This window comes from Caretta caretta, chromosome 10 (genome assembly GCF_965140235.1).
Source record: "Caretta caretta isolate rCarCar2 chromosome 10, rCarCar1.hap1, whole genome shotgun sequence".
Classification (NCBI taxonomy): domain Eukaryota; kingdom Metazoa; phylum Chordata; order Testudines; family Cheloniidae; genus Caretta; species Caretta caretta.
The window spans coordinates 76,660,000-76,879,729 of NC_134215.1; the positions used below are offsets into that span (position 1 = coordinate 76,660,000).

At 40.9% G+C, this 219,730-nt stretch overlaps 1 protein-coding gene and 1 long non-coding RNA gene across 9 annotated transcripts; one reads left to right on the forward strand and one right to left on the reverse strand.

Annotated features, from left to right (window-relative positions):
- Positions 1–36,865: 36,865 nt before the first annotated feature.
- On the reverse strand, positions 36,866–46,888 carry LOC142073421 (uncharacterized). Its single transcript, XR_012670305.1, has 3 exons — positions 46,376–46,888; positions 37,506–37,612; positions 36,866–37,010 (listed from the first exon to the last, which is right to left on the reverse strand). It is a non-coding gene; the product is annotated as an uncharacterized LOC142073421 (long non-coding RNA).
- MEF2A (myocyte enhancer factor 2A) lies at positions 46,880–207,983 on the forward strand. Of its 8 annotated transcripts, XM_048866040.2 has the most exons (12): positions 46,880–47,084; positions 83,513–83,742; positions 104,827–105,034; positions 120,107–120,310; positions 160,968–161,105; positions 164,556–164,775; positions 175,301–175,360; positions 186,560–186,750; positions 188,468–188,491; positions 194,483–194,609; positions 202,906–203,032; positions 203,818–207,983. In XM_048866040.2, the coding sequence occupies exons 3-12, from the start codon at positions 104,981–104,983 to the stop codon at positions 204,149–204,151; spliced, it is 1,479 nt and encodes a 492-aa protein (XP_048721997.2). In that variant the 5' UTR covers positions 46,880–47,084; positions 83,513–83,742; positions 104,827–104,980; the 3' UTR covers positions 204,152–207,983. The 8 variants fall into 8 exon arrangements, with proteins under 8 accessions (XP_048721997.2, XP_048722007.2, XP_048722000.2 ...); XM_048866050.2 differs by lacking the exons at positions 83,513–83,742; positions 188,468–188,491 and adding an exon at positions 160,771–160,902; XM_048866043.2 differs by lacking the exons at positions 83,513–83,742; positions 160,968–161,105 and adding an exon at positions 160,771–160,902.
- The last annotated feature ends 11,747 nt before the right edge of the window (positions 207,984–219,730 follow it).

The window sequence follows — 219,730 nt, forward strand, 5'->3', positions numbered from 1 at the left end:
ATCCTATCTGGATGTATGTTTGTATGTTCAAAGGGAGCTTCAGGGAGAGCTGTTTCAACATTTTGACTTTCCTTCCCCGCACCCCTCAAAGTTAATAAGGTGACAGACATCCTGCCATTCAGCAATGAGTTCTATACAGTGAGAGGGGACGACTGCCAGTGGTTAGAGCACACGCCAGACGTTGGAGTCAGGACTCCGGGGTTCTGTTTCCGTCTCTGTCACCGTGGGCACGTCAGAACTCCTCCAGACCTCAGCTTAGTCCTCTAAAAATGGGCATGACAATTCCCCCCCTCGCCCCCGGGAAGTTGTAAGATTTAATGAATGTGCTTTGCTAAGAGAACTTTTCAAACTCTCTCTGAATGAAAACTGCTGTTCCGAAGTGTTGGTATAAACCTCTGAATATTTGTGTGAGTTTGCTTTCAGTCGGGAATCAAAATAGCCTTACAAAGTCTGATTAACAGCAAGATGAGTGAGCTCAGTATCGTCATATTTTTATGCCCTGTTCCAAACTAACTCCAGTGCTGCTGATTATGTCCCTGGCGTGCTGTCACATCTGTTCTGCAGCTTCTCTCAAAGCTCAGACCAAGAATCTGTGACACATACACTAATGCCATGCCGCAGCACCAGCTCGGAGAGCCAGTCCAGGAATAGCTTCTCCAGGATGCAGCCAGCAAACCTAGTCATGCAAGAGAGACACTGCCCAGCCTCAGAGGGAGAAAACGAGCTACTCTGCTTTATAGGAAGGCAGTGGGAATATCTATTCTTGACTTTAGTTTGAGACAAGGGAGAAAGCAGGCTCACTGCTGCTGGGCAGGGGCCTTGGCCCTACTAGCCGCTGGTTTCCAGGAGCGGCTCCAAGAGTCGAAGGGCTGGATTTAGCCTGACTTACTTTTTTCTGACTCACCAGTTCGCGGGTGTAAAGTGAGATCAGAATCAGCAATCTGGGAGTTGTGCTTTGGCAGCCAGTGTGAAAGGAGAGACTCCAATAGGTTGCACAGCAACAAGCTAGCTCTGTTCTCTTGCGTAGATGGCTTTCTGGAGACATGTTGGGCAGATGGAAAACTTAATGAAATTCACAGAACCTCCTAGTGCAGTACTAACATGTCCTTGCCAGCTTTCCAGCCCAAGGTTGTGGTGCAGCAGTGGGGACAGTCTACACAGACAGAGCTGATGGCAGATTAACTTCTTAGGGGCTTGTGAAAGGGATCATTTCTTTAGCAGGCAGACAGTCTTCTTCCTCAAGTCACTGCTGCCCTTTGGGGTGGAGTTACTCACTGTAAAGGCCATGCACAAGCATGGGTGCTGCTGCTTGAAGTAGTAATAACCCAAAAACATGGTTTCTGCCTTCCACGCCCCCACTCTAAAAATTGTTCCAGCCCCACTGTGCACAAGATCACGCTCCCCACGGCCCATTGCTATTGTAAAGCTCGTTCAGCTGTTACACATCACAAGCTGCACAACATAAATAATAGCTAGCCGGGACTCAGTGATACATCCACCACCTTAGCTAGAAGAACGGCAGTTACGATCATTTTTATTTCTGCAGGGCCTTTTATCCCACAGCACAAATAAACCAGGGGGCTCAAAGGATTACTGCTCATTATTTATATTGCTTGGAATACACAGGGACTCACTGTGTGAAGTGCAGTACAAACCCAGATGAACAGGTGCCTCCTTGCCCCAAACCATGTACAGACCTGGGGGGAATCCTGTTTTATTCCTCCTCTGAGTATGTTAATCATCTTCTAGTGGCACTTAGTGCTGCAGAAGAGGAAGGAGGAAACAAATGCTTTATATAGTAACTATGCTGTATCTTTCCTTCTCTCTTACTCTCTGTTAATACAAACAAGCCTTTTCTGTGCTTTTAATTTTCTCTTTACTTCAACCTGATGGCAGCAATTTTTTTCCCTACACCTGCCCCCAAAACCTGGAGTTTGGATAACTTTGGTTTGTTGAATAGTTTTGAACAGTGCTGGAGGATTATTTCATCGAGCAAGTTATGTGGGATTTTTTTTTTTAAACCTGAGTTCCATTAGAAAAGCTGCCTTTTTTGAGAGCGAGGAAAGGGACTTTCGAAAAGCAGTTTTTGAAAACTGTTCTTGACTTTGTTTAGCGTACAAGTAACTCAAAGCTGACTCAATGTAAGAATCTTGGCTTGGCTTCATGTGTGAATTTCCATGTGGAGAGGCACACGAGCTGTTGTAGGCAAGCTGAAGGGCAGGACCTGTTAGAGATGATCTCCAGATATGGTGAAACTTCCACAGAAGGGACTGGTGAATAATCCAGGCTCAGTGTCCCTCCTCCCCTTCACAAGTAAACTTTCTAGCCCTTTTCTGTTGCAAAGGTCATTTTCCAAGCCTGACATGATCACTGGTCATTTTTCTAAAATAGTCTTCATGTGTCCTTCCACCACAATCATAGGTTTTTCCAGTGTTAGACATGTGCTATGTCTGTAGTCTTGGCAAGGTCTTTCATGGTGCATGGTTCCCCCTGGAGCCAGCAGACTAGGAGATGTTGCATGGTTTGTGTTTCACCACAGTCGCATGTCTCTGGGTAGCTGGAATATCCCCACGTCCACACATTGACTTTTGACCAGCAACTCTAGTTTGGAGGCGATATTAAACATCTCCAGGTCGACCAAACCTTCTCTGCACCTTCAGCAAAGCGTGCAACAATGTCAATGTTCTGATGGAGTGTTTGGAGCCACCCGTGCCACATTTGCAGGTGTGCAGTAGTCTCATTTAAAAAAAAGCCAAAAAAAAAAGCAGTTTTGTTGTGGCTTGGAAGCTTTCCCATGATTTCAAGTGGCAAACTGCTGCAGTGTGGCCACGTAGCCGGTGTCCGGTATCTTCAAGCTGTCATCATCATTCCATTTTGCTGGTGACTGCTCTCCTAACATTGAGTGGAGCACATAAAGGCTGTTCACATTTGTTGGTTTGAGACATCTTGTGATGCAGCAGCAACTATCCTTCAGTGCAGGGGCCGGCTACTTTGCATGGACCAATCTTCCCCACGCCGGACATGTGTATTTGGCCATCAAAGTGCAAGTGCGGTGGCTCTCGGTGCTGCTGGGTTCGTTCCCCGTTTTGAATTTGCCAGCTTCCTGAGTATGTTGTTCTGGGCACTAACTTTGCCTTTCATTTTCTCCACATGTACCTTGAAGGAGAGAGTGCGGTCTAGCATCACTCCAAGATAGGTGTCCTGAAGTGAGCAAGTGATACCCTATTCCAGACCATGTTAAGTTGTCTATTGGCCTTGCAATGGCAAAGATGGAAGAGACTCACTTGCGTTTTGGATGGGTTGGTGCACCGTTGTTTTATTGTAATAGACGGAGAGCCCAGCCAGTGCCGATTTTAATGTAGCTTCAGTCTCAGTGAATCCTTGACTTGGGCAGAGACGTGTAGGTCGTTGGCATAGATAATACTTCTTGTGTCAAGATGGAGCCATTGATCATCCTTGTAGATGTTGAATACTGATGAGAGTATGCTGCCTTGTGACAGGACATTTCTGTTGCCGCCATCGGCTCTGCTTCCCACATAGTTCGACATAAAAACGTTGGTTCTCAAGTAGACGTATCAGCTTTTATGAAGTGGTGATCTTCCATCATGCTGTGTATTTTAGTGAAGAGCTTTCAGTGATTTACTGGGTTGCATGTTGCTGATAGGTTGACAAACGCAGCGCTTGTTACTATCCCCTTTTCAAAGCTATCTTCGATGTACTGAGTGATGTTCAGCACTTGACGGGGGCACGACTTGCCTGGGCAGAATCCAGCTTGCTCTGGGATTAGATGCTTTTCAACCCGTCGTGGTAGGTGATTTAGGATGAGACACTCGTACTGTGTGGAGCGGGTGACACAGGCCTGAAGTTCTTTGGCTCCGTTGCATCCTTCTCTGGCTTCAGGAGTGCCACAACACATGCTCATTGCCAGATCTTGGGCACTATGTATGTGGCTGAGCAGGTGTTAAAAAAACTTGGGTAGCAGGTTCTTTATTTCTGGCCCGAAGTGATTTGTTCAGTACACGGGTTGTCTAGACTGGCTTTGCAATTCTTGAGGGCATTGAATTAACCTCCGGAATTAGTCGTTGTATACTGTGTCTCAAAATTATAAATCTCCTGGTCTTGCCATTTCAGCCCTATCTTGGGTTGTCTTGTTCATTGCCTTGCCGTGGCCTAGTAGCTGGGATGCAACCTGGTCTGCAGTAAATTGTATATTGTAGTGGTATTGATTTACCACTACAATAGAACCAAAAATCATTGGTTCACTGCAATTCTTCTAAGCAGTCGTGGTCCACGTCCACTTCACTCTTACCAAGGCCCATTATTATTTGTATTGCAGTTGTGTGTAGAGGCCTGAGATGAGATTAGGGCCACATGGTGCTAGATACTGTATATGCACATTACACATAGTCAGAAACAGACCCTGTTCCAAAGAACCAAGGTAGACCAAGGAAGTATTATCCCTATTTTACATATGAGAGGACTGAGACACAGAGAGATGTAAATGATTTCCCCAAAGTGACACAGGAAATCTGTGTCAGAGCCTTGAACTCAACCCATGCCTCCTGAGTCCCAGCCCAGTGCTTTCACAACAGGACCATTTCTTCATTTGAACTTCTACTTTCAGGTGTCTTCCTCGCCTGCCTGACTTCTTGCTCCTGGCATCTGGCCCATTCCTCTCTGTGTGTGTGCGCACACGCGTGTATCCGTCCGTCCGTCCCCATGTATCTGGTGCTTTAGCCTGGCAAATGCTAATATATTTACCTGTTGAGATTTACCCCATAGTAGAGACCTGTAGCTAGCTAAGCACTATAGGATACAAGCTCCTGGCCCCCCCTTCTGGAACAATGGTCCCAGATTGCTGATGCAGTTTGAAGTGCTCACCAGTCAAATATTTGATTTAAACCTGGTTACACTGTAAAACAACAAATCTTTGAAACGTACTGCCAAGCCAGGAGCAACATGAGAGCTGGAGCTGCAGTTCACACCAGCCTTTGCTTCTCATCTGTTTTCCGTGGTTCCCAGAACTGCTGTCCCAAGAACACCCCCCGCCCCCCATTGCTGACATCCATCCCATACATCTCCTGAGCAAGGGCTGACGGTTTTGGCTGTCACACAACGCGCTCAGTCCGCTGCGGCTTCTCCTGTTGTTGTGGCTACGTCTGAAGTGAGGCCTCTGTGACACCAGTAGAGTTGGCAAGTCATCAGCCCATCTATCGGTGCTGGCGTAATGCCAGTAATCCACGCGGGGATGAGGTAATGCATTTGTATTTTAATTCCATGGCTGTAGGTTTATCAGTTCGATTTATATGACTACGATGGATGTTATCCACCGTTACATTAGCTAGGACAAAAATCGAGCAGGGCACTGGCCGTTAACTGCTTAGGGTTAGGAAGAAACTTCTCTCAAGGCTGTCCTTTGTACAGCTGCCCATTAGAAGGGGCTTAAACCTTCCTCTGAAGCATCTGATACAACTCCTCATCAGAGATGGGATACTGGTCAAGACAGACCTTTGGTCTGATCCAGTCTGTCAGTTCTAGCTGTCTAATCAACACTAGATATATACACTGCCTGCCACCATTGGATCTAAATAGAGTTTTTGTATCCTGTTAGGCTATTTGTTTTATTTGAATGGATACAGCAGTCGCCAGAGCTGGCCTCAGATTTCCCAGGGCTCAATCAAGAGGAGTCAGAGAGACTTCTGGCTGCTTCAAATGCAGGCAGTTTAAAGGTTCTCCTGTCCTAATCAATGTGTGGTATTAGAAGTAAAACCAAGCGTCCTCTCTCAATTGAACCAGAGAGGGGCCACAAAGTCTCCTTTCTCAGTGCCAGGTTTTATTGGGATTGACATGCACTCTGCAGCCGGGAACATAACGTGTTTGTTTCAGTTCACAAATTAAAAATAAAGCCATGTTTGTTTGCATCGGCTGAGGGGTCCTTTTCTCACAGCTGCTTGAAAAGCCAGCTCTGCCAGCCAAGCAAAACAAGGTTTAATATTACAACATGCACCGTGAAGGGCAAAACTGGTAATTAGCTTGCAAGAAGTAAAGACACCAGTACAATAGAAACCCAGTTAAAGGGTAGGAACCTAACTGCAGGCTGTGTCAGGTACAGGACTAAGTGCAAGGGGGTGTTAGCTGCCCTTTTAAAGCGTATCTGTAACGAATAATTCATGTGAATGTGGGGAGAAGTAAAGGGGCTGCCTTTGAGGAAGATCTAGCAAAGAACCATCACGGACACACTAGCTAAATATCACGACCCACTTCCAGCCTTCCCTCTGAGAAAGCTGGTTGAGAAGATAGCACCAGAGCTGCCTTGCTGCAATCTGGAGTCCTCAGTTTCCCTTCACTCCTGTCAATCAAGTTCCAGGCATTGGTGGGGGACAGACACGGCACTGGTGGCATTGGTCAATGAACTTCTAGCAATGAACAAGGGGAAAGGATCCAGCCGATCCTTCTGCAGCTATCATCCCTTTGGGATTGCTGACCTTGCGGGCATTGCAGACACAGCTGTGGTTTCTAGCAGGGTTGGATGGGCATCGCTATTGAGTGGCTCTGCTTTTTTTGAGTGAGATCCAGAGGTCACAGTAGTTTGGGGCAATTGCTGAGGAGGGTTTTATTTTGTTACACTGTTCAATGTCTGAGGTGAAGGTTTGTAAGGCATCAGTGGGTGTTGTGTTCTCAGTATGCTGGTGACATTCAGCTCTGTGTTTTTCTCTGTCTAATACAGTGAAGATGACGCAGTGTCTAAATGCTGGTATTTGTACTATGGTAGCATAGACATTGATCTGGGCCCCAATGTGCTAGGCATTGCCTGTACACATTGTAACCAACAGTCCTTGCCATGAAGAGTTTACATTCTAAATAGACAAGCTGAGAGCGGGAGACAGAAAATGTTGTTCTCATTTTTAAAGATGGGGAACTGAGGCACAGAGAGACTAAGTGACTTGACCAAGGTCTCACAGGGAATCTGTGGTGGCGTCTGGCACTGAATCCAGATCTTCTGACTCCCAGTCCAGTGTCTTACCTGCAAGGCCATCCTCTCTTAGATGAAAATGAGACTTGGATGAGACTGGCTGAAGTTTAGCTCAGCCAAGACAGAGACAACGTTGGTGGTATGAAGAAGCAGCTAGAAGAACTAGTGAGAATTATACGAGCATGCCTGATTGGGAAAGTGCATCTGCCTTAAGAACCTTGTAAAATCTTTGGATGCTCAGTTACCACCGTGACCAAGAATGCTTTAAGGAACTCTTCATGGGGCCTATGGAGCTAGTGCGGAATGGAGCTCGCTAAGTGGTGCCTCAGGCATGGAATGCATGAATCTGCATTGACTACGTGTATCTTCCCAGGTGGAATGTTAGGGTGTAGGTTTTAACCTATCAAACCCTAAATAGGTTTGTGAGCTGACAACCTCAGAGTCTGTCTCTCATCCCCTGTAATCTTACCACGCTGGTGATCTGCAGAGGTGCTCAAACTGGAAAGAATTGTTATCAGTGTCATTTTCTGTGAAGGCTCCTCAACTCCCTTTGCCTTGGTCTAGGAAGCCTCAGACTCGTTCACCTACTGAACATGTTGCGAAGCTCTTCCCTTCTCCTTGGGCAGTGGAGGTGGAGATGATCGGAGAGAAGTGAGGGGGTTAGATGCGGGGCCATTGATGGAGGAGTGTTATTTCAATACTGTGTGTGTGTGCAGTTCATCGCATGTGTTGTTATATTGCGCCTTTTAAAAATATTATTTATTTGTATTACCGTAGCACCTGGGAACCCCAGTTCTGGACCAGAACCCCACTGTGCTAGGTGCTGTATAAACCCAGAAGAGAAAAATAGTCCCTGCCTCAGAATTCAAGTGCCTCAAGCCAGGAATAGGCACTTAATGGAAAATGAAATATAGTGAGGATGTATTTCTATTGCTGGACAAATCTCAAGAGGTTCTATGTCTGGGTTCATTTAAGCATCCAACAGTTCAGATGCTGATCTAACCTATATCAACTATCTTGAGTCAGTCAGGTAGAAGTATATTAGTAACTTTAGCAGGGCTGGGAATATTGCAAGATCACTTTTTTCTGTGACAGCTTTGTTTCAAAAGTTCTGATCCAAGGCCATTTAGAGATGGGCCAGACTTGAAATTTGGATTCAGATCCAATTTTTTGCAAATGTTGAGGTGGTTCAGATTGAGAATTTTGATGCAGGGCAGTTTCTTGGCAAAGTATTTTTGTTTTAAATAAAAAATATGTAATCAGCTGTGAAACTGTAATGTATTGGAAAGGATAGGAAAGGTTGATATTGTGAGCTTGCTACCTTCGATGTAGGGTGTCAAATGACAATTACTTTCCCAGACTTTGCTAATGCAGATTTTATGTATATATATGAGTGAAGGATTGATGGCTTGTCCATAATATTGCTACAGTAGGCAAAGAAATGGCCTAAACATGGAAAAGTTAAAAAGGTTTAAAAAAAAAAACAACTTTAGCCTTCTCCAAGAATGTCTGAAATAATGAAAAGAACTGAAGTGAAAAGCGATTATTAAGAGATCTTTGAGGATCAAAGCCTTGTTTCAGTTTTTCCAATGGGGAAAAAAAAACTTTTTATCTGTTCATATGTGTAGCTTAAAGTAGGGCAGAATATTGTAGTTTTTAAATGATTTCATTTTACAATTTACTTTGCACAGGAGGAAGGGGTTCTTTCTGTTTGTTCTTTCTCTTGTTATTCTGTGTCCTGAACACAAAAGGCCAGGCTGGCTCTGAAATGAAGAACAGGGTCATTCTATGAACTGACGGTTCATTAGTGTCCTTTTGATACACCAGAACAGTAAGAGACTTCTATTTTCCCCCCACTATCTAATGAGGTCTATGCTCTTAAATCAAGACATCTTCCCTCATAATGTTGCTGTGACTGAGTCATTCTCTGGCTTTGTCTTGAACAATTGCACCAATAACAATCATCCTGGTTGTCTGGAATAGATAGTTCAAAGTCCAAACTGAACTAAGCATCTAATTTTCATGATTTCCACACAGTACATCCTATAACCCAACTGCGTGCTTATCCTTGGTGGCTTTTCACTGAAATGACCACAGTGTGTGTGTCCTGGAGCATCTGGGATGTGATTCCAGTGAACGTGATGTGGTATTGCTGACCCCCAGCATACAAAATTCACAGCTTGGGACCCCAAAATCATGATATTGACTTGAAAATTAAGACAGTTGGGATTTTTAATAAATAAGAAATGCACTTGGCGCTGATGAGTTGTAGCAGGTCTCTGGCGGTGCTGGCAGAGTACGGGGACTAGGAGAAGAGTGCAACTAACTTTTCTTTGCTTAAACCAGAACAGCCCCCTCCCCTCTCCCTGCCTTGGTGCTGTGAGCATAGGGCGAGCTCCCCTTCCTATTTCAATCTACTGGGGGTTGGTGTGGACAGAGTCTTCCTCCAAGGCTGTGGAGTGGCTCTCTGGCCCCTGTTGCAGCATCAGAGAGGTGCTAGGTTTTACACCAAGATCCTGGTGGATCTATGTGTATGAGGATCCACAGACCCTCTCCCTCCTCCCCTCAAAGCAGCTCTCTGCACTGAGAGTCCCTGTTGACCTGCCCTCTGCAGCATACAGCTGGCATGGAGCCACGAAGCGGGCTTCCCAAAACCTGCCCCACCAAACAGAGCATGCTGGTGCTGTTTATGGCTGCACGCCTCCCTAGCATGGCGATAAGTAGCGGGGTAGATGGTGAGGTGATGCTTAGGTGAGTACAGCTATGCCTGAAATCTACATGGCTCTCTCCATGCCCAAGCAATGCCTCCCCCATCCACACTGCTGCTGTTAGCAATGCAGTGCCCGTTGCTGAAGCCTTTCTTCACCACAGGGAAAGACTCTGCCAGTCGGGAAAGACTCTGGCAGGGGAGAGGCAGTGTGGGGAAAGGGTCCTGGGGTGAAGAAGAGCCCTGGCTGGGGGAGGCAGCAGAGAGAGGCTCTGGCAGCTCCTCAGTGCTGGAGCCTTTCACTGCCACATGTAGCTTCACACTGCGGTGTGGACAACAGCCTGCTTTGCACTGTGGTGTGTAGCTACACATACCCGATAGGCCGCTGCCAGCGGTGTGCAGTGTAGACATACCCACCGCCACCCAACTTTTTTCAGATGTTCTCGTGCACCTCTGCGTTCCTTGCATGCAATGCTACTGCACCAGCGTAGCTGCCTTCAGGGCACTGTTACCTGGGCTGCAGGATTTGTCCCTAGTGCACAAAAGAAAACCCCTCTGATGTATGTTATGTACTGATTCTTCTTCATCACAAAAAACACTGTTTGCATCAGAGAGAAATAATGCTTCCCTTACTCTCAGGTCATTCTATAAATTGTATCCAATGGGCACTTTGTGCCATGAAGCATCAGCTGTTTGCTGTGACCTGGTGCTTTCTGATTGGCTTAAGCAAACATATGTTTTCTAGTCTTTCCCGGTCTTTTGTTCTTGGTCCTACTTTCGATCAAATGATTGTTAGGGACTCCTGGGTGTAAGGGTGTATAAGCTACATCATACAAATGTAAGTGTCCTGGGGCAAACAGATATTTTATCCTCGTTCTTTGTTTCTTCTAGATTAGCTCTGCCTCCCTGCAGCTAGTATATTAATGATCATACAAATGGCAGAGTCAGATTGTCCTTTCTCTGCTTTGCTGGTGTGAACCTGGAGTAAATCTGTTGATTCTAATGGAGCTAGGACTAATGTAACTGAGAACTGAATTTCGTCCCACACGTCTGTCTTGAGAGGTGGGGATATGGATGGTATGCTGGAGGGCACACATCCTACATTCTGATGGTAGCTTCACCCGTGGTAATCACTTAAATTAAAAAAAAGTTATTTTTAGAAAGATCATACACTCCCTGTAATTGTTTTAAATGCATCAAAGTGCCTGCTGCTCTAAATCCTGTGATTTATGGGTTTGCTTTATTTTTTTATAGCCAAATTTAAATCCTGGATTCATTGAAACCTTTTGGAAAATTGGGATTATTCCAAAGTGGAGAAAAGGGAGGGAGTGCTGGTGCTTTGCCAAGATCAGCAGTGATTCATTCCCACGTTTTATGCTCTGCTCCCAGTGAAGGGCAGAGACGGGGAACTTTGTAAGGAGATCTACTGAGAGATTATCTTGTTCTAGGGTAATCTAACCTGCCTGAGTCTTATTGGAAAATGAGCCCTGCACAATCCCTACATTGCTAGATAAAGTGCTTTTATTTAGGAAGTTACTGAGCCAAACTCTGCCCACTAGCTTCCCTCCCATCTTCTCTTCCAACTACTGAGTATTGAAGGGAACCCAAAAATAGTCTGTTTCATCTAATCTCTCTAAGGTACCACTGAGCTATGTAGGTGCTGTCTGTCATGATAGAGGTGCTAATAGTGATAGGGGAAATGTTGAAAGCTTCACTTTAAGCATCCAAATGTTAGCATCCCTTACAAAGAGATTCTGCAGTAATTGTCCAAAACGCAGTAGCTGGCACTACTATATAACGGTAGATTTACTTATGGTGTCCCCGTCCACAACGGGCTCCCAGACACCACCACAGAAGAAGTAATAAATAATAATTAACATGGCATGTGTTACGTTTTTACGACAGTCTCTTTGTGCTACTACTTAATAACAGGTCACTCAGGAATTGACACTCTTGTGAGATTTCCATCATTTTCAGTTCCAGTACCTGCCAGAAATAGCACAAGAATAGACTTTCTCAGGGTATTTCAGCCCCTCTTATCCAATCAGGTACCCAGAAATGTAAAGGCATGGGAAAACAAATGGAGCCAAACATTCCAGCACCTTAAAGTTTGCTCGTGATCCAATTCCAGAAATAGGAAGAGAGAATTTTGTGGGGGCCAGGGGAAGCTTATGGTTCTCTTCTGAACTAACTTTTCCCTCACTCTTACTTAGAATTCGGAGAGATTCTGATGGCACCTCTTGCAGTAGTGGAAATGAAAACAAGCAAATCTTAGGAAATTATTTCTATCAATGGCAGTGCTGTTGAGTTGGCTATGTACAATGAGAATTGACTTTTAAACACAAGAAATAAATTCTTGCTTTGGTATTTCACATGGCATTTGGAGAGGCCCTGGATTTTGACATGATCATGATGTTTGTGGCATTTCCTCGCCTTAATATAGGGAAAGAAACAAAGTGTGATAAATACTGGCTGCTTTTTGGTGGCAACCACTGTAACTTGCATAAAGCAAGAGGCAGATATCCCCCTTAAATAGAGTGGAGATACCTGGAATGGAAAATGTAAGCAGGACTGAATAAGGATTTTTGCATTATTGGCCCATAATCAATTGTGCAGGAAGACCAAAACTCTAGGTCTTAAAAGTTGAACAGTTTCAAAAGCTGTAGCTGAAAATATTGAATGATCGTTTTATCAACTTCCACTCAAATATATATTTGGGAATAAAGGTTTAAAGTACAAGTGTTTGGTCATGATCCAATAACCCAATTTTCAGAAATCATTCTGTATTGTAGATTAAAATATGGATCGGATTGTTTTGATTGGTAATGGGAAAATATTAGCCAGAATATTTTTTTCTTCCCTGTTCAAGGCACATATTAAATTGTAAGTTTCTGGCAAGGCGCACCAAATGTTATTTGAGATGAGAGAGGAATGTAAACTATGTCAGAAGAAAACAACTGACTAGCAGTTTAAAACGCTTGAGCCCGAACTCACTCCAGGAATGAAAAGAAATACAAGAAATGGGCTTTCTTTATTTGAGACCAAATACAAGTGGAGCCTAGGAACTAGCAAGTGGTGGTCAGGTCTTCCTGTGGCCATGCCTTCTACAGCAGCTGGAGTGCTTGGAGACTGCTAGACAAACAAGTCTTGAAAGTGGCAGGACTCATGGGGCTTTGCAGCAGAGGGGAGGACTGATACTGAAATCCCACATGTGCGTACAGTTCTCCAGTGGGCCACAGAGCTGTGCTGTATGGGGGCTGCTTCTTCCACCTTGCTGTGAATGTCAGTTGAGGGCTAGCATGTGGATCTGTGACTATGCAGAACTATTGGCTATTACTCCTCTCCTGGGCAGGTGAAGCGCATCGAGTTGCCAAAGCAGGGAAGGGAGAGGTGGAGTGAATTTGAACTTCTTTGTTAAGCCTTGTGGATTTTTTAGCCAAGTTGCAGCCTGCGGGCTTTTACGCTTAATTCTAACGGGTCGCTTTTTCTCTGGGCTTTTTGTGTGTGTGCTTTGACCATTCCCCATCCTCATCCAGCGTTACTGATGAACACTACCCCCTCCCCCACTGGTCTCTTACCCCGCCCTCGCTTTTTCCTAAAAAGAACATGGATTTCACCGATGGGTTCAGCAGGGCTGTTTAAAGAACCAACTTTTACTTTCTCTTTTGGACTTGGATTTCAGGTGGTTTGGGACTCAGTGATGTTGCTACCTTGAGCAAACCACATGCCCGCCCGCCCCGGGAATGTTAGCTTGAGGAGGGTATATGGGGGGTTGGGGGAGCTAAAATGTGTCCTCAGTGCGTACGGTTGGTTGGTTAGTGTGGCAGGTCGGGTGTACTGGTTTTCAGAGTGTGGAGCTGCTTTGGAGACCCATTTCAGCTTGTGGTTTTTGAAAACTCTGGCAACCCTCTGAGCTCCTCCCACAGCTCCCCTGGGTTGTCCCACTTCACATGCTTTTTTTTTCTGTGTGTGGGGATGAGGATTCGCACCATGGAGAAGATGAAATAGCAACAGTGCTCGGCTTGTTGGCCTAGGCCATCTCCTTCTGCACCGAACGGGAAAATGCAGATAAAAATATCCAGTGTTTCAAACCTGCAGCCATCCTTGAGTGAAGGAGCAGGATCCTGGCTCTGCTAGAGCTTAGCTTTCCTGGCTCCCAGTTAGATGGATTTTTGTTTTGTGTTTTCCATGTCTTTTTGTATGGTAGGATTCTTCCTTCTCCTCCCACTCTCACCAGGCCTCAACCCCCTTTTCCCTCAAGACCCTGTCCTGGATTTATATTCACTTTCCTTGCTGCCCAACCTGGCTTACTTCACTTCCCCCCTGCTGTGTGCTTATCATCTCCTGGGATAGTTTGCCGCCTTCTCAGGGTAAAAGCCTACGCAATTGGAAGAACATGAGGCCATTTCTTGTTAAGCTGTTTGTTACAAGGAGATTTTCAATAGCAGCTAAAGAGAACAGTAGGCCTTTCCAAAGTCCCGACCCAAACCTCCTTACCTTGAAAACTCTGGAGCCGTTTGTAACTGGAATCTACATCCAAATTTTGCAAATGACCCTTGGCCAAATTCACAATGTTTGTGCCTAGCAAACATAAGGCCTTTATATCCATCTATAGGCACCCAAATAAGTGCCTGACTTCCAGACATGCTGAGCACCTGCCACTTCTGTGCCTGCCCATGGAGTTGCAGGTTCGTAGCACCTGTGAAAATAAAGTTGTTTGTTTAGGCATCCACATCTGGATTTCAGTGCCTAGCTTTAGGATTCCAAATTTGGAAATGTTGGTCTCTAACTAAACAGCAGTCCAGTCTCTAATGCAGTGTGTTCAGATCCAAATTCTGGGTGGCAGGGTAGAACGAAGGGTCTATTTTGCATATGGATCGGAATCTGAATATGCACTTAGCTTTTTTTTAAATAGAGCATTTAGTTAAGTTTTCAAAGTAGAGAAACTTAATAAAATATAAATTATTGTCTTTGGCATAGAACTGTCAGGACTTCAACCCTTTAAGTTTGTCTTTAAAACAAAACAAAACTTTGCAATGCACGTTACTTACACCCAAGCATGATATTAGTGTCATCAGCAGCATGCTTGCACGTACATGGAGAGGCTAATGTAGGTGTGTTTTGCTATTGACTACGATGGAAGCAAGAATACTCCCATGGAGGAAGACCTGGTCCCTGTGCACTCAATCCAACCCCCTCTGCAGGCAAGGGAAAGATTCCCATTGATTTCAATGGGAATATGAGTGAGCTTTTAAGCCCCACTCTTGCAAGGAACTGAGTGTCTCCTGGCATGTGCTGAACACCCTGAACAGCTGGATAGTCTGGTCCTGCCTTAGACAACACAGTTCAGACACACATTAAACCAGACGTTTGGGAGACCGTAGAATCTTCAAGCAGTGCAGCTGTTGGTCTTGTGGTACTGTTTTACACTTGCTCCTACAGTGGATTACCAATAAGATGGGGCAAAGATGCTTGACACAAGCAGAGTGAATGCTAATAAAACCTCATCTGAAAAATCAGAGCACTTGGCCATATCAATATTTTCTTTTCGTGCAAGTGGAAAAATTTAATAAAATCAAGAGGAAAATGCTCCCTGCCCTCCCCCCCCCCCCATCGTTCCACTATCACAATAACTGACCAACATCTGGGTTTTTTAAAAAAAAAAATGGATCACTCTAAAGACAAAATCAGTTAATTAAAATTATTTTTATTCAGTAACCCGTGGTCCCATAATTGTTGAATCTGATGGATGGATGAATATACGACTTCCTAAAGTTTTTTTTAGCTAAACCCTACTTCGGTATTAACCCTTTGTTCCTCAAACATATTTCTTCTCCTCTCCAACCCCACGTTTTTGACATTCTATTTCACACGCCTGTCTTTTGACAGATACATTTTTACTTGCATGCAAATTTAGAGGGGCAAGCTTCCCTGTCAATACCATGCTAAATTATTACAATTTATTCCAAGGCTTATCAGAATTCTCAGTTCTAATTGGTTATCAGATTGCCCGTAACTCACAGTAACCTGATTTAGAGCCATCGAAATTGTTGAATCTACATAATAAAGTGAACGTGATGAAAAGCAAATGTACACCTAGTTTATATGTGCATTATCATTGTCATCAAGGTCAAAGAATCTTTTTCCTGCCAGATCTACATATTCATAAAGCCTTTTGCACGATTAATGAGACGGAAGATTAAATGGTTGTGGATTAAGAACAAACCCTACTGTTCTCCTAATTAGACTGAAAGTTACTTTACTTCATCTGATTAGAATTCCAAATTCAAACTAGCTAACACAAGCATAACACTCCCTTGCCTTCCCCTCTGCTCCCCTCCCCTGCATCTCTGGACCAATGTCTTTGAGAAACATGAACATAAGGATTGCCAATGATCCATTTCCTTATTCCCTGCCTCTGACAGTGGCCAATATATACTTCAAGGGAAGGTCGAAATCTCCCATAATACTCATAGGGTGAAATTCACTTGCAGCCGAGGGCCTGTGCTAAAGGGTGACGTTAGCATGCAGGGCATTTGTTCAAAGCCCTTAGGCCAGGATGAATGTCTTCCCTAATTTTGCAAGGCCATTGTGAGGAGGCTTATTCTGATGTCACCTAGCAATAGTCCTATTACCTGAGGTGTGAAGACTGAAGAAAGCTCTTGCAATTTTATCCTTGCTGCTGCAGCTGGCATTCATATAAACCTCTATTCCTTTTTAAAACTAACACACCCATGTAATTAGCGGAGATAGGCTCAAACGAAGCCTCCAGGTCTGAGGGATCCACATCCACACTTTGCCACTGGTCCTGTAACATGGGCCAGAACAAAACCCTGGCTCCAAATGCCCACAGACTTTAAGGACTAGACCTCAGTTCAGATGGCCCTCTCTGTTAACAGTCTGTTTCTGAGCATGCTGCTTGGTGGGCTGCTTGTTTGGGAGGAGTAAGTCTTCACCAACATCCATCCCCACCTCCACCAAAATGCCCCCCATATGTGTTATGTTCTGCAGCTGTGCTGGGCCTCCCTTCTGACCATTCCTGAGGCTGCACAGCTGTTAGTGTTCCAGCTGTCACTGGGGGGAGGGTCTGTGATGTCTGGCAGACCTGTCAGAAGTCCCTCATGAAGGTCTTCCAAGCCGAGCATTATGGAGTGAATGATGCCCTTCAACTTTCTATGTATGTTTGTCCTTTTTACTTTGATCTTCAGAATTGTAGGATTGTTGACTAGTTGGCTTCTGTTTCTTCCCCTTTCCCTTTTTTGTTTTGTTAGGGTAGAGGAAAGGCAGCAAGAGGAATGTGACAGGGGATTGGTTTAAATACAAAAGGAGTAGATTTTGGGTGCATTTCCTACTTCCTCCCTCTCCCCCCCACCTTTTACCATTTTTGGGGGGAGGCTGGCCTGCGTACCTTAACTAAAATAAAGGTCAGTTAAAGTGATAAAGTTAAAGAAATTTTTGCTGCTGTGTTGATGTTAAAATAGCAGTAGATTCTATGCTTCCATTTTCTATAAGGAGCAGCTTGTATCTTTCAACAGTGGACATGAAACAAAATTTGCTGAGAAATATCTAAAACTCAAAGGAACGAGACGGGAACATGGCACCCGTCACTGTTAAAAGGTTAAAATCCTGCCTGCCATCCTTTAAACCATTTCAATTACCCTATAGAAATTCCATTTACTGAATGATCTTTTGGATTTATAGCTGAATTATTCACCCCGGTTGAGGACCATGTGTCCCCACTGTCCTGCTTGAAAATGTACCTTAATGAGGGGAGATTACAAAAATGCATTTGAAAATGATTCAGCTAAGAAGGTGTAAAGTCCCTGCTTCAGCCAGCCCGTGCTTGACATCGCTGCTGAGAACCTAACAACTGTGCTGCTGTGATCAGATGTGACCTAGATTTTAGTTCTCTGTAGCCCCTGCTCTTGCTTAGGTCTAAATGAATTGAAGATGATCATTCCTGGATTCTTTCAGCGAAGAGTGCCACACTTCTCCACGCCCCTTTTCCTTCCTTCACCCCATCAAACCACTCCACCTTTTCCCCTAGTCTGTTTCCCCTTCACTGCTGTACAGCTGCCAGGGAAGAGGACAGAGCTTAGGGCAGCTTTATGATTGTTAATGACAGGTGGGAAAATCCGATGATAAGCTCTTCATCCAGATGTGTCAATGTGTTACATGATGAAACGCTACAGCTAAAATACATGTGGAGGAAGGATCACAGGCTGTCAAGAGGCAAAATAGATGGTCTGGAGGTCTGAGGGCAAGGTTGGGTGTTGAGAGATCCTGAGTTCTCATCATCCCAGCTCTGAAGTTGCCTCTTTCTGTGCTTATGCAAGTCACTTAATTCAGAGACTTTTGGTTTAAGGCAGTTGACTGGGCTCAGTCGATGTGGGTTGAATTTCTAGCTCTGCCCCAGACATCCTGGACAAGTCACTAAAACTGTGTGCCTCAGTTTCTCTATCTGTAACATGGGGATAAGATTTCCTTTCCCTCCCCTATGGCTGTTTTGTGTATTATAGATTATAAACTCCAGGGTAGAAGCTAAGTCTCTTTCTAAGGGTAAGTACAGTGTCTAGCACAGCATGGCCCTGATCTTGGTTGGGACATCTAGGTGTTACTGTAATGCAAATAATACTAAATAGTAAGTAATTAGCTCCCCAACCTGAAGCAAATACTCACCAGCAACCACACACCACACAACAGAACCACTAACCCAGGAACCTATCCTTGCAACAAAGCCCGTTGCCAACTGTGTCCACATATCTATTCAGGGGACACCATCGTAGGGCCTAATCACATCAGCCACACTATCAGAGGCTTGTTCACCTGCACATCTACCAATGTGATATATGCCATCATGTGCCAGCAATGCCCCTCTGCCATGTACATTGGTCAAACTGGACAGTCTCTACGTAAAAGAATAAATGGACACAAATCAGACATCAAGAATTATAACATTCAAAAACCAGTCGGAGAACACTTCAATCTCTCTGGCCACTCAATTACAGACCTAAAAGTGGCAATTCTTCAACAAAAAAACTTCAAAAACAGACTCCAACGAGAGACTGCTGAATTGGAATTAATTTGCAAACTGGATACAATTAACTTAGGCTTGAATAGAGACTGGGAGTGGATGGGTCATTACACAAAGTAAAACTATTTCCCCATGTTTATTCCCCCCCGCCCCATGCCCCACTGTTCCTCAGACGTTCTTGTCAACTGCTGGAAATGCCCCACCTTGATTATCACTACAAAAGGCTCCTCCTTCCCCGCTCTCCTGCTGGTAATAGCTCATCTTAAGTGATCACTCTCTTACAGTGTGTATGGTAACACCCATTGTTTCATGTTCTCTATATAAATCTCCCCACTGTATTTTCCACTGAATGCATCCGATGAAGTGAGCTGTAGCTCACAAAAGCTCATGCTCAAATAAATTTGTTAGTCTCTAAGGTGCTACAAGTCCTCCTTTTCTTTTTGCGAATACAGACTAACACGGCTGCTACTCTGAAACATAACAATCTTATTACCCGCTCTGCAGCGATGCTGTGAGGATAAATTCTCTGTAGTGCACCATGAAGTTCTGGGGTTGTTCTGTCAATGTAGAGTTAAATGTTACAGCGTGGGCGGAGTGAGGGTTTCTGCCAAGATTTTACTTAACTCCAATATTGCCCGTCAATGTGATTGACTTGACACCTACATTCAAAACAATTTGAGCTTTTCTCCCACTGTGTGGTAGCAACTTGGATGTGAAAATGACACATGCCACTGTTAGTTGATAGTTCACTGTTTGATGCTGGGGGTTTCAGTTACTCTGTTTATTCAGTTTGGCACTTGGCAAGCATCCTTTGCCACTTTACGGCTGTCAGTTCTGCCTGCTGAGGAATAAGAGAAACCTTCCCATAACTATCCACTCAAAGCAAACCTTTGCTATAACTGACCCATTCGATGGCATAGGAGCCAGGAGCCTAAATATGTTTTTTCATGGTCTGCTCCCTTCCCCTGTCATGCTTTTATTTTAAAGTGGTATTTCCTACACTGCTGTAAACATGAAGGTGGCTTCTGTCTTGTGATTCAGCAACACTTTGCCATGACATTCCTCTCATAGCACATCGATGATAGGGCTGGATGCACTGTGAGCAGCCTTCAAGGCTTATCAGAGACTTTATACCAAGAGTGTTTAGATAATGCGGTGATGGGTGCTTGAGAAATAGGAAATCGGCCTGGAGCCCTGTTGTTTAACTCACTATCTGTTGGATTTGTGATATGAGTGATGCATGTGTAGTAAAATGATATATATTGGAACAACTTTATGGCCACTTGGGAATTCATGATTCTTACTTTGCTGTACTCTGCAGCCACTGACAACAGGCAACAACTTGGATATTATTATAATTTGTGTTATCATAGCGCCCGGAAGCCCCAATCATGGACCAGGACCCCATTCTGCTAGGAGCTGTGAAGACACAGACCTTGCCCCAAAGAGCTTACAAGGAATCCTCCAGCTCCATAAACATGGACCTTATTGCCTGAGCTACAGGAGAATTAGAGAGACAAGGTGGGTGGGATAATATCCTGAACAAACTTCTGTTGGTGAGAGAGACAAGCAGAAGAAGAGCTCAGTGTGGCTCGAAAGCTCGTGTCTCTCGTCAACAGAAACTGGTCCAATACAAGATATTGACTCAGCTATATGGTCTAATGTTCTGGGACTGGCCTGGCTGCAATAACACTGCGTTCTATAGGAGAATCTCAGTTAGCTATTTGTAGAATAGTGCCTATGAGGCATGGCAGGGCAGTTGTGATCCGTCCAGCACAGGGCAGTGTGCGAAATATACATTAGCTAAATTATTACAATCAGTATTGGTAACAGAAGTGTGAGAAATAGTCATAACAGACCTGAAACTCGCCTGGCTTCCTGTTGTGTTACTTACACAAAACAGACCAGATCTGTCAGAAACCTCACTGAGGCGCATGCATCTTTGGAGAGATCCGGGACTCGGCCTTGAGCAAACATGGCCCCACCCATGTTAGCTGTGTGAAATGTGTAGCTTTGCATGTTCTCCATGTGAACCCTCCTCTGTTTTCAGGGAGCGTTTGTTGCGTCTTTTGCTACACCAGTAACCATATAAAGAAACCAAAGGGGGCACAGCCAGGCCCCGAATGACAGTTTGTACGAAATATACACAAACACTCCAGGCTAAGCTGCACACATTCTGCTTCTCTGACTGGTTTCTGGTGGCTTCTAAAACACAGACCACAGAGAGCGCTACTGAGAGGACTCGTGAACTACTTAAAGGAATATTACCTTATTCCTATACACCAGAGTTTTGTTTGTGATTTGGCAGCTGTTTGAATGTGAAACTCTAAGTAAACACAGGTCCAAAGGGAGGAGAGTCAATTCCATGTGGCTAATGCCAAAGGAAATATTTATATGGCGTGAACCTGCCACATTTGTTCTCCCAGCGCAGTGGTATAAAGGTGGAGGTGATGAAAAAGCAATAATTGGACAGGTATCCATGAAATCAGAACTAATGCCTGCAGTCCAAATCCCAGCCCCAGTGGAATCAAAGGGGGCTCTCTCAGTTGCTTCAAAGAGACCAGTACCAGATTAAGTACTAAAATTAAGTGGGATGAAGAGCGGCATTTCACCCCTAGTTACACTCACTCCTTGCTGGAAGCCGCCAGCAGCTGCAATTAGCAATTGTCATTGTTTGGTGTTGCATGGGGAGCTGCAGGTGATGGAAAATTAAATTGGTCCCTGTGGGCAACGTGATTTGACTATTATCAAGGAGTCTGGTGTACTTTGAACTGTAGGGTGGGTGGCAATAATGATACATGGAAAACTGGTACATCACAACTGATGGAAATCTGGTTGTGGAATGGGTAGGTCGGACTGCTAGATAGGCAGGTAACAGATGGGGAGAGACAGAGACTCTGAGTCTCAAGTCTATGCCTTGTAATGGTTTGTTTCAGGATGCCAACTGCATACCCAAGAAGAAAAGAAATCAGTTGATAATGTTCTTTCTCTCTAAAGTACATAGCCCTGCATTACCATGGTATCTGAGCCCCTCCCAGTCTTCAATATGTTCACACAGGAAGTCTGATACAGGGCAGGGAATTGAACCTGGGTCTCCTTAGGCGTATGCTAACACCTTAACCACTGGATCATCCTTCCTGTCTGTGTAGTATCAACCATACTGTTAGCACGTGGGTCTGAAAACTTTGTGCAGCTTTTATAACCTATGGCATAGCTGTGGTTTGTCTAAAGCTTTGGGTTGCACTGTCATGTGGGCAGGGGTCACATGTTGTCCGAAAGAATCGATGGTAGGCCCGGTGTACAGCCTATAACTGCGGTGCTTCAAGAATAACAAACGAAGAACCCTCCTTTCTCTTCAATGACAGGCGGAAGGCGAAGGAACCGGCTGTTCTGCAAAGTGCACGTCTCCCTCAGCTACAAGCCAGTTACCTAGCCAGGAAGCTGGACTGCCGCCTTTGGAGGCTGAAGCACTGCCAGTCCGATTACGGCTGGTCAGATGTGCTACATGGTGATCATTAGCCCAGCCTCATGTATCCTTGCTTTAAGAGTGGAAGGGTAACCAGTCTGCCAGGCAGTTTATTGGGTAGCTTTTCTCGGAGCACTGAACTGGAAGAGGCTTTTAATGTATTTAGATTTGGGCAAAGGCTTCCAGCCTCATACGCTCATCCATTGCTCCCCCTTTGACTCGTCTTGTCTAGAGTACTAAAGCCATGGCTTGGCTGAAGTGCAATTTTGGGGGGAGAGGTGTGGTTGGTTTAACAGTTCTCAGCCTTGGCATGAAGGGAAGGAGTCTTTTGCTGCCTTACAAGGGATGGAGCTCCAAGCAAGAACTGGGTGAAAGGACAAATCTGAAAATGCATACACTGGGTTCTCCTCTGCCAGAGGTTGGTTGAGTTTGGCCACATCTTTGTCTGGGAGGCAGAATAGGCTCTCCTGGAGAGGGGGAGGTGCAAGAAAGCTTTTTTCACGACTGTTGCTACCTTGAGCACCCCAGCAGAACCCTGAAGCTTTGTTCTACATTGAAACAATGGAGGGCAGTCTTCTTGGATGGAAGGAGAGATCTGCGTTCTGGCATTTCTCCTTCCCATCAGCATCTCTTTGATTTTCCGCAATACTCCTGGGGCAATTCTGCACAATGCAGAATTTTGCAGAAATTAACGTGCGTGCTGAATTTCCTTCCCCCCACAGAAATGGGCTGCAGTGCTACTAGCCACAACTCGGGGCTGCTGGACCCGGCAGAGCCCAGCTTGCACATAGAAGATGCTATGGGGGCGTGGAGGGGGGGCCAGAGGGTTTCTGGCAGCTGCAGTTCCTAGCATGGCCTGAGGGAAGGAGAGGGTGGTGCACAGGAAAGTCTGTGCAAGCCTGGGACCAAACATCAGGTTGTTTCTCCCTGGGCTCTGCAGGGGACAGGAGGGTGATTATGTCTGGGCCGGGGGGCCCAATGGCTGGGCTCTGGGAGGGTGGGGTTGTGGATGTCTGGCCCCCCAGCTGGGCTCTGGGGAGGGAAAGGGGAAGAGAAATAGGAGCTGGGTTGTCAAAAGGGTTTCTTTTAACTCTCTAATCCTGGGGGAATTTTTGTGTGTGTCTGTATTGTTACAGATATACTTGCTGACAGGTATTTTGAAATTACCAAAATAATTGAAACTGGCGTGATTATGTAGTATTACTTTGACAAATAAGACCTGCAGAATTTTTAATTTTTTGGTGCAGAATGCCCCCAGGAGTAGCACAGGCTCAGTTTGAGCCAGCTTCTCTTGACTCAGGAGTTGTTCTCTTGCAGGCATTCGGACAGGTGTGTGAAGGCCCTGGTCACCTCTGTCAGCAATGTGTTTGGCTTTCAAAATTCCCACACCCAGTTAATGAATAAACAGCAGAGAGGAAGCAACCTTCAACGGTTAATCTTGTTCTTTCTGCTGAACTACAGCACATGATGCTCTCCCTTTACTAATGGGACCTCAACTACACCTTGATGCATAATAAGAACATTAAGTTAGTTTATGTTGTGTTGTTGTCTGTTCTTCCCTTGATGCGAGTTTGCAGCTCTGTTAAGCAGTACGTATGCATCCGAAGAGAGCCCTGTAGCTGTGAAAGGCTGGAAGTCTGCTGATTGCTAATGCTGCACTTCATATGAAACTGGAAAATGGAAAATCACTTACCAGAATAATCTTAGACCCCTATCAATACTGAACAGGCCTCTCTCAGACTATGATAAATGGTCCTGTCTGTGGTAGCCTTGATGACTCAGACAATAGTTGGTGATACAGTCCGTCTATGGAGTCTTGTTGTTGGCGGTTTGTTGTATTAACCTTCTAATGTAGCCCTCGCAAGTCCCACAGCTTGACCTTGAATTAAGTGCAAGACAGATCCGTTCCCACAATGAAACCCCTGGAGCTTGCCCCAATTGTGTTTCACCTTGGCTATCGCAGCCTCTTCCTCCCCAGCCTCTGACTCTCACCTGGCTTTCCTCCAGCCAGTCCAAAATGGTGCTGCAAAAATCATCTACCTGGCTGGCCACGTCCAAGCATTTGTCCTCAGATCCCTTCAGTGGCTTCCCCTCACCCTCACGTTCAGAGCCTAGCATGGCCTGGCTCCCCTCTCTGTGCTCCCCTCCTCCTCAGCCCCTTTGCTCTGCACAAGCCACGCCCCTTATTATTAGTCTTTATTGTTTGTATTCCAGTAGCACCTATTGGTGCCAACCAAAATCTGGGCTCGTTGTGCTGTACAAACACAGAACAAGTGCATTTGCACATTGTCTCTCCAGCGCATAAGCTCCTTAGGGCAGGGATGTTTCCTTTGTGCGTGTCTGTAAAGTACCTCACATGCTGCTCGCACACCACAAATAATAATGTAACAGTAATAAAGCTTGGCAAAGTACAACAGGTAACTGGTGGTGAGCAGGCAATTTTGTCTCTATACCTCCCCCCCCCCGACCCCCGCACTCTATCTCTTGCATGTCAGGTGTTAAGATGTGCATGCCCCTCATCTGTGGTCTATTCATTTGGTATGAGCATTGATTTTATTGTACAGTTGCAAGCCCTAGAATATTACTTAGATCTCTAGTTCTGAGCTTGGCACAAATAATGTGGTACCAGCATTTGCAATACCATGCTCATTATAAAGAGAGAACTTTTGCCTGGAAGTCTACAACACCTCTTAGAAATGAATTGTGAGCAATAAGGATGAGTGACAGCTTTTCCCCCGGACCTCTCTTTATTAAGTGACATAAAAGGACTGCCATTTGCTTCCTTTGCAAATAAAACGTGGATTAAAATAGCATTAATAAGACCTAAAATATCATATTAGGGACACTTAAAAAATGAGACCCAGTCATTTGTTGCAGAATAGACATTATTCTTGTCCAGTAGCAGCAATGTATGAGAAGGTACCTTATGAATTTAAGGAAAAGATGGGCTATTCTGAAGAAATACGGGATCCTTTATGCTTCTTAGCGATATGAAAATATTAACAGGAAAAGAATATTAAAATGAGTGGATGAGTTACATTGGAAAGGACAGCATGTGTAACTTAAAGTCATCTAGATCTTTGAATATCTTTCCCAATAGCTCCCTTCCAAGTAATTCAAATTTGTGCCTATTTTTAGCATAACTTGTTTTTATCACCTGATAATTGACAGCATTTGATAAGATTTATTGTTACCGCTATGAGAAAATCCTGCCTTGAGAATGGCTGAGATGGAGCATGTGTGCAAGTCATCAGTTTTGGGGGTTCTTTCCTTTTGCTGATCCCTGAAGGGGTAAATGGCACCAAAGTCAAGAACTACGTTAACCCATCTGGTAATATTGAATAATAATAAAGATAATGATTACTTGGATTTATATAAAGCACCTATCATTAGCGGATGTAGAACACTTTGTGACAGGGAAACGGGCACAGAGCGGAGCAGTGACTTGCTCAAAATTACCACTGAGCCTGTGGCAGACCCACTTAACTCCCGGTAACGTGCTCTCATTTGGGACAGAGCCTGAGTCTTCCCGTGTACTTGTATAGAGCACCCCTTGCATAATGTGATCCCTTCCAGAAAGCTTCATTAGTAGTAGCAGCAATTCCTCTTTGCTAATGAGGGCAACCAGAGAGACTTCAGGTGAGTCCAGACAAAAAGATCTTTTACCTCAGATGGACAATGTACACAACTCTGCTTCCTTACTGGATTGTAAGAAGTAAATTCTAAGCTTTGGAATTCATCTCCTTTAGTTTCAAAGGAGAAACTCTTTCATGTATGGCTCTGGTGGAGAGATTTTCAGAAATGTCTAACAACATTTGGAATATAGGCAGGTATTGACTTCTGGGCTCAAAACAGTGGTTGTGACTTTGCCATGATTACTGTTTACCTCACAGATTAATAAACTTGCTAGAAGTCAGTGTGGTGCTTATTATTTAACCCAGATGTTGTACAAGAATTTTCACTGCTGTCACTTTGTTTCCAATGTATTACTTTATATAAAGTAATAATTATAGCTAATTTTATTTCATTTCTTCATATATTTCTCTGTTGTAAAATATTTACATTTAATAAAAGAAAACATTCTGAATCATGGAATGAAAAGCATGATTTTTAAAGCAATAAAACTATAAAGGGCTTTTTAAAAAGCTACTTTGTCCAGGGAAATGTACATGTATTTTTGTCTTAAAGGGAATTTGTCCTATGTGGTGGGATAATAAATAATGTAGCAGCCCAGAATGCACCTTTTTCCCCCCAGGGCTGAAAGAACTCAGTTCTCAGAAAGTTCTGGGTTGTATTCTAAATCTAGCACCCAGGGTTCTCTACTGGTGAATCATGGGAGATGTAATCCAGCCAGGGAGTCTGGCGCATAGAGGAGAATGGGGGCATGTGGCACCCAAATTACAACTCCCATAGGGCATCATGGCAGCTAAAACAAACACAGGTTAATGTTGAACTGCCCCCAAAACTAAAGGTTTCAATTTGGTTCTACAAACCAAAAATATTTTGGTTTGGGTTGACCCAACCTGAAACAAAATATTTCATTTCAATTTTTGTGATGAAAAATGTAGAGATGTGGGGAAAATTAAAATTTTTCTGAGGAAATTTTTGATATTCTTGCAGAAACTGCATTTTCCCTTTGAAAAAACATTTGGATAGAATTAGAGCTGTTTGGGATTTTTCTTTCTTTTCCTCCCTCCCTTTCTTCCTCCCTCTTACCTCTCGCACTTCTACCTTGAGGATGGCCCTGGGAGGGTGGCAGTGGGTTGCTGAGTCACGGCTTTAGCAATAATGTGGCTTTAAGCGCCTCAGTCTGAATAGGTTCAAGCTCGGGTCAATTGGAGGTGTTCCAAAGCTGGGGATCTGCTATTGCGAATGTTCTGTCCCCTGCTCCCTAAAGCCTGATTCTGGTCTTCTCTAGTTGCATCTTTCCTGTAGAGAAAAGCTGTCCTGGTGGCTGGTGAGGCAGTCTCTGAATTAACCAGGTCCTAACCTCCGCAGGCCCTTGTCAAATGAGACTCCGCTTTGAATTTGGTTTGGAAATTAATACAAAGCCAGTGGAGTGCCCAGAACACTAATGCAATATGTTCACATCAGCCTCTGCTGAGTTAGAGGGGGCTGCCATGTGCTGGACAAGCTGTAGCGTCTCTATGTGGTACTCACATTCATTCCCAGGTGGCTGGAGTTGCGGATCAACAGTGCATCGTGCAAGTATTTGGATGGCTCCTTCTGACACAGAACGAAAGCGATAACAATGATCACAAGTGCAAGAGCAAAGAAAACAATATAGGACACAATAGAGACCCAGAAAATGAACTCCAGAGGATGGGGCAAGGAGAGAGGTTCAGAGCAGCCAGCACAGTGCTCCAAACTGAACTGCAACTTTGAAAATGTGATTCAAATATGCAGCTCTGGGAAACCAAGGAATCTCTGCTCGGTATTAGGGGACTTGTTTAAAGCTTGAACGAGGGTTCAGTGGCCCTAGCTGCCATGCAAGGGGTGAACTCTCCCCATGCCCTACATGGGTACAGGATTGAGCCGAGCCTGGTTTGGAGTCCACAGGCTGATCAGATTCCCCAGAAGGAAATTAGGAGTAGATCCTTAAGGAGGCAGCCTTAGAGTAAGAAGTCTCCCCCACACTCAGTGCTACAGGGCTGAGAAACCAGGCTGGGCTGTTTCTTCCAAAGGCTAAAAGCTTTCAGTGCGGGGGCAGGCCTGGAAAGGTTTCCTGTTGCTGCCCATTCACCTGCTTATTTGGTTACCCAGCACTGAAGCATTTTCTTAAATCGCATCCAGTAGTGGAGCCATCTCAAAGGATTGCCCTGTGTACCCACACCACGTGGGCAGACACCCCGATAGTAACTGGTGCTCTTATCTAAGGGGTGCCAAAGGGATTTGCACCACTTACAGCCACTGCTGCCTTGCCTGGCTTCCTCCTTCTCTGGGCAAAGTGGGGGCTCCCCAGGGCAGGTGGGGCATGCCACAAAATCTGTCCCCTCTTCTGTGTTCACCACCCTCCCTCATCCCCCTCCAGCTCCCCTTCATGTGGGTATGTGGCGAAAAGTGTCAGACCTGTGGGGTATATTCTGAGCCAGACCACTTATTTCACTGATCCAGGCAAGTAAGAAAAATGAGCAGCATCTGCTTCTCTCATTGGTGGGAGGATTTGAATGATGTAATCACGGAACAAAAGCTATTTCCTGTGGCCTCAGCTAAGAAAAACGGGACCAATCTTCCATACATCACTTGGAAAGAGAAGCTCTTCCTGCAGCATGTTGTGCTAGGGATCCACTGGGCTGTGGCTCTGAGAGCGTGAGGGGCTCCTGGAGCTCACGGGAACTTTGACTGTCTTGTCACCACCAGTGTCTTGGCAGGGAACTTGCTGCACTGGGCATAATGGCTCATTGTTCCTGTGGCAGGAAAAAAGAGGCAGGATGGGGAGGAGATGAAGTAAAACCAAAGGAGAGAAATTGGGCCTCAAACCCTGTAAAGCTGGCCATTACTGCAGTAAAAGTAATGCCTTGCTTTTCTGTGGCACCGTTCAAGTGAGGCTCTCAAAGCACCTTAGGAACACTAATAAATTTCAGCCTCGCAAGAGCCATGCGACACTGGTAAGTATTATAGATGAGGAAATGCAAAGAGAGATTTTAAGCGACTTGCTCAAGGCTGCACAGTGGGTCAGTTGCAGGGGGGAAGGGGGTGAGAATAGAACCCAGGTGTCCTGACTTTTAAGTCTCTGCACCAAATAGAGGATTGCTAGGGGAAACTTTGTGAAATATGCAGTTTCTTTGAGGACTGGAAACAAGATTAGCTTTATACTTCAGGCTAAATAGGACATGCATATACTATTAAAATAATGCAGAATCAGCTGGCATGGTGACTTGGAAGCAGCAGTAATTAATCTGTGAAATTCCTAGAGGAGGGAAGCCTCACAAAGGCCCCGAAGCAGCAGATTTCAGTGCAGAACGTATCATAATCTAGTGAGCAAATAATAATGCAAACCACAAATATTTACAGAAGTGGAGCTGGGAAGTGTTGGCTGGGAGGCTGTTGAATGTTGAGAGCCAAGGAACAGAGTGTTTAAAGGTCTCAGAGTTTTTTTCCAATGGACAGCGCTATGGGAGGAACCTTGATTTCGGTATAGCCCCTGCACTTTTGGAGACCACATACTTTGGGCCTACTTCTCCTTTCAATTTACGTGATTGTAAACTGGGAATAACTCAACTGAAGTTAACAGAATTACACAAGCGTGAGAGGAGAATCTAAATGCTTGATGTCCTCTGGGGATAAAATATACCTGTCCAGGGATTAACAGAGGGCTATTGTGACATGAACATTAAGAATAAGGTTCTCTTTCTTGCTTGTATCAGTTGTAAGTGTCGATCTCCACCCAAAGAGGGGTTTACATGGGCAATGTGAGTTACCTTGGAAGCAGTGCAGAGCCTGCTTACATGCTGTTACACAGTGCAATGGTTGGCACACTCCCTTGGCTACCGGAGTCACTGCACTGCTGCCCCCAGTGGCCACAGTCAGGCTTCGTCTCACCACAAAGGGGCTGGGCGGGGGCAGCTAGCGATGTCCAGCTACGTCCTCTCCTTTTGGTTCTGTGGCTCAGTTTGTTCTCCACTGTCATTGTCATTCATGGAACTGTCTTTACCCAGACACTATGGATCTTGTGCTCTTGTCAGACCCTGCCTTTGTGATGCGCTTTCTGACATCTCCAAAGTGTCTGTTTCCAAAGTCACTATGGCAATACAACCTGGTGAGTATTAACCATGGTAAGTACTATTAGGAGCTTATTCCTTCGCCCACTTACTTCCCTGATCCTTCTCGCATGAACAGAGAGCAACAATACCCGAAGTCCAAAGGTGCAAACAATTCGATGTCTATTGGGGTGAACTTCCAGCAAGCATGATTCCAGTTTCCTTCCTTAGTGTCCCCCTTCCCAGCTCTGACACCACAGAGCCTTACCTGTGTCCCTGTTCCCATTCCCCTCCCCTTAGCAAAACACGATTCCAATTTCCCCACCCCCATTCCCTGTTCCCATTTCCCCACTTACTTCCTGATTGACTGCAGACTACACAGTAAAACTTGAGTTCTGCTTAACCAATCATTTTCCTGAAATTTAACTAACCAATCCTAACATCTTGTCACATGATTATTTAACCAATTATATCCCACCACCTTAATTAGTTTATACCCAGCAAAATTAATTATACAGCAGACAGAAACAATCACAGAACCAGACAGAAATTATACAGACAAATAATGGGGAAATGGGGACTACAGTGATAGAACAACAAAGAAATGAGGCTTTCACATCCCAGCTATTGAAAAGTGAGTTCTTGCCAGACAGGATGCTATCAAACTAAGTTTCCTTTTACATCTTCTAGGCCCTTCCCTTTCTCTGGAGGCGATAGGCATTATCAGGACAGGATTGTATTTCTTACAGCTCAATAGCACCTTATTTCAATGTGACTAGTTTGGAATGTGAGGATGTGACCATTCGCTTCCCAGCTTATGGCTGCCTCTGCTGCTTAGCCAAGGGCCTGAGCCTAAGCACAGGGCCTCAGACTCTCGCAGTAAGAGAAGGCCCTTACACCGGCAGACAGTGATTTTGATTCTTTCTTTTATACCTCTAGAACTAGCAAAGTGATAAGAATACCCCTAAATTCTTAGAGTATAGGCCTTTACAGACAGGCCTGAATATCTATAGCCTAACAAGTACCCAGGAGGAACTCATTTTTGTCTGCTTCCCTGATGTCTATGTACTCTTCTATAGCAGATTATTGTCAGCAGTATATGGGGAGAAGTCATGCAGTCCTAAAGCTTTAGAGCTAGCACAAAAGAAGCACTTCTGGAAGAGGAGTTGGCCTTGGTATATGCCCCAGGGCAACAGTTGGAGCAGCTTGTGAGCAGGCAACTTGCCTACTAGATGGGCAAAGCTGTAGACTGCTAATAGACCGTGTGTGTGTGTGTGTGTGTGTATATATATGCAGAGAAGGCAAGATGCACAGATGGCAAATATGAAACCTATTTCTGTAAACTCCTGCTCTTATGGGTAACAGTACATAGAATCATAGGACTGAAAGGGACTTCGAGAAGTCATCTAGTCCAGTCCCTTGAACTCATGGCAAGACTAAGTATTATCTAGCCCATCCCTGACAGGTGTTTGTCTCACCTGCTCTTTAAAAATTTCCAGTGACTGAGATTCTACAACCGCCCTAGGCAGTTTATTCCAGTGCTTAACTATCCTGATAGCTAGGCAGCTTTTTCTAATGTCCAACCTAAACTTCCCTTGCTGCAAGTTAAGCCCATTGCTTCTTATCCTGTCCTCAGAGTTTACAAGAACAATTTTTCTCCCTCCTCCTTGTAACAACCTTTCCATGTCCCACCTCAGTCTTCTCTTCTCCAGACTAAATAAACCCATTTTTTTCAGTCTTCCTTCATAGGTCATGTTTTCTAGACCTTTAATCATTTTTGTTGCTCTTCTGTGAACTTTCTCCAATTTGTCCACATCATTACTGAAATGTGGCCCCCAGAACTGGACACAATACTCCAGCTGAGGCCTAATCAGTGCGGAGTAGAACAGAAAAATTACTTATTGTGGTTTGCTTACAATACTCCTGCTAATACATCCCGGAATGATGTTTGCTTTTTTTGCAATAGTAGTTACAGTGTTAACTCATATTTCACTTGTGATCCACTCTGACCCCCAGATCCCTTTCCGCAGTACTCCTCCTTGGCAGTCATTTCTGATTTTGTATGTGTGCACAAAAGATTGTTCCTTCCTAAGTGAAGTACTTTGCATTTGTCCTTATTGAATTTCATCCTATTTACTTCAGACCATTTCTCCAGTTTGTCCAGATCATTTTGAATTTTAATCCTATCCTCCAAAGCTCTTGCAACCCCTCCCAGTTTGGTATCATATGCAAATTTTAGAAGTGTACTCTCTATGCCATTATCTAAATCATTTATGAAGATATTGACCAGAACTGGACCCAGAACTGATACCTGCAGGACCCCTCTTCATATGCCGTTCCAACTTGACTGTGAACCACTGATGATTACTCTCTGGGATTGGTTTTCCAACCAGTTATGCACCCACCTTATAGTAGCTCCATGTAGGTTGTATTTCCCTCGTTTGTTTATGAGAAGTATCAAAAGCCTTACTAAAGTCAAGATATACCACGTCTACCGCTTCCTCCCTATCCAGAAGCCTTGACTATCCTGTCAAAGAAAGCTATTAGGTTGGTTTGACATGATTTGTTCTTGACAAATCCATGCTGACTGTTGTTAATCACCTTATTATCTTCTAGGTGTTTGCAAATCGATTGCTTAATTATTTGCTCCATTATCTTCTGGGTACTGAAGTTAAGCTGACTAGTCTGTAATTCTCTGGGTTGTCCTTAGTGCCAATCTATAAAAGGGGGAATATGTTTGCGCTTTTCCATACAACCAATGCCCATCCAAACAGGGCTAAAGGAATAACTCTGGCACCTCAGACAGGTTCTTGGTCCTGTTGAATAAGACAGAATGCTGTGTGGGAGAAATGGAGAGAGTCATGGTAATGAGTATGGCAATTGTATTAGTATTTTGGCCATCTATGTTGAAACTTTGTTAATCTATAAAATACGATCGTTTATAGTTTAACAATTCCTAGCCTTCTAGTTTGGGGCATAAAAAGCCCTCCGTTTTTCTGTAGTCAGTTGCCATGTGTAGAGAGCAGGTGGTTAAGAGCAAAGCAGCAGTCTTGTTTTCACCTCTCAACATGTTAAGTTTAATTTAAAATAATCAAAGATGACTTTTTTTTTTCACCTCTTGGTTTTTACTGACAAACTGAATTCCTTACAGTGTCCTTGTTGGCTTTGTAGGGAGCTAGAGCATTGCTCTTAATCACGTGCCCTTTATATATAGTTGCTTTGTATGCACATTAACTCATGATCTACTCAGCCCTAGATTTGTCTAATTCGTGCATCTATTTAGAAATCTGGAGTGGAAATGACAAGCTAAAGCAAACCAGACTTACTGTTACTGCATGTCGCAGTAATTTATGTGTATTGAGCTATTACTATCAAAACTCTGGGGGGAAAACGTCAGGAGTCTGACCCCTTTAAATAATGTACAATAAACAGCCATCCCTGTTGAACCTAATGAGAATAGTGGCTATTGCAAGCATCCATGCTGGCCTTGCTCTCTCTGGGAGGGCAAGAAAGTCAGCCTTGTGGAGGCAGCACGTGGAATCTGACACTACCGTGGAATCGAGAGAAAAGAGGCCAAATGCATTATGTATGAGCAGAAGGCTTGGCTTGATGTTAACAAGAGAGAAGTTATTTCAAAGGGAAAGTGGCTTCCAAACATTGGCTTTGCGCTTTTCCCCTGTAAAGGAGCCTGTGTTTTAAATTGCATTACTCATTTTATTACTGCACTCTTATTGTTCCTTTGTCTTATTTCGGTGTGCCTGGTGCTGTACAATTTAAGACAGTGGGAGAAGCAGCCACTACTGCAAGGACTGACCATTCAAGCTTCTGCAGGGACAGGTAGCATACATTGCTATGTCGCAGCTAATCCCACGCTGCCCAAGGGAGGAGCATTTCACTGAGGTAGCAGACAGCAGAGTTGCAGCTCCTTGCCCTCACACTAGGGTTTCCACTGGTTGGGAACAGCTTTCACTTCTGATTGCAGTGCAGAGGAGACCAGCTAGCAGAAGGTGATCCTCTGAGTCAATGTATCCACCAGCTGCTGTGGCCAGCCCCCTCTCTGTCCACTTCTGAGCCCCTTATGGCTTTGGGTCAGTGGGCTTTCTGTCATCAGGGCCCTGACCATAGTCTTTGCTAGCAGATGTTGGCCGACAACCTGGGCTGGGTCTGGCATTGATGATACAGTTCACACCCATGATGAGGGCCCCATCGCAAAGCAGCACAGACTACGTTCTGTTTTGTCTTAGTAGCTGTTTTTTGTTGATTAGCTTTGAAGGTGCAGAACCGTCTGCGATAGTAGCTGATGCCTGACTGACTCTGCTTTTTGTTTTTAATGATGGCCTCACAAATCTAGTGCTCGGGAAATGTGCCACGTTTCTGAGTGCAATGGCAACTGAGCTTCTCTGTCCACTCTCCAAAGAGACACGTGGCTGAATGGGCGGGATGATGAGTATTTGTACCATGGAAGCACCTAGATGCTCCAGTCAGAGTTCAGGGCCCCATTGTGCTAGGTGCTGGACACACACGTATATTAAAGACCCCGACTCAAAGAGGTAAGTCATGATTCATGCCCCCCACACCCAAGCCTGGGCCGCTTAGCTGAACCTACCCCTGGTCCTCTCATGCAGATCAACCGACAGATGTCAGATGGCCACTGCCTTTGGTCATTACTAACTGCAACCTGGCTTGGGTTTGAACCTGAGAGCTATAACACAGGTTTCTGTGGTGTGAGCACTAACACACACAGTCATATTTTTTTAAAAAATCCCATCCAAATGCTGCTTCAAGGTCCCAGTGGTAAATAAAATCAAGGTCCCCTCCTCCCCGCCACTGTAACACTATATTCTCCTGTCACCACTTCTGCATCATGGCTACTTCAGCTTTTTGGGACATAAAATCCAGGCTTTCCTTGCCTCAACTGTGGCTGCCTCCTGGTGCCATCCATACCAGTCAGCACTTCATTTCTGGGAAGAAAAAATAGGGCAATGGAGTGGCGTAAGAATAACTGAGCCTCTGTAAAAATCAGGGAGCAGAGCAAACGCTATTCCACCAGAACTGACTGGAAAACAAATTCTGTTCCCTGGTTTCTGACACTGGCTCATTTATTCTTCTTGGGGCTTAATTAGCAGTTACTACTTTTTCTTAATTCACCTCTAAAACTATTTAGTGAAGCTGGCTCCTGAACAGATAGACCCCAGGAGAAATTTCAGAAGCAGAAAAATCTGAAGAACATTGGGATCTAATTTGTGGCCCAGAACAAATGTATTACAGCAGGAAGTTGCTGATAAGCCTTCCCTTACTGTTTTTGGTAATAGCCCCAACTGTGTCAAAGACGCTTTACAGACTGATGTGAGGTCAAAGTCCTCACCTTGAAGAATGTGCAATCTAGCGACACAGCTAGCAAGCACAGTCATTGGGGATGGGAAGATGTGTTCCTGAGCAGTGAAATTTAGACTTAGTAGTTTTGTAATTTTTCTTGTTTGTGGCATGGGGAGAAGGGTTAAGAAAAGTGTATCTGTCCTCTAGTTTGTGTTTGGATTCTTGTGGGCTGAAACAGTTGTGATCAGCTAAACTTAAGGAGCCCTAATGAGCATTGTGATGAGTTCTAACCATTCTTAAAAGCAGTCCTGAGTATAGTCTGTAGGTGAACCTTGGTAGCACACACTAACTACAGAGTACCGCTGCTCCTGACTGTATGATCAGAAAGTGGGAGTTCAGTGACTGACACTTTGTACTGCAAGTTATTGCTGCCATGTTTCTTTCTCTTTACAACTTTATAAGGGGATAGAGTTGAAAGAGGACTGAGAGTCTGAGGGATTTGGGAAATAATAACAGAAGATTGTCGTCTGCAAAGGGTGCAAAATGATGATCTTCCTGTAGAGAAGTCTAAGGTGTTTACATGTGTATGCCGTATTGGCTTATGGAGCATCCAGAGACACAAATAGCTGACTTTTAGGGCTAACTTGCCATACTTTGCAACACTGAACAGAATGAAAGGTCCATAGACATTAGAAAAGACATTGAGAGATTGCAATGAGCTAGCTAACGTGTGTGTGCACTACTTTAGGCTTCTATGGATGGATTCACAACTGCTCAACTCTGGGTGACATGGCCTATGACACCAGGAGCTAAAGGAGATTCTCATTTATTTTGGGTGGCAGAGACCTGTGGCTCAGAGCAGAAGAAATTGAGTTCCAACTTGGTTGTCACTATGAAGTTCTGTGGAAGTGGGAGATGACTCTGCATTGCTACCATTGAACTCTGAGGTCAGAAGATATAGGTATGTGAGAAAAATATTTGACAGTCCCACTGCTAACTCAAAAGAGAAGTCAGTCCATTCTTGCTCCTAACATTTCTGATGCTCTTAATTTTCCAGATTGCTTCACCTGAGAAGCTTCTCTTGTGTACTATTCTTTAATGTTAAATCTTTCCAAAATGAAGCAGGAGCTTTATATTTATGTGCCTGAGACATGCTGTGCATGGAATGCAAGGTCTCATATCCAGATCCCTGGTTTTTAAACATTCTAGCTCACTGTGAGAGTGCCTGAGAATGCGACTCACGTATGGAGGACACAACTGCAGTCTGAACAGGAGTGAGTTTTGGTTAAACAGAGCTTGAATACCTGGGGTGAAATCCTGGCCCCTCTGAAGTGAATGGCGAGACTCCCATACACCTCAACGAAGACAGGATTTCACCCACAACTTGTAGCTTACACCACTGTTGACTTTTCGCTGATAGAAATAATGAATCACTTTCTAAAGGAAATGTTTGATTAATTAAACTAGTGATCAGAAAACATGTTGATTTAAAAACAAAAAAAGCTAAAATCCACATGCTGTTGCTTACGGTGTGATATCTATAAATGGTATGATCTTAAATTGACAAAAGCTGTGCTATTAATTGACCTACCTCAAATTACTGAAAAGGATTTAGATTGTGTGAATAATTCAGTACGAGACACTACAAACATCAACTCAAAAGCGGCAATATTATACAATAAAACTTCATTTGCAAGCTGTCGGAACCACGTGTGCTGTTCTCTGGTACTTGTGTTTACTTCTGAGTGGCCTGCGCAGAATATTCACACACACTTCACATGAACAATTCTCTTCTTTACTTTTTTTTTCTTTTGCTGAAAACAAAACAGCCACATCGAGTCAGATTGTCATTAGCTTTTCAGAGAGATTTCGTTTGCACTTAGCACACAGTTGGGGCCAAAGTGAAAGCTGGATAAGTGCCTGAACTATTCAGCTGGAAATTACATCTTGCACAGGAACCTTTAAATGTCAAATTCCACAATCCCCCTTACAGCCAGAACTGTTTCAACTCCCTTTTCCCCCATGACTTTTCTTCATTTTACTACAGATGTAACTGTACTATCCTTCAGATATGATAAATCATATTTGGGAACGCCACTCTCTAGGGCACAGTAAGCTACCACCCAGCATTTCAAATGACACTAAACTACAATAACAAGTAAACAGAGCCCAGGAGAGAAATGCATTTTGAAATGTGCTGTTTGTGTTAGTAATGCAAAGCAATTAATGAACCAAGAGAGTGAGGAATGAAGGGAATCCCTTTTAGTTCTGATAAAGACACTAGAAATCAATGGGCCGTATATTCAGACCTGCTGAAAATGGCAGCAGCTCCTGTGGAAATCTTGGGGACAGACTCAGCCATGCCATTGCTTATGTTTTCCATGCACAAAGGGCAGCGTGTACTCTCAGCCTCAAGCTAAAAGGAAAACAACAGAAGAAAGAACAAAATCTACAGGAGAGAGCACAGTGTGTGTCTCATTTTGGAACTGCCTCATAACACACCAGAGAAACAGACTTTCCTCCATACATTTAAAGCTGCAGTACGCAGAAACGGAGTACGAACAGTTACTTCGCTTCATGCACCACAACTGAATGATATGAATTACAGGTCTGGCATACCTTGATGATAAATAGGTGGGTGTTAAAACAATATAACTTGTATCCACTTGGCAATCAGGGGCAACCAGATTCTACTCTGTTTCACCAGTCAGTGGAGTCACTCCAAATTTACACCAGGGTAAAAGATCAGGATCTGGCCCTAGATGGGTAGCTCTAGTATATCATAGACACCTAAGGGAGAAGAAAAGTGGTGTAGCACAGAAGGCAACTTATGGTAGAATATAAGGAAAAGTAGGTGTGGAATCTGTTTTGTTGTACGTACTATTGCTAGGTGCTTTTCCTGATACTGTCCTCTCTCTGACCCTTCTGACATGCACATTACGCCTACTCCTACCTTATCTGTAACTTACACTAGTATTGAGTTTGGTCCTTTACTTCTTTAAATGATAACCCTTTCAGGGAATCACTTGGTTCATTCAACTGGTGACTTGAAAAACCTGATTTTAAAATGTTTTCTGAAATCCACATGCTCTTGCTGACTGCACGATATGTGTAAAGCATATGCTGTTTGATCTTGAATTAACAAAAGATGTGGTTTAGATCATCTTACCTCAAAAATTCCTGCAAAGAATTTGGCTCATATGAGTAGTTCAGTACCAGAGGCTGTACAAACATTGACTGTAATAGCAGAGTGTTAAGGTTAACAGTAAGGCTAAATGCATAACATTTATTTTGCTTTAAAGGGTGCAAATATATACTAGTTAAGGGGTAGTTGAAAAACATGTTTCCAAGAACAGTGGTTTACAGTTTAGTTCTGTATGATAAAAATAAATAAGTTCAAGCTCCAATACTTCAGATATTTGTTGTCACAGAAAAGGAGCCGTGATGACTGGCGGCGCTAGTTTAGTCTCATGTATTTGCAGAAATCACTCGATTCAGATGGAGCACCTCACAATTAGCTGTTTTCAAGGTTTCTCTCTCTTTGGGCTGGTCTACACTAATGCTATAAGTCGACCTAAGTTACGCTACTTTGGTTTTGGTTATGTAAATTATGTAACTGAATTTAGGTTGATTTACAGCAAAGTCTGCACTAGGCTATTTTGATGGGAGACGCTCTCCAGCTGATTTACCTTCTGCCTCTTGAGGAGGTGGCGTACAGACATCAACGGGAGAGTCCTCTGCCATTGACTTAGCTTGTCTTCACCAGATCCCCTAAATCGACACCACTACCTCGATTGCAGCAGTGCCTATTTAGCAGTAAGCCCTCAGATACTAACGTTTCCGTTTTGGCATAGACGGAGGGCTTGCAAGGGTCGTTAAAGAAATCACTAATACTTCTGCAAATGCAATGGGCCAGATTCCACTCTGAGATGCACAAACACATCACTGCAAATATTTTCCAGATTATGACACTGATGAAATTGTAATCTGAAGTTAGCACTGCAAGCAGCTTTCCCTCCTACACTCAACTCTCCTAATAACACACTTCTAGTATTCCAAGTGTGTGACTTCTTGTGGATCATGAATTATACCATATTGCATAGAATCCTGTTCAGATACAGAAAGTCAGAGTGGGTAAAATTCATCCCTTGGCAGAGGGTACTTAAAAAGCCCTCCATGCTACAGAATATTTGTTGTACCCTTCAGCCCTGATGATGGACAGAAGGAGAGCATAGGGAGGCAGCTGTATCTCCTCCATGCTGCCAAGGTGAGCTCCTTGTGTGTTCAGAACTGGTTGGTACAGCAGGGCATTTTGGGAGTGTGCTGGGAGAGGGACCACGAGATTATTCTTCCCAACAGATTTTGAACTGTAAGCTGTTTGGGGCAGGAACAGTCTTTTTGTTCTGTGTTTGTACAGCCCCTATAACAATGGGGTCCTGCTCCATGACTAGGGTCTTAAGTGCTACCAAAATATTAAATAATAACTTTCCATGACCATTCTGAACAGACAACTTCTTAAAGCATTATCCTCATCTATGCAGCGAGTAAAAACCAGGGGTCAAATTCCATAGGCTTTATTTGAGCAAATCTCCCATTACCTTCAAAGACAGTTTTGCTCTGTTAAGCACGTCAGAGCTTGTCTACACTTCCACTGCTGCAGCGGCACTGCTGTAGTGCTTAGTGAAGACGCTACATACTCCAACAGCAGAGCTTCTTCCATTGGCGTAGGTACTCCACCTCCCTGAGAGACGGTCGCTATGTCAATGGGAGAAGCCTGCCCATTGACATAACGCTGTCTGCACCAGGGTGGGGAGGGGGGGGGGCAAGGTTGGTATAACCAAGTCGCTCAGGGGTGTGGCCCCTTGTGACTAACCACTACTAAGCAACACACCCCAAATTTCAAATAGAGGTAGACAAAATCCTTAAACTGTCACTGAACAATTGTGAGTGATTAATCTGTTCAAGAAAATCATGATCTATTTGCTGATGTTCTCCGTTAGGGATTATTCTCTCAGATCAAGTTACTGATGATTCTTTGGATTATTAAAACAGTTTTAAAACCCCAATTTACTCTTTCAATAGCTGTGTTTTTATTTACATACTACTTCTCCCTCAGTTAGAGGAATGCACATAGACTAGTCTGTTTCATGTTTGCTCACAGTCGGTGTTCTAACCCAGGGCCACGTTAGCATTATTATATATTTAGTAATTATATGTTCAGTGCTACCCAGCGTGCTCAGCGCTGTACAAAATACAGGAGAATACACAGTTTGTTGCCTGAGGAGCTTAATGTGATTGATTGACACAAATTCTACTGGAAGAACCCATGAGGTTCTGTTAGAAACTCTGATGAGTTTGCAGGGGCATCGTTGAGAATTTGGCCCATTGTCCTTGCCCATTTCTCAAATTGTGTTTGTTGTTTGAAATGAGTGCACGTGCCCTAGGCAGTGTACAGCAGTTGGGCAACTGATTTTCATTTCTTGCTGCTAATTTAAAGTGGTTTTATTTGTTAGACTAAGCCTATGTCTATGTCTACGCACACTAAGACTACACAGACAGACTAAGCCTATGTCTACACATGCACTTGCACCAGTTTAGTTTAGCCAGTGCAAACTCCTGTGTTGCACTCTCGTTCTGGACTGAGTGGTATATTTCAGTTTTATTTAAATCTGCTCCTAAGTGATTTAAGAGAAACCAAAATAGGACCCTGGTATATGCACACAGTTATACTGGTTTAATTAAAGATGGGATTTCAAACTGATTTAATTAAACAAGTGTAATGGGGTGTGTGGACATTCCTATGCTAGTTTAAATCTGGTTTAAAACAGCTGAGCCTTTTGCATCAATTAAACTAAATTAGTTTAAAAATCACACTTTAAAATAAACTGGTGCAACTCTGGGTGAAATCTTGGCTCCACTGAGATTAATGAGAGTTTTTGCATTGTCTTCAATGAGGCCAGGATTTCATCGTGCAGATAAACCATGAAGTCCAACATTCTGGGACCTAAGGTTGAACTGAGATTGTGTCTTTCTTTAAAATAAGATAAAAAAAAAACCCCAACAAACACCTCAGATTTTCCGCTGGATAACTCCAGCCCAGCTTTATTACTCTACCCTATGGGAGATTTTAAGCAGGAGTTTGCTCCTGCCTGGCTGGAATGGAAAAGAGAGTTAAACTGGGACTGTCATGAGGCTAAATGAAAACCAAGTATCCAAAAACATTTGAACTCTGGAGAATTTGGATTCTGATCCACACTGCCTGGCTTGGGACTATATAAAAATATGTCAAGGATATACAGGACTAACCAGCAAAACTGCTGAGGATGCTGTGCACCTTGCAGGATCCAAGTCATCTCATTTTCAAGGGTGCCGTGAGTGATTTGTCGCTTAAAGGAACACCATCAACTTGACGTTTCAGGTACAGCGCATCCTTCCGTGTGTTTTTGTGACTTTGAAACCACATTTTCCTATTGTTTCCAAACAGGGAAAACAGCCTCTATACACGGAACCAGCGAAACTGACTTTATACAGACAGTGCTGTCAAATATAGAAGTTAAACAACTGGCAAAAAGGATATTCTTTCTCTAACCTCTCAAATTTAGTAATTTTATAACCTAGACAGAAGCACAATTCTTAAACTGACAGTGTCCCTTTAAGAGTTTGTTTCAGATTAAGTGACTCAGAGTTCAGTTTTAGCATAGAGAACCCTTACTTATCTTATTTAAAATTCAAATTAGAAGTAACTGCAAAATGCATTTATATAGGTTTCTAAATGGTAAATTGTATCGAAGCATCTTAAAAATTCAAATGAAATTTCTACCAGTTCGGAGGAAGGACAAGCTGCTGATGCTGGTACTGCTTAAAAAAAATAATTAATTTAAAAAACAGAGAGTTTACTGTTGCATTTATTTTTTCAGCAGTACACATATTTTAACCAGTATATAATATTAGATGAAAGGCTGCAGTGTCTGAATGATGCAGTAAATATGAATTTTTGAAAAATGTAGAAATGATCCAATATTATGGAAAGAAAAAAGTAGTTTAGTGGATAAAATATTAAACTGTAATAACCATTTTTCTTTGGATCTGCTTAGCCTACCAAGTGTTCTGTGTAAGATGTAAAGTTATAATATGCATACGTACGCATCTGTCTCTATAAATATACATGTGCATCCCACATTTCTAAAAACAGGACATGTGTGCTGGGAAAATATAGGAACAATGAACTTCCTTAAGAGAGGCTTATTTTTTCAAGTTATTAAAAGAAGGTGGCAAGCATTCATGAGGATATGAAAATTTAAAGCCATCTGAAGGAAACTCTTGAAAACCTCTGGTTAAAGTTGTTGCCAAGGAATCTCAGCTATGTTATGTCAGAATGTTTAATTGCAAGCTGAAGTTTAATGAATGGAAAGATATTGCAAAAGCAGGAAGTTTCTGAAACTACATAGAACAACCATGAAAATAAAATTCCAAAGGTTGTAGATCTGAAATCCTGTTGGAAGCTGAAATTTCCATCTACATTATGACTCCTTTTCCTACTGTGTACAGTTTGCCAGCTGTGTGGCTAAAGGGAGGTATACTGCTCTGGATATCATCTTCTCTTAGGCTCAGGCACCATTTGTTATGTCAATATGAAGAAGTCAACTTCTTTGCATTTGTTGTGAGGGTGTGTACAGAAATACAGCTTAGCAATAAGGGGAGGAAAAGCAAATGTCAGGATGCATTAAATAATGTATTTTTTTCTTTACTTTCCAAGAAGCTCGCTTGCAGCATGATGCTGCTATTTATATCATCACGCTTAAACCCAGCTGTTGATTCATGTTAACATGCAAAATGGTGCAGAAGACCCGGCAGAAGTGTGTGAATCCCAGAGAAACCTATATTCTGTCATTTTGAGAACATATTAAATATCACAAGCTTTGCTGGGATGTAGGTCAGTCATGCAGTGCGTGATGTAGACAATACAAATATTTCCGACATTTAATACCTGATGAAAGGAGGCCAAACAGCAGCTGACTCAAAACAACACATCTGTGATTCCATGTTTGAAAGAGAACTTTTTCCTGTAACTCCAACCTGACAAATGTACCATACACCCACATTACAGCATTCTTATAGAAGCAATCTTATGTACTTGAGTGGGATAATGTGGTCTTCCTTTTGTGAATATCTTCATCAACTTTGTTGAAGTTACACTAGAATAAATTTGGCCTGTGGATTTTAGAACATATGTTTTTAGCCTCTTCTAGGACATCCTACATTGCTTTTTTATTGTTTGACAAATACCCATAAAGCGACACACCTTCTAATTTATTTGTGACTTTACAATTCCTGTTTTTTTATTTTTTAAGAAATAAAACAAATGCCATTAGGTATATTAATTAAGAGCCAGAGACTGAGAGTTTTTGTGTGAAACACACTGTGAAAAAGCCGCTGTTTAAAACACCACATATGCTCTAGAGGTGACATAAGGTGTTGGAAAGGTAATTCCCAGCCTAGAATGTTTACTTTTGGGTTCATGGATCTACAATGTGAGATAAGAATCTGTTGGCAATTAAATCAGGGAGGATGACTTAGACAGACCCTGAAGTCCTGAAGAGTTCTGATTGAGTGGAAATGCTTAGGAGTAGAGAGTGGTGGAAAAGCTCTATTGCCATTATAACTGCTGAAAAACCATGTTAACTGACAGGTTTCAGAGTAACAGCCGTGTTAGTCTGTATTCGCAAAAAGAAAAGGAGTACTTGTAGCACCTTAGAGACTAACCAATTTATTTGAGCATGAGCTTTTGTGAGCTACAGCTCACTTCATCAGATGTATACCGTGGAAACTGCAGCAGACTTTATATACACACAGAGATCATGAACTGATCATGAACAGAGATCATTAACTGAGATCCACAACCAATAATCTCTGAGGTTATCTATTTACAATTAGGATAAGTTCCCAGCAAATACAGATCTCTTTTCATGGTTTTCTTGCATAGTTTCCATTCCTTTGATCATATTTGTATACATGGCACAGAAATTGCACTAGTTATCTTGGTCAAAAAAGGGAGGATTTTTGTTTCACTGGTGGTTCTTGATCTAGCAGTAGTCTTTGATCCACTGGCCATGATTTTTCTGTCTTGCCTGTAAATCCTATGTTGGATAGATGGAATTGCATCTTGATGATTCTCTCCTTACCTCTCAAGAGTGACCCCAGAAGGAGTACTGTTGGATAATTACTCACGTGCCCTATGAGCACTCTCATGTGATGTTCTGTGGGGTTTTGTTCCATTACTCCTCCTAGGAAGATAGTGAAAGAATCGGGGCTGCCCTATTTGGTGAAATTTCTCCTATTTTCCTGACTGGTACTGGGACATAGATTAAACAGGAGCTGGTTCAGACTCAGTGCAGAATAGATGAGGAGGCACTGGTGGTAGGATGAAGTATTTTCAGGTGTGTGTGGGGGAGGTGCTGGCTGATTTGTTTTGTGGTTGGTTTACCTACCCTTTATCAAACAATGTAAACTTCAGATCCTAGAGTCCTTATCTACTCTTGGATTCTCAAGTGAAAGCAGTGGCCAGAAGTTCCTTTTTACCATTTGCATTTGGCTTACAAGGTAGCAATCTTTTTACTCTGTGATGTGGATTTCATCTTTGTCATCCACAGCTTTATGCCTTTCGGACTGGATTATCCCAATATATTTGTCTTCTTGGGACAACCATGGAAGTCCTCTTGGAAATTTATAGTTAGTACAGAATGATGCTGCCTTTCATGACCCAGCACAGGGAAAGAGGAGGTTAAACAATATTTAGATAAGTTAGTTGTATTCAAGTCAGCAGGCCTTGACAAAATTCATCCTAAGTATGGATAGGAGTGTGCAGGGGTCAGTGTGATTTGGACAGGAGCTGTGTGAGGGTGAGGACTGTGATTGGATAAGGGGTGGGGTGACCATATTTCTGAAAGGGTAAACTGGAGGGACAGCATGTGGGGCTGGCCCGAGCCCCCTCTCCCCGCACGGGGGGCTGGCCTGAGCCCCTCATACCCCCACACGGGGCTGGCCTGAGCCTCTAGCCCGACTCCTGCCTGCCTCTTGCGTGAGGCTGACACTGGCATCACTGCTCCCTTGAGCTCTGCCTCCTATGCAGGGCAGGTCTTGCATTGACGCGTACCCCCCTTATGTTCCTTTGTGCACTACTTTTTTGACAAAAGTGGCCATTTGTCCTGTTTGCTCTTGCCAACTTGATCAGTTGGAAAGAGCAAACAGGACAAATGCCCACTTCTGTGAAAAAAGCCAGGACAGCTGGGATAGGGTTTAAAAATGGGACTGTCGCGGCTGTAACAGGACCTCGGGTTACCCTAATAAGGGGGCGCACAGGAGCCAGTGTCACTGGACAGAACTGGGCCCAGGGTGTGATCAGACGTGGGCCATGTTCCTCCTACGCACAGGGGCAGCCAGGGGGCTCCACACGCTGCCCCCGCCCCAAGCACCGCCCCTGCAGCTCCCCTTGGCCGGGAGCCCTGGCCAAGGGGAGTTGCGGGGGCTGGGGCCGGGGCAGTGCCCAGAGCTGCTGCATGTAGGAGTTGGAGGGGGGACGTACTGCGGCTGGGAGCTGCTTGAGGTAAGTGCTGGCTGGAGCCCCAACGCCCTGGCCCAGCCCTGATTCCCCTCCCACCCTCCGAACCCCTCAATCCCACCCTCGCGCACCCTCCTGCACCCCCAACCCCTCATCTGCACCCCCAGCTGGAGCCCTCCCCCTCCCGTGCCCCAGCCCCCGAGGGAGTGAGGGTGGGTGGGGCGAGCGAGCGACAGAGGGAGGGGGATGGAGTGAGCAGGGGTTGGGCCTCGAAGAAGGGGCGGGGCCTGGGCAGGGCCTCGGAGGAGGGGCGGGGCAAGGGTGTTGGGTTTTGTGCCCGTAGAAAGTTGGCAGTCGCGGTGGGGGTGTGGTCAGATGAGGGAGTGCCCAGGGGGCGGTGATTGGACAGAGCTGGGTGAGGGGTGTGACCGAGGGGAACCCGAGGGGCTGTAGGGGTGCTCTGAGGAGGGGAAGGAGGCGTGGCCGGGGGGCTGCATCAGAGAGCTGGCTCCCCCCCCACCCCTCGCGCCTAAGGGGCCAAGCAGAGCAGGGAACAGGCCTACCCCTGAGGGGGCTGCTTGCGCATGCGCTTCTTGTTCCATGGGAGACGGACCCACGTACCTGCGTCACTTGCTTTAAAGTAAGAGCGACAGAGAAGACGAAGGGTCCTTTGTGCGCATGCGCGTCCCTATCAGCGCTCCAGCCACCGCCAAGGTCTCCTTCCAAGCCGACAGTGCTCAGTTTTGATTGGTTGGTGCGTTCCGTTCTCTCTGTCTTTGATTGGGTGTTTAGTCCTGTCATTCAAGAGCTCCGCGTTCCAGCCCACCAGCTGCTGTCCGGATGAGTGGCACTTTACTCTTCCCGACCCCCTTCCTCTCTCTGATTGGACTGTTGTTTCAGTCACTCTGTCCCGCTGCCTATCAGCTTCCGGTTCTGTTCGGATTGGGTCGGGTGTAAAGATCTTACACGCCGCCGCTCCCTATGCCCAAACAAAATAATCCTGCGGTGCTAGGCGTGTCGATAGGGCGCAGTCGGTCCCCTCTGCCTGGGACAGATTATAGGCCTTCCCCCATACCCTATCTCCCTGCCTGCTGAGGGGCCGGCTGCATCCCAGCGGGAGCCGTCAGGAGAGCGGCGCGGAAGGACACCACAGAGCGTTGTGGGAGTTCTGAGACGAGAGTGACAGAAGAAGTAGTTCCGGCTCCGCCTTGTGCCTCCTTTCCCAAAAATAGCGCCCAGCGGGTATCCGTGAGCCGGTGTCAGTGTCTCCCGAGGAGCCTGAGCGGGGAGGAGGCAGCGGCAGTAGCGGGGTGCAGTGGGCGGTGGACGGGTGAGTGAGCGAGCGGGGGGCCGAGCTGGCGGCCAGGGGCGGTTGGCGGGCACGAGGGAGTACGCGGGAGAGGCTGAGGGCAGAGGCGCGGGGTTACGCGGGTTGCCCCGCGGCCGCGGGGGAGGAAGGGACCCCGCGCTGACAGCCCGCCCCGCGGCGGGGGGAGGGGGCGCTGTCATGGGCTCAGTGTGTGGGGGGAGACATCCTGGGGAGGGGAGAGGCGAGAGGAGGGAGGGTGCTCCGGGGCGGGGGGCGATTTGGGGCGGGAGCCCTGGGGGTGGCTGGCGAGCGAGGAGCGGGAATCCAAAGTGTGTGTGTGAGAGAGAGAGAGAGAGCGCGAGTGGGGGGGGGGGGGTCCGCACGGGTGGGCGAGTTGTTCTCACTGAGGGGCCTCTCGGGAACTTCCTGTCCCTCCTGCCCTGCGGAGAAGATGGAGCAGGCCAGTGCAGCCTGCTCGGGGGCTGGGTGTCAGAGAGGGGAGGAGGGGCGTGGGTGCGGGTACATGATGGCAGTCAGGGAGCTCTGCCGTCGAATTGTATTTATCTAGTGGCGAGCTTCCCCTTGTGGGATATAGGAAGGCGAGGCGGGGGGGGGGGGCACCTTTTGACCTACTCGTTTGTTACCTGGAAGGGTAGAAGCCCCACTGGGTAAAAAGCACCGCATAAAGGTGGGAGATGGTTTTTGTCCAGAAGAAGAGTGTATCAGATGCTGTCAGAGAAGTGAGGATTTTTTGGAAGCGGGGGTGGGGTGGGGTTGAAAGAGGAGTTGTTCAGACAGTTCGACAGTGAAAGAAGGAAAATGTTTTGATGATTTTTGGGGGGGGGGCAGATCTCATTTTTGTTCATGTGTGTGATAGTTCAGAGAAAGAAGTGGTGTGAGTACAGTTGTCTCTGTGCAAACAGCGTTGTATTAATCAGTTTTGTCCAGAAGTGAAGAAAAAAGGTAGGAAGGAGACCATACTCTTTCTGAATGAATAATAGCAAGTCCCCTGAGATTTTTCTGAGGTTAGCTTATGAAACTAAACTTTCCAATACATTTTATCTGCTCTTGAGATGTGCCTGCTGGTGAGGAAGGTGGTGAAGGAAAGGGAGCTGTTCAGAACATGTAGCAGTGAAGGTGTTTGGCAAGTGGTTCACTTCAGTTTTGCAAGTGTGCAAATGGTGTAAATTGAAATTGCCTTCAGAAAGGGAGAAATTAGAAGGGAGGCTGCTTTTGCAGCTAATGGCAAAGCCAGTGAATCCCACAATCCTTGGGGATCTTTCTCACCAAAATAAGTGGTCATATCTTCCCACCGTTTAAGTAAGATGTGAGATAGAAAGTAAAGGGTGTCCGGAAGTAGATAGTGGTAGCAGAGGAGTAATTCTGAGACCATGAGAGAGAGATAGTATCAGAAACAAAAATCTGTTTTGGCATGAAGACAGGTTAATTAGGTAGCATAACACTTATATTTTATTTTAGTATTCTTTTGTAACAGAACAAGTGACCTGTAAGCTTTCTAAACCTTTCAGAAGTGTATTATTATACATGAGCACTTCTAGTATCTCGGTATGGTGTTTTGTCATCTAAGTGTGCGTATTTTTTCATTGATGAAATTTTGGCAGATGCTTAACTTTTACAGAAGGTGGCAGAGCAATGATCTTGGAAGCAGTCTGTGATTTTTTTTTAATGAGTCTGATTTTAAATAGGATATGCAAGATTGGAAAACTTAATGGCTAGCAACTCTTCCAAAAAACAAAGATCAAACAAACAAACCCCCAAACCCAACAACAAAATCCTATTTCTTCTCTGTCTGGGAGAGCAATGTGGATATTTTATAAAAGAGCCAAATATGCACTTTGTTAAATAGAGACTAAGGCGGGGTGAAAAGGCATAAGTCTATCAATATTTGCAGGGTGTTATCACCAACAATGGAGAAGAATAGTTTAGTATGAGGATGGGATGGAATTGGACATAACAAGGCAAAAATAGAGGGAAAACTTAATATAGAGAACACTCCTGCACTGGCAGGGAGATAAAGTAGATTATTCAGGTCATTTCTGACTTCTGTTATTCCATTTCTGACAAGAGTATTCATTAACTATATAATTACGATAGAAGCATAGAAGTCTTTAATATAATCATGCTTTTGCTTTATTTCTTTGGATGCTTAAAATGTGTATTTAAACCTTCATGAATATTTACCCACCTGTTTATATATAATCTTTCATCCAAGAGTCTTAAAGTGATTACAAACATTAAACCTCACAACTCTATAATCACACAATACCATTTCTTATGCCTAGAAAGGAAAGGGTGAAATAAATACATTCATTGTGATTTAGGTTAGACATTAACTTCCTAACTGTAAGGACATTTTAAGCACTGGAGCAAGTTATGTAGGGAGGTTGTGGAATCTCCATCACTGGAGGTTTTTAAGAACAGGTTAGACAAAGAGCCATCAGGGATGGTCTAATAATACAGCAGAGGACTGCACTTTATGACCTCTCAAGGTCCATTCCAGTCCTACTTTTTGATGATTCTGTGATGCTAATGAAGACTTTAGGTGAAATGTTTCATAGGATTGACATGGGATTGCTAGGGCTTTGGCCATTTTGCAGCTAATAAACAGTTTTGAAGAAAATAATGTTTATTATATTATAAGTAGCAAAATCAGTTTGTGACAGCATAAGTTTTAGAACTTGTTTAGAAACCTTATTTCAATGATGGTGCAGGCTTAGGTAACATCTGTGTTATGAGCTAGGAGGTGTGATTCCCAGCTTGTATAGATGTACCTGTGCTAGATCTGCTCAAGCTAGCACCTAAAAATAGCATTGTGTGTGCAACGGCATGGGTGATCACTAGAAGCCCCAAGTACAGTCCTGCCTGGCTCCCTGGGTATATACTTGGGTGGCTAGTCCATGCCTCCACCCATGCCACTCTGGATACACTGCTATTTTTAGGTGTTCAGTCAAGCTGAGCTAGCTCAGGTACATCTACCCAAGCTGGGAATATCACCTTTCAGGTCAAATGGAGACATATCCTTAGTCTCTCCGTAAGATTTACCTTAAACCAGTTAGTGACAGCCTCAGACCTTTTACGGGGTTTACTGTACCACAGTGTTAGGATTCCTGGGTAGTCCCACAACACACAGGGTGATACTAACAACTTAAGTGGAGCTTCCAAACCAATAATGCCATGTAAATCAGTGTAAACAATGTCAGGAATCATGCCATACTACCTTGCCTTGTCCCAGTCATGCCATGCATTATAAAACGTATCTGAAGGGACTGGGGAATGCTCTAACAATTGTAAGAATAGTTTAGTGTAATACTGTTTGTTGCATAACCATGTTAATTTAAACTAGTCTGGAATACAGTTAATCTTTTTGCTGCTATAGACAGGGTATAAATATTACGGTGTCTAGAATATGAAATACCTGCCAGGCCATAACGGTCATGTGTGCTGTGCAGTATAGCTTGTGTGTTTCACCTGGGTGATAAACATGCACCTTTTTTAAAATTGAAAAACTGTACATAGTTTGTGTCCATTTTATCAGGAAAACAAACTTGTTTTATTTTTTTAAGGAATATTTTAATTTCTTACAGAAACTGTCCAATGTAAGACTTTTTATAAAAACTTTTGCTTGCAGTTGACAAGTCATGTATGGTTTTTTTTTTTTTTTTGTTTGGAATGCACCTAGCTCATTTTGGGTGCTACAGCCTAGTTACTAGAGTAGTTCCAATATGTTACAGCTCTTTAAAGAACCAGTTATCAACTGTGTTTAATAAATGGTGGTTCCGAGTTAACTCAGGAACGTTCTCTGAAGAGGGGGCACAGTGCTTAAATTTCCTTCTCTCACTCTTTTGTGCAGTGGTGGTGGTGGCGGCAGAGGGAGGAAATGCAGCTTCTTTGTGTTGAGCTCACAGTAAAATTATAGCTGTTCTTGGAGGGGAGGAAAAAGCACTTTTGGTGTGACTTCCCTAGAATGACAGCCGTATTGCATAGGAACAAATAGGCAAAATATACAGCCAGCACATTTAAATACAGTTTTTAACATATAGGTCATGATAGTTACAAAAGCAAGAGTATTCAAAGTTAAGGTTAATGCTCTGTACTTAGTATTTTGTTTGGGGAAGTAGATGTATGTATACACTTGGACTAGTATAATTAAACATCTATAGATACAGTTGAATGATCTTTACAAAACAAGTTGTTGACCTTTTGTTCCTACATATATGTAGTAGTTTTCTCTGAATGAAACAAATCAAGAGAGAGAATAAAATATTTTAGAATCTACACTCATGCTGAGTAGTGGGAATTTTGCTGCATGCTGTCTTCTGTTCAGATTAGGTACATTCAGTGGCTAGTTTGGCTTTGGTCAAATAATCAGAAAAAGTGCACAAGGTTCTTCTCCATCTTCTTTCCTTTCCGGTTTTAAAGTATATGTTAAATGGTACTGAAGGGGCTAATGGAATTACAAATTTAGGAACATAAAAATGGCCATACAGGGTCAAACCAATGGTCCTTCTAGCCCAGTATCCTGTCTTCTGATGGTGGCTGGTACCAAATGCTTCAGAGAGAGAGTGAACAGAGAAATGTATTCAGTGATCCATCCCGTGTCATCCAGTACCAAACAGTGAGATGTGTAGGGACATCCAGAGCATGAGTTTGTGTCCCTGACCATCTTGGCTAATAGCCATTCACATAACCTATCCTCCAGGAACTTACCTTTTATTTTTTGAACCCTGTTATAGTTTTGCCCTTTACAACGTCACCTGGCAATGAGTTCCACAGGTGGGCGGTGTGCTATGTGAATAAGTACTTCCCCTTTTGTTTGTTTTAAACCTGCTGCCTATTAATTTCATTGGGTGACCTCTGGTTCTTGTTATGTGAAGGGATAAATAACATTTCCTTGTTCGCTTTCTCCACATGAGTCATGATTTTATAGACCTCTATAATATCCCTCCTTGGTTGTCTCTTTTCCAAGCTGAACAGTCCCAGTCTTTTTAATCTCTCCTCAGATGGAAGCTGTTCTATACCCTTAATCATTTTTGTTGCCTTCCTCTGTACTTTTTCTAGTTCTAATATATCTTTTTTGAGATGGGGCAACCAGAACTCCATGCAGTATTCAAAGTGTAGTTGTACCATGGATTTATATAGTGACAATATGATATTTTCTGTTTTATCTATCCCTTTCCAAATGATACCTAACATTGTTTGTTTTTCTGACTGCCGTTGCACATGGAGTGGACATATTCAAAGAACTATTCACAATGACTCCAAGATCTTTTTTCAGTAGTAACAGCTCATTTAGACTCCATCATTTTGTTATGTATAGTTGCGATTATGTTTTCCAGTGTGCATTACTTTGCATTTATCAACATTCAGGTTCATCTGTCATTTTGTTGCCCGGTCACCCAGTTTTGTTAGATCCCTTTGTAACTCTTCACACTCTGCTTTGAGCTTAACTATCTTGAGTAATTTTTGTATCATCTGGAAACTTTGCCATCTCATTGTCTTCCCCATTTTCCAGATCATTTATTAATACATTTAACACCAATGGTCCCATCCATTGTTTTCTGTCTTTTAACTGATTTGTGCAAGGGCCTTCCCTCTTATCCCATGACTGCTTACTTTGCTTACCTCCTTTGGTGAGGGACCTTGTCAGAGGATTTCTGAAAGTTTGGGTACACTGTATCCACTGGATCATACTTGTTTGGATTTTTTTTACCCCCTCAAATAATTTTTTAATAGATTGGTGAGGCATAATTTCCCTTTACAAAAGCCGTGTTGACTCTTCCCCAACATATCATGTTCATCTATGTATCTGATAATTCTGTTCTTTACTATAGTTTCAACCAGTTTGCCTGGTAGTGAAGTTAGGCTTACTGGCCTGTAATTGCCAAGATCACGTTTGGAGCCTTTTTTTAAAAATCAGCATCATATTAGCTATCTGCCAGTCATTTGGTACAGAGGTTGATTTAAATGATAGATTACATACCACAGTTAAGCAGTTCTGCAATTTCATATTTGAGTTTCTTCGGAACTCTTGGGTGAATCCCATTTGGTTTTTATTACTGACTTAGTACTGTTTAATTTACTTGAATTTAATTTATAACCTCCTCTGTTGACATCTCAATTTGGGACAGTTCCTCAGATTTTTTTTTTTCCCCTAAAAAGAATGGCTCAGATGTGGGAGACTCCTTCAGCTCCTCAGCAGTATAGATCAATGCAAAGAGTTCATTTAGAATCTCTGCAATGCCCTTGTCTTCCTTGAGTGCTCCTTTAGCACTTTGATCGTCCTGGGGCCCCACTGATTTTTTGGCAGGCTTTCTGCTTCTGATGTTCTTAATTTTTTTTGCTATTTGTTTTTGTGGTTTTTGGTAGCAGCTCTTCAAATTCTTTTTTGGCCTGCCTAATTATACTTTTACACTTGAATAGGCTAGCTAAAATGTTGCTGAAGTATAGTTAAACTGAAATTGTGCTTAAAATATTTCCCATATTTATGCAGAATGTATTAAGCCTCCAAAGGCGTCAGTCCCTTCTGTGGCGTAGCTGAAACACCTATTTATATTTTAGACTTTTTCCCTTAAGTTTTTTAAAAAATGTGGTATTTGATATTTTTTTGGAACTTGCTTGATTGTAACCGTACACTTTTCCAAAGTTAATTCTCTAACTTCCTGAACTGTGATACTTATTGCCAGTGTTATTTGGGGAAAGCAACCGACGTGTATTTTAAGTGGCTGTTCAGATATAACTGTATCTGATACAGTATCTCATGAATGAGCAAAATATAGTAACAGTTCAAAACAAACTCCCAGTGTGTAGTGTAGCAATCTTATTCCTCCAGTTACAGTGTATTCTGTGGAAAATAAAGTAATGGATAACTCCCATTTTTTATGAGAGTGAGCTACTGGCTGATCCTCTTGCAATGGTTTTTGAGAAAAATAATTGCTCTTATCTTGAACTTTTCCAGTTGAGCCATTTAACGTGCATTCTTTCATGTTGTTTCTTAGGTGAGTTGAATGGAAGATATTTCTTGTGTCCTAAGGAACTCCTCAATAACACATTCATGCTTTTGTGTTCAAGAATATAAGTCTCTAAAAATACCAATTTTGTTCATGTGTATTTGTTAAAGGTTGATAATATAGTAGGAAAACCTAAGTACTGTAGAGCAGCATACTTTCGTTTTCAATTCAAACTTAAAGGCACTTGAAACCTTGTTAGAGAAATTTTCTAGGTTCTGAAGAATTACTTACCGTAAAGTGCATTCTTGGTTTTGGACAACTGAGCTGTTCACATATATATATTTTTAATTTGAAACTGCATCGGCAGGTTTGATGAGAGGCTGATTAGTCGTGCTTGTCCCAGGATACTTACAACTAACAGCCATCTTACATCTTCACCAAAACTTTATTAATGCACTCCTGTTCATATGATTGGGATCTACAGTGAAACTGACCAGAGTCTTGTTAATTCAGCATTCTCTTTGGTAAAGCTATGAATAGCTTTGCTGCTGCTGTTTGTTTGCAAAGTGGAGAGGACAGCAATGAACTGGTGTTCTATTTGGTTAATGGCTGGAAAGTTATCTTTGCTTTCATATGGGCTAGGAACTTTAAATACAGCCTAAATTCTGCGGAAACTATACCCGTATTTGCCAGTAAATGCCTCCAGTGAGATGGGAGACTGTCTCTCACAGAACAGTGGAAACCCCCACTCACCATAGTTGGTTTTAATTGTGTAGTGAGACCTGAAATACATAATTTTTTTTCTTTTGAAGTTAGACACACTAAATTCTGAAGTTTTCACAACACTACCCTTTCCTTCCCTTCCCATGGATAGCCCCACCTAGTATGCTGTCAGTTTTTGAACTTCTATTTCGCTGGAATATTTACAAGTTTTTGAACTGAGAAACCTGAGGCTCATTTCAATATGAAGACTTCAGCTATTTTAACAAATTGAAAGGAAAATGATGGAAAACTTCAATATTTTTGTTATGCCTATTAGAGAGCAATCAAGTAGTAGAACTGCATAGATGCTTAGAGGGAAAGGAGAATGGGTGAAATCTCTGATTATTTGGGAGGGGTGTTGCTTGTAGGTGAAATCAGCTGTCACTGGATGTTGGTGAGGGGTATGGATGTAGTTGCAAACTATTTTGGGGGCTTGGTTTATTAGAATTTAAAGTTTCTGGATTGTGTGCCAGGCATGTGATAACATGGTTGCATATAAAAAGTTGCTATTAAATCATAATTTTCACTCTTGAGAGGTCGGTTCTCATTCTAACTAGTAAATGTGAAAGCTATTGATCTGAACAGAAGCAGTGAAATTACAAATGGAGGATTAGTATGTAGTGATGACCAAATTTCAGTGTATTAATTTATCTGACTCGGTATGCCAGAAGTTGAAAGAAGTGGTGGGAAATGGTTCCATTACTTACAACCGAAGTAATGATAACACAATCCTCTTTTTGTTAAAATGTAAATATTATCGAGTTAAGTAGCAATAGAAAGCATTTGTGCTCAGCTCAGATGTGCATAAATCAATGTATTTGGATTCTTCAAGATCATATGTTCCATCAACTGAAACTATTGTATTGAAAGAATAGTACATTGAGTGTGATCCTGCAAATGGGAAATCACTGAAGCACTTTTCCATGGATATACTCCTCAAGACCTAAAGTTGCAGGTCTGTGTTACTATATGCTGCAAATGAATAAAAAGGGAGAAGATTAAAGGACAAACCAAAAGAATTATCTTGAACTAAAATCCATTTTGGTTGGTAAAAAATGGCAAATGATCCAATGATTTCCATAAGCATATAGCTCTTACTTAATGCTATTGATTTTATATATAAAAATTATTGTGTTTAAGTGATTGAAGATGCTGGGTATAGTTTTCAAAAGCACCTAAGTGATTTAGGCTCCTAAGTGTTGCTGTTTCCTTTGAGAATGGGACTTCTAGTGCGTTTGAAAACTTTACTTCCTGTCTATAAATGTGAAGTATGATGCTTGCTAAGGGAATGGAATAAAGCTCACTCTGGAAGTTCAAAAATTCTTCCAAAGCTATCGTCAGCCTCAAGGTTAGCTGATTGAAAAATGCTCCAGCTTCCTAATGATGCTTGATGGAACTTGTAGGGCTTGTCTACACAGCGTGCCAAACTGCTTGAGAGGGGTGTGAATTGTAAAGTACTCTAACTGCCCCATATAGATCCTGCTGGCATGCTTTAAAAGGTACCTAGTTCGCATTAATGTTGTGCTATACCTTAGATTGTGTTTCTATATTTTAGGTCCAACTGTCCTAGTATCTGCACAGAACACAAAATTACTCACAACTGGCATACATTTTGTTTAGCCAGGGACACTACAGAGAGGCATTAAACTTACAAGGGCAATTGAAGGAGGAATCAAAGGGACTCAGCACATTACAAGTAGCTGACCGCTGTCAGACACCAGAAAAAAAATCTGTCTTGATATCATTAACCGTACAAGTCCAGTATTGAAAAGTGGTTTGGAGACACTATAGTGCTCTTCCTTTACTTAGTTAATGTGTCTAGTTGAAAATGTCAAAGGCTAAGTGCATAATAGGAACAAAAAGTTTAAATGTGATTGGTTGAGCATGTTGAATTTGCTCCTTCTCTTGTAGCATTTAAAATTGAGGAGCCAGATTTCTACTTTTAAATCTTCTTGTGAAGAAAGGTGTCACAGTTAATTGGATCAAAATGGTAAAAAATTGTGAAGTAAAATCACAAATATAGGAAGACTGGATTCATACTCGTATTACAGCCAATTAGGTATTAATTGAGCTTGCTTTTGGTGTGTTTGTGTTTGGTTAGGTTTAAACATAATAACTGGGAAGTGGTGGCAAAAGTATTTAAATTGGTTGTGTATTGGCAGCGTTTTGTTTTCCACACATATCTATTTGTTTATGAGACTGTGTTCAAAGTGAATGAAATAGTAGATGTATTTAATTACATAAAATATACATGCTTCCCACAGGAGAGAATTTGTTAGCAGTTTTTGTGCCCTGTGTTAAGTCTCTGTCACAGGCTGGCTGTTCCTTTAAGGAGAGTCAGACTCAGCCTGTCCTGTAATGGATCAGCTACCCTCCCCAATTGACTTTGGTTATCTAGGGATCAAATTACTTAGGTCAATTATCAGACCCTCTTGGGAAGAAGTCAGGTGACTTCCATAAAGGGCTGGTAGTGCTCAGTTGATGAGGAGTGTTATCTCCTGTGATTCTCCCTGAAGGAAAAGGATGGCAGGAGAGAATGAGGCACCTGTGGTAGATCTTGGACAGGGCCAAACCCCAGGCAGATGGCCTGGAGGTAGACTGGGAATAAGAATCCAGCGTGTGTGTGTGTGTGTGTGTGAGAATCCAGAAAAGAACCCCTCAGGGTCAGTACTTGGGCTGGAGCATGGTCTCCAGGGAGGAAGTCTGGAGGGTCAAGCGCTCTACAAGAGAGTTGGGTGGAAGGGTAGCCTAAGCAGAGCAGAAGACCCTTCAATTTTATATTTCCTTTGGGACTATTGTTTAAATTCATTATCAGTGCCCTGCTTAGGGTTGCTGGGGAGAGATGGTGGCCCACAAGAAGCAACTATGGAGGGCCACCCTGCTACAGTCTGCAGTGTCCATATTGAAAATTTCCCCTCACCTATGTAGTTCTTGCAGCATTCTAGTAGTTCAGTGGCTTATAATGGCTGCTTCCTACAACCTGCCACATCAGAATGCCAAGTTTATCACTGTAATATGTAGTTTTGGAGCTGGGAGCAGGGATTTTATTTTATGCACTTCCAAAAAGAAATAAATTATTATTTGTATCAAACAGCCAAAACGCCTGATGTCTGTCTAGCCAGGCAGGATCTTGTGAAATCCTGAGAAACAGCTATTGCTATTAATAGTATGTCCCAAAAATATTACTGATTTTGCTGGGAAAAGTTTAAAGCCTTAAGATTCATACCCACGTTCCTCAGTTTTTTTGTGTTAGCCCTTAGTGTATTGTTCAACTTTCTGTAGCTTCTCTCATAACATTTTAAAGTTTGGCCAATAAAAGTTATCTCCTTGCCTTTAGATTACTTATATATATTGGTTATGATTTTTTTTTATGGAAACACTTCAGTGTGCCTGAAGATGATGGCTTGTTCTCATGTGATGCTTTTTAAGCAATTTTATCTTGCTTATCTCAGCTGTCTCTGAGAAGATTATCATATAAACTACAAGAACACATTTTGCACAGCAAATTGACTTGTGTGAACGAAGGAATAATCTTTGCATCTGCATTTCCCTGAAGACTTCCTGTGTCTCCTTTTATGGTCTCCAGTATTGCATTCATGAAGATAACATCCAATAGCCAATCCTTGAAGACTTACAGTGGCTCTTGATGCATTGTCTTATTAATACTGAGGTTTGAATGACTAATTTTCTTCGTGATTTCTGAGGAAGCACAGCTGTTAATGAATAAGTTCTCTTCAATACTTTCTTCTTGATTGGTTTTGTAGGCTATTCAGTTTTTCTTACTTCTGTAATTCTGGAGTCACTGTCCGAACTATAAAATTATCTTGCTACCAGTTGAAGAATCTTTTAAATTTGTGATCTCAGTGGCCTTGTTGGGATGTTGAGGTCACATTTCTCTCTTGTCCTTTCTCCACTGTTTTTAATTCTTAATGGTCTCTTCTGCTTGATCTTAATAAACCTCTACCCTGATATAACGCGATCCGATATAACACGTATTCGGATATAACGCGGTAAAGCAAAAATGGTTTTCTGTCTCATCTACAACATTGGCTCTCAAACTGGGGTCACAGCCCGATTATGTGGGGGTTGTGAGCCCCGACCACAGCGCGCGGCGGCAAGTTGTGAGCCCCAACCCCTGTGCTGGGCTGTGAGCCCCGACCCCTGTGTGGCGCTTCAGGGCTGCGAGCCCTGACCCCGACAGGGGCGCGCGGCTGCGAGCCTCGACCCTGGGCTTGATGTGAAGGACGACATCAGATGCGCCCTTTCTAAAACAACACCAAGAATAAAACTTCTTGTGTCAAATTCCGTATTAAGAATGGAAATGCTTGAGGCCAAAGCAAGTTTGATATAAAGCGGCTTCACCTATAACACGGTAAGATTTTTTGGCCGCGTTATATCAGGGTAGAGGTGTAGTTTGAGACTTTGCTGGCATAATTGGTTTACCGTAATCTGAACTGTTAGATGTTGGAGCATTACCTCTAGAAGAGGAAATTCGGTCTTTCATACAAAGACTACTCTGAAGCATATATCAAGCATTTAATTACAAGAATATTTCTGTATTTTTTTTTTACAGCATTCAAGGCAATATTCTCCTGTTGTACCTTGCTAAAATATAAGGGAGAAAGAGAGAAGCTGCTATAAACTAGACTCAAGATACTACTTTTATTAAATGTAACAGACATTTTTATTCATCTTTGTCCTTTTGACTGGTACGAAAAGCAACTTTCTTGCCCGATAGTTTATCATACATCATAGAAACCTACAGAAAAATGATTTCAGCATTTCCAGAGAGAACTAGAGTATACTTCACCAGATTGGGCATACACATTCTTTGGTGAAAGAGTCTCTTGAATCTCTTTGTGTGATGCAAGCAGTCACTTGGTCAAATGTTTACATGTTCAGTAGACACTATACATTGGATCTACGGTCACTGGCTGCTACTGGTCTCCGAGAGAGGGTGCTGTCCATTGTAGTACCTTAACAAATAAAAATGCTAGTTATAGTTCAGGAAGTATTAATTGGTTGGAATTTGGGAAGAAGTTCATCTCCCTTCACATTTTTAGTAATCAACTCGTGTTTATGTGAAGTTATCTTTTAGAAAGAGATGAGGAAATCTCAAATGCATTTACTGTTCAGAAAAAACATTATATGGCTAACTGTCACATTACTCAATCCTACTTCTGAGCTCAGTTTTCCTACAGAATAACGTTAGGATGGAGGATAGGTAGGAACTATGTGATAAATTGTACATAGGTATGTGTATCCTTTATAGTCTTATGGGGCTTATTTTTGTTGGTTGAAAAATAGCATCCAGGAAAACTCAGGTTGTTGGTTTTTTTTTTTTACTGGTATATAACTTTCTAGGAATTAAAGATGAATAAGAATAACTCTACTTAACATCTTTCCATAGCTGCAGCTTTCTCTCATACTAAGTAAATTCCTCCTGTAGCTTGTCTTTGGAAATTGGTTGGCTGCCAAGAGAGTTCTTAATTATTGTGTTGAGAAGTTCAGCCTCAGTCTTACAACTATTTCCCTCTCTCTCATACTAATTGATTTCTTTGCATTTGTGTATATACTGTTGTACTTCAAAATCTAGTCATGTTATAAAGCTATTAAAGCTGTCTTTTTAATTCAGATAAGTTGTCTTAAATCTGCATTGCACATTAAGAAATAGATGGATTTGTTCTCTTAAAGCTTAAGGATACCACTATGGAATCTCTTAAATTAATTATGAACTGTTTTTGTAACATACAGCAGCTACTTTTTCAGTAGTAGAGAGGTTCAAAATGGCTTTTAGAATGGCTTAAGTGTGTGAAGTGGAGGACATGTGACTCCTAAAAGCCTGTTTCACACGGAGGAAATTGTAACATGTCTAGCTGATTTGCCAGCATGCATTTTTGCAAGACAGTCAGGAAGAAGCTTCCAAAAGCATTTACAAATCTTTGAAGGCTTTTAGGTACAAGAAGGAATTCGCTTCTTTGCAGACATTACAGTCAAAATACTCACTTGATCGTCTTTCTGTTGTTTGTAGTAAACATAAGATAAATGATGTACTATTTCTGCACTAAATTGTAGGGCTTTAATTCAAAACAAACAAAACCAAAAAGTATTTGAAGATAAAATGTTACAATCCCTAATCCTTACAGCAGTCATTGAACCTAGGAAAGTATTATTTCCTAACTTGGACTTTGAAGTTGACAGAAATTTAATGACTAGACCAAGATTGCATGAGTAAATAGCAGTCACAGCTAAACTTGTGAGTTCCTGTTTCTAGTGCTGTACCTGGACTACTAGACCAGTGGTTTTCAAAGTTCAGGTCATGATCCAGTACTGGGTCGCAGAATGCAAGACATTGGGTCACCTTGCTCAGCACCCAGGGACCCTGGCGGCCGGCCAGTAAAAACTAGTAGTCCCTACCTGTTATGACATCATGTTGCGCCCTGGAAGCGGCCAGCAGCAGGTCCGGTTCATAGGCAGGGGAGCCATGGGGCTCTGCATGCTGCCCAAGAACTGGACATTGGGAGCTGAGGAGAGAGGGTGAGAGGAATGGAGCCACTTGTGTGCCTCTGTCTAGGAGCTGGACCTGCTGCTGGCCGCTTCTGGGATGCAGCGCGGTCTGCTGTGCCAGGACAGGCGGGAAGCCTGCCGCTGACTGGGAGCTGCCGGAGGTAAGCCCGCGCTCCAATCCCCTTCCACAATCCCCTTGCCCAGCCCAAACCCGGAGGCCCTTCCTGCATCCCTACCCCTCTTCCCTGGCCCCACCCCGGAGCCTGCACCCCCAGCCCAGAGCCCTGACCCCCTCCTGCACCCCAACCCCTTGCCCCAGCCCAGAGTCCCCTCCCACACTCTGAACCCCTCGTTCCTGGCCCCACCCCGCAGTCCTCACCCATGCACCCCAACCCTCCCACACCCCAAACTCCTCATCCTCCGCTCCATTGGGTTGCGGGCATTGATAATTTTCTTCAACTGGGTCTCCAGAAAAAAAGTTTGAAAACCACTGCACTATATGACAATGCATTTTATACATCCGGCTCAGTTTGTAAGCAACCGTGTTTGCATTGCTGCTTTTTCTGTCAGTTAAAAGAATCTAGACAAAAACAGTTCGCTTATTTTATTTCACAGAAAAAATGAAAGCAGTTACTTGCCAACATCAGTGTGTTAGAAGGGGTTTATTTGTACATATTCATTGTTTTTGGCATTATTTTCAAGTGATTCCTTTTATTTCATGAAAGCTTATGCCCAAATAAATCTGTTAGTCTTTAAGGTGCCACCAGATTCCTTGTTTTTATTTCAAGTGATTTCAAAGCTTCATTTGCAGAAAATATGAAATTAAGAAATCAATAATAAATACTGAATCTTCTGAAATCAAGTTAGAATACAGCTTTCCATTATGGAATAAAATGGAAATTTGTAATGGTTACTTCTTATGGTAGTTGTGTAGCATTAACATTTACAAATGTGGTACTTCAAAAGAGATTAAAGATTAAAATGCAGTATTTGTATATGTAGGGCTTTGCATTGCCTATAGAAAAGCGTGCAGGCATCAAATTTTAATTTTAAATTTTTAAATCACCATTTAAAAAAAATATCTTCCCCCTGGCTTCTGTACTGTCTCGTGACACTTTAAACATCTGGTTTCAGAGTAGCAGCCGTGTTAGTCTGTATTCGCAAAAAGAAAAGGAGTACTTGTGGCACCTTAGAGACTAACCAATTTATTTGAGCATAAGCTTTTGTGAGCTGCAGCACACTTCATTGGATGCATAAAGTGGAAAATACAGTGAGGAGATTTATATACACACAGACCATGAAAAAATGTGTGTTTATCATACACATTGTAAGGAGAGTGATCGCTTAAGATGAGCTATTACCAGCAGGAGAGTGGGGTGGGGGGAGAGAAAACCTTTTGAAGTGATAGCCCACCTTGATTATCACTTCAAAAGGTTTTCTCTCCCCCACCCCACTCTCCTGCTGGTAATAGCTCATCTTAAGCGATCACTCTCCTTACAATGTGTATGATAAACACACATTTTTTCATGGTCTGTGTGTATATAAATCTCCTCACTGTATTTTCCACTTTATGCATCCAATGAAGTGTGCTGCAGCTCACAAAAGCTTATGCTCAAATAAATTGGTTAGTCTCTAAGGTGCCACAAGTACTCCTTTCCTTTTTAAACATCTGCTCACTTGTCAAGAATAGCTATTGTGTATCCTCTGGAAAGTGAGTAGTAAGGAACAGTGTTTAAACACTACTCATGTAAAATCTTCTAAGGTCTTGCCTACACTAGGGAGATTCTAAATATTTAATCACAGTAACCAATGACAGTGGGAGCCCTGGGCCTGGTTTGTATGTCAAAGTTTTGCCAGCATAGCTATGCTGATTAGGAGTATGAAAACAATTACATCCCTAACCAACTCAGCTATGCTGGTGAAAACCCTAGTGTAGATGAAGTTATATAGGCCAAGTACTTTTGCCTGTGTAGCTTATTTTGTTCCCAGAACTGGTATAAGCTATACTGGCAATGGATTTGTTTAAAATCTGTATAGTTTATCTATACTGATAATCCTTTCTAGTATAGACAAAGCGCTAGTATCAACTAAACCGCTTCCGAGTGGGTTTAGATGACATGAAACTTAAAATACTGGTGACCAGAATCCAGCCTCCATAGGGTTTTCAACATTCCTAATGTTGGTGATGCTGAACTGGTGATGACAACAGTGAGAAACTTTTCAAAAATGTACTCTGATGTTCACCAGGCCTCACGGAATGGAGCTTGAAAAAATGATTAAATCATACAGCTTCATCTGGTTCTGGAATCTGATTCAGTTGCAGTTTAAAGCCTAATGGCTAAAGTCTATTTTCAGACTAGTTTAGATGAGGCCAAACTTTCATATGAAGTCAGTGCATATCTTTATAATAGTTTAACCTTCAATTTAAAGTTCCTTTTCCTTACTCCCTGGTTACTCTGCTTACTCTGAGATTTTTGTGAAATTGTCTCACCATCGCTACAGCAATGATATAATGGTAACACTGGAATAGTGTAGATCACACACTGACATTCTTACTACTATACTCTGTGCTCCATTCAGATGATAGTGGTTTAAAATGCCAGAGATTGCCAGCACCACCGTTATGCTAGCATGCCTCCATTTATAGCAGCTACCAGTGCTGCACTAGTGTTAGTCACAGGGAGAAAGTTAGGACAATAAGTCTGCTATAGAAATGACCTATTTTGTACAGTAGTTAAACACAGTTACAGATAGTAACGTTCTAACATGCTTGCCTTGAGCAGTGCGGAGATTTTTTTCTTAATGTGCTAACCAAACCAGGCTGTTGGCTTCCTTCCTCTTCAAGGTAGTTTGAAGTCTCTCTCTCTCTCTCTCTCTTTTTTTTTTTTTATAATATACTTATTAGTCATACAGTCTCTGTCAATGCTGGTCAGGAAACTGTACTAGAACCTTCCTAGAAACAAATGTTAAATTATGCTTGAAGTTCTGTTCCCACTGTGCATAGATAGAGCTTTAATTTCTGGATTTGGAAGCGGCTGTGGTTCCCTCTTTTCTTGTGCCTTTCTCATGTATCTTATCTCTTTGCTTGTCTGGAGTTCCGTTAGCATTTCATTACAGGGTTGTAACACAACTTGGTAGCATGGTTAAAATACTAGTCCTGTATAAATGGGTGGTGATTACTATGCAAACAGCTGGGTGTCTGTATAAACAGTCTCTAACACCACTCTTTCACAAAGCTACATTGCAATTACACATCCTCCTGTTGGAGGGCTACAAGAAACATCCAGTCCAGTTCTTGATGCCACTCTTAAATCTGCTGAACTCAGCTGAAACTCTGGAGTCTTTGCAATATATCTGTACTTCCACTGTACAACTTAAGTTCCAAAGTGCATCAGCGATTTGAGACTCAGCCCCTGAATCCCAACATCCAGCACTGGTGTGGGGACCTCTGCCTCAGCGGGGAGTTTCTTCATAATTGAGCACAGTGTCTGAAACTAAGTCAGCCCTCCTCAGTTGTTGCTTTGAGACAGGCAGGAGTATTGTTCCAGAAGTGATTTACAGGCACCAGTCTTCCTCATTTGGGACTGTCTATCCTCCTTAATGAATTCCCTCCAGACTACAGAGTAGAACTGAAGGAAATCATGACAGAGGGATAGGTCAAAGCCTTTCACGCTCTCCAGGCAGAAGTGGGTGCTTCAGATATAACAGCTGGGTTGGTTGCTGTAGCATTTCATTGTCACAGCTTTTCCTGGCTGTGCTCTTCATGCACTTCAAAGGAGCTATGAGCCACTATAGAGGACCTACTGTGGGAGGGGCCAGAAAGCTTCAGCATGAAGACAGATGATGCCTTCTGTCTCTAGGGTTACATTTTGTTCCCTAGGGCTTTGCACTCCGGCTACCAGATGAACACTATTCAGGTCCCAAGGTCAGTCATGCCAAAAGCCACAGCAGAGACCATATCGCTCTACTGAACCTCTTAAATAACCCTGATTTTCCCATAGAAGAAAGCTTCTCTTCTGTTTACACTGCATACCCACCAATAAACAGCAGATCTGATGGATGGGTCAAGAGTTCCACACAAATCCCTGATTATGAACCCCCCCCCCCCATGTATGTGTTTTCTCCCTTCCTCTCTTGCCCCTTTGGGGGGTATCACAAGACCTGTTGTATGCCTTCTGTCTAGTTCCGCTGATCCCCAGAGTAATAATAATGAAGATCAGATGAGATGCAGCCACAGTTATCCTCATAGTACTCTCTTGGGTGAGACAGTTCTGGTGCATAGACAGGTTGTGCCAGTCTGAGACACCTTTTTGGATCCTTCTTCTGATCATCCCAGCCAAGGACACCGGAACGCCAAGTCCCTGCACCAAGTGGATCATATTTGTTACAGACTAGTGACTTTCCCCTCCTGTGGGTATCTGAGCCCATTCTACTATACATGCAGTGACTTCCTCCACTTATTTTAAGAACACTTTATTCAAGAAACCTGCTGAGCCATCATATGGAGCTCGGACAGTACATTTTAAAAACATTACTTACTGGACCTGGAATCTAGGTCAGATGCCAAGTTCAGGAGAGTGGTTCTGCAATATATTTAGCTAGGACTTCTCAGACCCTTCTCCTTTAAGGTCTGGGAATTGCTTGCTGGCCACCACCAGTGGGCTACACACGGACAATACAAGAAATGCAAACAAAAACCAGAACCCCACACAACACCAGTCTGGGAGATGCTTTGTTTGGATCCCATGACCAATCCTCTTTCTCTGCTACTTCAGAATCCTCCAATACGTATGGGGTTCCTGAATTTGAGAGGGATCCTGAATAGTGGATGGGCCTGCACTTCCTCTTAGGGTCTGAGATGAAACAGTGCAAGGACATGTGGAACACATGTGCAGCCTCAACACACACTGCTGGCTAAAAGACTTCAAACATATGTACGTGGAACATGTGTGCTATTAGTGGGATCCATGTGGACAAAGCACCATTTGGGTTTTGTCCAATTTTAAGAGTTTCATGGGTGGTCAGGAAACACACTTTGCTTTATTATAGTATCTAAATGAGACACAATTCTTTCTTGTAATGGATAGTAACTCTTAACAAATGTTATCAAAGCCATCTGTCTTAGCTCAGTTTCTCAAAAAACGTACAAGAATAACATGTAAGCTACTTTAGTTATGACTTTAAATTCAATAGCGAGACCCATGTAGCTGGCAGTGCACCTGCATCTTTAGGAGGGTATGTCTGATCACATGCTCTCGTGTGGTTTCAAGTTGTGAATTCCTGTTTTAGCTTTTGTTCTTATCTTTATCAGAAGAGTACTGAAAAACTATTTGAGGTATTCCTGTAAAAGAAATGATACTCGACAGCCCACTCTGCACCTAGCGCTCTTTAAACTATGTTCCTTTGTTTGAAAATGTGGTAGGTATCTTGTGTATTACTTATAACAATTTTCCGCCTTAAAATGCATGATTATAAAACAAGTGAAAAGTAACCATGACAATTCTTTATATTTAGATTATCACAAATTTAACAATAACCAGTAAGCCTAAAAAGTAAACCAATCCCAACTTTTTTTTGCATATTTAATTTGTTATTCTTTGCATAAAATGTAGTTGAATAACTCAACTTCCATTTGATTTATACTTGCATATAAGAATTTCAAGTGAAGTTCCAAAACCTGGCCCTACTAGCTCTTCCAGAAATAACCTCGGTGGTCTTCTGATAATACTAAGTAGATGGGTGTTGTGCTAAAATTGGGGAGCTGGATCACAAGTCCACCATTTTAGTCTTAATCAGTTTTAGCCTTTACTTCAGTTATGGTGTCTGAACATACATTTATGCCAGACAAATAACAGACGAGATGCAATTGGTAGGGACCCAAGTTACCACAATCTGGGGCCCTGGGAAATTCTCCTATACTTCTGGATGGTCTACTGATCTCCTGGTCTGATCCTTCAGTCTTGTATTTCAGTTTCTGTTTTGATGTTTCTCTGATTTGCCCTGTTCACTTATGACTTTTTTAATGTATTTCTCTACCACAAATTACTTAATCTTCGTCCAATAGGCTTTTAACACATCAATCCTTTGGGTGTCAGGTAATCTGTATATTACACATGTGCAAGCTTCAGTTACCCAACTTCTGCATTTTTTCCTGCTGGTTTTGCAGTTTTTGGGTCACGTTATTCTGTGTCACCCTGTTCCTGAGCCTCCCAAAAAAGGTTTTGTTTTTTTAGATATTATTAAATCTTCCAACACGACATATTACTTATTTTGCCAGCAATAGTATTATTTTAAGCAATTTGGCAATTTTATATCAAAGACAAATTGGCAAAAACACACTCAGGTCAGGCAAGGCCTTGGCCCAAGTGCCTTTTTGTGTATACTCCTTCATTATCCATAATTGCAGATTATTAAAATATAACTAACAAAGTTTTTAATTTTACCATGTATCAATCCTTCTTTTTTTATATTTCAGTATCTCATTCAATGTGTATTATTTTCCCCCATAATCTATTTGTGCGGGGGGAGTTATGGAAAACACGAGTCTTTAATGTCAACATTTCTTATCTTCTTTAAACATGGGTTTACAAATGCCTTTTTCATTCAAAGTCCAGTTTTGTTTGTGAATCAATATAAAGAAATCTTCATTAGGAATTTTTCTGTGTTGCTTTTTGAGGTGTCTCTCAGTTTTAGGGCCTTGATATTTAGTTGCTTTTAATGTACCCCAACATAGGAATCAGCATGCAGCCTTCTTGTCCGTGAGTAGCAGCCTAGGATTGAATGTCTTGTGCTGTGTGTGTGTGTGTGTATAATATATAAAATAAAGTGGCGTGCGTGCGTGCGCGCGCGCACACACTCTCTCTCTCTCTCTCTGTCTCTACTTGTTATGAGGTGGGGAAATTCCAAGAGTCGCTTTCCTTATTACACTTCCATGCTATATATAAAGAAAATATTCTCCATTGGAACATTTTGCATATACAAGCCTACTGTAATCATTTTCAGACTTGGTTGGTAGTGCAGTGCACACCTTGGAAGTCCATCACAGAAGGCACAGCCCAGTGTGATGGAAGGTGTCTCAAGTTTGCTTTAAGACTCTTCTGGGCTGTCCCAGAGACCAAAATAGTCCCAGATGTAACTTAGAACAGCTCCTAGAGCTGCTGTAAATTGAAGTAGCGTCACTAGTGCTGACTATATGTTCAGGTCAGAATGCATGTAGTGAAACCTCCTATGCCAGGGCTTGCAGGGGATGCAAACATAATACCATAGGAACTGTGCTGAGGAGATTCTTCCCTTGTTTCTTGAAGGCTGGTTATGACTCCCATATGCTGCTGGAGCGGGAGGCAGAATCCTTTCCAGAGCTCTGGAGAGGGGACAATGTAGGCCACAGTCAAAGATTTAGATAACAATGAACAACAATCCCTTCACATTTTGGTTTTTTTTGTCAGTCTGCTGCCTCGGTCAACATGTAGTTTGTGTGATGTTCTGATGGAGGCAACTTTTTAGTATTTATCCTTATTGTTCAGTTTTTGGCCCCATATCTTACACCACTGCAATCCTTTACACCGCCTCACTATAAAACACCATCCAGATTCTACAGTAACTATGGTATTCCTCTTCACCTGAGCCTTATTTCAGTATACAACCCTGACTCATTAACAACCAATTTACATGCTGAATGAGGCAGTGGTCTGGTAGGGGAAAAATGCAATGTGATATGCAGATGTTCAAAATGTTTCATTGATTACTTCTGGAATAGTGTTCAAGTTACATGTAAAAAGACCTATGTTGTAATAATCCTATGCAGTGATGTTGTAGCCATATTGGTCACAAGATATTGGAGAGAGAAGGTGGGTGAGGCAGTATGTTTTATTGGACCAACTTTTGTTGGTAAAAGAGACGAGCAGAAGAAGAGCTCTGTATGGCTCAAAAGCTTGTCTCGCCAACAGAAGTTGGTTCAATGAAAGATATTACCTTATCCACCTTGTCTCTGTAATAATTCTATGTATTTTCCCATGTAGCTTGTAACAGAGAGGCCTAAAATGCCCTATGTCCCAGAAAATTGAGGATTTGTCTATTATATTCCTGCTACTTTGAAAGACTAGCAGGCTGAACAGAGTGTACGCTTTATTTTCTCCTCTGCTGTCTGTCTTTCTCTACTTTATCTGCTACGTAAATATTTCTGGCTGCATTAAGTTGGGATTCAAAAGATGATCCACTTAGTTGCCCTTCTCTTGTGTTGAAGCTGGAGTTTGGTCACAGAACTGCCTCTCAGGGTTTTAGAGTTCTCTTTAAAAGAAGAGGGAGCTGGAAAGTCTTGTCAACTGAGCCTGAAAAAAGCACTGTGTGTATACTTAAACTCTTTTAATTGATTCATTTGCACTTTATTCATGAGAACAATAAGGAAAACACAGATAAAACTACAGATTTTTGCATCCTGAACTGGCTACAGAACTGAATTTTATCATTTCTCCTTACTACTACGCTGGGCATATTGTGTACTGAAAGTGTATATTCCAAAATTTGATACATATTCAGACTTCCATAACTGCTGGAAAACACTGTTTATCACACCATCTGTTCTTACTATATATGTAGATATAATATATAAAACCAAGCATCTAGGTACGGTTACATCTGTGTAATTTGTCTAACTCTCAGTGCTCTTAGGGTTGTACAGGTGTTAAATTTTCACACAGTCTAAAATTTAGTATTAAAGTATTGTTGATAAAGTCTAATGGCAAGTGTCAAAGTTGATGCTATTGAAAAACCATTCATAACATCCAGAGTTACCATGCATTCCCCTTTTAAACAGCCAAAAATGTTACAAATGACCACTGGAAGTATATAAATTCTTGTCAGTTGGCATCTCATGGTGGTAATGCTTTTTGTCCATTTGCATAATTTTTCATTTTACAAAAATGAATTATTGCAAAAATCAGTGTTAAATATTGACCATGTGTAAGCTAAATTTTACTAGAGTGGACTATTATAATTTGTATTGGATCAGATGGCATGACAAATCTGGCATTTCTAGAGAAGCAGTATCAGTTGTTTGGCACACTTCAATTTTATCTTGAAAAACCTAGCATGCTGTGCATTGAAAGCTTTTCACCCCTCAAAGTCACTGTACCGCTTCAGTTACTTTGGATCAGACTAGCTTCTTTGCCAACTATTGACAGTATTTTCCCTTTGCAAAAAGAAGAATCCATCAGTTTATAAAGTTATTTGCCTTTTAAAGTGACAGTAAGGTTTCGGATGGGGTTGACTGCCATGCATTGCAATTGTCTGATACATTGTTTTCTGTATTTTAATGCAGTAATGCAGTTTATAGCAGATCAAAATCTAAGACTTTCCTCACAGCATTTGTCAAGATGGATAAGTTTTTTTGAAATGATCAAAATACTAACGTAAAAATTTTATTGCGATATGGTGCTCAACAAATAGTGATTATTTAGCTTGTAACTGGTCAGGTTGTTCTGGACAAAATATGGAACAAATTACTTTTAAGTTGCGTGCTCTGTGTTTGTGATAGTTTTGTTGTATAGAGACATGCAGAGTTGAATCTCAGTTCTTGAAATATGGTGGGGAGATCGTTTTTTTTTTTTGGTTTTTTTTTAAAGGCATGATTCCTGTGTTCTTGTGCCAAAAACAACCAACCACCAGTAAGAGTAGCAGCAAAAGAAATCTTTAGCACAAGCTACATATGTATCTGTAAGTACAAATAGGACCCAGATTTATGACGCCATAATATTATTTTTTAAAACCACATCAAATGAATAATACTGGGATGATACCATTTGATTGCCCACTGACTGTGTGGCTTAAAAAAATCCACAACTTTTAACCAGATCAAGTTCTTAAGCATCCTAAAATAATAAAAATAGTAAGCATCTTTATGGTTTTCCTATAAATTTATTCTCAAAGCACTGCAGCATTCATGTTAGAATCCATGTTCTTTATTGAATTAAGTCAGTCACAACACTTCTCCACTCTGTTCAGTGCTTAAAGTGTGCTGAGTTGTGGACCTGGGAAATAGAACTGTTAAAATATGAGCCAGGTTGTTGGGGTTTGGGGGAGGCAGAAAGAAACCAGCAGCTCAGGGTGGCTCTACTCCCACTTCCATTCCTGTGAACAACAAAATGGCTCCTGCTTTTTCCCTGTCCCCTCTTCCTTCCTAAAGCACCTGGTCTGGGAAAAGGGACAGGGGACCCTGTTGCATCCTCCCCAGACCTGGGAGACAGATGTGAAGAACATTAGGAGTAGCAATAAGGATGAAGGGGGCAAAATTGTTTCGGGGATAGGATTGGTTTGAGGCTTCAGGGGCAGAATTAATTGCTGGGCAGGGGAATAGGCAGATATGGGAGTGATAGACCCTCCACTTTTTAGATGTCTTTAAGTACTGATTTTCTTTGCTGGTAAGTGGAGGGAGAACTATGCATATAACTCGCATATTACACCAAAGACTTCCCCGTCTGTGTTAATACTTGGCAAACAAGATACCTTATCTGGTCTAATAGTGTCATCATTCTGTGATGAAGTGACAAGAAATGCTATACACAGGCACACATTCCGCTTCTGTTTACGTACTAATTGCTGATAAATGTCTCTCTCTCTCTGGTGGAAAATCTACGCAGTGTTTTTTTGTTTTTTTTTTTTTTGGTGGGTGGCAAAGGCACTGCATAATCTCTGCAAAGGATTATTTGTGAGAAAATTGTGTTCTATTTGTATTAAGTTTTTCTCTGCAACTAAATTCTTATGAAGCAGAGAAGTTGTAACAACAGGTTTCAGAGTAGCAGCCGTGTTAGTCTGTATCCACAAAAAGAACAGGAGTACTTGTGGCACTTCAGAGACTAACCAGTTTATTAGAGCATAAGTTTTTGTGGGCTATAGAAGTTGTAATGTTTATGTGAATACTTAGTTTTAGAGTTAAAAAAAGTAGTAGTCAGCATTTCCAGGAATATAGATTTTAAGTAAATTAAAAAAAAATTAGGCAACAAACATTGTAATAGCTATACATTATAATAAAATAAAACTGCTAAAATTAAAACATAGAATTAATTTTCTTCATTTTGTAAGGTAAAGGTGAGATACTTTACATCTTGGTTCAAGGGATATTGGGTTCTTTGATAACACCAAACTAGTATTCATCTCTGCAGACTGATTAAGGAATAATCTGACAGCTTCTCAGTGAACTAATTGAGAGTATATTCCATAAATGCAATAGTTACTGGCCTATCTGCACCTCTCCGACCTTTCTGGCCTGTCTCAAGGCACGCAAAAGAGGAGTTGGCTTCTTGTTCTCACCTGACTTGAGGGTGAAATCTTGCAGTTCCTCCATTCCTAGACCAGGATCCAAGTACACTGTGTTGTGTGTACAATCCACTTATCACCCTACAGAACTGAGTGGGGTTTCCGGCACATACCTTATCTGACAGGTGATATTGACCAAAATCTTACTTAAATGTGTTATTTAATTGGCACAAAGCATTAGAGAAGAAGGGACTGTAAAATAACAAACAGGCTATGTGCCCATTTAGTCTAATCTAATCTTACACTTCACTAAAAGCTAAATTAGATAGGCTTTCCTCTCCAGGCTTATCTACATACACAGTGCTGTAGTCTGTACCAGAGGGTTCTAAATTTTAGTTAGCAGTAATATGTCACACCCTAATTGGCCCACATGGACCCTCCTGGCAAACACTGAGAAGTTTCCTAGTATGTATTAATGTAGTCCCCTTTTACAATGCTACATTAATGTGCACTATGAAACTTCTTAGTGCATGCCAGGAGGGTCCATGAAGGCCAATTAGGGTGTGACATACTAGTGTGACATGCCCTCAAATTACATCCCTCATCACTCGCCCCAAGGTGTCGGGGCTAAAAGCTTTTTTTTTTTTTTTTAATGAAACCTGAGAATCAACACAACTCTAGCATCTGGATATTTAAGAAAAGCTACAAATATCGTGAGACTCTTGATACGGTTGTGGTGAGTGACTAGACTTCTGTTGCTAATAGAGTTGTCAAATTATTTAAAAAATTAATCATGAGATTTAAAAATATCACAATTAGTCATAGTTTTCATCGCCCTGTTAAACAATAGTAGAATACTATTTATTTAAATATTTTTGGATGTTTCTACGTTTTCAAATATATTGATTTCAATTACAACACTGAATACAAAGTGTACAGTGCTCACTTTATTGTTTTTGATTACAAATATTTGCACTGTAAAAAAGATAAACAAAAGAAATAGTATTTTTCAGTTCACCTCATACAAGTATTACAGTGCAATCTCTTAATCCTGAAAGTGCAATTTACAAATGTAGAACTTTTTTTTACATAACTGCACTCAAAAATAAAACCATGTAAAACTTTAGTGCCTACAAGCCCACTCAGTCCTAATTCTTGTTCAGCCAATTGCTAAAAAAACAAGTTTGTTTACATTTACAGGAAATAATGCTGCCCGCTTCTTATTTACAGTGTCACCTTAAAGTGAGTGCAGTTGTTCACATGGCACTATTGTAGCTGGCATTGCAAGGCATTTATGTGCCAATATGCTAAACATTGGACTTGTAGGCTCTAAAGTTTTTTACATTGTTTTGGTTTTGAGTGCAAAATCTACATTTGTAAATTGCACTTTCACGATAGAGAATGCACTACAGTACTTGTATGAGGCAAATTGAAAAATCCTGTTTCTTTTGTTTATCTTTTTTACAGTGCAAATATTTGTAATTAAAAATATAAAATTAGCACTGTATGCTTTGTATTCTGTATTGTATTTGAAAATGTAGACAAACATTCAAAATATTTATAATACATTTAAATTGGTATTCTGTTATTAATAGTGTGATTAAAACTGCAATTAATTGTTTTGAGTTAATTGCTTGAGTTAACTGAGATTGACCGCCCTAGCTGCTGTTTCTTTTTCTTTTGCACTTACATTTTTTTGTAAGTGCCAGTTACATGTCTGTTGCAGTTCTAACTAATCACAATTTTATTTGATACTGTGCAGAGAGAAATGTAACATACATTTTCTGCTTTCAAAGAAGTGTAATAAGATTAAAGGTTTATATATATCAGACTTACCAAAACTCCACTGTGAATACAGTACTGACCAGTTTACAGTTTACTGACTAATGATGAGAAGCAGGAGTGGCAGAAGTGCCCTAAGAGAGTGAGTATGCGTGTGTGTGTGTGTGTGTGTCGGGGGGGTGGAGGGGGGGGCGGCACAGGTGCCTGAACTGTGATTCCCTGTGCTGCCCCTTGCCCTGAGACTCTGCTCCCACACTGCCTCTTTCCCCCCAAGACTGCCCCTGTTCTTCTCGCTCGCTTCTCTCCACCCCTTCCCCTGTTGCTTGCCCTTACAGCTAGTAAAAAGTGGGAAGACCCTGGCCTTCCCTTGTTCTGGCACCTCTGGTCAGAAGCAACATAAATATTTTATCTGTGGTTTTTAAATTTTGTGCTGTGGAAAAAGTTTTGTCAATCAGTAACAGGTTTGAAAACCTGGTGATTATATCAGTGCTCTTCTGTGATCACACCATTTGGCCTACAGTAGCAGGGTTCTACTTGTACTTGATCACAACATGCACATGAATGAAGACAGACACAGGGATGGATTTAAGCATCAAAGTGCAACTTTATTAACACTTGGGAGGAGTCCTATATGCCATCCTCCCACTTCTCTCCCTCCCGCCTCCTGTCTCTCACACCAGGCATTTAACTATGTGTAGTCAAGGTTACAAGGCTTGTACCATACAACTTATGGTAGACCCTCCTTAGTCTGCCCCTTGAATTCAACTCCTATGAATCCTCTGCTCTTGCAAGGTGGGAGGTAAAGGTTTCCAAAAAAGTCTTCGGACAGGGGTCCCTATCTCCCTTTTAGCTACAGTCTCAAAGACCAGTGAAATCCTGGGTCTCATTTACTACTGGAAGCTGGCCTTTTTAGCCTATATCTGCAGTGGAAACTGGCAGCAAATTGTGACCATCCAAAGAACCGTAAAAGCCTGGGAAGGGGTTTAGATTGATGTGGGGGAGGGAGGCATGCTGGCCAGCCCAACTCACCTGTTCCCCCCACACTTTGCTAATGGAAGTGGAGTGCCCAAGGAGGAGTTAGGGCCCAGCCCTGACATTTTCAGGCATGTGCTCTCCCCCTCTCCTTTGGGCTCTTCATTCCCCTGCCAGTCTGACTAACATAACTTTCTCTTTCTCTGCCCCTCCTTTTCCGTCGAGATGACGTGGGGGCATTTCCCACTGAACTCTTTGCAAGTCAGAGTTGTCAGATTTTGGTGCTCCATGTTGTTTTGTAGCTCCACTGACTGTATCCCTTCCCAGTTCTGGCATGGATGAGCAATCTGCAGAGGACCCTGATTTAGTTCCATTCAATATCAGAGCTGTTCCCAGTAGTTGGCTTTGTATGATGCATCTAAATTGTTTTAACTTAGTCCAGTAGTACAAAACTTCTAAGGCAATGGTAACTGGGGGGGGGGGGGGGGAGTAGGCAGAGCTACGTAACACTATGAAGGGAAGGGATGGGATGGATAAGAACAGTTTCTTGCACTAAGTTATGTAGCTGGAGTTAAATTTTGTTATGCGTCTATGCTGAATGGCAATGTCTGCATTTTAATTGTAGATAATTGAAGAGGTTTAGCCCAATATTTCAAAGTAAATGTATTAAAAGGATCTCCATATTTTGTGGAGGGAGAGGGGAAAGAAGCCGCTTTTTTTTTAATACAAAAAAATAGTGACTGTAATAAAGCAGCTGAACATGTCAAGCCCTAGTCACACTGTCTCTTCTAGGCTCTGTTTTTGCTGATGCAGGTGAAATTGAAGACTGGGGCATTGGTATCTCAGCTGTTGCCAGCTACCCATCATCATTCATTGCTTCAGCTGCTATAGTTCTTCAAACCAGCATGTAGAAGAGAGAAGGGAGTGCAGTGTCTCATTCTTTATTTCATAACATATTCACAACAGTTGAGCTTTATTGCAGGCCAGAGGATGTAGCTCTGAAAAGATTCTTGGTGTGTGTTTGTATAGAAACTCTGTATTTTCCACAGTATGCATCCGATGAAGTGAGCTGTAGCTCACGAAAGCTTATGCTCAAATAAATTGGTTAGTCTCTAAGGTGCCACAAGTACTCCTTTTCTTTTTGCAAATACAGAATAACACGGCTGTTACTCTGAAATCTGTATTTTATAATTGGCTGTGATTCATCTTCTAGTTACATGTTCATATGTTATCAGAAATCTTGGGATTTAAATATATGGATGGAGTAGATGAAGTATACTGTAAAAACACAATTGAAGCCTGGATTTTAGTGTACAGAAATAACTTTTCCTGCACGCTTGTGTGTACATATAATTTTTTCTTACACTTTGTGCGCATGTAATGCCATGTGGTAACTTCACTTCTGCTAAATTATCATCCAGTTTGTTTTTTCAGGTTGACTCAAATGGCACTTATTACTAAAGTAAAGACTATGGTAATTAAGAAATTTAAAACAAAACTTTGTATTTCTGCTAATAGTTTAGTTTGATCCAAGGTTGTTTGGGTATGTCAGTATGGATTCCAGTGTAGGTGCTTATATACTGTATGCACACAATCAGATTTTTTTTGAACTGCAGTGTCCTTTGGGGTTGTTCATGTGTCCTGTGCCTCCCATGTGAGGGCTTAAAGGGTGGAATGGCTGTAACCATTCCTTAGGTCTCTTTTACCGCCTGTTGGCAGCAAGATGAGGCTCAGCGAAAGCATCAGAGATCTTAGATTGGTTGGTTGTTTCACGTTTGGTGATTTCTGTCTTCACACTCTCTCTCTAAAGGAAGTTCCAAAGAAGGAAGAAAAAAATCAATTGACATTCCCACTCTGCACCCTCCACCCCTCCCGGTACAGTGGGGTGAAGCACTTTGTGTCAACTATCCCACTTTCTGATGAAGTCCAAACTCTCAGGGTTCAGACCATGCCTGTCCTGCAATGGACTGATCCCTCCCCATCCCCCAGGGATGGACACAGCAGAAGCCTCTTCTGCCTAAGAGAGAGCCACATTCCCAGGTAATTTGTCTGTGTGCAGGTCCTTCACTGCTAGGATCCACAGGTTCAGGGACACGCAGTTCAATTTACATCTACTTGAGCAGTCCCTGTGGGTCACTTCAGACTGTGACAAAGTTCCTCCTCTACCTTGGTGGGTCTTGTGCTTATTGGCAGATTTGCTCGCCTTGGAGCTTCACGGCAGCCCTCAGTTGGGCCGTTTTCGTGAACCCACATTCCAGGTCAGCTCCTCCTATGTCTGACCAGGAGTTGGGAGGTTTGGGGGGAACCCAAGTCCGCCCTCTACTCCGGGTTTCAGCCCAGGGCCCTGTGGAATGCAGCTGTCTAGAGTGCCTCCTGGAACGGCTGTGTGACAGCTACAACTCCCTGGGCTACTTCCCAGTGGCCTTCTCCCAACACCTTCTTTATCCTCACCACAGGACCTTCCTCCTGGTGTCTGATAATGCTTGTGCTCCTCAGTCGTCCAACAGTCTGCGTTCTCACTCTCAGCTCCTAGGGCCTCTTGCTCCCAGCTCCTTACACGTGCACCACAAACTGAAGTGAGCTCCTTTTTAAACTCAGGTCCCCTGATTAGCCAGCCTTAATTGATTCTAGCGGCTTCTTGATTAGAACACTTGGAGCCAATCAGCCTGTCTTAATTGTCTCCAGAAGGTTCCTGATTGTTCTGGAACCTTCCCCGTTACCTTACCCACGGAAAAGGGACCTACTTAACCTGGGGCTAATATCTGCCTTCTGTTACTCTCCTGTAGCCATCTGGCCCGACCCTGTCACAAGACTCAGTTGTTGGTTACAACCAGAGTGAGACCAGGTAAGCTAGCATCAATCAGCGCTTCTTTGAGTACTCTTCATACTCTGGCAATGTCCTCTCCACAGCCCAATCCTAGAGTAAGCACTGATGATATTGACCATTTAAATATCTGTGAAGTCCGTAGTGCCTAGGCACAGCTTCGGTGCTGGTAGTTCTGGCTCTGACCATGCCAGCTCCCCTCCTGACCGCCCAAGCTCAAGCTCTAAAGCTGGTACCTGTGCCTGCCCATAAATGGGATACGGATTCTTGTAGCCATTGTGAGTATATGTGTACCTTTGAGACCAAGGGGAACTCCCAGAGAGAGAGAGAGAGAGAGAGAGACTAGACAGCATTATAAGGACAAAGCACCTAAGAAATCAGGCATGACAAGAAGCCAGACACTGAATTTGATACTGATGCCCATGTCTAAGAGGCATCCATATCACACCCAGCATCATAGAAGCAGCCAGCATGGGACCTGTTATGAATTCTGTACCATCCCTCGATGCTACACTTCAGAAAGATGTATTCCTTCTTCCCTCCTCTCTGGCATCAAGCAGGGAACCCTCTCCCCTGCCACTGACTAAAGAACCCAATGAGGTTGTCAGGGAGCCCCTCTTCAGAGTGCCAACCCAACGAGCATGGAGCAGTGACTGGCACTGGGGCAGCCAGCCACAACCTGGCCAATACTGATAGACTATAACAACTTGTCCATACTGGCCTTATTGGGGACAGTACTCCCATATGTCAAGGAGCAGATCACCTTCCCACATGTCCAGAAAAAAGAAACAATCACACTTCCTGGTGGCTTTGTTGGCTAGACTAGCCATACTAGAACAGGAGATGATAGAGAGACAATGACCCCCCCCCCATCTTCCCTAAGAAATACTCCTAATCAAAGTAGCATCACCAGCATCCACCCTGTCAAGAGATGACTTTAGAGCAGTGGTCTCCAAATTTTTTACCTTATGCCCCCTCTTGCCCTAGTCCTTGTCTCCCCAACCCCCATAGCTGGGGCCGTGAGCAAGGCTGCAGCTCCAGGAGGGGGGGACATGGACCGGGCTAAGGGAGCCAAGGCTGGGGCCATGGCTGGGGGTGGGGCCAAGGCGGGGGCCTCCCAGCATAGTGCTGGGTGGTGTTCCCTTCCCTCCTGGCCCGGGCCCCAACGGCGCCCCCCTAGAACATTCCTCCATGCCCCTCTGGGGGCTTACCCCACAGTTTGGGAACCTCTGCTTTAAAGTTTTCAGGACCTCATGTCCTTAATTGCAGAGACCCTGAACATTGAGACTCCTTTTATACCAGATAAGTTTCATTTGATATTCTGAGTACAATGTCCTCAGTCAGAATCACTTTTCCAATTAATGAAGGGATCCTAGAACCAACCAAAGGGCTACTGAAAACCTCAGACACTATTTCGTTCCTCCTCCAAATACTTGGAGAAAAGGCATTGGGTGCTGCCGAAAGGTTTTGAGAACTTGTAGTCCCATCCAAACCCAGAGTTCTGCATTGTATCTGTAGCACAAGGGAAGTCAAAGTCCAATAAGGGCACTCCTAAGACGTTAGACTTGTGTGTTCAAAGCCCTCTTTTCAGCTTTGGTTGGTGAACTACCAAGTACAGTTGCAGTACAGAAGTACAGTTACTTCTTGTGGGAGAGAGTAACCCACTTGCAAAAGTTCAGCAGGAGGGCAGGGATGAAATGAAAAACCTCATCAGGGAACGGGGAAGCTGGTCAAGAAAACATCACTGCAGATGCATGGGTGCTGTGATATGGCTGCAAGGTTGATGGCCATGGCCTTTACCAAGACAAGCCTTGTGGCTGCAGGCATCTGGCATATCACATGAAGCAGAGGCCACAGTAAAGGACTTGCTTTTTCAGGGAATGGAGTTCTTCAGCCAGAATACAAATGAAGTGCTCCAGTCCCTCAAGGATTCAAGGGCCATATTAAGGTCCTTTGGGATTTACATACTATTTCCCTGCAGAATGTCTTGTATCAACCCCAGCTAGAGCAGAGAATACCTTATTCCCAGACCAAGAGCCAGAATATCAACAGCAGAAGAGTGCTAGGTACTCCAGGCCAACCCAGCTCCTTCTCCGAGGCATCAAATTTGATAAGAGTATCAAGTGCCACAGCAGAGCCCATCTAAAGCCCATCCTTCAGGAATCACCTTGCTTCATTCCATCAGGCCTGGGTTGCTATCACACCCAACAAAGGAGCATTAGACATCATTACCCATGGCTACCCTTTAGACTTCCATTCCACCTACCTGCCCTTCTTTCCCATCCCTTTTCAGGGACTCTTCTCACAAGAGCCTGTTAAAGCAATGAGGCTTTCTCATTTGTTTATCTGAGAGCCGTAGAAGAGATACCGTGGGAATGATGAATAGAGGAAGAGCTTTCTACTCCTTACTTCTTTCTCCAGAAGAGGAAAAGGGGGTCTTGATCCTATCCTAGACCTGAGGAGACTGAACAAATACATATTTTGCTTCAGATTCAGGAAGGTAATACTTAATCTCAGTCATTCCATCTTTCCAGGCTGAAGATTTAATTTGTGTCTCACTACTTGCAAGATGCGTACTTTCCTATATCCTTCTATCTGACCTGCAAGGAGTACCTAAGATTCACAGTGGGACCCAACCATTGCCAATACAAGGCACTGCCATATGAACTCTCCACAGCACGGGGAGTCTTCGCAAAATGCCTAGCAATGGTAGCAACACACCCCAGACGAAAAAGGCATTCATGTTTACCATTGAACCAGAGATTGGCTGATTAAGGGCAGATCCCAACCGAAGGCTGCGGCACACCTGAAATGTGCCTTCTTCCTGTTCTTTCAGCTGGGTCTACTAGTGAACTACAAAAAATACTTCCTTCCCCCCTTTACAAAAAATGGCATTACAGACAACAGAGCTTATGGGAGTCCTGATCAACTCCAGTTTGGCAAGAGCATACCTCCCTGAAAACAGGTTCCTGTTACAGCAGTCATTGCTTTGCAGGGTAGAATCAAACCAGAGTAAGACTGTGTGGATGTTTCTGGGGTTGCTTGGCCATATGTTTGTGTGTGTGTGTGTACGTGACACCACTTGCCAGACTTCACCTATGGTCACTCCAACACTGTCTCAGTTTGATCTGTTCCCCAGCAATGCACCAGGTGAACAAGAAGGTGGTGATCCCACCATGCGTTGCCACACAATTTAGCTGCTAGAAGAAGCCTGGAAATGTGTGTGGAGGGGTACCATTTTCTGCCCCATCCCTGATAAAAACTTTTAGTTATGGGTGGATCAGGTTCAGGTTGGGGAGCCCACCTGGACTATCTACAAATGCAAGAGGCATAGGGCTCCACATCAGTATTCTGGAGCTCAGAACTATTAGGCCAGCCTGCATAATATTCCTACCTGTTCTTCAAAACTCTACAGTGCAGTCTTATGCAGTGGTTCTCAAACTTTTGTACTGGTGACCCCTTTTACATTGTAAGCCTCTGTGTGTGACCTTCCCCCCTTTTAAATTAAAAACACTTTTTTACATATTTAACACCATCATAAATGCTGGAGGCAAAGCAGGGTTTGGGGTGGAGGCTGACAGCTTGCGATCATATTTTAACCTCATGGTCCTGACCCCCCAGTTTGAGAACCCCTGGTCTTATGTGCATCACAGAGATGTCATCTACATAAGTGTGCACCTTCTCGCTTATTTCTCTCTCCTCTGTCTGGGAGCCATCAGGCTCTGGACGTGGTGTTACCAACACAGGATGACCTCTGATGGCTCTTCACCTCCTGGATGTCAGCAAAAACCTGGTGGATTTCCTAAGTAGTCAGTTACCTCTCTGGAATCGTCATTGTGGAAATCCATCATAAAGCCAATATTCCTACTTTGGGGGACCCCAGTAATAGACCTGGTTGCCTCCAGTGTCAATGCCAAGTACTTGAACTCTTGTTCCAGAGGTGGTAAAAGTCTGGGCTCATTACTGGACACCTTCTTTTTGCAGTGGTTTCAGGGCCTCTCAAGGCCTTTCCACTGATTCCCCGAGATGATTTCCAAAATCATGTGACAAGCCTTTGATCTTTCTCGTAGCTCCATACTGGCCAAGGCACCTTTTGGCCAATGGATCTACTACTTCTCCCTACAGTGTCCAGACCTGATCTCACAACACCATGGCCAGCCAGATACTCCATCCAGACTTGAAGTTAGTGAACCTGATAGCATGATTGTTGGCTGGTTGAGTGCCACAGATGGAGATTGCTTCCTGCAGGTCCAGAAAACTCGGATAGGTGCTTTCCTGCTCTGCATCAGAGTAACATATTCATCTGAATGGAAAAGTTCTCGATATGGACAGCCCATCATGGTCTGGTCCAGGCCTCATTGCTACAGATCCTTGTCTACTTATTGCATTTAAAACAGGCTGGCCTCTTATTTAGCTCTATTAAGATCCATTTCATGGTGATTTCAACTTGTCATCCACCTGTACAATTATGTTTGGTCTTCTCTCACCTTATAGTATCAAAGTTTTTTAAAGGGCTGTTACACACCCACCAGTCAGAGGTCCCTGCCTGAGACCTCAATCTATTTCTTCTGAGACCTTTAGAGCTTCCATTCAAATCTCTGTCAAATTGCCCCCGTAACACCTCCTTCTGAATACAGTGTTCCTAGTGGTTATTAGGACAGCCTGGAAAGTGAGTGCACTTCAGGTGCCTATAATTAACAACATTCCATAGGGACAAAACTGTTGCAATCTCACCTGAGGTTCATTCCTAAGGTGGTCTCTGAATTTCACCTGAACTAGTCAATCAAGCTGCCTGTTGTCTTCCTACAGCCACACTCTGCACAAGGAGAAAATAAATTATATACACTAGATGTATCCAGGACTTGGCTTTATTACGTTAATGACCAAATTGTTCAGCCTATTGCCCCGTCTATTTATAACTCTGTCCAGGTGTTCTGAAGTTCAAAGCATCTTCTTACATTGTGTATCCATTTCAATATCCTCTGTATTTTGCTTTGCTGTCAGTTAGCTAGTGTATCTGTCATACCAAACATCAAGGTTCACTCCACCAGAATTCAAGTGATATAGTCAGCCTGTTTCAGAAATGTGCCAGTTTCCAAGATCTGCAAGGCGAGAATGTGGTGTAATTTGCTCGCTTTTGTCAAGCATTATGTGTTGGATTTAGTGGCTAGAGCAGATGCCAAATTTGGAAGAACGGTACTTCAACTTCTGTTCAGTTGATGCGGCTGAAATTCCTCATTCTCATTCTGAGAGGATGCTGCTTAGTCACCTACAGTGGGATCCATACTGACACATACTCAAAGAACAAACAGTAACTGTAGTTCTTCGAAATATTATAATCCCTGTGGATCTCACACCAGCCCATCCTCTATCCTTGCTTTCAGAGGTCTCAGCTACCACGGACTTCAAATGGTGAGGGAACTGAGGGAGGTTCACAGCCATTCCTCCCTTCATGCTCTCACTAGGGAGCAGGAGAAGGCATGGAGTGCATGCACAGTTCTGATGGATTTTACTATTCAAAAAAAATCTGAACTCTCTCACATGAGCCACATACATATCTACAGTGGGATCCACATTGTCTACAACATCTCAAAAAAACCACAGTTATTGTAGGGTAAGTAGCTATTCTTTTCCCACATAATATACACTTAAGATTAGCGTAGTAGTTATACAGACTGTTCTCTTGGGCCTGGAATAAAATTTAAAATAATATGACAGGTCTCCTTAAAATGGAGATTACAGCTAGTGTGGAATCATACTCTGTGCTCAGTTTCTTTGATGGACTTATTAGATCAAAAGTAAAGTGTTCTGCTCTTTCATTGGAATTATCATCTGGAAGATTCATTTGTTTCATGTAATCAAGAGAGAGTTTATGAAAGTTAATTTTAATGTTCTTGAATGCCAAGATGTGTAGACTTTTAGCAGAAAGAATTTTGTAAGAACTTTTTAATGATGATGAAGTTATGTTAATAATGTTAAACAAGTGGTAATGGCTAACTATCATGGATTTTTTTTTTCTGAATTGCAGCACAAAAACAATTCACCCCTTCTTTCCCCCCTTAGGGTCTAAGAACGTCTTTAATTTGCAAGATTTTAAAATAAACCTTTAGAGGTTTTTTTCAGACGAATGAAATGCTTGCTTATTTTTCTCTTCTTCAACTAGCTGTTGTAAACTGTTAATATGTATTCCCCCTGCCTTTTCTCCTTTCCCTTAACTTTGTGGGGGTGTATTAGAAGTTACAATTAAGAGTACAGAAGAACTTCAAATATTCATCTGTAACTATATTTAGCAAAACGAGTTGAAGTTACTTTTTCCTTGTTATATTGAAATAAACCCTTGTTTAAATAAAGCATTTTAAAATTGAAGTTGTCCATAGCAAAACACAAATATTTTAAATAAAATATGTCACTGTATATGCCCTAATGGGTGCAATAAAAGAGGCTAGTTAAGAGTTGCTTCTCAGATAAGTTCATAAGAATAATATTGCTTCTAAATGATGAAATTTAAGAGAAGGAAATTAGAAGCATCTCTTGCAGTATTGTTAATAGGAATATCCTTAGTTATTGATGCAAAGATGGATATTTAAAGTGATGTCACAGAAATCAGTTTGAGAGAGATTCCTATAATAATGGGTAATCTCATAGGCCCCACATTCTGTAAATACACGTGTACTTAAGTTTACTACCATAAGTAATACCATTGAAATCAATGAGACTATTCACTGTCGTATAGTTGAGCATGTGTAAGTATTTGTATGATTGAGCCCAGAGTTTGTTCTTTCAGAGTAGTTTTTATACGAAGATCTCAAAACACATGACAAGATTACTGCAATTTAGGTATCCCCATTTTTATGGATGGGTTGAAATGACTTGCTTAATGTCACACGGGAAATTGGAGTTGTAAGATGTATCAGAGTTTCCAGCCAGGTTTCCAGACCTGTGCCCTAACTATCAGAGCTCACGAAAGCTCATGCTCAAATAAATTGGTTAGTCTCTAAGGTGCCACAAGTACTCCTTTTCTTTTTATCAGACATCAAGTTGTCATGAAGAGAAAAAATGTTTATTGGAAGTTGAGATGTTCTGAGATACTTAATTAAATTATCTGGGAAGAAGAATCCACTTTAAAAGGGGATATCCAATTCACCTATCTTTTAGTCAGAATTTTTATTAACTTTTACATGAAGTTCGAACAAAATTATTTTTGTAGATATAAACCCCACAACAATATTAAATTAATTCCTGTTACTATAAAACTTAATTGTTTGAAAGAGACACATTTGTAGAATGCATTCTTTAAGAAAGGAAAAAGTACATCATATATAGTTAGTTTCTGGTTATAAACCTATTCATGTTACAAATCATTTTCATTAAAATCAAATTGATTATGCTCTTGCTACACAATTCATTCAAAATGTGGTTAAAAGCAGTTTTGAGTTTAATCAGAGGACCACCTCCAATCTTTAGAAACATGCATGAATATTGTATTCAGAATTAAAAACTTACTCGGTAAGATATTCTTTTAAAGTACAACTTTCAATTGTGTATAAATTTCAGTAAATTGAGCTTCAAAATGTTAAATTTCTGTCAGCAAATTCTAGTTCTGAAAGAGAGATCAGAAACTTCCCACCCCCATAAATTTTAGGGGAAAAAATTATAATCTGTTTCTTAACTGAAGCCAGGTTTCTAAATGTGACTAAATACTTACACTTTATACAGAAATGGAGACTTTCTTTTTAACAGAGGTTATTCAGTCAGTTTTCCTTCTGATGTTTGCTTGTATTCATAAAATAGATCAGATCTATACAAACTGTCAAAATTGCTTTCTCTATAAGACAATCAAATTGAAAAGTTTTACACCAGGCTGCAACACCAAAAATATGTCATTTAGTAACCTAAACAAGTCAGTTAAATCATCAAAAACAATGGCCTTAGAAATGCTGCTAGCCTGTGGCATCTTCTTTTCCCTCTGCTGGTTCTTACAGATGCTGGCCTGTGGTCACCCCACCCAGCCTTTCATAGCTCTATGCTACATGGTTTCTAATCCATTTACTAGTCTTTTAGTCACCTTTCAGATGTATGGGTAATTCCATTACTTATTGCTTTTACCTGATTGGAGCATGTCAGTTGCGCCTCAGTTTTAGAAAATTGCTTTTAAAAATCATGAGTGGTACATGTATTTAATCTATCTGTGTGTTAAATAATACCATGCTATGAAAATATTTGACCTTGAAACAAACCCTTTATTGGTAAAGTGAATAAAAATATATTGTGTTTGTCATTTACACCGTTTGACAAATAGCAACTTTATTTAACCTAACTGTTTCTAGCATCTAGTACTTTTAGTAAATTGTAGTTCTTTATATCTTTGGTTTTAAATAGATAGAACTCTGGGTCAAAGTGATCTCATGTGATAAATGTAGTCATTTAAAACAAATAATTGAACCCTATCAGTCAAGGTTTTCCCATATAAAAGATTATACAGTGTTTTTTTCCTTTTGTATTAAAGTTAAAGTTTGTAAAATGGATATATAATTTTCATGTTCCTCCTGCATTTAATTTACATGACTTGCTCAGAGACACTTTCTCATACAAGTTCAAAGTGAGGAAAAGAGTTGAACTAAAAAGTTGAATGTTTTTTTACTTTCTAAAAACTTAGTTCAAACATGCTAAGGCAGAAAAGGAAGCTAACATTTTATGTATGACTTTGAAGGAAAGATTGGAGTACTGCAATAGATCAGTGACTAAGTCCAGATGAAAGAATATAGGGGGAACTGGAAATTCATTCTAGATCTTGCAAGTGAAGTGCTAATGACGGCCTGAATGTCAGTGTCATCTTAAGTAGAGCACTTAGGATGTGGTTGTTGCTGTATAAGACACCAAGGAAGGCACAGCTTCTGTCCAGATTATTTTAAGTATTAACTATCTTTTTTAACTGTAATTTTAATTAGAAAAATTGTTTAATACTTTTGAGTTATTTAAGAAATAACTCTTGGCAATACAACAGAGTTAGTATAAATACATTTAGAAGCTTTTTGAACTGCTCTGCATAGAAATAACTCCCTAAACCAGGGGTGGGCAAACTTTTTTTGGCCTGAGGGCCACATCGGAGTGCGAAACTCGTATGGAGGGCCGGGTAGGGAAGGTGGTGCGCCCCCCCCACCCCCAAACAACCAGGCCTCCGCCCCCTCCCACTTCCCGCCCCCTGACTGCCCCCCTCAGAACCCCCGACCTATTCAACCCCCCCGACTGCCCCCGGGATCCCACCCCCTATCCACCCCCCCACCAACAGGCCCCCCGGGACTTCCATGCCCTATCCAACCCCCCTGTTCCCGGACCGCTCCACCTCATCCAACCGCTCCCTGTCCCCTGACTGCCCCCTGGGACCCCTGCCCAACAGTTGCACCGCTGCGCATGTGTCACCGCCGCTCCCTCCAGAGTGGCAGGAACTCGCAGCCCTGCTGCCCACACGGCAGCACAGAAAGGAGGACAGCGGGGGAGGGGCCAGGGGCTAGCCTCCCCGGCCGGGGGCTCAGGCTGGGTAGGATGGTCCCGTGGGCCATAGTTTGCCTACCTCTGCCGTAAACTCATCAACATGGCCCCTATTCTTGTCATATTAAGTCCCTTTCAAAACTTAATCCTGCTATATTTTTGGGGGGTGAGTTTAGTTGATTTATATATAAATTGTCTATAGTTGTTCCACTTCTAATCTACTTGTTTATCTGGCTGTAGATTGTAAGGTCCTCTGAGCAGACAATGTCTGAGTTTGTACATAGTAGATACAAAACAATAAAAAAGTATAAATATAGCAGAAATGGTGTGCATTTTACTTAGCTATTAAATGACTAAAAATGTAAAAGACAAGAAAAAAAGCTGCTGGAATTCCTCTAGTCACATTTTTTGTCTTATTTTCTTTTAAGTCTAGACTTTTAAATGTAGTGATATTTTTTATTTTTCCATTCATTGTTTTGAGGTTTGAGCTCCAGCATGAACATCTAGATTTTAAAAGAAGAAATTGTTTTGTACAGTGGTTAATGTAGCCACAGAAGAAAAATCTTACCACTCATCTTTTGTTAGGAACCTGTAGGCGTCTTCATGGTTTGCTAAATGTCTCACTGTGGTGTGAAGACTGTTTCAGCATTATGTTGTTGTCTGTTGGTTTATAGAATTCACATCTAAATAGTATGACTGTCTCGTGTCATTTAACCAGGCTCTGAATACATTTTCAAGTAAACTGTTTGGATTACTGTGGTTGGTGGTTTTTTTAGGAGTGGTTTTTTTGCCCCCGAAATCTGTAGCCCTTGAAATCTGCTCTGAACTTTTATGATTACAAGAGCATCAATTCATAAGAGTGTATTACCCTTGGTAAACTGCAATACACAATCGCAACAGTATGCACAATTTAGACAATACAGAATGAGTGGTTTTACTCTTGATATTTGAACTTCCGGTTAACTGCTGGCAATAAGTCACGTGACAAAAATTTCACTTCTCCACTTGTTCTTAGGAAGTCCTGCACCTGTATACCAGAAAAAGCTAGCTTACTGAGGCACTATGCTAATAAAATTTCCTGTGCTTTTGTTTTAACCTGCTAATTTTCCTTAAAGATTCTGTTCCTGTTTCTTCTTTTTTCACCACTACAATTTCTTTGTAACCTGAACAAAATCAGCAGATGCAAATAGTTACCCATACTCTAATACCTTTGATGTGTATATCTATGTCTAGAGCTCATATCTCCATAGTTTCTATGCCCACCTTAATACAATTTGCCAGTTATGCACTGTATTCATTTTGGAATGACTGAAACACTGTGTGCTTGCCGTAATTGGAGAATTGGATATGTTAGTTACTACAGTGGAGCTGAAGCACAATCAATGAAACTGAAAACAACAACATTTTAAAAGTGAGACTTGATCTTTTCCACAAGCTTTAATCCTTATGCCAAGAATGTTGGTTGGTCTTTTAATTGCGCTTATTGTTAACTTGTTAGATTTGTGGTTTTATGTACCTTTTAAGTATAGTTGTAGTCCACTGTGTGTGGGTTTTTTTGTGCTTCTCCTTTTTGCTATTGTTCAGTTTTGTTTTTCTTGTACAAATATACTGCAAAGACACAGTAATTCTGCACCAGTATTTACATTGCTGACTTTACCTACATCTTTCACTCACCCACCTTATACAAATAAAATCACCTTCTAATTTTTTAACCTATGAGGCTTCAGACCACTATCATTACGGTTTTTACTGAGGTGTAGAGCAACTGTAACAGTGCTGGCACAAAAATTATTCACTGTAGATTTTCAGTGTTTGAAATTCATCTCTAGAAGGCTCTCTTGCAACATTAACATTAATAGGCTACAGATGGCACTCTGGCTCCCAGTTACATTAATTCATTATAATGTAACAGCCTTCTTGAGAGACACCTCTTGGCTATGCTAAACATAACTGGATCCTCTCAGGGATAATGTTCTAACGAGGTAGCATGTGTATTTTACCTTTGTTAAATACAGCAACTTAACCTAAATGAACTTTGCTTAGGATTTGCAGTGTAGTTAGAATTTAGCCTTTTGCTCTATTTATGTATCCCATACAAAGGGTGGGGAGAAAGAATAACTTTATCCTTTTGATTATACTACACACTTTTCTGACTACTGAGGTATTGCATACCAGCATCTGAAATTATACCAGCAAACGCAAACCTAAACATGTATACAGGATTTGCTTGTTCCTTGTGAACTTTTCATGCCAGTCTGCAACAAAATCGTGTTTTTCATCTTTCCTCCTTCGTTCCCCTGTCTCTCCCTGCCCTTCCGCCCGGGAAATGTTATATGAAAACGAATTGTCAGTGGACTGTTCAGGCTGAGAACTTCATCGAGCAGGGGAAATGCATTGTTAAAGTTTTTATAGAAACTTTAATTTTGCTCCTTGTGCATATTAATTGCAAGAGGATTTTTGTTCCTTGAACACACAACCCTTGGAAGCAAATTGCTATCTGGCAAAAAAATGTAAAAGTTCCACATCCTTTCTAATGAAATGCACATATATTCAACTAAATATAGTGTTATACATTGGGCTATCTAAATAAGCCATGGATAGATAGATAAATCATACACGGAAGGGGGCAGAGTTAGTTGGTGTGTAAGCTTTTAATTTTGAATGTCCCATTTTATGTATGATTAAAGATCCTCAGCTTGTGGTATCTGACTCAGTTCCATTGACATCTGTAGAGCTAGTCTGATTACATCATTTGAAAATTTGGCACAAAGTAGGTATTGTAATTTTAGTGTACAATGCCTTTTTGATCTGATATACCATATAGTCAGGGTGGGCAAACTTTTTGGCCAGAGGGCCACATCGGGGTGTGAAACTATATGGAGGGCTGGGTAGGGAAGGCTGTGCCCCCCAAACAGCCTGGCCCCCTCCCCCCTATATGCCCCTTCCAACTTCCCGCGCCCTGACTGCCCCTTTCAGGATCCCTGATCCATCCAACCCCCCTGCTCCTTGTCGCCTGACCTCCCCCTCCCAGGACCCCCTACCCCAAACCACACCCCCTGGGATCCCTCCCCTTATCCTACCCCCCCACCTCCCGACAGGCCCCCTGGGCCTCCCACACCCTATCCAAACCCCCCTGTTCCCTGATCGCCCTGCCCCAGAACCTCCACCCCATCCAACCGCTCCCTGTCCCCTGACTGCCCCTGGGACCCCCTACCCAACTTTTGCACCGCTGCGCGCATGCCGCCACCTCTCCCTTACCATGCTGCTCAGAGCAGCAGGAGCTTGCAGCCCCGCTGCCCTCGCTGCAGCGTGGCTGCAGGGGAGGGGGGGATAATGGGGGAAGGGCCGGGGGCTAGCCTCACCGGCTGGGAGTTCAGGAGCCGGGCAGGATGGTCCCGCGGGCCGTAGTTTGCCCACCTCTGGTATAGTCAGATGTCTATAAGTGCTGGTCCCTTTCCACATGCAAGATTTTACCCAAAAGGTGAGGTGGGATAGGGTAGAAAAATATGCTTATTAAACATGAGAAGTTAAGATGGAAAAATGCTGAAAGCCAGCTTAGTAGTAGTTAAAGCCAGTGCTTCACTGAAGTGACTGTATTGAAATATGACTCCCACTGAGAGAGGAGAATTCCAAGTGATCCATTTGCTTAGTGATGTTTTAACCAGATAACATGGAAGGTGTCTTACATGCCATCAAACCACAGCGTCTCAATGAGCCTGAAAATATTGGACGACTACAAAATAATTGGTTTACCTGAAAATAGTCCTCTTTTGGATGTTTACTTAGCATGTTCTATACTTTTAAGATAGAGGAAAATACCGTCGATTAATTTTTGACCATCCAGAATGTCAAGAGCCAGAATTTTTTCTTTTGTTCACTCCCACTACTCTTAGGTGCATGGAGGTTTGTTTTGAGATGGGCCGATCAAAACCTCTGGAAATTTTTGAGATTAAGTTCTTACTTCCCTGAGATGAGTAGCATAGTTTTAATGATTTCCATTGAGGTGAGTATAGGCAGTTCACACCAGTCTTGGATTAATTCTGTTCCATTCTCTATAACTGTTCTCTTGTAGTAGAACCAATGTCTTTTTGTTGTCTGGGTACACTGCAAGAAGGACAGGAGACATGTTATCGGTTTTAATCAGACCGCAACTTTATTATATAGATGTCTGGGACCACCTGGCAGATAAAGTGTACAGTGCAGGCAAATCCATGCTTATTCAAATCAATTCTCCGGGGCCTCCACCAGCCCCTCTTTGTTTCCATTCAGGTCACCCAGCTCACCCATGGTTTGGACCTTACCATCCACCACCCTCATAAGAGGGTTAAGGAGGGCTATGAGAAGGGGGTAGGAGGGTTGGCTCCCTGCCATACCAATCAGAGGAGTCCCCAACCCCTCCCCCCATTCTGCTCCTTTATCCAGTACCTCCTTTTAAGTCCTTTACCAGGCCATTTATCTGGTCACTGGCTGCCCTCCCTATGGAGTACCTGCACTGAACATCCACCACAAGGAGGCACCAGCAATTTGCTTGGCTGCCTCTCCCCCAGCCCCGCCAAGTTCCCAGACATCTCCAAATGGCCTCTTGCCTCGCAGCTCTACTGGGGAGAAAGAACCCATTGTCCCATGTGTGATAGTCAATGTAGTGGAAGGATCTTCTGTTTTCTCCTCCGCTAGGGTTACCCCCAACCTTTTAGCCAGGGCCTGAAATGTGTCCAACAAGTGAACACACTCATTTGATCCGGCTCACCCTGCGAACAAAAAATCATCCAAATAACGCACTGGCAGGAGTCGGAAAGCAGACTTGATATCACATTTAGCCATTAGCGCCCCAGGGGCACACGCCCATATGATACGAACAGCTTCATCAATGGAGGAATAGCGTACGGAACATAGTGCTGGGTCTATTCCATCATTAATAGAGCCACCTTGGGGGTATAACAGGTGATGAATTAATCGGTATGTCCTTGGGGTCTTCTTGGGGACCAACCCCAGGGGGCAAACATGTATAGGCCGCTGATGAAATGGCCCAGCTATCTTGCCCTCCTTTAATTCTTGTACAATATTTTTTTTGAACAATATGTCCCATCCCAGCTACTGACTTTAAATTTTTTGATATCAAATGAATTCTATTTCCCACAAAAGGGATCCGAAATCCTGCTGTAAACCCCTCCCACAAATATGCCCAATCTGCCCTTTTAGGGTAATCCCATAGGAGCACCCTTAACACATCCGGCCTAACTGGCATTGGAGTCCATGCCCATTACACCACCCCCAGCACGTCCCCCTCCCCAGCTTGTGCTCTGTGTACCAGACACTGTTACTCCTGCGCCACCCTGCAGTTGGCGCTTGTGCCACCCCCATTCTTGTTTCCTCCCTGTGATCTTCCCTTTCTGCTCTGGCAAGAACAGGCTGAATGCATCTGTAGCAGGGTGCTGGTGCAAAAGCACCTAATTAGCCCCTGCCCAGTCAGCTCGAATCAGGAGAAACAGATTGGGGCTGATGGAAAAGGCCTGATGATTGGCAACACCTGCTGGTCTGACAAGCCAAGGGCTATAAAGCCTGGGAGGGAGGCAGAAGGCTTGGGGGCAGCCAGGGAGAAGTCAGTCAGTCAGTCAGTCAGGGAGGGAACTGGAGGCCTCCTAGCTGAAGGCTGACTCTGCCTGTGAAAGAGGTTGAATAATCCTGTAAAGCTTGTAAATAGATAAACACTGGTGGTGGGATAACTGTTGTTAAATAAAGACATGGGTGTTGCACAACCCTGAAGCTCTCTGAGCCTTATTGGGGGCAGCAGGCGGGCCCCAGGAAGAGGGGCGGGTCATGGACCCTGTTACAGCATCCCAAAACATGCCTCGCAAATGTGTCTGTATCTACAGGGGTTGCGAAAACAACCACCATCATTAAATGCCCAGCAAATACTATTACATGCTTGGGGCCCCTCCCGAGCTTGCTGCAGTATGAACAAACCACTGTTGGTGTGAACTCCTGGTGCCCTTTCTGTCATCCACTCCAACCACAGTGTGTGATGAGGTTTGTCCCAGGTTGTGTTGCTGCCCTGAATTGAAACTGCTCATCATAATTAAACCAGGACATGCCCCCAAATATATTGTGTGCCCACCTAATTATATCCATATACTTAACCAAGGCAGGGCTCCTCTCTGGGTAGGCTGTACTGTAACACCCGCATAGATGAGAAAGGCAGCCTCCCAATTTTCCCATGTTCTTGGCACCCTTGGCCTCTTGGGCAGCTTGCTGTTTTGCTTGCCTTGCCGATGTTTACTGTCTGTCAACACCTCCCTGTGCAATAGGGATAATATATCCACGTATTTGCCTCTCAGGATTTTATCTTTAGTTGTACTGAGTAGGTGAACTCCCATCGGGTCAGCCACCCTGGCATAACTGTTCTCAGGACTGCATGGAGGGAGTTCTGCAGAGCCCTGCTCCCCCATAGACCCCTTGGGAGTCTCTACTGTAGAGGTGGGCAAACTGCGGCCCTCGGGACCGTCCTGCCGGGCCCCTGAGCCCCTGGCTGGGGAGGCTTGCCGCGGCTCTTCCCCCGCTGTCTCCGTTCCCCCGCACTACGTCACTGCAGGGTGGGGTAGAGGTTCGGGGACGGGGGGCGGTCAGGAGACAGGGAGCAGGTGGTGGGGGTTGGATGGGGGTGGGGTCCTGGGCGGGCAGTTAGGGACGGGGGTCCTGGGAGGGGGCGGTCAGGGGACAAGGAGCAGGGGAGTTGGATGCGTGGTGGGTTCTGAGGGGGGCAGTCAGGGGGCGGGAAGTGGGAGGGGGCTGGTAGGTGGCGGGGGCCAGGCTGTTTGCGGAGGCATAGTCTTCCCTACCCGGCCCTCCATACCATTTTGCAACCCCGATGTGGCCCTTGGGCCAAAAAGTTTGCCCACCCCTGCTCTACTGTGTCCCATGATGTTGTATGCCCTGATGGCCGATGAGTCCATACGTGCCCAGGGGGTTCGTTCCCAACACAGACTTTGCTACCCTGGCCGGGGGCCTGCCCCTGTCCTGCTGCCCAAACTTGAGCCCATGCTGGGCCTACCCTGTCACCCTGTGCAGACCCCTCACACCCAGCTGCCTGAACCTGCTGTAGTAAATGCAAATTAACTTGCGGTAGCTGTGTAATACCATCTGTGCCCCCACTGAAGGTGCCACCCCTAGGTGGGTCTTCCCAGGCTTCTGGACCTCCCACTCCTGGGCCCTGAGTATTTACTACCCCAATAGGCTCACTCCTGTCCCCTTCAGGTGAACTCACTGAGTGACTGGTTGAGCACGGTCCCTGCACCTCGCTGCGGCCCTTGCAACTGCCATCCCTTGCCAGGCTGGAAGGCTAGATACCACCTCTGCCACCCATCCCCATAACTTCTGTATGGTTCAGATCACACTCGGTCCTGGGATCAGCATTACTGCCATCCCTTATGTTCAGTGGAAGAGAACATCCTGGTTCTAGGTGACCTTGTGCCCTTTGGAAGCGCTGTAATGCTGTGGAGGAAATCTCAGAAACAACTTCACTGACCATTTGCTGCACAGCTCTGCTGACTACCCGATTAATACACACAGCCTGCCCACCTGCATGTGTGGACTCTTCCTCTTGGTCATTTCCCTCTCTCAGTCCATGGGGCTGCCATGGGTTATGCCTTGGGTTATTAAACACACCACCCTGGGCATTAGAAGCCCCTGTACTTGTGAGCACCCCATGCCTCTAGTGCCCTGTGCTGCAGCTGCTGCCTCTGCTTGTCCCCGTTCCAGCAAAGGTATAGACACCTGAGCAACAACCTGCTCACAGCCAGAAAGAGGTGTAGCCTGATAGCCCATACATCCACTTGCAGCACGGCTGGTACATGAAACAGTTAAATTTCCTTGCCTCCCCCTCCCAATGCACGGGGATTGTTTCAGATGCTAGGTTGCTTGCCAATTCAGCCTCCCAGATTGCAGCTTCCGGCCTGCCTGTGGGTGGAAGTACCTAGGGCAGGGGGATGCTAGTTCCCCTTCTTTCCACTCTCCCCTTTCAGCGTGAGCCTGAAGCCACGCTGTCTCGTGACTGCAGTAGACACTGCAGCTTCACTTCCTAAATCATGCCCCTTGTGTCCTATTTGTAATTCTCCTCTGCCTGCCCTTCCCTGCCTCTGGGGCTGGGGGATAACAGCCCCCTGTTTTCCCGAGCTCATCCTTCTCCATGCCACTGGAGCCTTGCTGCTTCACAATCCTGTTTGCTGGCTTCCTCCCTGCATGAAACAAAGAGACTTTCCCCACCCAGGCTTCGTACCTTCATGCACTTTCGGGGGGGCGGGGGGGAGTCATTGCTGCAAAGCTGACCCCAAGCCCTTTTATTTTACATCAGTTTCTGACCTCCTTTTCCCCCCCACATATCACAAAGCTTATCCTTCCTGGGTAAGCCCAGACAAACTCTGTACCACCTTAGTTGTGGTGCAGTCGTTGTAGATGAAGTGGAGCACAACTGGGGCAGCTTATGCACGCATGCTCACATCATCTGTATAGCTCACTTTGTGATGGTTCCCTGCTTTGCTGTATAAAAGGGATTTGGCGACAGGGCATGCGGATCTTGGGCCATTCTTCACCACGTAGTGGTAGAGCAAATGATGGGGAGGTGACTTGATCCGTACGAGTTTAAGTAGAACTCCTAGAGTGTCTCTGCTGATATGCAATGGTCTGAAGGAAGGATTTCTTGCTCCCAGACCGAGGAACATCTGGTGTGGAGCCCAAATGGCTGGGTTATGCCTGGGTCCAGAATTTAGGCCTTAAGCAACAGATAATCTCTGTGTAGGTGTTGAAGCCGTCTATAGACTTCAGACGACAACACTGCCTTGGGGCACGTTCAGAGCTAGTTTTTGTAATGACGAGCTATAAAGCATAAAGGTTTTAAAATTATTGCTTACATTCTGTAGAAATCAATAAGTATTCCATTCCACCCCCTCCCCCCCTCCCCCCTCATTCTGGATGGGAAGTTGCCAGCTCACCTTTAGTGCAGGAATTTTCAAGCATTGCTATCAAATTTCTGGTATTGCTCATGAGTACAAGGCTCTGTGTTCTAGAACTTGCTCCCCACAGTTCAGTGATGGACTTAACCCTTATCAGATTCAGGCTTGTTGCAAGAGGCATTTGTTCACTTTGTTTTTCCCCTTAATTTGGTTCCAAAGCCTATCCTGTCACTAGATTGTGGTCTTGTGGTTTGGATGAGCTTGATTTTTTTTTTTTTTTCCAATTACTGGCAGGTTGTTCACTTCTGAAATTTCTGTCAGGTGCCCAGATGTGTTTATCATGGGTGAAAATAATTATGGGGATAAAAAATTGTTTGGGGGAACACTTGTACTATAGCTTAATCTGTTTTGCATGCAATAAATGTGACCACAGAAAGCAGAATCCTTCAGTCTGGGTTGCAAGGTTTTGACTTCTGTTTTTCATGATCATTTTGCTTCCTCAGAAAAAGTACATGTGTTTTTGCCAAAATGTTAAGTATACATGCACGTGTCTTGCCCAAATTTTAACCCCATGTCTCTTAAGTGCCCATTGTGTCTAAGTGTATTCAGTTCTGAATATTAATTAACAGGCTGCTTTGCACTATCCCTTTTAAAGGAAACTAATTTTTCTTTAGGTGCTGGTCCTTCTGGTTGGAAGAAACTGTACTTTTTCAGGATAGTGATAATCTCAGGTGGTGGTGATCGTCATGTGACTGACTCTCATTTAACCAAAGTGTAAACTTTTTAAATTGAAAACTTTATTTGTAAAAAACAATTATGATCCAAAAAACAAATACAGAACAAGTAGAAAAACAGGTTAGGGTCTCATAAGAGTCTTTGTGCCAGAAGGCCACATAGGTGTTCATAGATTTTAAGGCTAGAAGGGGTTATTCTAGTTATTTAGTCTGACATCCTGCATAACACAGGCTAAAGAACCTCCCCAGTAATTTCTACATGACGCCCATAATGTTTGTTTTTTGCTATAGAATATCTTTTCTTTTTTTTTTTTTTTTAAAGGTATCCAGTCTTGACTTGGTTGCAAGTAATGGCGAATCCAAAGCATCTTGTTGTTCCAATGGCTAAATTACCCTCACTTAAATATTTGCACCTTAATTCTTGTCTGAATTTGTCTGGCTTCACCTTCCAACCGTTGGATTTCATTATTCCTTTTTCTGCTAGATTAAAGAGCTGTCTACTCTCAGAAATCTCTTCCCCCATGTAGACAATGATAAAGCCAACTCTTAACCATTTCTGGAATAAATTAAATAGAATGAGCTTCTGTAGTCTTTCAGTGTAAGATACATTTTTCAAACCTTTTATCATTCTTGTAGATCTCTTCTTCTTAGCACATGGTCAAAGTGTTTTGGCAGAGCTGGTGACAGCAGTGGGCCTGAGGGTTTATCCCAATCTAAGATTAGAATTTGGCCGAACATCTGTAATTGGTTAATTTTTTCCTTGGTCTGCTTTCTCAGTTTACTGACTCCATTCATTTCCTAAGCAGATTTTCTGAGATGGACTCTAAATTATAGGCTAGAGAGAATACAGCTTCATATAAAACCCGTTGAGACTTTTGTTTAAATGTCATCAAAAGCCGAATTTATTGCCATAAGTAGGGCCAAAATGAAGCATAAAACATTTAAAGATAAATTCTAGTAATGGAAAAGACATGCTATAGAGTTGAAAATACACTTTAAATAAAGTTCTTTATATGGATTTCTCCAGTATTGGCCCTTTTTATTCTTGGAATAGCAGACTGCCTGAGTAGGCTGCAATATGACCGTGTATCTTATTCACAGTAGAGCCCTGCACAGGACTAGTATGGAGCCCTGCAGCGGGACTGGGATCCTGCAGGACCCGCTGCCATACTAGCAGGAGCGGGATTAAAAAATAGTCCCATGTAGGGCTCTAGTTAGCATCCGCTAAAACATTTTGAAGCAAATCTCCTTGACTAGCTCAGGCTTACTTGAAAGATCTTCTGTAAAGCAGTGGGGAAAGTATAGCCAATTTTCAGCCTGCACTGAAGACTCTGAAGTATGGGATTGTAAGCCCTCCGGAGTTCCATTCTAGCATGGATCCAATTGACTTTGGATGGCTGGGCACTAGGCCTAGTCTTCTCCGTATAGTTGTCTTGTGTACGCTGGTAGAAAAAACCTTCATTCCATTATTCTTTTCTAACATTACCCTAAAGAGATTTCCCTATGTAATATATTTCCCTAACTGCACATTACTATAAGGAGAACTATTGTTTTTATATAATATAGAAAACACTGAAAATATTTTTAACTAATATAAATGACCTGAATTTAGAAAATACTTTTTAAAATGATTTTTTAAAAACTAAAATATCTTTACTCTGGAGCATTTTCATTTTCTCTTCCATAATAATTGCCTTAAGGTGAAAATAAGTTAATACAGTGCTGATCTGGTCCTTACAAGAGTATTTACATAAGAACATATCACATTTTTTAACATGTTAGGTAATTACATTTAATAATCATTGTTTCAGAGTAGCAGCCGTGTTAGTCTGTATCCGCAAAAAGACCAGGAGTACTTGTGGCACCTTAGAGACTAACAAATTTATTAGAGCATAAGCTTTCGTGGGCTACAGCCCACTTCATTGGATGCATAGAATGGAACATATAGCAAGAAGATAGATATATATATACATACAGAGAAGGTGGAAGTTGTCATACACACTGTAAGAGGCTAATTAATTAAGATGCGTTATCAGCAGGAGAAAAAAACTTTTGTAGTGATAATCAAGATGGCCCATTTAGACAGTTGACAAGAAAGTGTGAGGATGCTTAACTTAGGGAAATAGATTCAATATGTGTTATGACGCAGCCACTCCCAGTCTCTGTTCAAACCCAAGTTAATGGTATCTAGTTTGCATATTAATTCAAGCTCAGCAGTTTCTCATTGGAGTCTGGTTTTGAAGCTTTTCTGTTGCAAAATTGCCACCCTTAAGTCTTTTACTGAGTGACCAGAGAGGTTGAAGTGTTCTCCTACCGGTTTTGTAACACATCAATTCAGAAACCGAATCCTGTCACCATCTATGGTGAGTTTGCCAGCAAATTAAATAACAAATTACCCCAGGTTTTTTTTCCATTTTAGAACTACCTGGCCAAGTAACATAAATGTGTCTGTGTTTAAAAAAAAAAAAAAAAAAATCCTTTCAGACTCAAATGTTTCATACGTGGTCTTAGTCCAAAAGTGAATTTTTTGTACCTGAGCAAAATCTTAATTTTTTTTTTTAGTTACACCCTGTTCAAACCCTTTGTTGATCTGACGCTTAAAATTTTTGAATTACAGTCTTAGCCCATAAAGGAAGACTTTTGAGGGAGACCATGGCTGATCTACACTGAAAGGATATATTGGCATAACTACATCAATAAGGAATTGAAGTAAACCTCACACCCCTGACCGATATAGGTATGCTGATAAAAACCCCAATGTAGACGTAGTTATGTTGACAGAAGAGGGCTTCCATCGACATAGCTTTATTCAGGAAAGTGATGTTCCTGTACTGACAGAAAAACTCTTTCTGGTCAGCGTAGGCTGAGTCTTTTCTATGGGGCTATGCTCGTGTGGTCTTTATAGTGTAGACTTACATTGTGTCACAGGGTTGCAATATTGAGTATTTTATAGCTTCAGGCTTTATTAAAGTGCTGACCATGATTACTATGCATTACTTTATTAAACTGTCTCTTTATTAACTGGGACTGTCTGTACAAACTGATAACTTTTATATTACCTTTCACTGAAAGATTTCAACATTTTTTTAAAATATTAATCCTCTACATACTTGTGAGGTTGCTTCCTGTTTTACTGAGGTGCAGAAAGGCTGTCATTTACTTAAGAGTCACACTGGAAATGCTTTGAGGAATTTGGTATAGAACTCAGAAGTCTTGGCTTCCCTTCCCCATGCTTGAGTAGTGGAAAACATTCACTACACAATTTTCTTTATTTTCTCTTAACTTTCTAAAACAAAAATGCACCTTATATTTTGCCTCTTCTACCTTTTTGCTTTAAAAATATTTAATATTTTGTAGTGTAGAAGTATACTTTAAACTGCAAAATTAGTTCATTTTTGAGATTCTTAAAACACCTTTTTTTCAATAAGATCATTTCCACATAATAAGTGTTTTTATGAGCCCTGAGTTGTGCAAATCATCTGAAGTTGTCTTATTAGTTCTTTGTGTGTATTGTGGTAAATTATAGTAAACTGGGATATTGGAGTTGTAAGTTGACAAGAATAATCTGGAATCATGATGGTAAAGTACAAGTTCAGAGAAAACAGGAAGAAATACAAGGAAAACAAGGACAATAATTTTGAAATACGAATTTTGTTAAACTTATCTAATTTTGACCTCGGTCTTCACAGCATTGTTTAAATGGGCAGCAGTATGGACACCAATGTAATTTGATTTTACTGAATCATTAAAATCATCTTTCTAAATAGCACAGATTTCATTAGTTAGTTTTAGAGTGATACATTCCTCCAGCATTTAGAAAACAATTGCAAATTCAGTAGTTTACGTGAATCACAGTTAGTGAGAACATGTGACTGATAGAGATTTTTTGCCTATGGCACACAATATTTTGAGACTGCTTAGCCACCAGTTGTGTTGGTCGTCAGGTGAAGATATCAGTGTTTTTAGTGTACATTGTTTTAAAAATTGTTAAATTAAAACAAGAAAAGTACAAAGCTAGGAGACTCAGAATTAAGCTCAGTTTCATGTGAGATCATACTCAAAAGACTATTCTAATCTTAACTTTGCCTCATTAGAGTTGCAAACGTAGTATTCTCTAGTTGAAGCAGCAAATACTGCAGTTTTTCTTCTTTGCTTACACTGGCCATTTTACTTTATGGAATGCTTGATATTCGTGTCAGTGTGAGATTTCACTTCTGTTGCCTTTCTACAGAGGTGAGGTAGTAGTAGTTAGGATGTGGTTCTGTGATTTGTGGAAATGCAACCTTAACTTTGAAATTCCTGGGGTTTTAATGTTAATTTCATTTTTACTCTTTGAAATATAATGTACTCTCTGATTATTGATATGTGCAGTGGCGCTGGAAGATATTTATTAGTGGGGGTGATGAAAGTCAGCCACCTTACCCCTGTTTGCCCTCCCCGCCCCCAGAGCTGGGGCCGGGAGTAGGTTTCTGGAAGGGGGGAGACATGGACAAGGGAAAGGTGGCCGAGGTTGGGGCTGGCTGCCGGGACCCTTGGGTGCAGGGCTAGCAGCCGGGACCCCACATAAAACCTGGGGGTGCTGCACGCTGTGGATATGTGTCTGCTAACTTCAGTATTATTCCTTGGCCCAAATTTTTGTTCATGGCATGGGAGGCAGAGCTTTTCACAATACAGGAAAGTACCAAAGTGACTTTATGGTCTCAACTGTGATTTTAGTGAGTTGCCTTCAGCAGCAGTTCTTTGGAAGAAAATACTGTTTTCTTAAAGTGCGTGTAGAATATGTGACAGTGATGCAAATGTAAGATATTCCACAGTTTGATTATTTGAAATATAATTAATCCATAGCATACAGGGAGATTCTGTTTTATCCTCTTAACCAATGGGTCTAACATAGTCTTTGTGCCTCTTTGTGGTAATTTATAAATTGTCTTCCATGTTTTTTGGGCATTCAGTGATATTCTAACAAGGGAGACTTCATTGATGTCAAATAAATGACATCTCATGCTCTTGTGATATTCCCCCATCACATTTTAAACCTGTGTCAGCATGAGAATGTCATGGCTCTATACTCTGCACGGGGTGAATACATAGTGAAGTGCACACTGTGACTAGTCGCCTCTTTCTGTCGCTGCTTATTAACTGTGGGATGATTTGTGGCATGGTTGCACCATTTTCAACACGTGGCTAAAAGAATAGGATATTTGTGACAGTCATCTTAAAATATGTGTAGGGGTCAATTTCAAAAGGTATTTTGGATTGGAAAGTAGGAGAAGGTTACAAACCCAATACTGTGACTATTTTGACCCCTTTCTTTGTCATATGTATCAACTAATAGGTCTTCAGAATATGAGTTGTATCCAAGTTCAGGTTTTTTGTACTGAATTACACAAGCTGGGTATCGAAGAGACAAGGCGGGAGAGGTAATATCTTTTATTGGACTACTTTCTGCTGGTGAAAGAGACGCACAGCTCTTCTTCAGATCTGTGTAGCTTGGAAGCTTGTCTCTGTCACCAACAGAGGTTGGCCCAATAAAATATATTACCTCATCCATCTGGTTTCTCTGATATCTTGGGGCCAACATGGTTACAAAGACACTGCAAACAAGAAGTTACACTGTAGTACACAATAATACACTGTAGTACACAATTAATATCGGAGAAGTTAAATCTGTTTTCCACTGCTCTTCTGTTACTTTGTCTTATGTTATCCTGCAGTTCAGTTGATAATGGGAGGGTTGGGGGAGAAGTATCTTCAAAAGTTTACAGTATTAATGCATGGTTTTCCAAGACTTAGGTAATTGTCTATTTGTAATGGTTTGGTCCTTAAAAATAAATCATTTGTTCATGTGTGATAGTAAAATATTTAAATGTCTGACTTTGTTGCCCTTTCAGTTTGTGTGCATCCACTGCAAATCTTTCTAACCATGAGGATTTGTTGTTGGTAATTGGCTTGTTAGTAGATGTGTGAAAATTTGCAAGTTACTGTAGTGAACATAACCTTGAGATTTTTCTCACCTATTCATCAGCATCTCCATACTTGTGAAATAATCCTTTTGGGAAATTAAATTGTAGTGTTGGATGAAGATACCAAAAACATGATTTATTTTTATATGGCACTGAAAAGCATGATAGTGCTTCAAAGGCATACAATAGCTCCTGTCCCAAAGAAGTTACAATCTAAATAAAAACCAGTGGCCAGAAGGGTGCAATACATGGATTTTTATTTTCCCCTCTCATTCTTTCTTACATTCCTTTTTATTTTAGTCCTTAGCTATTTGTCTTTATTAGTTTAATATAAACCTTAGTCTTTCTATTTAAATTTTTATTTTTAAGCCTTTTTTTCATTTTGTTTTTTTATTCCTTCATTTTATCTTTTTAATTTTTTTCTTTAGGCATCCTCATCCTTGTAGTATCGGAGTATTTTTAATCCGTAGCTCCAATTCTTACCTAATTGTTTTAATCTTTCCATATATTTTTTAGCATATTGTGGCAAAATGACGTCTGCAGTAGAATACCTATTCTTAATCCTTCCCTAGCTGACCACTTTACTAGCAAGTTTGATAAGATTTGTTGCCTGTGTATTTTGATTCTATAAATTATATTAGTTGTGGCTCAACTATAAGCTCTTTGAGGCGTAGGGCCTGTGTTTATGTGTGTTGAGGAGCTCTAAACAACAGTGTTGCAAGAGACATGATTTTAATTTTGAAATAAATTGCAGCTAAAAAAGTAACCTTAATTTTTGATTCCAACAGTCAGAGCTTGAATAATGATGGAAAATTTATTTTTCAGATTGACTGCTTGTTCAGAAGGTGAAATAACACCAAACAACCTTAAGCAAGTCACCTTGCTTATATAAATTTTATAAAGAGCTTAATTTAAAGGGTTGTCACATATCTATGGCCAAATATTTGAAAAAGTTTTACCTTTTTAAAAAAAATAGGTTAAATTTCTCAAAACCCAAGATGATGATTCTTAGAAGTGAATTTTTTGGGTGCTCCAGTTTTTGACTGCTCAACTGTAGACACCTTGGAAAAGACTGATTTTTTCAGAGAGTGTTGAGCACCCTATGAAAATTTTTAAAGATGTCCAAGTGGAGGACCCAAAATCACTGATCACTTTTGACTCTTGGCCATAGGTTCTGTGAAACAGCTCAAATGCTTAATTTACAGTCATCCCTTGATTTTGCTTGGTAAGACAGTAATAGACAGGATGTCTGATTAGAGAGAGATGAATTGGTTCATCTTTACAAGATTTACTTTGAACTTGCAAACACTATCTTTGATGTGAAATTATCTGTAACTTTGTTTCATATTCTCTGTGTATATATAAAGTCTGCTGCAGTTTCCACGGTATGCATCCGATGAAGTGAGCTGTAGCTCACGAAAGCTCATGCTCAAATAAATTGGTTAGTCTCTAAGGTGCCACAAGTACTCCTTTTCTTTTTGCGAATACAGACTAACACGGCTGTTACTCTGAAACCTTTGAAAATATTGAAGGCACCAAATTATTTCAATATTTCTTTTTATTTTAGGATTTTGTAACAAGAAGCAGCAACCTTTTCATCGAGTGGAAGACGAAACAGTGGAAAAGAACTCTGTACCATGTGTTAGTATATTGAAGAGTGAGAATTCTTGGATTAGTGTGTTTTTGGATTGTAAAAAGGGAAAGGAAAGGAGAGAGTGAAAATGGGGAGGAAGAAAATACAAATCACAAGAATAATGGACGAACGGAACAGACAGGTGAGAAACGAAGCTTCCACATGAACAAGTTCATGCTTAATTCTTTTTAAAATGGGAGTGGAAAAGTTGTACATTGGTTTTCACCTGAGTAACATAAGTTTTTTCTGGACTCTGGGCTTTGTCTTTCTGTGTCTGTGGATAGCACATTGAAGGCCATTACCAGAATACAGATTATTATTAATGTTTGAATTTAAATAATTGCAATATTTATTTGGCAAGAAATAGTTGTCAATTTGTTTTACAATTGCTGTATAACTAATAGCCCTGCTAAAATGGTATACTGGGACTTGCATGCTGATTGACTGGTTTGAAGATGTTTGGAAAAATCTGTTTTTCTTTATCCTACTGCGATTTGGTTGAAAGAACAACCCTTGTAGTTAATTATCTTGTACCTGCCATTGTTTGTGTCTCCTTACTACACTAATTCAGAAAGGTTGTGTTGAAACTATTCGCTGCTGCCTGTAGGTGAAACAAATGTATCCAATCATAAACTATGATTTTAGATATTGTGCTGATCCCTGCGTACATGCATATGATTGCAAGTTGTGCCTCTGAAATAAACAACTCCACGGGATAATTTCCTCAAAAATTGAAGGGTGAAAAAGCCATGACTACAAATAAAAGTATGTTGAACTGTGTGTGCTTTGCTTCTGAGAATGGTATAGTGAAAGTAGATTAGTTACTTCTGTTCACACTTTTCTATAATAAAAGAACATGGAAGCATTCAATGAAATTGAAAAGGTGACAAATAGAAGACTGATAAAAGGAAATTCTTTTTCCACACACAGTTAGCTTGTGGAGTTCATTGCCATGTCATGTCACTGAGGGAAAAGAAGGATTGAAAAGGGGATTAGACATTTGTATGAATAACAGGAATATCCAGAAGTATCATAGTTATATGCCTGCAGGATTTCTGGCACCTCTTTTCATGCATATGCTACTAGCTACTGTAGGTAAAAGAATACCATGTTAGATGGATCACTGGTCCGAATCAGTATGGTAGGCTTCTAGGTAGGCGGTAGGTTCTGAACCTGGGGAAGAGTGAGTAGGCCTTTCAGGCAACCCTTGCAGCTTGCCTGCATGGGAAACTTATACTGACATAACGTAAATTGTGAATTTTAATTTACCTGCTGTAGTTTTACAGGTATAACTCCCATATGGACATTCTTAGTCTGGTATGAAAGGGACTTTTTCCGGTTAATTTTGTCACTTTCTGGAGGTGCTTTAAGCTAAACTGAAAAAGCCACATTTATTTTTGAATAAGATTGTCCACACAGAGTGTTTATACCAATATAACTGTAATGACTTAACTATAATGGAACAAAAATTCTCACGTAGGTGAGCCCTAAGGTGAGATCCAGTTTCAACTCTAGTCTCCTCCTCACCGTGTTGCTACCCTAGATATCCTCAAGAAATCACACAGTTTCATAAATCAGCCTAACACTACACTATAAAACTGAAGCTGAAAATTCTTGTTCAAGCTATGATTGGTACAACTTGTTACATAGTGTGTTCCAGTTAAACACTTCAGTTCAGGTTGTGTCTTTTGTGGTATTTTCCCCAACCCAGTTGGGGTTCTGTGAAAGGGTTGGGTGTTAAATGAGGAGAACGCACACATTCATATTCACAGTTGCACTAGAGTTTTTTTTAACTATTCTGATTTTTAGGGGTTCATCTAGGATTCTTGTAAACTTTTTTGGATAGCCCTAGACATAAACATTACAAATAAATTACACTGACCATAAATAGCAAGGATGGTACCATCTGAATGTGAACAAAAGCCAAAGGTTGTGTTTGATTAGCTGCAGTCACACAACTGTTATATGTTTAGATGTAGATAAATCACTTAAGTACACATATTGAAGTACACTAATAACTTCTGGCTGTTCATTTTGATTTTGTTCATCTTGTTTGAAATCCTGGAGGAGTTCTCAGTTAACTTACATCTCAGTTCTTGCTATCAAATTTGTGCCAACCAACCTTGCTTCTTGTATAACCATGAATAAGCCATACTCTCAATCCTAATACTTTTCTGGGTTCTTTACCTCAAAGGCAATGCAATCTAAGATTTATTGTTACATGGGAGACCGGTTGGCTCCTGCCTTCTTGTATTGCTTGTGTTCCAAACATTAGCCACTTGTATGTTTGCCTTTGTTGATGCTAAATATAGATGGTTAAGCTCTGACTCTGGGATTAATTCCCTAGCTGATCTGTTGGCTTGGCTCTCCAATTGGGTCTAATGCTGTTTGTACTAGTGATTGGGAAGATGTATTAGGCTTTGGTGCAAGGCTGGACTCTGACTTGATTTCTCCTCGTTCCACAGAAAATCAAAGCTCCATGCTAAAGTAACTCTTGTAGTCAGGCAACGCAGTTCACCTACATCATCTTCCATCTCATACCAGTGTGCCATATGAAGCGTAGAATATATGATATATATTAATTTGGTTTCTGAATAAGCCATTTCTTTGACCTAAATAATGAAGGAATCTAGGTCTCATTTTACTGTAACCTGAGAGCGTAATGCAGTAGTTAACTGTCATGTTTGTGTTTTTTCTCTATCATAACTAGCTAGCAAACCATTCATGAACATGCATATTAAATCCTGATGTGGCTGTTTAATGCATTTTCATTTAGAAACATTGAGTAGAGCATAGTAGTGCTTTACTTACATGACCTGATTTTATAAATTCACAGGGGAGAAAATCCTTGGTCTCTTCAAAAGTGTTTCCTTTTATATAGGATTATAACTGAGCTCAAAACAGAATATACCGAACTAACTATTACTCAGGGGGATTATAATTAACATGAGATGCTCATTGTAGTAATTAAGAACACTTATCTGCTTACATGAGCTATAGGGCATTTATATTCATTAAGCTGAAGAGAATAAAGTGCAGTAAATTAGATGTCAAACTGAACATTACTTTTGTTATCAAACCTCTTCACTAATCAATACCGGAATCACTTTGAAGAACCTGTTAACCTTCCTGTGTTAAGAAAGTATGAACATGTTTTGTGGAATATTTATGATTTGTAAACATCAGAAAAACAGATCACTTTTTTTAAAAGGACACTTAAAAGTAAGGAATTAGTATTCTGCCATTTCAGATTTATTATTACAAGTTGAATCTTTACCTATTATTTATTATTTGCATGACAGTAGTGCCTAGAGTGCTAGGCATTGTACCAACACATAGTAAGAGATGGTCTTTACCTTGAAGAGTTGGTAATTTAAGTTGCAAAGGTAGTGGGTGAGACGGTAAAAAAAGGTGAAGTGACTTGCCCAAGGCCATATGTGGGAATTTATCTACTGAGCCACATAGCCTCTCAAGGCAATGCAAATATTCCCAAACGCTGGTGAGCTTGCCTTCTGTCTGACAAAGAGTAACAGCAGAAAGATACAGACCTGCTGTTTTTCTGGTAATCTTCTTTGCAGTGTCAGAAGAAGAGGTACTGGAACAAATTACATTTTAAAAAAAGTAGTGTCACTGGGCCAGGAACTGTAAATTCCATAGTTCTGAAAGAGCTGAATTATGAAGTAGTTGAACTCCTAGAAAAAGTACACAATATCTTATTAAAAACAGCTATTGTATTGGAGAACTGGAAGGTAGCAAAAGTTATGCCTATATTAAAAAAGGCTATAGGGTAATCTGAAGAATTACAGACCAGTAAGTCTTACATCTGTATCTGGTACATGGGTTGAAATGATCATTGAAAAATACAATAATAAAACAGTTGGAAAATCATGATGTGCTAAGAGTCCATCCAGCATGGTTTTTGTAGGGAAACATCCTGTCTCACCTACTAGAAATTTTTGAACATGTCAATAATTTACTGGATAAAGGAGAACCATCTGACATAATTTAATTAGACTTTAGAACCGGGGGGAGCCTCTACTACAACACAGCCAGCTAAAACAGCTTCCAGTGTATTATGCTGTATTTTAACAAGGCTTTTCATCAGTTGAGTTAAGGTACAGGCAGTCCTCGACTTTACTACGTTTGAGTTATGACAAACGGCACTTACAACGCTTCCACAATGACACCCTGATTCGACTTACGACTGTAGGTTTTGAGGTTATGATGCTTGGTCCCACAGTGGAGTAGATTGCAGTTTGGAGTTCTGACGTTCCGATTTACGACGCAATTGTAAGGAACCAATTGTATTACAAGTCCAAGGACTGCCTATAACTCAATTGAGTAAACGCAATCAAAAAGCTCACCCTTTTTGCCTGTCAAGAGAAGGCTTATGTGCATGGAAGAATCCCTGCCTCCTTCCCTTCTAGACTCTTCTATACCACTTTTGGGAAGTTTAATGTGGCATTCTCTACTTCCTCTCCTCTTCCTCCCCTATTCCAAGAACAGCTTTGTTCTGGCTGGAAGTGGAGGTGCTGGAATACCAGAAGGCTGTTCTTGCAGTATTTTTGCCCTGATCTAGAAGCAGGATGCATCCGATGAAGTGAGCTGTAGCTCACGAAAGCTTATGCTCAAATAAATTTGTTAGTCTCTAAGGTGCCACAAGTACTCCTTTTCTTTCTACAGTACTGAGTAACTTTTCAAATGCATAATGCTGTATTCTTTAAACACAAACACAGATACAAGCACATAGGCATAGACATTAGTGAACTAAACATTTCTCCAATGTAACCTTTCCATGGTGAGGCTGAATCTGATTGATTAGAAAATACTTCTGGCTTCCTGGGCCTTTAAAATCCATAGAAATTACCCCAAATATGTTAGGAACATTAAAGTGTTTTATACAGAAACAAATGTGTATATCAATATCTGGATACTAGGCAACTTTGCAGTGCAAAAATTGGCTGATTGTGTGTCTAACTGGCCATTTGCAAGTCCTTGTTGAATGTAGGATTTGCCTATGAACAAGGATATATTTCTAGAGCCCTACTAAAAATTTGACCATGTAATAATATTTAAATTTGAATGGACTAATTTTATTCTGATATTTTATCTTTATTTTCATACATGTAAATGGAATGTGTTTTTTCCATTTTGTTGATATTGTTTTAAATGTGGTCTCTATGTTCATGTTAATATTGTAAGTCACTTTAATACATTCTGTATTAAAAATAACTCTTAGTATCATCTTGAAATAGTGAAAATATAGATCAAGGTTACTCACGATTGTGTTAAAGTAGTAATATTTTCATGAGCTCATTGGTTGTCATCTGTGTCCTATTGGGGAACAATTGCCGCCATTATGATGATTAGAAAATGTACAGTACACACAGCATTTAAAACCAAATAAAATTTTTAATAGGTTAAAAAAACCTATTATGACAGCCTTAATTTTTAATCTTACTGTCTACAAAATGGAGCTGCACCACCCATAAAACTGCTTGGTTTTTATGCTATATCACTCCATTAATATTTAATTACTATTGTATGACACACATATTTGAAGAACTTGAACCAATTTTCAGTTTTAAAAATATGATTTATCTGATAGTTTGTGAAATTTCATCCTGATGCAATTTGAAACTAAGATGAGCCTGGAAAAATCAGGGGTTCTTATGGGAAAAACAATTCAGTCTAAACTTACAGCAGTCCTGCTTGGTGCCATTATAATTATTCTCCTAATTGTAAATTGTGCTATGTGGATCATATGAAATTTGGTGATCTATGAAGAATGACTAGATCATAACTTCTAATTGATGCTTATCTAATTTGCAGGCTATTACTGTTTTGCAAGGTGTATCTTTCATGACTTTAAAAAAAATTCAAATGCATCGAAAACTTCATTTTGTATAGAGGGGAATGAAGACATGATATTATCTGGTACAATATATTTGAGTGTTAAAATTGTTCTCTATTTAAAATAGTGAAAACTGTGTACTAACGTAAGTAGTTTCCAGTAATTTTATTGTTCTAAAGCTTTCCAAAAGTAGTTCTTTTATGAAATCATTCAGAAACATGTGTTTAGTCACTACCCTTTCCTTCCTTTCATTTTGTTTCACTTTCTGTTGTGTATCTTTTTCTTTCCACCTCCCTTGTTCATTTACTTCTATTGCTTCATTTTTAAGAATAATTAAGCAGCTGTTTTGAGGTTCCAAATCAGGTTTAGTGCATTATTATATCTATACAAGAAGGTGCAATTATATATAATATAAAAGAGTGGAATACTAATTTTGTATATATTCCCTTAATCTAATGATAGCCAAACATTTTCAAACATTTAAACTTCAATGTTACCCTTGTCTGCTGGGGCTGAGAGTCGTACCCATCTTTCAGATGAGGAAAACTGGAGAATGAGCTCAATTCACTGGAAAAGCAAAAACTGGGTTCCATGGAAGTCTGACCCAACGGCTTGTGTTCTAATCACTAGACACACTGCAATAAAATGGTGAAATGGAAGGAAGACTCTAGTCGGTTAGAACTCTTACCTCACAGACAGTATGTTAGTAGTCTTAACAAATGGCAGGCTGCTACATCTTTCATCTAGAAAAAGTGTGCAGGTACAATGAGTAATAATTCCAACTTTTATCGTCTGTTTGAATATATAAATGGTCTGTTTGGATATAAATCCAAATGGTCTGTTTGAATATATAAGTAAGCCCCAGTATGTCCAATGACTTGCATATTCCATTTCTTGTAGCTTGCTAACATCTGCAACTACAATATGAATAGCTTTCCAAAATTCATAAGCCCTGTGCAGAGACTTTATTTGACAAATGTTGCAATGGATTTTCAGATGGACACAAACGCTTTATTTTATAGCTTTTTAGGAAACTGCAGACACTGGTCAACAGCCATTTTAATGAAGTATATATATTGTTTTAATAAAATGGCTATTGGCAGTGTGCTGTGTAGCTCTGATGTCTGTCTGTTTCCTTTAATGATACCTCCCACCAGGAGATATCGATAGTACGGAATGTATTTTACAGTGTAGTTGGCAGCAGAGAGGCAGCACTATCAGAGCTTTACTTATGGAAAAGTGTCTTGATGTAGAGGGTGTGTTGATATCATTTCCTCACTCAGCTTCCACAGAAAACTCAAATTTGTCCCTCCAAACAATTTGTTTTACACAGGCTTGCTCAATATGAAATGTAGATACCAATAATTTAAAAACAAACCAACCCTAGGAGCCAAGGAAAACATGTTTTAGCATTGGCTCATAAAAATATTGTTGTTCTGATAGCTGTTAAACATAAGGTGTAGTGGTTTATGAATTTGTAAAATGGCAATGCCAGTGCAACTCCATAATTAAAATTGAGCTGAGTTGTGTACTTAAAGCAAGGGTTGAAACTGTTGCTATGTATGAAATGTACAGCACACTGTCCTCCTCAAAATACTTACTCAAAGTGTAGAATGAATTTCTTGAGGATTTAAAAGTAAATCTGTTAGTTTGTTAAAATTAACTAAAAAATGGGTCCTTTAAGACAATGGTCTCCAAATTGGGGTGCGCAAGACCATCCATGGGGGTGCGCTGCAGGAGCGCTCCTGGACCTTTGATTCTTCGGCGGCACCTCTTCTTCTTCTTCTTCTTCTTTTCTTTCTTTTTTTTTTTTTTTGCTTCCCCAGAGCTGGCCCTGTGGGTGCACGATTCAAAAAGTTTGTAGACCCCTGCTTTAAGATATGTAGTACTTGGTGTCACACTTCTTTTTATCCCCAGTGATTGTAAAATAGACTCTTCAAATTTCCCTTTTATAGTTAACTCTCTGAAGTCTTGTGCCTAGAATACATTTTTAAAATGTTTAGTTAGAATTAATGGTAATTTTTCCCAATTATTCATAACTGAAAGTTTCTCCTTCAGCAAATGCTGAAGAATAGTATTCTACCTCAGAGAATTCCATGGACTCTTTCAAAATGCTGCCATCTCCTATTGTTCACAGTGCAACTGAGACTACAGATTCACCTTGGTTAAAATGACTGGTGTCATTCACCTCTTCCTAGTGTTCCTCTCTGTCTCCAGACAGCATATGGGATCACAATTTTCCTTTGAAGAAAGGTTAACTTCACTTTCATTCAGAAATATGGGAGATGGTGGCTATTTTGAAAGTGGCTTTTGTTTTAATTTTCTCTGAAGGAGAGGAGATGGTTTTATTATTTAATTATATTAGTACCTGGGGAGATAAGCTGAGATTGGGGCTCCGTTTGTGACCTGTATGGAATGAGAAACTGTTCCTCCCCTGAAGAACTTGCAGTCTACGTATTCAAGACAGACAAGGGGCAATTGGAAAGGACATAACATACAAATACAAAAGAACAGTGGTGTTGGTTTGCAAACATCATGTTCTATGTGGTGTTCTTTTTTGTGGGGGGGGAGGTTGTTAGGGTTTGTTTTCTTTTTGTAGAGGGAGGGGACTTTTAGTTTTACTTTTTTTGTGTGGAGAGGTTTGCTAAATGGGGAAGTAAGTAAATGGAAAGGCAGGAAGGGGAGACAGTGAGGATGATGAGGGAGGTAAAGCAGGCATATAGAGCAAGTGGTGTGAGGCTGATATGAAATGACTGTAGGAGTAAACAGTGTTGCCTAATGGATAGAGCACCAGTCTGGAACTTAGGAGACCTCTGCTCTGTTCCCAGCTTTGGGCAAGTCCCTTTACCTCCCTGTGCTACAATGTTAAATGATGCTTACCTCCCTTGTAAATTGCTCAAAGCGGTATGGATGAAAAGATCTATAAAAGAACTTGATGGCATTAATAAACAATAACAGTTGCCAATCAACCTATGGAAGAGACTGTCCAAAGAAAAAACTGGGAAAAGATGCTGATGACATCTTTGGTGTTGAAGGACCCTGCTGCAGTTGCTTCTGTGTTTGATGCCAGCTGAGTTAATGGCTTCCTCCTTTCAGGAGTTTCTTTCCCAAACTCCCATGACTGTGGGGGAAGGTTCAAATTATGTGGATTTGATACAGCCTCTGCCATGCCCTTGGGGTGTAGCCCCCACTTGCTCTCATTTCTCCCCCTCCTGCCATCATGTGGCATGTACCTGCTGATTAACTTTCTATTATGAAAAACTAATGGCATAATTTAGCATTCATCCTATATATTTCTTGTCATAAACTGCCTGTTATACCACAGCTTCCCAACAGAGACTGGGCAAGGAGGGGGGAATGCCGGGGAATGTATGGGTTATAGGATGGAGAAGTGTGCAAGGAAGTGTGGAGTGTAGAAGGGAGATGGATTCTGGGATGTGTTCAGAAGAAAGCAGGAAGATACAAGAGGGAATGAGAATTGGGAGGACATGAGTGTGGGGGAAATTGTTCCAGACTGTCTGACAGCTTTAAAGAAGCAAAGTCGCTATGAAAGTAGCTTAACTGGACAGTACTCTCTGGCTGTGTTGTGGCTCCAGAGTGGCATAAAGCAGCCAGAGCATACAAATGAATTTGGCTATAAAAATTTAAGTAAAAATTATTTAAAGTTCATACTTCATAACTTTGTATAATTGGAAACATCATATGATAATATCCTTGTGGTTTTTTTAGTGTTCACTTATGAAATGTTATCTTAGAGAAAAACTGACAGGCACACCATATTTTGATGCAGTTAAATTGAAAGTATATAATGGTAATTTGGGGGTAAAATACTAAGGGGAAGTTGTAGTTATTCTGAAACCAAACATTATAAACCAGGGATTGGCAACCTTTGGCACATGGCCCGCGAGGGGAAGCCCTCTGGCAGGCCAGGCTGGTTGGTTTACCTGCTGCGTTCACAGGTTCAGCCAATCGCGGCTTCCACTGGCCACGGTTTGCCGCTCCAGACCAATGGGGGCTGTGGGAAGGAGCGGCCAGCATATATCCCTCGGCCCACGCCACTTCCCGCAGCCTCCATTGACCTGGAGCGGTGAACCGCGGCTAGTGGGAGCTCCAATCAGCTGAACCTGCAGACGCGGCAGGTAAACAAACTGGCCTGGCCTGTCAGGGGGGTTTACCCTGGTGGGCCGTGTGCCAAAGGTTGCCAATCCCTATTATAAACCCAGGAAATTTGGTATTATGGACAAACTTCAAAAAGAAAGCCAAACATATTAAAATTTGGGAATGCATAGTTAAATACCATGACAACATTAATTTTTCCTGGAAGTGACACCATTGGGTGGTGAATAAGGGGGAAAAAAAATCAAATGTTTGTTTTAAAAAGAATTTAATTTAATAACCACAAATGCTAAACTGCATTAATCATACTCCTGGTTATTGCATGGTGTCACATGGTTATCATAGCTTTTTGTCTGGCAATGTGTATGTATGTATCAAGATTTAATGTTTTTCTAAAAGGTCTGCTCTACTTCAAACAGGAATTAATTCAGAGAAGTCCTCTGGTCTGTGTTCCACAAAACAGACTAGGTGAGCGCAGTGGTCCTTTCTGGCCTTAAAATCTATGAATCACAACGCTTGTGTAAGGTAATCAGTTATCTCTATATTACAGGTTTCAGAGTAGCAGCCGTGTTGGTCTGTATCCGCAAAAAGAAAAGGAGGACTTGTGGCACCTTAAAGACTAACAAATTTATTTGAGCATAAGCTTTCGTGAGCTACAGCTCACTTCATCGGATGCATTCAGTGGAAAATACAGTGGGGAGATTTATAGACACAGAGAACATGAAACAATGGGTGTTACCATACACACTGTAACGAGAGTGATCAGGTAAGGTGAGCTATTACCAGCAGGAGAGCAGGGGGGAAAAAACCTTTTGTAGTGATAATCAGGGTGTTGATTTCAGACCTAAAAGTGGCAATTCTTCAACAAAAAAACTTCAAAAACAGACTCCAACGAGAGACTGGTGAATTGGAATTAATTTGCAAACTGGATACAATTAACTTAGGCTTGAATAAAGATTGGGAGTGGATGGGTCTTTACACAAAGTAAAACTATTTCACCATATTTATCCACCCCCCCCCCCCCCCCCGGTTCCTCAGACATTCTTGTCAACTGCTGGAAATGCCCCACCTTGATTATCACTACAAAAGTTTTTTTTCCCTGCTCTCCTGCTGGTAATAGCTCACCTTACCTGATGACTCTCGTTACGGTGTGTATCGTAACACCCATTGTTTCATGTTCTCTGTGTATATAAATCTCCTCACTGTATTTTCCACTGCATGCATCCGATGAAGTGAGCTGTAGCTCACGAAAGCTTATGCTCAAATAAATGTTAGTCTCTAAGGTGCCACAAGTCCTCCTTTTCTTTTTGCGGACACAGACTAACACGGCTGCTACTCTGAAACCTGTTTGTGTTGAGTGCTTGATCATGGCATCATATGGAAGCCCAGAAGTTCATAGAATATCAGGGTTGGAAGGGACCACAGTCCAACCCCCTGCTCAAAGCAGGACCAACCCCCAATTTTTGCCCCAGACCCCTAAATGGCCCCCTCAAGGATTGAACTCACTGCCCTGGGTTTAGCAGGCCAATGCTCAAACCACTGAGCTATCCCTCCACCCAAAAAAGTTCTGTTTGTTGTCTCTGAGTTTTAGCTAAAATTTCAGGTGCCTGAATAATAAATGGCACATAATAGCATTTCATTTGGTAAAATACAATGAGTTAAATTACTTTTGGCAGATCTGTCCACTAGGTTAAAAAAAAAATCTACCTTAGTGTAACTGCTTCATCTTCAAGTGGTGGTCTGAGGGCAAGTCCATTACAATGTTCACAATGTGGGAGAATGATCATAGGTTGGCGAGCTGAATTTGTATTAATCTAGGATTGAGGCTTCAATTAACATTGGCAAACCAAAAGTATTGGATAGTGTTTCATGTTTTTGCCCTTCCAGCCACAGCCTTCTGTGACAGTCAGCTAAGTGAAACATAGCAATTTATAGGTCCAAAGTGGAGTCTGTAAACTCTTAAGATGGCAGAACTATATGATGATTGATGGCCATCAACTAGTGCAGGCTATAGCTGTGACGTACCCTAGTAGGGAATGGATCACTCAAAATTGCCCTGTTCTGTTCATTCCCTCCGAAGCATATGGCTTGGCCACTGTCAGAGACAGGATACTGGGCTAGATGGACCAGTGGTCTGACCCAGTATAGCTGTTCTTATGTTATGTAATGAGGAATATGATATAGTGTGGGAATATTTCTTCAGAGCCCTTGATAGACTTGGTAAATCTTGCTTTTTTAACACCTTTATGGTTTACCGAAAAACATAAAGGAAGAGAAAGTGAGCAATGAATTTCCACTGATGAAAAATATTTCCTTAAAGTTGCCTAAAATTGAAAATAGAGAAAGCTATGTATTTTGGTTAACAAGGTTCAGCTTTAAGGAGAGAAAGGTGTTATGATACTATTAATGTTTCTTTTGTTTTCTGAACTCCAGTTCCCTTCAGCAGGAATCAGGCATCTATGTTCCTACCCAAAGCTGAAGTCAATAGGGATCATGCAACTAAATCTCAGCACACAACTTTGAGAATGTATGCCTTATTGTTTAAAAATGTTTGTTTTTTTTATTTTGCTGGTATACATTTCAGCATGGTTTTGGTGGTGGTTCTCTTGCCCTTGCCTTCCAGCTACCTATAATACACAAGATTCTTTGAAGACACTGATGTTTTTTATAGAGCATTAACGTACCAAGAATTTTCCTTTGTATTTTGTAAGTCTAGGATTAAAGCTTTTTTCAGCATTTTACCTCATTTAAGTACCTGACCTGTGATATAAAAAGGGCCCCTGTCCGAATATACTGCAGCATGAGCAGCATGGCTGTTCTGTAATCCAAGGTTCCCCTAGTAAATGGTTACTGTCTGTGTATCTGTTTCTTTGAGTGAAGGGAATTGTTGTTCCACAATAGCTGAGGGCATAGAGGAACTTACACTAAAGCGACCATGAAATGAGAGCATTTTTCTTATCTATTTATCAAAGTGCTTGCAGTTCCCATTCTAAGATAACTGAAAGAATAAGAAATATTGAACAAAGTGAATGTATATTCAGAGTATTTAAATATAAAATGATATAAAAATCAACATAGAGGCATTTGATTTTGTCAACTTTTGTTCTGCTTTCCATACTTTTCCATTATGTATATTAAAATTAGGGCTATCAAGCGATTAAAAAAATTAATCGTGATTAATTGCATTGTTAAACAATAGTAGAATGTCTTTTTTTTTGAATATTTTAGATGTGTTCTACATTTTCAAATATATTGATTTCAGTTACAACACAGAATACAAAGGGTACAGTGCTCACTTTGGATGTATTTTTGACTACAAATATTTGCATTGTAAAAAACAAAAGAAATAGTATTTTCAATGCACCTAATATAAGTACTGTAGTGCAATCTCTTTATCATGAAAGTTGAACTTCCAAATGTCGAATTATGTATTAAAAAAATAACTGCATTCAAAAATAAAACAATGTTAAACTTTAGAGCCTACTTCAGTCAATCGATTAGACAAACAAGTTTGTTTACATTTGCAGGAGATAATAGTGCCCACTTCTTGTTTACAATGTCACCTAAGAGTGAGAACAGGCGTTTGCATGGTACTGTTGTAGTCAGCGTCGCAAGACATTTACGTGCCAGATGTGCGAAATATTCATATGTCCCTTCATTCTTCAATCAGTATTCCAGAGGATATGCATCCATGCTGATGACGGGTACCGCTCGATAATGATCCAAAGCAGAGCGGACCAATGCATGTTCATTTTCATCATCGAAGTCAGATGCCACCAGTAGAAGGTTGATTTTCTTTTTTGGTGGTTCGTGTTCTGTAGTTTCTGCATCTGAATGTTGCTCTTTTAAGACTTCTGAAAGCATGCTCCACATCTCGTCCCTCTCAGATTTTGGACAGCACTTCAGATTCTGAAACCTTGGGTCGAGTGCTGTTGCAATTTTTAGATCTCACATTGGTACCTTCTTTGCATTTTGTCAGATTTGTAGTGACAGTGTTTGTAAATCAAACAACATGTACTGGGTCATCATCTGAGAGTGCTATAACATAAAATATATGGCAGAATGCGAGTAAAACAGAGCAGGGGACATACAGTTCTCCCCCAATGTGTTCAGTCACAAATTTAATTAACGCATTATTTTTTAACAAACATCATCAGCATAGAATCATGCCCTCCGGAATGTGGTTGAAGCATGAAGGGGCATACGAATGTTTAGCATATATGGCATGTACATACCTTGCAACGCTGGCTACAAAAGTGCCATATGAACTCCTGTTCTCGCTTTCAGGTGACATTGTAAATAAGAAGCAGGCAGCAGTATCTCCCGTCAATGTAAATAAACTTGTTTGTCTTAGCACTTGGCTGAACAAATAGTAGGACTGAGGGGACTTGGAGGCTCTAAAGTTGTACATTGGTTTTTTGGGTTTTTTTGAGTGCAGTTTATGTAACAAAAAAAAAATCTACATTTGTAAGTTACACTTTCACAGTAGAGATTGCACTACAGTACTTGTATGAGGTGAAATGAAAAATACTATTTCTTTATCATTTTACATTTTTACATTTTACAGTAATAAAAAATAATATAAAGGGATTACAGTACACTTTGTATTTTCTGTTGTAAAAGAAATCAATATATTTGAAAATGTAGAAAAACATCCAAAAATATGTAATAAATTTCAATTGGTATTCTATTGTTTAACAGTGTGATAAATTGTGATTAATTTTTTTAATTGCAGTTAATTTTTTTGAGTTAATTGTGTGAGTTAACTGCAGTTAAACAGCCCTAATTAAAATCTTAATTTTCAGTGACAATGAGGGGTAAGTGGATAACATCACTACATGGATCAGTTATAAAGAGCTCACCAAGTATGACCCTCTCAGTATATCTGGGCTCTACAGTTTCTAGGGACAGATCCATTTAGCAGTTTTTTTTAGTAGACTAATTTTGTTTATTACAATTAAGAGTTTGGCTCTTGTATAGTTATGGTTTAGTAGAAGATACTGTTCCCATCAACTTCTATTTCACTTGTATAACACTGTGTTAATGACATGACCGTATATTTGAGTAGGAGAAATGAGAATTCACAGTGAATGTTAAACTTGACTGCATGCTTATAGTAGATGTCTTGTTACTAGAAGTTTAAAGTGCCAGCTATCAACTGACACTCCTTTTTATGTGTTAATTATAGGCATTCAAAGTTTTGTTCTGTCATTTGAAAAACCTCCACTCTTCTTCCTTGTGTAGGTGACCTTTACGAAGAGGAAATTTGGATTAATGAAGAAGGCATACGAACTTAGTGTGCTCTGTGACTGTGAAATAGCACTCATCATTTTTAACAGCTCTAACAAACTCTTTCAGTATGCCAGCACTGATATGGACAAAGTTCTACTCAAATACACAGAATACAATGAACCCCATGAGAGCAGAACCAACTCGGATATTGTTGAGGTAACAACTTGAAAAGATGATCAATTTTCTTAACTTCCTAGTATTTGTTTTGGCAAAATGTAGAGCAGTAAAGGGCTGTTTAAAGTATGTTAAGTAAAATATTTTTGAGTAAGCATTTTAAAAACAGTAGTTATTAAATATGATTTGCTATTTTTCAATTCTATATTTCTCAGTTATAGCTAATGTCACATTTGGTGGTCAAAAGAACCACCGTTTCCACAGTAATCCAATATTGTGAATATTTATTAATAGATATTTATTTGCTTCTGTGTTAATAGCTAAAGCACAACTACTATGAGAACTCATCAATTCCCACTTTCTGGTTGAATGTCTAAACTAAATAGTAATAGAAACTATGGATTTTCCTTTCAATTGTAGCCTTGCCATAGTGTGGCTGAATTCTTATAAAAGCTATCAAATCTTTCCTTGATATTAATGGGCCAAGTTCTGCACAGCTTCTCTTGTAACTGCACTGCTTTCAAAGGATTGCACAAGTGTAACTGAGCAGAATTTGGTCTGTTGTGTCTTATCTGTTGCACAACTATGTGTCGTTTTATTATGTGTCTAAAGTGTCTAAATCTATTTTTATGGCAAAAATGTATTGATAAATTATTTAATTTGTATTAAAACTACTTTTGTACTTTTTTAGCCTTTCAGTATTTTTCCTGTTATGCTCAAAAAGAGAGGATAAAAACAATCAGAATGTGGAGGTACCTGGTCCTCTTGTTTGTTCACTATATGAAAAATATAAAAGTTCTCAACATTCCACTACTGTAGGTTTATGGTAGTCTTAATATTACTGTACCTTTAAAGAAAATTGTCTTACATTTTAAATAACTGTCATTTTCATTATTTTCCCTACAAATTTTCTTTAGCATTAATCTTTTAAAATAGGATTATATATTTATATTATATTTAATTGGGGATTGGTCCTGCTTTGAGCAGGGGGTTGGACTAGATGACCTCCTGAGGTCCCTTCCAACCCTGATGTTCTATGATTCTATGATTTAAAATGTCTAATGAGAAAGAAAGATCCTCAAACGTTGAAAACACGTTAGGTAAAAAAATTGAATCCAGTGCCCTTGGAAACAATATATTGACAAACATAAATGTTACAATTTAAATAAAATTGGGTCTCATTCACTGTTTGAGGAAGTAATGGTTAAATGTGTATATAATAAATTTGTAAATGAAGTTTAATAGTGTTGTCTTGTAACACATGCTAACAGCATTTCTCTGTGTTCCCCTCTAGTGGCTAGACCATATATGGAGACTTGATTTGGCTGCTGCCTCCAAGCTAATGGACTCAGTCCTTTAGGTCAAGCACTAGAGGCTCATGCTTTTAGAGTCAGAGGTGCTGGATTCAACCCTTTAGGGGTTTTGTTACAAGAGGTTCAAACTTTTAAAAAAGGAGGAGTGAGGATCCCAAACACTGCTGCACAATGACCAATAGCTACCAGTAGACCTGATGATATTTGGTCTGTGCTTCAATTGAAATTAGAAGCTCCAATGTTCTAGCCAAACTTTACGCATCATTCACCCACTGGAGACAGTTTTGGAATGCTGATTAATATAGATAATTTGGCTCCATTGATTGACTCTGTTGTAAATCCACAAGATTATGAGGAAGTTAGTCCTGTTTATGATCCATCTCGAAACAGAATTCATAGCAGCAGAAAATCGGGGAGTAAACAAGCTCTTCATATTTGCTCTTATATCCCAGTTGGTTAGCAAGGGAAAGATGTCAACCTACCAGATTTATATGATGAACTTTATAATTCATTGATACTGGTAATACATACCTGATTGGATAGACTTGAGGAAACAGTTATTACATCTTTGGGTTGACACAAATAAAGTATGCACAAAGTCGATATAATTACGAGCAGAGGGAAAGAAAACGGTTAACCCTCAGTTCTGTTGTTGCAGATAACATACAAGGAGCCTCTTATTGTGTCTGGATCTGTTACAGACCCTTATTGCCTTTTCTATAGTTCTGTTGTATGTAGTTCTTAGATTATCAGAGCTAGATTAGTTAATTTTTTAGGGACTTTTCCTTGTCCTCTATACACAACGCTGCCATACATGAAACACAGCCCTCAGCCTCTGTAGATCAGCCCTCTGGACTCTGAATCTCCCTAAAATGATGTCTTCTGAACCCTTTCTGGATGCAGATTTAGCAAAATTAAAAGAAACCAAGTTGAGGGGTCATCTTGAAAATGCATAGCCTTTCAAGAGTTTTTCGCCCCTAGAACTGCATGAATCCCTATGCAGTTATCACAGTTATATCGATCTCTATTTCCTGTTGCTCACACAAATATCTAGTAATTGCTTCCTCCTGTCTGGCCAGTAAAACTGATATTATCCTTATTGATGGATTACCAAGATCATCAGAGGTAGGTAAGGTAGGCTGACCTCTTTCCTTAGAGATACATTCCAGATTAAAAAATAGATTAAAAAAGTAATATTATGTAGCTAATATTCAGTTCTGTTTTGAAAAGTATCTCAGGGACAATGTAGAATTTCATACTCACTTCACAGGGAAAACATTGGCGGGGGGTGGAGGAGGGAAGGGGCATGCATGGCTTTTTAAAATCAGCTAGTACTGCATTCTCAACATGGGACCTGAGACCATTGAATTCATCGCCTAAAATTACTGTTTAGCTCTCTTGGGTGTTGCTGCTCAGACAATTAACAGATAATTTTTCAGGTGAGGGAAGGATGGGATAGTTTTGCTTGCCAACATACAAATATTTGCTCAACTTCAGCTACTTCTCCTTGATTTGGATAAGATTTGTTCCTGGAGGGCTGTGAATAATACTCAGGATATACAGAAATAAATATCCTGCTTCTTCTGTTTCAGAGATCCGTTTTTGTATTTCAGTTACTGTATCTAGGTATTTATACCATGCTCATTAACATAATGTTTGAGTAAATTCCCAAGGAGTTGAGTGGGAGCTCTGGGGACATATAATTGTGGTCTTTTTCCACCAGGTTAAACTTTAAGTAAAAGGATGAGCCTCTTTTCTCTTAACGTTAATGTATAAAATGCTTAACTGATGGAAGGTTTATATAATCTTACACGCCTTTTTATTTTTATGATTTTTAGATGCATCCTGATATTCTAACGTAGTTTTTTTTCTTATGCCATTAACTTACTGCTGCTTCTTTCTCCCTAAAAAATACAGAATATATTTCACAAAAGGTTGTTAGCCATTCAAAGGCAGTTTAGATATTAGCAGCTCCAGGTGGGAGATCCTGGAGAATTATTATTTATTATTGTGTTACGATAGCACCATGAACAATGATCTTGTTATGTTAGGCACTGTAGAAACACAGAGGGGGAAAAAAAGACAGTACATGCCCCAAGAGTTCACAATCTTTCACCAACATCTCCCATTCCTAAATGACCTTTATTCCACCTCATTCATAGCTGTCCCTGCTATTGTGCAGTAATCTTGTGGTAATGAGTTCCATGGTTTAATCCTGCATATAGTGTGTATTTAAAAAACATTTTTTTCAGCTATATATTTGTTGCCTTTAAATTTAATTGGGTGTCACCTTGTTCTTATATTGTGAGAGTTATTAGAAATGCCCAGCTGATCTTTTGTAGGGCAACTTAGTAACCAGCCAGTGTTGAGTGCAAAGGAACGATAAACAGTACATCCTTTTAATCAGAAACCAAAACCTATCCTTGAGGATCTGAAGTTTGAAGGCAGCTCTTGAACTTGTGTCACAGAAATGGTATATTATGCTTCTACATATGGCTATGTTCTTATTCATTATGAAAACAATGGTCTAAGCACATTTAAGAAACCTCTAATGTCTGTGAAATAATCATATTACTGTTTGCATTTTGTCTGATCAAGAAGATTACCAGACTAGATATGGACCATAGTGAAAATTATTTGTTCTCTTCTATCCTGTCAAAATACAAACAAACAAAAAAAAACCCTCACAGATGCCATTGTTTTATTTTTGATGTTGCTGGCCTGATTTAAAAAGACAAAATCCAAGAATTTCATGGTTATACCTTCACTATCTGTAACTCATATGTTCTGCAATAACTTGCACAATTGAAGTAAAAATATATAGTTCCTTGAAATAACAAAACCCAGTATTATAGGTTAGGGACAAAGTGAAAGCCTTAATTTTGAATTTTCTTATCTTAAATCTGCCACTTCATCACTGTAATTTATCTTTAATTTAATTTTCTACAAACAATTGATACTCTGCCATGGCAGTATTCAATTAGCATTTGAACTGAAGATGAAATGTTTGCTAATTTAGTTTAACAAAGGAGAGATGAACTGCAGTCAAGAATCTGGTTAGCTACCAAAGTACCCAAATCCTTTAGTCCAATGGATCTGAAAGCTTTTTCTCTCCCGAGTAAAACAGGTGAAAAGAGAACAACTGTCACCTGTTTGGCTACTCTGTGATGTTGGCAAATACCCTCCAAACGTCTTTCTTTGTTAAGATGATTTTTCAGTATTTGATGCCTAGGAATTTGTTATTGGCTATGATTGATTTTTGTATAAAAGGCAGTTTACAAAAAAAAGTAGTGTTTTTTTGGAGATAGAAAAGGAGTACTTGTGGCACCTTAGAGACTAACCAATTTATCTACAGCTCACTTCATTGGATGCATCCAATGAAGTGAGCTGTAGCTCACGAAAGCTTATGCTCAGATAAATTGGTTAGTCTCTAAGGTGCCACAAGTACTCCTTTTCTGTTTGCAAATACAGACCAACACGGCAGCTACTCTGAAACCTTTTTGGAGGTAAGCTCTAGTGATTAAGGGAATGTTTTCAAAAGCCTCTAAGGGCATGTCCACACAGTGCGGTGATGCGTTCTTCTTGGGTGTCATTTCTGAAGCACACGGATGTGCAGCTCATTACTTGGTCGGTGTAGATCCTGCTGGTGTGCACTAAAGGTTCCATAGTGCATTTTAATCTAGTTCTGTGCACTAGACTAGAGAACCTTTAGCGCACACTAGCAAGGTCTACACTATCACCAGCAGGAGAGTGAATTTGTGTGGGGGGGGTGGAGGGTGAGAAAACCTGGATTTGTGCTGGAAATGGCCCAACTTGATGATCACTTTAGATAAGCTATTACCAGCAGGACAGTGGGGTGGGAGGAGGTATTGTTTCATATTCTCTGTGTGTATATAAAGTCTGCTGCAGTTTCCACGGTATGCATCCGATGAAGTGAGCTGTAGCTCACGAAAGCTCATGCTCAAATAAATTGGTTAGTCTCTAAGGTGCCACAAGTACTCCTTTTCTTTTTACACTGACCAAGTTATACATAGCACGTTAGTACACTTTCGAAATCAAATCCCAGTGGAGTGCATTATCTCACTTAGTAGACAAGCCTTAAGTCCCAATTTCAAACGTGACTTAGGTGCTTTGGAGGCTAAGTCCCATGGACTTTGGCTCCTAAGAGTTAGAGACGAGGTGGGTGAGGTAATATTTTTTCATTGGACCAAGTTCTGTGTAAGCTCAAAAGTTTGTCTCTCTCATCAACAGAAGTTGGTCCAGTAAAAGATATCACCTCACTCCCTTGTCTGATATCTTGGGACCAACACGGCTACAACACCAATGCACCTAAGGATTGTCACTTTTGAAATTGTTGCTTAGGCTCCTACATCACTTGTGTGCTTTTGAAAGTTCCACAGTAGTTGATCTAACCTGTTGTGGAATGTGTATAAGTAATTCATTGCTTTGAAGTCACTGTATTAATATTTTTCAAGGCCGAAGGGTACCAACACTCTGTTAGGTATCTTACAGGCTACTGATCTGAAATTTGATCTTTTTGAAATGCAGTGTCTAAGTGGTTAGTTCATACTTCTGCTTTAGTATCAAATGGCAAACTCCAGTTCTTCATTCTCCTCCACATTCAAGAGGCGAAACTGCCCTTATATCCTACAAGGCTCATCACCTTTTGTTTATACTGTAGTGTCACGAAAGAGATGAAATTATGTTGACTTTCAATTACTGTGAGATGATGTCCAGTCATTTCAAATGTGATGGGTTTCAGAGGGTAGCCGAGTTAGTCTGTATCAGCAAAAACAACGAGGAGTCTTTGTGGCACCTAAGAGACTAAAAGAAAAGGAGTACTAGTGGCACCTTAGAGACCAACCAATTTATTTGAGCATAAGCTTTTGTGAGCTACAGCATTCCGATGAAGTGAGCTGTAGCTCACAAAAGCTTATGCTCAAATAAATTCGTTAGTCTCTAAGGTGCCACTAATACTCCTTTTCTTTTTTGCGAATACAGACTAGCATGGCTGCTACTTTGAAACCTAAGAGACTAACAAATTTATTTTGGCATAAGCTTTTGTGGGCTAAAAGGGGTAGCCCACAAAAGCTTATGCCTAAATAAATTTGTTAGTCTCTTAGGTGCCACAAGGACTCCTTGTTGTTTTTCCAGTAATTTCAAAGAACAACATGAAATGAATAGCGTGGTTCTCCTAACTGTCCCTTCACTGGAAGCAGAGTTGTAACCAAAATCTTGCTCAAACTGGGTACTGAGATGGTTGTTTAAGAAGAAGTGGGAAACATTTCATAGGAGTTTAATATAAAAGAATATAACTTCATATAAATCAATTCTATTTTATACATATTAAATGACAATTGCATATACACAATTACGTTATGTGCTGCAATTAATTATATATTAATATATATATTAAGATATAAATAAAACTAAGTTAACACTTGACAAATTCACTTGCCTACTTGAGTTTGGTGAGTAAGGAATCCTGAATCATATTTGTCGTGGCTTAGAATCACCTCAGGATCAGCTTTATCCCCTTGCATTGTTGGTACAATATATAATGCAGTTCTATCTCAGTAGTGGGGGAGGGAGCCAACCAGTCGAACACCAGCTTGCTTTTCAGTCTTGTATGTACTCATAACCAGTAAGAAAATCTTCTGTCTAGTGACCTTCTTATTTACTCTGAAGTACACAGTAGATCTTTCAGAGTAGCAGCCGTGTTAGTCTGTATCCGCAAAAAGAAAAGGAGTACTTGTGGCACCTTAGAGACTAACGAATTTATTTGAGCATAAGCTTTCGTGAGCTACAGCTCACTTCATCGGATGCAGTGAGCTGTAGCTCATGAAAGCTTATGCTCAAATAAATTTGTTAATCTCTAAGGTGCCACAAGTACTCCTTTTCTTTTTACAGTAGATCTTTTTATCTTGGACAGTCTGCATGGATGTTTAATTGTGAAAAAGTACAACAGTCTCTATCACAAAAATGTATATCTACATTAATTGGTATAGTTTAATTTATACAATGTTGCTATACTAGAATAATGATCACCGGACCATTGTTTCCTGGTTTGAAATAAATTGAGGTGATCTTGATGATTGTGTAAATTAGCTTAGCTCTTACGTAATGGGAAATGCTTTTCCTGTGATGATTTTGCATGGCATTAATGATTTTTTTGATAGTAGGTTTGCATCCATGTATTATTTCTGTCTTGTGGATTGTCATTGCTGTTGCTGAAAGGTGAAAAAAAGTATATGTATCTTACTATTATGCTAACTGGAAGCAAGCCGATGTACACAAATATGCAATTTCCTAAAATAGTGCAAACAAGCTATGCTCTGAATCTAATATTTAGTGTGTAGAAAGAGCAATATACATTTAACATTGGGTCACACTTTGATTATAAACAACTACGAGTATCTATCCTCTTATGATCAAAAACAGCATGTGCACTATAAGAGACTTGTTTGTTAAGGTCCATGGCTTTTGAGTGTAGTATGCAGATCTCATCCACACATGCAAGGCCTGCAGCATAAACAAGCAGATGTACCTCCACAGCTAGATGAAGTATGTGCCTGAGGATAAGTGTAACTCTGTAGAGATCAGAGAAGTTGGTGTGGAAACACTAAGGTTACAAGCCGAAAGCTAGGGAATAAGATAGGTGTAGTGTTCCTGTTTTTACCAGCCTCGTTTTGTTTTGTTATGATTTTTGACCCTGGATACAGGTAACCAACACACTCACTGAAATTAAGTTCTTTACCTTTTTATGTGAATACAGTATGCTTTTACCATATTTTGAGGGTACTAGAAAGAATTCCATAGTCTTTTTTTCATTTGGGTGAAGTTGATGAAAAACTCTTAAGAGCTTGCCTTCATGAACAGTTAGTTCATGGCAAGCTATGGTGTGAATCTGCCCCACCCAGCCTGCTGTGGACCAAGCTCTGAAGTGCATTAATAGTTCGTTAATGCACTTTGGTCTAGTCCTCTTTGAAACAGGAGTAGACCCAAGTGCATTAATGACACATTAATGTGTCATCAGGGTCCAGGTGGACAGTTAATCCGCAGCAGGCTAGTGTGGGGTAAATTCACTCCTCTGCTTGCCGTGAGCTAAATATTTGTGTAGACTAATATTTAAAAGCCCTACATTTTTAAAAATAATGTAATCTCTGCCCAAAAAAAGAGAGGGAAAAAAAAAAAAGAAAATGGAAAAGACCTTGAGTACACTAGTTCTGTTTTCCTTCCAGTGTTGGATTGTTCCCTCTTTTGAATACTTACTGATTATGTCCAGTCTTGTTTTGTGTGTGCCAAGAAATAGGTTTTCCATCATATCTATTGAGAGATGCTATATGAGGTGAGAGATAAATGAAATAAGAAGTCAGAGAACAAGTGATAGCTGATGTCAACTAATATCATCTGCATAAAAGGTGATGAGGCTTAAACCAGCCAATGAAATGTTTCAGAAGAGAAGCCTCACAGTATTTCAAAAAGAGGGCCAAAGAATCAATTTTTAGTCATTTTTTGAATGGTATGAAAATGCAGCTTCAATCAGAAATGAAAAGAAAACTAATTCCTGAAAGTAGAGCCCTCTAAAAGTTCTTCTCATATTCTTCATATTTGTAAACTCCTTTCTTTAGTTGCAAGTTTAGTTGCACTGTAGCTGTGATGAATTCATACATATATATACTCATAATGGAGTTCATGTCACGCAGTAAGTTATAGCATCTTTTTTGTACATAGAGGCCAAATTCTTTGATGATTTACAGCCCATTGATTTCACTGAGATTCTATGGTGGGGAGTCAGTTCACATTTTCTGTTACCCTCCTGATTTACTCATAGCTGTTAAATAGCCATAAAACTAATATATTCAGTGATGTTGACTAATTTTATCCATTTAAATTTGTTTTTCTCTGAAAGTAGATCTTCATGCAGGCTGCCAAAGTTGGACAAGAGTGTATTTTTAAATAGCTTTACAAGCCGAGAGCGTCATTTTTTTTATTTCACTAACATATTTGATATCTCTGCAATGAAATGTTTTGCACAGTAGGTGCATATTATGTATGTAGGTGGGGAGGTCTTGGCTTTGTATTTAAAGCATATTTTGTTATATAAAAGACTATTGTTTGTAATTTAGAGCTATATGGAATGTGTCAGTAGCTTCCTCTTTTCATGGCTGATTTATGCTGTGTAGTTTATGCACACGTTACAAGGAGGAGGGAGAAAAATTGTTCTCATTAATCCCTGAGGATAGGACAAGAAGGAATGAGCTTAAATTGAAGCAAGGGAGGTTTAGGTTGGATATTAGGAAAAACTTCCTAACTGTCAAGGTAGTTAAGCCTTGGAATAAATTGCCTAGGGGGATGTGGAATCTTCGTCATTGGAGATTTTTAAGAGCAGGTTAGACAATGACCTGTCAGGGATGGTCTAGAATACTTAGTCCTGCCTTGAATGCAGGAGGCTGCGTTAGACGGCCTCTTGGGGCACCTTCCAGCCCTAGGATTCTAAGTGCTTTCTACTCTGGGATTGCACAATGGGTACTCAATCCAGATTCCAATTAGTATTATAATGTGTATCTCCCTTGGTCATCACATGTAGTCCAATATTGTTATTCCACCAACCTCTGACATATTAGTTCTTAAAAACACTAGCATAAAACAGAATGGCTGAAGAATGGGAGTGATCTGAGGTTGAGTAGCCAGGGGAGAAGAGAAAGGGAGAAAAAATTCACAGATAGGGAAGAAGTAATATAAGTAAAGGGGAGAAAAATAGATGTTACAGAAACATTCCTTGTTTGTCAATCATAATCAAGAAGCGCTTTTCTCTTAAAGAAGAACAACAACAACAAAAACCAAAACAGGTACCAAAAAGTGGCAGCAGCAATGGGGAAGTCCACATCACCTGTCTATGGTTACCAGAACTATGCTGTTGACCCCTATTTTTTGTCATTGCTGGGACACTGTGAAAGAACAAATTCCTGATACACTGTCTGTAAATATTTCAGGTTACATTTCTACAGTAGCAGACTTTTTTGCACTACCAAGCAAAATTATCTCCATGTTGACCTGACACAGTGCTTTGGAGAGCACAAGGCAAATAAAACAGAATATTATGTGTAATATTGCAGAAATTATATTTCACTAATGCAGCGGTTCTCAAGCTGTGGGTCAGGACCCCAAAGTGGGTTGGGACCCATTTTAATGGGGTCGCCAGAGCTGTCTTAGACTTGCTGGGGTCCAGAGCTGAAGCCCTGGGTTGTGGGGTTCAGGTTACAGGCCCCCTGTCTGGGGCTGAAGCCCTTGAATAAATTGTCAGCTTTGCCCCCCCACGCCCGAAGTGGCAGGGCTTGGGCTTTGTCCCCCGCACCCGGGGCGGCGGGGCTCAGGCTTTGGTGCCCCCCCCGCCTTCCCCCCCCGGGGTCATGTAGTAATTTTTGTTGTCAGAAGGGAGGCGCAATGCAATTAAGTTTGAGAATCCCTGGACTAATGTATCTGTTTGGCACAAAAATTGATCAAGAATAGTTTTGAGTGTTTAAAATAATGTAAGAAACAGGTTGCAATCTGGAGCCTTAAATTTGTTTCCTTTTTGAACACTTTTCCCATTGGTTATACCAGTAAATCTGATCATGTAAGTTAGTCTATAGTTGAGACAAAGTGGGTGAGGTAATACCAATAAGAAATACTATCTAATCCACATTGTCTCTTTTAATATTCTGGGACCAACATGGCTACAACAACATTGCAAACAATTATATAGCTGTACAGTTTAGAACTCTAAACTATTGCAACTTATTTTGCAAATTAATATTCAAAAGGTTTATGGTGTAGGTCTACACTACAGACCCATTGGTATACCTATATCTCTCAGTGGTGTGAAAAATCCACACCCCTAAGTGAAGTAGTTACACCAACCTAACCGCTGGTGTAGACAGTGCTGTGTTGGTGGGAGAGCCTCTCCTGCTGATATAGCTACACCTCTCACAGAGTTGGATTAACTACATCAACAGGAGAAGCTCTCCCATTGGCATAGGAGCATCTTGACTTACGCACTACAGTGGCGCAGCTCTACTGATGCAGTGTTTTAAGTGTAGTGCCTTCAGATTTGTCATAATTTTCTCATACATAGAAAATCCACAGAATTGAAAAATGACTGTTGGGGTTGACGCCAATCTATATAGGACCACAGAAACAGCTCATTGGTCAAAATTCTTGGTGCTCACACAGCTCTACTTACAAAAGTTAGGTAACTGCCTCACAGCTCTAATCTTCTGCCTCAGTCTGCTTAGTTTATTAACAAGAAGATTAAAAGGTGACTTTATTACTGTGTACAAGTACTTTCATGGAGAGGAAAACACTCGGTACTGAAGGGCTTTTTAATCTAGTGGGAAAAGGTATAATAAGAACCAATGGCTGGAAGCTGAAGCCAGACAAATTCAAATGAGAAATAAGGCATAATTTTTTAAAAGTGAGAGTGATTAAAATATTGGGGCAAACTGCCAAGGGACGTGATGGATTTTCCATCGCTTGACATATTCATGTCAAGACTGGATGCCTTTCTGGAAGATATAGTATGATCAAACACAAGTTATTTGACTCAATACAGGGGTAAATTGGTGAAATTTAATGATTTGTGGTATACAGGAAGTCGGATTGGATGTTCTAATTGTCTTCTGGCTTTAAACTCTGTGAATCTATGGAGACTATTAATCCTACTTTGAGTCAGATACAGTGTGGTGTTAGCATACTGCTGCAAACTTTTTCTGATTGTGGATGCCATTATATGTCGGTTTTGTCTGTTCACTTCAGATATTGCCAGCCATCAGTGAACAATTCTTATTGTCCGCAAACAATTCAAAAGGATAAATGGGCCGGCTGTCCAACCAACTGGGATTAACAACATAAAATCCCATCTCTAGTTCATTCATGGCATTCCTTTAGACAACATGTGTAGTTTACTGCAGCGGGGTTGAAGATTAAAAGTCCAGACCTGGAAATAAATGTTGTCTTTCACACCATTGACTGCTTGTGAAAATAGTATCAATCCTGATCATTCTTTAAAAATACAAATAAGTTAAAAGGGTTAGTCTAAGAATAACTGTAGCTTTTGAAGATACTAATAAAGTGAACAAAAATTAACAAAAAATTGCCTTTCGTATAAATTTAACTTGTTCCAGTAGCTTAATTTAGTAACTTCAACCCCAATGTTAACAGTATTTATTGTTCTGATTTGATTTCAGCTTTGCCACATTCATAGATTCACAGATATTAAGGTCATTATACTAGTCTATTAAAGCATACAATGATTGTGATTGCTTAAAGACTTCTTAAAAAAAGACTCCGTATTACAGTGCTGACCTTTATGATACAATCATAATAGAAAGGAAATTAATCTGACAGAATGGAACAGAGGAATAACATTTTCTTATAGATATTGCTGGCTCAGTTCCAACGTTGTGTAGCCATCTAGGTAGCTAAATGTATTTGTACACTCAGTTATAGGTTGTCCTAAACGGAACTACTTGATAATATTGGATGTATGCATAATATTGGGGAAAAAAGACTACATCAAATAATTATTTTCTCAGAATATAAAAATAATTTTCAAGAGGTGTATAATAATCAAATATTGGTTTGTTACCTTCTTTAATGTTAAGAAGACTACTGTCTTTTAAGCAAATAACTGCTGAAGAATAATAATCCAAAGGAAAAATTACAAAATTCGATACGATTTTGGGGTAAGAAAGAAAGCTGAAAATGTTGAGAAGCAAACTTTGTAAAAACTTTTGCCTCAAATTGTAGAAAACATAATTACATAACTGAGACTAAAATATTAATATAATGTCGATACAATCAGAATTCTTACTTTTTAGCTCCCTTCTGAGAAAGTATAGTGTCAATAGTTATCAGAAGCAAGAATGCAGTGACAAACACTTAGTGAATCTATGGGTATGTTGCCCTGAAAGCATGAAGGCTTTCTGATTAACTTGGAGAGAAGCCCAATCTGTCTTGATTCACTAAAGAATTATGTAAAAGTAGTTTTGTGTGCAAGATTTTAAAAAACCATTTTTTTTTGAGGTTGAACAGATTCACTTTGGTGCAGATATTTGCAATATATGTTGGCGATTATGGGCCAGCTGTCCGTAATCGGTATGCCAAGAGAAGTTTACCTGGAACGAGACAGAAACAAATCAAAGAGGGCTTTAGAACATAATTCCGTGGAAAGAAGCTTGTACATTTAATACTCTCCAAACTGTTCCTTTTGTTTTGTTTAATTTTTATTTTTTTCCAGTGATGTCTATTGCAATAAAATCCCAAATCATAAAGCGTTTTTTCCATATGAGGTTAGAGGAGGGGGAATAGTTTCCAAGAAAGGTGAAAATATTTTCACAATGACAAAACTTAAAAATATTTTGGAAAAAGAGAAATGACATCTCTTTTGTGTGTTTGTGACTAGGTTTGTCCTACACTTACAAATATTTTGAGCCTGAAAGACAGTTCATTCAGTGTTATGTTCTTAAATATGAACTAAGGTATTTTATTTAACTTTGAAATCTTCCCATAAAATCATGTTGTTGTAGTTGTATTTATCCACTTTAAAAGTAAAACATGCAGATAGAATCTTTATGTTGGTATTGCACAAATTGTTTCTTTTGGCGCTGTGATGACTAAGTAACTTGACATGTTTTTTAAAAATGACACACGTTATTCGTGATGTTAGGAAAGCTGACACTGTAGAAAAAAGTTTCTTTGTTGCCAGTTAGATGATGTCATTTTGTATTACCTGATGTCTGATATATGGAGAACTGCCAGAAGTAGAATAGATTAAAAAAGATAACAGCTCTGGGCTGATGAAAAATACAGCATTCTCTTTTCATATTGTTTCATGTTTGGACAAATCACATTTTAATTTTTGTCTCTAGATAACCTGAAGCTATAGTTTCCGCTTGTCCTAACCAGCGTCTGGACTAATGTATGTAGAGCTAACAAAGACAGAGTAGCTGCACCTTTGACATGAAGCTAATGTTTGTATTTTTGTCTTCAGTTTAAAGAAAATAGAATTTTCCCATTTACTTGGTTCTAAAGGAATGAAGCTGCTTTTTCTTATAGTTCATGGACATTTTGACACACATCTGTGTGCCTAGATAGATATTCATTCCACCCCTCTGGTTTAAACTACTAATTTAAAAGCAAAAATTAGAAATGTCAAGTTTATCTTTGAATTGTATCATCCTCTGCAGGATGAGGGATGTTTTATATAGAATTTGGTTTACATTGATTTGCACCTTACCTTCAGCTTCCTTGATTTTTTTTACTTGAACTTGTTTTTTACTGGAAGCAGAAACAAACTTTTAGAGGAAAGAATGACTGCTAGAGAATGAATTGACAGCATCTGCTGCTAAGTCATTTAGATTCCATAGATAGGATAAATTATGTTCCTCTAAATATAATTGTAAAAGAGATAAGTGAGTTAGTGATTGTGGACTGTCATTTTAAAGATTTTTGTTTTGGCTTTTTGTTGTTCCACAAACACTGATCCTGTGTTGTTAGCATTTGTATTCTGATCTACCAAATTCTAAACTGTGTCTGTATTTAATTCAGTGGAAAGCTATACATTCAGATAAAACACCTTGGCAGATAAGTACATGGTCATCCCCAAAGTACTTAAAGAACAGAGGCACTGTCTATTCAAGACACTCAAAACAATTAAGTTGAAGTTGAACCATAGATAAGAGTCAGGTGCCAATACTAATTTATAACTAGTTTTTATATTTTAAAAAGCCATATACCAGGGATCAGCAACCTTTGGCACCAGGGAAAGCCCTTGGCGGGCCAGGCCGGTTTGTTTACCTGCCGTGTCCGCAGGTTCGTCCAGTTGCAGCTCCCACTGGCTGCAGTTCATCGCTCCAGGACACTGGGGGTTGCGGGAAGGGCGGCAAGCACATCACTCGGCCCGCACTGCTTCCTGCAGCCCCCATTGGCCTGGAGCGGGCCATGTGCGAAAGGCTGCTGATCCCTGCCATATACTATGTAAAGAATCCTAAAATGCAATGAAAATATATATGGACTCAATACTTCAGAAGTATTCAAATGCTCTTCAAAATTTAGTATGCTGTGTGACTGCATGGGTGTGATGGGTTTAGATTAAAACACAAAACAAGTTTATTAACTACAATAAGATAGATTTTAAGTGATTACCTAGTAAATAAAGAAAACGCAAACTAAGCTTAATGTACTAGAAGGATAGGATTTGAATTAATAATCTCTCACCCTGACTGATGATACAAGCAGGCTTGCAGATTCTAAAGGCACAAGCCGCACTTGCTTTGCAGTTTGGGCTCCCCACCCTTGTTCCAAGTCCTTTTCGTTCAAAGCTTTTCGTATATGTTCAGTTGTAGGAGAGTGAAGAACAACAGAAGAGGTCACTCCCTGCCTTATATAGCTTTAGCATATGTTCCAAAAACAGTTCCCATTCCAGTTTGTTGAAAAATACAGGTACCCAAAATGGAGTCCAGTCATGTGGGCTGGTCACATGCCCATGCCTATTGTTTTCCCTAGTGGCGCCCTTCACAATCAGCTATTTAGACTAGAAGCATCTTGCCTAGTGGGTGTCATCCAGGTGTGACTACATGTAAAATACAGCTACATGGTCAGTATTCATAACTTCAGATATAAAAAAAATATATGCATACAAATAGGATAATCATAGTCAGCAAATCATAACTTTTCCAATGATACCTTACATGACCCATCTTGTACAAAATGCATCATAACTGTGCCATAATCATATCATATATATATATATAATACCACTATGAAGAAAATGGGGTGTAGTGTCACAATGGGTATTTTAAATTTTGATAAGGATTACGGATACAATCATTAATTAGAGCATATCTATAACAAAACCTTCATCTAGCATACATTATCTCTGGTTTCCTAAGTCTAGCTTCCATGGCATCTCTGGCTGGTAGTCAGCCTGCTTGGCAAAGCACTGCTGATGGTAAGATTACTCACAGCTGAGTTCAGACTTCAACACTGTTCTTTCTTTCCTTCTCTGTCTTGCCGTGATATTAGTGAAATGCTAGTGAGATTCAGATGCTAGTGAGATAAAAGAGCATTCAGTACAGGACTATTGTGACAATAGGGTCTATAACCAGGGCTCCGTGTCTGTCACAGAGGTCAAGGATGTCATGGATTCTATGACTTTCTGTGACTTCCGTAGCGGCCAGTGTGGCTGACCCAGGGACCCCAAGCAGCTGGCCTTGGGGCCAGCTGCCCCAGCCACTGCTGGGGCTGGTCCCAGGGACTACCTGAGCAGCAGTCCCGGGGCAGCAGGAGCAGCTGCAACTTGGTGGCCCCCAGCAGTGGTCCCGGGAGTAGCTGGAGCAGAGGGAGGAGGGCGGCCCCAGCGATGGCTGAAGCAGCTGCCGCTCAGCGACCCCTGGCAGCTGGTGCTGCTGGCCACCAGGCTTCCCTCCCGAGCAGTGGCCCCACAGGGGTACTCACAAGTAGCAGTCCCCCCTTGCAGCGTGCTCCCCAGAGCAGCGTCTCCCCACAGGGCTCCCAGAGCAGTGGCCCCCCCAGCTAAGATTTAGGCAGGGGTATTTATAGTACAAGTCTACTATAAATACAAGTCATGGACAGGTCACAGGCTGTGAATCATAGGCACCAACGCTGTGGGTGCTCCAGGACTGGTGCACCCCCGGAAAGAAAGTAGAGGGTGCTTAGCACCCACTGGCAGCCAGCTCCCTCCCTCCCTCCACCGCCAGTGCTTCCTGTCCACCGGCAGCCTCACCAATCATTTCTTCTTTCCTCCCACCATCTCGTGCATGCCGCAATCAGCTGTTTTGTGGCATGCAGGAGGCTCTGGGAGGAATGGGGATGGGGCATGCTCAAGAGATTGGGCAGGAAGAGGCCGGATGAGGGTGGTGGCTTGGGGGAAGGGGGTCAGGTGGTGGCAGGGCCTGGAGCAGAGCGGGGGTGTTGAGCACCCCCTGGGCGTGGAGGAAGCCAGTGCCTATGCCGGCAATTTTTGTTTATTGCCTGTGACGTGTCCATGACTTTTATTAAAAATACCCATGACTAAATCATAGCCTTACCTATAACTTTTGGCTGTTTATGAATTAACCATGAAAAGTAGGTCAAGTTATTTTTAATGAAGAGTGCTATAAACTGGAAAAAAAAAAGGAATTAGTCCAAACAAAAAGGCATACTGATATAACTCAAGGACTGTTTTGAGATCATGCTTGGTAAACAAGAAAATGTGGGTCTGGAAATTAATGAACCAAATTGGCGTGTCAGAAACTAGGCCTATTTGGTGGCCAAAATAATGAGGGGGAGGGGCTATTCTACCCACTATACCCTTTTTGGGTCCTTAAAAAAAGAGACTTTAAGGGGAAAATACCTGATGGAGGCTACTGAAGCAAGCTTCACCATCACGGCTGCCACCCCCACCATCTCCTTGGACCCTGAGCTTTCGTTGTCATAATCCTGCAAAATGTTCTGACCAGAACAGGCCAGAGAGAGAGGGATCCAGATAATATTACCACCTCTGTCAGCTCCAGCTAAATCCTAAACCCCACCTGGGATAAAATAGAATCAGAGTTTAATGGCAGCAACAACAGCAGCTGCAACCCATTTCAACTAACTTCTTCTCTTTTTCCAAGAAAGACAGTTACTGCCATCTTCAATACTAGCTAAGAGACTGTCAAACAAAGGGGTTTTCCTTCTAAAAATTCTCTCTAGCTATGGAAAAGGGGAACAAGGGATGTTAAAATGAAAACTTTAATACTTTACATTTCAAATATTTAACTGTTTTCCTTCTTTTCTTTGCCCTTAATAAAAGGGGGAAAGGATTTTTAATGATGTGTTTGCCATGATACCAAGCAGGCTGAGATCTCTATGTACAAAACCCTAGACCTTGGTGAACACTGGTTTGACCCTTGTGATCAATGTGACAGGACCAATCTTTTTGAACACAAATGACACTCTCCTTTTCTCAAATAACTTGCTGAATATTTGGGTTTGGTTCCCATCCCTGCCGTAAGTATTTATTGCTTGATGTATGCCTGGCAAATTTCCAGAGCTGTGGTCCAGATCTTAAAATTTTGAATATTTGAGACCTGAACAGACACCTTCTTTTTAAAGTACACTAAATTGCATGCTGGTGTGGGGCAAGTCCCTGTTAAATGGAATGCTGAGGGGTAGTTTACTCCATAAGGGGAATCGCTATCTGCAAGGAACGTTCTGCAATTATTAGTTAATTTTAAATTACCTTTAATTATTATGGTTTCAAATTATTGGATCGTGCTGTCCTCTTAGATGACATAGCATTTTCATGAAGATCACATTAAACTTATAACCATATTAGCTAGTAAAGATGTGAGCTATTTATACCTGTTAAATCTGAAGAATGTTTTAAAATCTAATTACAAAAAGATTTAAACACCCTTCATTTGCACTGTACTGTACTCTCCTTTACAATGTACTATAAGTAAACTTAATTGGAATAATGCGAAGTATTGAACATTCATAACAGCAAGAGCAAAATCTGTTTCCATTATTGCTAGAGTATTTTATTTTCAAGATGATGTTTGCTCAAGATGATGAATACTCTTACCACTTGCATATTTGACTGCAGAAAATTCCTGCTATCATGCTATGAATTAAATTTTATATACAATTTTGTCATAATTTAACTTTCCAGTATGAAAAGTCTACTTGATACAACTTGCTTTTAAATCCAAATCTGAATAATCTTTTTAAGTCTGTTAATCACTCAGTTCTGAGTATATGGAAAGCAAATCACAAACTGCAGTATTTGAGGAAAAGATTAAATTAAAACTGGCATTGTACCAGGTTTTCTACTGATCCAACCAAATTATTGTTTGAAATTTCAGATTACAAAATAATCTAGTGTACAGGATTGGGTACATTGTTTTGTCATGTGCTTGTCAAACTCTTGATTAAGGGTCTCCTCAGTGAGTTATGTACAATTCCTTTCAGGATGCATAAATCATTTGGAATAACACCCAATTGCATAAACATGTACATTTTAATCATCACTTAGGTTGAAAATGATAGATTGCCAGGATAAAACTAGTTTTCTTTTCTCTGATGAAAGAATTGAATTGCGTTACATTTGTTTTCTTTTTGATTTTATGTGCTAGGATAAAAAATCTTATTGGCTTATTGGATGTATGACTGTACATCTTAAAGGAAGATCTGTTGTTTCTGCAACTTCTCAAATGAGGGTTTAATATTTTTAGCCCAGACTTTACTTAGACAATGGTCTATAAACAGCCATATAATGCATGGTGTAGTGTGGAACTCATGATCCTTGTCCATGGCTATTGTAGCTGACAAAGGTGGAATCCACTTGTGTTTAAAAGCAAGTGATATACTGTATATTAAAAATAAGTAGACCATAGTATCCTATTTATCTGGTATTTCTCAAAAATGCTAAATTAAAACATGCTTTTAGACTGACCCATTAAACCCAGGCATTTTTTAATCATTCATAAATAAAGATGCCATTTTAAAGTGAAATAACCAGGGCTACTTTGAATGATTGATTGTCTATGTGAATTCTGCTCTTAATGCACATGCATCCAAGATTGGATTCTTTTGGCCAGTGGTGGCATTTGAGGGGTCACACCTGCATCCTGAATGTTGTGTCCCTTCCATAACCCTGGGGGTAGAAATGGCAGAGCAAGCCCAGCCATTCATCAGTTCCTTCATCATTACAGAATTCCAGAGAAGCAGGACTCTGTAATGGTGGGAAGGGAGAGTGGGGCATGGAATCAATGTGAAAAGTACATCTGGAAGAACACAGTTGCTGTCTTCTTTCTACTGACCTTTTTAGGGAGCCTTTGGCCTCACTATGTACTCAAGATGTGCTGTTAACTCAACTCTCTCAGGGCCCAGTCTCAATATTCACACCCAGTTTATCTTAGATTTTCACCACAGTTGAGGCCCCCAAAGTTTTCACATCTGTGGCTGCAATATTTTCAGATAATGTATTAGTTATTTTTAATAAAAGCGAAAAATCTAATTGTATACAAAAAAACTGAATGGCTCTAGAGCAGTGCAAGTTGCCATATTGACAGATTGTGGAATGTGATATAGCTGCAAAAGAAATCAGTGCAGTTTTTGACCTCCTACTCACAAATTTACCGTCCTATAACAGGGAGTTAATAGTCCCCCTCTATTAGGGCTTTGGTGCAACCACACTTGGAGCATTTCTGTCAGTTGCAGGCATGTTATTGTCAGAGACTAGAAAACTGGTGAATGTCCAGGAAAGAGTTACTAAAATGCTTAAAGGGTTGCATAGGTTAACTTATGAGGGGAGGAAAAAAGAACTCTTATTACTAATTGAATGGCAAATCGGGGTTGTAAATGTGCAAATATATGCTGCATGTAAACATCAGTGACTTCAAGGAATTACTTGGGATAGCAAAAGAGTATGAAACTAGGAATAATGGACTGAAATGAAGAAATAATATTTAGGCTAAACATTAAATTTAAAAAAAAACCAACCTTTTGACAGTGATATGAAAGTCTTCCAAGAGAAGTGAAGAAAGTCACATTGTTTGGGATGCTTAAAACTAGGCCTGATGAAACACTAATATATTTACAATTAGAAAACAGTCTTGAGTTATCTTCATGTCTTAGTATGTCTTTTTTCCATCGCTAGTTTCTATGAGTCAGTAATTCTTCTACCTGGTGAGTGGTTACAGACCCAGCAATGGTGGTACAATCTTCTACGCACATCCTGAAACGTGCCTCAACTCTTTTTTTTTTTTTGGAGGGTCCATTTCCAGAGGTGGTAGTGTAGTTCAGTTTCTGTGCATAGACTTGCACAAAAGAGGCAATTGTGGTGGTAATTCTTGTGATCTGGACACTTGTTTCTATCCACCAACAGTCTGCTTACCAGCAGTCCTCTTTGAATTGTGATCTGAGCCTAGTTCATAATGCTGACCTTTGTAAAGGAATTTTCAGCGTGCATGAAGTGTGCATTGGCATCCCTATTTTTATGCACACTTTGAGATAAGGTGAAAGCTTCCACTTAATCATCAAAAAGCCGTGTACAGATGCACTGTTAATCCTATTAATGTTTACTTAAAGGAAGAAAAGGATCATCTTTAAATATTCCTTGTTTAGCATTAAGCTGTCATTTGGTTTTAATATAGGCAATGCTATTGAATTTCCGGATGCAATTTGAAACATTGTCAGTTTAATATGCAACCCTTTATACGTTTTTGGCAGGTGGAGATTGTGCCATTAACCTCCAGAATAACTGGTTGTAGTATACTCTTGGGATGTCATCTTTAAATCGTTGCAAATGTCTAAGAAGTAGAATAGGCACATACTAGTGGTCGAAAGTACCATGTATGTGTCGTTTTTCTTTTAGCTATATTAAATCAGATCTTTTTTCCTGACCTGCCATTCTTGCAGAATCCAATAACGTAATTACTGTATATGGGAGTTTGAATTGATTCATAATGACAGGTTGTTAATACATGAATTATCAGTTACATTTATCATCCAATCCTATTGATAAATTTCAATTTAAGAATTAACATTTAACCAACATTGTCATATTTACCAATTTATCTCTAATAGGAAGTAAGAAATTTTAGTTTAGGAGGAAAAATTCCCATTTTTCGTTTGTTTTATTTTCTCTGCCCCACTAAAGTTCATGATATTTTGATGGAGTTTAAAAGGTTCTGCTCTTGTTGTCTTGATTATTTACAGTTCAAATCTTGGTAAGTATGACCTTGTAGCTAAGTTTATATCCAGTAGTTCATCACTGAAAAACTTATTATTCAAAGTGTTAATTGCAGAAGATCTATTTCAGGCATTGAAATAGTGCAGTTGTCAGCACCTTGTTTAATGAATTTCAATGAGAGTTGAGCCAGACCTGTCTGTTACTTGGTTACTGCTAAAAGAAGCTTGTTTGAATTGTGGCTCTGTTTCATTGATAGACACTGATTCAGCCTTATTAGAAGAATAGCAAGATAAATAAACTAACTTGTTCAGCATTAGCTTAACATGGTATTGTGAAACCTAATGGAAAAGCCAAAGTGTCTTCATTATAGATTGAATTTTATTTAAAATCTATGCACAAGGGGGCTTTACTTAGAAAAGACTCAGATTGTTTAGACAACTCGTGTTTCCCAAACCAGTTTCTGAAAGGTTTGTGCTAGTGCTTGACATATTTCAACAATATGTTGCCCCTTTGTAATAGGTTTCATCTGGGGAGGCTCAATATTATCTCAATTTTATTGACAGGGAAGTTGAACCAGAGAGGTTGTTAACTTGCCCCTATGGCTAATGAGTCAGTGGCCAAATTGGGAATAGGATTTAACTATGAAAGGAATCTTTGTATTGAGATTTTTTTCTGGTAGTCTGAGACTTGTGTGTATCTTTAAAAACAAACAAAAAATAAACTCCACAACCCTGAGTTTTAATGAGACTCTCTTCTTTCAGATCTTTTTAGTGAATTGCACTTCTTTATTAGTATCAATTGGTTAGTAGCTATTGGACATCTAACATAGTGAATGCCAGTGAAAATGAGGTAGGATTAGAGGCTAAAATATAGGGAAAGAACAAGATAAAAATTACTTTGACAAGTTAGATGTCGTCAAGTCACCTGGGCCTGATGAAATACATCGTAGAGTACTCAAAGAGCTGACTGAGGAGATATCTGAGCCATTAGCGATTATCTTCAAAAAGTCCATGGAAAGCAGGAGAGATTCCAGAGGACTGGAAAAGGGTAAATATAGTACCAATCTATAAAAAGGGAAATAAGGACAACCTGGGAAATTACAGATCAGTCAGCTTAACCCAGAAAGATAATGGAGCAAATAATTAAGCAATCCATTTGCAAACACTTAGAAGATAATAAGGTGATAAGTAACAGTCAGCATGGATTTGTCAAGAACAAATCCTGTCAGACCAACCTAATAGCTTTCTTTGACAGGGTAGTAAGCCTTCGGGAAGTGGTAGATGTGGTATATCTTGACTTTAATTGGACAAATTGGAGAAAGTCCAGAGAAGAGCAACAAAAAGGATTAAAGGTCTAGAAAACATGACCTATGAGGGAAGATTGAAAAAGTTGGGTTTGTCCAGTCTGGAGAAGAGAAGTCTGAGATGGGACATAAGTTTTCAAGAACATAAAAGGTTGTAACAAAGAGGAGAATAGCACAAGAAGCAACCTCTGAGGACAAGACGAGAAGCAAAGGGCTTAAATTGCAGCAAGGACGGTTTAAGTTGGACATTAGGAAAAACTTCCTAACTGTCAAGGTGGTTAAGCACTCCAGTAAATTGCCCAGGAAGGTATTGGAATCTCCATCATTGGAGATTTTTAAGAGCAGGTTAGACAAACACCTGTCAGGGATGATTTAGATAATACTTCCCCTGCTGTGAGTGCAGGGGACTAGACTAGCTGACCTCTCGAGGTCCCTTCCAGTACATCTATTCTAAGATTTGATGCAGAATGGTTTAGGTGTAAGGCTGTCCTGGAGATGAAAAAGCATGTGGGTGGAGTTGATGTCATGGAGTGCTAATGAGATCCACTGATGCTCAAGAAATGCCCTATACTGAATTAACTGCTGTCATAAATTGAATTTAAACTTTGTGAAAACTGGTTTTTTTACTTGTTAACTTGGAATCTCCAATTTTGTGGCTGTTACGTTGAGTCCCTGTAAATTTGTGTGTTACATATTTTGTTGCATGATATGATATGGGTACTCCTAGGGTATGTCTACACAACAACTAGACACCCATAGCTGGCTCGTGCCAGTCAATGTGGGCTCATGGGGTTAGGGCTGCGGGGTGGTTTCATTGCTGAATGGACTTCAGGCTCGGGCTGGAGTCCAGGCTCTGGGATCCTGCAAGGTGGTAGGGTCCCAGAGCTTGGGCTCCAACTTGAACCCAGAAGTCAACACGGCAGTGAAACAGCCCCACAGCCTGAACCCTGCAAACCCAAGTCAGCTAGCACAGGCCAGCAGCAGGTTGTCTTTGCTGTACAGACATGCTTACATTCACAATAAGGTATGTAAAAGGGCTGTTACTTGGAGTTTCATACAGAATTCATTTGAGGATGCAAAATATGCCTGCAGATTTTGCAGAAAGAAATTGTGCCTGCTGTGGGGAAAAATGGAGGCCAGGCCTTCAGCCTGGCTGAAAAGTTATCCTATATTATTGTTTTAGAATGGTCACTGAGCAAAGAATCAGAAGTTTATGCCAGGAGCAGATTTTCACAGCTATCTAGAAATTACAAGATAGGCACTTAGTACTGAAATGTCTGTAATGAGCTCTCTGGGTGTCTAATTCATGGCAACCTGGATAAGTCATGTTTGATATGATAAACTTCTTTTTCTGATTAATTCGCTTACAGAAAACTGTAGACCTCTTAAAAGACTAAACTGCTTTTTTGTGAACAAAATTTACTTTAATCAATGAAGGGTAAATGAGAGAAAACTAGACAGTTGAGTGGCAGGTATTTCTCTCTGCAAGTATGGCCCCTTTTACTTTAGCATCTGAGTGCTGCACAATCTTTAATGTATTTATCCACGTAATGCCCTTGTGAGGTAAGGAAGTATTGGGATCAAATTAAATGTATATCCCAAATTAAAAAAACAATAAGAGGACCAAAAAAGTGCCACCGGGGATAAACCGCTAAGTAAAAGAAGCAGTTAGAGGCAAAAAGGCACCCTTTAAATATTGGAAGGTAAATCCTACTGAGGAAAATAGAAAGGAACATAAACGTTGACAAGTGAAGTATAAAGTAGGCCAAAAAATAATTGTAAAGAACAACTAGCCAAAGACTTAAAAACTAACAGCAAAATAAATAAATAAATAAATCAGAAGCAGGAAGCCTGCCAAACAATAAGTGGGGCCACTGGACGATGAAGGTGCTAAAGGAACATTCAAGAAAGTTAAGGCTCTTGCGGAGAAGCTAAATGAATTCTTTGTATCTGTCTTTGCTGCAGAGGATAGGAGGGACATTCTTAAACCTGAGCCATTCTTTTTAGGTGACAAATCTGAGGAACAGTACCAGATTGAGGTGATAGTTTTGGAACAAATTGATAAACAGTAATAATTCACGAGGACCAGATGGTATTCACTTAAGAGTTCTGAAGTAACTCAGATGTGAAATTGCAGAACTACTAACTGTGGTATGTAACCTGTCATTTAAATCAGCTTCTGTACCAGATGACGGGAGGATAGCTAATGTGACACCAATTTTGAAAAATGGCTCCAGAGGCGATCTTGGCAATTATAGGCTGGGTAAGCCTAGCTTCAGTACCAGGCAAATTGGTTTAAATTATAGTAAAGCACAGAATTATCAGACATATAGAGGAACATGATTTACTGGAGAAGAGTCAATATGGCTTTTTAAAGGGAAGTCATGCCTCACCAATCTATTAGAATTCTTTGAGGGGGTCAGCAAACATGTGAACACGGATGATCCAGTGGATTATAGCGTACTTGGACTTTCAGAAAGCCTTTGACAAGGTCCCTCTCTAAAGGCTCTTAAGCAAAGTAAGCAGTCATGGGGTAAGAGGGAGGGTCTTCTCAGGGATCAGTAGCTGGTTAAAAGAAAACAAAGAGTAGGAATAAATGGTCAGTTTTCAAAATGGGGAGAGGTAAATAGTGGTGTCCTCCGGGGATCTGTACTGGGACCAGTGCTGTTCAACATAGACGTGAATGATCTGGAAAAAGGGGTAAACAATGGGGTGGCAAAATGTGCAGATGATACAAAATTACTCAAGATAGTTAAGTCCAAAGCTGACTGCGAAGAGTTACAAAGGGATTTCACAAAACTGTGTGACTGTGCAACAAAATGACAGATAAAATTAAGTGTTGATAAATGCTAAGTAATGAATGTTGCAAAATGTAATCCCAGCTATGCATACAAAATGATGGGTCTAAATTAGCTGTTAGCACTCAAGAAAGAGATCTTAGAGTCATGGATAGTTCTCTGAAAACATCTGCTCAATGTGCAGTGGCGGTCAAAAAAGCGAACAGTGTTAGGAATCATTAGGAAAAGGAATACATAATAAGACAGAAAATATAATAATGCCACTATATAAATCCATGATACACCCACAGCTTGAATACTGCATGCAGTTCTTGTCACCCCATCTCAAAAAAGTTATTTTAGAAATGGAAAAGTTACAGAAAAGGGTAACAAAATGATTTAAGGGTATGGAACAGCTTCCCTATGAAGAGAGAGAAAAACACTGGGACTTTTCAGCTTGGAAAAAGATGACTAAAAAGGGATATGATGGAGGTCTATAAAATCATGACCGGTGTGGAGAAAGTGAATAAGGATGTGTTATTTACTCGTCCACATAACACAAAAACCAGGGGTCACCCAATGAAATTAATGGGTAGCAGGTTTAAAACAAACAAAAGGAAGTACTTCTTCCCACAACGCACAGTCAACCTGCGACACTTGTTGTGGGGATGTTCTAAAGGCCAAAATTATAACAGGGTTCAAAAAAAAAATTAGATAAGTTCCTGGAGGATAGGTCCCTCAATGGCTATTAGCCAAGATAGTCAGGGATGCAACCCCATGCTGTGGGTGTCCATGGACTCTGATTGCCAGAAGCTGGAAGTGGACGATGGGCTGGATCACTTGATGATTGCCTGTTCTGTTTATTCCCTCTGAAGCACCTGGCAATGGCCACTGTCAGAAGACAGGATACTGGGCTAGATGGACCATTGGTTTGACCCAATATGATCATTCTTATGTTCCCCATGTCACATATAGGAAACTGAGCCACAGAGAGGCTAAGTGACTTTCCCGGCATCACTCAGGAAATCTGTGGCAGAGTGGTTAATTAAATCTCGGTCTCCTGAGTGTAGGCCACAGCTCTAACCACTGGATCAGCTTTCCTCTCTACAATTTCAGTTTCACATTCAGTATGAGAGCATTTCTTAGTTTAACTCTGATCTCTTTACTCTTACTTCCTGATATATATAGGTTCTTATATAGCCCTCATTGTGTAACACCTGAGAATCTCACAAACATTAATGAATTTATCCTCACAGTACTCCTGTGAGGTCGGTCTGCGCTTGAGGAACTAGGGCACAAAATAGATGTAAGTGACTTACTTGAAGTCACACAGGAAGTCTGTGTCTGAGCTGGGAGTTGAACTTAGATTTCTATTGCCTTATGCATTTAAACCATCATTCAGTTTCTGATAAATGTCAGTTAAAATGAACTATTTCATAAGTAACCTCTCTCTAGCTGCTCCATCTTTGGTATTCCCATTAACTTTAATAACAATAATACCTGTGGAGCAGCTACTTAACAGGGATGTATTAGTGTCAATATTTATACATTTTCTTGTTGATAATAACTGTCTAGATCTCTGCTTCTAAAAAGAAAAAAGTGGTGCCCCTTTTTAATCTTCTGGGCATTGCTGCATTTAGTTAGTGTTAGACTGGGTAACATCAAATTACAAGACCTAACAAATGATCTGTTGTACTCTTAACATTTAATGCATTTGCTATATTGGAGATGAAAAATGCCCTTTTCTCCTGTGTGAATGGAAGGAGGTCAGTTATCTGCGAGAAGCCGCTAATCTATAACAAGTATGTAAAAGCAGTACATCATATTGTAATACTACTGCATTACAACTGATCATAGATTCATAAATTGCAAGACCAGAAGGGATCATTGTGATCATCTGGTCTGACTTCCCATATATCGTAGGCCATAGAACTTCCCCAAAATAAGTCTTAGAGCATATCGTTTAGAAAAATATCCAAACTTGATTTTAAAATTTTCAATGATAGAGAATCCCTTGGTAAATTGTTCCAGTGGTTAATTATTCTCACTGTTAAAAATGTATACCTTACTTCCAGTCTGAATTTGTCTAGCTTCAACTTCCAGCTGTTAGATCATGTTATACATTTCTCCGTTAGATTGTTAAGAGTCCATTATTATATTTGTTCCTTATATGGTACTTATAGACCATAACCAGGTCACCCCCTTACCATTCTCTTTGTTACGCTAAATAGAATGAGCACTTTGAGTCTATCATTATAAGTCTGTCACTTCTAATCCTTTAATCATTCTCGTAGCCCTTCTCAAAACCACTTCAGATTTTTCAACATTCTTCTTGAATTGTGGACACCAAAACTGGGCACAATATTCCACTTGCACGTGTACCAAATAGAGAGGTAAAATAACCAGTCTACACTTACTCAAGATTGTTGTTTATGCATCCAAGGGTTACATTAGCTCTTTTGGCCACAGGATCACACTGGGAGCATATGTTCAGCTGATTATTCCCAAATCTTTTTCAGAGTCACTGCTTCCCCGGATGGAGTCCTGCATCCTGTAAAGGTGGTTTATATTCTTGTTCTTAGATGTATGTTTCTATATGGTGTTATTAACACACACATTGTTTGCTTGTGCCCAGTTTACCAAGGGATCCAGATAGTCCTCAATTAATTACCTGTTTTCTTCATTATTTATTACTCCCCCCAGTTTTTCCGTGTCATCTACACACTTTATCAGTAATGATTTTATGTTTTCTGCCAGGTCACTGGTAAAAATTTTAAGTAGTACAGGGCCAAGGACAGATCACTGTGATGATTCCCTGTTAACAATTACATTTTGAGTTAGCCAAGTGTGTGCCATTTTAATGCAATTTTATATCATTCCAGTTTTTAATCAAAATGTTGTGCGATATCAAATCAAATGCCTTACAGAACCCTTCAGCATATTGCATCAATGCCTGTATCAAACAAATTTGTAAGATCATCAAAAAAAGGTTTCAAGTTAGTTTGATTGGATCTATTTTCCATAAACTGTGTTGATTGATATTAATTATATTACCCTCCTGTAATTCTTCATTAATCGAGTCGTGAATCAGCCACTCCATTATCTTGCCCTGACTGACAGGCCTATAATTAACTGGGTCATCCCATTTACCCTTTTCTATTCACACGTTAGCTTTCTTCCAGTCTTCTGGAGCTTCCCCAGTATTTCAAGCCTTATTGAAAAGCAGCATTAGTGGTCCAGTGTGCTCCTTAGCTCATTTAAAACTCTTGGATACAAGTTATCTGGACCAGCTGATTTTAAAAATCTCTAACTTTAGGAGCTGCTGTTTAACATTCTCCCAAGATATTAGTTGGAATGTAAAGAGAGTTATCATATGATGAGACTACATCACCTGTTTTTTTCTCCCTAATACAGAACAGAAGTATTTGTTGAACACTTCTGCCTTTTCTGTATTATTAAGAATAATTCTACTATTTCCATTTAGTAATAGACCAATGCCATTGTCACTATTCTTTTTGCTCCTAATATATTTACAAAAAATTCCTTAGTGTTCTTAACTTTGCTGGTTATAGATTTCTCCTTATGTCCCTTTGCTTCCCTTGTCAGTTTTCTACAGTTCCTAGCTTCTGATTTTATTCATTATTATCAACTTTTCCTCTCTTCCATTTGTTGTTTTTTATAGCTGCCTTCACTTTCCCTCTAAACCAGATGACTTTTTTAACCAATACGTTCTTCTTCCTTGATTGTGGCTTTTTGGACATCTTATTTTGGGCATTTTGGACTATATTCTTTATAGTATGAAGAGACTGGTTTCTCATAAAGCATCTCATAAAGGGATGTGGTAGACTGTATTTGGAATTTCTGAAACAAAACAGACATTACAACATAGAAGTTTTTTTTCCAATATGAAAGGAATACATGTTGCAAAAGTCATTGCAAAATGTTATCATTTCAAGGTTTCCTGTTCCATCAGTGTATAATGTGAGGAATCTGGGAAGGTTTTTCATAGGACTAGAATATAGCAGTCAAAGAAGAAACCGTCATTTCTTCCCCTCCCCCTCCTCCACCACCCCAAATATTGTGTGGGTTTTATACTGAATCCCTACTTGTTAGAACATGATTTGGAAGTTCAGTTTTTGCAAGCCTGCAGAGCACTAACTGATGTTGTTTACACGATATAATCTCAATACTTTGATTCAAATAGCTCTCATAATCTGGGATGCTGCACAGAGTGCTTGCATTCAGTGGATATCTAAATTGAACCAGAAGCTGCATAGTATAGAAAACAAATTCAATGCATTTCCAAATAAATATGTATATCTTTCTCATAAATAATTTTTTGCACTGATAGCTGAAAGTCCTTGCAGTCAGTGAAGCAGTTGGGCCAAGTAATCCACCATACATGCAGTATCCATCATACATTCAATGAAATAGTTGCATGCAAAGTGGATATATAGTAAGGGTGGAGATTGGTTGAGTTACCTGTGATCTCACAATAGTCTAGGACTCTTGGCATGGCATTGATACATGCTTTGTTGTCCAACAGGTGTAATTTGTGAAATCAAAATGGCTGAAAACTTAAAAATTAGTAACAGATCGCAAAACACTGTGATGAGTCAACTTAGTGATATTCAGAACAAAAAAGAGCTCTCAGCCATGATTGTAGCTGTTTCTGTTACTTCGCAGATGTCGTAGGCTTCAGAGTAACCCGCAGACAGGTGACAGTCCTGGAATCTTACTATATAGATTATCTGTAGTAAAGCAGCACCACCTTCAATGTGCTGTCAAAATGGAGCAGTTACTAGGGAGTACTTTGCTTTAGTTTGTTAGAGCATTCTCTGGTTTGAGTTTAAACTCAGACTTAAGATGCTGTTTGTCTCTTCCCCCATCTCTTGGGTGTCTAAGTCTAGTTCAGAAGTTCCTAAGGTTGGTCTTGTGGTTAAGGCACTAGACTGGGACTCAGGAGATCTGAGTTCAGTTCCCACCCAGAAATTCCCTGTATGACCTGAGCAAGTCATTTAATCTCTCTCTCCTTCAATCTCCCATCTGTAAAACGTGACTATTAACACTTCCTTTCTCCCTCTGATTGTTTGGTCTTTTTAGAGCAGGGATCAGCAACCTTTGGGAAAGCCGCTGGTGGGCCGGGCCGTTTGTTTATTTGTAGCGTCTACAGGTTCGGCCGATCGCAGGTCCCACTGGCTGTGGTTTGCTGTCCCAGGCCAATGGGGGCTGTGGAAAGGGTGAGCAATACATCACTCGGCCCATGCCACTTCCTGCAGCCCCCTTTGGCCTGGGACAGCAAACCACAGCCAGTGGGAGCTGCGATCGGCTGAACCTGCGGACGCTGCAGGTAAACAAACGGCCCAGCCCGCTAGCGGCTTTCCCTGGCGGGCTGCGGGCAAAGGCTGCCGATCCCTGTTTTAGAATGTAAAGAGAGACAGGGACTCTCTCTTATTATGTGCCTAGCACAATGGGGCCCAATCTTAATGCATATAAACTTTCTCTTCTGTCGTCCAAACCCCTCTTGAAACCATGCCCTTAGATTTGGGCAGTTCCCCATTTTAATAATAGAGGCCAGTGTAAGATATTACTAGGAGTCCATTGATCCATAGAACAGGTGTAGAAAGTGTTTTTCCCCCCTCTCCCACATCTTTAACTTGGGTTTTTTAATTGTGTCCATTCAACAATATGGAACATGCTCAGGCCTGTTTTATTTTTCATTAGACAATGGTTGTCATCTCTGGTCATATAACATTATGTGTTAAAAGTTTAATTAAACTGTGTTGAATGTCAGCAGCTTGGAAAGAATTCATCTGATAGCTTTTTCCTTATCCAGACATGTTGAGAGTGCAGATGGGCATGAAAACTTAAGTGTGATGATTTGACATCACTTATAAGCAAGCAGACCACAAGAAACTATTTTACAGCATTGAGTAGACCAGCTGTAAAAGCCTAATTCAGAGTTTGGGAGAATATCCTTTTTGTTAACTTTGCAACCACTATCTTCATAGTAATTTTTTCTGAGAGAACATTGGGCAGATATGTATACAGACAGTCAGATTTTCCAGTCATGTCACCACACACTCTCTGGACATTCTTACAGCGAGCACCGTGTTTAACTTGTTTTAAAATTAATTTAGTTTGTTGTAGACTACATTAATAAGAGCAATAATAAAATATATTTTAATGCAGGACATCAGATATTTTGCTTCCTGAAGGCAAAAATAGATCCTCTGATTTTAACAAGTCCTCTGATTTAACTGAAGTTTCTTTTACTTTAATTAATAAAACAAAGAAAAACAAAACAAAAAAACCCCATGCAAACAAACACACCAACCCAAAACTGTGCACTGATGACTTGTAAACAGACAATTCCTTAGAGTCTTCTTTATGGGGGAAATCTACTCACTGCACTTTTAATAGAAGAAATAATATGAATTTTCACTCAACTCTAAATAGCTGTAGGATGGATAATTTAGTTAATCCAGCAAATTGTGTAGAAAGTGAAATGACAAACATGTAAAACCCCAGACTTTGAGAGTTTGAATTCATATTCACTGTGGAAACAATACATTCTCTCTACTGGCAGTTACTAGACATCTTAAGCCTTGAGGTCCAGGAATCCATTTAGGAATGAATAATCCCGTTGTCCAGCATAGGTCAACAGCAGCATTTTTAATGTCAACAGGTTACTAGTAAATTTACTGCAAAAGTTGAAATAAAAGTATATCAGTAGGGAGCTGTCTCTCTGTTCTCACACACTCAAAAATATTTCTGTGCTGTGTGGGAGATTCATATTTCATAAAATATACGTAGTCCTGTGCCAGTTGTTTGTGGTATCTCTTACATTAATGTATGTTTCATAACAAAAGTGCCTCAAGCTAATAGTTAAATTGCGTACAGTATCTACTATAAAACTGTCAGTATGCTTTACTTTTAGAAACAGAGGTTTGAATCCTGAGTGCAGTCTTTATTGTATCTCAGTGGAATTTGACAGCTAGCTTTAATCCTTGGAGAGCCAGAGATACAGGTTAAAATTTGCCAGATATTGGAAATGTTCCAGCTTTTAGAACAAGAAACTGTCTTTTGCTAGAGAGTGGCATACAGCAGGGACACTCATAAGCTTTCAAGCAATATGCCTTCCTGCATCTAAGATTGAAAAATAGCTCTATCTACTGTGGAATATAGTGGATCATTGTACAAATGGCCAATCCCAGTATTTTATGATTTATTATTTCGGACCTGTTAATTTCTTTATAAAATGCGGATGTATCCGTTAATGAATTCTAGAGAGAACTTTTCTCCCACATACTGTAATATTGGATCAAAGAATGTAATCGTTACCAAACTTCTTTGTATTTCATCACTTTATCTAGAATTATTTGATACCTCGATATTCTGGACAATATATTGGTAAATAATTTACATACTAAAAACTTTTTTTTTTTTACTATTACAGTACTACTAGAAATTGAGGAAAAATTAAAATGGGGAAAATGCTCACATCTTTTATTTTAGACTACTGTGTTGAGTATTCAGGACTTATTTAGTATATGCTCTTGTCTGGCTGGTTGGGGGAAAGCATGTTTATTTTTAGCTGTTGATTGACTAATGGATAGCAGACTTCATCTTTTGAGAAGTCAAGGTCTTCAATTGCAAGGTTGGTACGTAACTGTTGTGAAAGCAGTACTTTGGTTACTTATCTAGTTTATTATATTGTGTTCTAATTTAATTTTTTGTATGAACACTTTTTATGTATTTCAGTGACGCTTTAGTCTTGGCAGTCATACAGAAGTTGCAAAATTAAATGCATCAATCATTGTCCTGTAGGTTTACAAGCATTTGTCGCCTGCTATTAGTTATATTTAAAATACGCATTTTTTTGCTTAGGTCAGAATGTAAAATTTTGATTGCTAATGTAGAAAAAATATTTTCTTTCATTGAGTTATGGGGGAAATGTTGTCTGGTTAGTATACTAAAGGTATTGTTATTAGGGTTGGTCCTGATTAATGTCTTAATTATCTCAAAGGGGGCAATAAACAGTTTTTTTATGACAATAGCAGTTAATCCTGTAACTGGAAGAGTCATGAGCACCACTGTGACAGAGAAGAAATATTATCAGACATAGAGCTATTAAAAAGCACAAAATTGTGGAAAGTAACACAATGAGGTTAATCAAGAAAAATGCAGCTAATACAATAAAATCAAAAATAATTTTGAAGTGCACTCATTCAATGAGAGAAATGTGGCATTGTAGTACAGAAAGAGTTAGTAGTGATAGTAGACAGTAAAATAGATATGCAATGCAATATGGTTGCAGGAATGCCAACGTAATTTTGAGCTGTGCAGACAGAAGCATCATGTTGCTGAGCAAGAGGAATTAATTTCCATCTCTCTGGTGTGACCATGCACTTGGAGCCTCAATCTTTTGGCTGGAAACCTAGAAGGAAAATGAAAATACTACAGATTTATTGTAAGGACTAGATATTCTCCTAAAGTAATCTAGAAAATAGGATGTGATGTTGGGCAAGGCAGTGATGATTTATGTGCAGACAATCTTAATCGTGGAATTCTTAACTTCTGGATGATTGACTCTGCACCTTAACTTTCTTTTATCATAGCTGTCCATATGTTAAAAATAAATCTCACAAGGAAAGTAGTGAAAGTGTCATAAAAGAGAACGTTAAAAATGGACGGGAGAAAGCACTAAAAATGTGTGCCTCTGCGACTTGACAGGATCCCAGTGTTCCTCTCCTCACCACTCATTTGATTCATTATTGGCCTTGCATCCTCTAATTGTGGGGACTAGTTGCTGCCTTTCTCATTTTTGTGAACTTCAGAGATTTTTCTTTGGAAGCAGCACAAGTGAATTTTTGTGTATCTGGAAGAGTTTCAGAGAGTACAAGATTTAAAAGGAGGTTTTGGACACTGCGGATGTTATAAATCTGCCAGCAACTGTGATAGGCAGTAACAGTGAGGATGTCACACATCTTTGGAAGAGGAGGAGGCCTAGAGTTGGGGCAAGGGTTTATGAGGATAGAGTTTAAAGAGATGGTGGAAAGGTCTGAATGGGAGATGGAAGGAGGTGATCCCTGGGCTCAGGTTGGAATTGATGGTTCTAGGGACTAGATTCTAGGAATTACAAACCCACAGCCTCTGCATGTGTTACTGATTAAAATCAGGTCAGTAGTTCTAGAACACAATTACACTTTTATAACAGGTTTCAGAGTAACAGCCGTGTTAGTCTGTATTCGCAAAAAGAAAAGGAGTACTTGTGGCACCTTAGAGACTAACCAATTTATTTGAGCATGAGCTTTTGTGAGCTACAGCTCACTTCATCGGATGCATACTGTGGAAACTACAGAAGACATTATATACACAGAGACCATGAAACAATACCTTCTCCCACCCCACTCTTCTTCTGGTAATAGCTTATCTAAAGTGATCATCAAGTTGGGCCATTTCCAGCACAAATCCAGGTTTTCTCACCCTCTGCCCCCCCCCCCCCACAAACTCACTCTCCTGCTGGTAATAGCCCATCCAAAGTGACCATTCTCTTTAAAATGTGTATGATAATCAAGGTGGGCCATTTCCAGGACAAATCCAGGTTTTCTCACCCCCCCACCCCCATACACACACAAACTCACTCTCCTGCTGTCAATAGCTCATCCAAAGTGACCACTCTCCCTACAATGTCACTTTGGATGAGTTATTACCAGCAGGAGAGTGAGTTGGGGGGGGGGGGGGGGAGGGTGGGCGGAGGGTGAGAAAACTTGGATTTGTGCTGGAAATGGCCCAACTTGATGATCACTTTAGATAAGCTATTACCAGGAGAGTGGGGTGGGAGAAGGTATTGTTTCATGGTCTCTGTGTATATGTCTTCTGTAGTTTCCACAGTATGCATCCGATGAAGTGAGCTGTAGCTCACGAAAGCTCATGCTCAAATAAATTGGTTAGTCTCTAAGGTGCCACAAGTACTCCTTTTCTTTTTACTTTTATAACAGTCCAGCTCCTCCTGGATTGGTGTTCACATCATAAATACTACCACTGCAATTAATACTAATTGGCATTCTTATAAATTTTAGCAACATAATCCAGGATTGAATAGGGAAACTAAATTATTCTTATGCCTTGTGAGGAGCCCTCCGGATTAGAGTTTTGGCAAGTTGCAAGGCATGGAGTGAGCACTGATACGATCAGTGTTGTGTATTTCCTGTACGGGAAATTGACCAAGATGTTCTATCTAGAAGTATCGGAAGCATTTTGCTTTCAGTAAAATGTCGGAGAAAGGTTCAGCAAAATATTGGAACATTTGTACTGCTGTCTAAACATAACTTTTGAACCTTTTATGGTTAATCCATCACTAACATTCTCATACGGTGTTTCCTCATACCAGTCATTACAATAAAATCAATCCAAAACCATTAGTCATTTAGTTACATATTTTATTTTTACATGGTGGAACAAAGCCATTTTAAAACTTCTGAGTCACTCTGTTTTCAGCCTTTATCATAGCTTGTTGGGGCATTTGTACAGTGTGTTTATTTGTAACACAACTAAGCTTTGTTTTCATTAAATTTTAATGTATATACAGGTTCCACACCTGCTGTGGTTTCTTCTAAATACTCATGGTGAATTTCTTACCACAAGAATCTTATAGTTCTCTGATCTAATCAACTAATATATGATGCAGAGAAACATCCAAGCTACAAAAACATATTTATTGGCGCTCAGCATAGTGGGTTAGAAAACAACCATCAGAAAAGGTTTTCAGAAATCTTTGTCTGGAAACCAACAAAGAAAATGAAAATAGTACAGATTTATTGTAAGGACCAGATGTACTCCTGAAATAATCCAGAAAATAGGAGTTAGTATTCTTTCCTTATGATGCTTAAACATTCCATTGCACAACATGAAATGAAATGTTTCCCTTCCCTCTAGTAAGAATTTTTAATTGTGTATGCAAAAATACCAGTTTAAGAAGTACTCTTTTGTTCTAGTTATCCTGAACTGCAAAAACTTTAAGATTTTATGTTGAGTACCATACACACATTTTGTGTGTGACCCCATCTCTGTATGCTACCTAAAGATTATTTGGTCGTCTTTGGTTTTTTTCTTAGCATGCTTTATTTTCAGGGGGTCTAAAAATTTCTCTGCCTTTGTGATCATATCCACGAAAGAATTTTGTGAGGATCACTTACTTACATTCGGTGTCGAAGTAATAACTTTTAGCATAGAAAATATGGAGGGTAGAGCCAGCACTTGTTTATGGAATTTTTCTTTCCTGCATACACACAGATTGATTCCCAGTAGTCATGACCTTTGTGTCTTTTATTGAGCGAGAGCCTGTTATCATGTCTAACTTCGTAGCCTGTGAGAAAACTGAGGCTGGCCTGTCTCCCACAGGCCTCGCCTGGCCTTGTTAACAGATTACAGCATTCCACTTGTTAGTACCAGCCATACAGGAGAAACTTTTTACTATTATGCTACTGGATAGTGATAAAGTAGACAGTCTTTTTATATCAGTTAGGTCCTCAAAGTGACCGTTCATGTTTTGGTGATAAAGAAACAGAGCTTTGGATATCAAACACAGACTTGGATTTATCTGTAATAGTGACCCATAGCTTTAAGTTCTCTAACAATGACAGGAACCCCATCCGGAGTGAAGGTTTCCAGAATCTTGAAGTGGAGATACTGAGGCATTTTACTTCCTCATGAGTCAAGTCAGGGTTAACCCCATTACTATCAGAATAAAAAATAACTATTGAAAAAAGGGTGAAGGTATTCTTAAATATTTAGCCTAATATGTACACTTTACATTAATAGTTTGTTTAATTTCTAAACTTCAGTGTTGGTGGACAGCACTGGTGGGTATGATTGAGAGAATTAAATTTTGAAGTCTCCACTTAAGCTGTACTGATTATTTGGGCATTCTGAGAAAGAGATTTATGAGATTCCTAGATTTTAAGTGTAATTACTATAAAACATTTGGCAAAATAATTTTAAATACTATAAAAATCAAAACTCTCACAATATTTAAATAATACAGAGTATAAAATGTAGGCTGGAGTTCACACAGATAACCACTGTACATTTCTTGCAGGCTGCCTTTTTCTTATTTACTTGCATATTTAATACTACTTCATTAAAACGTAATATTTAATACTACTTCAGCTGCTCCTAAAGGAGTGCTGGGCACGGTGTGTATATTCAGATCCATGTACAGATGTAACCTATTCAAATTCTATTTATAGATTATAAAGGTTAAATGTAATCCAGATTATACAGTGTTAACATTTTCCCTGCTGATACCAAAGTGTAGAGGACTGACAGCCTGAACTTGTTGAGAAGGGTTGGGAGGGATAACAGTCTCCGACCTTCAGAGTCCCAAACAGCAGGTCCTTGTATGGCTAAGTCCATGTAAGTGTCCACCTGATTGGTTAGACCAGTAGAGATCAATGCTGTGACAGGTGTTAGAAAAAGCTACACCTGTTTTTCCCCATATGCTGATTTAGTGATTAAATTTTTGTGGGAGTTCCAGCCAGTGTGTGTGGGCTGCACAACACATGCCAAGTAATTTGAGAAGGAATTATATCTCACCAATGATGACCTGTGATCTTTGAGAATCTCATGTAACTGAATTTTATAAAGTATTGCCTTACCATTAGGAAGTGAAATTAAGCAATCTGTTGCTTACTAACAAAATACTAAGTAAAAATGTTTATTTTTAGTGGAAGTGCAATTGGTTGTACACAGTTTTCTAGCTTTATTCATAGCATAAACTGAACATTTCTCTGAAGAAATTCAATTGCAGATAATTATACAGTTTGCCTTCTTACCAAGCTGCTAATGTGGATCCTATCGCCATAAGATCTGGGCACCTTATTCTGTTTGATAAAGAATTGATATATACTTTTATTAATCTGAAAAAAGAAGATAACAGTTTTTTAAAAAAAGCTACAAATAATTGTTCTGAGATTCTTCTTCTAAAAGTATATTCACTGTCAATTGTTGAATGGAAATTCAAACTATGACAGAATGAAACATCTTTCAGGTTGCTTAGAAAACCTTGAGAATGCAATACTTCTATGGTACATGAAATGACAGGTAGCTCTGATTTTAATTCGGTGGGGTTGTTTTTTTATTTAGAAGACAAGTTGGTTAAAGATACGTTGTCTGTCCAAATGAAGACTCTCTCTGCACCACTGTTCTCTCACACACTTCTGACATTTAAATGTTTATGATTATATTTCACTGACAAATTTTCTATTAACAATAAACTCTTCCTAGAGGTGGAAAACTTAGAGATTCTATTTAAAACAAACAAAAAATGAACTTGCTTGCTATGTGGATTTTCTGAACGTATAATACCAAGGAAAAATAAGCATTAAAGAATATGAATATACTTTTCAAGATCTTTAAGGCAAGAGACCTGAAGTTCAAAAACTTGTCTCTTGGTAGCTGATTTCATAGCTCCGTAGTGGGGAGACATGTACATTAAGGGGATGTTGATGCAGGTCCATATTTCGTAAACAGGAAAAGTCCCAACAAAGAAATCACATTAAAATTAAGTCACCGCAGAAGATATACACGTGAAAAAAGCTTACATTTGGAAAACTACAGTGTCTTAGAAAGGGGTTTCAAAATAAAAACGGTTGTATTTTGAGCATTGTTCTTCTTGGGTTGTCATGTTCTATGCAGTACTTGTTTTCATGGTGTATGCAGAGTGACTGAAGACCAGGAAAATATGTGCTGGCTAAGTCTAAGAAAACTAATCAGGCAAATTGTTACATATGTTGTTAAAACCATTCAATAATACATTCATTTGGAAATTTTACTCACTATATTCTACACAGTTAATTTTACTGTTTTTCTAGTGAGAATAGAACATTTGGGAAACCAACATTGATACTTTATTAATACAAGGCCAATAATTTATTTTGGCATTACATCCTCTTTACAGAGAACACTATTTAAAAACAAACAAACCGCTACACTGGATTCTTGTGCTAATATGGGAAGTACCCTTTTTATTACCACTAACAATTCTAACCTCTTCCTGTAGCCTTCAATGTTAGTTCTGTATATCAAACTGCTTGATTGCATCAGCTAAAACAAAGGCTGGTCATGGAATTTCTGGGGGCCAAAGTAATGAAAGGTTGTAGTTACCCATGAGATCAGAGCTCGGAGAGGCTATGCCTCTAAGTGCACCTTCCATCATGGTGCCCTGCATAGCTACTTATTTTGGAAGGCCTAGCTTGTCTTTTAAAGTGGATTGCATTTCTGACAGGGTTATACAGTTTCAGTGGCTCTGAATATGATTCAGCTTACAAGAAGTGTTGGCAAATTAGTATTATTTGTGTGTGAATTTTCCAATTGTATTTCAGACTTTAAGAAAAAAAGGCCTTAATGGTTGTGAGAGCCCTGATGCTGACGATTACTTTGAGCACAGTCCACTATCGGAGGACAGATACAGCAAACTAAATGAAGATAGTGATTTTATTTTCAAGCGAGGCCCTGTAAGTACTTTTATTTTACCTCTACTTTTTATTTGTTGATTCTTTTTATTAACTTCATTATTTAGGCTCTGAACAAGAAGGAACACAGAGGGTGTGACAGCCCGGACCCTGACACTTCATATGTGCTCACGCCACATACAGAAGAAAAATATAAAAAAATTAATGAAGAGTTTGATAATATGATGCGGAATCATAAAGTCGCAGTGAGTACTAAAGAATGGCTTGTGTTTTTATCATGTGCATGAGAACTTTCACAATGTTTTGCCTACCATTGAATACCACAGTAAAGAGTAGATGGTTTAATTGTTTATGAAGCAGATATATCTATTTATTATGTATGCATATGTGTGTATGTGAGAGAAATTCTGAAAGTTATGTGAAACTATCATGTAAACTAGGAGTTCTTAAACTTTCCCAGGGGGTCTGGTAGCTCCCCTCCTGTGCTCCTGAAGTTTCATACTTGTTTATGGTGTTCCTGACTCTCAGGAACCCATCCCCCTTTCTAGATGCTGCCTAAAACTTTTTTTTTTTTTTTAAACTAGGATGGACTCTTATCCTGAGATGTAAGATAACTTGTGTAGAGGGATTTTAAATTTTTTACCCCTCTGCAATGAAACAAGGTTACAACAAATGAGAAACAGCTTAAAAAATATTTCCTAGGAGGATGCCATCATATAGAGAATTTGTTCTCCCTCTAGTAAATTAGTCAATGGGTAATATCTTCAAAAGCACCTTACTTAAAAGACGAAGTCTTATTTTCAAAAGTGACGAAAGCATGTAGGCTCCTAAAGGTGTGACTTTTCAAAGGTATTTAGGTGATTAAAGAAGTAATAGGTGCCTAGTGGGATTTTGAAAAGTATCTAAGCAGTAAAGCACCTGACCCCCATTAAAATCCCATTAGTTGCTCATCTACATCTTCAGGCACCTAAATACCTTCTGAAAATTTCACCCTCAAGTGCCTAAGTCACATCTGAAAATAGACTTAGGCACCTAAACCACATAGCCACTTCTTGAAATTTTTGCTCAATATCTTGTATTGTCAGAAGACATCCCACAGGCCATTTTACAGCTAATCCAAAAGCAAACCTGGCCAGGGCCTGAGTCCTCACATCAGCACCAAGACTGCCTACCGCACTTCACAATTTTGTATACATATAAATATGATTGTTCTAGGGGCTATGGAGTGGCTTAGTGGAGCATCAGTCTTGGAGAGGAATTATGGTGTCTCATGGTTCAAGAAGTTTAGGAGCCACTGTTGTAATTTATTGGTGTGGGTTGGGGGTCATATTAATTCCTCTTTCAAAGTAAATTAATTTTGCTTATAGAATAAATCAGAAAATTGATGAATATGCCAAAGAAAAATATTGCCTCCTAATGAAAGTAATTTTGAAACTCTGCTACATCTTTTCAGTTGTACATCATTGGATTTCTTGTGGCAATTAAAAAGTGGACTGGTTAGGTTCGTCTTAAAATCTACAAGAAAACTGAGTGATTTAATACACAAGAGGTGACTATAATCCCCAACCAACTCTCCAGTAATGGATATAATTCCTTTGTTAATCCACATTGCTCTGGGTTAACTGTGTACTGTCAGTCTTGGTAGCATTAGTTCTTTCATTAGGCTCTCTTTTCTTGCACATGAAAGATATTTGTCCCTCGTTGCCAGTTTGAAGAATCCTCTCTAGGGTTTACATCAGTGGACATTGTTGTGTCTTTGAACCTGAACCCTAATGGTAGTTCTTTAGATTAACTTGAAACTTTAGATATCAAGAAGTGGTGTGTCAGGGCATCTTCTCTAGGTCTGAGTTCGCACGAGTAATCACAGTCTCCAGTATAGTCTCTAAGCTGTCCCCTCTTATAGAAACTTTAACTTTTCAGGTCGGTATCTCTGGCTCCATTGAGTGCCATGAATTCCAGTCTGAAAAGTTCCCATAATTAGAATGACTGATTACAATTGTAAACTTTAGTGCTCCCTACGTTTATTTACATATGGTTAATTTATAACTGTTATGGTTTTGTTTCCATACCCGTGGGTCATATCACAAAAAATAGTCCCCTAGCCTTTATGAAAGACTTTGTGCTGACTGCTGTCAAAGGAGAGGAAAGACAGACAGCGTGGAGTAGTTGGTCAGATCTAAAAGCCTACCCAATAAATGGGCTGGCAGTGTGATATGTGGGTCTTCATTGTAGCAGTAAAAGTTGCTATCACTGAGTGCTTCTACGTAGAAAGAAACACGTACGAGGATATTACTATACATTTCCTCTGTTACAGTTTTGGAATTGTTGAAGGTGTTGCCTTGTGCTGCTTGAATGTAGTGTATGTTTAAAAATTTAGTGCAAAAATAATTTCATAGATATTAAAAAGTTCATTGGAGTGGCCTGCATGTAAAAATAAAATATCAATAATATAGCTTATTGGATGGATGTTTACATATGGAGAGTGCCGCCTTAACAGAAGTGCTTTTTATTCATTGGAGTTGAATCTTTTTGCTGCAAACTGTACCAAGAAATAATGATCTTTTCCCCCATCTCTCAGAATTACTTTGATATAGATACTGTACGAAAGCATTATTTCTAAATTTTACTTTCAGAAAACGTACTATGTAGTACATGCACTAGTTATGAAGTATTATAAAGAAAAATTAAACTTTAGGTAATGAATGAATACAGTACATTTTGTGGTGATATACTGTTTTTTAAAATTCATTTATTAAATAAAAAACTTTATTCGTGCGTACTGGGCTTCCTACTCATTAATGCAAATTATCAAGGTTCTATTGTCCATCAAATAGTACTGACATTTTGACTCTAATTTTGGTGATGTGAACATTTGTATTGAAAGGGAAAAAATCAGACAACATGTATACATTAGAGACACAGCAGATTTTTTTTACAGGATTACATTCCTTTAAAAATGATATAAAATTATGATTTGGAAAAATTCGGTTATCATCCTTGTATTTGCTAAAGCTTATTGGGTATTAAATGTTTTCATATTGAGAATGTATGTAACTAAGAAATAAAGATTCAATCAAAATTTCTATATTCAAATAATTAGCACTCTTAATTTACAGAAATTCATTAGTATTCAGGTAAATAGAATTTTCTAGACTGTAAAAAGTATTTGTGAATTTTTATAGATAGATAACAACAATAATGCTTTAATTTCAATGTCAAGACTGTCAGAAAAAAGATACCATTACTAACTTCTCTCTTTTGTCTCATGACTGACTCAGTTTTGTTTTATAATGTGCATGTTTATGTATTCTTACATTTTGAAGATGCAACAAATTCATTGATTATTAAAATGTTTAGCTTATCAACTGGCTTTCAGGTATCAGGAATCAAATGTTAAGTAATGGCATACTTCTGATTAAAGTTAATGAATGAATATCAATAAAATATCTCCAGTCTAATGTTTACAAACTGTAGCTATCAATATACCTGACATTGATAAATGACCTTTCTGAAATGTATCTTTAAGTACTGTAGTTCACAATACCATTCTCTTCAGAGTGGATGTTTTATAATTGTGCATTTTTAGAGTGATACAAAATTACTAAACTAACATAATTAATCTGACTTTATCTCAATATTATAGCCTTGACAAACATTACTGTGCAATATTAATATGTTCTTGTTTTTGTTTTCAGCCTGGCTTGCCTCCCCAGAATTTTTCAATGTCTGTTACGGTTCCAGTGTCCAATCCCAATACTTTAACCTACAGTAACCCAGGGAGTTCCCTTGTATCCCCGTCACTGGCAGCCAGTTCATCATTAACAGACACGACCATGCTCTCCCCACCTCAGGCCACATTACATCGAAATGTATCACCTGGAGCCCCTCAGAGACCGCCAAGTACTGGCAATGCAGGTAAGACTTCAGTAGTGCTACATTTCCTCTTTTTTTCCCCTTTAATTCCCATAAAGCTTACATTATGAAAAACTAGCAAAACTGTATGCTGTAGTTGTGATTTCTTACGTGGATAAAATCATAGAAATGTAGGACTGGAAGGACCTCAAGAAGTCATCAAATCCAGCCCCCTGTACTGTGGTAGGACCAAGTAAATGTAGACTATCCCTGACAGGTGTTTGTCCAACTTGTTTGTAAAAGCTTCCAATGATGGGGACTCCATGACCTCCCTTAGAAGCCTATTCCAGATCTTAACTGCCCTTAGAGTTAGAAAGGTTTTCCTAATGCCCAATCTAAATCACCCTTGCTGCAGATTAAACCCGTGACTTCTTGTCCTACCTTCAGTGGACATGGACAACAACTGATCACTGTCCTCTTTATAACAGCCCTTAATGTATTGGAAGACTGTTTTTAGGTCCCCCCTCGGTCTTCTTTTCTCAAGACTAAATATGCCCAGTTTTTTTAACTTTTCCTCATAAATCAGGTTTTCTAAAGCTTTTATCATTTTTGTTGCTCTCCTCTGGACTCTTTCCACTTTGTCCATATCTTTCCTAAATTGTGGTGCCTAGCAGTGCCAAGTAGAGAGGGACAATTACCTCTTGTTGCTCATATACTGTTAATGCACCCCAAAATAATTTTAGACTTTTTTGTAGCTGAATCTCATGAACTACTCTCATTCAGTTTGTGGTCCACTATAACCTCCAGATCCTTTTAAACAGTACTACCACCTAGACAATTATTCCCCATTTTGTAGTTGTGCACTTTATCTTTCCTTCCTAAGTGAAGTACTTTGCACTTGCGTTTATTGGATTTCGTCCTGTTGAATTCAGGCCAATTCTCCAGTTTGTCAAGATCATCTTGATTTTTAAACATGTCCTCCACAGTGCTTGCAACCCTTCCCAGACTGGTGTCATCTGCCAATTTTATAAGCATATTCTCTGCTCCATTATCCACGTCATCAATGAAAATACTGAATAGTATCAGATCCAGGACGGACCCCTGTGGGATCCCACTTGATATGCCCTCCCAATTTGACAGCAAATCATTGATAACTTCTGTTTGAGTATAGTATTTCAACCAGTTGTTCAGATACCTTATAGTAATTTCATCTAGACCATATTTCCCTAGTTTGCTTATGAGAATGGCATGCGGGATTGTGTCAAAAGCCTTACAAAAATCAAGGTACATCACGTCTACTGCTTCCCCCTTATCCACTACATGAGTAATGTTATCACAAATGGAAATTAAGTTGGTCTGGCATGATTTGTTCTTGACAAATCCATGCTGACTATTCCTTATAATCCTATTATCCTCCAGGTGCTTAAAAATTTTGTCCCGTGCTTGTGGTGTTCTTTTGTAGTCCTTAGCAATTTGTCCATATTTCCATATTTATAAGATTTCTTTTTGATTTTCAGGTCATTAAAAAGCTGATGTTATAGCCATATTGACCTTTTACTATTTTCCCCATCTTTCCTTTCCATCAGAATAGTTTGGCAGTTGTGCCTGTAATTATTGTCTCGCTGAGGAACTGCCAGCTCTCCTGAACTCCTTTTTCCCTTAGATTTTCTTCCCATGGGACCTTGCCTGCCAATTCTCTGAGTTTTTTAAAGTCTGCTTTTTTGAAGTCCATTGTCCTTATTCTGCTGCTCTCACTCCTTCCCTTCCTTAGAATCATGAAATATATTATTTCATATCATGCTAAATTTTTTCATGATCACTGTCACCCAAATTGCCTTTCACCTTCAGATTTGCTACCAATTCCTATCTCTTGGTCAGAATCAAGTCTAAAATGGTTGTCCTCCTGGTTATTTCCTCTACTTTCTGGAACAAAAATTCTTCTTCAAGTGCTTGTTTATGTCGAGTCCAATCAGGTGTGCGCACACTGCATGCACGGTCATTGGAAAGTTTTTTCCCTTAGCAGCTCCTGTCAGGTCAGCTGTGGAGCCCCCTGGAGTGGCGCCTTCGTGGTGCTCAATATATAACCCTGCTGACCCGACCCCTCTTCAGTTCCTTCTTACTGTCCGTGATGGCCATTGGAACAATGCTCACTCGCTCAGTAAGTACTCCCTTAGCCTTCTTCTGTTAGTCATTCAAGTTAGTGTTATAGTTGATTTAGAGTAGATAGTAGGTTGGGAGCAGGGTCTCTCCCCAGTCCCTAACCCCATCTCCCCTGAGGGGCATGCTGTTAGCCTAAGGCTTTAAGCCCTGCAGTGCTTGCAATAAGTCTATGCCCATCAGTGATCCCCACAACTCCTGCTTAAAGTGTCTGGGGGAAGAGCACCAAACAGAAAGGTGCAAAATCTGCAGGGCTTTTCGGCCAAGAAACAAGAAGGAAAGTGATTTCTGTTTCTTTAATGGAATCCGCTATCTGCCCACAGCCGGCTGCAGACCACCAGGACCTGGGACTGAGCGCAACAGAATGTCGCGCTCCGACATTGGTGCACGACACGGTGCTGAGGAAGGACTCTAGTATAAGAGACCCTCGGCACTGGCACTCCTTGTCACCGAAGCCAGGGACAGCGCCCCGGCACTCCTCAACCTCGCCAGTGCCGCATAAGTGCCATAAGAAGGCTGAAAGAGAGCGCTCACAGGCTAGGAAAGCCACGGGACCGTCAGGATGCACAGGCGTACCTTAGAACGGAATCGACACCTAAACAACACGAGCCTGTGCCATTGACTTCGGCTTCCCAGAAGGGACCGTTGAGTCTGGCACACAGTGACTCGACACAAGGGCAGTGCCAGGTGGAGGAGTTTAAGCCACCCTCCACCCTGGACACTTTTGAAGCTGGCAGAGACCTTATTGAAATGACAGCTTCACAGCCCGAAGCTCTGAGAGACAAACCTCCAGTACCGATAAGTCCGGTACTGTCTAGAGATAAACCGACCATGATGCGGTGCTCACAGTTCCCAGCTCAACACCATCCGCGGCACTGCTTGCAGTTGCTATCGCCATGGCACCACTCCCCGGCACCATGCTCAGTCAGAGTATCTCTGGCACTGACAAGATGCTCCCCCTCTCTGGCACCGAGGGTGGACTGGCACCTATCCGGGGCACCAAGAGACAACCAGCACCAATCACTGGCACCAAGTCGGCACCAATATACGGCACTGACATCATGTCCTCGATCGCCGGCACTGGATACCTACCGATCTACAACACCAGACTCCGGGCACCAGTCTTCTACGAGGTCGACCGGGTACCGGTCTCCCGGCTCATGGGCTCGGCTCCACTTTGGTCATCACGTTCAGGGTCCACTTCCTCGGACTCTGGTGACTCATACTACTCCAGGTACAATCAGCATAGGTCTCACAGGCGGCATAGGGAGGCGCAGCCAACCTAGCAGGCTCCTGCACAATGGCCCTTTTGGACTCGCAGGACTTATCATCAGGCCCAGGGCTCCCTTTCAAGGGCTTCACGGTCGGTTGTCTCAGCACACCGACCACCCCACTCTGCTAGAGATCCGAGGCCACCCAGTCCCAGCCACCCCGTCGGCCTCAGGCCGCTGTCAAGGCTACTCCAGCATAGGACCAGCCACAGGCTCAGGCTACAGCCGCCTCGGCTATGGCCACCACAGAGGCAGACATTGTCCAAGAGGAGGTCAGGGAGCCGGAGGTACAGGAGGAACCATTACCTCCTCCGGCCACCCCATCCTCATCCCCTGACGAGGCAGTGGCAGGAGCCTCAGCTTCGGGCCCTCCGCCAAATTGACCATAGGACACATCAGGACCTTCTGAGGCGGATTGCCTGCAACATGGGAATGCAAGCGGAGGAGGTGATCAGGCTGAGGACCCCATGGTGGACATTCTTACTCCCAAAGGTCCATCACGGGTAGCTCTGCCATTGATCAAGACAGTTCAGACCAACATCAGGAATCTGTGGCAGACAGCAGCCTCAATTCCACCAACCGCCAGGGGTGTGGAACGAAAATACTTCGTCCCTTCCAAGGGCTATGAATATCTGTTTTTGCACCTGCAGCCATGATGTCTAGTAGTCTCAGCGGTCAACGAGAAAGAGCATCAGGGACAGCAAGGGCCAGCCCCCAAATCTAAGGAGGCAAAAAGGATGGACCTTTTTGGGTAGAAAGGTCTATGCCATCAGGGTCCTCCAGCTGAGGATAGCTAACCAGCAAACTATCCTCAGCAGGTACAACTTCAACTCATGGGCCTCCATGTTGAAGTTCAAAGAGCTAATCCATCCAGACTCTAGGTCTGAGTCCTCCGCTATTGTCGAGGAAGGGAAAGCAATGGCACAAACCTCGCTGCAGGCATCCCTAGACTCTGCGGACTTGGCCGCCCATACCCTCTCCTCAGGCATAGCCATGAGGAGGTCATCATGGCTTCAGGTGTCCGGACTACCCCTGGAGTTACAACAAACCCTACAGGACGTCCTCTTTGAGGGTGCGGGGCTGTTCTCCGAACAGACAGACTCCAAACTGCATAGTTGGAAAGATTCCAGGGCAATAATGAACTCATTGGGAATGCACACGCCGGCAACCCAAAGCAAGCACTTCAAGCCCCAACTGGAACAATAGCATCCATATCCTCCTCAGCTGAGGTAAGATTTCTATAGGCGAAGGGGCAGGAACGGTGGATGCAAGCCTTCCAACCCCCCCCTCAAGGCAAGGCCAAGGCCAGTCCAAACCTCCATCTGGATCTAAGCAGGCCTTTTGAAGGGACATCTGAGGATGGCACACTTGCCTATCCACTGGATTCTTACCTGTGCTTTCTGAATGGTCTGTCCCACTTCTACCGTGCGTGGTCCCAAATAACATCAGACCACTGGGTCCTTCACACGGTAGAAGTGGAATATTCTCTCCAATTCTGCCCCTTCCCTGCCTCCCACCCCCCTTTCCCGTCCCTTTTCAGGGACCCTTCTCACAAGCAACTCCTTATCCAGGAGGTGCAGGCAATCCTCGCCATGGGAGCAGCAGAGGAGGTTCCTCAGGAGCTAAGGGGCAAGGGATTCTACTCCCGCTATTTCCTAATCCCCAAGGCAAAGGTGGTCTCCGACCCATCCTAGATCTGCAAGGCCTCAACAAGTTCATGGTGAAGGTGAAGTTCCGCATGGTCTCCCTGAGCACTACTATGCCTTCCCTGGATCTGGGAGACTGGTACACCGCCCTGAACATGAAAGATGCGAACTTTCACACAGCCATTTGGCCTGCGCACATATGTTTTCTCCAGTTTGTGGTCAACCACAAACACTATCTGTTCACGGTCCTCCCATTTGGTCTGTCTACAGCCCCCCAAGTATTCACCAAGTGCATGTCAGTCATAGCAGCCTTCCTCCAGAGGAGGCAGGTGCAGGTTTACCCATACCTGGGCAACTGGCTGCTCAGGGGCCATACCAGGGAGCAGGTAGAGTCTCATGTATGATTGGTCAGATCCACGTTCGAGAGATTGGGACTCTTCCTCAATGTGATTAAGTCAACCTTATCACCGACCAAATGAATAGAATTAATTGGAGCGGTGCTGGATTCGGTACAGGCAAGTTTCAGAGGAACAGCCGTGTTAGTCTGTATTCGCAAAAAGAAAAGGAGTACTTGTGGCACCTTAGAGACTAACCAATTTATTTGAGCATGAGCTTTCGTGAGCTACAGCTCACTTCATCAGATGTTTACCGTGGAAACTGCAGCAGACTTTATATACACACAGAGAATATGAAACAATACCTCCTCCCACCCCACTGTCCTGCTGGTAATAGCTTATCTAAAATGATCAACAGGTGGGCCATTTCCAGCACAAATCCAGGTTTTCTCACCCTCCACCCCCCCACACAAATTCACTCTCCTGCTGGTGCTAGCCCATCCAAAGTGACAACTCTTTACATAATCAAGTCGGGCTATTTCCTGCATAGATCAAGGTTTTCTCACATCCCCTCCACCCCCATACACACACAAACTCACTCTCCTGCTGGTAATAGCTCATCTAAACTGACCACTCTCCAAGTTTAAATCCAAGTTAAACCAGAACATCTGGGGGGGGGGGGTAGGAAAAAACAAGAGGAAACAGGCTACCTTGCATAATGACTTAGCCACTCCCAGTCTCTATTTAAGCCTAAATTAATAGTATCCAATTTGCAAATGAATTCCAATTCAGCAGTTTCTCGCTGGAGTCTGGATTTGAAGTTTTTTTGTTTTAAGATAGCGACCTTCATGTCTGTGATTGCGTGACCAGAGAGATTGAAGTGTTCTCCGACTGGTTTATGAATGTTATAATTCTTGACATCTGATTTGTGTCCATTTATTCTTTTACGTAGAGACTGTCCAGTTTGACCAATGTACATGGCAGAGGGGCATTGCTGGCACATGATGGCATATATCACATTGGTGGATGTGCAGGTGAACGAGCCTCTGATAGTGTGGCTGATGTTATTAGGCCCTGTGATGGTGTCCCCTGAATAGATATGTGGGCACAATTGGCAACAGGCTTTGTTGCAAGGATAAGTTCCTGGGTTAGTGGTTCTGTTGTGTGGTATGTGGTTGTTGGTGAGTATTTGCTTCAGGTTGCGGGGCTGTCTGTAGGCAAGGACTGGCCTGTCTAGGGCGTTCCTGCCAGAGATCCGTTTCCAGACATAATTCAAAGCCTCAGGTGGTATTCGACCACTACCGCAAAGAGATGTCTGAGTCTCCTTGGACATGGGGTAGGGCATGCCAGAACGAAGCTCAGACCCCTTCAAGTGTGGCTCACCCAGATATACCGCCCAGGGCGTGACAGGCTGGACTCGGTAGTTACGGGGTGCCACGACACATACTCGAGCCCCTACATTTGTGGCTCAACCCTCAGATGGTATGCGAGGGTGTCCCCTTCAACAGCTCACCGCCCTACTTGTCCCAACTAACGGACGCATCAGGTCTGGGTTAGGGGGCACATCTAGGAGATCTCTGAACACAGGGCCTGTGGTCGCAGGATGAGCTTTCCCTTCATAACAATATCAGGGAGCTCAGAGCAGTGCGACTGGCATGCCAAACTTTCCAGTCCTGCCTGCAAGGCCAAAGCATGGCAGTGATGATGGACAACACCACTGCTATGTTCTACATCAACAAACAGGGTGGAGCCTGTTCCTCCCCCCATGTCGAGAAACCCTCCAAGTAGGGGTGTTCTGCATAGCCCACTCCGTTCACCTGGAGGCGTCCTATCTCCAAGGAGCACAGAACGAGCTAGCGGGTCGTTCTGCAACCACGAATGGTCCGTCCATCCAGGTGTTCTTCATCCAATTTTCCAAAAGTAGGGATTTCCCCAGGATTCGCCACCTGGAGCAACAGGAAGTGCCCAGTGTTCTACTTCTTCCAGAAACACAGCCTGGGTTCAACTACGGATGCGTTTCTGCTACCCTGGGAGACCGCCTCATGTACGCCTTCTCACAGGTCCCACTCATACACAAGGTGCTGCTCAAGATCCACAGAGACAAAGCGGAGGTGACTCTACTGGCCCCAGCCTGGCCCATCAACACTGGTATACCACGCCTCTGGAGCTGTCAGTGGACACCCCAGTTGTGTTACCACTCTGCCCCCCTCTGATCACGCAGGACCACGGCCACCTCCACCACCCAGCCCTCCACCTTACAGCTTGGAAGCTTTATGGTTAAACCCCATGGAGCTCTTATTCTTGAAGCTGGTAAGGGAGGTTCTACTCGGCAGCAGGAAACCATCCACCAGGGCTACTTATCTAGCCAAGTGGAAGAGATTCACTTGCTGGTGTGCCCAGCAACACACACCTCCACTCTAGGCGTCTATAACACTCATCCTGGACTACCTTCTGCGTCTCAAACTGCAGGGTCTAGCTGCGGCATCCGTCAAGGTGCATCTTGCTGCTATCTCAGCCTTCCACCTGGGAGCGTCTGGACTCTCTGTCTTCGCCAACCCCATGATAGGACATTTCCTCAAGGGCTTGGCAGACCTATATCCACAGATTAGACAACCCGTTACCTCATGGGACCTTCACCTCATCTTCTCCAGGCTCATGGGGCCCCCTTTTGAACCACTGGTGACTTGCTCCCTGCTCTATTTGTCGTGGAAGGTAGCCTTCCTGGTTGCCATCACGTAAGCCAGGCGGGTGTCCGAATTAAACGCTCTGACCTCTTGCCCACGCTACACGGTCTTTCACAAGGACAAGGTGCAGCTTGGGCCTCACCCAGCCTTCCTTCCCAAAGTAGTGTCACAATTCCACACTTGTCAAGACATTTTTCTACCCGTCTTCTATCCTAAGCCTCACACCAGTTACCCAAGAGCAGAGGCTGCACTCACTGGATGTTCAGAGAGCACTAACATTCTACATCGAGCACATGAAACTGTTCAGGAAGTCGAACCAACTGTTCGTGGCGGTAGCAGACCAGATGAAAGGACTCCCGGTCTCATCTCAAAGAATATCTTCCTGGATCACTTCCTGCATCTGCACATGTTATGAATTAGCCAGCGTCCCATCCCCAACTCTCATGGCACATTCCACAAGGGCACAAGCCTCAGCTGTGTTCCTGGCCCAGGTCCTAAGACCAGAGATCTGCAGGGCAGCAATTTGGTCATCGGTGCATACGTTTACCTCTCACTATGCTATCCCCCAACACTCCAGAGATGATGCAGCATTCGACAGGGCGGTGCTTCAATCAGCTATTCCTTAACTCTGACCCCACTTGAGGGGTAGAGCTTGGGAGTCACCTGATTGGAATCAATGTGAACAAGTACTTGAAGAAGAAAAAATGGTTACTCCTTCGGGTAACTGTTGTTCTTCGAGATACCTTGTTCACGTCCATTCCAATACTCATCCTCCTTCCCCTCTGTCGGAGCAGACAGCAAGAAGGAACTGAAGGGGGGTCGGGTTGGCAGGGTCATATATTGAGCGCCATGATGGTGCCACTCCAGGGGGCTCACAGCCGACCCGAAGGGAGCTGCTAAGGGAAAACTTTTTGATGACCGTGCACACAGCGCGCCCACACCTGATTGGAATGGATGTGAACAACACATCTCGAAGAACAACAGTTACGAGAAGGTGAGTAACTGTTTGTTTGGTTTTTTTGTCCCCAGTACATTCCAAAAACCTTTTTGGAAATTTTGTCTTTTGCTGTAGTATTTTCTCAACAGATGACTGGGTAGCTAAAGTTCCCCATTACTACAACATCCTGTGTTTTGGATATTTCTATTAATTGTTTTAGAAATGTCCAGTCCATCTCCTCTTCCTGGTTTGGTGGTCTACAATAGACCCCTCACCATGACATCACCTCTATTTTTAACATTATTTTATTTTTACCCAGAGACTCTCAACTGGTCTGTCTCCCACCTCCTTCTGGACCTCAGAACAACTGTATATATCCTTTATGTACAATGCAACCCATCCTACCTTTTCCCCCGCCTGTCTTTTCTGAACAAGCTATACTTCTATATACAAATATTCCAGTCATGAAATTTAGCCCACAAAGTCTCTGTGATGCTAGTTAAATCAGAATTTAGCTTATGTACTAACACTTCCAGTTCTTCCTGTTTGTTCCCCATACTCCTTGCATTTGTGCGCAGACATCTAAAATGTTGGTCAGATTTCCCCCACTGATTTCCTTTTCTTGCTCCTTTGACCCTATTGTAATTGTCCATGCCTCCCCCAACTCGGTTAAGGTCACCTATTTTTATACTTACCTGTGGACTTTTGTCACTTGCCCCCATTGAACCTAGTTTAAAGCCCTTTTCGCTATGTTGGCAAGTCGATACACGAAGATGCTCTTCTCCTTCTTGGTCAGGTGGACCCCATCTCTTCCTAGCAGAGCTTTTTCCTGGAACAGCATCCCATGGTTGAAGAAGCCAAAGTCCTCTTGCAGACGCCATCTGCACAGCTGTGCATTCATCTCCAGGATGTCCCCCTGCCTGGGCCCTTACCCTCAACTGGGAGGATGGACGAGAACACACGCTGCACCCCGACTCCTTCTCCCTCACTCCTAGAGCCCTATAGTCACAGCTGATCTGCTCAGGGTCAGACCTGGCAGTATCATTAGTGCCCACATGGATGAGCAGTATAGGGTAGTGATCAGAAGGATGCATGAGCATCTGCAACTTTCTGTGGCATCTCAGAGGAGGGCTCCAGCCAGGCAGCACACCTCACGGGACATCATGACAGATTGGCAAATGGATGCCTGTATTCCCTCAGAACTGAGTCCCCATCCACCATCACAATAGATCTCCTCTTCTCGGGTGCAGTGGCAGTGAGCTTCCGGTGAATGGCAGCTCCTCCTCAGCCATTAGTATCTGCTCTTTACCTCCTGTTGCCAGTACAGCATGCCAGTTCTTGACCTCTATGGATAGGGGACCCAGGGTGGAGCACTTTCTGCGAACCGAGGTGGTCAGCAGCCAGTTTCCTCCTCACGAAGCAGCCAATTCTCCCATCTCCTCTTGTGTTGCTGCTTATGGTTATGAAATGTTTTAATACGATACAGTACATTACATTAGTACAGTACATGTACTAATGAAAATTGATCAGCTTTATCTTTGATTTCGTTAATTGTTAGGTGGTATTTTGGGTGCGGCAGATCTCTCAGTGCCAAATGGAGCTGGTACCAGTCCAGTGGGTAAGTAGAGTACCACGGTTTATTTGAACTTTGTGCATTCACTTATGAGTGATTTCTGATTCGGACTAGTTTAAAAAAAAAAAAGTATGAGTGTCTTTGCATCAGAACAGAAGTAAGCTGATGGTTTGATCGGTCGTCTTTCCTCTCTCTATATAAAAAAACACTTGCCTTTTCAGCCTGTAAATTGCATTTTTCACTTTACTGTATTGTGAACTGCATGTTTAACTTCCTTTATTTTCCCATTCCAGGTAATTACTAGTATTTCCATGAGTTTCACAGTAGTATTTGCTGCTTTTGCTTTAATGTGTCTCCCCCCCGCACCCCTTCCCTTCAAGATCTTGCACTGGAACCATAAATATTTTGCTGAGCATAAATTCTCATGGAACTTAAGGAGCCCATCAGCCGAGCTTCAGTACCTGGAAAGATACTGGAACAAATTATTAAACAGTTTGTAAGCATCTAGAGGATAATAAGGTGATCCATAGTAGCCAACATGGATTTGTCAAAAATAAATCATGCTAAACCCACCAAATTTCCTTCTTTGACAGAGTAACTGGCCGGTTGGATGGGGGAAAGCAGTAGATATGGTTATAGCTTGACTTTGTATGGCTATTGACACAGTCCCATGTGACATTCTCATAAGCAAACTAGATCTAGATTAAATTACTATAAGGTGGGGAAATGATGGTTGAAGAAACATGCTCAGAGTAGTTATCAATGGTTTGCTGTCAAACTGGGAGGACATATCAAATGGGGTACCGCAGTGGTCAGTTCCAGTGCTGTTTAATATTTTCATTAATGACTTGGATGAAGGAGCAGAGAGTACACTTCTGTAAAATTTGCAGATAACACCAAGCTGGGAGGGGTTGAAAGGACAGGATTAGAATTCAAAATGATCTTAATAAATTAGAAAATTGGTCTGAAATCAATTACAATGTTATTCGCAAAAAAAAAGGAGTACTAGTGGCACCTTAGAGACTAACCAATTTATTTGAGCATAAGCTCACGAAAGCTTATGCTCAAATTAATTGGTTAGTCTCTAAGGTGCCACTAGTACTCCTTTTCTTTTTGCGAATACAGACTAACGCGGCTGCTACTCTGAAACCTACAATGATATTCTATAAAGACATGCAAAGTATTTTATCTTTCATAAATAAAAACTAGGGAATAACTGGTGAGGTAGTGGTACAGCAGGAAAAAATGTGGGGATAATAGTGGATCAAAAATTGAATTAATCGACAGTGTGATGCTGTTGCAAAAAGGGTAAGTGTCATTCTGGGATGTATTAACAGGAGTGCTGTATGTAAGACATGGGAGGTAATTGTTCCACTGTACTTGGTTCTGGTGAGGCCTCCACTGGAATACTGTGTCCAGTTTTGGGCACCAGTTTAAGACGTGGACTCTCTCAAATGGGTGAGAGTCCGGAGGAGGACAACAAAAATTATTAGGAATTTTAAAAACCTGCCCTATGAGGAAAACTTAAAAAAGCTGGGCATGTTTAATCTTGAGGGAAAAAAGACCCAGGGGGGAAATAATCTTCAATATGTTTTAAGGGCTGTTATAAAAGGGATGGCAATATAAAAGGGATGTTCGCCATATCCACAGAGGGTGAGACGAAGTAATCAGCTTAACTTTGCAGCAAGAAAGATTTAGATTAGATATTAGGAAAAACTTTCTAACTATAAAGATAGTAAAATACAGAGATGCGTTACTTAAGGAGGTTGTGGAATCCCTGTTATTGGTGAGTTTTAAGAACAGATTAGACAAATATCTATAAGGGATGGTCTAGATATACTTAATTCTGCATCAGCACAGTGGGATGGACTAGACTAGATGACCTCTTGAGTTCCCTTTCAGCCCTACATTTTTATGATTCTATGGAGCTCCTTTAAACCAGGGTGCCCCAAATTAGTAATATTTAACAACAAATACTGTAGTGATGTTCTACATTCCTAAGAGTTTCTTACTTGCATAAAATATAACACAGTCTTCAGATTTATGCAGTAATGGCATGGAGACATCCAGGTTCCATTCTATCATATTCCAGGAAGGCAACATAAATACCAATCATCTGGCTCCCTGGTTCTTTCGTCTCAAGATTTGATTTGGTGGCTGAGGACCAATTTGGGAATATACTTGGTCAGCCTCAGAATGAGAACATAGCAAGAGTTATCAATCAGGGAAACTACTGGAGATACTCACATAAGTAATGGCCAAATAATAATCTGGCAACTGGGAAAAATCTTCCCAGATAAAAATCAGAGCTTAAGATGTTTATAAATGAGTAGTGCTTAAATTAGTAGGGTAAAAGTGCTGGTTTGCCTCTCCACTCTGCCTCCACCTTGGGCCACATGCAACAAATGTTTCCTTCACACAGAAGCACAAGAAATTCTCTGATAAAAGAAACCTTTTAATTTAGGGAGTAAATGAAGAGCAAGGTCATCATTAAACACGGTGGGATCCCAGATGGTGATTTCTTGTGTGTTTCAGAGATCAGCTTATTAAGAAAAGGACCTGCTTATAAACAGTCCTATGTTATGAGGACTAGATTCAGTCCTTTTTTCCAAAATTAGGCCCCAAGTTTCTGAGCTTCATTCATGCACTCAGCAAAAAGCAGTGTAGCATAGCTATGCTACACTAAGAGCCATATCGTATTATAGGTACCACTTCTTCAGTGTTATAGATACTACAGATGTGAATTAGAAATTGCCCTTAAGCAAAAGCAGTATACTACGTTAAAGTATTGCATATACCCACATCAACTTCATGAACATTCTTAATAACTTAGTGTTTTCTGATTTGATCCTACAGTAAACATTTTAGGAGCTGGTGTATGGTAACAAATTATAGTGGTGATCATCTTTACTTTCCAGAATATATCCCCCCACTACTCAGAAGTTTTTCACTCAAATGACAGTTGAAACTACATGATGATTCTACAACTCTTGTGTTTGTTCTTTGCAAAATATATCTCCAGTTGGCAGTTAGCAGACTGTGTACATTAACTGCAAACTAATTCATACAGTGTAAAATGTGTTGGTGACCCAATTCCAGTGCTTGTGATCGCTAGAAACTGCAAGCCTTTTCTTCTGATGGGAAAAGAACAAAATGTCACCAGATGCCATGGTGAAGGTTAAAAGAAATTAAAAGAAAAATGAGGTGCAGTTCACATTTGCTGTGCAAATCTGGCAGATGTTTGAGATGACCAAGCACTTGTCCTGTGTTTAATATGGTTCCAATGTAAATCTAATAGTGGTGTGTCAGTAAAATGAAGGAAGTACATGGAAAACTAGGAGCCATACTTGAGGCCAAATAAAGCATTAAAATTTGCTGTAGAGAAAAGCCAGGTTTTGAAAGGGTTTCTCTGCTTCACTCTTAGGCTGATAGCATTCAGATTTGAAAGCTGTCAGAAAAATAAAAAGAAAAGGAGTACTTGTGGCACCTTAGAGACTAACCAGTTTATTTGAGCATAAGCTTTCGTGAGCTACAGCTCACTTCATCGGATGCATACTGTGGAAAGTGTAGAAGATCTTTTTATATACACACAAAGCATGAAAAAATACCTCCTCCCACCCCACTCTCCTGCTGGTAATAGCTTATCTAAAGTGACCACTCTCCTTACAATGTGTATGATAATCAAGGTGGGCCATTTCCAGCACAAATCCAGGGTTTAACAGGTCTGGGCGGGGGGGGGGGGTAGGAAAAAACAAGGGGAAATAGGTTACCTTGCATAATGACTTAACCACTCCCAGTCTCTATTCAAGCCTAAGTTAATTGTATCCAATTTGCAAATGAATTCCAATTCAACAGTTTCTCGCTGGAGTCTGGATTTGTGCTGGAAATGGCCCACCTTGATTATCATACACATTGTAAGGAGAGTGGTCACTTTAGATAAGCTATTACCAGCAGGAGAGTAGGTTTTTGTGGGGGGGCGGGGTGAGAAAATCTGGATTTGTGCTGGAAATGGCCCAACTTGATTTATCATACACATTGTAAGGAGGGTGATCACTTTAGATAAGCTATTACCAGCAGGAGAGTGGGGTGGGAGGAGGTATTTTTTCATGCTTTGTATGTATATAAAAAGATCTTCTACACTTTCCATAGTATGCATCCGATGAAGTGAGTTGTAGCTCACGAAAGCTTATGCTCAAATAAATTGGTTAGTCTCTAAGGTGCCACAAGTACTCCTTTTCTTTTTGCGAATACAGACTAACACGGCTGTTAACTCAGAGAAATAAAAGTAATAAGTGTTTTTTAATTTTGTTGCAGCTTTCTGAATAATGGGTTTTTGTCTCTCCCAGAAGTTCCATTTAAATATCAAATGGTTCTGAAAGTTCTGCCTCTCATCTTAGCATACAGCTGTAACACCAAGATTTTAAAAAATGGGAGTTGCTGGGTAGTCAGTACTCTTGAAAATCAGGTCTCTTATTTAAGTGTTCAGCTTTACTAAGAAGCACAAGTCCCCTTGACTTTCAAAGCCAATGGGACTTATTTCCTTAAGTTACTTAGGCAATTCTGAAAATCCCATCATTATTTTTGAAAGTTTTGTCTTTAAAGGTGCAAGTCCTTTCTAAACAATTTTCTCATACATTTCCACTAATGGCAGAGGTTTGTCTTAATGGTATGATTAGAGCTATACTTTCTCTAATCACCAGTGGTTAAGTGTCAATGACAATACAAAGTATATTTATTTCCACTTTGAGCTGTCCTAATACCACAATTCCACAAATGAAGGAAAGCATACACTTCTTTAAAGCAGTGAAATACACGTGTAGATATTTCCCTCGTGATGAGAGCTGAAATTTGTACTGCTCCTATGACTACAGTTTCAATCTGCCATCTCGGCAGTGTTTTTCTTCAAGAGGCTAAGAAGTGGTGGGGTGGGTGTGTGTATCTGTTTTAATTACTTTCACTACCTTACTGGAATTATCTTTATTTGAAATAGCCACACTGATGACATTGACAAGTGCTGATTTTAGTAATTTTTCTTGTTTTTGATACTCAAATTTTTCTCCCAGAATATTTTTTACTTATATAAAAATATTGAAATATCTTTTTCCTACAGCACTATTTTTGGTTAGTTGATTTAATGTGGATATTTTTAAAATACACTTATGTAGATTTTTGGTGATGGACCATGATATGTCATATTTGTTTGAGGTATAAAAATATGTACATAATTATCTTTTCTCTTTCTTAATCTTATATTGTTTCGCGGATTGCCTATGATTAACTTTTCCAAACCATATACAACAAGTCCCTTTCTCTGAAGCCAAACCACAGTAAAAGATTAATGACATCAAAGACTATAATTTATGTTTAGAGTAGTAATCAGAACACAGAGTACTTTCCAGCCACGTGTGTTCATTGTTTCAGCTGATGTGATTTATATAGTGAAATATGAGCCTCACTTTTCAAAATGAATCTTTCCCAATGCTTGGATCTTGTAGGACAATATATGAGATTAGTCTGTATTAAGTTTCTGAAGGAATTGGTGTACACCGTTGTTGAATAGGAATTTTGAGAATTTAGTCTTAGTACAGCAAGTACCTCAAAATTAAAACCTGTTTCCTGTCCAAAAAAGCATGCAGGGTAACATGCATTGGTAATAATGGTCTGTTACTTTTGCAGTATTTTGAAAGTACTATAGTAGTCTGAGTTGAGATAAATGAAAATTTAATAAAACCGCCCCAGCAGAAATAAATTATAGTAGCTCTACATCTTTTTTTCCCCCATTTTCATTTTTTTAACCTCATCATCCGTTCAAATACAGTAATTTATTTTTTAAAAGGTCTGTTGTGGATGGGAAGGAAACAATGTAGTTTTCCTGATACAATATAATAAATGGAACATACAGGGTTACTAAAGCTTCAGTCTGGCAAACTGCCAGACAGTTACATCATCCTGTAATCATTATCTGTTTCTGGCTCCTAATCTTCTGCTAAATATTGCTTTTAGCTCCCCTCTCACTCCTTACTTATAATTTGATTTTCTTGGGTTACATCGTAATATATATAAAGAGCAGCTTTTTGAATTCTTAACAACAAAATAATATGTTTTTGCCTAAATTAAAAATACGCAATACCTATTCTAAAATACTTTTGCAGCTCTGATACAGGATCTTTAACTAATGTCACTTTTGCGCTCTTTACGTGCTATTTATAACAAGCACATAAAACATTTATCAGAGGAGTCTGTTTGATACAGACAGATCAATGCATGTATTACATGTGATGGTATTCTGTTGCTTTTTTTCTACCTAAACAAAACAATCTACTAAACATTTTTATGTTTTGCTTATAAAATGGCACAGTGTACTGGCAGGAAAAATGCTTTGAATCCGTCTACCCCACTGCTGGGTGAGGTACTCCACAGAGAACGCAATGGTGAGGGGTTTGTTGTTTTTTGACAGCACCATTAGAAGCATGAAATCTTTTTTAAAGGAGTGGCAGAGTCTTGTAATAAGGGCTACAGGAAATGACTGTATTGGGTGTGGAAGAAGAAACAACAGTCCAGATTTAACACATGAGCCACCAAAATAGTTGAAAACAGAGTGCAGGAAATGGCCTCATAAAATAGGCTAAACTATACTATACACTAAAAGGAAAATGGATGAATAATACAAAAGCCCATTGTTTACAGTGATAGTGTTGATCACTCTAAATAGAGATTCAAAAGGATCACAGAAATCTGAAGCATATCAAATGTTAAATTGAAAATACTAATGCCTGATAAAACACTGCTATTTAATATATAATAAACACAAGCTACAATATAACAAGGAGCTGTTTGAATGTGTAGTATGCTGATATAATTATGTGCAAGTAAAATGGTCTGAGACACAAAGGTAGTATTTATAGTTCCATGTACCTTTAAAAGGGTACTGTCATGTCAAAATCACACTGTTGTCAAATAATTTTTCTTCAGCATTCACCCTTTAGAAGACTAAAATTGAATCTGTTTAATTGTACTCTCAATTAATCTGTTATTACTGGGTGAATTTTCTCTTTCATGCACACATGGCACAAACAGATTAAATTTGCACCGTCCCCTGTATTATGAGTCCATCTCTTAACCACTAGGCAAAACACAAAGCAATCCTGTGACTCATCTGCTGCTGCTGTTTTAACCACTAGCTGGAGTCAAGAACCACAACCCCTTTTCATTCCTGCACTAGTGTTCTGCCTGTTAGCGTGCCACACCTCTAATCACCCTCCCTCCTTCACTGGGTTATGCTAGGTTTGCATAAATTCTGGTAGAATGTATGGAGTTGGTCCCCGGTATACCTTCTGCTCATCTATGTCAACTTCACCCATTGGGCACTCTGTATGTTTTCTGATTAGTCATAGATTTTGTGCCACAGAAAAATGAAATCAGTCAATTGGTTTGAGGGGGCACACAGAGGTAGTTTACACTTAATATATTTTTTGATTGCAGAGGTATGTATTTGTATAAATATTATACATATTTGATTTTATCCTTGTTCCTCCACTCTTTGTATATGTCTTATTCTTAGACCCAGTTCCTGCAGGTTTCAGAGTAACAGCCGTGTTAGTCTGTATTTACAAAAAGAAAAGGAGTACTTGTGGCACCTTAGAGACTAACCAATTTATTTGAGCATAAGCTTTTGTGAGCTACAGCTCACTTCATCGGATGCATACTGTGGAAAGTGTAGAAGATCTTTTTATATACACACAAAGCATGAAAAAATACCTCCTCCCACCCCACTCTCCTGCTGGTAATAGCTTATCTAAAGTGATCACTCTCCTTACAATGTGTATGATAATCAAGGTGGGCCATTTCCAGCACAAATCCAGGGTTTAACAAGAACGTCTGGGGGGGGGTAAGGAAAAAACAAGGGGAAATAGGTTACCTTGCATAATGACTTAACCACTCCCAGTCTCTATTCAAGCCTAAGTTAATTGTATCCAATTTGCAAATGAATTCCAATTCCTGCAGCCACTCTGTGTGGACAGATCCCAAAACCATTGCAGAGCCCCATTGAAGTCATTGGGATTCTGTGTAGGTGCAAAGATCCACTTGCTTGAAGCATTTGCAGAGTTGGGACCTGGGATTGTAAACTCTTTAGAGAAGGCCCATGTCTTCATTTGTTTGTACAACACCTAGCACAGTGGGGCTCTGATTTTGATTGGGACCTTGAGTGCCATTATAATATAAATGTTAAATAATGTCTCTGTTCATGTCCGACTCTGGAAACTGAAGTGCTTTTTCCCACTTACTCTAAATGTGAATTAGTTTTACATCATCTATGTATTCAGAGATATGACTGAGTGTGTATATAGCATAAAATATAGATGCATGCTTTGTGTGTGTACATACATGTCTATAATGCTTATATATGTGTGTGTCTTTTGATTCATAAATATCAGGTCTTGTCAGTGAGTTTTAATGTTACCAGACTGCATGTTTCCTAATTTCAAGCATGCTTAAAACTTTCACCACGACTCCATTTCTTGTTTTCCTTTAAGGACCTTACTTACTTAGCCATGGTTACTTCTCACTTAAGCATCAGGATTGCAGCCCACATGTTCTTCACATTCGCAGTGTCTGCCATTTCCTGCTTCCTGCCAGTGCCCCATACCAGTTAAAGCAACCATCAGCCAGCCGCTCCCTGTAGTAATTTCACATACAAACTCTGTTTGGATTCAGCTCACTCAGACCTTGCAACAACCATAACAATCCATCCCTGTTCAACTACAAAAAACCCTTCTCCATTCTTCCCCAAGCAACCAACCCTATAGCCATATCCGATTTCAGACGCTCTCCTCACTTCCAACAGAACCCTCCACCAGCTTCACCCAATATCTACTACAAATCTATAGATATACCTAACAAATTGTCCTACCCTTCCAAAAACCACCCTAATTTCCACAGTTTCTGTTTCACCACCCCAGCTGTTCTTGCAGGAGAAGCCTAGAAATGGCCTTGTTAACCTAGGGGAGAAAAAAGACAGTTTTCCCTCCCTGGTGGAGCGGTACTATAGTGGCTTTTCTTCCTGTGGGAAGAGACCATCAGACTTTTCTCACTGTCCCCCACAACCTTTGTGGAAAGATGGTTGAATATTAAATTATTTTTGATTATTGAGCTAAAAAAGGTGTTTTTTTTCATTTCATTTCAGTTTATTTGTAGCCAAACAATTGATTTTTTTTTCCATTTTATTCCTCAAAAACCATTTTTTAAAAATGTTTGGTGGAAATCTTTTCTATTTTTTTAAGTGGTGTTTAGCTGAAAAATCTATTTTTTTCCCATAGCCATTTTGCGAGAGGAGTCCCCTGGACCCTCTGTAGGCTTGGGGTACATGAGAAATGTAAGAGGCTGTACAGTTCCAGTCAGAGACTTTTGGCACAGTAAGAAATCCACCAAAAAGGTGAGAGGGCCACAGTTTGTGGGTTCACTGCCCATTGATGCAAGTGTCTGGATGGTTTCTGTGTTTGGATTTCCAAATTCCAGTGATATTGTATTTATTTTATTTAAAAATAATTTTGTAAAGTTTCACACACCCCTTTTTGAAAAAAAGGTTACCAATAAGGTATCTTATTAAGATTATATAAATTTTAAGGACTTTTGGTTATTTGATTACCATTCATATATAAGAGCCTATTGTTTTTCCACTGTTAAAAATAAATAAAATTGCTAGCATACAGCATAAGTTTACTGTATAATGCATCACTGTCAATCACTTAGACATTGTGTCATGCTGTCCTGTTAATACACTTCATTGTTCTTCATAGTCATTTGGAGTTTTGCTTAAGAGAAAGGAATGTGAAACTGTCAATTTTTTTATTTTAAACACCTTTAAATTAACATGTACTTACTGTAATAAAATGGAATTGGGCACAGGGGCCTATTCAAATTAGAATGATAGTATAATATTCATGCCAGTAAGGTGGTACAGGCTATTAAAAGAAAATTTCGCACACAGTAAACTTTTTGGTAATAGACCTGCCACTGAATGGTGACTATAAAGAGCACTTTCAGAACTGGAATGTTAGTATAAACATAATTTATTATTAATTGTATTTATTTATACATATACTGGTTTTATAGTGTGAACCACACAGTTCACTTCCCCTGTTGTAAATTTCTCTCATTTTCAGCTTAATATATTTTTTCATTAATGGCTGAATAAAATCTGTGTTTTCTGAGGACCATTGCTATAAATTTGGCAACATTGTTTGGATGAAGTCTTCAAAAAGGTTGCCTGAAGAGTATATTGCAGTTGGCTAGTTTGTTGATGAATGTTATAGGAAAACAATTAGAAATGCTTCTGCAGTTAGTTGTCTCAAAATTTGGTATTCCTTGTTTCACTGACTTGTTTGAATGTAACTTAAGGTCTGAATCCTTTGTGATACTGATCACTCTCCATTCTCATTGACCTCAGTGGGAACAGTCAGCACCCCATAGGCAATGACCTGTACACAGCCTAGTGGTGACTAGCGTGTGTGGGAAGAGGCTGAGGTGGATGTTAAGGAAATGGACTTGTTTCAAGTTTCTCCTCATCTTCCTTGTTTGGAGAAATACTGTATAAAAGTACTTATAAGATTCATACCATCTTACCAGAAAGTGTTCTCTGCTAAAATAATGTATTTTCAAAGGTCAAGAGCAAATTGGAAAAATGTAGAGCTACAATTTAAAGGCTTGTTAATTGAGATACTGAAAATGTCTTTTATGCAGTGTAAGGTCCACTTGTTTATTTTTACAAAAGAATCTTAAAAGATTTTGTAGGCTGTTTTTAAAAAATTCTTATAAGCAACAGCACATTGTAATTCGTGTTCTGACTGTGGGGCGTGTGGGTGGGGTGTGTGTGTGTGAAGGACCATTTGTTAGATACTGTTTTGTTGCTACAGCAGCCTAGAGGAACTTCAAAGGATAAATTAACAAACAGATGGCTTTAACACACTTCCCTGACAGCGTGCACTCCTCAGCGTTTAAGCTGCCACAACACACCCTGAGGTGACACCAGCGTTACATATTGATCTTTTGGTGAAAGATAATTTGCTTTTTCTGTTCTACACTGTAGGATGTAGCGTAATTATTCATAAAAGGGTTAGACTCTTGTGAAATATTTGCAACTGAAACTTTTGTCTAAAAATAATGTGGAATTTGTACATTTGCACTATGGATTTACACTGCTTGTGCTCAGTCTTAAGGTGCATTTCTTTATATTTCCTACTTTAGGAAATGGATTTATTAACTCTCGAGCATCACCAAGCCTGCTAGGAACCACTGGTGGTGGGAATGGATTGGGCAAAGTTATGCCTACAAAGTCTCCGCCTCCACCCGGAGGAGGTAATCTTGGAATGAACAATCGCAAACCAGACCTTCGTGTTGTCATCCCACCTTCCAGCAAGGGCATGATGCCTCCATTGGTAAGTTGGGCCATTCATTCTATAGTATACTATATACAGTATGCCCAAGGGGTGAAAAAAGAGTGCTGCTGAAAGCAAAACTATAATATGTGTTAATTTGCACTCACACAAATGATCTCATGTAGCACCCTAGGCATTATGGAGATGGCACCTTAGAAACACCCCTATCGTAGGAGACTTGACTGATAAAAGAACACAACTCAAGTGCAGATTGCCATCTTGGACAGTATTAGCAAAAAAAAGTGGGAGAAGATATTCTTACTCACGTTGGATTAATAAATACAGAATAATGAGCTGATCTACATTGGGTTATTTACATTGCCATATTGAAGACTTTGGTTTGGTTTCTTGTCCTGATTGCAATCTTCCTGGGTTGCTAGGACTGAGGGTTTTAGTGGTTTGGTTTCTATTGGGCGAGGGAAGAGTTTATTGTACCACTCAGCAAGGGCAACTTTTGCTGATTATTGAGCTGTGTTGGGGTGCCTCGATGTCGAGTTCTGTCCGGTTCTCCCAGGTTGCAGTATTGGTGAGTTGTGACGTTTCTCAGAAAAAATGATTATGAGGGAGGAACCTTCATTTGGTTTGGTGTGTTAGTACAATAGCCATTCACTCCCCATATTTGGAGTTAAAATCTTGAACGAGGACACAAGGAAGAATGAATGGTGGTCTAATCATTTGTACATCTCACAAAACAACTGTGCATTTCAGCACATCAGCAATGTTTGTTCATCCTACCTCTAGATATAGCAGAGGGTTTTGCAGGTCAGACCTGAGGTTGGAAGAGAGCTTCTACTTCAACCTTGTGTGGCTGAAGTCATTGATATTAGTCTCTATCTTTTTATGTGCAAACTCATAAGCATTTAAGTACATCTATTCAGTTTATGAATCCTCCCCTATATGGAAGTAGCCAAAAGGAGCATAGGATGTAAACAGTATAAGCATTCTTTATACAATATTTACTTATTTATTTTTAAGATTCCACAAATGTTGACATTTGCTATTGATGGTAGAGCTAAATCACACAAAATCAATGTAAGTAGCCAGAGTCCTAATTAAAGAAGTTCTTTAACACCTTTATTAAAATGTTTGAGGTTTTTCTAAAAATGTACAAATTATAGAGCACATTCATGAAGAAATATATTGCTATTTCTTAATGTGAAACTTGTGCTTTAAATTATTTTGAAAAATAAATACAGGGGGAAATATTTTAAAAAGCAATTTTAATGTTCTCTCCTTAAATTATCGCTCTCTGTCTGGTGGAGAGGGGAGAGAAGTAAAGAATAGAGATGCACAGATGTCATGGTGATTGGTGGACTAAAAATACATGCCTCTGCAGTTGACTTTCATCTGATCAGTTCAACCATAATAGAACCAATGTGCACCTGTGTCCATATATGATGTCTGTGAATACTTGTGCCCTTGCTAGTTCAGCCAATGCTAATTTTCAGATCATCTGTAAACAACCTTTTGTTGTTGTGAACACAACTTTTGCCACAGTATTTATTCCTGCATCAAAACATTTTTATTAATTGACCGAATGTGTATATAGTAAGTATATAATCACATACTTTGTAACTTTGTTTACGTAATAGCATGATAAATTCAAAATATTAACAAACCAATAAATAAATCCTGAAGCACAAACATGATTTATTTTATTTTTGAAAGCAATGCTTTTCTGAGTAACTTTATTATCCCTCTTGTTTGCTGAATACAGTCGGAGGAGGATGAATTGGAGTTGGTGAGTTTGGGTTCCTGCTTGATGAGTGAAGAAAGCTTAAGCCATACGACATGGTCTCAGTTATACCAATGTTCCCTTTGTGGCAGAGAAATGTACTTGTTTTATCCAAATAAAAAAACCCACAAAAATTGCGGAGTGCAAATACAGCCAAAGTCTAGCATTCTCCATTTGTAAATTTATGTTTTTATGAAACAGTTTTTTCGTTTTTCTTAGAGGGAACATTGGAACAGAGCCTTACTCAGTAACTGTCCATGCACACAGAGTACTTGTTCTGATGGGGTAGAGTGTTAAATGCCTTATATAGTCCCCAAAATTATTGAAATATTTTTAGAAAATTACTTCACTCCTGAAGTTCCTCAAATTGTAACACAAGCTGTGTGTTACTTCTCCTTCTTTCACGGAGATTATTACATCATTGCTAGTGAGGTCACCTTTTTACAGAGTTGGATTTATTTCATGCTTTATGAGATGATCAAACCACAAAGGGGGGTTCCCTGTTTACCACAAGGAATATGGAATTGCAAACTAATTATTTTACCTTTTTCAACTGGAAAGATGTTCTGTATTTGAAAGGAAATTGCTGTTTTTCAGAAAACATGATATCTTTCGATGTTCACTGTGGAAAATAAATATAAGACTAAAAATAGGTTGACTCATGAGAGTTCTAGATTATTTTTCCCAGCAATATGCAAATGTTTTAGGTGTTATAGCACAACAGTAATTGCAGAAAAATGCTGCATCAGAGTACAATTGTAGATCAGCTTCAAGATATTTATACACCTATGCTTTGATTTATTTGCACATGGACTTGTTGCTAATATGAGGCTCTAATTGCATGAAAGCATGAAAATTTCAGTAGTTTCTTTATATTTTAAGTTGGTGAATGCATGCTATTGGATGATATTTTACCTATATTGTTTTCCTAAATTTGAGCGAATTGGAAAAAATTACTTTTGAAAATTAATACTTGAAGCTATCCAAAAATGGTGGTGGTTACAGGAAGAGTTTAAATGTTATTCTAATTAACAGCTATTTCATTTGTTCATTTTTTTCTCAGTGTTGTAGAAAAGCATCTGTTTTTCAATACAAAGAAATATGGGATTTAATTTAATCCATAAAATAGTTAACCAGGTCATTATGTACATATCAGTGATTGTAAGGCTTACTCAAAATCACTTTCGTTATAGACGTGTTTATGTTCTTTAACTGTCAAAATTGCCATGTTCTTCTAATATAAATTGTTTGGAATCTAGATATAGTACTTTGGAATATGAATAATGTAGGATGAGCTTGCCCTCTAGTGGTTATAAAAATGCAATGTGCCTATATAAACCTACTCAATGGACTGAAAAAAGCAAAATCTTTCTCAAACAAGACACTTTAAATTAGCAAATAAAGCACCCTGGGAATGCTATTTTATTCATTATATGGATTAATATGTGTTCTGAAATACAGTTTCATATCCTAGCAGTAAACATTAAATTCTACATGACCAGAATTGAACAGATTTACTAGATGGAAGGCAGAAGGGGTTGAGACCCTAGTTTATAGACTAATATAAATATATCACTCTCCTTCCATTATCTTGATCAAATTATCCCCATCAAAAAATAAGGTTCTGAAAATTTTTATGACTGTCTGTAAACCTTGGAATCCATAACTCAGACAAAAAGTAAAATTTGTCAGCCATCTTATATTTCCAAATCACACATCCAAACCAAGTGTCCAGGTATAAATTGCCTCTGAAAATAGCCCCAAATACCCCCCCCTCCCGATTCCCCGGGGATATCCTTGGAACCTGTGTAGTTTCCTAGTAGATGTCTCTAACTTTTCCATTATGTAGTAGTCCCAACTTTACAGGCTGTTATCCAAGAAACCTCTGGGAAAAGGCCTATTTCCTAAAGACACAGAAATCTGGTCTAATAACATATCTTCATAAAAGATAAACCCAGTCTCTCACTGTAACACAGTGGGATTTTCAAAACGTAAGCGATTTACAAACACAAATCTCAGTGAAAATAAATGGGTTTTCCCTCAGGTCACTTAAGTGCTTTTGAAAATTCCACCCTGAACCTACAGTATGCCCCTGCTTAACACAGACACCAACATAATCTCTAGAGTAGTAGTTACTAGACTCTTAATCAAGTTCTCTATAAGATTCAGACAAAATAGGCATTCTTGGAGAGAAGTCTAGCTTTGCACAATATAAAATATTCCTCGTACATCAATTAAACTTATTTGAACAAAGTTATTCCTACAATCAATGGAGGAAGAAAAGATTTTTGGAACAGGAGACAAGTTTGATCCTTCTTACTGGGCTGGCAAAATGCTATGCCAGCAATGATTTCATACATTGAGTATCCACTATTATATAACCTATACATTCAGTCTCCAGCATCACTACGAATGGTATAATTTCATCTTTGAATGCCACCTTTTCTTTATCTTTTTAACATCGCACTAGAACCCCTGAGTTTGATCAGATACTGTAAATTCTGAAGCGTTAACATAACCACTTGGACTCTAAGCTTTCCCTGTCTTTTTGTGCTTAAAGTAGTAGAAGAATACAGTACATTTAAAATGGTAGCTATCGCATTCCTTGTACTCTTTTTAAACTGTCAAGCTACAATTACCAGACTGGTAGGCCTCAGATCAGCCCTCATGGTTTTGATTTGCAGAGTTGCATAAACACAAGCACTGCCTGTATGTTCCATTCTTGTGAGAACAAAAATCATGTGTATTTCTATAAGGTGTGTTCTCTGGTTTCTTCTCTACTCTGTTCTTGAGAGAAGCAGGGATAGTGAAATACCAATATGCCACCCTTGATCAGAAGAAAACAAAGAGGGGGTGGTGGTTTTGTTGTTGGCGGGTGCTTCAGCTAAGAAGTTGTGAAGCTGCTGTTTTGGGAGCAAATAAATATATATAATTTTTAAGTCTGGGAGTATTACTTTACTTTTCTTTTTAAAAAAGCTAAAACTTAGGTCTGTTAATCTTAAACATTCCATTTAAAATTGGGTACCAGATGGCAAGGAGAATGATGTTCAAATTCCTTAGGAAAAGTTAGGAATAAATCTTCTTTTAAAAGAAAAACAACAACATGGCCTATTCCTGTCACATCCAGTCTGTGTTGACTTGGCTGTTTTGAAAAAAATTAAGGCTTCCTTGGTAAAGAATACGGCATGCCAGTGATGGAGTGGCCTTGTTTTCTAAAAGGCATCCATCACAATGTTTAAGTAAAGTCTTTTGTAGCAAATGTTTAGTAGAATCATAGAATATCAGGGTTTGAAGGGACCTCAGGAGGTCATCTGGTCCAACCGCCTGCTCAAAGCAGGACCGATCCCCAATTAAATCATCCCAGCCAGGGCTTTGTCAAGCCTGACCTTAAAAACTTCTAAGGAAGGAGATTCCACCACCTCCCTAGGTAACACATTCCAGTGTTTCACCACCCTCCTAGTGAAAAAGTTTTTCCTAATATCCAACCTAAATCTCCCCCACTGCAACTTGAGACCATTACTCCTTGTTCTGTCATCTGCTACCACTGAGAACAATCTAGAGCCATCCTCTTTGGAACCCCCTTTCAGGTAGTTGAAAGCAGCTATCAAATCCCCCCTCATTCTTCTCTTCCGTAGACTAAACATCCCCAGTTCCCTCAGCCTCTTCTCATAACTCATGTGTTCCAGTCCCCTAATCATTTTTGTTGCCCTCCGCTGGACTCTTTCCAATTTTTCCACATCCTTCTTGTAGTGTGGGGCCCAAAACTGGACACAGTACTCCAGATGAGGCCTCACCAGTGTCTAATAGAGGGGAACGATCACGTCCCTCGATCTGCTGGCAATGCCCCTACTTATAAATCCCAAAATGCCATTGGCCTTCTTGCCAACAAGGGCACACTGTTGACTCATATCCAACTTCTCGTCCACTGTAACCCCTCAGTCCTTTTCTGCAGAACTGCTGCCTATCCATTCGGTCCCTAGTCTGTAGTGGTGCATGGGATTCTTCCGTCCTAAGTGCAGGACTCTGCACTTGTCCTTGTTGAATCTCAACAGATTTCTTTTGGCCCAATCCTCCAATTTGTCTAGGTCCCTCTGTATCCTATCCCTACCCTCCAGCATATGTACCTCTCCTCCCAGTTTAGTGTCATCTGCAAACTTGCTGAGGGTGTAATCCATACCATCCTCCAGATCATTTATGAAGATATTGAACAAAACCGGCCCGAGGACCGACACTTGGGGCACTCCACTTGATACCGGCTGCCAACTAGACATGGAGCCATTGATTACTACCCGTTGAGCCCGACAATCTAGCCAGCTTTCTATCCACCTTATAGTCCATTCATCCAGCCCATACTACTTTAACTTGCTGGCAAGAATACTGTGGGAGACGGTGTCAAAAGCTTTGCTAAAGTCAAGGAACAAGGAATGTTCACTGCTTTCCCTTCATCCACAGAACCAGTTATCTCGTCTTAGAAGGCAATTAGATTAGTCAGGCATGACTTGCCCTTGGTGAATCCATGCTGACTATTCCTGATCACTTTCCTCTCCTCTAAGTGCTTCAGAATGGATTCCTTGAGGACCTGCTCCATGATTTTTCCAGGGACTGAGGTGAGGCTGTAGTTCCCAGGATCCTCCTTCTTCCCTTTTTTAAAGATGGGCACTACATTAGCCTTTTTCCAGTCGTCCGGGGCTTCCCCTGATCGCCATGAGTTTTCAAAGATAATGGCCAATGGCTCTGCAATCACATCCGCCAACTCCTTTAGCACTCTCGGATGCAACGCATCCGGCCCCATGGACTTGTGCACATCCAGCTTTTCTAAATAGTCCCGAACCGCTTCTTTCTCCACAGCGGGCTGGTCACCTCCTCCCCATGCTGTGCTGCCCAGTGCAGTAGTCTGGGAGCTGACCTTGTTCGTGAAGACAGAGGCAAAAAAAGCATTGAGTACATTAGCTTTTTCCACATCCTCTGTCACTAGGTTGCCTCCCTCATTCTGTCAGGGGCCCACACTTTCCTTGACTTTCTTCTTGTTGCTAACATACCTGAAGAAACCCTTCTTGTTACTCTTAACATCTCTTGCTAGCTGCAACTCCAGGTGTGATTTGGCCTTCCTGATTTCACTCCTGCATGCCCGCGCAAATTGTTTTTAACTGCCTAATCCAAATTAGATGTTCATCACCAATTTTAGCTCAAGACTGTGGCACATAGAGTATTATTAAGATGGCCATAGGAGTTATTCACCTACAAATGGCAGGATAGTCAGAGCTTTCTACAGTTTTGAGCTTAACTAATTTTCATATCAGAAGGCACAACCATTTTTTGTTAATGCAAAAGGCACGTGCTTTGAAATATATGTGCAGTCTAATGAGTAAACGTTCAGTTCCCACAACCAGGGCAAGGAACCACAATATTATTCTACCACTAAGGTCTTGGCAACATTGAAGAGTTAAGGGAACTCTCCCACTGTTGCTTTTAGGACAGGTGCAACCTTACCTGTGCAAGCAACAGTGGGAGCTCTAGGGGTAAATCTTCAAAAGCGCCTGAAAGTCCCATTTTCAAATGTGGGTTAGGCACTTAGTAGTCAACCAAAAGTCAGTGGGACTAAGTGTAAGTCTCTTTTGAAAATGTGACTTACCCTCCTAGATCACTCCAGGCAGGGGCTTTTGAAAACTGTATACTCTAAAGGAGTGCATTTTCCTCTAAGCGCTGTCACATTATTCAGATTGACATTAATGAAAGCTGCCTGCACAACAAGAGAATATATCCATAAGTCTAATGTATTAATTATATCTCCTTTAAATTAGTCTAAAACAAAATTAGTTTTTGGCCCTTTAAATGTTTTGTAGAAAAAACTCCACAATCATGAAAAAAGGAGATACTGTTCTTATCCCCAAAATAATGTGAAAAGGGATATGTCATTGCTTTTACATTAACACATTCTATTCATTGTTGTAATTGACTTCCACAAGGCATGTTTTTTTTGTGTTTAATCATTTACAGAATACCCAAAGGATAAGCAGTTCTCAGTCTACACAGCCTCTTGCTACCCCTGTGGTGTCTGTGACAACTCCAAGCTTGCCTCCACAGGGACTTGTGTATTCAGCCATGCCTACAGCCTACAACACTGGTAAGTGTCATTTTTTTCTTTTTAATTTACCATTTACCTGCTAGGTACAGCTAAGGCTTTCATGATTCTGAATTCCAGAAGGTTTACATGTTTAAGACACTTTATCTTACTTGAATATTTAATTTAAGTTAGGGCTCTTTCTTACTAGTTGAAAATTAGCCTTTAGTTTGTGAGAAGTGTTACTAATACAGAAACATACATCAGAAAGCAGGTTTTGGAAGAAAACTTTGGTAGTTGGATGTCAGTTGTACATGATGGAACACAGCAAGAGACTGAAATGAAATGTGGTGTGTTTTCTATGTCAGTAGTGCCTGACCTGTTCAGTCTAAGGGCTGAAATATTATTTCCAAAACGTCAACAGGCAACAATCAATACTTTAGAGCATAGTGTCAATTCTGTTCAATTTCCTCTGCTCCTTTCAGGCCATGTACATGGACTAGAAACTACCTGATCATCTTGTGAGCCCAGATATCTACACTGCTATTAAGAAGCACCATGAGCCCCAGGGCTACAGTTTAGAGCCTTGAGGGCCACAGATTGGACACCCCTAGTCTGTAGTGTCTGGCCCATGTTGTATTACCTTTGATACTCATGGAGAAACTACATTGCACGTAGAATAAGTTTTATGTGGATCCAACTTAAAATAATCTAAGAGAGCTTTTAGTATTTTTAGGTTCCTTAGTTAAAACAAATAGAAGGGAAATAAAACCCTACTTTACTTAATCTCACTAGCTAAGATGTAGTGTGCAGTACTGAAGTTTGGTTGATTAGTCTAATTTCAAAACTTAATGAATTTTGAAATATGGAACATTGCTAATCTCTAGTTATTAATTGTCTTGCAATACAAAGCTTTCATATTTTAAAACAAAACATCACCTCTAGTCTTTTTGCTTGCAGAGAGAGTCCTTTATATAACCCGGTTGCTAGAGTGGCTTGTCAGTGGGAGGAGGAGAAAAAGAGGAATTTTCTAACAGATTTGAGAGGCTACTGAGGCTTCTATAGCTTGGGCAGGTTCTTCCCTCTGTCCTGTGGACCCACTGAGGTCTTCTGTAGGGGAAATTCCCCATTGGCCTCCTGACATTCCTACAGACCTCCTGATGTCTATACAAAGGTAGCCGCTCGCTAGCAGACTTTAGGAGATGTCCTGGGGATGGGGAAAGAAAGTCAGAGAGAGCAGGGAACTCATCAGGAAGAAATCAGGGGACATTTCCCCTTTCTTGTGGACCTACTGAGACCTTCAAGAAGGGAGAGCCGCTCAGAGAGCCTTAGGAAGTTCATCACACCCATCACATGCCTTAAGTGGTGTATTGAATGCATCCACCTAATTTCCAAACCACAGGTTAATCAGGGGCCATCTCACCCTAACTGCCTCCTGAGCCTTAGAAGACTTATCCACGGACACCCTTAGCACTGTTCCTGGTTAGCCAACCTGAGGATCGCTGGGGCACATAATTATCTCTGAGCTTCAGAATTCTAGTTGGGTTTTAACCTCTGACCCACCGGTAGGCCTACTAGTCCCTAGAAATCCAGTTAATTAATTTATTACTTACATTATAACATCCAGATACCTCAGTTAAGATTAAAATCCCATTGTATTGGCTACCGTACAAATAAGAGGCAGACGCTCTTGTATTTATTTAATGTAATGAATGGGCCTATGTAGTCAGACTATTGATATAAGACTTTCACTGTATGACTCTAAACAGTTGAACGTGATTTGGGGTTTGTGAATACAGAGAGCTCAGTTTGCTTTGTCACCCTGGCAAATGCACTGTAAAATTCATGCCAAAGTCTAAGCCGTTAATTGAAGTAAAGAACAGAAAAAGAATAACCCAAAGCAAAGCATGAAAAGTTTTAAAGTAAAAAAAAAAAAAAAATTGAACTACTGTTTAAATAAGACGTCTTTTTTTAGAGAGTGGTTATTAGTACCTTGTTTTATTAAACAGTTCTTGGGAGAAAGGAAAGATTAGTTTTGTTGCCAGACCTGTACGTTAGCTGTTGGAGTCTTTATAGACAGGCAAAAGAGGGAGGAAAGAATGAGAGCAATAAAAAAAAGGGGGGGGGCAGGAGGGAGGGAAATACAACTTTTTATTGAGCGTGTGTGTGTGTGTGTGCATTGATCAATCACAAATGGCACTCTGGGCAGGTGGAATGGCTGCAAGAAGTGCATTTCTGAGCTCTGAATTCTGTCCCCGAACTGGGATTCCATCTGGCTAGTTTTAGCTGGTCCCTTCCTTTCCACCAACCCTTCTCAGTCTGGACAGGACTGGGCAGGCTGCCTTATCCCATTGTGTTGGTGCTGATGATCTTAGAATCGCGTCAGAAGCCAAGAGAATGGTAGGACAGGAGGAAGATAGTTGGGGGAACAGAAAGCAGTGTACAAGGAAAGGGAAAGGTAGAATAGGGGTCTTGTATGTATTAATCTGGGATTTGTGCTACTCCAGCATAGATGATCCAGTGTCCTAACTAGTGGTTTGAGGTCTGGAGATCTCTGAGTTCCCTTGAGGTTTACGAATAAAGGATGGAACTTCTGGAGCAAAGCAAAGGCCTTTCAGCCTTTCCTAAGGAAACCCTCGGGAGTCCATGTTCCCCAAATCCATGTTTTAAAAGAGTCCCAAAAGGTGTCATGGTTGGAATAGGTCATTCCTTCATTATTACTCTTCCGACTAAGTCTAAATTTTGACACAGTTTTGGCCATTGTTTTTTTGGTTTTTAAATCCCCTTGTTTGCAAATTACAACTTCAGCACAGTCCTTGAGTTGTGTTAGTAGCCCGCTTCTGTCTATATAAATGCAGCTGTTGTCTTTTTTTCCACAGCCTTTTTCTGTTAACATAGTTGATGCTCAGGGTTCATACAGATGACACAACAAAACAATCCCTGCTTTGAAGTGCTTAGTTTGTTTTGGCTCACTCAGGAGTTGTAACTTGAAAGTGACTCTGTTTTTGTTAATATTAGTAGTAGTACATATTTATATTATGGCAGTGTCTTAAAGGTTCTAAGCACTGTACAAACAGAGAGAGACAATCCCTGCCCTGAAGGCCTTAACAATTTAAAGATATATACAAAGAATAGAGGATGGGGATGAAACATACAGTCAAATGAGTATGGTAAAGAATTGGAACTGCTTTGTTTGATATATCTCTTGTGTTATGTGGCTTGTTGTAGTAATATAATCTTAACTCTGAATTTGCTGGTTTTGTAATGTTGTTAACGTGCATATATTTGAAAAGTAGTATGCAGTCAAACCAATATCATCATGTGCTTACAACCTGAACTTCACCTTAGTTTTCTTGTGTGGGATATATAACTGTTTGATGTGAAATGGGTATAATATTTCTGAGGGGAAGAAAAAGATGGTTATCTGATAGATGTGGTACTTGTACCATCTGTAACTTATTTCTAACTGGAATATTTTGTTCTTAAACCTTAAACTGGTATAATCTTGCTGGATGTGAATGTTGCATGCAGATAGTATCTCAAGCTATCAGTTCCTCAGAAGATCAGTTAGAGACATATGGTAGCCACACTTGAACAGAGCAAACATATCTCACAAATACAGAAATTCTATTCTTGTCCTCTGTGACAATTGCTACAAAAAGACCTAAGCTTTCAAGGAACCTCATGTTCTATAGTAAAACTTCCTGATACATTCTCTGTATCAGCATAGCTTTTCCATATCACATCAGACCATTGGTTTATAAAACTAGGCTTCCTGCCTTTAGCAATAGCAGATATCTGACTGTTTAGGCACGGTAAATAAAATCACAGTGCACCTACCTAAATGTTCAGTTATATACATGGTGGAGGGAACAGAGTTCTTTTCTGACCCTTGTCCTAAATCACCTTATGACTGAAGCATAAGGTGTTACTATCCATTATCATAAATACTGTTTCTTTGCAATTTCAGTTTATTTTCCTACAAGCATTCATCCCAGACTCTGATGTTAAAGAAATCCCTCTGGGGATCCATGATGCAGAGCAGCACACCCATCTCAGACATTTGCTTTTAGTCCAGTCACAGCTTGTTAGAGGTCTAACTTCTTTGAGTTTTATTGAGTGCAAATATATCTTGCTGACTGGAGATTGACTTCAATGGATAAGAGGAATAAAGCTGTCAAAAAAAAGAGATCCTCTTTACCCTTGTAAGAGGACTCTGGATTTATCAGTATGTGAAAAATGCTCCAGAAATTGACAGTCTTAGCAATGCATACAGATTTCAGTGCTAATGAAGCGCCTTGTAGAGTCATTGTGATGAAAAACTGGCAATTAAGAAAAAAGAAAAGCACAAATAGCTGTTTAGTTTGTTCAGCTACCAAACTATCTTCTCCTGTACCTCATAGAAGGATCTCTTCACAACAGTCTCCCTGGCTCTGCATGTTGAGAGTTGGCATTGAAGTGAATCACAGCTTGAGCAAACCTCCTTTTATACAGCAGGGCTAGGGTTATGACCTTTTTAAAGGTGTTTAAAAAATGTAATCCAACTAGGGATATGCTTCTTTGTAAACCAACAGAAGGGCCCTGTTTCTGAGACCTTAAAACCACAGGCCTAATGTCATGGCTATACAGAAATGCCCCCTCAGAAGGCTACAGCTTAAAATCTTGAGAAGAGGTGTATCTCCCTCCCCTTCCAAGCTCATCAGCTGCATTGAGATCCTGTTGGTTGGTCAGTATGCCTTCATCTCTGGTAACTCCCCAGCCAGCACTAGGCTTTCACTACAGTCATGTAGGGCATGCTGTGTTTAAGATTTCTACTGTGTGAAACACTGAAACTCTTGACTCATGTAGCACATTATTCTTCACCTAGCAGTACCTCTGAGCATGTACAAATTGCATCAATTCCAGTGCAACAGACTGGAAATCTAACACAAGATTAATATAAATATGAATTCGTTTAAATCAGGAAGTACTTGAAGATGGTCAGTGCACATTTTTCTAGACTCCAGACGCTGCTTTCAGATTTGGACCTCTTGCATTTAGTGATGCTTCTGGGTGTGAAGGAGAAAGTTGTTGAGAAAGAAGTTTCAGAGGTCTGAAGAGATTGTAATGTCCTTTGGGGACATGGATGGGACAGAAGGTGATGGCTCTCCTCCTTACCTTTTAGATACAGGATGGAGTTAAACCTGTTTCTTTCTCTGAAGAGACATAGGGACAGAGGGTCATATTCACAGTGTGTTCCACAGTTTATGCAGCTGGACAATCCTTAAAAATTGGTGTCTTCACAATTCAGCCCCTAAGATCATGGCTGCAGATCAAGTCTAACTTCCGGCTACAGACAGAACTTAGAAATCAGTCTGTCTGCAAAAGAGCTATTTCTAGTTAGTTAACTTGGATTTCTTGTTACTTTTGTTGAGCAGTATTATACCTTGAGAGTATGTCCAGACTCATACAGTTGGAACTTTGGCAGCAATGGTAGCTGAAATTTCACAATGCCTCAGAAGATGAGATTTTCAAAGCTACAGCATGGAATACCTCCATATTTCACAGAACATTAATGTAACAATAGTATCGTGGAAGATAGCTATTACATGTTTAAATCTGTATCTCATTTTGTCCAATATAGGACCCACAATAATAAAATCCAACCTTCTTTTCCTTTATCTGTATGTAAATAGCAATCTAATACCCCACTGAAGGGAACAGTATAAGGACCTGCACAGACAAGCATACTCTTTCACCACCAGTTGGGTATTAATCATATATAGCTATAAATCCAATACAGAATGTCTCTAGAATTTACCATCAGAAAAGTACTACTTCTAAGCTTTTCTGAATGTCGTCATGTTTGTAGATGACAACATTTGGGAGTACTTTTACTCTATAAGGGATACTCAGGCCTGGATTTAAAAGAGACAAATTGTATTATGAGTGTGTGATTTACACTGTATATGCCTTGGAAGATGTATCAGCTGTTGCACTCTGAAGGGACAGGTTTCTGACAGAATGTTAATGCAGGCTCTAGAGTAAAAATCCGTAGTCCACTTGATCTACAAATCATAGTAACAGGGCTAGCTGCTCCTCTGACCCATTTTCTGGCCTTTCTGAGTGCACCCCTTAGGTAGGAGGTCTTGTGCCTTTAACTCCCTAGGGTGGAGTCACATGATTCTCCCACTTTTAGAGCACGTCCTGGGCTATAGCATGCAGTGGATCAACTTTTTACACCCAAACAGGTCTGACTGGGTTCGGGTACCTACAGAAGCTGTGACTAGCACTGAATACTGTGACCCTTAACAGTAGGAACTAAGCCTAATAAGAGAAAAGGGTTTTAAAACAATAAAAAGTCTACATGCATGTCTGTCTAACCATCTTCATGGGGAGGGACCCCAATAAGTCTAATTTCCCCCAATCTCTGGACCATGGGTTCACCTTTGTTCTCATTCTCTGGTTGGGGGACTTAGCAGGGATCGGGAGTAGCAACTAAAATCAATAGCCCTTGGTGTTTGGTGAGAGGCTGTTATCTGGGCTATTGTCTACATGCATGCTATTGTATGCATGTAGACAGACTCTTATTGAATTAATTCAGTACATGCATACAACAGTCAGGCAAACAGAACCTACAGTATTCATAAATTATTACAGAGCAACTCCAAATCAGTCACACTAGACTCTGTAGTCCTAGAAAATATCTCATGAGAAATTGAACTATAGATAGTAACCGACTGTCATTTCAGACAGGTGTAAATGTATAAATCTGATTTGTATGTCTCCAAAAAGATCCTGCTTAAGTAAATTGTTAGTTAATCTCTGGTGGCAATGCAAAGTAACTTTTTTCTTCCTGGCATTTTGTCTCATTCACAAGGGACCAGAAATTATATTAAAGAAGTTGTATTGCAAAGTGATTAAGAGCAGAGAAACGTTTTCAGCTTTCTCTTTTAAAACCTGAAAGGAAAGCATAAGTGATAATGATGAACTGAAAATAACTTCCTGTGTGTGAATGAGCAGTGAGAACTATCTAAGCATCATATCCTGGCAAAAAAAAAAAAAAAATCCAATAATTGAATTGTTGATTACAACTGTACAGTGTTCCTCTCAATCAGCATATCAAAACTATATCCAAGTGCATGACACATTCTTGCTATATATAAAAAGAATACTTTAGTTTTTAGGCTCTGACTAAGTCATCAGTTATATACCACATGAATATAAGAATGAAACTGAATTATGGTGGAAAAAGAGTTTGATCGGTTATAGACTGTCAGTGATGCTTTTAGAGCTTTAAATATGTCTTGCAAATATTTCCTTATGCCATAGGAGATGAATGTTGTGATTTGGGATTTTTTTTTTTGGTTTGTTTTTTGCTGAACTAATTTAAAAAAGAAAAAAAGGCTTTTACGTCCTCACCATCACTATGATGATGGCAGGTGAGTACATTTTTTCCCTTAGATGGTACATTTTCATAGCAGTTTGTAAAGTAGCTATAGTTACAGGATTTTATTATTTTCTGGACCAGCATCCACTTGACCCAGGAGAAGTGGACAGGCCCCCAGAAAGATAGTACTAGGTTCCCTGATGATCTGTTTTGCACAACTCCTGCTCCAGTATAGGTTAGAGCATCATAAAGACTGCTCTGACTTATGCTAGCATGCATTGATCTCCAGGAGACACTTTACCAGTTTAGCATTGCTAGAACACAATAGTGATCCAGCCATGCCCCCACAGCCGTGGCAGAAGACAATGTGGCATAAGAGCTGGTTATACCAGTTGGGATGTCGCCTCTCTTGGACGAATTTTCAGATGGTCATATACTGAGCAGAGTAGAGGGGCTGGATCGGAGGAAAGAATCTGGCTCTCCTACTGTGTCGAGGGTTGAACCCAAGATGGGTTTTCTCTTATGCCAGATTTATTATATTAAATTATTTCAGTTGGTTTAGTGGCCTGTCTTAATGCCCACTTTTTTTTTATTTTATTTTGAAGTTCCCGGACAGAGCAAAATATTCAGAAATGTACACGATAAAACCAGCACAGTAATGAACATTTTCTTTTATATGCACAGGAGAAGACCTGCTGGATGAAGTACATGTATTGTCATATTTATTGGTGTAAATGAACCCAAATCAAGCAATAGCAACTAGGAGTTGGAAGCAGGGTTGAGAAGAGAGAGCATTCTGAGGCCATGATCCTGCAAAGGGATCTGCGCGAGCAGACCTTTATGATGTCAGTGGGAGTCCACACAAGTGAAAGGGTCTGCCCTTTTGGATTCTTTTGCATAGTCCGCCTGTAGCTGATTTGAACAGGAAGCTAAAACTTTGATTCTTATAACTGAACACAGTATAAACTATTTTTCTTGCTTCTTTTTCAGATTACTCCTTGACTAGTGCAGACCTGTCTGCCCTGCAGGGCTTTAACTCCCCAGGAATGCTGTCTTTAGGACAGGTATCTGCCTGGCAACAGCACCATCTAGGGCAAGCAGCCCTCAGCTCTCTTGTGTAAGTGGATCTGTAATGTTAATTTACCACACCCGACTGGGAACATCTGCTACTTTGATTATAAATGAATAATCCTGCATTTGACACTGTTCAATAGGACTCTACTTTAATTTCTCCTTCAATGCACATGTATGTGGATTCTTCACATGTTTGCCAGTCAGCTCACTGGTTGTGAAATTACTGTAGTTATTTAAAAAAAAAAAATAGGGGGGAGAGGGGAGGACAGGGGACTTGCCTTACAATTTGTCTGTTGAGTATGTAGCACACTATTGGTTCTGTGTAAGTAATAATGCTGACAAACATCACCACTCTGCAGACATTTCCAAAAAGATACCTACCTGAAAGCTTGACACAGATTTTAAAAAATTAAACATTTCTATTTGTCTTAATTCCTTTAAAAACAAGTAAAATATGTAATAACAAACCACAGAGTAGTTGGATACTCAGGTTCCCCGGAAGAACACAGCACTAATGGAACAATTGTATCTAAAACTGTATCCATTTCTTGCTGATAAAACCCACTTTAATCTAATTGGTTATGCTTCTTCTGGGGCTTACTGAACAATAAGGTATGTAATAAATACCAGCACTCTGTGAACTAGTTCGGGATGTTGGGACACCTTTAATTCACAATTTTCAGCTTTGAGTCTTACACTAAGCATTCAACAAATGTTTTTTTATTTCTGAATTTAGCTTGGATTCAGTTTGAGTATGGGCTACAAGATTTCACAATGCTTAATATTTAAATATAAATATGGATTGTAACTTTTTTTTTATTTCCCCAGTGCTGGAGGCCAGTTATCTCAGGGTTCAAATTTATCCATTAATACCAACCAAAACATCAATATAAAGTCCGAACCAATTTCACCTCCACGGGACCGTGTGACTTCATCTGGGTTCCCGCAGCAGCAGCAGCAGCAGCAGCAGCAATCGCGGCAGGAAATGGGTCGTTCCCCTGTTGACAGTCTCAGTAGTTCCAGCAGTTCTTATGATGGCAGTGATCGGGAGGACCCAAGAAGTGATTTCCATTCACCTGTTGGGTTGGGAAGACCACCAAATACAGAAGATAGAGAGAGCCCATCAGTGAAACGAATGAGAGTGGACACATGGGCGACATAAACTTTCAGCATTGCCACTTCTATTTTGTGTTATCACAGTGAACTGTCCTGACATATCTAAATATATAAATAAGGACATGAAATAAATATATTTATATGTATATACATACATGCATATATATATCTTCACATATGTATATATATGTGCGAGTGTATGTAGCATACACAAAATCATCAGGCACTTACTACATACTCCTTGTATAGCAGCAGATGTCCCATGGTAAAAATATAACAAAACAATCCTATAGGTATTGGTCTAGTCTGGCACTTACCTGGACATGCTGTTTTAATAATAGAACCTGTTCTGCAAAGAAACATTGTACCAGTCTATAATCCTTCCACTGTAGATTGCAGAAACCAAGAGGGCTCCCCTGTAGTAATGTCCCCATGTGTGGCTACTTGTAGTTAAGAAACAATGCTTTGTAGCAGCAGAGCAGTAGAAAAGCAGGAAAAAGAAAGCAATACTGTACATAAAATGTCCTTTATATTACCCAACCTGGCATGGGTCTCTGTTGCAGAGGGTGCATGGCGAAGGGCTGCAGGTATAAAAACCTGTTTTGCACGTGCAAAAAAAATGTATTGGGTCAAAGAAGTGATTCTTAATTAAAAAAAAAATAAAAAAGTGAAAGAGAGAAGACCGAGAGAACTCGCATGAAATATTCAGAAAATAGCCTAGACAATAGAGCATTAACAAAGTAAAATTAATATATTAAGTTATAATTGGAATATGTTTGAAAAGTTTCTTTTTACGTTCTATCTTTGAAAAATATAGAAAGAAACGGATTTAGCTCATGTATATTTTATATTAAAGAAAACAATACCCTTATGAATTGAAGACTATATATAAAAGTTATATACAGTACTTTTGGACACATTCTGCTACCAATTATTTATATAAGCCAAAGCTGTATGATGTAGCTTTTTGTAGAGTATAGTTTTATCTTGTTATTTTGACTTTCTAGTTTTTTGCTTTCAGAAGAGGAAAAAACAAACTTGCAGGCAGAACGTTGGGGGAAAAATAAGCCATGAACACTTATTATTCTATATGTAAATTAAAATTTGAGCCAAACTCTTTGTGTATATAGCATCTTAAATATATCACCTTTGGTGTAAGTACCTATGTATTGTACGTTCACCAGATTAAAAAGTATATTTTTGTGGATTGACGCCAACTTGAAAAAAGGCGAGGTCCTTATTAAGTAGAGTATTCACTGTTTAATATTTACTATTTTGTTAAATATACTGTACTTTCTTTGGATTTTAATTATTATTAATATTATTATCCAGATTTTTCAGAGGATGTATAAAGGGGTTGTCCCCTTCACTGGTGGTGAATGTGTGCCGTTAAAATGTAATCTCTGTGCTGTATGGTTAAGCTTCATTATACATTTTATATATATGTATATAAATAGCAAAGTGGCAAAAAAAAAAAACAACAAAAATCCGGTGTTAAGTTCATCCCACATAAATATTAAATATCTGTTACAACACATTTTAAGGCATTATTTTAAAACTGCCTCTTGTGAGAAAATATTCAGTGGAAAAACTTGACCTAATTACTTATGTTAGGGAAATAACGTATCAGATGAGCACAAAAGGTTTTGTAAGTGGTAAGAGGTTTGGGACAAAACATTTGCTTTGGAAAGAAATCCTCTCATGTCTCCTTCTAACATTCAAAAAAATTGAGCAAGAAATCCAATGCCCAACATGCTATGTATCTGGTTAGTACCTAAAGTTCTGATCCTGCAGTTCTTTCTCATGCATTAGTGAGCCTACTTACAAGAGTAAGGGTTTGCCAGATCTGGCTCCAATACAGCAGCAAATTCTCACATCATTCAGGGATGTAAGGAGTACCATAATCTCTGCTTTAAATTGCTGTTGCTAATCTATTGAAGTTTGGCACAGCTTTACTTAAATCTGGATCTGTACAGAGTAAGTCTCTAAGGGGGGTTTTGAGTTAAAACTCTGTGTGCTTTCAAATTCCTGCTACTTCTCTTGTCGTCCTGTGCATGCAATATTATTATATTCCCTCCTCACTACAAACAAAATAAAATGTAGACTTTTAAGAAACATAAATCTAACTACTAGCCACTCTAATTTTGGGAAAAATTGAAGTTGTTTTATGTGTTACACAAAACTCTTCAAAGTTAATTTCATATATTTATTAAAACAGTTTTTTCTTGGGGATTCAACACTTTTAAAGCAAATTTTCTAGTAAAGTCCCTCAGTTGATGCTATAATTTAAAAAATGTGAGAGGTAGAAATGAAAATCCAGTGTATACAGCCATCTCCTTGACATCTGCTTGTACACGGAATGATCCAAGAACAAATGTACTACAGGTGGATTTCAAGACTAGATCTGTTGTGTTGTCAGTGTAACTTTTAAAATTACAGAATTTTTAAAAACATTTGGGGCAAACTTTGACTTACTTTCAAATTAATCTACATTTAGTAAATTGAAACTAGAGTAGTCACGGCAACAGAAGAGCCTATAGAGGATTCCAATTTTCAAATGAAAACTGCATTTCCAAAGTATTTCAGTTCACTTACCGTTTCACAGAACCTTTAATGCTTTGAAAAGTTATGTGATTTTTTTTTTGTTATTTATGCACGTATATGAACTTTGCTGTACATTTGAGTGGGAGTTCTGCATTCACATTTACTGTCTATTTTCTTGTGTGCCTTACGAGATGGCTTTGCTGACTGTATGTCAATAGTCTTTATTTCTATGCAGGTTTGTAAGCAGTACTATTACTGTTTTCTAAAACAATGTTACATAAGGTTTGGAGTTTGTATTTAAATCACGCCAACTGACTGATGTAAAACTTGTGCAATTCTTAGGAATTGAGGATCAGACTGTTAACCTGTTGCCCATAGCCCTGTAATGGACTCCGCTAAATAAGCCTTTGCAACAACATCCCATCTATGTGTGGAAGAACTCCACGCCATGAAAATCATAGGGGAACTCTGATTTTTAATAACACTAATCGTGTACGTTTGGAACATACTTTTTTTTAGGAGATGTAAAAGTGTTTTGTAGAAGAAAGGACACAGCACAGGAGAATATTTCAGCAATTAAAGTATCAATAGAGCATTTTTTATTAAGTACATTTAATAAATGCAGTTCAAGGTAGGGTTGCAGATAGATCAAATCTAGTGTGAACCTACTTGGCTGGTATTGATTAACGAGAGTTGTACCTGCTAAAATGACAAATCATCTTTGAGCTCTAACTAACTAGCTCTAATATTTAAAAAAAAATAAATCAGGTTGGTTGGAGAAAAATGCTTTAGCATTTCCTTTTATTGTAAAGGACACTAATGCATCAAAACCTTTTCTGAATTATTATGCGCACAAGAAATATATAGTAAATAAGGAACATAATAACTCCTAGCAGTTGAATGTGGGAAGAAGTTAAATTAGAATGTGAAAGAAAGACTTATAAATGTAAACAGTTACTTCTTAGTAGAAACTTTCTTCACTTTGCTGTGCAAGAGAACACTGCTTTGCTATATTTAAAATGGCTTTTTTAAAAGAGATTTATGTATTTGGTAAATGTTTGTAGTCAACAGTTCACACAAGAAGCTGTTCCCGGTTTAATGATGATAAGCCGTTTGGCGGCACAAGCTGGACTTTGTTGCCATCCTTGAGATGAATCTTTTAAGAAAAAAAAATAAGTTAATCTCAATTTTTCCCTGAATGTGTTGTTTTTCTTCATTATACAATAAATATTCTAGTGAACTTTTTATCAAATGGTTAAGAAAATGCTAGAAGTTGTTGTAAAATATTTGTATCCTGCATTCACTAAAGTAAAAATACTGGCTTTTACTGTGTACTCCAGGCTCTGTCGTATTTGCAGAGTACAGTGCTTATATCATGCAATTTCTCCTTCTCCCTGGTGCCTGAACGAATACTTCCACCTTGAGTCTAAAGAGCATCTGTTAATAGAATCGTGGACCCATTTTCACCCGGATGGATTGTTTTTAAACTGATAAAATTATATCCATTCATATATTTTTCTCATTGCAACCAGAATGAAGAGTAGTTCTGACATAAATCCATATAATAAAAGAAATATGGTAAAATATGAATAACACTTTATGAATAGACAAATACAAAAATTGGTGTAAATGAAATTTTCATAATTTACATAACTCCTTTGTAATGTTGAAATGGGCATATTTCCTTCCCCTAACGTTTGCTCTTCCATTGCGCTTGCATGCTGGATTGGCATTTATAAGTGTGCTCAAGAATGCTGGGTTGCTGATTATATTTAAATAAAAAAGTATTAATGCATTTGAGGAGGGACGGGGTAAAAAAAACCCCTCCCATGAAGAATAAATGTGCTTTGGAAATAATAAAATCTGGTGAGTGTACTAGCCTCTAGCTTCCCTTGAGAAATGTTGTTAGGTATATTTGTGGCTGCTGCTGGTTCACTCTTTTCCTGTTGGGGGCAGGGCTTTGCTTTCATCAGTTATCCCTGCCTCACTTCTCCAGTTGTCCTGCAGATTATTTTAGGTGCCACTCCTCTTTAGCACCATGAAATGTGGGCTCTCCTGATGGCTGTGCTTCCCTTCTGCTGGAACTCATCCATAGGGCAGTACCATCCAATGCTCCAGACTTCTCTTCTGGAAGCTTCTGCCCATGTGCCCTGACAGCTGTACCCTGCACTTCATTTCTTCCTGCTTCCCCTGGGTTTCTGCTGCTGCCTCAAATTCCTAGAGAGCTCGATGCAGCCATAGCAATGGAGGCGTGAAAGCTCACAACTGTTGCTAACCATGGCGCAACTTCTGGTGCTGGGCTAGAAGAATGGTCAGCTGGCAAGGAGTCAGCTCACTGCTAACTGATAATTCCGCTAATGAAGCAGGAGAAACCTCTCTTCCCCAAGAGCCTTATCACACAATTTCAGGTTCTGAATCTCTCACAGGGAGCCCCTACCTGCACCCGAACCCCCCGACCCCTCCAAAAAAAAACTTGTCATCTGTCCCACTGGGCTAAACTCTGCACTTCACCACTGAAAACTGCTTCGGTTTCTCCTTTTCCTGATTTATCTTGCTCAAGCAGCAGCTTTCCTAGCTCTCGCATTCCATTACAAGTTGGAGTCTGGGAGCTTATTTCAATTCCTGACTCTGGTGGAGGGCCCTTATTGGCAGGTTTTGAAAGCTGGTTGAATCTTATGGCTAAAAACATTCACAGTGCAGCTACAGCTGCTGAAAATGAATTCATTGTTATTTCCTAGTTAGCTCCCACAAGTACCTTGCTCTAGGCTTTATGATGGGTTTTTAAAGCTGGTTTTGTCTCTGATGTGTGCCAGCAGAGAATGTACGAGGAGTCCTGTCCAGTCAGATGCTATGGTACAATAGGCCTGGTCAAACAACTGTGGTCGTCGAAATGACCATGTCACCATATGAAAAGGCAGGTGTTGAGCACAAAAGTGGCAACTAGTAATAGAATGAAGTAGCAACCAATGCTGCAGCTCCTGGCGGCTGACTGTATTAACTACTCTGGTATCCAAGAGTTAAAACAGATTGTAACACATTGAACTGCGCACAATTGTAGTAAACGCTGGATTAGTAAAACTTGCTATGTTTGGAAACCTAACACGGGCTTGGGAGGCTCCTAAAATGGAGGCAACGTTTCCATGTTTGGCTATAGTATTGTTTGAAGAGATTTCCCTGCTCACCTCTTTCTGCAGTGGCTCAATGCGTCCGTGGGTGCGTTGCTTTCTGGATATCAAGAGACTACATCATGAGGTCATTTCTTTCGGGGGGCAGAGGGGTTGGTGAGCAATGTGCCGCCTTTGGCGGTGATTTGTGGGATAGGTTTCAGTGGTCTAGACAGTCCCAGAGGGGAAACGCCACTGCGTTGATTATTTTGTACAGCACACATGGCATTGACATGGAGGTGGTGACATGCTTATCTTATCACTTGTTACTGTAACATTGTTCCTTGTGCCCAGGTTAGTATTGCAAGGACACCAGTTGGAGTACCTAAGGGATCTTCCATCCCTTTATAGAATGTTTCCAGTAAGCTTGATCTGCATTTTTCACAGGGGTGACTAAGAAAAGGTGAATGCAGGAGTGAGTGATGGCTAACACAGGGCCTTAAGACTACAGCAATGCCCAGCACATCCCAAGTGAAATAACATCACCCATATACCTGTGTTTTCTTTAATAGCTGTGATAACACTGGTCCAAAGCCTTATCTGGGGATTACTGGCAAGCTGTAAAAAGAAAAGGAGTACTTGTGGCACCTTAGAGACTAACCAATTTATTTGAGCATGAGCTTTCGTGAGCCACAGCTCACTTCATCAGATGTCTGATGAAGTGAGCTGTGGCTCACGAAAGCTCATGCTCAAATAAATTGGTTAGTCTCTAAGGTGCCACAAGTACTCCTTTTCTTTTTGCGAATACAGACTAACACGGCTGTTCCTCTGAAACCTGGCAAGCTGTAGTTAACGGCCCTGTGACAATCATCTCCTCCCTGCCAGCAATAGGTTCCCAGGCAATTCACTGCAGTGTGACTATTACTGCTTTACGGGAATACATTTGATCAAATTTGGTCAACGGACAACCACAGCTAGCACAGGCTGATCTGCTGTACGGGCTACTTTTGCTCCCTTTTTTCACTGTGTGTTGCAATGGCCAGATTCAGAAATAGTGAATGAAAGGTTGCAAGGCTGGGCCTTAATTTAGCAATGTGGTGCAGGATAACTTACTAAAATAACGGTTAAAAGCCTACTGCCAGGCTACTGCACCAAAGTAAGGCTGCCTCTAATTAAATGGAAACAGGAATGTTGCAGCCTCTGCATCCCTAAGAGCAGGGGTGGCCAACCTGAGAAGGCGCCAGAATTTACCAGTGTACATTGCCAAAGAGCCACAGTAATACGGCAGCAGCTCCCAGCACCTCCCCCTCCCCCCCTGCACCTCCCGATCAGCTGTTTCGTGGCATGCAGGAGGCTCTGGGGGGGCGTGGGGGTGGGGGGAGCGAGGGCACTCCAGGCTCAGGGGAGGGGGCAGGAAGGGGTGGAGTCGGGGCAGGGCCTGTGGCAGAGCCCGGGGTTGAGCAGTGAGCACCCCCGGTACATTGGAGAGTTGGAGCCTGTAGCTCCAGCCCCAGAGTCGGTGCCTATGCAAGGAGCCACATGTGGCTCTGGAGCTACGGGTTGGCCACCCCTTCCTAAGAGCAATAAAATCAGTGTGTTGCAAACTGTGGAAACCCCAGTAAATTATGAGGCTTGGAGCTTAATACTGTACATTAGTTTTCAGCTGATGTCTGTCAAACTTCAGCTCAGCCAAGTGCTGCTCAGTACCCAGGTGTGCTGTTTTCTTGAAGCAAACCACCATTTTTGTGACTTCGGGCACAAAGGGATGCGTTGCCTAAGCCGATGGTATTGGCAGCTTTAAAAATGCATGACCGAAGTGCAACCTAAAAAACGTTCTCACAGGAGCAGCCATTGCTACAGTTGTAACGGCATAACACTTTCCATTTTACTCTAGCATCAGCTGCTACTAACTTTCCAAAGCTTGCGGCGTTGATGCTGGAATGGTCCTAAAGCTTACCTTTGCTAGGCAGTGTGAGCAACACCCTTTCCTGCCTATTTCTGAATTGCCCGAAAGTGAAGGAGCCTGAAGCCAAAATGGCGGGGCGTCAACAGCTGAAGCTGGCAACACAGAAACAGGCTCGCTGAGGCGAAGTGCCTTTGGATGTGCTCAGGGAACTTGGCTTTGACAGAGAACTGAGCCTTTGCATATTGCACACTGAACACATGCGGTCGCTTTCGCATGTGGTGTGTCGTGGCTACAGCTTTGGCTGGGGTTACCGAGTGGGGAAGTAGCCAAGTCACGGTGACTCCCTTACGTGCAAGCTCTAAGGTGTGCGGATGGGAGTCTTGCTCTGCAGTGGTGGAGGACGCACCGGTAATGATCTTCCCCAGGTGTGGAGTGCCGCAATGCCGGAAAAGGGCTCCCTCCAAAGGGGCATGGGCAAGGTGTTCAGATGACGCTTAGCCGAACAATTCTTAACACAGCTTTTGGTGAACATGTAAGCTTCACGGCTGAGGAAGGCTGTATTAGGCAGCTGAAATGGACATAGGCAAAGCAAGTTTGTTTGGTTCTTTCTAAATACATTTCTGTAGGGTTGGTGGATAGCTGTTTAGCTTGTTGCTCTGAGGTTTTGGAGATAGAGACTGCTTTTATTATACCAGATATGGTCAGCTGGTCACGGGGGCAGGGCGCACTGACTCAATGAACTGGGATTATAAGCCCAAAAGAGCAGTTCTGTGAAAATGGCACCATCTTGGATCAGCAGCTCAGCTCCCCATGCCTGTGGAACCTCAGCTGTGCTGACTTCAGTATTTAAGTCAGTGGGTCTCAACCTATTTACCACTGTCGGCCACATCCAATACTACCTATTTGGCCCTGAGGATGTCACATGTGTGCTGATTGGCCTGCGGGCCACAGGTTGAGAATCACTGGTTTAAGTTTACTACTTTTTATTCCTGTTACCCCTGCTGAGCCAACATGGCTGAGAGCGTCTGCTCTGGATTCTCTTCCTCTTTGTAGGCCAACAGACTTGTTTGCTAGTTTCCAAATGTTTTCACCCGTGTAACTCCCTGAAAGCAAGGGCCCTGATGGCACAGGTTATCAATGTGGGGACAATTAGCCTGCAAATGTTTTATTTTAAATGTTGGTATCTGACAAAGGAGGAATCCAGCTTGATTCTCCAGTCCCAGGCTGATTTAAATCACGGGTGGCAGTTTGATGAATTATCTTGAAAACTGAAGGTGTTTGATAAGGAGTCACTGAAACACAGTAAACAAGGGTGATATTTACAGTCAGGTTTCAGAAGAGAACTTTCAACATTCCAGTCTGCCTTCTAGCATGAAAGATTTAGAATCAGAGAAGATCACGGTTGGAAGAGACCTCAGGAGGTCATCTAGTCTAATCCTCTGTTCAAAGCAGGACCAATAGCAACTAAATCATCCCCCAGCCAGGGCTTTGTCAAGCTGGGCCTTAAAATCCTCTAATGATGGAGATTCCACCACCTCCCTAGGGAACCCATTCCAGTGCTTCACCACCCTCCTAGTGAAACAGTGTTTCCTGATATCCAACTCGACCTCCCCCATTGAGACCCTTGCTTCTTGTTCTGTCATCTGCCACCACTGAGAACAGCCAAGCTCCATCCCCTTTGGAACCCCCCTTCGGGTAGTTGAAGGCTGCTATCAAATCCCCCCTCCCCAACTCTTCTCTTCTGCAGACTAAATGAACCCAGTTCGCTCAGTCTCTCCTCATAAGTCATGTGCCCCAGCCCCCTAATCATTTCCGTTGCCCTCCACTGGACTCCCTCCAATTTGTCCACATCCTTTCTGTAGTGGGTGGACCAAAATGGGACGTAATACTCCAGGTGTGGCCTCACCAGTGCCAAATAGAGAGGAATAATCACTTTTCTCGATCTGCTGGCAATGCTCCTACTAATACAGCCCAATATGCCGCGGGCTGCAACAGAGGCACCCCCATGGCCCTGGGAGCCAGAAGAGAGTGTGCCTGTAGCAGTGTTAACAAGAAGCGGGGTGGATACAGATCGGGGAGGGCGAATTCGAGAGTTGCAGGAATCTGACCCAGGACTGGAAGGCATCATGAAACTTGGGGACAGGCATGTGCCAAAGGTGGAACTAATGGAAGGGATTTGGTGTGTCTTAACAACTGAGGGACCAGTCATGTTGTGCCCTCAGGGAAGTCGGACGGCTTTCTTAAGCTGGGTGCATGGAAGCTTGGCAGGGGGACACCCCGGGTTTGAGGAGGCACTGGGAACTTTAAAAAGGTTGTGCTGGTGGCCAGGAATGGCAGCTGATTTAAAATCACATCTGGAACGTTGTTTGGACTGTGCCAGGCACAGCCCACCTCACAAGGTGCTAAGGGGAGAATTAATGAGACAAGCCCCAAGGGGACCATGGGAAAGGATACAGATTGATTACACAGGACCCCTACCACCAGATCACAGGAAAAACCGATTCATGTTGGTGGTAGTGGATGCTTTCAGCCGGTGGGTGGAAGCTTTCCCCACAAAGTATCAAACAGCCCGGGTAACTGCTGCAATACTGGTAAATGAGGTATTCACTCGCTGGGGGGTCCCAAAGGTGATTGACTCAGACCAAGGAGCTGCTTTTCGGTCAGATCTGTTAGGGGAGCTATCAGCCCTCACTGGAATCACACAGTTGTTCCGTATTGCTTATCACCCCCAGGCTGCGGGGCAAGTGGGACGCATGAACCGCACCGTTAAAAGTGAGCTAAGAAAGGGAGTGGAAATCGGAGGAAAAAACTGGTCGCAGTTACTGCCCTTTGTCTTAATGAGAATAAGGGCCCGAGAATCAAAGGGCACAGGATTTTCTCCATATGAAGCTCTCATGGGAAGGCCTATGGAACGGTGGGAAAATCTACTTACCCCAGTACCTGGGGAAGTCACTACACACGGCTTAACACAAGAATGGATTTTAACTTTAATCGAACATGTAAAACAGGTACAGCAGGCGGTGGCCTGGCGAGACGAGCAAGGAGCAGCAAGAGTCAGAGCGTGGGATGACCTGCCTGGGGAGCGTAATCTACCCACGGTGGGAGATCTAGTGATGTACAAGATTCCAGGTGAGCACCATCCATTCCCAGCTCCTAAATGGAAGGGCCCTTATCTTGTCCTTGACCAATTAGGGCCCAGTCTGCTATTACTGGGTACAGAGAATGGAGGACGGGAGTGGGTTCACTGCACGCAAATAAAAAGGTACAAACAGGGGACATGTAAATTGTGTTATGTGTGTATTACAGGTTAATTCAAAAAGGAGAAAAGGATGAAAATTCCCTGGCCCTGGATGGAACAATTACTAGTGCTAATCACAATTGTCACATTTACAAATTCTATTCAGATCCCACGATGTGAAGTGTCAAAAGGAGGAAACACATGGACGGCTACACATGCAACCTGTGGTAATAAAGCTAATGAAGACTATGAGAATCTCCCCATAGAAAGATGTACCACTAATACTCCAACAGGAATTTGGCAGTGTCGGTATATGGTTTATGGATTAGATGGGGGAATCCCAACCAGGTGGAGAATATCAAATTTATCAGGAAATATTGCATGGTACTCCCTGGGTGCTGTCATGATTAACGATAGTGAAAAACACAGTTACCCAGCTATGTGGTTTGTTACAGAGGGTCCAAAGAATATAACCCTCTGGTCTCCTGGAGCAAATGAACCCTCTTGGGAAAATAGGGCCCCACATTTAGGGTGTGATGTTACCATATGTAACCACAATGGTACTTCCATGGAAGATAATCCCCAAAGGTGTGATTGTTATGTACATATTACATTAGGCGTAAAATCCCCTTTGGGACGCTGGGTGTACGATGAGTTAACCATTTTACAGAATGTAACCCTACAGGTGATATGGATGCCAAGTTGGAAGAATCCAAATTTAAAGTGGCCACAGCCTGGAGCCAAGAATATTCCCCGACGAGCAAATGTCTGGGAGCCATTGTGGGAGCAGGTGCAGCCAGCACTTTTTAACGTGTCCTTTCACTCTATTACATGGGTGGTACGCCCCAAGGAATGGTGGGTGGACCAAATCCATCCTAATTGTAGTATGTACATAAAAGGATTGAAACAACAATTCAATGCATGGGTGAGGGGACACACCTGGAATCGTCGTCGGAAAAGGGGATTGTGGGCAGCTGGGAACACTATGCTGGGTACATGGAATCTGGGGGACGAGTGGGTAACCAAACAATTAGTAAGCCAAAATGTGAAATTTCAACAACAAATTAATGAATTAATGGCACAGCAACTATCAGCAGTTGCCACAGGGTGGAGGACAGCAGTAGAGGTAAACTTGCAGTTAACTCATTGGGCAGGGGACCTGGTGACATGGGTAGAAGATGGCTTCAGAAGACTAACATGGGGAGAAGTGTGCATAGGTATTCAAAATGCTCAGTTAATAATGTTAATGGATATTATGAGAGATGCTTGGTCAGAACAATGGCCTTCAGTATTGAATCGGGAAGCTAGCCCATATTTATCCACAATTGCAAAAACATACCCATCTACCTGGAAAATAACATCCCCGACCTGTGGGGACAGTTCTTGTGTAGTTGTTACTATGATACCATGGGAAGGAAATGCAAATAAGGTGGTTCCCTTGTACCCTATGGGAGTAAGTAGGGAAGGGGGAGCACGTTGGGAGCCACTAGGGAATAGGTGGGGGGCATGGAATGGGGTAAATTGGACTGTCATCACATTAAGCAGTTGTATATCCAGAGGAGGAATACGGATGTGCCCCTCTCCTATGACTATGGAGGAGCAGGATCAATGGCCTATTGCAAAGGGGGGGCATTTAGGGGTAATGTATATGGGGTATGGTGTATTCTGTTGGGAATGTATGCAATCCTGCAATATAACACTAGGAGGCAAAATCCTTCCAGTGTATGACAAAATTATGAACTTCTATACTCTGCCACCTGGACTATGGTGCACCAATGGATCAGTGGACTCAATCGTTGTAAACAATCGAACCAGCACCTACTACCCGATACCGTACCAAGTAGTTGAATTGGTTTGGACAATACCAAATTTCACTGTGGATATTCAATGGACACACAATATGGACAAAAGTACACAAAGATTACAAGAGCAACTTGCTGCAAGCGACAACAGTTGGACACACAATACACACTACAGGATGGTGCTGACAAAATTTTAACCTTATCAAAGGAGGAGAAGCAGTGTTTTTGGTGGTGGCCAGGATGTTGGACCATACTGCAGTGGTCAGGACTCTCGGTGTTGCTGTGGAGTATCATAGCAGCTAGTGTATTGTTAACTATATGTGTGTTACATTGCATATGGAAACGATCAAGGGGGGGCACAACCCCCTAGAGAACAGCCACTAATTATAACTTATAAGTAATGTAGTAAGCCCCCCCAAGTGTACTAGACAACCTGGACCCAACCTTCTCGGGCCCACTACACTGGGAAGTCTGGAACACTAATTGGAATAGGTGTGGTATGCCCGTACGAGAGAAGGTGCAGGGCACTATACTACACAAGGGGCAGTGGGACAGATGGAGCATCGACACCTTCCACCTCGATGCCTGGCCCTATCAGGAAATGTGTCGCCATATGTCCTATGCTTTTCCAGGGATACCTGGGCAGGAGGATCCCAAAAGAAAAAGAAAAAAAAAGGGGTGGAGTGTTAGGATATAGATATTCAGGCCTGTCTGTAAAGGCCTATACTCTAAGAATTTAGGTGTATTCCTATCACTTGGCTAGTTAGAGGTATAAAAGAAAGAATCAAAATCACTGTCTGCCAGTGAAAGGGCCTTCTCTTACTGTGACAGTCTGAGGCCCTGTTCTTAGGCTAAGGCCTTTGGCTAAGCGACAGAGGCAGCCATAAGCTGGGAAGTGAATGGTCACATCCTCACATTCCAAACTAGTCACATTGAAATAAGGTGCTATTGGGCTGTTAGGAATTTAATCCTGTCCTTATAGTGCCTATCACCTCCAGAGAAAGGGAAGTGCCTAGAAGCTGTAAAAGGAAATTGAGGTTGATAGTTTTCTGTCTGGTAAGAACTCACTTATCAATAGACACAGCTGGGAAACTCTTATGTCTTTACAGATGTAGTTGTGAAATCCTCACTTCTGTATTGTTTTGTCATTATAGTTCCCACTTTGCTATTGTTTATTGGCATGGTCTCTGTCTGGTTCTGTGATTGCTTCTGTCTGCTGTATAATTAATTTTGCTGGGTGTAAACTAATTAAGGTGGTGGGATATAATTGGTTAGCTAATCCATGTTAGGATTGGTTAGTTAAATTTTAGTAGAATGATTGGTTAAGGTATAGCTAAGAATATTACTATATAAATTAGGGGCAAGCAGGAAGTAAGTTGGGATTCGAAAATAAGGAAAAAGGAACTTGTATTTAGCTTGCTGGAAGTTCACCCCAATAAACATCGAATTGTTTGCACCTTCGGACTTCGGGTATTGTTGCTCTCTGTTCATGCGAGAAGAACCAGGGAAGTGGGAGAGTGAAGGAATAAGCTCTCTAACAGCAACAAGGGCACACTGTTGACTCCTATCCAGCTTCTCGTCCACTGTAATCCCCAGGTCCTTTTCTACAGAACTGCCGCTTAGCCAGTCAGTCCCCAGCCTGTAGCGGTGCAGGATAAATTTTATATTATGTTTTCCATTTCACTAGTGAACAGGAAAGTACATATTAAAAAACACTTAATATTTGTAGCCAGCATTCTGCAATTTGGAACTGGATATACTTGGATATTTTGTTCCCACAAATAATGGCCATAGTACTCTGCCTTCTTTGTGATTATGTTTCGCTGTAAAGTAAATGTTTATAATTGAAACAAATTCTTACTCTGAGCAGTGCCTGGCTGCAGTTCTGTCCTAAATCTTGCTTTTCTTTTTAAGGAAAACTGCAACATTAAACAACGTAGTGTGGTTCAGAATATGCCACGAAAGAAACAGACATCAATCCAGGATTGTTCCCAGTGTGCTTTTCTTGAATTTTTCTTCATTTAAAAACTAACAGAAGGGACCAGTTTTCCTTCACAGAAGAAAAATATTTATTTTAAATGGATACAGCTGGCTTTAAGAAATCAGATGCTTTAGGTACCTTTTTAAAAGAAATTATGTTCCCTCAAGCCCCCTTAAAACCTGGCAAGAGCTTCCTACTTGCTGCAGGCAGAATATTTGTTTATCAGTCCCATGACTTAACACTGTAACTCAGGAAGCTTCTGTTTATTTTATTCATTGTACCTCCCAGCTCCCTTTGCAGCAAGCAGCTAGTATTTCAGATACATTTTTCATTTGAGTCATTATAAACACAAATGCTGTCCATGTATGTGCATCAGGCCAGCAAGACTATTAATGACAGAATTTCTCTCTCTTGATTCTAACTTCAACACCCATCTCAGAACCTTAGATAAGAATATTCATCAGCACTTAGATTAATTTGGGACAGAGATGGCGAGGACTAACCCCTGTGCTCATAAATATAAGATCTGAATTTCCTTCACTTTGCCTCAACTTTTGTGTATTTATATGACAACAGTGCCCTCTAGTGACAAGACAATAGCAGGCAATTCCTTAATTCGACAAATCATTTCAAGTTATTTTTCAGTCTTCTATCATTTCCTCCTTTTACCTGCTTAATTTTGTTCTAGTAAATAAATCTAAAAGTATTAACTCTTGTATCTGAGTGTTTGAAAGAGAGAAAAAAACCCTCTCTCTGTATTTTGCTTTAAACCTTTATGTATTTTCCAATGAGTGTTTTATTAATCTGTGATTTGTACCCAGTTACAACAGTACTAATTCTATAACTATCCTCCAGTTAGGTGGGGGGCGGGGAGTGAGACCCAGCTACCTTTTGCATTCAGCACCCTTTGCTTTTCATACCATAATTTCAGCTAGTATCCTTTAAGCCACTCAGGCTGGTCAACACATGCATTATATAGGTGCACCTCCTGGGATGTCAGTGTCTAGGCCTGGGAAAAGTCTAACTTCCTTCAACTTTGCTGTATGCTGA

Excerpts from the sequence above, each read along its gene's own strand:
- MEF2A (XM_048866050.2), top strand. The coding sequence starts at position 104,981 with ATGGGGAGGAAGAAAATACAAATCACAAGAATAATGGACGAACGGAAC. Across the intron at positions 160,903-160,967 it reads TTATTTTCAAGCGAGGCCCT|GCTCTGAACAAGAAGGAACA; the intron begins GTAAGTACTTTT and ends TTCATTATTTAG. Across the intron at positions 164,776-175,300 it reads GCCAAGTACTGGCAATGCAG|GTGGTATTTTGGGTGCGGCA; the intron begins GTAAGACTTCAG and ends GTTAATTGTTAG.